Source organism: Rhinatrema bivittatum, chromosome 8 (genome assembly GCF_901001135.1).
Source record: "Rhinatrema bivittatum chromosome 8, aRhiBiv1.1, whole genome shotgun sequence".
NCBI classification, from domain to species: Eukaryota; Metazoa; Chordata; class Amphibia; order Gymnophiona; family Rhinatrematidae; genus Rhinatrema; species Rhinatrema bivittatum.
The window spans coordinates 264468870-264757227 of NC_042622.1; the positions used below are offsets into that span (position 1 = coordinate 264468870).

The following is a 288358-nucleotide window of genomic DNA, read 5'->3' on the forward strand; positions in this document are numbered from 1 at the left end:
CTGGGTTTAAAAAAAGGTTTGGATAAACTTCTGGAGGAGAAGTCCATTAACTGGCATTAATCAATAGGGAATAGCCTGTTTGTGGCTGGCATTAGTAGCATAGGATATATTTAATGATCAGGTACTTGTGACTTGGATTGGTAATGGCCTATGTTGGAAATAGGATACTGGGCTTGAAGGACCCTTGGTCTGACACAGTATGGCATATCTTATGTGCTTTCCTTTCACCCCAAACTGGACCTCAAGTGTCAACTGGTGCACCCATACTTGGACAACTGGTTCATCCGGGCAAAGTCCATGGAAGAGAGTCTCTGGGTGACCAGCAGGGTGACCTCCCTGCTTCATGAATTCAGTTGGGTCTTAAACATGGACAAAAGCAGTCTCAAACCCTCCCAGTCCTTGGAATATCTGGGAGTCTAGTTTGACACCAAGCTGTTCCTCCCATCCACGTGGATAAGGACGTTGACATCCCAAGTGTGTCGGTTGACGAACACAATACGCCTGACGGTGTGGCGCTATCTTCAGCTACTCGGTTTGATGGCAACAACCCTGGAGGAGTCATCGAACAGAGAACATGCAAGAAGTCCTAGACTCTGGTTACACGCACCTTTGACAAGCGCTGACCTTGATTTTGTAACTTGTACACTCTCCTCCATCAGGAAAACCTTGCTCTGCCTAGTGTCGACATGCACCCCCAAACAGTCCAGATTTCTTGGCTAAATTTACCACCCACCTTAGGGATTGCAAATCCGAAGCACTGTCTGTATGGTGGAACAACAACTGTTCTCTGGCTCATACGGACGAAGTCTATCATCAAGATATGGATGGACCAGGACTCCCTGGTGCCGTAGTGTCAGCGCCAGGACTACCATGTCTTTGGTGAAGGTATGAGATGCCATGGCTAGCCCAAATGGAAGCGCCTGAACCTGGAACTGCTGCCCCAAGACCAAAAACCTCTAGCCGAATTGGAATGTGTAGGTATGCTTCTGTCAAGTCCAGAGACACCAGGAACTCCTGAACACGTATGGCCACAATCACGGACTGCAATGTTTCCATGTGAAAATCGGGGAATCTTCAACACTGCATTCACGCACTTCAAAGACCAGAATGGGGCAAAAGGTCCCCTCCTTCTTCGGAATAATGAAGTAAATGGAATATCGAGCCGTTTGGATTTCGTCCTGAGGCACTGGGACCATGCCCCCCCCCCCCCAGCACTGCAACCTGTCTAGTGTTTCCCACATCGTCCAGCGCTTTTACAAACAAGCCATGGGGAGGGGGGGGGGGGGGGGAAGACAAGAAACAGAATTTGCTCATCCCATTCGCGACCTAACGCATAACCATGTCTTATTATGCTGAGGACCCACTGACCCTGGGTGATCTTGGCCCACTCCTCGTAAAAGCGAGGCAGACGACCCCCCCCAATAAAAGGAACGAGTGAGTGGCTGGCCTCGCCTCATTGCGCAGACCAAGGGTCCTCTGCTGGTGGGGGGTTCTGAAAGGCCGATGACCTCCGCAAGAGGACCTTGTGAAGAGAATGATCTCTGCCTCGCTGAAGCCCCCCCCCCGACAAGATCTCCTATTGTCCCAAAAATGCAGACGAGATGAGAAGGCATGTTTGCCCTTTAAGTCTGTCCTCAGGCAATTTGTGAACCTTGTTGTCACTAACTGCTTCACAAGTTGTTCCAGGTCCTCCCCAAATAAGAGACAGCCTTTGAAAGGCAAAGCTGCCAACTGGGACTTAGATGAAATATCTGCTGACCAGTAACAGAACCATAAGAGGCCGTGCGGACACCACAGCCCCTATAATACGGGAAGACGTCCGCACCAAATTATACAAGGCATCCACCATAAACACTACCGTGGCTTCCTTGGGGAACCCACAGGCATCTGATCATCCTGAAGGCAGCGAGCTCTCAGATTAAAGCTGGAACAAATGGCAGCCTGGAGCCAAAGCAGAAACCTCAAAAATCCACTTAAGGTGGACCTCCAGCTTGCAATCCTGCACATCCTTCAGCACCACTGCTCCTGCAACTGGAATGGTCATCTTTTTCATGACAGCCAAGACAGCCACGTCCACCTTGAGAAGTGCAAAGAGCTCCAAGGTCTGTTCCGGCACGGAACAAAGCTAAGCCATTGCCCTGCCAACCCATAAGCAGGCATCAGGAGCACCCCATTCCTGATACACTATCTTCTTTATTGATGTATGATACGGAAACCCGGAGGGTTCCTCATTCTCTCCAGTACGGGATCCCCTCCATCTTTGCTAGAGTCTTCCAGTGGGGGTGGAGCCTTAGCTCCTCCAGAACTTGGGGGATGAGAGGGGCAAGTTCCTCCCTACGGAACAGAGGATTGTGGGGTCAGCCACCTCAGCCACCAGCACCATCGCCCTGGACCACATCCCTGGTCACTGGGTCAACCGAGAGCACTGCTCCCAGGTCCGAGTCAGAGTCCGGCAGGGCCAGACGAGCCGTACGCTGGAGCCTGGTAGTTAAGGTACCCCACGACTGTGGAGACAAAGCCAGAGAGTCCTGACCCTCCAGCTGCAAAACAAGCCCTTCCTGCTGTGCCAAATAGGCCCTATGGAGAAGCAGGATAAATTTGGGCGAAAAGGGATGAAGGGCGCAGGGATAGACTGCAGGCGCAACAACTCCCCTGCAGGTGGGGGACCATGTCCCAGGGAGTCTTCAGAGTCCCCCAACAAGATACAAATGGGCTGGGTAAAGCCAAGGAGGAAAGTCCCCATCGGTCCAAGATAGTATGGCATACCCAACAGGGACTCCAACATGGCAACCGTTCCCGCGGTTAGGGAAGCAGAGGGTAGTACAGGGTCTGAGCCTGCTGAATTCGTGGCAGCTGTGCCGGCCCAGAATCTCCTTCGTTTTGTAGGTACTGGGAGTTTGGAGGATCCCTCCCCCCCAAGAGGCAGGCCGCACAAAGTCTGCAGCGATTTAGACGTGCAGAAGGTGCTCCACACACGCGGCAGCCAACCCCCTCACCATCGACATGTGGTAAGATCGTGAGCCCCAAGCAGAAAGGAAAACTAGCATGGGGGAGGCCCATCCTTACCGCTGCAGGCCCCTCACTGTTACTGCTTGCTCTGAATTTTATTTTTTTTTTTTAAATCAAATTTTAAGTGGCCTCCCTAGAGTTCCCTGCTTCCAAAACTGAAGAGAGTTGACCAGCTCAATTCAGCAAAAACTAAAGAAAAGGAGAGGGAAAGGCCAAAGTGAAAACAGCAAAGTGACCTTGTGAAGGGGAGGGATCTGGACCCCACAGATTTGCACCCTACAGCTAACACTGGACCAGGCTTACAAAAGGGTCACTGACCCCCAGCCTATCCGCCTCAACCAAACAGAGTAGGGATCCCTGACCCCTGGGAGGAAGGCTCAAAAGGAGAAAAAAAAAAGTTAGAAACAAATACTGGGCAGACTAAAGAAACTGCAGGTTTATGCAGCAGCCACCATCTGCTGGAGACAGAGAAATACGGAGGAACTGCAAGTAGCATGAAGTACATGAAGCAGAGTCCATTTTACTATCTGTCTCCATCTGCTGGGAGAGATGAATAAACGCAGGAGTCTGGACTGAGCCGGGTACATACAGGGAATGAGCCCCTCATGATACAGTTTATATATAGCCTATTATGTTTGTTTTAAGACTGTATTTAAGGAGGTATCTTTCTTTTTTGTATGTTAGGAAGGATTAGTTTATCCTATTATATACATGTTCTTCTGAAGAACATGACTAGAGTAAGCTAATCTTTATGACAGGTAGTCCAGAGGAAACAGTAGGGAGTCAGACATGTGATGGATCTTCATGAATGGGCAACAGTGCCTCACAATTCCTGAAGAGATTTGCATCGCAGATGCGCAAAACATTGCCGTCAAAACTCCAGCAGGCTTATGAGAAAAATGGTACAATAAACCTCAGCACATGATTTATTTCAGCCCAGGAACAAGTGAGCCATATTTACCTCTTACATTTTATCCTGTTAGTGATTTTTACTGAATTCTCATATTTTGATTTTAGAACTGGTATAAATTGATCTTGCTCTATTCTGTCTGTCTTATACGGTATTAATTTGATTTTATTTGCTTTTGATTAAATACAGAATGACAGTAGATAAATACAATAAATAAAAATAAGTGTTTATCATAACCGTATCATGCGACCAAAGCACTTCTGTACACCTCTAGCACATTCCTTTACTAACCAAAAAAGAAAATTATTACTTACCTGCTAATTTTCGTTCCTGTAGTACCATGGATCAGTCCAGACAGTGGGTTATGTCCCCAGTCCAGCAGATGGAGTCAGCACAAGCTTCGAGGGGGCGTTCCCATATATACCACTACCCCCTCTGCTGGAGTTCAGTATCGAGAATATCAAAGCCCGAGTAGAAACCCCTTCTGGATCAAGTTTGTAGGAACAGATAATGCATAAGGGTTGCAAACATTCAACGATTAACGAGTAAAGGCAACCAGCTTACCAACTTGTAGGGAGCTGTGAAACCATTGAAAAACTGCATAACTCAGAGCAGAGTAACAGAAAAACGTCGAGTAGAGCCGAGCAGGAAGAAGTATCCAAACGCGGTGGGCGTCTGGACTGATCCATGGTACTACAGGAACGAAAATTAGCAGGTAAGTAATAATTTTCTTTTCCCTGTACGTACCTGGATCAGTCCAGACAGTGGGATGTACCCAAGCGTCCCTAAATCGGGTGGGGTTCTGCGAGGCCTGCTCGGAGAACCTGCTCGCCAAAATGACCCGAGGCCGAAGAGGCGAGGTGTAGCCGATAGTGTCTGGAAAACGTGTGCAACGATTTCCAGGATGCCGCTCGACAGATTTCCTGAGTCGAGACCGAGCGAGCCTCCGCCCAGGAGGCCGCCTGAGAGCATGTAGAATGAGCGACGATGCCCGGCAGGGGCATCCGTCCCGTACCAATGTAGGAAGCGGCAATGCCCGCCTTCAGCCATCTTGCAATCGTCGTCTTCGAGGCCTGCGACCCCTTCTTGGGACCGGACCAAAGCACGAAGAGATGGTCAGAAATCCGGAACTCGTTGGTAGCCTCCAGATAGAGGCGCAGAGTGCGCTTGACGTCCAGGAGTCGGAGAGCCTTCGGTTCGGAAGAAGAGAAGGACGGCAATTCCACCGTCTGGTTCACATGAAATGCCGAAACCACCTTCGGAAGAAAGGAGGGAACAGTACGAAGTGATACTCCAGAGTCAGAAAATTGCAGATAAGGCTCCCTACACAAGAGAGCCTGCAGCTCCGAAATGCGGCGAGCAGAACAGATGGCCACCAGGAAGACAGCCTTGAGAGTGAGATCCTTGATCGTCGCACTTCGCAGTGGCTCGAACGGCGGTCCCGACAGCGAACGAAGCACAAGTGAGGCTCCAGGAGGGACAAGGGTCCCGTAACGGCGGTCGTAAATGTTTGACCCCCTTGAGGAAACGAGCAATGTCAGGATGCTGTAGCAGGGAGCTGCCGTCACGCAACAGCGAGCCCAGGGCAGCCACCTGGACCCGTAGGGAATTATAGGCGAGGCCTTTGTCCACCCCCGCTTGCAAGAACTGTAGAATCTGAGGTACAGAAGCCTTAGTGGGTCTCGTGTCCTGGCTGGCACACCACAGCTCGAATACTTTCCAGACCCGAACATAGGCCACCGACGTCGACGTCTTACGCGCCTTCAGCAGCGTTGATACTACCGCCTCCGGGTATCCCCGGCGCCAGAGGCGGCGCCTCTCAAAAGCCAGGCCGCAAGACAGAAGAGTTCTGCCTGTTCGAAAAATACCGGACCCTGACGTAAGAGATGGGGGAGGTGGCCCAGTCTGACTGGCCCGATCACCAGCTGCAGCAGGTCCGCGAACCAGGGTCGCCTGGGCCATTCCGGGGCGACAAAAATCACGGTTCCCTGATGGCTTTCTATTCTGCGAAGCATCCGGCCCACCAACGGCCACGGTGGAAATGCGTAGAGCAGCAGGTGTGGTGGCCACGGGAGAGCCAGCGCATCCACTCCCTCTGCGCCGTGCTCCCGCCGGCGACTGAAGAAGCGTGGAGCCTTGGTGTTGAGAGCGGAAGCCATCAGATCTAAGTGGGGGGCGCCCCACCGATGGACGAAAAGTTGCATCGCTTCCTGGGATAGGGACCACTCTCCGGGGTCCAGCAGCTGACGGCTGAGGAAATCCGCCTGAACGTTGTCCACCCCGGCGATGTGCGAGGCCGCGATCCGGACGAGATGACGCTCTGCCCATTGCATCAGCAACGCCGCCTCCAGCGCAACCTGCCGGCTGCGTGTGCCGCCTTGGCGGTTGATGTAGGCCACCGTGGTATCATTGTCCGAAAGAACTCTGACCTCCCGGTTCCGGAGAAGCGGCAGGAAATGTCGCAGGGCTAGCCTGACCGCCCTGGTTTCCAAGCGATTGATGGACCACTTTGCCTCCAGCGCTGACCACGTCCCCTGCGTGGCGCTTCGATCGCAAACTGCTCCCCAGCCCGCCAGGCTGGCATCGGTGGTCACCACCACCAATTGTGGCACCTCCAGGGACACGCCGCGCGCCAGGTTAGACTGCTCCAGCCACCAGCCCAGGCTGTCCCTGGCGTTCTGCGGGAGCGGAAGGATCATCAGGTAGTTCTGCGAAATGGGCTTCCAACGGGAGAGGAGCGCCCACTGCAAGGGCCGGAGGTGCGCAAACGCCCAAGGCACCATGTCGATGGTAGATCCCATCACCCCCAGGAGTTGGAGGTAGTCCCAGGATGTGGGATCCGGTAACGCAGAGAACCGCTGTATATGATCCCGCAAAGCCTGCGCCTTGTCCTGACGCAGAAAAACTTTGCCCAGCCGGGTGTCGAAAGTCGCCCCCAAAAAATCCAAGCGCTGCGAGGGTGCTCTTGGAGAAGTTCACTACCCATCCTAGGGACTGCAGGAACTGCACCACCCTGTTTACCGATGCTTAGCCCTGGCTGAAGGACTTCGCTCGGATGAGCCAATCGTCCAGGTAAGGATGGACCAGCACGCCCTCCCTCCAAGCGCCGCCGCCACGACAACCATGATCTTGGTAAAGGTCCGCGGTGCCGTCGCCAGCCCGAACGGGAGAGCCACGAACTGGAAGTGCTGGTCCAGAATCTTGAACCGGAGAAACCGGTGCTGATCCGGCCGAATGGGAATGTGCAGGTAGGCCTCTGTGAGATCCAGGGAGGCGAGGAACTCCCCCCGATGTACCGCCGCGATCACCGACCGCAGTGTTTCCATGCGAAACCGGACAACCCGAAGAGACTTGTTGACCTCCTTGAGATCCAGGATGGGTCGGAAGGAACCGTCCTTCTTCGGCACTACGAAGTAGATGGAATAGTGGCCCGAGCCCACCTCTCCGAAGGGCACGGGCGCAATAGCGCCTATTTCCAACAGCCTGTCCAGCGTTGTCTGCACCGCCCGTCTTTTGAGCGCTGAGCCACAGGGGGAGAAAATGAACCTTGCCTGCGGCGGGCGAACAAGTTCCAATGCGTAGCCGTGTTGTATGGTGTCTAGGACCCACTGGTCCGAGGTGATCTGCGCCCACTCCTGATAGAACAGCGCCAGCCGACCCCCGATTCTGGGAACAGCGGAGTGGGCGAGCCTGACATCATTGCGACACCTTCGGAGAGGGGTTGCCTGCTCCGGGGGCGGCACACGCGGGCCTCCGTCCGCGAAAGGAACGCGACCAGGTCTGAGACCTGGCGACGGCGGGTCTAGAGTTCGGTGGCCTGTAGCTCCTGTAGCGTCGTTGTGCCCTGGCTCTGGTCTGGGAGGCGACATACGGTCGCGAAGACCGATATCTATCCTCCGGCAGACTATGTACTGCGTTCTCCCCCAAGGACTTGATGATCTGATCCAGATCCTCCCCGAAAAGGAACTTGCCCCTGAAGGGAAGGGAGCCCAGACTCGACTTGGAGGAAGTATCCGCCGCCCAGTTGCGAAGCCACAGCAGACGTCGAGACGCCACTACGGACACCATGGATCTTGCCAGGACCCGAAACAGATCATACGAGGCATCCGCCCCGTAGGCCACCGCCGCTTCGAGGCGATCCGCCTGAGCGGCCTCCTCGGTGGGCAAGGACTGCGACGTGAGGAGTTGTTGCACCCAGAGCAGGCTAGCCCGCTGAGCGAGCGAACTGCACATTGCCGCCCGCATACCCAGGGCGGAAACCTCGAAAACCCGCTTGAGAAAAACTTCCAATTTGCGATCTTGCGTATCCCGCAAGGCCGATCCGCCCGTCACAGGAATGGTCGTCCTCTTCGTGACTGCCGACACGGCGGAGTCCACTTTGGGCACCTTGATGAGTTCCAGGAAGTCCTCAGGCAGGGGATACAGCCTTTCCATGGCCCGACTGACCTTCAGGGAAGCTTCCGGGGCATCCCATTCCCTGGTGAGTAGCTGCATGAACGACTCATGAATAGGAAAAGCCTTGGCCCTCGGTCTAAGGGCCGCCAGGACCGGATCACCCTTCTTAGAAGATGTTACTACCGCAGGAGTCACTGGAGCGGGCGGGTCCGGGGGCGGGTCGAGATCCAATTCCTGTATGATCCGTAGGGATGAGATCATCCAGCTCATCTCTCTGGAAGAGACGCAGGGTACGCGGGTCATCCCCCTCAGACGTTCCCTCTTCATGTCCCAAATCGGGGCTCACAGGACCGGGCCCCACCTGAACCGCCGCTGCCCCCCCTGGAGCGGGTGGTAGAGGGACCCGGGGAGGGGCCGGGGAGACCCCCGGCACCCCCGGGTCAGGGGGAGCCGATGGTGATGGCGCCAACCTGGGCATCTTCGCTGGGGGAGGTCCCGCGGGGGCTTCCAAGCCCTGGAGATAGGCCGAATGCATAAGCAAGATGAACTCTGGGGAAAACCCCGGCCTGCCCGGGGGGGTCCCCGTGGGAGGGGGTGCCGCCGTCCCCTGGGCTTGCGAGCCCTGCTGTGGCAACAAAAACGGTGGAAAAATGTCAGCACAGTCCCCATCTCCTTGTTCTGCCTGCGTGTCCTCCTCGCGGCGAGAACTCAAAATGGCCGCCGTTCCCGCCATAATCGGCAGAGTGGCCGGCCCGCGCCGCCCGGGCAAGTCAAGAAAAGAAAATTCACTGCGGGGCTGCGAGGTACCTTCCCCCCCGGGAAGGCACCTAGCGCAGATGCCCTCGCGGGAGATCCGGGACCCCGGCTCGCCGCAGGCCGAACAGAGCGACGGCCGCGGCATCGGGTCTCCCGGCGAAAAATCAAGAAATTAAAAATTAAAGCCTCGGGGGGGGGGGCCCAATTGCAGGGGGGGACAACCGCAGGGGGGGGGGGCCCGTCAGCCTGCGCTGCCCGCCTTCCCAGAGCGCGAGGTCTGTCGCGGGGGGGCCTGCACGGCCGCGCTGCCCGACTGAAAAGTTCCTCTTCTGTCAGCTGCAGCCGACCACGCGGCGCAGGAGACTGTCCGGGTGAGAAGAAACCCGTGGAGAGGCCGGCCCCGCCGGCTTCCGCGCACCAGAAGCTGAAAAGGAAACTTTACACAGCAAAAAAAAAAACCAAAAACAAACTTACCCCCGGCCGAGACAAGCACGCGGGAGCCAGCACAGGAGGAGGAAAGTGAAAGCCACGCCTCCCCAAAAATTGACAGCTTTTTTTTTTTTTTTTTATAGATAAACTTGATCCAAAATACAAACAGACAGAAAGCAGAGAAAAAAATACAAAGGCAGAAGAACTGAATCCCTGGCCAATTAGGGAAGCTCCGATTCCCCTACTCGCATCTGCTGGAGTCAGAAGATACTGAACTCCTGTAGAGGGGGTAGTAGTATATATGGATACGCCCCCTCAAAGCTTGTGCTGACTCCATCTGCTGGACTGGGGACATAACCCACTGTCTGGACTGATCCAGGTACGTACAGGGAACAGTAAGTTAGAGGGCAGCCCTTCCTCACCCATAGGAAAAGGATCCCCCATATTATGGCCTTCTAAAAGCCACAGTACCCTCCGACAATTTCATTTTCATTGTCCTGCCATGAAAGGAAGAGCCTGTGAATCGATAAAGCTGTGCCATACCTTTGCTTTATTAGTACAAAAAAGATTATCTCCTGCATTGAAGAAAAAAAAAAAAGCTTATCTTAGTACAAAGATCTTCTCACCGTTCCACAGAATAATCTGATGTAGGCACCCACTTCTCCCAGGGCCTGTCCTTGGCCACTGGCTCGTTCTAGCCACATTCTGACCTCCAAAGGCCCTCCATGTCTCAGTGAAAAGCCAGTCTGGCTAGATACTGGACAGTTTAGGCCTGAGAGAGGTAGGGGCTCTACTGCCCTAATACACTGAGGTGATCAGTTGGATCCAGAGCTGAAGGCACACACACAACCATATTTCTCACACCTGTTCAAACGCTTCAGCTCACCAATAAAAACACCTTTTGAAAGCAGAAGTAAGAGTAGCAGTGCAGGACGATGAGGATACAGCCAGATCACCAGCAGCTGCCCCCACACCAAGGATATTATAAACGGCACAGGATGGGAACACTAAAACCACCAATATACAAAAGCATTTTTAAGATATCTTCTAATCAGGGAACGAAGCAGGCGATGCCATAGATCCTACAAGAATAAAAGGCACTGCAGCTCCTATGAAACTACAAGGAGTGGTTACCGGCACAGATTTTCTGGGCAAGGAAGGGCAGGCTGTGCCAGCCACCACACACACCGTAGTCTTAGTGCTACAGCCTAATGCGAGTGCATACTTGGGCAGATGAAGTGCATGGTAGGATTTTTCTTTTTAATTTACAGTGGTGCACTGTAAACTCTTTCCCACAAGGATTTCCTAATAGAACTCAAAATGTAAGGGGGCAGCGTTAATAGGTAAGTGGTCATATCTTAAGAGATTACTCTCTTCAGAAATGGTATTAGCAGATACACCCACTTTTCTTCAGCTTTAAAACAGTCTGATACAATTACTCTCGCTGCCCAGCAGGGGTACTGTAGCACTGTACACAAAATAGTATACAGCAGCCCTTTAGACAGATCTATCCAAACAATCGTAGCTTGTATAAAGAAAAAAATATATATCTCTTTAGAAGTTACTGAAAAACACTTCAATCAAAACAAGTCTGGAACCTGCTCACCTCTGAACATCATGCAGTGACGTAGGGATAAGATGGTAGTCTCTGTATTACACAAAGACGGTGTTAAGGTGATTATCCTTCAGTGTATGACCCTGGCTCCCTAGGAATAAGCAGGTCTAAGGCACGGCCGCACTATTTGGCTGAGATTGCTGGCATTTTTAACCTTTGGCATTTCCAGCTCCTGTGGGTTGAGGCAGGAATGCCGTACTGTCCACTTACACAAAAATATTCTTTCAAATCTTAGATTCATTCACAGTGTCCCCTACACACGGGCAGGATCTCCCACACGGCCGCCCTAGTCCACGCTCAGGGTTTGTACGGCCCGATGATTGCATCCGTCTCGCTTGTCGTCCACTCTGGGTCCGAGCCAGACAACGGTTGAAACGGGGCCGGGCGGGACCCAGACACTTTCTTCTGCACAGACAGCAAAAGCAGAACCAGGACCCAAAAGAAAAGATTCACCCAGGCAGCTGCCTACAGAGGAAAAAAAAATAAATCTCACTTTTGATACAATACAGGGAAGTGTAATGATTCTCATTTAAAAAAATTTCCATTAACACTGAAAAGCTACAAATGAGTGACTATTTGTAAAACTGCAACAGCATACATCGACCAATGATGTATAATGGCATAGCTGCATATCCAATCAGATCATTTCTAAAGCAATTTATACATAGCTATTACCTATGAAGCACCGCCAGCATATCCAAAATTAGACAGAATAAGGATTATCTAGCAAGTGTCCCATGTACACAGCACTGTACTCACTACTACGCGAGTGGGCAGAAGAGTCTCTCCCCATCCCTCTGCCCCTCCAGCAGCAGCGGACACTGACCTCAGCACTGTAAAGGTTGGTGTAAAACCTGGAGCCATCATACGGTGACACCCAACGCAATGTCTCAGCTTCAGGGCACCTGCAGATAGAAACCTGTTTAAATCACCAACATAAGCAGTTACAGCAGGGCTGACAAAGTTTAGAAAAGTTGGGCACCAGCTCCCAAGGGTACACACACATGTGGGGGGGAGGAATTTAAAAATCTTGGGTACCAACCCAATGTTTCCCCCCCCCCTCCTTGTAAAACTTTTGGTTTATTTATGGTTTACTTTGCTTTGTAACCCGACTTCAATATGGAGAGGCTTATCAGACTGTAGTAATGTTTGTGAGAGTGTCCTTAAACTTTTGAATGGCTAAACTCTATTCAGCCAGAGTTGGTGTGGATCTAGGCTGCTTGGGTTGGGAGTGGAGGAGAAAAATCAGGACTTTTCATGAAAAGAGAATCAAGGCTAGAAAGAATGGTGATCTACCATTCCCCCCCCCCCCCCCCCCACTTATCTTCGCACCTCCCTTCCCATCAACTTCTTTTCTTCTCTTTCATCTAGTCTCTCTCTCCCCCCCCCCCCCCTTTCCCTCTCGCTAGTTTCCTCCCATACAGCCAAAAAGCTGGGTGAAACAGTGGGCCATGGCAGCTCTGTTTGTGGCAGGCACTGGATTTGAGGTGCCCAAGTGGCCTGATGCCTTAGTATTTTTCTAGTGGTGCACTGTACATATATAGAAAAACTAGCAACTCTACCCGTTCTACGCCCGGGCAGCGAGCCTTTTTATTGGCACATCTGCTCTTGTTCTGAGCAGAATTTCCCTAGAAATTCACATGCACACCCCCTCATACAGGCTCCGGCACAGACCCACATCCCCTCATACAGGCTCCCTCTCTCTGAAACCCACACTCAAGCATCCCCCCATCCACCCTCTCCCCACCCATGCTCTCTCTCACCCTCCTGCTCTCTCATCCTCCCCAACACACATTCTCTCTCAATGGCATGCCACGGGACCCGCGCCATCCGTGGCGAAGATGAAGGCCTTCCATTTTCACCTTGAGCAGAAGATAGCAGCGGAGACCCCAGCATGCCGCAAACGGAGCGCGTCCCGCGGCACATGCTCCGTTCGCGGCGAAGATTAAGGCCCGGGCGCGCACACGGGGGGGGGGCGCCTTCCCTTTTTGCCGCAAACGGCGTGCCGGGCCTTCATCCTTGCCACGGACAGAGCGTATGCGGCGGGATGCACTCTGTTCGCGGCATGCTGGGGTCTCTGATGCTATATTGTGCCTGTCCCGCGATGGCTGCTGTCCTTCATAGAAACATAGAAATGACGGCAGAAGAAGACCAAATGGCCCATCCAGTCTGCCCAGCAAGCTTCACACATTTTTTCTCTCATACTTATCTGTTTCTCTTAGCTCTTGGTTCTATTTCCCTTCCACCCCCAGTTTTAATGTAGAGAGCAGTGATGGAGCTGCATCCAAGTGAAATATCTAGCTTGATTAGTTCGGGGTAGTAGCCGCTGCAATAAGCAAGCTACACCCATGCTTATTTGTTTTACCCAGCCTATGTTATACAGCCCTTATTGGTTGTTTTTCTTCTCCCCTGCCGTTGAAGCAGGGAGCTATGCTGGATACACGTGAAGTATCAGTCTTCTCCCCTGCCGTTGAAGCAGAGCGCTCTGCTGGATGTGTGAAGTATCCGTTTTTCTTCTCCCATGCCGTTTAAGCAGAGAGCCATGCTGGATGTGCATCGAAAGTGAAGTATCAGGCTTATTTGATTTGGGGTAGTAACCGCCGTAACAAGCCAGCTACTCCCCTCTTTGTGAGTGTGAATCCTTTTTTCCACATTTCCTCTTGCTGTTCATACCTGGTGTTGTCACATAGCCGCTGTACAGCATGTTGGAGCCTCCAAGGTGGCCAGGGAGCCGCCTGCGTCATCTATCAGTGGGCTGGGGAACATGCGCCAGCACTGACTGACACTACCAAGCCTGATATATTATGGATATGCAGGCTGCAATTCACCGGTGCACATACACATTGGTGTTCCCATGGCTGGTTTTTCTGATGGGATATTTCTTTATTGGTATTTGCTGTGTACAGACTCAGTATCATCTTTTTTCTGTTTTAGCATTCTCCTTTTTCTAGTACTAACAAATTTACTGCCAGGAGGACTGGCAAGATTGGACATCCATATGGCAGATGAGATTTAATGTGGATAAGTGCAAGGTGCTGCATATAGGGAAAAATAACCCATGCTATAATTACACAATGTTGGGTTCCATATTAGGTGCTACAACCCAAGAAAGATCTAGGCATCATAGTGGATAACACATTAAAATCGGTTCAGGGTGCTGCTGCAGTCAAAAAAGCAAACAATCTTGGGAATTACTAGAAAGGGAATGGTGAATAAAACAGAAAATGTCATAATGCCTCTGTATCGCTCCATGGTGAGACTGCACCTTGAATACTGTGTACAATTCTGGTCGCCACATCTCAAAAAAGATAAAATTGCGATGGAGAAGGTACAGAGAAGGGCAACCAAAATGATAAGGGGAATGGAACAACTCCCCTATGAGGAAAGACTAAAGAGGTTAGGACTTTTCAGCTTGGAGAAGAGACGGCTGAGGGGGGATATGATAGAGGTGTTTAAAATCATGAGAGGTCTAGAACGGGTAGATGTGAATCGGTTATTTAGTCTTTCAGATAATAGAAAGACTAGGGGGCACTCCATGAAGTTAGCAAGTAGCACATTTAAAACTAATCCAAGAATATTCTTTCACTCAGTGCAAAATTAAGCACAATGTTGCCAGAAGATGTGGTTAGTGCAGTAAATGTAGCTGGGTTTAAAAACGGTTTGGATAAGTTCTTGGAGAAATCCATTAACTGCTATCAATCAAGTTGTCTTAGGGAATAGCCACTGCTATTACTGGCATCAGTAACATAGGATCTACTTCATGTTTGGATACTTGCAGCCTGGTTTGGCTTCTGTTGGAAACAGGATGCTGGGCTTGATGGACCCTGGTCTGATCCAACATGGCAATTTTGTATGTTCTTATATACTCTTGGTTTCTCTCCCTGTTAGATGAGAAGCCTACCAAAGATAATTTAATTTTGTTTTTAAATATATCTATTCATTTGTTTTTATATACCGACATTCGTAGGAAACATCACAGCGGTTTACAGTAAATATCAATGCACATTTAAAATACAATGAATTACAAAAATTATAATCTTAATTATAAAAATGCATAAAATTCTTTAAAATATATCAAAAACTTGAACTACAGAGTTTAAGAAAATGTTTGTTGAAAGAGCCAGGTTTTGACTCCCATCTTAAATGTTCAAGTCTTAAGTTTTGCAGTAAAGAGTTCCACATTTGGGGCCCAGCCATGGATAGAGCTCCAACAGGAGTTAAGATGTACTGATTTAGGGGATGGAATCGGTAGTGACCCATTACATGCTAATTCTGTGGCCTATGCAATACATATAATGGTTTAACACACGGGATCCTTTGTTTTTTCACAAATGGCTTTTTTGGAGACACAATCTCTATTAAGTAATAATGACACTTTTTTAAATATTTCCTAATCTTTTTTGACAGATCGGGTGTTCTTTATGCCAGCAGTTCCCCCCTGAGGAAGCCGCCTTTGGCAAAACAAGGGCCTTGTCGGGGCAATTGACACCATACCCCCTTTTTTTTTTTTTTTTTAAGCTTTGGCAATTTGTTTTCTGATTTATTACAAGCACTTTTTGGATAATACACTAGCTTCTCAATTTTTGTATTTTCCAATATTGTCATAATTGTTAAGGTAAAGCATATTTCTTGTTTAAATAGTTTGTGTGTTCATTATTGTTGTAACATACTTAGGTCTATTTGAAATGAATTGTGCTATGATGGCCAAGCGTTGACAATTGTATTAGCATTCACGCCATAGGAGTGCACAATCTGCAATTGATCTATGTTTAACTTATCAATACTTATTTGTATACAGGGTCACATGATTGTTTGTGCTACATTTGTTAACATTAAGGTGTTCATTTGTTTTTATTTTTTTGTGAATGATCAATAAAAAAGATCTGTTAATTAATACTACATTAACAGTACTAGTGCTCTTTTGTCCATTCCTTTGGAAGGTTTTTCTGCTTGTTTATTAAGCACCTTATGATTATTACATATTATCTGGTCTTTTGTATCTTTCTTTTTATCGCTATCTACATGTATAGTCTCTAACTATGCACATACTTATACACAGACATGCTCTCCTACCTTTGCACTTTCTTGGTTTTTGTGATGGAGTCACAGAGTATGTTCATTCCAACCCGGAGAATACAGGCACAGACCAGCAGGAAGAAAAGGATTACAACTGAGATAACCATAGAAATGTTCAGCCACAGGGAACCCCTTGAATAAGAGAAACCATGGGAGTGTAAAATGCTTGCTAATTTTATTTAGATTTTTATATTCAGCTTTTCACACTGTTCAGCAATTCAAAGCAGATTACCTACAGTACCTTAATGTATTTCCCTATTCCAAGAGGACTCACAATCTAAGTTTGCACCTGAGGCAATGGAGGGTAAAGTCACAAGGAGAAACACAGACTGGAAGCCTGGTCTCTATGGGTCACAGCCTGCTGCTCTAACCACTAGGCTACTCCTCCACTACTTGTAGCATTGTTAATAATGGCCACCCAATCTGCTCAATTGAGATTCTCTCTGACTTTTTAACCACTTTGGGTACTTAAGCATATAAAATCCCATCACAAACCAAAATCAGTTTTGCCCACCCTACTCCTTTGATCTTACCTCATTTCTCAACACTGTTCCTTCCACTACCACCCATATCTTTCACAAGCCATGTTCAAAATCTGTTGTGTTGCTGATCACCTCCACTGCTATTCATTTCAGGCCTTGTCTTCCTTTTTGATTCTTAGAATACCAATACCTAAACACCCTTGCTCCCTTCCATATTTTGTTAAATTTTATATAATCCACACAATCACAAAAATGAGTGAGGTTGTTATTCAAAACATCCAGCCTCCTCATACTCATGGATGTTTCAATTTTAAGTGTGGTAACTCCATGCAGGTTACTCACCTTCCTAAATATCCAATGTAGGCATACCACTACTGCTAGGGTTGAAATCTGCTTTCCAATATATAAATTTATTTATGAAACTTTTTATATACTGACATTCATAGGGCATATCATGCCGGTTTACAAATAACTGAAGCAGGTAGAAAATACAATAAATCTTGTGATAAAATAATCTTGTGAGTGATAAAAATTAACATTCAATAAACATAGTACGGTTAATGCTCATCATGTGCCATGATCCAAGCTTACCACAGATGTTAATATTGCCCATATAATATAATCAAACATTACTATGGATGAGATCTTTACCGCACATGTCAAATGCCAACCATGGGAGATGCCATCACTGTGCGTGACCTCATCAATGCTTACCGTGTGACCTCATCAATACAGCTGACGTAGACCCAGTACAGCAGGATGCAGAAACAGTAGAGGGCGATCAGAATGGAGATAACAGATATGAAATAACAAAGGGAGAAGCTGCTGAAAGTGGAGAAGCTGAAGGCATTTTCCGTGGTGTTGTAACTCACTTCACCGTACAGGATGCAGTGGCCCTCAAACTCCCCCTGAAAACAAGTAACAAAAGGAACATAAAAACACAACACCATCGCAAGTTGGGGGGAATGTGAATTAGAAAGGTTAATTTGGGAGAGCACAGGAGCGACTGAAATGGTTACTTGACGAAGATAAGCTGGGGGCGCCCAATGCTTCGTGGTAGGGCAGACCTAGGGATTCAGAGGAAAGAAATGGGGGGGGACGGGGACTAAGATGATGGGGTTAGGATAATTCTTGCTGAAAGGGATTAAAAGGTAAACGGCCGGGGTTAGTAAGTAATAGGAGGCAGTCAGTGATATGGACGGGCTGCTCATTTCATTTACAGAGGAAACCGCTCCACCTTGCCTCTCACCCCCTCCTTGCCTGAGCCACGGCGAGCGCGGCGGCACTCACGATCCCGCACACGAAGGCAGCGCCGTACAGCAGCAGCTCCGCCCGATCCAGCCAGGACAGCGCCATCTTGCCCGCGCCCTGCAGGAAACGACGTCAACCCTCGCCCTTCTATTCGGCACCGTTAGAGCACGTGATCCCGCGAGGGCAAGGGAGGGGGCGGGCGCGCGCGCGCGAGGTCTGCGGGTCACGCGGTGCGGGACACGTGACCTTCTGGCAGGGTTCCCCCGGCTATTATAGCACAGAGGCCCGCAGGTGCATCCAGTCTGCCCACTTGCACTGCCTTGTAAAAGACTTCACACACATATGTACATTTTTCACTTTCTGTTGTTTAAAAAAAAATAAATATCAAAATGCATTAAAGTAGGAGTTCCTTTCCTTGTTATAAATGACATATTCCATGACGTCCTCCTATTCTAGTCCAGGCAACGAATGTGGGCCGTTGCCCCTCTGCCAGCAGATGGCGGCAGAGAAAACAGTTTTCCTGGTGTGACGTAACCCCCAGTACTGAGGGGCGGCGCAGCTCAGGAAAATTCTAGTGGTTTCTGCCTCCAGCACATGGTAGGGTCCTGGGGGTGCAGCAGCTCGGCCTTGGATCTTGATTTCAATCAGACCTGGGGGCCCAGAGGGGAGTAGGTAGAGCTTGCAAGGGGAAGGACTTCTTTTAAAAAAAACAAACAAACCCAAAAACACAACTCTTTTTGAGTCTGAGCAAAGGACCAAGTGTTACACGCCCCCGCCCTGGATCGAACTAAAGCAAGGCGTCCAAATAGTTAACCAACCCCAATACCCCGTGTTCTGCAGGTAAGGGAAAGTGGGTGGGACTGGCCTTGGTTAGGAGCCCATGCGGGATTTCATTTTCCCACCTCGCTCAGCTTTGGGAGAAGGGCCGGGCCTGAAATAGTCTGCACCTGAATGCGGTCACCGTTGCCCAGCTTGCCATGGCAGAAGCGCTGCATCGCTTGGGGGAAATGCACTCTGCTCTCGCAGCACTTTTTTTTTTGGGGGGGGGGGCGAGAATTTGTAACTATTGGATCCCTTTCTCTTAGTGTGGGGAAAGAGCCCTGGCTGGCACTGGGGCTGATGCAATACAGTGCGCTCAGTTGGACACGGTGAAGGGGTCTGAACGCTTCAACCTGACAAAGGACTTCATGTACCAGAATTCCCTGCTTCATGACGGGTTTACTTACAGTCTGCAATACAGCTGTAATTAGGACATTGAGAAACTCTCTGTCAGCACATTGCACATTTTCATTTTTTTGGCTTCGCTGTTCTTATTCTCTGATAAGCTTTCACTGCTGTAACCTAGATTAGAACAATGGATGTATTATGTGATGGGCTGTATTACTGCAGACTCGCGAATTCCTTTCCAGAACTGCAAGTCCCAGCAGCCTCTCCTGCAGAACATGGGAGAAGTTTCACGAAAGTTCCAGGGTGTCTAGGGAGGGGGTCAGTAGCCCCTTCAGCCGGAATATGCTTGCTCAGCAATGCTTAGAACGCATGTGTAAAAGATAAGAACTGTAAAGTGCATAAGAGTCTGCTCCTGGAGGGGAGGGGCATGCAGTTGTACTGAGCCTTTGTCTTAGACTTTTATTGCCAGCAAGATGCAGCTATCTTTACGGATCAGTTGTCTGGACCTCCTTACTGACTAAAAAGAGACGGTTACATTTGGCGAGCCTCAGCCAGGAGGTACCGGGGACGCTATTTTAGCCCCCCAGTTGGTCCAGGGGATTTTGTGGCGGAGTGATCCCCCAGACTTGCCTGGTGAGTGGCCACCGCTGAGTTCAGTGATCAGGTATCTGAGGGGGTCATTCCACGGAGATCCTCTGAGACCTTTGGGCTGGTGATCCGGGAAGAAGGCTTTCATGACGTTCGGAAGAACCCTGCAGGCGAGTATTATGGGAATGATGGGAAAAGTGAAGAATAGCTAAAAGAGTAGCAAATAACCGGTCCATCCGTGAGGGGACCGAGGGGGCTTTGATCACACCCCAAGCGGTGGTTTGGTAGGAATTGCATTCCGAAAGCCACGCGCATAAAAAGAGGAAAAAGAAGTAACGCGTACGATAGTGGGAATAGGTTTCTTGTTGTGTGAAAGAGAGTGAATGGCCTCGCAGTTCTAGGCCGGGCTGACCGCGTCCTAGTCGGGGCGATTGTGACCCTTTTGTGTCTGACGGGTACGGACCCCTTACCTATCCGTCTTCCCTTCCCTCCTTTGTCTGTGAATTCTATCCTGATGGGAGGGGGCGGTTCGACTCCATTAAAAGCCATGACGGAGCACTATAGTGAAGTGTTTGATAGACGAAAATGTACAAAACCCGGAATGATTCAACGATGCACCCATAGGTGGCCCAGTTTGTGTGTAAATTGGCCTCCGGTAGGAACTTTCGATTTCCAAATGGCCACGAGGGTCCAGAAAATAGTTAGTGAAGAAGGGAATCCGGGTTGCCCTGAGGATATACCGTACATAACTGCTTGGATTGCAGTCATTGAGAATCCTCCGTCGTGGGCAAAGAAGTTAGTGGAGGGAGCCGCCCTCGTAATGGTGGCTCAGGCGCACAAAATGGGGAACTGGAAGTCCCCATTATTAATTAAGGATTGTAATGTATGTAACTGCTATCTGTGAATTGCAAGCACATGTACCAGGGATTTTTTTAATTGTTTTAATTGTTTTAAACCCTAATAAGAAGAGATTTTGGTTTACAGATGCTGCACAAGACTACTATACAACAAATTAATTTACAGTGTTAAGTTAAAATACTGATTTGATTGCTGGAGAATGCATTTACTGGTGTTGAAGTTTAGAACTTGATGGCAGTTAAGGGTTAACGGCAGAGATAATTACAGGAGAGAGGAGGGAATCGAGCCAGAGAAAAAAAAAAAAAAAAAAAAGACGTTGAGCCAGTGCGTAGTGCGTAGGCATTCAATATGGCTGTGCGTTTCAATGCTGACGTTATTAATCAGAAGCTTTCAGTTTTCTCATATCTTCTATCCCAGTGTCCTCCCTATGCTTATCTTTCTATTCTCTAATACCATGTTAATTATTGTTCTTACTTGTCTCCTATATATTATCTGTTATTTAAAAGTTACATTGGAACGCATGATAAAGTATGAACTCCCTTTTGCTGACGCAGTTTATTTTGAAGCTGTCTCTGGGAAATTTAGAGAAATGATTAAGAATGGGTTCTTTGTTAAAGTTTTTCTTGTTGCTTCTTTGGCTAGCAGTAGTTAAATATGCAGAGCTACTCCCTGTTTTAAGGAACTGGCAAGATAAGACAGCCAAGCATGTGCAGCGCTGACTGTGGGAATTACAGGATGCCGTTTGTAAAAAAAAAAACAAAAAAAAAACGGAGAAAACAAAGACTTAATATTAAAAATTTTGATTCAGTGGCAGGCGCAAGATAAGGATTATTGGAAGTTGTGGGCAAGAGAAAGGGCCACTATGCAAGATTAGGAACAAGAGCAAATATGAGTCGGCCCAAATGATAAAGTAGTGGCCCCCACACACATATATATATATATTGCAATTATGTTCTTTTACCACTGGTGGGGGCTGGGCTCTGGCTATTACCATATGTTCTTAGTGTTTGCAATGTAATTGATACAAGGCTTCCAAGGGTTTGATCATCACTCCTGCACACCTAAAGCGCCCCCCTTGGATCCTTGCCTGCAGATCCAGGTTTACTTTATTGAATTAACCCAATGCCAAACTTACAAGTATGAAGGAAGCAATGTTTTGCAGCTTCTCAGCCTCGTCAGAACTGATTTGCCTCCAGGCGCAGGTCACCTATTCAATTTCCAGATGGACTGTGATCTTTTCATCATATTTTGAGGTGTATTGGAACAGGGATCAGGAAGAGAAGAAAAGGGCCCGTCCCTGCAACCAGGAACTTAATAATAGAGACCCGACATCCGAAAGAAGCTGCAGAAGGCCGAAGGCTTTGAGGGCATGAGCCTCAGCCAGTTAAAAGCTATAGCAGACCAAGTATGTGGAAATAGAGAAGTGGAAGAGAAAAGAGAGAAGCAAGTAGAGACATGAAGGAGAAAGTGACTGTTAGCCACCGCTCTCGAGGACACGCGGACGGGAAGGAGCCAAGACAATGGCAGACCGCGAAGAGGAGGGGGAACAAGACCCCCCCTTTGGGAAAGAATCAGTGTGCGTACTGCAAAAATGAAGGCCATTGGAAGAGAGACTGTGAAGAATGGCAAAAGAAATACGGGAGCCCTGCAGTGAATACTAACGACAAAAATGGACCTGCACCGACACAAAGGGGCCGAGGAGGAAGGAGATCGGACAACCCCCACTGGCAGATGGCGGGGGAGGCGACAAGGAGCATACAGCCTGAAGAGACCGGGAGGGAAGAATCCCCACTGACCCTCTGGTGGAGATCCACGAGGTAACACAACAAAAATCAGGGGCCTGTTGGACTCAGAGGCCAACGATCTGTCATGACTGCACCAATCGGCCCCCCCGACGAAAGAGACTGTTTCTATAGTGGGTGCCTCAGGTCAGGTACTCACTGCCCCTCTGCAGAAAGAATGAACTATACAAGTAGGCGGGACCATGGTATCCCTTATCGGATGGAACCTGCTGTGTAAGCCTCAGACCACATTGAGATTTCAACCAACAGGGGAAGTTAAAGCCTCCTTCGGGGACCATCCAGTGATACTCATCTGTCCCCTCCAAGAAGAATGGAGACTACATCTTCCCATAGTCGAACGAACCATCGAACATCGATATGAAAACAACACCCCCCTCAACAAAAACGAAGACAACTGATGGATAGTGTACCCCAAGTATGGTTCGAACAGAACCCGGGAGGAATAGCTATCGACGCTACCCCCATATGGATAGAGATGAAACAGAATGCACAGGTGATTAATCAACCTCAATACCCCATTCCATATATGGCCAGACAAGGAATCCAGATACACCTGCAAAGACTGTATGATTTGGGCATTCTTCGGCGAATCCGATCTGCTTGGAACACCCCTTTGTTGCCAGTAAAGAAGCCTGGATCTAATGACTATCGACCAGTACAAGACTTAAGAAAAGTGAATAGTCAAGTAGCAGATCTAGTAGCCCTCGTCCCAAATCCGTATTCAATCTTGGCTCAAGTCTCTCCTGCATCAAAGTGGTACAGTGTCATTGATCTCAAAGATGCCTTCTTCTCCGTCCCGGTGGCGGAGGAATGTCAAAAGATTTTTGCTTTCACATGGGAAGATGCAGATACTGGAGTAAAGCAGCAGTACACATGGACACGGTTGCCTCAAGGGTTTAGGCACTCACCTACGCTGTTCGGTGAGCAACTGGCAAAAGATTTAAAGATGTATCAAGTAAAGTATGGGCCAGTCATACAATACGTGGATGACCTTCTGTTGTTTCGAGAGACGTACCTCGAATGTGCGGTATCCACTCTTCAGCTGCTAAAGACGTTGTACTCAAAAGGGTATCGTGCAAGTAAAAAGAAAGCGCAAATCTGTGAATTGGAAGTAGAGTATTTAGGCTTCCAAATACGTGGAGGAACCCGATGTCTGGGGATTTCTCGCACCAGTTCTATAAGAGATCAACCTGTACCCACTTGCAAGAAAGAGCTCCGGGCGTTCCTTGGAGCTGCAGGATACTGTAGGCTGTGGATTGCTAACTATGCTGTTATGGCCCAACCCCTGTACGACAAGTTGCGGGGTAAAGAGGCAGAATCTCAACCCTTCCAATGGGAAGGAAACGAACTGGCAAGCTTACGTCAACTAAAAGAAGCCTTAATTGAACCACCTGCTTTAGGATTGCCAGATGTAATGAAACCATTCCATCTATTCGTCGATGAAAAGAAAGGAATGGCCATTGGGGTATTGACTCAAACTCTAGAATCATAGGAACGACCTGTTGCATATCTGTCAAAAGGAATGGACAATGTTGCAAAAGGATGGCCAGGTTGTCTTCGAAGCATTGCGGCTGCATGCTTACTAATTCCAGAAGCAGTCAAATTAACTTTTGGACAAACCTTGAACGTAACAACTCCTCATACTATCCAAGGACTACTAGAAACTCATGGGCCAAAATGGATGACTAATTCACGTCTTGTAAAGTATCAAGCTCTGTTATGTGAAACTCCTGAAATTCAAATACAAGACAGCAAAAACTTGAACCCGGCCACTCTTATGCCGGCACCTGAACCAGTTGCCCATGACTGTGAAGAAGTCATGACAATACATTCCAGTAGACCAGACCTGAGGGATCAACCCTGGCAAGGAGCTTGGACTTTATTCACTGATGGGAGCAGCCAAATCATTCATGAGATACGTTCTGCTGGATATGCTGTTGTATCCGAAGATGAAATCATTGAGGCTCAACCTCTTCCCCCAGGAACGTCTGCACAAAAAGCTGAACTAATTGCCCTTACTCGAGCTCTGCAGTTGGCAGAAGGACAAACTGTAAATATCTATACAGACTCTAAATATGCCTTCCTTACAATTCAAGTGCATGGAGCATTATAGAGGGAAAACAATTGAACAATGCATCAGAAGTACGTGAATTACTAGACGCAGTTTGGCTTCCTCGCAAGGTGGCTGTAATGCATTGCAAAGCACACACCAGGAAATCAAACCCTATTGTCAAGGAAATCAGAGAGCAGATGAAGCAGCAAAAAGGGGGCAACTCGGGAACCCTTCCAAGCAGTATTAATTGCATCGAATCATCAGGCTTCAGGCAGTCCTGGAGCTCATCACCAACGACTGCTTTCGCTCTTAAACTCTGGGCAAAACAAAATACCAAAATTATGACTGCAGTGTACCAGAATAGATTGGTTTTAGATTACCCTCTGGCCCAGGAAGGAGGGTTTGTGGAACATTTAACCTCTCCAATTGTTGTTTACAGGTAGATGACCAAAACAAGGTTATCCAAGACATCACTGATCGCATGGTCAAGATGGCACACGTCCCTGTCCAGCAATGGAATAGTGCTTGGGACTGGACCAATGGATTCCGTGGTTGGTTTTCCATGATCGGTGGATTTAAGAGCTTGTTTGTTATCCCAGCCAGTTTAATTCTGTTTTGTTTTTTAGGACCCTGAATTATTCCTTTCTTGCTCAAACCGCCTTCGTCGGGTGATGAAGGACATTGCTGAACGCAAAACAGCCACGCAGCTTCTGTCACTGTACATGTATTCCTCTGAGCCTATAGAACCTGTTTAACCATCCTCATGTTTTATCCTGGGCCATCTTCCCATACATGACAAGTTCGGGCTACAAAGGGGGGTGGAGCCATTAGGGCCCATCCGTCTCAAACCCGTGAAGAAACCATCGGACTGTTTGGGAAATTAGGGCCCCCTGAGAACTCAAATTGCTAATTTTCCTTGTTTCTGTTTCTTTCAGCTCCACAGTTGCGTTGTGATGGTGTGATACTTTTCATAAAGAATGATAAGTATCAAAGGGGGGAATGAAGGGGTCTGAACGCTTCAACCTGACAAAGGACTTCATGTACCAGAATTCCCTGCTTCATGACGGGTTTACTTACAGTCTGCAATACAGCTGTAATTAGGACATTGAGAAACTCTCTGTCAGCACATTGCACATTTTCATTTTTTTGGCTTCGCTGTTCTTATTCTCTGATAAGCTTTCACTGCTGTAACCTAGATTAGAACAATGGATGTATTATGTGATGGGCTGTATTACTGCAGACTCGCGAATTCCTTTCCAGAACTGCAAGTCCCAGCAGCCTCTCCTGCAGAACATGGGAGAAGTTTCACGAAAGTTCCAGGGTGTCTAGGGAGGGGGTCAGTAGCCCCTTCAGCCGGAATATGCTTGCTCAGCAATGCTTAGAACGCATGTGTAAAAGATAAGAACTGTAAAGTGCATAAGAGTCTGCTCCTGGAGGGGAGGGGCATGCAGTTGTACTGAGCCTTTGTCTTAGCTGCATCTTGCTGGCAATAAAAGTCTATCTTTACGGATCAGTTGTCTGGACCTCCTTACTGACTAAAAAGAGACGGTTACAACGGGATAAATAGGCGCTAATCCACCCCCTAATGCAATAGGGGGATTAGCGCCTATTTAACGCACATCCAATGCAGAGTGAATGAGATAGCTCTTATCAGATGCAAATGCATGTGAATGACCCTATCACTCATTCACTCCGAATGCAAAAAGATAAATGTGCGTCTCAGATGCACACTTATCGCTCAGATATTAACGCCTGCCTGGAGCAGGTGTTAATAGCTGAGAGCATTGAAAAGAAGTACAAAAAAGCAGGAAAAACTGCTTTTCTGTACTTTTTTAAAGTAAAATACAATAACTCGGCAGGTTGCCGAGTTATGAAGACCGACGCCGGTAAACTCAGTCTGCCAGTAATGAAAATGGCCGAGTTTACCGGCGTCGGTCTTCATAACCGGCAGCCGCGGTGGGTAGCGTTAGGAAGGAGGCGCTAAGGTCAGTGCCTGCTTTCAGCGCGCATAATTGCATCGGCCCCACTGTGTCTTTTCTCTGAATGTTTTTATTTTGGTCGGCTGGTGGCCATGTTTTCTTCTGCCGCAGCTACACTGGATTACGGCAACGTTCTCTGGAGGCCGTGTGGAGACTTTTCAGGCTCCCTTCAGCTCTGGTGCCTTTGAAAGCTGAAGTTTTTGAGGGGGTTCTTTTAGTCCCTGAGCAGTTTTGTGCCAGCATTCTGTAAAAGGCTTGGTTTTGCTTTCTGGCCATAGCCATGCGTTCAGCTTCCTAACAAAAATGTAAAAAAAACCAAAACTGTTCCCTGGCCCAGAATTCACACGGGAGGAGCCTAAGGCTCAAACTGATTCAATCCAGTGTTTTCCCTAATGGAAGGTACAGTGCTGTCAGGGAAGGCATGGTTATTTGCCCCCTTTTTTTATGAAGATTTTAATACTGCCCTTGTTGGGCAGGTGCAGTCTTTGCTTAGCATGGCGGATGCAACAATGAAGGACTGTTTGGGAGCCCTTTCTCACAGAGGCTCATATGTCTGCACAGGTTTTTCGTTATGAGAATTAGTGCTTGGGATGGGAGTCCACGAGGCACAACCTCAGACGTGTGAGGACCTGTGTCAAGTTGTGTCCGCTTTCTCAGGCAGCAGATCAGCATTTATTCCGGAAGCCTTGGCTGTCCATTCTCTCTTAACCTCTACTTTATGAACTCCTGTCCCAGTAGAAAGTAGTATACTATGGGTAGCCAGGAAGAACGCTTCTGCCTGCGCCCGTCCCTTCACAACAGATAATAAATACTCGCACAACAGAATTGGGGATCAAACAGGCCGCAGCTTTATTACCAAACCCCCATGAGCCTGAGCCAGGTAATCATAACAAATCCCCCACCACCGCCCATCCGCCATGGACCAGCAAGACGGGCACACGCAGGCTAACCCAGCCTGTATGAAGTGACATCAATGGAGTGCATCCCAAAACCCCCGCCACCACCCAGCAAGGAGCCGATCATGTCGACCCCCGCCACTGTCCAGCAAGGAGTCGTACCAGCAACAACTGCACCCAGTTCTTCTGCCAGGAATCCCTGACATGACTCCTGTCAAGTCAGACAACTATTAACCAAGGCTTAATCCCCCAATCGGCTCAGGCTACCCACCACAGGCAAAGTAAAAATTACCTGCGACCCCCAAATATGCAACTAGAACCCCCTTGAAGAATGTATTCCAAGGCCTCCTGCAGCGAATTCAAGAATAGGTCCAAACCAATAAAGGACAAGTGGACCCCATCCCCCCTAAACAGACCACCCTCCAGGTGCCAGGACCAATCGTGTCGAATATGAAAACCCCCCATCACTGCCAGCCACAAACCAATCTGCTGGTGGCCTTGGCACAACAGCGATGCCTTGGAATTATGTTGGACCAGCAGAGCACAGTAGCAGGCAACAAGAAGGAAATGGACATCAAATCCCTGCGAACCATGCTAATGAACTTACAGCCAGACATCTTGCCCTAGTCATTTCCACCAAGATGGATGATTAAAACATGCGGGGGGGCTGAGCCAAGCAAGAACCCGTTGCAGGAAAGGCAGCAACTTCCCCCAACGCATTCCCCTCTGCCCCAGCCAGCAAACGCTCACTGTCTGGCCCTCCAAGTCCAAGTGTGTCCCATACGGGTGCCCTCGAGCGTGCGAATGGGCCCAGGCAATGTAAGAATGTCCCACAATCCATACAACAGTCCCTTGGCATGCAGCACCTGCAAGGAGAAAACAACATCATGTGCAACTAAGGAGCACCAGTACACACGTACCCAGTGAAGGCATCCGATTTCCACCTCTCAATTCTTTGAATTACTCCGCCCGACAGGCCAGTTGATGCCGCAGATGTTGCTGCCCCATTCGAAATGAGTGAGTTCCAAACCTTGACGTATCCAATCCTAAAGCAGACAAACAAGTCCACAAAACCACCTTGAACTGGTATTTTGTCAATGGCTGCAAGGCGCGATGAACTAGGAAATGAGAACCCCTCTCAAGGCGAATCCGCCCGAAGGCGACTGCATTAGCCACAGGGCAGGTCCACAAACCTGGAACCGAATGAAGCACCACCGATGACCCTCTATCCGCCTGATCCATTTTGGATCTGTGGATAAAAAGAACCACCGAATCTGTTCTGATGCTCACGTGCTGAAGTAAGAGGTTGGAAGCCTCAGAACCTTTAGTAGCTCTCGCAACCAACTTGCTAATGCGAAAGGCACAGAAGAAAGCAAAAACGAAGGCAAGACAGAACAAACAATACTCATAATCACCGTCACAAATACTAGGTAACAACTCCCACAATTTGTTCAAAATCTTGTGGGTAATAGGTAAATGTTTATCTGACTCAAGAGCGTACCCACCCCAACATTAAGTGACGAATCAAGAACCTCCCCATGGGAAAACCCCAACCATGGGCCCTCATGAAGAAGGAAAACCCGGAAATCTGTCTAAAGACCAACACCCTCAAAGCCCCACTCACTCTAGCACTTTCAGTAAATTGCACGTGTCCATCTGAAACAGGACCCCAATGCCAACCCAAACTTGCAAGAAAGGACACAACCTTGTTTGCTGACTTCACATAACTGTTCCAGGTGGACGGAGTTAAGGATGCCCGGAGCAGCTTCCATGCTTCCAGGAACTGAAGCTCCATAGGAAAGGCGGCACCAGCGCTCCATGCTGATCCACTTCTGGTGTGAGCTCCCGAAACAAGGCCCACTTGCAACGAGAAAGAGAATAGTCACAGAGTTAGATACCCCGGGAACATGACGAGCCCATATAGTAATATTCAACCCCATACAGTGCAGTACAAACTCGCGCAACAAGTCCGAGACTAGTAGACACTTCACAGATCGCTTATTGATGACTTTCATGATGCTAAGGTTGTCACACCAGAACACTACCCTCCTGTCCCGGAGACGTGCCCCACAGGAAAACAGAAATAACAATGGGGAGCAATTCCAAGAAAGTAATGTTCTTGGTAACACCAACATCCTTCCATTCCTCTGGCCAGGGCGCCACACACCAGGCGACCTGGAAATAGGCACCAAAGCCAACCGATCCTACAGCGTCGGTGAACTATTCCAATTCGCGGTTCAAAACCGATTCATTTTGCCACAACCACCAACCATTAAAGTCAGACAAAAACGGTCCCAGATCCGCAAGTCTTCTTGTATCCGCTGAGTTATATGAATATCATGATCATTCTTTTGCATGCCGGTTATACCAAAACTCAACCTGCGCAGAAAAACCCTGGCCATAGGGATTACTCAGCAAGCAAAGTTCAGGCTGCCCATTAGAGATTGAATTTGACGTAAAGTTAGCTTTTTTGCAAGCAGTGCCCTGGACACGAGATCTCTTATAATTGCCACTTTTTCCATCGGCATCTGTGAAATCATTTTGACAGAATCCAACTCAATACCTAGGAAAGCCAGACAAGTACAGGGTCCCTCTTTCTTAGCCTCAGCTATGGGAATACCAAAATCAGAGGCAGTCCTCTGAAAACAACACAGCAACTGCAAGCAAGTCGACAAAGACGAGTCGCTCACAAACAGAAAGTCATCCAGATAGTGCACAATGTTTGCCTCACCAGCCCTTTCGGCAACCACCCAGTGAACGAATGAACTAAAGGCTTCAAAGTAAGCGCACGCAATTGAACACCCCATGGGCAAGCATCTATCAAAATAAAATGCATCTTGAAAATGAAAACCCAACAAGGAAAAACACTCAGGGTGTATAGGGAGCAGCAGGAAGGCAGACTCGATGTCCATCTTTGCCATCAAGGCCTCCACACTGCAATGACGGATCATAGCCACCGTCAAATCAAAAGAACATAAGAACATGTCATACTGGGTCAGAACACGGGTCTATCAAGCCCAGCATCTTGTTTCCAACAGTGGCTAATCCAGGCCATAAGAACCTGGCAAGTTCCCAAAAACTAAGTCTATCCCATGTTACTGCTGCCAGTAATAGCAGTGGCTATTTTCCAAGTCAACTTAATTAACAGCAGGTAATGGACTTTTCCTCAAAAGAAGCATACCGTATGGTGCAAAGATCTCTGGGAATGTAATCGTTGACAGAATTGCCTTCCGGGAACAAAAGATTATGAATTAAACTGAACTTTCCTGGTTCCTTCTTCGGCACCACCGATAAAGGCGATAAAACCATATCAACGAATGAGGGAACCAGGAAAGGACCCACAATTCTACCCAAGTCGATCTCACTTTGCAGCACCACATGAGCCAATTTCTGAACCAATGGACAGTTCTGTCATCCCCCCCCCCCCCCCAAACCCCCACTGGACCCGCAAAGGGAATGTGGAAACCATGTTCAAAACCGTGAAACAAGAGAAGCGCAGTCCCTTCTTTTGGGTACCTCCCCAATCATGGCAGCATGGCCGCCAAATGGATGGGGGTAGAAGCCCTCAACTATTTCATTTCAGGGTGCTTTTGGCAGAAATTCCGCCGCCACTCACAACGCTGGATTGCTTCGGACATTTAGAGGCAGGGTGACCCAACCCACAGCTTGAATTTGCAATCAAGGAAGTTGCAGGCCGAGCGATTGTACCTCCAGCACACATCCAAGAAACCAGCCCCCGCTCAACCGCTGCTCGCCAAACCCGCTCCAGCCCGAAAGGACCACATGCCGAACCTGCTGGAAATTCCGCCAATGTTAGCCCTGATGGAAGACCCCGCCTTAGCGTTCATCTCAGTCAACCACAACCCAACGTCCCTGGTATCCCAGGTCATGAATTTGTTCTCCTCCATCTGAACCTTGAAGTGCTCATTGTAATTGAGCCATGACCACCCTTCAAACACACGCCTAGCAGCCAGAATGGCGTCAGCATTCATGAGAAGAGGTCCATACTGGGCAGGGTCATGATGACCCACCACGCTGGGCAGCCGAAGAATATTGAGGACATTGTGAGCAACCCTCCTTTGAGTACCTGGAAATCTATCAACCCCACCCGTTTTCTTCTTCTCTATTCTCTTCCCCCTGCGTCCCTCCAACAGCTGGAAAATTTCTATATACTTATGTTGTCTGATCTTCTTTCACAGGGACTTAGGAACATCCTTCCACAATTCAGACAAGTTAACTAGCGCAGGCGACCCCCCTATCATGCCCTTTCCCACTGGACCCACCTTTCTCACTGGAGCCCACCATCGGAGACCCAAAAGAGGACGAAGAAGAGGAAGAAGAATCCAAAGAACTAGACCGGGAGCATTTCTTTTTACGCCGAGACTTCTCCCACTTCTTAGAGGCAGAAGAACTAGAAACCGATGGCTCTGACTCCCACCTAGGAAGCTGAAATCTGTTCGCTCGAGCTGGCCACCCCACCGCTGGGACCAGCCGGTACCCCGACCTGGGAAGGACCCGATACCCCAGTACCAGTAATAGCGGATAACTCACCATGCTGCCCGCTGGCCGGACCGACCTCCCTGGAATTTGGAGCCATGGGACCAGACATAGTTGCCGCCGCAGAGACTGGATCATTGCGTCATCCTTCCCGTTGCAAAGGTCCAGGGCCATTTACTGATTCCCCAGCTGAATACGTCTGCAAAAAAGAAGGAACAGCAGCAACCACAGGCCCAAAAGACCCAAATACCACTGGACCCCCAGAAGGACCATCAGAGAAAAAGGGCCCATACCAAAAGAGGCTGGAGCCGGGGCCCCCCACCAAGGGCGGAGGTGGCACCCCAGGAAACCTCCCCTGAGGATAATAACCAGACCAAGGGGCCGGAGGGCCCTCTCTCCAAGGTGGAAAATAAGGACCCCAATTGTCCCCTGAGCCCCGGAAGTACTCCGGGACCCTGCTGGCACCAAGCCAATCAGTCACAAAATTGGGACCAAGAGGGAATAGAATCATCAGTTCCCGAAGAGACCTCCCCTCTGGACGAGGAAGGCCCCACCCAGGAGGCCCACACCACTCAAATCGACCACTGGGGCTGCTGCAATCCCAACCCAGCATGCCCCCTGCCCCCCTGGGCCCTGGATCTGCCCCGGGAACCAGCCCCAGCTGAGCATTCAAAGACACTGCTCCAGGAACTGTACTACCCCAGCTTCAGCACCGGACAGCTCAGTATGCGAAGCTATAGCAGGCACAACCACCGGCAAAGGCCTGGGAGAGCCGCTGCAAGACCGGGCGTCGGGGACCAGAGAGGCAGCCGAAGCATCCACCTTCCTCCTATCTGCCGCGGCCTTGCCACTGCGCACCTATGCCCGCGAAGCCTGCTCCCTGGAACTGCCCGCCTCCAGGAGAGCCCGGCAAACTGTCTACCTGACCACCTGCAGCCGCTGCCGAGCCCTCGAAACTCACCACTGCCAGAGCAGCCTCGATGCCCACACCACTGTGAACCTCCTCCAAAGCCACCACAGTCAGCTCCCACCTGGCATAGCCGCTTCCTTGGACTCCATTGACAAGGCCCCAAACCATGGTAAGCCGACAGACTGGGGATGCAGCATCGGCGCAGCAGCAGGCAAGTGAGGCTTGCACAGCTGCGTGCCAGGGAGTCCACCAAGAGTCCTCCCACTCCCAACTACTCCAGACAGGCTGGATCCAATCGGTTCCCCTGAAGCCAGTGGTTTAAATTTAAATCACCGAATCTCTGACTTACAGGCTGCAAGTAGCACAACAGCCCACAGGGCGCAAACGCCTGTTACGCTTGCCATCCGCAGCAGACATGAGGCATGGCCCCCTCACCTTTCTACAGTGACTCCAGCTTCTGGTTCCTCCTCACTGGCGACGGTGGGCCGTCAGCTCCGTCCTTAGGTCTCCCCCAGTGCCTCTGGCTCTGCTACACTCCCCCGGAGCCTCTGGCTCTGCCATAGTCCGCGTTCCCGGTCCTGCTACCACTTCTCATCGGGCCTCTCCGTGTGGCCCGCGGAGAGACGCTGCTACTCGCGCTGCGCCCCTCATTAAGCGCGTGCACCATTGATCCTTAAGTAGGGACCGCAGCGTGAACCTATCCGCGGCCCTGGATGATGTCAACTTAACTACAGTATTTAAGCTCAGGCTCCGCTCCCTAACATTGCCTTTGCAATAGGTCTCCTCGCTGGTCGAGTACTCGTTGCCTCCTAGAGATTTGTCTCATCCCTGCGCTCCTGTCCCTCGTTGTTCCTGGTTCCTGTCTCCTCATTCCTACCTTGCTTCATACCTTGAATTGACTACACGGACTTTGACTTTGCTTTGCCTGACTTTGCCATTCATTCTCTCCAAGCCCGGACCTTCTCTTCGCCTGACTATGCTACTGCCTATCTCCAGACCCAGACCTCCGCTTTGTTCTTGACTATCTCCATGATCAGACCTCAGCCTTGCTTGCCATTGCCTCCGGATAGCCGCCAGCCCTGACTCAAGCCTGCCCTTGGACGCCTCTCCAGCTTATTCCTTGGACGTGGTTTCTTCAGGCTTTAGCCTGCTTTTGCTCGAGCGCCCTCTGCCTCCATTCCATTGGCGCCCGAGTTTCCAGGACATCACCTGCTGTCTCTGGGCTGAACCAACTCTTACTTCGACTACACACAGAGGCCCACCTTAGTCCTGCTAGCCCCGGCACCAAAAAGGCTCAACCCGCGGGGAACGAGGGCTGGTATAGGTGAAGCTCCAGCGGCCTCTGTCTATCAGCCCACTCTGCCTGCCGATGGTGGGGACCCGTAGGTCCTCACCTACGGGTTGCGTCAACCCCACCTCGGCCCAAAGGTTCACCTCCGACGCAACAATGCCTACACCCCCCTCCCCCCCACACACACACACACAATGAACCTGACCTGCCAGGCTTGCATAAGTGAGCCTGGCACCATATTACAATGGCCAGGCAGATACGGGACCTGCCTGACCTCTTATTACCTCAAGAATCCTCACAATATGCAGATTGTTTTACCAGTTTTTCCTGTTTTTAATCAGCATTCCTGTTTCAGCCTGAAATGTTTGTGGCAGGCTGCTGTCACAAGCACTCTTGTGAAAATGACATGCCTCACATTAGTGGTGGCATTCTTTTCAGATATTTATTTTATTTTATTTATTTATTTATTTAAGGTTTTTATATACCGGCAATCATGAGCACATATCTTGCTGGTTTACATGAAACGGGAGTGCATTAAATACATCAACTAGAACTGTGGTGATCGAAGGAGCAGTTACAAATAACAAGGGTAGCAGAACTTGGATAAGAAGGAAGAGATAGGAAAGAATAAAGGTTGAACGGTATACAAATAAATTAAATGCTATGTAAAAATGGCATGATTAATGGCTGAAAATTTGAAGTCCTTGGTTTGTATCTATGACGTGATATTAGATTGTGTCTGGGAAAGCTTGCTTGAATAACCAAGTCTTAAGTCCTTTCCTAAAAGTTAAGAGGCAAGGTTCCAGTCTGAGATCTGTGGGAATGGAATTCCACAGAGAAGGGCCAGCAGTGGAGGTGGCACAATCTCTTAGAGTGATGTGTTTGGTCATTTTCGCAGGGGGAACTTTGAGGGCGCCTCGGTAGACATTTCTGGTAGGTCTTGTCGAGTTGTATACTTGGAGGGGGATTTGTAGATCGAGGGAGATGCGTTGATGAATAGTTTTGAAGATGACACAAATGGCTTTGTACATGATACGGAAGTGGACGGGTAGCCAATGTAACTCTTTCAGAATGGGGGATATGTGGTCTCTCTTTCTTGCGCCTGTTAGTAATCGAGCTGCTGAATTTTGAACCATCTGTAGTGGTTTGGAGTAGGAAGAGGGCAGACCTAGCAATAGGGAATTGCAGTAGTCTAATGATATGAGTCTAAGATATGTCTTGATTTTATTTTTCTTAGTGGCTCCGAGTGGCTGCAAGACTTCTCTGGTTCTACAACAGGAGCATATTCTACTGAGAGAGCTCAGAGATGTGCTGGCGGGTCCGCTGTGTGACCTGTTCAATAGATCCCTAGAAACGGGAGTGGTGCCGAGTGATTGGAGAAGAGCGGTGGTGGTCCCGCTTCACAAGAGTGGGAACAAAGAAGAGGGTGGTAACTACAGACCAGTTAGCCTCACTTTGGTGGTGGGAAAAGTAATGGAGTCACTGTTGAAAGAGAGAATAGTGAACTATCTACAGTCGGGAGAATTGCTGGACCAGAGGCAGCATGGATTCATCAGGTGAAGATCCTGTCAGACAAATCTGATTGACTTTTTTGATTGGGTAACCAAGGAATTGGATCAAAGAAGAGCACTCTATGTCATCTACTTGGATTTCAGCAAAGCTTTTGATACGGTCCCACACAGGAGACTGGTGAATAAAATGAGAAGCTTAGGAGTGAGTGCCGAGGTGGTGGCCTGGATTGCAAACTGGTTGATGGACAGAAGACAATGTGTGATGGTAAATGGAACTTACTCTGAAGAGAGAGCGATTTTAAGCGGTGTACCGCAAGGATCGGTGTTGGGACTGGTCCTGTTCAATATCTTTGTGAGCGACATTGCGGACGGGATAGAAGGTAAGGTTTGTCTTTTTGTGGATGACACGAAGATCTGCAACAGAGTGGACACGCCGGAAGGAGTGGAGAGAATGAGACGGGATTTAAGGAAGCTGGAAGAGTGGTCAAAGATATGGCACTGAGATTCAATGCCAAGAAGTGCAGAGTCATGCATATGGGGAGTGGAAATCCGAATGAACTGTACTCGATGGGGGGAGAAAGGCTGATGTGCACGGAGCAGGAGAGAGACCTTGGGGTGATAGTGTCTAATGATCTGAAGTCGGTGAAACAATGTGACAAGGTGATAGCTAAAGCCAGAAGAATGCTGGGCTGCATAGAGAGAGGAATATTGAGTAAGAAAAGGGAAGTGATTATCCCCTTGTACAGGTCCTTGGTGAGGCCTCACCTGGAGTATTGTGTTCAGGCCTCACCTGGAGTACTGTGTTCAGTTCTGGAGACCGTATCTACAAAGAGACAGAGACAAGATGGAGGCGGTCTAGAGAAGGGCGACCAAAAAAGTGGAAGGTCTTCATCGAATGACTTATGAGGAGAGATTGAAGAATCTAAATATGTACACCCTGGAGGAAAGGAGGAGCAGAGGTGATATGATACAGACTTTCAGATACTTGAAAGGTTTTAATGATCCAAAGACAACGACAAACCTTTTCCGTCGGAAAAAATCAGCAGAACCAGGGGTCACGATTTGAAGCTCCAGGGAGGAAGACTCAGAACCAATGTCAGGAAGTATTTCTTCACGGAGAGGGTGGATGCCTGGAATGCCCTTCCAGAGGAAGTGGTGAAGACCAGAACTGTGAAGGACTTCAAAGGGGTGTGGGATAAACACTGTGGATCCATAAAGTCTAGAGGACATGAATGAAGAGTAGATGGCTCGCGGGAATGACGGCTACTACCTGGAGAAAATAACCTTATTCAATAAACATACACAAGGTTAATGTGACTCCAACATTGCTCTAAGACTCCAACATTGCTCCAAGCTTCAACGGCAAGAGGAAATGTGGAAAAAAAGGATTTGCATTCACAAAAAGCGGGAAGTAGCTTGCTTGTTACGGCGGTTACTACCCCAAACCAAATAAGCCTGATACTTCACTTTCAATGCATATCCAGCATAGCTCTCCTTCAACGGCAGGGGAGAAAGACTGATACTTCACGCATATCCAGCATAGCTCTCTGCTTCAACGGCAGGGGAAAAAGTCTGATACTTCACTTTCAGTGCATATCCAGCATAGCACTCTGCTTCAATGGCGGGGAGAAAGACTGATACTTCACTTTCAATGCATATTCAGCATAGCTCTCTGCTTCAACAGTAGGGGGAATGAAGAAAAGTGGATCTATATATAGACAACAACCAACAAGGACTGAATTACATAGTCTGGGTAAACAAATAAGCATGGGTGTAGCTTGCTTATTGCGGTGGTTACTACCCCTAACTAATTAAGCTAGATATTTCACTTAGATGCAGCTCCAACACCCCTGCTCTCTACATTAATGGTGGGGGTGGAAGGGAAATAGAACCAAAAGGTTGCTAAGAGCGAAGAGTAACAGATAAGTATGAGAAAAAAAAAAGTGCGAAGCTTGCTGGGCAGACTGGATGGGCCGTTTGGTCTTCTTCTGCCGTCATTTCTATGTTTCTATGTTAAGTATCGGCTAGGCAAGCTCCATGTTAATAGACAGGCTTCTATTAGGACTGGAACTACTGGTCAAGAATCTGCTCCAATACTGCACAGAGTGGAGATGGAGCACTGGTGGTTCTTGTGGTTGCAAATTGTTTATCATAAGGAAAGGATTGAATGTGTGCGACGTGGTTCTTGTGGTTCCAGATTGGCCAAGAAGGCCCTGGTATGAGGATCTGATGCGGTTAAAGATGGATCTTGATTTCCACTTAAACTTCGGCCCAGACCACTGGCTCTGGCCAGCAGAGTGAGCCCTCTCTATCAGCTCCCAGTTACAGGGTTGACTTGGTAGAGTTTGAAAGAGTGGTCTCTTCTAGCAATTGTGTATCTGTATGTATATATATATGTGTGTGTGTGTGTGTGTGTGTGTGTGTGTAAAATATTGAAAGCGTAAACTGAACCACTAATCCCTACAATAGTATGCAAACAGTTGGTGATGCTAAATTGTTTAATGCAATGATTCATCAATAATTAGCAAACAGATTGTCTAAATAAGGAGTGAGACCTGGAACATTCATATCAAATACTGCAGTTTAAGCAGAAAGGAATCGCCACTATTTATTTATTTAAAACAGATTTATTTCCTGTCCTTCCTACGTTCAGAGTGGGGTACAATGTAAAGCATATACAGATAAAGATGAGGGGGGGGAAGAGGTAAATGCATATATCTTAGGATGAGGAGAAGGAAATCACAAGCATCTATGAAGCGGGATCATTAGGGAAAGGGGGGAGAAGTTTGTTTGAAGAAATGGGTAGGGGGATAGTAGAAGAGGATTAAGTAGTATCCTCCAAGAGGGGCAGGTTGGGGTAGTCCATTGTCATTTAGGTTGGGGAATGCTTTCTTGAAGAAAAAGGCCCTTTCTCTGAGACATCTTACTTCGTTTGGTAGGCTGTTCAATTACGGTAGGAGTGGTCCTGCGGAGAAGAAGGCGCGCATTCTGGTTTCCACAGGGCGGGTGAGCTTTGGATGTGGAGTATCCAATAGCATTCGGTTAGACGATCTGAGCGGTTGGGAAGGGGCTTGCATTTTTATAGTAGAGGACAGCCATGGGGAGTCTAGGTTGTGTATTGAGGAATGAAGAATCATCACTAGCTATTTACCAATGACCCACAAATGATATACATGTGTTTTGTGAAATACGCCTCTACCCTGCAACCTACATGTATGTAGGCTTACACATAAACACATACAATGTATTGAATGTGCATATTGTTTCCTACCTATTTAAAAAATATAGACATGTATATTTTACATGTGAAAATAAAGTAAGACTTATGTAAGTCGCGATTTTATGTGCCTAAGTTGGCCAATTTAAAAATATAAACCAGTTTGTCCAGTCCTTCTCCATGTCAGCAAGACCTTCCTATTTCTTCAGCCTGAACTCCGCAGTTCCCTGTACATCCCCAGATCAGCTCCTGGGTTTATGCATCCCTGCCAGCAGATGGAGACAGAGAAAGTTTAACTGACACTGCTTCATATTCCCTAGTGCCACCTGCAGTTCCTCAGTATTTCTCTGTCTCCAGCAGATAGTGGCTAGTGCATAAACCTGCAGTTCCGTAGTCTACCTATTTCTTTTCTTTTTTCTTGCAAGCCTTCCTTCCAGGGGGAACCCTTCCCTGTTTGGTCGAGGTGGACGACTGGAGGTTGGTAACTTTTTTGTATGCTCGCTCCAGTGTGATCCATGGGGGGTAAATCTGGTAGTCCAGATTCCTCCCCTTCACGAAGCCACTTAGGCAGCTTGTTGGCTCTGGTCAGCTGCTTTTTGGGTCTCTATCTCTCCTTGTTATTGTTACGCCCGTCGGTCACAGACGGCTGTGACCGCTGTTGCTCACCTCCTTCTTTGCAGCTTTAACTTCGTGGGGAAGACATGCGGCCTCCCCCAGCTATCGCCGGCCTGCCTACTGCTCCAGGGCCTCCCTGGACGCCGCAGATGCTGCCGACCGCAATCTTGCCCTCGGAATCCCCTAGGCGCGCGCGCAGACCAGTCTTAAGCACATCATAGTGGGATCCTCGGGGGCGTCTCCTCCGGATGACATCAACCTTCCAGGATATTTAAGCCGGCTGGCCCTGCCTACCTACGACTTGGCAACGAGTTCCCTCTTTGCTGAATCCGCTTCGCTCACTACAGACTTCCCGTTCCAGTTCCTGCTACTTTGGCGTGAGATGCTCTGGGTACCCGTTCCTCAGGGGCCCTTCCTCATCTCTGGCTATCCGCTCCTCAGAGGGCCTTCTGCCTTGGACTACTGCCTGCCCCATTCCCGGGGCTTCTCCTGGAACCTTCACTATTGTGAGTACCTCCGCTCTACGGGCCACTACCGTACCATCTCTAGTGTGGAACCCTCATCGGGCTCCTCCTTGTGGGCGATACCATCTCTCACCTCGGCCCAGGGCCCACATACCTACAAATCCTAACAGTTATTTTAGGCTGGGCTGAGCTGGACAGCTCCCCTCAGCTTTAGAAGAGGGAAGATCCTTAGTGTTTAATTAAAATTACAAGAAAAACCCAAAATCCCGACAGGGGAAGCAGCTGGAGCTGAGCGGTAAAGTTTTCAGGGCTCTGCAGGGCAGCTTTACTCCCTTTATGTGAACGGCCGGCTGCAAGGGACAGACTCTTTGTTCCTCTCGGATTTTCGGCAGTGCGTGTGCTCGGCGGGGTGTGATCGGTGTCCCGCTGCGTGGTCATGGTTTGCAGCACGGCCTGCCGCGCTTGTGACGCGATTCCAGCACGCCTTAGGCTGCCTTGGGTTGTGTTCGGTGTGCATTTCGGGGGGTGAAGGGCCATCGCAGCTTCCAGTTCCCACGAAACGCAGAAAAAGCAGTGCTGGCTCTGCCACGATTAGGACTCCTGCCGGGGAAAGCTCATCCTATGTTGGGCCCTCAGGCTCCAATGAGGAGGGAATGGTGGCCATTTTAGGTTCCCCAGTGTTTTTGCCCGGAGAGGGGATGGGATTTTCCCCTGAGACTTTCCCTGATCCACCCGGGCCCAGTGGAGGGGCAAGGGAGGCAGTTCTTGTGGACCTGCCAACTTCGGGAAGCGGCAGGACTCGGGTGCCGCTTTTACAATTGGCTCCCCACTCTTTTTCCCTGGAATTTATTCTGCCCCTCCACAGCGCAGATTTGGCTCAGCAGGAGGGGCTAAGGTACCAACAGGCAGGGCTAGTACCCCCAGCTTTGTCCCTGGGGGCTCATGAGTTGGTGGCTGGGCCTAGCTGGTCCCAGGGGAATCTGCCTTCCGGGGTGCAGCATCTGTTGGGTCTAGCTCGGGCAGATGACAATACCAATGACTCAGTTGGGTCCCTGGAGACCCCCAGGGATTCAAGGGCGGCGTTGTCAGGGGCTCAGAGTGCTGATCCAGATGTGGTCGACTCGGCTTTGGGGAATGATGTGGAGACTGTTCCGGTGTCCGAGGGGGCGACCCCCAAGATTCTCCGTTTGTTTCGGAGGGAAGAGTTAGGTCCTCCAATTCCTCAGGTTCTTGGGGAGCTGGAGCTAAAGCTCCCTCAGGAATACTCGGACATGGATGGGGCGGATCCGGTCCTGGATGGGCTTCATGGCCCCCTGTTGGTGTTCTCTTATCATAAGTCTGTGAAAAAGATGGTGGATTGGGAATGGAGTGCTCCTGATGCTGGCTTGAGAGTGGGAAGGGCGATGTCGAAGCTTTATCCCTTGCCTGAACAGACCTTAGAGCTATTGTCTATTCCAAAAGTGGACGCAGCATTGTCGGCGGTCACTAAGAAGAGACTAATCCTGTGGCTGGTGCCGCAGCATGTTGCGTCCGTTGGTCTCAGATGGCTTCGACCTCTGTGCCTCACCTTTCTTCCTTCTCTCTCCTCAAGCCTTGGGAAGATGGCTGCTGCCGCGTCTTCATGCCGCTCTCTCCGGTGTCCCCGGATCGGCAACAGCGACGGTGTTCACCATGATTTTCCTGAGGGCCTCCTGGGGTACGTGTGCGCACGCCACTCACATCTTTATCCATGTCATGGTGGGAACCTCAGGGGCGTTTCCTCCGAGTGATGTCATCACATCCTGGTATTTAGCCTGCTCTTCGTTTGCTAACAAACTGAGTTAGCAAGGATTGGATTGTCTCCAGTCTAAGCTGCTCTGCCGCTTCCCAGCTGCCATGGGAAGCTCTCTCTGCCCTTCGGGGTATTTCTTCACTAACCTGGGTACCCGCTCCTCGGGGGCCCTTCTGCTCTATTTCAGGTACCTATCTTGGGATACTGGGTACTCGCTCCTCGAGGGCCTGCTCTCCCTAATCTGGTGCCTGCCAGGACCTTCAATGATACAGCTTTCTGCTTCAGTGAGTACTAACCCTTTCGGTCTGTCTCACCTTCACCTTCAGCGCTTTGTGTCTACATCCGGGACCTGTCCCTGCTACGCCGCGCTGCCTATCACCTACTCGAGTGTGAGACTGGTCTCCTCTGCTGAGGACCCCTGCACTACTTCACTGGGTTACCTTCACTGCTGCCCGGGCAGTACCATCGAGCTGTACAATAAATACAACTTCTCTGTTTCTGCATGTATAGAGTCTAGCCTAGTACTGCGGTTCTTCATGAAGCTCCTCCCCGTGGGAGTGGCCATCACCGCAGTACCCAAGAATCCACTCCAACACCTCATAACCATAACATAGCATTGAAGGATGTTCAGGATCTGTAAGCTGGACATCCATCTCAAAAGGATTGTTGAGGTGTCCGCTTTGAGTTTGCAGGCAGCCTTTTGTTTCAGCTTCATGCAGTGGGCCTGTCTGCACTGGGTACAGCAGCTTCAGGTTGGACAGGCAAAGTCAGGTGATGAAGATAGTAGCACGGAATATTTGGAGGCATCAGTTGTGTATGTAGCAAACACTTTGTATGATTTGGTGAGGACTTTGTCTCATATTATGGCCTTCGCTGTGTCTGCCAGGCGGTTATTGTGGCTGCGTAACTGGTCAGTGGATGTGTTGTCCAAGTCCCAATTGGGGATGCTACTTTTCAAAGGACATCTTTTGTTTGGGGAGGACATGGAGGAAATGATCAAACAATTGGGGGACAATAAGGTGCCCAAGTTGCCGGAGGACAAACTTAAGAGTAAGCAGTCCTTTCTGTCCCGTTCGCATTTTCAGGAAGGCAGGAAGCTTCGCAGAAGCAGAATTCTGTCCAAGGTCAGGCCTGGGGGCAGTCCTTTCATGGCGGTTGTAGGCCCTTCAGAGCTTCCACAGGAGGTGGGGGCTACAAGGGTGAAACCCTCCCAATGAGACGAGGCTGGCTGGCTCGCCCACTTTATCATTCCTTTTATAGGGGGTCATCTGGCTCGATTCTACAGGGTGTGGGTCAAGATCACTCAGGATTAGTGGGTGCTCAGTGTTATAAGATACAATTATGCATTAGAATTTGCACGTGTTTTGGGAGACTTTAGACATGTTGCATGTTGCAGAACTTAGGGGCCATGGTTCTGGTCCTTCTGGAGGAACAAAGCAAAGGTCAGTATTCCATTTACCTCATGATTCCAAAGAAAGAGGGCACTTTTCACCCCATTCTGGACTTGAAATGGGTAAATGCAGCGTTAAAGGTTCCAAGATTTTGCATGGAGACCTTGCAGTCAATAATTGCGGTGGAGCGCAATCGAGAATTCTTGGCTTCGTTGGGCTTGACTGAGGTGTACCTACATATCTCCATTCGTCGGGATCACCAGCGTTTTCTGAGATTTATGGTTCTGGGTCAGCATTTCCAGTTTCAGGCTTTCCCTTTTGGGCTGGCCACGGCGCCACGTACTTTCATCGAGGTCACGGTGGTAGCGGGTGCAGCCTTACGGTGTGAGGCAGTGTTAGTACACTCTTATCTCGATGATTGGTTCATCAGGGCGAAGTCAGAGACCAGTTGTCGCACCGCAGTCCAGAAGGTGATTCATACTCTGGAATCTCTAGGCTGGGTGGTGAATTTGGCAAAGAGCCATCTAATCCCATCTCAGAATCTCGATTATTTGGGAGCTCAGTTCGATATGACACTTGCTTAACTTGCTCAGTTCTTGCTTAACACTAACAAGACAGAACTCCTGCTCATCACCCCAGAAGGTAGTCCCTTCCATCAACAGCTACACACCAACACACAAATTTCCCACGCAAGAGACCTTGGAGTCATAATAGATAGTCACCTGAGCCTAAAGAAATTTATAAACCACACTACGAAGGAGTGCTTCTACAAGCTACAGGTACTCAAAAAACTCAAGCCGCTTCTCTTCCATCATGATTTCAGATCGGTCCTTCAAGCCATCCTGTTCTCTAAGGTCCATTACTGCAACTCCATCTTGCAAGGTCTTCCTGCTACCACAATAAAACCCCTCCAGCTGCTTCAAAATGCAGCGGCGAGAATCCTGATGAATACTAATCAGAGAGAGCACATCTCTCCTATATTAAAAGATCTTCATTGGCTCCCAGTAAACTTTGATTCTCCATAAATCACTTACAATTATTCACAAAAACATTCACCATCAGATGCCTCTTGACCTGCTACACCCTCTCAAACTTCACTCTACAGCCAGACCCTTAAGGGAAGCCTACAAAGGATCCTTACACGTTCCTCCAGTCAAAGCAGTGCACCACTCAAACATCAGAGACCAGGCATTCTCAACAATAGGTCCCTCCATCTGGAACTCCATGCCCCCGGACCTCAGGCAGGAAACCTGTCTCCTAACTTTTAAAAAGAAACTGAAGACATGGCTTTTCGGTCGAGCCTTTCCCTGTTCCTAGTCCAATAGCTTGACTCAGAATTGTTCCCATCTCCACTGTAATTAAACAAGCACTAAGGCACACAAATACGTCATAATGAGGTTGGCTCCTCTGCCTCCCTCCCACACCCTCACCTGTATATAGTATACTATTTCTGTTCTCCCCCCATTATTTTCCTATCCCCAGTTTTTGTGCCCTTGTTATAATGTAACTTTATGCTTCATCAAATTTTGTCTCTTGTTAATTGGTTACGGTTAACCGCTTAGTTCGATGTAAACCGAGTTGATTTGATTTGTATCAAGAAAGTCGGTATATAAAAGCCTTAAATAAATAAATACAATAAATAAATGAAAAAAGGCAAGATTTTCCTGATGGAGGAGAGAGTTTGCAAGTTACAGAAGCAAGTTCAGCGCTTGTTAACGTTGCGAGTACCCAGAGCCTGGGATTTTTTTGCAGGTTCTGGGCTCGATGGCTTCAACACTAGAGTTGGTTCCCTGGGCATTTGCGCATATGAGACCATTACAGAGGACTCTGTTGGTGAAGTGGAATCCGTTGTCGGGGGCCTTTCATCAGCCTGTGTCTCTCGATGCTCCTACGCGGGACAAGCTGCAGAGGTCCAATGTAGTACACTGTGTTGATCGGAAGGTCCAGGATTGGGTAATTCTCACTACCAATAGCAGTCTTTCTGGTTGTGGGGCAGTATGCCAGCGACAATCAGCCCAGGGCACTTGGTCGGTAGAAGAGGCCTCCTGGTCTGTCAGTTGCTTAGAGGTTAGTGTTACTGGCCTTTCTGCCTTTGGTTCAAGGACGCTTGGTGAGGGTCTTGTTGGACAATGCGACGACCATAGCATATATCAATCGGCAGGGCTGAACCAAGAGTCAAATGGTGGTACAGGAGGCTCAGGAGTTAATTCTTTGGTCGGAACAGCACTTGGTCCAGATAGCTGACCGGCACATTGCTAAGACAAGTTAGCAAGGAGTTCTCTCGTTGTTAAATCCGCTCCATGCTTGGATCTCCTGTTCAGTATCTCCTCGTGGCATTGGACGCTCTGGGTAACTGCTCCATGGGGCCCTTCCGCGTCTTGTCTATCTGCTCCTCGGAGAGCCTTTCTGCCTTGGACTTCACCTGACCTGCTCCTTGGGTCTCTCTCCTGGAACTTTACTTCTTCAGTTTCCTATGATACCTACACATTGCTGAAGTCTCTATAGTGTACCCCGTACCTCGGGCCGCTACAGTTCTTCAGCATCATCGCTTCTACATTTCCTGAGCTACAGGGTATTGCTGCAGTCACTCAAGATCCTCTGCTTGGTTCCTGTATCTCAAGACCTCATCTACCTCGTCACCTACAGTACAGTAATCCTCGGCATACCCCACACTGCGGGCCACTACCGGATCTGCACTTCTGAGGTATCTCCACCAGCCTACAGGAACCTCCTGGTGTACCCTGCGCTGCGGGCCACTACCAGATCTTCTCATCTACAGTACCACCCCTGGGTATATCTTAGTGCTCCAGAACAGTGTTATTGCATTTTCCGCTCCTCGGGTTATGCCTTATCTTTTCTCTCTAATAAAGTCTCTCTCACAGCTGTGTCCTACGTCGCTGAGACCACGCCCACTGACGGTGAGGCTCACAGGGCTCCTCCCTGTGGGCGGCGACATCTCATCTCGACCCGGGGTTCACAATTTCCTACAAAACCATAACAGAGAGTTTGTCCATCCTCGAATCTTAATCTTGTCCTCAGAGTTTTATGTGAGCCACCCTTTGAGCCTCTCCGCAGAGCGACACTTAAGGATTTGACCTTGAAGGTCATGTTCCTGGTAGCCTTTTGTTCTGTGAGGAGAATTTCTGAGTTGCAGGCTTTATCTTGTCGCGATCCATTCCTTCAGTTCTCAGACTCAGGTGTGTCCTTGCGGATGGTGGTATTGGCTGTTCATGTTAGTCAGATGGTGGAGCTTCCGGCTTTTCAGGACTTAGATGCTTCTGCGTTTCATGTGGGGGAACCTAGGCATTTGGACGTCCGTAGGGCTTTGCTGATGTATCTCAAGGTGACGAATGATTTTAGGAGATCTGATCATCTTTTCATTTTATGAAGTGGTACGAAGAAAGGTACCCAGGCTTCCAAGGCTACTATTGAGTGGTGGCCTAAGGAGGCTATTGGGTCAGCATACATTCTCAAAGGTCATCAGGTGCCTGAAGGTTTGAGGGCTCACTCTATACAGTCTCAGGAGGCCTCATGGGCGGAGACCCAGTTGGTTTCGCCACAGGAAATTTGTAGGGTGGTGACTTGGATGTCGCTGCATACTTTTGCGAGGCACTACCATCTAGATGTCGGGGATCCAGAGTCTCAGTCTTTTGGTGAGAGTGTCTTATGAGCAGGACTCTCCAGGTCCCACCCTAAGGAGGGAGCTTTGGTACATCCCAGGAGTCTGGACTGATCCGGGTACATACAGAGAAAGGAAAATTGGTTCTTACATGTTTTTACCAGTGTTTTTGCAAGTGTTTTTTGGCTTTGGTACTGCGGTGATGGCCACTCCCACGGCGAGAAGCCCCATGAGGAACCGCAGTACTAGACTAGACTCTATACACGCAGACACAGAGAAGTTGTATTTATTGTACAGCTCGATGGTACTGCCCGGGGAGCGGGCAGCAGTGAAGGTAACCCAATTAAGTAGTCCAAGGGTCCTCAGCAGAGGAGACCAGTCTCACACTCGAGTAGGTGATAGGCAGCATTGCGTAGCAGGGACAGGTCCCAGATGCAGACACAAAGCGCTGAAGGTGAAGGTGAGACAAACTGAAAGGGTTAGTACTCACTGAAGCAGAAAGCTGTATCATTGAAGGTCCTGGCAGGCAGAAGTTGTTCAGTGGTAGGCACCAGATTAGGGAGAGCAGGCCCTCGAGGAGCGAGTACCCGGTATCCCAAGATAGGTACCTGAAATAGAGCAGAAGGGCCCCCGAGGAGCGGGTACCCAGGTTAGTGAAGAAATACCCCGAAGGGCAGAGAGAGCTTCCTGCGGCAGCTGGGAAGCGGCAGAACAGCTTAGACCAGAGGCAAATCCAATCCTTGCTAACTCAGTTTGTTAGGAAACGAAGGGAAGGCTAAATACCAGCATGTGATGATGTCACTCTGAGGGGACGCCCCGAGGTTTCCGCCATGACGTGGATAAAGACGTGGGTGGCATGCGCGCACCCTAGGAGGCCCTCAGGAAATCATGGCGAACACCGTCGCCGTTGCTGATCCGGGGATACCGGAGAGAGCGGCATGAAGACGCGGCAGCAGCCATCTTCCCAAGGCTTGAGGAGAGAGAGAAGGAAGAAAGGTGAGGCACAGAGGTTGAAGCCGTCTGAGGCCCGACGGACGCAACAGTTCAATACTGAGGAACTGCAAGTGGCACCAGGGATTATGAAGCAGTGTCAGTTAAACTTTCTCTGCCTCCATCTGCTGGCAGGGATGCATAAACCCAGGAGTCTGGACTGATCCGTGGTACTACAGGAACAAAAATCAGCAGGTAAGAACCAATTTTCCTTTCACCCAGTCCTCCTACCCAGTCAGTATTACACAATAAACATGTTTATTATCATGCCAAATAATTAGCAACTATAAAAATATACGAGTAAGTGTTCAAATGTACACACATGAGTGTCTTAAGATAGCAACTTACCGTATGTGCGTAAGTGTTGGTTCCAACCTGGAATACCCCAGCCCACGCCTGTTTTTATGCGAGCATATGTGTGCATGAAAGTGAAACTGCGACTTTTATAAAATATGGAATGCATAAGTAGAGGCTGCTTACATATAGGCTAACTTCTATGTGCATAAAGTTTTGAATATTCACCCCAGTGACTCCTCACCCATTCATTCCTTTCATTATGATAAACAATTTGCAATTAGCAATAATAAATGGACAAGTAATTCAGATACAAAAATCAAGAGTGAAAGCTGGGACTGCTATAGTGCTATTAACATTGAAAATACAATCAGTTTACAAAATAATATCAGTTTAGTCACTAATTGAATAAGCAAAGGTAGGGTCATGGTAAGGAACCATGACGTGTCCTCCAGCTAAAACTCACTGTACCTGGACTACTGGCAAGGCCAGACTGTTCTGTTGCTCAAATAGTACATGCAAGAACAGTAACAAAAAATTCATTATAGTCCATGTTTAAAAAGGATGATGCCAGGTGCCTCCAGTTGGTAGTTAACGTTTCTTTTTATGTTGTTATTTAAGTTTTATTAAGCATATTATATTTAAGTAACAGTATACATGCTTATGCAGGAATATATCAAACAAATAAACAGCGGTGTTGTATATTGTATGCTAAAAATGTCTAAGTGTCATTATTTCCACTCGCCGAAAGTAGTTTTTGTCTCTGGGTCACAGTTGTCACTGAGGATGAACTCCCCCTCCATTGCAAATAAGGATTCCACACCTGATTAAAGCGAGGTATATTGTGGCATTTCTGGGCCGTTATCTGGTACAAGACACCTCATATTGTCCAATTTGTGTATCAAAACGTCCAATGAAGGCACCAAGGCCTGCTTCCAGGTTGCCGCCAGTATGCACCTTGTACCCAAACATATTTGAGTGAATAACAAATTGTCGCGCCAAGAGCCCTTAATTGGGACATTTAATAAAGCCCGGTCTGGTGACAAAAGAATGGGTCGACCCATAATACATTTTATAATATCCGACACTTCCTTCCATAGTCTTCCCACTTTAGGGCATATGAATAAAAGTTCCCGATTGTTTCAAAGGGTTACGCGCGTAACCCCCGAAAAGCTGCCCCTGCGAGCGCCGAGCCTATCTTGCATAGGCTCAGCGGCCTGCGCAAGCCCCGGGACGCGCGTATGTCCCGGGGCTTGCAAAAAGGGACGGGGAGTGGGCATGGCCTGAGCCGGCAGGCGTAAATTCTTCAACAAAGGTAAGGGGGGGGGGGGGTTCTAGATAGGGCTGGGGGTCAGGAGGGAATGGAGGCAGGCTGTGCGGCTTGGCGCGCGCAAGTTGCATAATTGTGCACCCCCTTGCGCGCGCGCCAACCCTGGATTTTATAACGTGCGTGTGGCTGCGCGCGCACGTTATAAAATCAGGCGTAGATTTGTTCGCGCCGGGTTGCGCAAACAAATTGCGCCCGCGCGCAGGTTTTAAAATCTGCCCCTTAGGTTTCACCGCAGGAGAGCAGGGCTCTGTCTTCTTTAAAGTAAATTTTCTTTTTCTTTCTTCTTTGCTGTATTTGTTAACACTATTCTAGTGTGTGGGATAGTGTCCGCATCTGCTAGAAGACCGAGAGATACTGAAGAGCTGAGGTCATTGCAGGGGTATATCTAGGGTGACGTCAGCTTTGAAAGCTGACTCCGTCTCTCATCTGCTAGCAGAAGAGCACATAACCCACTGGTCCTAGCTACACGCTAGGAAAAAGGTTTGAAAAATACCTTTTGAAATTAATACTTTTCAGGTATCTGAAGGTCTGTAACATATTTCCCACTGCACTTCTCCTCTAGGGAATACATAATTAGATCTTTCAGCCTCTCTTCATAAGTCTTCCGCTACAGTCCCCATACTATTTTGGTTGCCTTTCTCTGGACTGCTTCTAACCTTTCTCCATCTCTTTTGAGATAAGATTTCCAGAACTGAACACAGTATTCCAGGTGAGGTCTCACCAAGGACTTGTACAAGGGCATTATCACATCACTTTTCTTACTTGTTATCCATGCATTCCAGCATCCTTCTGGCTTTAGCTATCACCTTGTCACATTGCTTTGCTGCCTTCAGATCACCAGACACTATCACCCCAAGGTCCCTCTCTTGGTCCATGTACAGTCTTTCGCCCTGCATTGAATACCACTCTTTTGGATTACCACAGCCCAGATGCATGTCTCTGTACTTCTTGGCATTGAATCCCAGCTGCCAAACCTTAGACCACTTTTCAAGCTTTCTTAAATCACTTTTCATTCTCTGTACTCCATCAGGCATGTCCACTCTGTCGCAGGTCCAAGTATCATCAGCAAAAAGGAAACTTTACCTTCTATCCCTTCTGCAATGTCATTCATGAAGATACTGAACTGAATCTATCCCAAAACAGATACTTGAGGCACTCCACTAAACATTGTTCTCTCCTCAGAGTAAAATCCACACTTGTCTTCTGTCAGTCAACGAATTTGTAATCCACTCCACTATCTGGGTGCCCAATCCCAAGCTTTTCATTTTATTCATGAGCTTCCTATGTGGGACTGTATCAAAAGCTTTGCTAAAATCCAAGTAAATTACATTGAGTGCTCTTTCTTTGATCCAATTCTCTAGTCACCTAATCAAAAAAATAAAACCGATTTGTGTGACAGGACCTTCCCTGGTAAATCTATGCTGCCTCAGATCCAGCAACCTGCTGGATTGTAGATCATGAATTTGTAACACCATCCCTACACCCCAGCCTGCATCGCCTGATTTTCTCACCATCATACATGAGAAAAACCAGATTCAGACGGAAATGAGACTATCTTCCAAAAAAGAAGTGCATTGGTCACAGGGATACCCTTTCCTTTAAAATTATCAAGACTGTCTTCAACAATAAGAGATGATACCTACGAAGCTCAAGAGGAAGAGATGCCAGATGCCTTAAAAAATAAGCTCTCTTCTCAGTTGAGACCTCTGCAATAGAGGACTTGTGTTCTTGATTCCGCAGAAGAAAGTATCTACTCTGAAAGAATGAGAAAGCTTCTGTGACTGTGCCCTCTGCAAGATTTGCGATTTATACTTTCATTCCAATTTTCCTTGGTGGAAGGACAAGCTTGAAGAAATGGATCCCTCCAAAGGGAAATATTGTCTCCTCATGTAAACTTACCTCTTAGAGGCTCAAAACTCTCAGGTCTTTTACATGGTCCTCTTTCACATTACCAAAGACTGTAACCGCCGACCTTAAGTATCCTTGCTATGTAGCCTGGTTCTCTTAAAAGCTAAGATTGTAAAAATGTCTCTCTCTCTCTGTTCCTGTGCTATTTCCTTCCCATGCAACTGGCAGGAGATGGCAGAAGGACAGACAGAGACAGAATCGCAAACCTTCAGTTGAACCTCCAAATAATCATAAGAAAAAGTATTTGTACTACTTTATTACAACTATTGCTTTTTCTATATCTGTATATCACCTTTGCTGCATGATGAGACATTGATCCTGAGTCTGCTCCTTGCTGTGCTGGAGCTGCTGTGTCGTTTTCTGCTTTTACACATTTGACCTTGTGTTTGCCTTTCCTGCTACTTCCCGACCTAATGTCCATCAGACTTGGTCCCTCCCACTTGTGGTGACATCAAGGGCTGATCTGTTTAAATCTCCTGTACCAATGCCGGAGGTGCTCCATGCCAGAGGAACATGCGCAGGAAGGAGCACAACAAAGGAGTGTGCTCCTTTATTCATGTCTGTGTTGGTTTGCAAGAATATGGGGTTTTGGTTTGAAACATGGCTGCCAACTGTATGTTTGTATCAGTACATTTGTCACAATGGCTCAAAGTATTTCTATGGTGTATTTTCATGGATGTTATGATTTAGCGATCAGTTACCAGGGTTTCTACAGCAATCAAATATATGGTAGGATAGGAGAATTGATTCACCTGTCTAGAGCTTATTTGAGAGATGATAGTATAGAGCTGAAGTTGGATATATGCTTAGTTAATGGACAAGCTATTAGGAAAAAGCTGCCAGTGTTTGTAGATTTGCTGAAAGAGCAATGTCCCGATCTTTAGTGCATAATAGAAATGTGGCTGTTAGCTCTGATACAGTCTTGCTGAATCAATTGAGTGTAGCTAATTATACAGTTCTTGATAAATTCCATGGGGATAGACGGGGAGGTGAGCTATTAATTGTTGCTAAAGAAGCCATGCAGCTATCAGTACCTGTGTGGGAAATCCCTTCTGTGGAGTTTTTATTAGTAGTTTGTGAAGGGGTGAGTTGTGGACTTAGTTTCTAGCCCACTTGGGGTCTTATCTAACCATTATTCTTTATTTATTCAGATGTTGGATGCTAAGATAGATGTTAACGCCTGTTGATTGTGAGAATGTTGTTGCCAGTTGGTCTGATCATCTATGGGCAGTTTCTCCTTTAAGACACTTGCAGTTACGACATAGGGTTTGTGTGCAATGGTTTACCAATGAGATTAGAGAACGTAAGCATGTGCTGAGAAGAGTAGAGAGGTACTGATGGAAAACTAAATCATCAAAAGACTTAGTGAGTTATCAGGAACATCTTGTTTTATATAAATCTACAATAGAGAGGTCTAAGATGGCTTACTTTATTAGACATATTCAGTCTTCTTATCACCACTATATGAACTTTTATATGTGGCAAAGAATCTTATTGCATTGCCTAGTACTATTGGGTTTTGTCAGCTTAATGATTTTTGTGACCAATTTGCAGATTACTATAATAGTAAGATGCAAAATAGTATTATGCCTACAACACAATTAAGAGTTAACATCTAGGAAGGACTGTGGGAGATGGAGTAATGTGGTATCTGTTTCAATCAATGATTGCAGATGAGATTGAGGAAATTATAGTTGTTATAAAAACCTCCTTATGCCCTATGCATGGATGTTCTACTACATTAATGAAAGCTTTGCATAAAAACTTGAGTAAATGTATTGCTGTGTGCATGAATAACTTCATCAGAGGGAGTTGTACTCCTTCTTTGAAAATTGTGTCGGTCAGAGCTGTATTGAAGAAAGCCACCTTAGATCCATCAGAGTTGGCCAATTATCGTCCAATTTCATCTTTACCATTTTTGGCTAAAAGTTATGGAAAAAGTGGTGTTAAAGCAGCTAACCAACTACACTGGTAAACAAAGTTTTTGTTTCCTTCAGGCTTTTTGATGTTCCAAATAGATTTTTTGATGCCGATCACAGATATTACTTCAAAATGTGTACATCACGTAAGGTTTTTGAGAAATGGCCAATTTTGTGTTACAATAATTGTGAAATTTTAAAACAATCTTGTGTACATTTTCTTGCTGGACAGTAGTTTTTAGGATTTTTAAAATTCATGTCATATTTTTGACAGCCATAAGCAACATAACATGTAACAGAGACTAACTTTTTTAAAAATACACCAAGAAACTCTGCCTGATCATGCCAGAACTTGATCGGGCACGCCCCAGCTCGGCTGAAAGATTCCAACTTGTTTCCACGTATAAGTGATGCCAAGATAAAAGAAGGTGTTTTCGTTGGCCCACAAATCCGAGCTGTGAGGAAGAATAGCCACTCTGATGGTCTTCTGCAAGGTACAGAATGTGTTGCTTGGACAGCCTTCAAGAATGTCGTTTGTAACTTTCCAGGCAACTATAAGGCAGCAGACTATGTTGAACGGGTTGAAAATCTGCTTCAGGCATACAAATTGATGAAGTGCAACATGTCATTGAAGATACATTTTCTTCATTCCACTTGGACTTCTTCCCAGACAACCTTGGCGCTGTGAGTGACGAACAAGGTGAAAGGTTTCATCAAGACATTGTCAAAATGAAGAAACGGTATCAAGGCAAGAGGAACCCCTCCATGCTGGGCGACCATTGTTGGACTCTGATCCGCGAAGCGTCGGACAGTGATTACAAATGAAAATCTGTGGCAAAACATTTTTAGTTTTGTTTTCTGGTGCCAACATTGCCATTATAGCTTATGCCGCTACAGACATGTAACAATGCTTAATGTATATCGCACTTTTCTGGCAAACGGTATGTGATACAGACATAATAGATGCATATTTGTGTTCAGCTTGTTAAAATCTACTTGTTTCACCATAGGTTGTGGAGGAAACAAAATGTTACCAGAAATTTGTTTACCAATGTTATTTAGATAAACACCATTTGCTTGACTATTTCCAATTTGGATTTTGATTTGCCCATAACTATTACATAACCTAAGTTTTGATACAATATGGGGAGTGTTTGATAAGGGAGTGAAATTTTTCTTGGTTTTGCTGAATATTTCTGCACTTTTGATAGTCTTAGTCATGAGCTTTTATTAGATCATCGTGCCAGTTTTGGATTTTTCTCTAAGGTTTTTGAATGGTTTTCTTCATTTCTATGGAATTGGTTTCAGCAAGTAGTGATGGGAACCCGAAGACCTGTTTTGTGACTTATGCATTGTGGTGTGCCTCAAAGATCAGCAATATCTGCAATCCTATTTAATATTTACATTCACTGGTTGGACTTGGGGTGGAATATAAGGTGTATGCAGATAAGGTCCAGTTTTATTGCCCAGTAATTGGCACAATTCAGGATGCATTATGTAAGATCAGAAGGTGTTTTTCTATAATTTGGGATTGACCATTTACACGAAAGTTGCAGGTGAATTTTAAGAAAACAGAAATTGTTGCTTTCTTGAGAATTGGTGATGGATACGCCCATGAGTCTGAATTTTTAAGGTATATTTATTCCCATCGTGGGTATATGCCAAAACTTGGGGGTTATTTTTGATTCATCATCATCTCTCTGTGCTCATAGTCACGGCGTTGTAAAATTCATTTTGGAGATTGCATAGGCTCCAAAATTTGAAACCCTCTTTCAATCCCTCTGATTTTTGAGCAGTCATACAGGCTCTGGTGCTGACTCATTTGAACTAGTGCAAGATCTTGTTGGGTTTGCCAAAGACAACCCTATTGTCATTTTAGTTAGTTCAGAACGCAGCAGTTCCCTCACTCACAGGCCATGTGACACCAGCTTTGATGCACTTGCAACCAATCCAGTAGAGAATTAAATTTAAGATGCTGATATTATTCTATAAAGCTAGTACCAGAATGCTTTTCTGCATTATTGACAATATCTCATTAATCTAGAGTGCTGAGCTCCTCCCATAAAAATCTTTTCAAAGGGTCAGCTGTTAAAGATGTTTGTTGCAGTCCAGACAGGGTATATTTGGAGTCACAGGACCAATACTGTGGAATGCTTTACTAGAGGAGATTAAGAATAAGGCAGTGTTTTTGTGATTTAGGGAACAGCTAAAAGCACATTTGTTTAGACAAGTGTATAATTATGATCTGACAATCTGCTTGCAACCCTCAGAGGGTCTTTGGTCTCATGATGTTGAAATTTTTTTTTTATTTTTTTTTTACAGGGGGGGGCAGTTGTTGGATGTTGTGATTATTTTGTTTTTGGATTTTAATATGTATTGATGTATTAATTTTATATATGATGTATTTTATATTAGTTTACTGTGATTTATGTATGTTTAATTTGTAAACCCTCAAAAATATTAGATTGTGAAGGGATATTCTCATCACCCTTTCCTTTTACTACAAGAAAGGGTGAAGGCGCACCCTTACTTGCACCTTCACAACTCAAACTAGGTGGAAACACATGGTGGAAACACATGGTGAAGACTGAATGCTGGTCATGGTTTTACCAGGATATCTGAACCTCCTGGTTCCTGCTTTCCTTTTTCAGCCAAAGAACTTGCTTGTCTTTGAGCTCCACCAAGCTGATCTGAAATCCACTCGGAAGCGCACCCTGACACTTTTGAGACATTGAAGTGTCAACTCAAAAACATTTGTCTGTATGATGACAATGTAGGCCATATGAGCTGCTGCTAGATCCTGCAGGGGCAGTCCTCCAGACCAAATCTGATTCACTTACCAGAGTACCCGAGGCTCTCTCGTTCCCTCAGTTTGTTCACATCAACTAATGGTGTTACACTGACCTCTACCACCTGGATTGCCTTCTGAATTAGAAACCAAGATTTTTGGAATGCTAGATGGTTGGTTCTGGCCCTTGCCTAGACCTGTTGGTTCTGCACTAGTTTGATTCCTCACCTCGCTTCAGCTACCCAGGATCATAACTCCCATTCGCGCCCATACTACGAAAGAACCATGAAGGAGACTCAAGATCCATTCCCTGCAGGAAACAACTGTGAAAAAACACTGCCTCAGGCTCCTTTTAACAGCTCTAGAGAGAGTGAAAAATAGCCTTGTGACCTTAGGCACTGAGAGGAGAGCGAGATACACTTGGGTCTGTACCTAAAGGTACTACATTCAGGTCCAGTGCCCTGGAGCCTAGGACCTGCAGAACAGACCATATTTTGGGGGGGGGGGGGGGGGTTGTAAATGTGGAAATGGGAGAATGGGCATTAGGAAAAAGGCTTTGAGCCTGTGACATCCAAGGCCACAAGCCCATTTGAGACTGGGAAGTACTCATTGCTATTCAAGATAATCATCAGTCAGCATAAGGTTTCCACACCTGCATAATCATGAGCTTTCCTGCTCCACTTCATCCCTGAATAGTCAAGACGTCTGACCAAAAGAGGAACAAGATGCCCTCTGGAGACTTTACTATACCTTGAACAACAGGTATCTGGAGTCCTGGTTAGCACAGCTTGATAACTGCCAGGATAAGGAGAAATTACTACTTACCTGACAATTTTGTTTTCCTTAGTGTAGACAGCAGATGGAGACGGAGCAAATGGACATCACTGTATACATACTCCTGCAGTGACATCAGCCTGTCAGTATTTTCTTCAAAATCAACTGTGGACAGACTAGCAACAAACTTGATTAATAACAGATAACCATTTCAATACTCAGCCAACATGAAACACTGAGCTCGGACAAGAAGTACAGTAACACTAGTATCCAAATGGTGCTGCCCAAGCAGAGCACCCTGGCATTTTTTATTTTTTTTTTTAACAGGCTGCAGTCATCTTCTGCATCACAAGTCTAATTTGGTCTTAAAAAGCCCCTCTAGGAAGCCTCATTTGTTTAAAGGGGAGAAAGACGGCTCTATCGGCTGCTCCCTCAATAGCTCTCCTAGCAGAGAGGATCTCTAACATGCCCGGAAGTCAGCTGTTGTAATAAGGAGAAATTACTATTTACCTGATAATTTCCTTTTCTTTAATAAGGACAGGTGGATCCAGAACCAGTGGGTTATGCACCTCTACCAGCAGATGGAGATAGAGCAAAACTAATGTCACGCTATATATACCCCTGCATAGACATCAGCCCACCAGTATTCTCTGCAAAAGCTGAGGACAAACTAACAAAATTTGATTATTAACAGATTACCATTCCAGCACTTAGTCAACAGGAAAGCACTGAGCTCAGACAAAGAGTGTAATAACACTAGACTAGGAACACCTGTAACCCCTGGGACACGCAGCCATGCAGAAAGACAATTGCGCAAACCTACGGCAGCCAAGAGCAGGAAGGTGGATCCACCTGTCTTTATTAAAGAAAAAGACATTATCAGGTAAATATTAATTTCTCCTTTCTTATCATATGGACAGGTGGATTCAGAACCAGTGGGATGTGCCAAAGCTGCTTCTGAACAGGGCAGGAGGGTCTGCGTGGTCCGATCAACACGTGCACAAAGGCTGTGTCCACCCAAGTGTGCATATCCATGCGGTAATGCCTGGATAAGTGTGTAAGGAGGACCATGTCCTAACTCGGCAAATGTCGACGGTGTTGCGCTGGAGGTGGACCTTTGGGCCAAGGTGCGGTTGACGCTACCCATAGGGGGGATCCTACGGGTCCCCACCGTCGGCAGGCAGAGTGGGCTGAAGGACGGAGGCCGGCTGGTGCTTCAATACCAGCCCTCATTCCCCACGGGTTGAGCCTTTGGGTACCAGGGCCGGCTGGACTTAGATGGGCCTCCGTATGTTGTCGTCAATGGAGAGATCGAGAGCTGAGCCCAGAGGCAGCAACAGTGGAGAGAAGAAATCTGTACTGGACGAGGCGGAGTCCCGGAGACTCAAGCACCAACAGAACCAAAGTCAGACAGGGGGGCGCCCGAGCAAGAACAGGCTGAAGCCTGAATAGGCCAAGTCCAGAACATAGACTGAAGCAGTGTCGTAGGGCAAGCTGGAGTCAGGGCCGGCGGCAATCTGGAAGCAGTGGCAAGTGAGGCTGAGGTCTGTACGAGGAGAGAGGCAATAGAATAGTCAGGCGATGCAGAGGTCTGGGCTTGGAGAGAGGCAATAGAGTAGTCAGGCAATGCAGAAGTCCAGGCTTGGAGAGAGGCAATCGAGTAGTCAGGCAATGCAGAAGTCCAGGCTTGGAGAGAGGCAATCGAGTAGTCGGGCAGTGCAGAGGTCCAGGCTTGGAGAGAGGCGATAGAGTAGTCAGACAAAGAAAGGTCTGGGCTTGGAGAGAGTCAACGGCGGGATCAGGCAAAGCAGAGGTCTGGGCTTGGAGAGAGTCAACGGCGTGGTCAGGCAAAGCAAAGGTCTAGGGCTCGGAGAGAGTCAACGGCATGGTCAGGCAAAGCAGAAGTCGTCGAAATCCGAGAAGGCAATCCAAGAGTAGGTTAGGGATCAGGAACACAGGAACGAGGAAACCAGGAACAGGAGTCAGCGAGGATCAGGAACCAGGAATGAAGGAGAATCACCAGGAGGCAACGAGTACACGACCAGTGTGGAGACCTGTTGCAAAGGCAATCCTTATGAGCGGAGCCTGGCCTTAGTATCGGAGCTCCGCGGACATCATCGTCCAGGGCCGCAGCTAGGTTCCCGCCCCGGGCCCTACTTAAGACACGATGATGCACGCACATGCGCCTAGGGAGGGGCGCAGCGCTGAGTGGCGGCGTCTCTCCACTGGCCACACGGAGAGGACGGACACAGAGCACAGGGGGATCTGCAGCTGAGCCGGAGGCACCAGGGGTGGCCCGAGGATGAACCGGCAGCCCACCGCCGCCAAGGACAAGGAACCAGGCACTGGATTCATCTGAGAGAGGATAGGGCGCCAGGCCGCAGGTCTGCTGCGGCCGGCATGCATAACAGTAACCCCCCTTTACAGGTCTGGGTTTGCCTGGATGGGCACAATAAAATTGAAGGAGGTTTTTATCCAGGATGTTACGAGCTGGTTCCCACAAGTTATCTTCGGGGCCGTAACCCCTCCAGGAAAGGAGGTATTCCCACCGGCAGCCCCTACGGCAAACATCAAGGATTTCATGAACCTTGTAGGTAGTGTCGGTCTCAGCAACCAACGAAGGTGGTTCAGGAGCTTTTCGCGAAGGCCAGGAGAGGACTCCTGGCTTCAGAAGTGATATGTGATTCCCAATATAGGTGGCAACCGAAGCTGGTATGTAACTGGTCCAACACGACGAATGAATTGGGAAAGGTCCAATATACCTTGGTGAAAACCTTTGGGAAGGTATCTTAAGCCAAGTATACTGAGTGATCAACCAGACTTTCTGGCCAGGAAGGAACTCAGGGGCCGAGTGTTGATGGCTATCCACAGACGTCTTGGCCCGGGATGCGGCTTGGTGTAAGCAAAGATTCGTCTGATTCCAGAGTGCCTTGAGGGCATCAGCAGTAGCTTGTGCAGCAGGAGAGGGCACTGATAAGGGTATGGGCAGTGGTGGTCGTGGTGGTTTCCCATAGACGATAGAAAAGGGCGACGTACCTATAGCAGCTGCAATATGGGAGTTGTGGGAAAACTCCGCCCAAGGAAGGAGGTTCAGACCAGTTGTCTTGGTGGTCGTTTATATAGGCGCGGAGGAACGACTTTAAGGAGTGGTCCATACGCTCAGCTTGTCCATTGGCTTGTGGATGGTATGCTGTTGTTAAACTGATGTTTATGCCAAATTTATTACAAAGGGCATGCCAGTATCGGGCAACAAATTGTGGACCCTTGTCGGAGACAATGTCCTTGGGCAAGCCATGTAGTCGAAATATATGGAGAAAGAACAGATGTGCCAATTCGGGAGCAGATGGTAGGCCCAGTAGTGGAACAAAATGGGCCATTTTAGAAAATCTATCTATGGTAACCCATATGACTGTGTGACCCTTAGATGGCGGTAAGTCCACGATGAAATCCATGGAGAGCTGTGTCCACGGTTCTTCAAGAGATGGAAGTGGCTGGAGCAGATCCCATGGTCGACTGACTGGGGGTTTCAGTTGAGCGCAAATGTTGCAGGAATCAATGTACGCTTTAGCGTCAGAGACCATAGTGGGCCACCAGAAGAACTGCTGGGGCAACACTAGGGTTCACGCTCGCCCTGGGTAACCGGCGAACTTAGAGTCATGTGCCCACTGGAGGACTCTTTCACGGAGTCGATGGGGCACAACAGTCTTCCTGGTGGGAAATGGGCGAGTCGCAGATAAACACATACAAGCTGGGTCAATAATGTGACCGGGTTCTTCCGGAGTATCTTCTGGTTCAAAGGAATGTGATAGGGTGTCTGCCTGAAGATTTTTTCCAGCTGGACGATAGTGAAGTTCAAAGTTGAACCTAGAGAAAAACAGGGCCCATCGAGGTTGATGGGCGTTGAGATGCTGGGCATGGCTCAAATGTTCCAGATTCTTGTGATCAGTGAGTACAGTGTTTTTATGTTGAGTGCCCTCTAGCCATGGGCGCCATTCTTCTAAAGCCAATTTAATGGCGAGTAACTCGCAATCTCCAATGCTATAGTTTTGTTCTGCTGAAGAGAACTTGCGAGAGTAGAATGAGCGCGGGACTAAGGATCCGGAAACAGAACGTTGGCTCAAGACCGCCCCAGCCCCAATAGCGGAGGTATCCACCTCGACCAAAAAGGGGCAGTTTGGGTCTGGATGGTGAAGGCAAGATATGGCTAGGAGGCGCTGAAAGGTTGTAATGGCTTCCAGGGTCCAGTTCCGGGTATATTGACCCTTATGGGTCAATGCGGTAAGAGGAGCCGCCAGTGTAGAGTAATGTGGATTGAAATGGCGGTAATAATTCATGAATCCTAGAAATTGTTGTAGCGCTTTAAGACCCACGGGCTGTGGCCAGTCTTGGATTCCTTTGAGCTTTTCAGGATCCATAGAGAATCCCCATTGTGAAATTATATACCCAAGAAAGGCAGACTAGACTTTTCAAACAAGCACTTATCCAATTTCACAAACAGATGGTTTTCACGGAGACATTGAAGAGACGTTGAAGAACTGTGCGAACATCAGTACGGTGTGTATCCAGATCCTTGGAGAAGACAAGGATGTCATCAAGGTATGCCACAACATTAATGTATAATAAGTCTCTGAAAGTTTCATTAATCATTCATTGGAATACTGCAGGTGCATTACAGAGGCCGAAGGGCATCACCAGATATTCGTAATGCCCGTCTCTGGTGTTGAAAGCTGTCTTCCAGATGTCATCAGGGCGAATGCGCACCAAGTTGTAAGTTCCGCGTAGATCCAACTTGGTGAATATAGAGGCTCCATGTAGTTGGTCAAATAACTCAGAGATTAAGGGCAACGGGTATTTGTGATTGCGGGTGATAGTATTTAAGCTGTGGTAATCGATACATGGCCTTAGAAATCCGTCTTTCTTCATAACGAAGAAGAGTCCTGCACTGGCAGAAGATGTAGAGGGACAAACGAACCCCCTTCGCAAGGTTCTCTTGGATATATTCCGTCATGGCCTTGGTCTCAGGAAGGGACAGAGGATACATGCGCCCTCAGGGAGGCGTGGTCCCAGGCAGGAGTTCGATGGGACAGTCAAACCTCCAAAGAGGTGGCAGAAGGTCCGCTTTTTGCTTTGAAAACACATCTTCAAAGTCTGCATAGGGAGCTGGTATGCCTGAAGAGGTGGTCGCCAGAGGAATCGCAGGGGGTGGCATCACTCTTTGTAGACAAGTCTGATGGCAGGTGGAACCCCATTCCACCAGCTGGAGTGACCCCCAATCAAATTGGGGGGAGTGATGTTGGAACCAGGGTAGTCCTACGACTACTGGGTGGATAGATTAAAAAAGGATTGGATAAGTTCTTGGAGGAGAAGTCCATTACCTGCTATTAAATTCACTTAGAGAATAGCCACTGCCATTAGCAATGGTAACATGGAATAGACTTAGTTTTTGGGTACTTGCCAGGTTCTTATGGCCTGGATTGGCCACTGTTGGAAACAGGATGCTGGGCTTGATGGACCCTTGGTCTGACCCAGTATGGCATTTTCTTATGTTCTAATACCAATAGTTCAATTTCTTCGGTATGAATAGCGCCAGTAAGAAGTTGAACTGGCTCTGTGGTCAGGGAAATTTGACTGGGTAACGGTTCTCCATAAATTGAAGCAATGCACAAGGAGGTCTCCAAAGGACAGGTATTTATACCAAGAAGTTGAACTAGATCCTTGAGGATAAAATTGCCTCCTGTTCCGGAAACCACCAGAGCAAGAACTGGAAATGACCAGGAGTCCCAAATCAAGGTGAGAGGCACGGATAACTGAGGGGCCGGTGACGTTGCGCCCAAGTTCAGGACCCCAACTGAACTTAGGCCGGGTAGTTTCCTGGACGGACTGTGCAGGCCTGTAGGTGATGGCCAGGTGCTCCGCAGTACAGACACAGGCCTGTTTGTCTCCGCTGGAGGCGCTCTTCCATGGACAGCCGCCCACGGCCCAGCTGCATGGGTTCTTCTGTCTTGGCCACGATAGAGACCCTACCAGAGGCAGGGCTGATGGCTGGTGGCGAGCGGGAGCGAACCCGAGAGGGCTTCTTGGGCATCCGATTCTCCCGGTAACGCTCTTGAAGACGATGATCAATTCGGCCAGTTAGATCGATAATATCCTCAAGAGAGGAGGGGAGCTCCCGAGCTGCCAATTCATCCTTCAGCTGTGGGGAGAGTCCATCCAGGTAGATAGCTCACAGGCAGTCTTCCTGCCAGGAGAGTTCTGTGGCTAAGGTCTGGAATTCAATCGTATAATCAAATAGGCTTCTTTGGCCTTGTCAAAGGTGCAGCAAATTAGTGCTTGCCACGGCATGCCGCCCGAGATTGTCAAAGGTCCACCGGAACATGGCCACGAATTGAGACAGTTCCTGTAGGAAAGAATCCAATCGCTCCCACAAGGGCGAAGCCCAACCCAGCGCCTTCCCTTCTAGATGAGACAAGATAAAGGTGACCTTCGTGAGTTCATCTTGAAAGATGGAGGGCTGCAGAGCAAACTGCATGTAGCATTGGTTGATAAACCCTCTGCAGAGCTTGGAGTCACAATTGAAACAAGGTAGAGCTGGTAGGGCCAACAAGGCTCTAGGAGTGGAGGGAGATGGCTGTTGATGAGAAGAAGCCAGTACTGGAACTGAATTGTTGGATAGGGCATAAAGCCGGTCATGTAGACGCTCAAGGGGATGCCAGTGCCTCGAGAAACTGTTACTGTTCTTGTACCTTTGAAACCAGGCCAGGAATAGCCTGGAAGGCACACGGCTCTGCCGAGTCCATGGCCCTTGCAACCTGTTGTGCCGGAGATGGACCCTTGGGCCGAGGTGGGGTTGATGCTACCCATAGGGAGGATCCTACGGGTCCTCACTGTCGTCAGGTGGAGTGGGCTGAAGGATGGAGGCTGGCTGGTGTTTCACCAATACCATGCCTCGTTCCTTGCAGGTTGAGCCTTTGGGTACCAGGGCCAGCTGGACTTAGGTGGGCCTCCGTATGTCGTCGATGGAAGGATCGAGAGGTCAGCCCAGAGGCAGCAACAGTGGAGAGAAGAAGCCTGTACTAGACGAGGCAGAGACCTGGAGACCCGGGCACCAATAGAACCAAAGTCAGATAGGGGGCACCCGAGCAAGAACAGGCCAAAGTCTGAATAGGCCAAGTCTAGGACGTAGACAGGAGAAGCGTCGTAGGGCAAGCTGGAGTCAGGGCCGGTGGCAAATCTGGAAGCAGTGACAAGCAAGGCTGAGGTCTGGACGAGGAGAAAGACAATCGAGTAGTGAGGCGATGCAGAGGTCCGGGCTTGGAGAGAGTCAACAGCATGGTCAGGCAAAGCAGAGGTCTGGGCTCGGAGAGAGTCAACAGCATGGTCAGGCAAAGCAGAAGAAGTCGAAATCCGAGAAGGCAATCCAAGAGTAGGTTAGGGATCAGGAACACAGGAATGAGGAAACCAGAACAGGAATCAGCAAGGATCAGGAACGAAGGAGAATCACCAGGAGGCAACGAGTACATGACCAGCGTGAAGACCTGTTGCAAAGGCAATCCTTAAGAGCGGAGCCTGGCCTTAAGTACCGGAGCTCTGCTGATGTCATCATCCGGGGTGCGGCTAGACACAATGATGCGTGCGTGCGCCTAGGGAGGGGTGCAGCACTGAGTGGCGGCTTCTCTCCGCTGGCCACGCGGAGAGGCCCGACACAGAACACAGGGATCTGCAGCTGAGCCAGAGGCACCAGGGGCGGCCCGAGGACAGAACCGGTGGCCCATTGCTGCCAGGGACGAAGAACCAGACACTGGATTCGTCTGAAAGAGGTGAGGGGGCTGGGCCACAGGTCTGCCGCGGCCGGCACACGTAACAGACGGGAGACAAAAAAAATCTGATCTTTGCCCATGACACTGCCTGAGCCCTAGTGGAATGAGCCCTAACTTGACCAGGTAACAGCTGCTTAGCATCCACATACGCGGCTGTGATCACCTCCTTAATCCAACAGGCTATTGTAGTTCCTGACAGCGGCTTGCCCTGTTTACTCTGCCAGTGGAGAACAAACAGGCGAGGAGAGGTTTCCAAACCTCTTCCTGAGAGGTTTGGAAACCTCCAAATACCTCAAGATATGCCTCTTGTCACCAAGGGCCATAACAGGCGATATTCCTCCGCATCTCTTTCCCTGTCAAGAGACAGCAGGGAAATTGACTGAGCAAGGGAAAATCCGAGACTACTTTTAGCAGCTGTAAGGCCCCCGGAGTCACCTGTAGACGGGCTCCTGGCAAGACAAGGCCTGCAGTTCGGATACTCTACATGCAGAACAAATTGCGACAAAAAGTACTGTTTCAAAGTCAATAACCTCAAGGAGAGGCTATGCAGCAGCTGAAAAGCAGGGCCTGCCAAGAAATCTAAAACTAGATTAAGTCTCCACAAAGGTACTGGTAACGGCAAGAGAGGACAAAGATGCTTCACTCCTTTTAAGAAACGAGTCACATCTGAATGAGTCGACAATGGTCCACCATTCACCAGACCTTGGAACAGGCAAGAACCACCACCTGTACCTTTAATGAATTATGGGCCAACCCTTTACTCAATCCATCCTGAAAAAATTCCAACATGAGCAGGATCTTAACTGAACAAGGAAGAACCCCTCAATCTTCACACCAAGCCTCAAATGCTCGCCAAACCCATACATAGGCTACGGAAGTGAAGAACTTTCTCACTTGAAGCAAGGAATAAATCACTGCAGTAGAATATCCACACTTCAGCAGTCGAGCCCTTTCAAGGGCAATACCTTAATACAAAACAGAGTTGGATCTTCGTGAAGAACAAGCCCCTGCTGTAACAGATTCCTGTGATCCAGAAACTGGAGGAAGGAGTCCACCAGGAGCCTCCGCAAATCTGCATACATAGCCTCCTGGATCAATCTGGTGCCACCAGAAGCACCATTCCTGAGTGACTCAATACTTCAAATCATTCTGCCTAACATGGGCCATGGGGGAAAGGCGGACAGCAGCTTCCCTCCGGTCACTCCTGCATGAGGGCATCGATTCCCAAGGACTTTTGATCTCTCCTGCGACTGAGGAAGTGAGGAACCTTTGCATAAGAACATAAGAAAATGCCATACTGGGTCAGACCAAGGGTCCATCAAGCTCAGCATCCTGTTTCCAACAGTGGCCAATCCAGGCCATAAGAACCTGGCAAGTACCCAAAAACTAAGTCTATTCCATGTTACCATTGCTAATGGCAGTGCTAATGGCAGTGCTAATGGCAGTGGCTATTCTCTAAGTGAACTTAATAGCAGAACTTCTCCTCCAAGAACGTATCCAATCCTTTTTTAAACACAGGTATACTAACTGCACCAACCACATCCTCTGGCAACAAATTCCAGAGTTTAATTGTGCGTTGAGTAAAAAAGAACTTTCTCCGATTAGTTTTAAATGTGCCCCATGCTAACTTCATGGAGTGCCCCTCAGTCTATTATCCGAAAGAGTAAATAACAGATTCACATCTACCCGTTCTAGACATCTCATGATTTTAAACATCTCTATCATATCCCCCCTTAGCCGTCTCTTCTCCAAGCTGAAAAGTCCTAACCTCTTTAGTCTTTCCTCATAGGGGAGCTGTTCCATCATCTGAATCTACAATGAGTAGTGGAGAAGGGTCCCTTGGCCTTTTATGTCATCGAGTGTTTCTTAGGTTTGGCAGTAGGCTGCATCGGTAGCTTCGGTGTGAAAGGCACTGTGTCGGGTTGCGTTGAAGAGGGCCGCAGAGGAGTCGGCAGTGCGTCAATGGAACCTGACTTCGAAGCAATTTCTTCCGTGCGTCGGAATGCCGACGCTCCCTTGGTGTGTTGATGTTTTGGAGATGTGTCGGTGCGCCGACGCTTTTGACGCAGTGTGTGGCCGTGGCGCCGCATCATGCGTTGATCCCGATTGGGCCTGTTTCAGCGCTGGATGTGATAGGCTGGGGGGGGGGGGGGGGGGGGGGGGGGAGTCCTCAGAAGTGACCCTACATGGGAGGGGGCCTTTGGTCTTCAATGTGGTCCCGGAGATGATCTGGCAGAAACTTAAGAGGGGGCATAAGAGCCTGATGGTTCTCCTCTGAGCTGGGCTATTCTGGCAGCTCTCTGCCACTGTGCCCATGGGGGATATGCATCCACAGTTCCTGCAACCTGCCTGGTTGGGACCCAAGCAGATGTAGCAGCGTTCGTGCCCATCTGTGACAGACAATATTTTACCACACTCACAGAACTTAAAGCCCGGTAGACGAGGCATTTTAAATCTGTATAACTTTCCCTGTGGTATGCTGCTGTTTTTCCTTCTTTTTTCCGTCAGAAACATTTTTCTTCTCACAGAGGAGGAGAGCACCGCATACAGTCAGTTGCACGGAAAAAAACGGACCGAGGAGACTCAGGGAAACGCAGGAAGAAACAAGAAGGAACACCTCCCTAAAAGACTTTAGTGATCATTGAGAGTTCCATCACCTAGTGGCACGGAGGATGTACCCAGACAGCATGGCTAATTCATGCTGCTTTATCTACAGGAAAAATAATGTGATAGCAAACGAACTGTGCAGGCTCTGCTGTACTATAAATATGTACCCCCGTAGAACTTCTCCATTTGACTATCAGAGGGAAGAGAGAAGTAAAGTCTGGCATGTGCACCAGAGCGCAGTCTTGCACGATAGAGGCCAGGGCTTGACCTGGGGAATCCATCCAGTTTTGCTTTTGGCAGAGTGCCAGCCTGCCATGGATCACACCTTCTTGCTACGTGCTTGCTTGCAAGCCAGGCAGAATGCACCAGTTGACATGCTGAGCCATGCGTGATTTACTTCTGGTGCCTCACCTTTTTTTTGTGTTCACAGAGAAACCAGAAGCTAGGAGGAGGTAGGGAAAGGGGAGAGCGATCATCTATGAGCCCTCTGCCAGAGTCCAAATCTAGTAAGCACCATAAGAAACCAGGTTGCAGTATAGGAAAGAGAATGCACTGTAAACCTTTTTATTCTTTCCTTTTTAGGATCCGTACCAGGGAAAATCAGCCCAAAAACGGTTGCCATAGGATCCCTGCTGCCAGAGTCACCAAAGGAAGAGAGTCATTGCTTGACACACTGGTGCAGAACTTAGACCCCCAAACGAGTTGGTCACAAGGGGGAAGAAATCAGTCCCAAGGCACCATCGTCCGGCACACCTCCAGGACTCAGCCTATGCTCCATCGGGAACCTGAGCCTGAAGCCTCCCCGGGAGCAGCCTACTCCTAGCCGAAGCACCAATCCACAGGTCTGTACCATCTGCTGGAGACAGACAAATAATGAAGAGCTGATGACAACATCAAACCTTTATGGGGGGAATTGTCAGCTCTTTTTTCTGTCCCCAACGGCTTGAGGGTTTAACTCACTTGTCTAGACAAGTATGGCATGGTTGGTAAGGAATCTTCAGTTCCCTAACTCTTATTCTGTTGGATACTGAGATTCTGAGCTTTAGGTTTTCTCATGCCTAAAAAGCCTTCCTGTTCTGCCACACTAATAGCCTTCTATCTATTCTATATGTTCAGAATTAAACAAAACTACAAAACTTTAATCACTTCATTTACCTCTAGTTTCTTACCCTGTTCCAACTTTCAAGTACAACACAAGCATTAGGGTCTACCATACTTAGTCCTGGGGGAATTCTGCACTACTGCGGAGCAGAATGCCCCCCCCGCGCAGAATTGCCAAATTCTGCACAGAAAATGGCAGAGGAAACCCTGGCATGCCACGAATGCTATTCGTGGCAAAGATGAAGGTCCCGGCCTGCCATGAATGGCGTACACACCATTCGCGGGGAAGATGAAGGCCCCAGCGGCACCGTTCACGGTGAAGATGAAGGTCCCAGCATGCAGCGGAGCGCTCTCCACTCGCAGCAAAGATGAAGATCCTGGTGAGAGTGTGTGCAGAGAGGTAAGTGTGTGTGAGAGAGAGAGAGAGAGAGAGAGAGGGGTGTGTGAGAGAGTAGGGCAGTGAGCAGGAGGGTGGGCTTGAGTGTGGGTGCCAGAGAGAGGGAGCCTATATGAGATCGTGAATGAGTGAGAGATTGGGAGCTGGTGTGTATGAAAAAGGGTTCATGTGTGAGGGTGCTAGCCTGTGTGAAGGGATTGTGTGAGAGATAGACTGCCTGTGCTGTGAGAGAAAGACATGTGTGAGAGAAAGACATAGGTAACCTGTACGGGGTGTGTATGCAAGAGAGAAAGGGAACTTGTATGGGTGTGTATGCAAGAGAGAAGGACCCTGCTATGAGGGGATGGGTGTGTACATGAGAGAGGGGGACTCTGCACGAGGGTGTGTGTGTGAGAGAGTGAGGGAGCCTGAATGAGGGTGTGTGTATGTGTACTAGAGAGAGGGAGCCTGTGTGTGAGAGAGGGAGGGACAGAGGAAACCTGTGTGAGGGGCAGTACTGAGAACAGGGTCAAACTCTGGGACTGGCAATAGAGTGGAAGGGGTTGAACCTAGAGGTGGAGGGGAGAGCTACTAGCAGTTGGAGGAGTTGGGGCCTGAGAGGGCAAAGTGGCCAGGGAGTAGGGAAAGCGAATCGAAGAGACTTTTTTACAGTGAATTTCTAGGGAAATTCTACTCAAAATATTTAAAATTCTGCATCTAAGTAATAACTTTTTTTCTGTATTAATTTAAAATGTAACTTCTTAAAGACTGTCATGTAAATTGTTATTTTGACCAATATAAAGTATGCAGAATTTTACATTTTTTTGAGTAGAATTCCCCCAGGAGTACATACTTATTTAGCCAACCCTTCCTCTGTCTTACTGTGAACTAAACAGTTTGAATACCCCCTTCCTTCAGCAGCTTGGATTTATGATCCTTTTATTACAGCTTGCACAGGCATAGCTTTGGCTGTCTTAGCAGCATCAGGGACCTACAGGAAGCTTGGAATGGCCAAGATTTGCACCTGTCAATAATGCAGCTTCTGCTGTAAGGCCTACATTGCCTTGTGCTAATGGGCATGCTCTGTGCTTTCACTTGAGACGGAAGGCTGTAGGATTAGTTCTTTCACTAAATGTTTTAACTCTTGCACTGGATTGCTGCACTCCAGGTATAAGCCAGTCTGAGGGACTATTGTAATAAGGTGTGCTCAGCAGAATGTAGTTTAACCCGTTATACGTACATTTTGGGACCTATGCAAAACAATCTCGTTGAAAGAGGACACTGAGTGGTCAGCGCTCGCTTTCCTAGTGCGCTCCCGGGCACCCCTCCTGGGGGCACCATGCACTATTCAAATTAGGGGTCGCGTTGTCAAGGAGGCGCTTGTGCGCCCCTATCGCCTCCTTGACAGTGGGAGCCCGCGAGCGGTCGGCTGTCTGCCGGTTAGGAAAACGGACGCCGGATTTATTGGTGTCCGTTTTCCTATTCGACACAAAGCCAGGGGTTCGGGAAACAGACGCTTGTTAACTGTGTGTCCGTTTCCTGAACCTGCCCGCCGGCACTTTTTTTTTTTTAAAACTTTTAAAAAAATATTTTGTTCCTCCTACTTAGGAGGGTGTACAGAAAAGCAGTATTTTCTGCTTTCCTGTACAACTTTTGGTTGTGTTCAGCAATTAAATGCCTGCTCCGGGCAGGCGTTAATTTCTGAGCGCAATAATGTGCGTATTGGACGCACATTTTTTTTGCATTGGAAGTGAACAACTAATAGCTTAATTCACATGCATTTGCGTGTGATGAGCGCTAGGGATGTGAATCGTTTTTCAACGATTAAAATTATCGTCCGATAATGTTTATATCGTCTTAAATCGTTATAGAACACGATACAATAGAAATTCTAACGATTTATCGTTAAAAATCGTTAAATCGTGTTAGTGCGCACTAACTCGAGTTAGTGCGCACTAACTCCCCGTTAGTGCGCACTAACTCGATTTAGTGCGCACTAACTGAAAATGATACAAATAAACACTTTCCAGGTCACTGGAGGTCAGTTAGGAATGAATATGTGTTCCTATTGGCTGGCTGCCCTCTTATCTATTGATGTTACCAAGGTTACCACTGAGGTGATGGTTGGGGGGATGGGAAATGGAACTGGAAACTAACGAACACCAACAGAAAATGAAACAAAGTGTTCACACTTCCCAGGTCAGTAAAGGTCACTTAGGAATGAATATGTATGTATGTATTCCTATTGGCTGGCTGTGCTCTTATCTATTGATGTTACCAATATGGTTGGGGGGATGTGAAATGGAAACAGTTGGAAGCTTGACAAAAAAAGTAATGTAATGATCAGCACTCACGTGACTAGAACTTGTTTGTTTATTATTTTTGTTAGCAGGCACCTGAAATGCTAGTGCATGTTGAATTTGCCAATCACTGTGCATTTTAGAAAGGTGGTCCTGGCTGGAACTGTACACAGTTCAAATATATGTAATTGATTGTTGGTAAGTGTATTTTTTAAGTAGCCACACTGGCACCAGTATGTTTACTTTTCCTCCTACTTAACTCACTAGCTCAGCTTTGTAAGAAGGGCTTCTCTGCTTGTGTGTTGTTTTTGTTTGGTGTGAGGAGAGCAGAAACATCAGATCTTTATTCAATCTACTACAGTCATCTCTTACAGTGCCCTATCCCTATTAATACCAGGAGTGTTGTGATCTTCCTGCACACAGTGCCCTAACCCTGATACCAGTCTGAGACAGCTCCCTCCCTGCATTACTAGTGAGAGGCTGGCTTCACAGACAGGGGGGAGCTGCCTGACCCTCACTCCTGACTTCCCCCCATGTCCCAGCTAGTGAATGGTGTGTGGGTGAGGGGGGGGGGGGGGGAGGATGGTGAAGTCTGAGACAGCTCCCTCCCTGCATTACTAGTGAGAGGCTGGCTTCACAGACAGGGGGGAGCTGCCTGACCCTCACTCCTGACTTCCCCCATGTCCCAGCTAGTGAATGGTGTGTGGGTGAGGGGGGGGGGGGAGGAAGTGAGAGGCTGGCTTCACAGACAGGGGGGAGCTGCCTGACCCTCACTCCTGACTTCCCCCATGTCCCAGCTAGTGAATGGTGTGTGGGTGAGGGGGGGGGGGGGGGAGGATGGGGAAGTCTGAGACAGCTCCCTCCCTGCATTACTAGTGAGAGGCTGGCTTCACAGACAGGGGGGAGCTGCCTGACCCTCACTCCTGACTTCCCCCATGTCCCAGCTAGTGAATGGTGTGTGGGTGAGGGGGGGGGGGAGGATGGTGAAGTCTGAGACAGCTCCCTCCCTGCATTACTAGTGAGAGGCTGGCTTCACAGACAGGGGGGAGCTGCCTGACCCTCCCTCCTGACTTCCCCCATGTCCCAGCTAGTGAATGGTGTGTGGGTGAGGGGGGGGGGAGGATGGTGAAGTCTGAGACAGCTCCCTCCCTGCATTACTAGTGAGAGGCTGGCTTCGCAGACAGGGGGGAGCTGCCTGACCCTCACTCCTGACTTCCCCCATGTCCCAGCTAGTGAATGGTGTGTGGGTGAGGGGGGGGGAGGATGGTGAAGTCTGAGACAGCTCCCTCCCTGCATTACTAGTGAGAGGCTGGCTTCACAGACAGGGGGGAGCTGCCTGACCCTCACTCCTGACTTCCCCCATGTCCCAGCTAGTGAATGGTGTGTGGGTGAGGGGGGGGGGGGGGGGGGGATGGTGAAGTCTGAGACAGCTCCCTCCCTGCATTACTAGTGAGAGGCTGGCTTCACAGACAGGGGGGAGCTGCCTGTCCCTCACTCCTGACTTCCCCCATGTCCCAGCTAGTGAATGGTGTGTGGGTGAGGGGGGGGGGGGGGTGGATGGTGAAGTCTGAGACAGCTCCCTCCCTGCATTACTAGTGAGAGGCTGGCTTCACAGACAGGGGGGAGCTGCCTGACCCTCACTCCTGACTTCCCCCATGTCCCAGCTAGTGAATGGTGTGTGGGTAAGGGGGGGGGGGGAGGATGGTGAAGTCTGAGACAGCTCCCTCCCTGATTTACTAGTGAGAGGCTGGCTTCACAGACAGGGGGGAGCTGCCTGACCCTCACTCCTCCGGGGTATTGTGATCTTCCTGCACACAGTGCCCTATCCCTGATACCAGGGGTGTTGTGATCTTCCTGCATGCAGTGCCCTATCCCTATTAATACCAGGAGTGTTGTGATCTTCCTGCATGCAGTGCCCTATCCCTATTAATACCAGGAGTGTTGTGATCTTCCTGCATGCAGTGCCCTATCCCTGATATCGGGATGTGTGCAAGAAGATCACAACACACTCCCACACACTCCCACACACTCCCCCCCCCCTCACCCCGGTATCAGGAATAGGGCACTGTGTGCAGGAAGATCACAACACCCCCAGTATCAGGAATAGGGCACTGTGTGCAGGAAGATCACAACACCCCTGGTATTAGGGATAGGGCACTGTGTGCAGGAAGATCACAACACTCCTGGTATTAATAGGGATAGGGCACTGTGTGCAGGAAGATCACAATACCCCTGGTATCAGGGTTAGGGCACAAGTTCTAGTCACATTGACTGATCACATTACTTGTTTTGTCAAGCTACCAACTGTTTCCATTTCCCATCCCCCATATACTGTCAGTAGGAAACTTGGTAACATGAATAAATAAGAGGGCAGCCAATAGGAATACATATTCATTCCTAAACTGACCTTAACTGACCTTAACTGACCTGAAAAGTGTCAAATTGTATCATTTTCAGTTAGTGCGCACTAACTCCCAGTTAGTGCGCACTAACCGGAAAAAACGATTTTTAACGATTTTTTTAACTAAAAAATCGTGCCTAAGACGATTTTCTTGCCCTGCCACACGATTTCTATCGTTAAGACGATATGGAAAACGATTCACATCCCTAATGAGCGCTATTAGTTTTGCCGCGCGTTGGACGCGGGTTGTGGAGGTGCTAATCCCCTTATTGCATAAGGAGATTAGGTAGCGCCAACACAACCCGTGTCCAACTGCGGGTTAAACCGTGCGCTCGGCTGAGCGCACTGTATGGCATCGGCCCCTTTGTGTGTGTTCAGACTAGCGCCCTTTCATGCAAATCCCATGCTAATAATGACATTAGCTATTATCCCTCAGTGCGGAGAGGTGCACTAGCTTACCTCATATCTTCTTAGCGCTGGAGACTTAACTCCTAGTCAGAGGTGGAGTTAAGGTTTCATGGCTAATATTAGTCTATCAGCAGAAGCTGAAATTCTGGTGCTGGGGTCTGCACATACAATGATTTATGCACACAAAAATGATATCTGCACTGAAAGCATTTTTGTGTGATAAAGCCTATTTTATGGGTAGAATCCATGCTCTGTGCACATGAAAGTGCTTAAGAACAGATAAAATGCCATGCCGGATTATACCCAGGTCCATTAAAGCCCAGTTCTCATCTCCATCCCAGCAGCAGGTACTGGGTTTCCCAGGGTCACCCTAAGTTACTAATAGTTTACTGACTTTTCTTCAGGAACTCATCCAAACTCTTTTTAACCCTTGCTATGCTAGTTGCTGTCACCTCTAGCAACAAATTCCACAGTTTATTCATGCCGTGAGTGGGAAAAATACTTTTTCCAATTTGTTTTAAATCTTAGTATCTGTGCACAAAGATCAGAAGTCAGAGAGACTCCTTTTTCCCCACCAGAGACAAAATGTGTACTCAGGTTATGCAAAAGGCCGAGCACGTATTTTAACTCGCGTGTGCTTTTTAACTTCTGATGCGTTAGCATATCATTTGCATACTGCATCAGGAGTTAATTCGTTTTTCCATGCAGGTTAAAAACAAAACCAAACCGTGCACCGAATGTCAGCCCACATTGCTTCTTAGCCTACTGCGCTTCTTACATCAGGCCTCGAGCCTGCATCTGATAGTTCTGTGCTCTCCACAGCTCTGTTTGCTCTTAGAAATTCTGACTGGTAATGTGAACAGGTATTCTGTGTGATTATAAACTATTTCTGTTCTTGTGCTTTAATAAATACCTACTCTTTTGCTTCTAACTCCTCTTTTAATTTTGCATTTTCTTTAAAAAGCTTTTACAAAATGGACCATATTAACCAAACGCATACAGCATTTTTTCTTACGATCTGATTTTACTGTGTACAAAGAACAATTATTTAGTTAAGTTACATTCGATTACACTCATCTTTTTTTTGCCCAAGGTGAGTTACAATAGACATATTCACCAAAAGGGTGGTCTATATCACAGACAAGTTACAATTTTAAAAAAAATGTAACAATTCTCACTTACAACGCTCTCCAGTTCCTCCTACTCCCAACCTATCGACTTCCAACCCCCATCATCCCTTCCTCGCTCCTCAACACTTTAGTTTCAAGATCAGTAATGTGCGGTCATCGTTAGTCAATTTAAGTCGTCCATGGCTCGGGTCTCTAGGACACCACCAGTACCTTAAACAAAGCAAGATTAGCTACATCTGTACCAGAGCGGGTGAATGAAGCATCCTCAGAATCTAGAGAGGAATCAGACTTGTATTTGTTCGGTTTGTTTTTTTTTTTTTTTAAATACCAAAATATGGTCATGTACTAAAAACCATTGATCTATATGTTGGCAGAGGGAGGAGCCTCACCAGGCTCTGTCAATCAGAAACATTTTCTTTTATGGAGAGGAGAGATTTCACATGTAAAACGAGTACCCAAAAACTGTTAGGGCCAAAGCTGGCAGAGATCTGGTCTCCAGGGGCCAGAAAGGTGCAAGGGATGCTCACAGAATGAGAGAGAGATAGCCCTGAGGCGACTGTTTACTTTGCTACCAACGGGGGAAACTAACACGGGATACGCAGTACCAAGATCCCCTGATCTTTAGCAATACAGCAGAATACAATAATTCCAATCCTACTCTGATTTGATAGGAAAGTGTAAATTCATGAACTTTACTTTCCTCTGTATTTTTCAGGGAAATGCCCTATTCTCCAGATTTAATGCACATGAAACAATACTTGTAATTCATAATACTTTTTCATTTTCTTTTGGGGAAAAAAAAAAAAACTTTGACTCTCTTGTGCATCACCTTCCTCCCATACTCTCCACCAGTAAAGATGATCTAGAACAGAGGTATTTAAATAATAACCATTTTTACATTTGATAACTACAGTTCCTTGCATTAAGGGAGTGTAGTGACTGAGTTTCTCACTTCAAATCATTTCAACCACCACTAAGTGACAACAGCAGGTTAAAATTTATTTATAGAAGATTACAGGCCAGATGGTCCATCGGCAATTTACTGTAACAATTATAACAATGTAGTTTATCACAGTTTCTGTTATAGCGCGGAACACTTTAATATTACTTAAATGCCTGCAAAGTATCTTTTGGGATCTTGAGGAAAGATAAAACCAGGGTAATGTTTTGGTAAGGGAAATTGTTTCTGAGCTGGAAATAAAACTTACTTCTCCCGGGGATTTTGTACCCGACGATCAGAGGTAACTCAGACCAGGTATCAGCTAACTGCTTCTTCCAGAGGATGAGATCGTGCACAGAAGTAGCTGAGTCCTTGGCTTTTCACGATTCGGAGATTAATTAGTCCTCGGACTAATTAGTCCGCGGACTAATTAATTAGTCCTCGGACTAAGTAACTGCCAGGTCCCAGGGCAGTTACTGTCTGGAGACTACGGGTCATAGCTGGACAATCCTGAGAAGTGCCTCAGGCTTCTCTCTGTTTAAGCAAACGACTAAATCTTTATCTGCCTGCATACTTCTGTTGATGGGTTTGGTGGCAGTCAGGGATCTCACAGTTTTTCGATATTCAGCTTTCCCGCTGTGACACAGTTCTTCAGCAATCTCTCTAGATCTCAGAACACACAGTCAAATGTTGAGGATCTCCCTTCATAATTCAGCACAACACATCACTCACCTTACAGCCCCCTCAAGAAATACCAACAGCTCTTCCCTCCTGCAGACGCCGCAGGCCTACGCACAAGTATTCAGTCCACGTCACGGACCTGTGAACCCTGGCCCGCTCCCGCACGGCGGTGGCTGCAGTGTAAACTGAGAACGCCTGGATACTCTTCCCATCCAGACACTCAAATATACACACACACCCCCCCCCCCCCCACCCATGGGGACAGCTGGCAATGTAAAAGTGGAAGAAGCAAGCCCTCAGAATGACCACGTTACGGGTGCTCACGGGAGCATTCTTCCAAGGTCCGGGGCCGTGCACGTGAACAAGTCACCGCATGGCTTACAGGGAGGGTGAGTGGGAAGGCGGTGCCTGTGCCTGCAGCGGGGGGGAGGCGGGAGCGGCACAGGGAATGAGGACATGAGGCCTTCGGACAGCAGCAGCAGAGAAGAAATCTCTTTTCTAGGTACCATTTCTTTAGGGACAGGGGCCACCCACGGACTGAACACCAGTCAGCCGCTTGCACATTCAGGTTACTCTGCTTTTTGATCGCCCAGGGCTAATCTTTTTTTTTTTTCTAAGCAAGAAAGTTGCAGGCCCTTTATGAACACTGCCTCAGAGACCTGGTGGGCCCCCCCCCCAGAAATCAGGGGCTCCTTCTCCCGGACACGCGAGGGCAGGGCACTGAGCCTGCAGCAGCCCCCCCTGCTGGTGTCTCTGGGCATCATCGCACAGTCTGCAAATGTGAAACTTCAGACACTTTTTAAAATGGGAAAGTCATTAAAAAAGTAAAAACTGTACCATCAAAGAAAACACTTAAAACTGTCCACTGGAGAGGTGACCATCCTTCCCTGCCCTAAATAAAGGAAAACCCTTCCTACCACAGTGACAAACCATTTAAGAACTGCCCCCTCCCCCCTGCTGTGAGAGCTGCGGGATGGGTAGAAGGAGCCCCTGAAAGTAATTAGTGTTCAATTGGTTTGACACCGCTTGCTCTCTTTGTGCAAAAGCCTTCTCCAAGCGGAAGGTGAAAGAGAGCGAGCGTCACCCCCCCAACCTCTCCGAACAAAAGCCCCCCTTTTTTACTCCACGTCTGCCCCAGAAACCAGGGCTGCTTTCCGGACTGCACGCCAAGGCGGACAACTTCCCTAGGTGGTCTGCGAGCCCATTGTCTACCACCCAGCGGGGCAGCTGCCCTGGCAGGGAACGCCCGGGTGGCCTGGGAGCAGATGTTTGCCCCAGCAACCCGTCTTATCAAGCAGGGGGAGCCTCGCCAGCCACCCACACTTGGAAGCAGCACTGCTGCGGTACCCTCTGTCCCCTTTATCCCCCCTCCCCGGGGTATCGTCCTTTCCTCACGCTATCATGCCCCTCCCCCCAATCCCACACTATTACAGTACTCTCCCCCCCCCCCCCCCATCACATAATTCTTAAAACCATTTATTAACTGACTAAAGTAAAAAAAAAAAAAAAAAACACACTCCCCAGGGGCTTCTCAACCTTGCAGAAGTGCAGCAGAGCTCGCTGGCACAACCAGTCGGCACCGTTAAAACCAGTACCACACTTAAAAACACCAACCTGCACCAGAGGGGGGGGGGGGGGGCGGGGGGCAGTTCCTGGCCGTGCGCACTATCATTCCCCCCCCCCCCCCCCTCTCCCAGACGCCTCCTCTCTTAATGTGGCTGAAGGGACGACAGCTGTCAGGCAGCCGGTTATAGCGGGGCTTACCCGCATAAACCGCTTGGAAAATTGTCCCTCTTAGCATCGGGAAATGTTCCGCCCGCCGAGGACTTGTTTCCCCCCATTAGAAGCTAAACTGTATCTGTTCTGGTGGTTTTGGAAAAGAAAGAAAAAAAAAAAAAGGCATTGCAATGACATTTTAGTAAAGAGAGGCAGGTAAACTAAATCATGGCCTGTCTAGGAGATTAAAGGGCCGGCGTCCTGGCCAGGAGGATGGCTCAGGTTTGCATCCCCGTCTGCTTTAGCTTCTAGCGCTACTGAAGAGACTTCAAAGGCTGCTCCAGCCTTTCATTTTAACATTTTTTTTTGACCCCCCGCTGAAGATTATCTCCCTCCCCCCCCCCGCCCCTTGTCCCAACAACTGGAAACTCTTTTTCTGGGCAAGGGCGGGAACTGGGTAAGAGCAGAGCAAGGTGACTGCCAGGGCTGCACAGAGACACTTTCCCCTCTGCAGGGGGGGGGGGGGGGCGGGCGGGCAGTCCTGTCCGGAAAGGCAGAGGGAATTTCAGTCCACTGGAGAAAAAGACAAAACAAACGGCCGGGGTTTGTGGAAAGAGCCAGACAGAACCCTGCCCGGTCCAGTCCCCTTACAAGGGACTCTCCTCCAGGTCCGGCTTTGGTTTTTTGCTCGCCAGGTCCTCGTTGTGGGCTTTGCGGATGTGCCTGTACAGGTCCCCCGACTGCGTGTAGCTCCTCATGCAGTAGCGGCACTCGTAGGGGCGCTCCCGCGTGTGCACGGTGGCGTGCCGCCGCAGCGTGTAGGAGCAGGAGAAAGTCTTCCCGCAGGTCTTGCAGGTGGGCACGTCCTCCGTGAAAATGCTGAAGTTGGGGTGCCCCTCATAGTCCTGCAGGTACATCTGATCGTGGAGCGGGGGCGTCGCCATGTTGGCGTAGGGCTGCGTGCCCTGCACGGAAATCATGTGGTAGGGCATGTGCTCCTGGGCCATGAAGCCTTCCTGCGAGGGTCCCTCCTCCATGGCCGCGCCCTGCTCAAAGCCCTCCACTTGCCTTCCGCAGCTGCCCCCCGAGGCCCCTTCCCCTCCGGGGGGCTGGAAGATGCTCTCAATCCTCATCTCCATGTTCCTGTAACGCAGCTGCTCGGCCGCATCCAGCTCCTCATCGGAAATCACGATGGCTTCCACTTTAACCTTAATGGGCTCAGGCTCCAGCTCCTTCTGGTAAAATTCTTCCGCGCGGCGTGGCCTGCTCTCTGCCGCGGAGCTCTCGGTAGCGGTGTCTGCGCCGGGTGGCGTTTCCTCTGGGTTCAGGGGGGGGAAATAGTTGGGGGCGACGGTTTCGGTGGAGCTGCTGGGGCTGGGGAGCGAGACCTCCGGCATGGCAGGGAACGACGCTCGGGCGGCAGGGATCTGAGGCGGGTCGCCCTCCATGCCGGGCTGGGTGGTGTCCGCCGCATCAGCGGTCAGCACCGCCAGCCCTGCCTTCTCTGGAGAGCGGGTGCTTCGGGCTGCCTCCTTCTGCCTCTTGAATTCCTCACAGGACGGCTGCGCCGGGTTCTGCGTCTTGCACCGGGACGTGCTGGGCAGGACCTCCGAGCTGCCCGCCGGCTCCTCTTCCCGCTTGGTGCTGTCGGCCTCGGCCATGGCTCGAGCCTGCAGCTTCTTCTTGCATACTTTAACTATGTCATTCATGTGCAGGTAGCTGGCTGCGGCCAGCACATCTTCCACAGGAGTGCTGTGAAAGGAGAGCATGCCCTCGTACATGAACTCCAGCAGGAGGCCGAAGGCCGGCGCGGTGACAATCTCGCTGTTGATGAACACCAGGTCTCTCTTGTCCAGCCGCTCCTTGTAGAACATGTGGAAAAAAGTGCTGCAGGAGGCCAGGACAGCCCGGTGAGCGAGGAACTGAGTGGTCCCGACCAGCACGGTGCAGTCGCACAGGAAGCCCTGATGCCTCTGGTCCCGCAGGCTCTGCAGCAGCTGCTTGCTGTGGTCAGGAAACTCCATGACGGACGGCCGCCTTCAGACGTTCAGGCCCACAGCCAGCATTGCCTCTGCTAGGCAGAAAGAGAGAAAAGCAAGGGTTCAGCAATAGACAGGCGCATATGCTTCCTGATCCTTTGACTAGATTTTAATTCAATAAACCCCTAAATCCAAAATTGTTCTAGCATGTAGATTCCTGACACAGAGAGTGGGATTGCCTTGTTGATACCTTGTATATCCCCCATCCCCTGCAAAGGCTGTAACAACCATCACTCTTCTGCAAGGCCTTGACATATAACATTGGTTTCCCCCATTTTGAAATGTTACTTTTGCTTATATTTTAATTGTATGTATGAATTGATTGATTGTATGTTTATGTAGTTATAATTTTATTTTCGTCTTTTCAATTATATGAATGTGATTTTTTATTTTTTTTTGACTTATATTTACTTATATTGTACATTGTCTTGGTTCTTAATGGGAAGAAAGGCAATTTTATTCCATTTAATAAAACCAAACTAACTAAAGGGCATCTGACCTGACAAATCCAACTGGGACCATTCCCGGGATCTTGGATGACAGGTGACAAAGGTTAAAAGTGGTGGGCGGCAGAGGGGACAGGGTCCTGGGTTTAAAGATAATGGGGTTCCCCCAAGTAATAATGAAGCCCCCTCCAGGTTCTGTGGCCCCCCCACTCCCAGCGATGCCCTTCCCCTCGCAGGGCAGTGTAGACCCTCTGCCCCTGCTGCAAGAATGCTAGGGAGGTTAGCTCCTCCCACCCTCCCACCCCCTCCAATGCAGAAGCCAAATCTTCACCTGCACAAAGCATCTGCAGTGGCTCCGCCCCTTTTTTTTTTTTTGGTTCACTGCTGAGCCTCCATGTTCCCCTCTGATTGGCAGATGCTCCCTTTTCAATTACCCGCTGGCGGGAAGCTCACGGGACCAGGGGGAGGGGGGGGGGGGGGAGCAGGCAAGGGCACGTGAGTTGGAACAGACCTGAGCAAAGCAGTGGTGAACACGTCGCATCTCGTGAGCACAACCAATGTGACGTACTTATGACGAGTACTACAACGACGACTTTTAAAAAATACGTTTCATTAATAAAGGCTACAAAAGACAGGTATGACCCGAGGCGGCCAATGCAGCTAAGTGACAGAGCCAGGATCAGGTATGTGATCCATGTGCTTGGTAAGGTGGGGAGGGGTGGAGATTCAACATGGCTGTGACAGACTGGAACCCAAGCCAGATCCATTGTGTGACATGGGAGGGAGGTGGGACCAAGGCACTGTTACCAGACCTATGTGCTGGTCATATTCATGCAATAAGTTTAACGTTAGCACAATCTACGATCAATAATGTTGAGATTACTTACCTGATAATCTCGTTTTCCTTAGTGTAGACAGATGGACTCAGAACAAATGGGTATAGTATGCTCGTGCTAGCAGTTGGAGACGGATCTGACGTCAGCACGGGTATATATACCCCCACAGGAAGCGTAGCAACTTAGTAATCTTCCTTGCAAAAGCTGTTATGGATGTGTGTACTGACGCTCAGTGAAATAGTGAAACAGGATTCCCCTGACCGATTGATAGTAGCTGGAGACCGCCAGCATTCCCAACCGGAAGGCGTTGACACCTGGTAGAGTGTACGCTCTTATGGAAACAGATGACATGGCTTACCTTGAATCGGTGAAACCCATGTACACAGGCAGCTGGGTGGAATGCTGAGTACATTTTATTTATTTTTAATTTTTATATACCGGAATTCCTGTATGCAATACAAATCAATCCGGTTTATAAGTAACAAAAAGGTTGCCCTGGTCTGGGAGGTTAGACCGGGGTTTTTTACATAGAACATTGAACAATTTTACATAGAACATTGAACAATAACAATCAACCAATGAACATTTTTACAAGGAACAATGAAAGTATCAATAATAATTAACAAATAATAAATAACCTTGTTTGTGTTTTGAATAGTATGTGTGTGTTCCCCTTTTTTTTTTACAATGGACTTTAGTAGCGTATATCGACTGCAGTAAACGGTTATATAATATGTCCTCTGTTAAATGACTGTTAAATAGGCATTGCGAATGAGCAAGTACGTGTAAGAAATTAAGTGTCAAGCTATTCGTGACACCCTACAATGGTTGGATCTGAAATTCAGGAGGAGGTGCTTAGTTACACTCTGTGAATTGGAATGCTTGCCTGAAGAGCCAGGTTTTTAACCTTTTTTTGAATTCTGGTAGATTGGGTTCGAGTCGTAGGTCTGGTGGGAGCGCATTCCATTGGTGTGGTCCTGCCGTGGAGAGTGCTCTTTTTCTTAGTGTTGATTTGGCAGGAGCTGCGACTAATGTGCCTTTGTAGGCGCTTCGGATGGGTCTGGAAGATAAGTGTGGCTGAAGTTGAATTTGTAGAGATATAGGTGCGGCGTTATGGATTGCTTTGTGAATGATGGTTAAGGTTTTACATAGGATTCTCTGTTTGATGGGTAGCCAATGGAGGTTGCTCAAGATGGGGGTAATATGGTCTCTTCTATTAGGGTTAGTTAGGATTCTGGCTGCGGCATTTTGTACCATCTGTAGGGGTTTGATGCTGTTAGAGGGGAGGCCAAGTAAGATTGAGTTGCAGTAATCAAGTTTCGAAAAAATAATGGATTGAAGAACGAGGCGAAAGTCATTGAAGTGAAGGAGTGGCTTTAGCTTCTTTAGGACCTGTAGTTTAAAGAAGCAATCCCTGGTGGTTGTGTTAATGAATTTTTTTAGGTTAAGTTGGTTGTCAAGCCATGCTCCTAGATTCCTGACGTCTGCAGAGAGCTCCATGTTTTGTGCCAAGCTGTGTGCGTGGGTGTTCGGTTTGTGAGAAATCAGTAGCAACTCTGTTTTGCTGGAGTTTAGAATTAGGTTCATGCTGGAGAGTAGATGTTTAATTGGTTGAAGACAATTCTCCCAGTAGGCGACGGTTTTTTGAATTGATTCTGTGATGGGGATGAGGATCTGGATGTCATCTGCATAGAGGTAATGAGTAAGCTTGAATTGTGATAGGAGATGGCAGAGGGGGAGGAGGTAAATGTTGAACAGGGTGGGAGAGAGGGATGAACCTTGTGGTACACCTTGGTCTGATAGGATGGGGTCAGATTCCTTGTTGTTAATTCTGACCTTGTAAAACCTGTTTGATAGGAATGATTTGAACCAACTGAGAGCTGTGCCTTTGATTCCTATGTTTGATAATTGTTCTAGTAGTTGTGAGTGATTTACCATGTCGAACGCTGAAGATAGGTCTAACAGGACCAGTAAGAAAGACTGTTTTTTCTCCAGGTTCAAAAGTAAATTATCAGTGAGAGAAAGCAAAAGAGACTCTGTGCTTAGTGATTTACGAAAACCATATTGTGCAGGGGAAAGAATGTTGTGCTCCTCGAGATATTCGGAAAGTTGTTTATTTACGGCTTTTTCCATCAGTTTGGAGATCAGGGGCAGGTTTGCAATGGGTCTGAAGTTGGCTGGGTCCGTGGGTGATGCAGTCGGTTTTTTCAGTAGGGGTTTGAGGATTGCGAGTTTTAGTTGATTAGGAACTGTGCCCATGGCTAGAGAGGTATTGATGATTTCAGCAATAGGTTTTGCGACGGTGCTAGGGATGGCGGTGAGCAGATTAGTAGGGAGTGGGTCCGAGGGATGTGCAGATGGTTTAATTTTTTTAAGTAAATTTTCAATCTCCATGGCTGATGTGGGCTCGAATGACTCTAGTCTAGAATTCAGCGTGGGTAGGTATGTGCTATGAGGTGTTGGAAGAGTTTGATGAGTTGTAAGGGAGCTAGTAAGGTTTGATATTTTTGTCTTGAAGTAAGTGGCTAATTCATTGGCTTTGCTGAGCGCTAGTTGGTCTGGAATGGAAGGTGGCGTTGGTTTGGTGAGAGATGAGACGTAAGAGAATAAAGCTTTAGAGTCGAAGATGAAGTTATGAATTCTTTTTGCATAGAAGTCCTTTTTTGTTTTGTGTATGGCGTTTCTGTAGGTGTTGAGGGTGGCTTTGTAGTCCAGTCTGGATGTGGGTGAAGGGTTGTTTCTCCAGCTTTGTTCTTTGTTTCGTAGTTTTTGTTTTAGGGTTTTGAGTTCCGGGGTGAACCACGGTTTTCTGTTGTCTCGTGCCGGTTGGATTACTTTTGAGGAGGTTGGGCAGAGTTGGTCCGCTATTTTGTTCGTGAGTTTGATCCATGAAGTGGTGGCTGTGTTGGCGTCTGAGAGGTCTATTTGTTTGAGATCTTTAGTGCATTGTTCGGTGAGTAACTCCAGTGAGCATGGTTTCCTGAAATGAATGATGGTTTTGGATATGTTTGGAGGTGGTGTGTTTTTCATTTTGAGAGTTGTGTCTATGATCTGGTGGTCTGACCAGGGGATTGGCGTGCAGGTGGGATTGGTATGGATGGACCAGCTCTCGTTGATAAATATGAGGTCTAATGTATGACCTGCTTTGTGAGTGGGCCCGCTGATTATTTGTGAGAATCCAAGGTGACTGAGGGAGGTGAGGAAGGTTTCGCAGTTAGTGGATTGAGGGATGGAGTCCACGTGCATGTTGAAGTCTCCCAATATGATGGTTGGTTTGTCTGAATTTAAGTGTTTGGCTATCATCTCTATTAGAGGGGAGGGGTTAGCCTCTAGAGTTCCTGGTGTGGCGTAGATGAGGAATATTTGTAGATGTTGAGATTTGAATATGGAGCATTCTAGTTTTGAAGTGGAGTATGATAGTTGTAGGGTTATGCCCAATTGTTTTTTTTGCAGCAAGTAGAATTCCTCCTCCTTTCTTTTTCGGTCTAGGTATTGAGAAAAGGTCGAAGGATTGTGTTGGAAGTTGGTTTATTAAAGATATGTCAGTGGGTTTTAACCAGGTTTCTGTTATTGCACATATGTCAGGGTTGTTGTCAATAAGGTAATCATTGAGAAGGTGCATTTTTTTGGAAAGTGACTGTGCATTGAATAAGGTTAAAGTAAATAATGAGAGGCCTAGGAGTTGTGTAATGGGAGATGTCATGATGTTGATGAGTCTTTGTTGTCTGGGTGTCTGAATGGGGTCTGGTGGAGAGTTATTTCTGGGTTTTCTCTTGAGTATGGGGATGGAGTAGCTGTGTATCATTGTATGCTGATTTGCTAGGGTTATGATTAGGGGTACGTCTGTAACTGGGTACGTTCAGAATCTGCTAAGATGGCTGCTGGAACTGTTGGAATGGAATGGATGCTTTGAGGGTTGGAATGGATGCTGGAATGGATGCTGGAACTGCTGGGATGGATGCTGGAAAGGATGCTATGAGGGTTGGGGTGGATGTTGGAATGGATGCTGGAGCTTCTGGGATGGATGCTGGAATGGATGCTGGAACGGCTGGAATGGATGCTGGAACTGCTGGAATGGATGCTGGAATGGATGCTGGAACTGCTGGAATGGATGCTGGAAAGGATGCTATGAGGGTTGGAGTGGATGCTGGAATGGATGCTGGAAAGGATGCTATGAGGGTTGGAGTGGATGCTGGAATGGATGCTGGAACTGCTGGAATGGATGCTGGAATGGATGCTGGAATGAATGCTGTGAGGGCTGGATTGAATGCTGATTTGTTTTGATGGACGCTGGGGGTTAGTAAAGGGTGCTATATTGTGGCTGGAATGGATTGGTTGAGGTGATTGGCAGGGGTTGGTGCGTGATGGCTTTATCCGGTCCGAAAAATCCGTTTGTCCATAGCCATTGGCATTTGTGTAAGTTATCGTGTCATCTGTGGACAAGGATCGTGGCTTCCTTGGGGCTGAGACGAAGGGGCGAGACAAAGGGGCAGGCCCCTTTGTCGCGCTCCTTAGGCGCGCGACGCACGGCGTGCAGCGCCGGGCTGAATCGAATTTAAAGCCCCTCTGGGCTGGCTCCGATTGGAGGCTGGCTTCGGCGGGCGGGGCTTCGAATCGCGGCGATTTTTGGCGCGGATGTGAGATTTGAAAAGCTTTAAAAGAACTTAGCTTTTGCCTTGCTGTCTGCGCTGGGCTTCCCGGGTGAGGAGTGTATTTTCCTGACCTTCCCCCGGCGGGGCTCGGCGCCGATTGCGCAGGCCTTATCCTCAGGAAGTGGCAGCGCTGGAAAGGAGATGGCGCCGGGCTGAATCGAATTTAAAGCCCCTCTGGGCTGGCTCCGACTGGAGGCTGGCTTCGGCGGGCGGGGCTTCGAATCGCGGCGATTTTTGGCGCGGATGTGAGATTTGTCTACACTAAGGAAAACGAGATTATCAGGTAAGTAATCTCAACATTTCCTGTCGTGTAGCCAGATGGACTCAGAACAAATGGGATGTACAAAAGCTTTACTCCCAGCCTTGGCGGGAGGCTGCCTGAGGACCATGTAGGACCGCCCTCGCAAATGCTGTGTCCTCCCTGGCCTGGACATCCAGACGGTAGAACATGGAGAAGGTATGGAGGGAGGACCACGTCGCCGCTTTACAGATTTCTGCAGGCGACAGCATCCTGGATTCTGCCCAAGATGCCGCTTGTGCTATGGTAGAATGAGCCTTGACTTGTAGAGGCGGAGACTTCCCGGCCTCCACGTAAGCTGCTCTGATAACTTCTTTAATCCAGCGGGCGATGGTGGGCCGCGAGGCCGCTTCCCCTTGTCTTTTCCCGCTGTGCAGGACGAACAGATGGTCCGTCTTTCGTACGTCTTGTGTCATTTCCAGATATCTGGGCAGTATTCTGCCTATGTGGAGATGGCGTAGCAGACGCCCTTCTTCAGATTTCTTCAAACCCGCCATGGTAGGCAAGGATATAGTTTGGTTAAGGTGAAATTGTGAGACCACTTTAGGTAGAAAAGAGGGAACCGTGCGAAGATGGATAGCCTCTGGAGTGATTCTCAGAAAGGGATCACGGCAGGAAAGTGCTTGTAGCTCTGAGACGCGGCGTGCTGAACACACCGCCAATAAGAACACCATCTTCAAGGTTAGAGAACGGAGAGACAGGCCCCGAAGGGGTCTGAAGGTGGATCCCGCGAGGAAATCCAAAACAAGGTTGAGGTTCCACAACGGTACTGGCCACTTCAGTGGTGGACGAATGTGCTTAACTCCTTTCAGGAAGCGAGACACATCTGGATGCGTGGCAATGGTCTTGCCATCCCTCCTGGGACTATAGCAAGACAGTGCAGCCACCTGAACTTTGATGGAACTGAGGGAGAGACCCTTCTGAAGCCCATCTTGCAGGAAATCCAGAACCATAGGGATTGTGGTCGCATGTGGATTGGTGCCCCGAGTGTCGCACCATGCTTCAAATATTCTCCAGATCCTTACGTAGGTGAGGGAAGTGGAAAACTTGCGGGCTCGGAGGAGTGTATCTATCATGGGCTCCAAGTAACCTCTTTTCTTCAGTCTAGCCCTCTCAATGGCCAGACCGTAAGAGAGAATTGAGCCGGATCCTCGTGGAGGATGGAACCTTGACGTAGGTGGTCCCGGCGAGGAGGCAGGGGAAGGGGCTCCCCTGCCAGTAGTCTTCTCATGTCCGCGTACCAGGGTCTTCTTGGCCAGTCTGGTGCCACTAGAAGAACTAGGCCCCGGTGTTTCTGAATCTCCAGAGATACCTGTTGGCTTCTGGTTCCGCCCTGACGGTTGACGTATGCTAAAGTGCAAGAGTCCTCACCTAGAAGCCTAGGAGGATCCACCTGGGAGGCAGCTGCACTGGGAAATGTTGCCCCAAAGGGTAATTTCCTCAGGAGCCAAACAGGTTCAGACCAGGCCAGGGCCGAATGCAGACAGTGGAAGGTTCTGAAGTCCAAAGTCCATGTACACTTGTCCACAGCTGTTGGAGACAGAGACTACTGGCAAGGCCTATGACCACTATCCCTTTTATGACAAAGAGTGAAATCATGAAGGGGGTGGGCCCTCTGTTTCTGGCAGCTGAGGAATGGGGAAATCCAAAGTGTAATGGACTAGTCTAGCAGGCAAAAGGGAATGGCCAATTTACGCATTATGATAAGAAAGGGTGAAGACTGGAATGGTGGTTAAGGTGATATCAGCAAGGCATAGGCATGTTCTCTGGCTATGGCCCCCTCCTCCTGCCTATATAAATGCTTGTAAAACAAAGTAGTGTGGTTGCTGTGTTAGTCCACTTGAATGCATAAAAGTAAAGATTAACAAATTAAAAAAAAATGTTTAAATCGTATTACCTTATTTGTTTTGTAACCTTTACTTTCATGTACTGTATAAATCCTTCTCAGCAAGCTGAGCTCAGAGAAGAGAATGGGGCCTGGGCTGGCCTGGAAAATATGATGATGTAGTGAGGCAGAAGTGTGCTCTTCAGATAATTGCCCCCCCCCCCCCACACCCCCATCCCCAAATAAATGCTTTACAGAATGGCACAGCATGGGTTACAATAATACTAAGGTTTCCAAATGGCGAAATTTGCTCTTACCTGATAATTTCCTTTCCTTGAATCCAATCAGTCCAGTCCAGATGAATGGGTTATGCCCATCAACCAGCAGCTGGAGACAGAGATCCACAGGTTCGCTGATATCACATCTGTGCCGACCTCAGCCTTACTCATAACAAGCCAATTTCCATACAATGTAAAACCCCTTAAAACCAGAGGGCTTTCCAGAATCACAGATAGGAAACATAACAGAAAGAGAACTATATACAAACTGTAACCCACTAGTTACCAGGAAGAGAGTCCCACACAGCACTGGCTATCATAGGGCACTGAAAAAAACCCATACTTGGCAGAATAGTAGGGTGGGTTCTGGACTGGTTTGACTGGATTCAAGGAGAGGAAATTATCAGGTAAGAGTAAATTTCTCCTTGCTCTTCATCCAGGCAGCCCAGACCAGAGGATTGAGATGTACCCGAGCTATTTCATAATAAGCCAACCCAGCTCTTAACACTTCCCCCACAAAAGAAACATCCTCTCGTGCCCTGATGTCCAAATGATAATGCTTGGCAAAGAAATGTAGAGAAGACCATGTGGCTGCCTTACAGATTTTGTGGAGAAACCAAACATAAATATGCCCATGATTTGCTTAGGTAAAAGCTTCCCTTTATCTACGTACACCACCATAATAACCACCTTAATACAACATGTAATAGAAACTGCTTCCCCCTTCAGGAGGATTATTGCACAGCACAAAGGGGGATCAGATCTTCGAAAGTCATTTGTAATTTTCAGGTACCTCAAAATTAACCTCTCCACACATATTTATTTAGATATATATATACATATCCATATCTAAATAAATGTGTGTGGAGAGGTTAATATTTAGATATATATACATATCCATATCTAAATAAATGTGTGTGGAGAGGTTAATATTTATTTAGATATTTTATCTATTTAAGGCTTTTATATACCGACTTTCTTGATACAAATCAAATCAACTCTGTTTACATAGAACTAAGCATAGATTATAACCAAACAATCAACAAATGACAATTTAAAGGAGCGAAAAGTTACATTATAACAAGGGTGCCCTAACTGGGAGAATGAAAAAAAGAGGGGGAGAACAAAGATAAATTACTATATACAATAGAATATACCTGTGAGCATGATTAGTAATTAGATTAGTAAAAAATGATTAGTAATTTAGATATATATATATACATATCCATATCTAAATAAATGTGTGTGGAGAGGTTAATATTTATTTAGATATATATATATACATATCCATATCTAAATAAATGTGTATGGAGAGGTTAATATTTATTTAGATATATATATATATATACACATATCCATATCTAAATAAGTGTGTGTGGAGAGGTTAATATTTATATATATATATATATACATACACATATCTAAATAAATGTGTGTGGAGAGGTTAATATTTATTTAGATATGTATATATATATATATGTATATATATATATATATATATATATATATATATATATATATATAAATAAATGTGCGTGGAGAGGTTAATATTTAGATATATATATACATATCCATATCTAAATAAATGTGTGTGGAGAGGTTAATATTTAGATATATATATACATATCCATATCTAAATAAATGTGTGTGGAGAGGTTAATATTTATTTAGATATATATATACACATATCCATATCTAAATAAATGTGTGTGGAGAGGTTAATTTTGAGGTACCTGAAAATTACAAATGACTTTCGAAGATCTGATCCCCTTTGTGCTGTGCAATAATCCTCCTGAAGGTGGAAGCAGTTTCTATTACATGTTGTATTAAGGAGGTTATTATGGTGGTGTATGTAGATAAGGGGAAGCTTTTATATATATATTTATTTGATATATATACACACACATACACACCCACATCCTTCCCTCCACCTGATTCAAGTGAAGACATCATCTTCGGAAGAAAAGAATGGATGGGCAGACTGAATGGACCATACGACCTTTTTCTGCCATCATCTTTCTATATTATTGTACAGATCTGGACCATATCCCTTGAAATCATCAAAACGGGTTCCCAGCAGGAAAGCAATTGCAACTCCAAAATTCTCCTCGCAGAACTAATGGCCACATAAAAAAAAAAAAAAACCTTCAAAGTGAACAATTTCAGAGAGATTTCCTGCATTGGCTCAAAACTCGCACAGACTAAGAAGTCAAGAACCAAATTCAGATCCCAAGATGGAACAGGATCCCTCACTAGCAGCCTAATGTGTTTAATTTCAGAAAATAAAAAATATCCAGATAAGACGACAAAGGCTTCCCCAAAACACAACCGCAATAGCATGAGATCGCCACTACTTGCACCTTCAAGGAATTAAGAGGCAAACACAATCAATTTATCTTGCAAAAGACATGGGATTGATGCATTCCTGGGAGCCAACATCCTTGAGAAACACAATTGCTCAAATTATTCCAGACCTGAGTATAAGCCAAAGAGATAAGAGAACATCCTGGCCTTCAAAAGAGTATTCATCACCTCAGTCTTGACTAAACTCAACCTCTCAAGGACCAAACCATAAGACATAACTGATCCGGATCTTCATGCAGAATAGGGCCCTGAGAAAGCACATCCCTGTGTAGAAGAAGCTGAAACAGCTTTCTATCCAGCAAACAAATGAGATCCGCGCATCAGGGATACCGAATCCCTGATATACCAAAGCCACTGGAATCACTAGACCCAGACTGTGCACAATCCTGCAAAGGATTCGCCCCACCAAAAGAGAGGTAGGAAAGACAAAGAACTTACTCTAATGGCCAATGCTAGACCAAGACATCTAGACCCAGCAACCCCAGCTGCCTAACCGAGACACTTTCAAATTCATGCCCATTGCCATCAGGTCTAGAAGTGGAGGACTTCATCTCTGCACAATTAGATTGAACACACTCGTGACCATTCTCAGAGTTTGATCACATGGTGGATGAGAAATTCAGCTTTAGTATGTTCCACTCCTATGATGAGAGGCAGAGATTGTTTGCAGATTCTTCCCACTCATTGAATCAACAAATATACTTCCTCCAACACCTGAGGGCTCCTGGTACCCCTCAATGATTTACATATGCCACCACTGGCATTGTTGGACATAGCTCTGACAGTTTGACCCATGAGCAGAGACATGAAACTCTGGAAGGTCAATCGACTGATGCACCACTTTGACTTCTCTGCCATCCACCGACCCTGAATAAATTGGCCCAGTCAATGAGCTCTCCCACCAGAGAGACTGGCATCCCAACCTCCAAATTCCTGTGAGTCAACTACCTCTACAGATTCACTCTGACCTGATCAGACACCAGCAATCATCTAAATAGTCCTGTGAATGCGAGTCCCACCTGGACAACAAGACTTTCTGAAGAGGATACATGAAAGCCCTCTCTCAGGTCACCAGATCTAATGCTGCTGTCATGGAGCCCAGAATTTGTAAATAAATCCCATACCATAGGAGCCCTTAAAGACATCAAGGGCAAGTCTGCCAGTGCATCTTCTGAATCCATACCTCTGTTAAAACGAACCCAACCTATGCCAGAGTCAAAGAAGCCCCAGATACTCTAGGGACTGGGAGGGCAGTAAGCAGCTCTTGGAGAAAGTCACCAAGTACCCCAAAGACTGCAACAATTCCACCACCCTTTTGGTGAACGTTCCGATTTCACCCTTAGCCAATCGTCCAAAAAAGGGTGTACCAAAATGCCTTCCTTCTGTAAGGCCACTGTTACCACTACCAATTTTGAAAAGGTCCTTGTGGCCTCCCAGAACTGTAAAATGAAGAAACATTTGATGACCTTTCTGTATTAGAATGTGAAGATAAACTTCTGTGAGAACCAAGGACATCAAGAATTCTCCCTATCCCACTTCAGCATCACCATTTATTTAAATAAAGTGGGATACCAGGATAGACTTATTAAGCTGCTTTAAATCAAGAATGGGACGAAAAGATCCATCCTTTTTGGGGACCATGAAGAAGATGGAATACATCACTGACCCCTGTCTCGGAACTGGGATGACTGCCTGAAAGCAGCATATTGACTGAACTGCCACTTTCTTCTTGGCTGCATGACAAGGAGAAACCATAAAAGCATCAGAGAAAGGGCAAGAAAATTCCCGAGCGTAACCCTCTCAAACCCAATAATCAGAAGTAATTTGGACCTAACTCTGGTAAAACTTGACAAATAGCTGCCAATGTCCTATACCAAAAGGTTGAGTCCTCCAGAACTCATTCAGAATCATGGGAGAATCCTGATGCACCTCAGGGTCCATTCTTTCTACATCTCTTTGTAGTGCAAAAGAACTGAAACTTCCCAAAGGATTGTGACCTCTGTATATAAGAAGAACTCCCCTGCTTAAATCTTCGAGAATCACAAAACATATTATGGGCCTGTGAAGCACACAACAAATCTCTAGGCCTATTCTCAGGAAGCTTGGCTCCTTGGAATTACCCCAAGCCTTGATCATCTTTTCAAGATCCTTTCCAAACAAAAGATTTCCCTTAAAGGGGAACTCAGTCAAATTAGAATTAGAAATTGAGTCTGCCAACCAGTTATGCACTACAGCAGCCTCCTTACTGCTACTATGGAAGCCATACATCTGGCAGAGGTACGCACAGAATCAAAGGAAGCATCAGCCAGATATGCAATATCAAGCTCAAGTTCCATGTGGGAAATATCTTCTACAGCCTCGTTACCGTGCCAAATACAAACCAGACCTGGCAACGATACAACTGCAGGCTGCAATTTCCAGATCCATACTAGCAGCCTCAAAGGCCTGCCTCAAAACAAATTCAATCCTCAGATCCTGAGCATCTTTTAAGACTGTATTTCCTTCCACAGTAATGATAGTCCTCTTGTTAACAGAATATACCAATGCATTCATCTTATGGAATCTAAGCTTCTGCTCCTGGGCTACAAAGGGATACAATTTAGACAAAGAGCGATCCCTTTTAAAATGTTTTCAAGGGAGACCCACTCCAGATTGATTAAATCTTTTACCGTCCTATGCAGGGGAATGGGCCTAGATGGCTCCTGTAAACTTACAATAGGATCTAGGAGTGTATAGCAAAAATTTGTTTTGTTTAATTTTTCTGCTTTCATTTTTTGAAATTTTTTTTTTTTTTTTTTTTAGTGTGCACTAATTTTTAGTGCGCACTAATTTTTAGTGCACATTAATTGAAACGAAACAAAAAAAACAATGCACATCCCTAGTAGGATCCTCAATGGAAGATGATGTTTCTCCTACTTCTCCTCTGCAATATTCAGGGTACTTTAAACCAGAGAAATCAAGGAAGGAAGCTTCTTCCTATGGAATAAGCAGACCACAGAGGAACCAACTCTTGTTCCAAAGAGATTTCCCCTTCCTGCTCCCTTCCAGGAATCCAAAATTCCTCTAGGAAAATCTCCAAGCCTGAATCTCCATTTTCTATGTCAAAGTCATCCAAGCGTCTGACTTTGTTCTTTCCCTTAGAACAGGGGTGCTCAAACCAGTCCTTGGGCTTTAGGATCTCTCTAATGAATATGCATGGAGAAATTATTACTTGCCTGATAATGTTGTTTTCCTTAGTGTAGCTAGATGGACTCAGGATGGGTGGGTTATGCACCTCTGCCAGCAGATGGAAATGGAGCAAGTTGACGTCACAGTATATACACTCCTGCAGCGACTCAGCCTGCTAGTATTCTCTTCAAAAGCAACTTTGAACAGACTAGCAAAAAAAACAAAACAAAACTTGATTAAAAACACAGTCATTACTGTACTCAATCAAGAGGAAACACTTAACTCAGGTAATGAATGTATTATGTACCCCAATCTAGGGACTGGATGAACTCTTACCAATAAACCCCTGGAACACATAGCCCCAACTAGCGGACCATTAAACTAACCATGCGGCAGCCACGGGCAGGAAGCTGAGTCTACCTGTCTACATTAAGGAAAACAAAGTTATATGGTAAATAGTAATTTCTCCTTTCCTAGTGTGTAGACAGATGGACTCAGGACCAGTGGGATGTACCCAAGCTACCCCCAACTAAGGAGGGAGGCTGCCCGTGGTCCAGTCAACACCACAAGTGCCAAGGCTGTGGCCTCCCAGGCCTGCACATCCAGACGATAATACCTAGAAAAAGTGTGTAAGGAGGACCACGTCGCAGCTTGGCTAATGTCGATGAAAGACAACAATCTATCCTTCGCCTGTGACACTGTCTGAGCCTTAGTGGAATAAGCCCTAACCTGAGTAGGCAATGGCTTTTCAGCCTCACATATGAGCCCGTGGCTACCTCCTTAATCCAGCAAGCTATTGTAGCCCGTGAAGTTGGTTCACCCTGCCTCCTTCCACCATGAAGGACAAACAGGCAATTCGTCTTTTGGAAAGGTTTAGAAACCGCCAGACACGACATATCTCTTGAAATCCAAAGGACGCAACAGGCGATACTCTTCCGCTTCTTTTCCCTTATCCAAGGGAAGAGTAAGGAAAGGCAAGGAAATGGGCTGATTCAAGTGAAAATCCGAGACCACTTTAGGCAAGAAAGAGGGAACAGTATGCAGCTGTATCGCTCCTGGAGTCACCTGAAGAAACAGCTCCCGGCAAGACAAGGTCTGCAGCTTGAAAATTCGGCACGCAGAACATATCGCCACCAGAAACATTGTTTTCAAGGTCAATAGCCGCAAGGAAAGGTTACGCAACAGTTGAAACATAGGACCCACCAAGAAATTCAATACCAGTTTAAGACTCCACAAGGGAACTGGTAATCGCAAGGGGGGGACGAAGATGATTCACTCTCTTCAAGAAACGAGTCACATCAGGATGAAACAATAAGGATTCACCATTGACTTGGCCTCTGAAACAGGCAAGAGCTGCAATCTGTACCTTCAAGGAATTAAAGGCCAGCCCCTTATTTAACCTATCCTGCAAAAATTCCAAAATGAACAAGATCTTCACTGAATGAGGAAGAACACCTTGATCCTCACACCAAGCCTCAAACACTCGCCAAACCCGTGCATAGGTTAAGGAAATGGAGAACTTACGGCCTCGTAGCAAGGTGACAATCACCGCTAAAGAATAATCACATTCAACAAGCCAGCCCTTTCAAGGGCCATACTGTAAGACAAAGTAGAGTCAAATATTTGTGAAGGACAGGCCCCTGTTGCAACAGATTCTTGTGCGGCAGAAGACGAAGGAGAGTCTCTACCACGAGTCTTTGCAGATCCACATACCATGGTCTTCTGGGCCAATCCAGTGCCACCAGGAGCACCATCCCCCTGTGGTCTTCGATCATGCAAACTATTATACCCAACAGGGGTATGGGGGAAAGGCATATAGCAGCTTGTGTTCCAGCCAGACTTGTACAAGAGCATCGATACCCAAGGATATCAAATCTCTCCTGCGGCTGAAGAAGCGAGGAACCTTATTGCGAGAAGTTGCCAACAGGTCTAGGAATGGAAGGCCCCAGTAATCTATTATCAGCTGAAACGGCTTGTTCAACAACACCCATTCTCCCGGGTCTAGACTCTCCCAGCTGAGAAAGTCTGCTCTTTCGTTGTTTTTTTCTGCAATGTGAGAGGCCAAGATCATCTGGAGATGCCCTTCCGCCCATTCCATAAGTTGGTCTATTTCCAGCGACACTTGCTGGCGCTTGGTTTCTCCCTGCTGACTGATGTTAGCCACTGTCATTGCATTGTCCGACATTAATTCTTTTATTTATAGAATTTTATAATTTACAAGCATAACAATAGTTTGTAATGGAAATATGTGGAAAATCACAATTTACAAAAAAATAACTTCCAAGATAATTTTCAATAAACGAAGATAATTCCACTCCAAGCAGAAGTACAATAAAATTTCTTCTACTCCTCTCTCTTTTCTATTTAAGAGAGATTAAACCAAGAGAGAAAAAATTAACTCAGGAATAAAGGCTTAATTAACAAAGACATCCAGCGCTACTTAATTAACAATCATGGAAGCACAGGAGAGGAAGTGAGGGGCTTCCGGGACTCAACAAATGTTTTTAACTGTTCTGGAAGAAAAAAGATAAAACACTTGTCTCCTTTTTTAATTATACACTTGCAAGGAAAGCAAAGGAGGAAAGAAAATCCTAAAGAGACAACATCCTGACGAAAAGATAAAAAACCTTTTTGCCGAATTTGAGTAATATAGAGGCCAAATCAGGAAAATGTTTTACTGTTGAAGCAAAAAAACTTCTTAAAGTAAATTTATTACAATATTTAAATCTAAGGAGAAAATAAAGGAGACTAATAGAGATCCTCGATCAATCACCTCCAGAGGAGAATTTTCAAGAAAATTAGACAGATCATTTTGAAATGAAATATTATTAACTGCTAGTCTAGATGATCTAGGTTTGGGAAGAAAAAAACAAGTTAATCGATGGTAAATTTTCAGTTGTAAAACCCAAAACCTCTTGAAGAAATTTCTTCAGTGTAATATAGGGAATTTCTCCAGCTACCCTTCGGAAATTAAGAAACCGCAGGTTAAGGTTTCTAGCATTGTTCTCCAAGTGTTCAATACGTCTAGCAAGGGCCACACGAACTTTCACTGTGGCTACATTAAATTCCTGGACTTTCTTTACATTATCTTCCATCACAGAAACTCTAGAAGACACTAAATTGACGAGTCTGTATATCTGAAAGGTTCTGCTGAAATTTGGTTGAAAAATGATCCATCTTTACATTCAAGGTGTTTAATAAAGTCCCAAAGCCAGCCATAAGATCCCACAGGGCTTCCAAAGTCACCAACGCTGGGTGAGATGGAATCTTATAAAACTGACTGCTGTTGATATTCCCAGGTAGAGATGCTGACCATCCCATATCAGGCTCCAAATTTGTCTCTCTGGTTGTTAAAGTTAAACCCGGGAGACATACACCGGTTTACCCAGCGAAATTGAACGCTGTAGAGGCCCCATTCAGACGGTGAGTTGCGAAGAGAGGCTCCCTCAGCTACAGGCCCAAAAGTGACATCATCCCCTGGCATCCCAGAGGTGCTCTCAAACGCTTATTCTCTGTGTGGGTGGTGGCCGGAGATCCGGACTCAGGGATGCCTCCTCTGCCGGTGCTCGCAGCTCTCTCAAGCCGCCCCGCACATCAGGTTCCTCAGCTCCCAACAACGCTAGTAAGGACATAAATTGGGTGATTTCTAATTGCTGTACAGAAGAGGGGAAGGACTCCGAAGAATAAACACGGACCTTCCCCTTGCGATTGGAAGGTATTACGAGCTACCGCTCGAAGTTCCAGCAAGAAAATCAAAACAGCAAACACCACACATCCTCTCTACACCACCATCTTGACTCCTCCTCCCAGCCATTCTCTGCTACTGCGCATATCTCATTGTCTGACATTATTCGGACCACTTGACCCTGCAAGTCTGTCGCTGAACTGCAAACACGCCAACCGGACCATCCTGGTTTCCAGGCGATTGATGTTCCAGAGAGACTCTTCTGGGTTCCAGTGCCTTTGAGCCATTAGTTCTTGACAGTGCACTCCCCAACCCTGGAGACTTGCATCTGTCGTATCAACCAGTCCGGTGACGTCAGGGAAACATCCTTTCTCAGATGAACCTCCTGCAACCACCACTGCAGGCAAGAGCAGATTTCCCTCGGCAAGTGGAGATGAACCGAATAGTCCTGCGTCTGTGGGACAGCAGGGAGCGCTGACGAGGACGCATATGCACTCTTGCCCATGGCACCACTTCCAGGGGTGCCACTCTCAAACCGAGTACCTGAAGATAGAACCACACTGTCGGGCATATAGTGTTCACCAAAAGACACACCTGTGACATTTACTTCTGAGTCAGAGCTTCTGGCAGGAAAACTTCACCCTGCCTCATTTCAACAGGGTAGATTCTACTGCTTGCTTCTTCTGCGGGGAAGGGTACGGAGACTCCATGAACACATCCCAAGGAACTCTGCGAGATTCCAACGCAAATCCTTCTCGTATCACCTCCAGGACCCACTTATTTATTTTATTTATTTAAAAGTTTTTCAATACCGTCATTAAGTTATTTACCATCATAACGGTTTACAATAGGGCACAAATAGTAACAAATAACTTATACTTTACAAAAAGGTGCCATTAATAACCGGTAACAATTAAATTGTTATAGTCTACTTGATTTCTGACGTAAATTATCCGTTGATACATGTCTCTTGGGTGAGTACATGCGGTCTGATCTGATGTGATTTCGACCCACCACTGATAAATGAGAGCAAGACATCCCCCAATCTCTTTGTCTCCGGAGGTGGGTTGGCAAACCTTCATTATGAGGCTTGGGAGGATCCACCACCTGAGCCCGTGCCTCTCTTGGGTTGTCTGGGATGAAAGGACTGACACCTGCTGAAAGGCCGAGTCCTCTGACAGGTCAACCCTCTGAAGGGATGAAACCGCTTGGAACCCTTAAGACAATCCCTCATTCCAAAGGGGTGCTGCAACTGCTTCTTATCCTCCAGCAATCAAGGAACCGGGGATTCACCCCCACTTACTGGCCAGTTTTTCCAACTCGCTTCTGAACAAGAGGGAACCTTTAAACAGCAACCTCGCAAGATTAGCTTTGGAGGTTGCATTGGCCGACCAATCATGTAGCCATAATTGACATCTGGCCGCTATTACCGAAGCCACTCACATAGCCAAAGTACAGACCAAGTCGCAGCCTGCATCTGCTAACAAGGTGGCGGCGGGTTCCAGAACTGCTCTGGAGTTCACCCCAGAATCAACCTCCTGAGAGAGAATAAGACAAAAGCGAGCCATCAGGGAACAACAGGAAGCTATCTGCAATGTCATTGCCACTGCTTCAAATGCTTGTTTGAGAATGGCCTCAGTTCTATCATGCACATCCTTCAAGCCACTCCTCCCTCCATGGGAATAATCGTCCACTTAGAGATGACACAGACCAGTGCATCCACTTTCAGAAAATGCAACCGCTCTCTCACCGCTGGATCAAGGATGTACAGGCCTTCCATTGTTCAATCCCCTTTGAAATTTGCCTCCAGAGCATTTCATTCAAGATCAATAATTTCTTGAATGGTTTCCATAACAGAGAAAAAACAAGAGGCTTTATGCAAAGAAACCAAAATGGGATTCTTCTTTGGCTCAGACATGGAATCAGCCCCAGGTACTCCCAACATCTTCAAAGTCTGGGAAATCAGGGCCAGCAGTTCATCTTTATGAAAGAACTGCAACATGGTCTGATACGGTTCCAGTCCCGGAGGAATTTCCTCATCTTCCAGGGAGTCAGGCAGGATCTGTCTCATCATCAGTGCCATCCGGGTTCCTATCAGGAATACTCGCAGCTAACAGAGGCACGCTTCAGCGTTTAAACATAGGACTGGAAGAGGGAAGGGCCACTGGCTGAGGATCCGACCTGACAGGATTGGTCGAAGCTGAGGACTGAGCCTGAAGAAAGGATTGCAATCCTTGAAAAAAACTCTACCTAAGAAAAGGGAGAAGGATCCAGGCCAAAACCAGACAGTAATGAAGCAGGGCTCACTGAGCTTTCATCTCCTCCAGAGGATCAAGTCAAGGGAGTTCCAAGGTCCAGCGTACCTCCAGACAAATCCTTAGCCAGACCATCATCAGGCTGGGAAGAACCAGGCTTAGCAAAATCAGAGGAAGACAATTCTCCCTGAGCTTCTGAGGGCATTCCAGGCCGAGATACCCGAATATGACAGGCAACACAGAGAGAAAGGCGCTTAGGTTTCTTGTTCACTAGCATCAGTCGACTGAGAATGTGCGTCCAGCCGGCTCACGCTGAAAAATTTAATGCGCACAAACATTATGCACACAAAAATTAGGTTCCCCAAGAGTAAGCGCTGTAAAAAACTAAGGCACAAACAGTATGCCAAAATCTGGGTGCACCACCAATATGCTTAAAAAATGTGCGCACAAGAAGTATGCCCAAAACTGAGCGCACAATTCGTACGCAGAGCTGGACACACTGTAGAGGGCAGTCAAACACACACAAATGTGTGAAAACGCCACAGCGGCCTACCACGAAGCATGCAGGAAAAAGCCTAGCAGCAGGGCCTAGCTCACCTGGGCTGCTCAACCCGTCAGGCTGTCCAGTTCCCTTAACCCCCACGGGAGCAGGAACGAATGTCGGAATGGCGCACCAAGCACAGAGACTGGAAGAAGTTCTACAAAACCTCTCTACACTGTTTTTTTTTTTGTTTTATTTTGATTTTTAACTTATCTGAGCTCAGCCTTTCCCGGCTGAGTACAGAGACAGTCTACGGACTGCGGGGGAAGAAGGCATCTGCTGTCACCGCAACCCTCGGCTTCCTGCACCCGCTGCCTTTAAGCTGTACAATCAGCTAAGTCTATGTTGGCGGAAAACCAGCTACCGGACCAAGGCACACATCTGAGGAACCATGGAAATCATCTCAGGAATTCTCAACTGGGAGAGGAACCATCTGGTATCAGCGCAGGAGAGTGGGCTTTTTATTTATTTATTTTTTAGGTTCTGCTTCTAAAAGCTGAAGCAATCCCCAGTAGGGAGATGCACATCCACCATCTGCTGGAGACTGAGAATACCGAAAGGCTGATTTCACTGCAGGAGTATATATACTGTGACGTCAGCTTGTTCCATCTCCATCTGTTGGCAGAGGTGCATAACCCACTGGTCCTGAGTCCATCTGTCTACACATTAGGAGAGAGATTTATTTGCATGCACTACTCCTATGTATGCAAATATTTCTCATGCATATACATTAAGGATATCCTGAAAACCTGCCAAGAACTAATTTATGCACCTCTGCCTTAAGAGGCTCCAAGGGAGAAGAAACACCAGAGCAGATGTCGTGACGAAACTATGTCCCATACAAAAAAATACTTTTGTGCATGCACTTAAAAATTCCCTAGACACAGAAACCTGTACTAGGGAGGGAGATTCAATCGCAAATGCACCTGGGGCAACTTATTTATCAAACTACCCTGCAGAAGTAAGAAACGATGGCTCCAGAGGCTCTGCACTGAGCCTCTATTTTAAAACTGCCTCTGGTTCCTCCACAGATCTTCTTCTCCAGAGGGAACTAACTGCCCTAGCCCCTCTGATACTGCAGTTTCCGCATAGGAGAAATCACTAGTCTGACGCTCCTTTCCCTCCTCAGCACAGACATAACAGACCAGAATCCCCAATCTCGACTGGAGTCTAGCCACAGAGCAGAGTGCACTCTGTAGAAGCTGCCACGCTCCTTACAACAACTCCCTGTGCACCACTGCCATGGCTGGAGATAAAGTGGAACTCACCGGCCTGCATGAACCTCCCGTCCTTCTCTCTGTCCGATTCCTGCAAACTGCCCCACTCCTGTTTCTTCCTTTTTTTTTTTTTTCTCAAAGAAACATTAATTGGGCAGCCTGCATCCAAACTCCTCTGTATTTTTTTTTTTTATGGTGCAGAAGAATAAGAAAGGAAATTGAAAGAAGGTAGGAGGGAGGTAGCTCCTTTAGAGAAAGAGAAGAGGGAGTGTGGTGATGGCAAAGTTAACAAGGGGGTGAGGAAGGAAAAGGAAGAATGAAAGCAACCAAGTCCAAAGGCATAGCCTCCTGGCCCAGGCTATACGCCACCGAGGGAGGGAGTCCTAGACTTTCATCTCAGGAGCTGCCTAATCATCCCTTACCCCAACAGCTATGCTCAACTCAGGAAGGGTGAAATAGTCTTTCACCTCAGAAGCCTCCCTAGAGTTCCTCTTAATTTAGCCTAACCAAGACTTACCTACAAGTACGAGATGCCTGCCTACCATCTGCTGGAGACAGAGAATACTGGCAAGCTGAAGTCAGCACAGATGTGACATCAGCAAACCTGTTAATTTCTGTCTTCATCTGCTGATCAGCAGGCACAACCCATTTGCCAGATTGGTCTGATTGGATGAAAAGGAAAATAATTTTATGCTTCAGATTGGGCAAGACTAGGCTTAGCTTCTGGAGTCTGCCACAGTGTATTGTGATATTTATAGTCTCTTAATTAACAACTGTCGGAGATGGGATGCTAGGCTAAATGGACCATTATCTAACCCAACTTGGCCATTCTTATGTAATGCATGGAGCTGGGAGAGGAGGCCATGGTTGGGACCCTGTATGAATGACCTCTACATGAAGAGGCAGCAGCAGTGCCCAGTAGTAATACTACCCAGCAGCATGCCAGAGCTAGGGTTGCTACATCTTGCAGGTCAATCAGAACAATTTAATCCAGCCCTGGATTTTACCCTGTTGCATGCGTAGTGTTGCCGTTCTGATTTCCCTAAGAAAAAAAAAAAGTGAGCCTAGTCTATGCATGCAGTGGAGCAAGGTCAGGATGGACTTATATTAACAGTTAACACTAGCAAATTGTTCTGTAGTGTCCTATACAAGTCAGAGAGTTCCTTCCCAAAACACCAAAACCAGCTTACAGACACTGATTAACAAATATGTAAAAAAAAAAAATCCCTCGGGAAGAATATTTGCATGTTTTATTGACTTTACAAAAGCTTTTGACGCTATATGCCATTCTGGCCTCAACTTTAAACCACTGTAACCTGGAACTGGGAGAAAGCAGGATGCATTGGCCATGCTTTCTGGGTGACGTCCTTCAGGCAGCATGGGGTGGAGTTTCTCTCAAAGAATGCAGAGCTTTGCTCTGAGCACCTGCGCGGCTGTCCGTTCACCTCAGTCGATAAGATAGTTAACGAAGTGCAGCGAAGATCCAGGATGTCCAGGGAGGAAAGTGGGATCGCATGGCTAATTCATTCTGCTATCTACGGAAAACACCGTTTACGGTAAGCAAACTTGCTTTTTTCCCCCCCGTCGGATAAGCAGGCTGAATTAGCCGTGCTTTCTGGGAGTCCCCAGCTTTCTGATGTACAAATTATTGAAGGGATGACACAGTCAGATGTGACTACTCCTTATGCAATGTGTGCACAACCCACAAGTCCTGTGGACAACCTGGAGTTCCAGTGGCATGGTGGAAGACGGCAGTTCCCACCGGGGCAGCGGAAACCGCCTGCTGGTCGAAACAGTAGTGTGATGTGAAGGTATGGAGAGAAGACCACGTAGCAGCCTTGCAAATGTCTAACAGGGCACATTAGATGCTGCAGCAGCTCTAACGATGTGATGTGCCTTAACTGATGCTGTTAGTCCACCAGGATGGGGAGAACATCATAAGTGAATGCAATGAGTTATCCAATTAGACAAAGTCCTCTTTGCTACTGGCAATCCTGGCACATTTGCATTAAAAGATACAAAGAGCTGGGATGCCCGGTTATTCGTTTAGTTACTTTTTTGTAGTAAGCCAAGGCCCTCTTTACAGTCTAAGATGTGAAGCAATCTTTCCCTGTTATTTTTATGCGGCTTTGGAAAAATGTAGGTCATACAATTGTTTGGTTCAGGTGAAAGGCTGAGACAATTTTTAGTAAGAAGGATGGTTATGTCCGTAAGGTGGCTTTGTCACGGTGAAATTACAAGTAAGGAGATAGCGAAATAGCGCCTGAAGTTCACTCACTCGTCTCGCCAAAGTCACTGTGACGAGGAACAGTACTTTCCAAGTTAGATACTTCAGAGAGACCATGACCAAGGGTTCAGAGGGCAGAAGCATGAGCGCATCCAATACCGTATTTATATCCCAAGAAATCGGAGGTTTGGAGACTGGTGGTGGAAGCTGAAGAATTCCCTTCATGAAACGTGACACGAAAGGAGGGGTTGAAATGGAGAGGTCACCCTATGGGGAGTGATATGTGGCTATCACACTTAAGTGTACGCGGATAGATGACACCGCTGGCCCTGTTGTGATTAGCATATTCAGATACTGCAACAGCATCGCCGGGGTCAAGAAAACAGGTTTATGTCCTTTTCCCCACACCAACAACGTTTTCGTTCCCACTGGAAAGCATAATTCTTCCTTATGGACTGTTTCCTAGTGGAAACAAGAATGTCCTGGATACTTGGTGTCAGTTGAAGGTGGCTTAATACCTCGCTCTCAATCTCCAAGCAGTCAGTTGTAGGGAGGAATACATGGGGTGGAGTAGAGCGCACCTCCCTCCTGCAATAGCAGTTCCGCACTGTTTCTCAAAGAAATTGGTGAATGAATGGAAAGCTGGACTATGTAGGCATGGTACAGCATGGTTGTCTGGGCCAGGCTGGAGCAAGGAGGATCAGATCTGCTTCGTCTGTGATGCCTTTTTGGATTGTTTGACCTATTAGTGGTATTGGGGGTTACCCCTAAAATAGGTCCCCCTCTCCCAGGGGATGAGGAATGCATCCTGCAAACATCTTTCCGAGCTTGGGTGTACTGAGAAAAACCTTGGTAGCTTTGTGTTGCTTTCCGTTGCGAACAGGTCCATGCATGGAGTGCCCCGTGTCTCAAAGAGACTGTTTACCACCCCCTTGATGTAGAGCCCATTCGTGAGCGTGAAGGATCCTGCCGAGCCTGTCGGCCTCAGTGTTCACTACTCCAGGAAAGTAATTTGCCTGTAATTCAATCAAACATGCCTCTGCCGATTCTAGAATCTGTAGCGCCTCCCTGCACAGTATCCTAGAACTAGACCTGCCTTCTTTGTTTATATAAAACATGGTTACTTGATTGTCTGTGTGTATCATAACACTCTTTCCCTGGAGATGAGGTGCAAAGGTGCGCACTGCATTCTGTATCGCTCTCAGCTCAAGCAGGTTGGTCTGAAAGGTCCTTTCTACCAAAAACTATAAGCCTTGGGTCTTCAGACTTAGTAGATGAGCACCCTAACCTTTTGTAGACGTGTCTGTGGTTAAGATGAATTGATGGATTGGGTTGTGAAATGGTGCTCCTGTCTTTAAGACTGATAGGAACAGCCTCCATTGTATGTCTATCTTCATAAATCGAGTCAGAGCCACCTTTTTTGATATTAGTTGGCTGTACTGGGACCACTGAACCCACACCTTAGGCGTCACATATGAAGGCGAGTATGAGGGACTATGTAAATTGCTGCCACCATATGACCCAACAGCATGAGTATTTGACATGCTGATGGATGCGACTGTTGCTCCAACTGAAGAGCTAGTGTGCGACTCTCTTGGTAGGAAGAAAAATAAAATTCTGTGCAGAGCCTATCTTGCTCCTATGAATTGTAGCACTTGCACTGACTGAAGATTGGACTTTTTGTAGTCGATTATGAAGTCTAGGCTTTTTAGATAGCTTATCGTCTTGAGTAGGTGTTTCTGGAGAGTTGTGGATTATGGAGTGACCAGAAGCCAATCGTCCAGTTACAGAAAGACCTTTATTCCTTTCCTTCTCAAGTGGGCCACAGCTATGGCTTTTGTAAAAACTCTGAGGGCTGACAAGAGGCCAAAGGGGAGGACCTTGTATTGCTAATGTTGAGCATTGACCTGAAAGCACAGGTAGCGCCAAATAGATGGGTGCACTGGGAAGTATGAGTACAAATCCTTAAGAACTAATGAGCACATTCAATCATTGAGTTGAAGAATTGGCAGAATGGACTTGAAAGATGTCATTTTGAACTTCTCCTTTCGAATACATTTGTTGAGGGAATGCAGGACCAGAATTGGATAGAGACCTCCATTCTTTGTCGGTATGAGGAAGTACTGGGAATAAAACCCCTTGTTGCTGGTGCATTGCTAGAGTCTGAATCGCTTGCTGTTAAAGCAAAGAGAGTGTACCTCCTGTTATAAAAAAATATATTGTGAATGATCCCACCCCAATGGAACAAGGTGCGGGAGTGGAGGGCTCCTTTTGAATTGTATTCTGTAACCATTGTGAACTGTATTCAATACCAAATAGTCTGATGTGATGAAATCCCAAGCATGGAAGAAATGGGATATTCTCCCTCCCACCACTAAGGGTAGCTATGGCCCAATTCTGTTAAAAAAATTCTATTGCAGCTTTTGGTTGGGGTCTTGCTGCTGCTTTTACGTACGTTGGCTGCTCTGGTGGCCTCTGGATTGGACTTGCTGACCCTACTGTCTAGACTCTAGGGAGTTAGTATGGTGGTGGTCTGTAGGATGTATAAGGTCTAGACTGACGGCACTGATAAAATGGTTTCTTGTAGCTGGAATAGTATCTTTTATTAAAAGACTGCTGGTCCGAGGGCGAAGCTAGGGATGAAATCGCTATGCTTTGCTCTTTCAACAGCAAGACGTTCTCACGCAGCTTGTCTCCAAACAACTTATCTCATTTAAAAGGGAAGCCCGCCAGTTTTCACGAACTTCCCCCTAGATTGTGCAAGAGTGGAGCCAGACTATTCTGCAAGCCGTTATTGAAGCAGCTAATGTACAAGCCAAAGTATTGAAGGTCTCATAGATGGTTCAGAGTAGATGTCACAATCCCTCTTCAATATCTGTTAAGGGCTGAAGAGGTGTTTGGTCTCCCATCACTGGTGAAATGTGCACTCGAGAGTTTGTAAACACTCATGCAAGTACTGCGTGATTTAAAATTAATGCTGCTGAATTTTTGCATTCAGCATTGCTGCCTGAAAAACTCTGCATCCAAACTCATACAAGTACTCGTTATCTTTGCCTGGAGGTGTTTGGAATGCAGCCGCAACGGCTTTGACTTTTTCATGGCTGACTCAACCACCACAGAAGTAAGGGGCAGCTGCACCATGCTATAATGGGGCAACTTCCTCATGCAGAATTTCAGGTCTGTTTTTTGGGAAGCCATGTGGCCTGAAAACGGGGACTTCCAAGATCTATTTGTTTATCTGCTTTTATTTGCTTACTTTGTAAACCATTGTGATTGGTCACAGAATGATGGTATATAAATACAATAAATAAATAAATAAATTTGTCCATGACCACATATAGAATAGTTTGCAATGGGAGTGCGATAAGTTGGGCTGGGACCTAAAAAATATTTAAGAAACCCATTACTTCCGACCATGATCTGGAACTTTCTTCATCTCTATCTTGAGTACAAAACCAACCTTTACCATTGACCGTTTTCATAATTTGTTGATTTTTAACTTACCTAACATAGACTTTTTATGTTATTTTATTATTTTATGTCAGTCTAATTATGAATGCTCTTTGTAACCCGCCCTGAATATTGGAGGGTGTGGGCAATAAATACTTTAAAATAAATAAATAAAATATTTAGGGGTAGATTTTAAAAGAAGTGCGTGGGTGTACATGTGTGCGCGCTACCCGGCATGCACACATGGATACCCGATTTTATAACATGCACATGCAGGTGCGCGCATGTTATAAAATCGGGGGTCAGCGTGCACAAGGGGGTGCACAATTGTGCACCCTGCGCGCCGACGCCCGTGGCCTTCACCCGTTCCCTTCCCCCTACTCTAACCTTCCCACCCCCTAGCCCTATTCTAACCCCCCCAACCTCTATTGTACCATTTGCGCCTGCCTCTGGGCAGGCGCAAGTTGAGCGAGCCAGCAGCCTGCCGGCATGCGATCCTCCAACACAGCAGCAAATGGCCGCTGTGCCAGAGGTCTCTGGCACCGCCCCTTTTTCGAAGCCCCGGGACTTAGACGCGTCCCGGGAGTTTACGCGTGTCGCCAGGCCTTTATAAAATAGGCCCGGCGCACGTAGGGCTTTCAAAATCCAGTCCTTAAATTGTAAACAGAAATAGATAAGACGTCGAGGATTAAACAATAAAAATTAGCTAAACAATTTTCACCACTTTATAGTACCTGTGGAGGTCAGGAAAAGGCTGTCCACAGGAGCTGAACAGGGCCTCAGTGCAGAGAACTGCTCCCTCTGCACTCCAAGCCAAGACTGGAGAGTTCCAGAACCCTCAGGGTGTGTTCTCTCTCTTCAGGGCCAATCAGAGCACACAATATTAACAGTTAGCTTTTTGGCTAATGGCACTGCAAGGTGTTTCCATATTACATGCACACAGGATTGCTAGGTTGTGCATGCTGATCAAGCCACCTTCAGTCAAGGCAGCATCCCAAAAGCCTTTGCTTCAACTCCAGTGCAGAGGTCAAACAGCACCTGCAAGCCAGCACACAGGAAATGATCTCTCTGGAGAAAAGTGTCACGGGCCAGAACAATAAACTACAAAGCATGCAAAACCCCTGTTTTGCCACAGGTTGTTAATGTTCGAGTGCGTTCCATAACACAAGTGTAACTTTGTACAGATTAGTTTGTGTGCATTATTGCTGATCCTGGGAGTGTGTTAGGTGCTGTATTTCTTTTTCCATTTCTCCAGGTTTGCACTGCATGCAGAGTGACTTTTAGAACATGCAATACTGGGTCAGACCAAGGGTCCATCAAGCCCAGTATCCTGTTTCCAACAGTGGCCAATCCAAGTCACAAGTACCCAAACATTAGAATAATCACAAGCTACTATTGCTTATTAATTACCATCATAGCAATTTATGGATTTTTCCTCTAGGAACTTATCCAAACCTTTTTTAAAACCAGAGCTTAACTATGCATTGCATGAAAAAGAACTTTGATTTGTTTTAAATGAGCTACTTGCTAACTTCATGGAGTGCCCCTAGTCCTATTATCTGAGAGAGTAAATAACCGATTTACATTAACTTTTTCAAGTCCTTTCATGATTTTGTAAACCTCTATCACAGTGGTTCTCAACCTTTATCCCATCGTGACACACCTGACAGACCACGCTCACATCTGTGACACACTGCTCATTACAATTCATGGCGGAAATAAAAAATAAAGGCCCAGTATTATTTTTATTGTTAAGAATGACACAAGGGAAAGATAAGTACTCTGTCTGAAGAGAAATTGCATAAACATCCCATACCAAAACAGCGCCAATTTCCAACACTCAAACTTACAAGGCAAAACTGAAAATATTACACCAGGCCGTAAAACTCCAATATTCCTCCTATTAGGAAAACGGACCAAGCCAGGTTGCTATAGAGTCCTACACAGAAACTACACGCCAGCAGAAAACCTCACCTCGGTCACACGTTCAGATCCTCACCTAACAAAGAATAAAGAGACCATAAAGTATAAATAGAAACATGCCAAGGAAAACTGAACTCGAAACCGCAACAAGCCAGAGATTCTGTGTGCAGTGTAACAAAGGAAAGAGAGAAACATCACCAGTGTCATAAAACAAATCAAGAAATATAAAATCAATAGCAGTAAAACCAGCTGATGAATGAAATATCCAATAATTAACACCTCATAACAAAAATTTCTAGAGACCAATAAAATATTTCCAAATAGCAGGCACAAAGACCCAATAATGAAAAATAATAATGATAAAAAAAATGCTTTGCTCTGCATACCTGGAAACGTTTGATATCCAGGTGCCCTGAGACTGTTTTGAGTTAGCAGGAGGAGGGATGGTTTGCTTGCAACTTTCTCCTCTCTCTCAGTCACACACAAGCTCTCTCTCTCACACTGGCTCTCAATCACACACACATACACATGCTTTTTCTCTCACTTATATATGCTCTTAATCACACATTTACACACATGCTGTCTTTTCACACAGGCTCTCAATCACACACACATACACATGCTTTTTCTCTCACTTATATATGCTCTTAATCACACATTTACACACATGCTGTCTTTTCACACATATACACACAGGCTTTCAATCACACACTTATATACATGCTCTGTCTCACTCATTCACACTTACAAACATGCTCTCTCTCACACACAGGCTATTGATCACATACTCTCTCACCTACACAGGCTCTCAGTCACACACAAACACACATGCTCTTAATCATACATACACATGATCTCTCACTTACACATACAGGGTCTCAGTCATACACTTACATTCATGCTATCTCTCACACACACACAAAGGATTGCAGTCACACACACATACTCTCTTTTACACAAATGAAAATTGGTTCTTACCTGCTAATTTTCGTTCCTGTAATACCACAGATTAGTCCAGAGAAGTGAGTTGTGTATCCTTACCAGCAGGTGAAGTCAGAGAGCAAAACTTTGGGCACTGCCATATATACAAGAGTGAGACCTGCAGTCCCTCAGTATTGTCCTGTACCCAAGCAACAACACTAACGGGCGAAGGGTTGAAAAACCCACTGTCTACCGCTTCGCCCCAATGAAATAACTTAAGCAAAGTAACTGCTATAAAAACTGCTCCAACAATCACATTCTGCAAAAAGGGAGCTCCGTGAAAACACAGGCAAAGTCTAGCCAACACAGTCTTTCGGTATCTGAAGTAAAGGGTAAGAACCAATTTTCATTTCCTGAACATACCCAGATCAGTCCGGAGAAGTGGGATGTACCCAAGCCACCCTATACTAGGCGGGAACCTGAAAGACCCGCACACAGAACATTTTTACTGAAGGACGATTCCTCAGTAGCTTTAACGTCAAGTAGATAATGCTTAGTAAACATGTGCAAAGAGGACCACACAGCTGCCCTACAGATCTCCTGAGGTGACAGTAACTGACAATCTGCCCAGGAGGTAGCCTGGGCCCTGATGGAATGAGCTCTGAGACCCAAAGGCACTTGGCATCCGTGAATTATGTATGACGAACAAATAGTCTCTTTAATCCAATGAGATATGGTCGCTTTAGAAGCTTTGTCCCCTTTCTTTGGGCCACCGAAGAGAATGAACAAATGATCGGAGCATCAGAAGTCATTGGTAACCTCCAGATAATGCAATAAGACATGGCGCACGTCCAAAAGATGAAGGTCCTTGTCCTGGGACAACCCCCGAGACCACTAAGGGAATCCCGGAAGCTCCACTGTCTGATTGACATGAAAGGCCGAAACAACCTTAGGAACGAAGGAAGAAACCGTGCGTAAAGTCACCCTCTCATCGTAAATCCGAAGAAAAGGGTCCCGACACGGCAGGGCCTGCAATTCTGAGATCCGACGTGCCGAACAAATGGCCACCAAAACCACCATTTTCAACATCAGTTGGGTTGATGTTGCCGAGATGACACCAGAATATCTTTTTTCTACGGTATATATCCTAGTTCTGCTCCGCACCCATTGTTGGGGGTCAGGGAGGTTTCTGTGGATGCAGAGTGTATGTTTACATTCAGCCCCATGACAGTCATGTATTCAGTGTGTCACGCCTGTGAGAACCATCTGTTAGATGTGTTCCGATAGATTAAAGGTTGAGAACCACTGCCCTAGAGGAAAGGCGAGATAGGAGAGATGTGACAGAAGCATTTAAATATCTCAGAAGGTTTCCATGCACAGGAGACAAGCCTCTTTCAATGGAAAGGAAGCTCTAAAGCAAGAGGTCATGGGAAGAGGGTGAAAGAGGGTAGACTCAGGAAATATTTCTTTACAGAGAGGGTGGTGGATGCATGGAACAGCCTCCCAGTGGAAGTAGTAGAGACAAAAACAGTATCTGGATTCAAGAAAGCATGGGATAAATACAGGGGATCTCTGAGGAAGTGATGGCAATTATAGAGTTGAATTAGGTGGACAGATGGGCAGACTAGATGGGTCATGTGGACTTTTTCTGCCATCATGTTTCTATATAATTAAATCCATGTATTCCCCCATCAGCTTTAAGGTAAAAATAAACAAGCAAACAGATAGCTTCAGACAGGAGTAAGAAGTGAAACAGAGATATAGCCTGAGCCCCACCTTCTTCAATATCTACATCAACAATCTCCTCACATTACTAGAGAGATCCTTAGCCCTAGGACCGAAACTAAATAACTCAGAGATCAAATGCCTGCTGTATTCAAATGATCTGGTCATTCTATCCCTTAACTCAGAAGGTCTACAAGAGAAAACTAAAATTGCTAGAGACCTGCTGCAAATCATGAGCTCTGCAAGCAAACATGGAAAAGACAAAAACTATGTTTTTTCCAGAAAGAGCCAAAATCTCCAACACAGATTCAAATTCCACTTGAATAAACAAAAATATTAAGTATATCTTAGAATTATATCTACCTTGTCCTGAGACTAAGTGCATCTAAGAGTTTTAAGTCGGCTAACAAGGACATTAAGAAAAAGTTCTAGGAAATGAGGAATTTGATTCAGATAACCAACATGGGCCCCAACTTTTACGGTATGGGGTACTGATATGAAGACACAAGGGAAAAGGCACAGGACTGCTTCTATGGCCAAGACCAAAAACAAAGCACATCAAGCTGCATTGTCTGAAATTTCAAGAAGGCTCCTCACCTAGTAAAAATGTTCCTAGCAGCAATTTTTTTATGGGTTTAACAGTTGCTTGGTTTTGATTGTAAATATTACTACCTTTATCATAAGGCTTGGAGATAACTGAACGGAGCCGCAGTTACTACACTTAGGAGAAAAATGTGTGTAACCTAAGATACTACCATAAGAAGCTTGCTGGGCAGACTAGATGTACCATTTGGTCCTTTTTTGCCATCTGTATATAGAATAAAGAAACTTAAGGAAAAATATAACCCCCCAGTAAAAAACTATTAAAATTATTTTATAGCATCATTCAACAATTCTCATATTTGGGAATGAGGTCCAAGGTCTATTAAACTATACAAAATGATTCAGATTCCCAATAGAAATATCGCATCTCCAGTTATGCAGACAGACACTTCATGACCACAGAAACATCTCTAATAAGAGTGCAGAGCAGAATTAGGGCATTTCCACTTACTACTCACCAGTCAAAAAATTACTATTCATATTCCCACATCCTCAACACAAACTCCCTCCACTACCAGGCCCTCTGTAAAGTAACAAAAAAACATTACACTTATATACCGCACCCTCCAAGGTTCAGGGCAGTTTAAAATAAAATATATACATAAAAATGATAAGCGAAATAAGATAAAAATTTAAATAAAAATATGATTAACATAAATAATGAATAAAACATCAAAGAATTATATTACAAAAATTAAAACAATGGTAGGGCAGAGTAAGGGGGCGGGGTAGACTATGGAAATAGAAAGGGAATGTAGAAAAGGAACACATTATTCTGGGTATGTAAGTTTGAAGAGCTGAGTCTTTAGTGCCTTTTTGAATTCTATGATATCAGATATAAGGCGGATATTTGTTGGGAGGGCGTTCCAAATGATCGAGCCTGCAATGGAGAATGATCTTTCATGCGTGAACACTAGCCTGGTAGATTCGGGGGATGGTATTTGAAGTAGCATTTGGTTCTGAGATCTTAAAACATGTTGGAGTGTATAAACGTAAAGTTGAAGAAAGCCAGCAATTCTTGTTATGGATTAAGCTTTGAATTGTGGTAAGTAATTTGTACTGTATACGCCAGGAGATAGGAAACCAGTGAAAATTAAATAATACAGGAGTAATATGGTCAGTGAATGTAGAACCACTGAGTAATCTAGGGTCAGAATTCTGAACGAGTTGTAATGGGTGTAAAGATGAAGCAGGGAGACCAATATAAAGAGTGTTACAGTAGTCGAGGCCAGTTAGGACAAGGGACTTTAGAACAGTTCAAAAAGCTTGATGTTCAAGTAAAGGCTTGATATGTCTAAGCAAGCGAATCTTGTAAAAAAAAAAAAAAAAAAAAAAAAAGGCTTTGATGACCGATTGGATTTGAGTCTGCATATTTAGTTTTGGGACAAAAAGTACCCCGAGATTCCGTACTTTATTAGTAAATGTCATCAATAATGTGTGTCAGGTTATGATCAAAAGAAAGATTTCCCAAGATCATGATTTCTGTTTTGTTTAAGTTTAGACATAGTTTATGATGAAATAACCAGGTTTTAATGTAGGATAAACACATGGCGAGAAATTGTTTGGTGGAATTCCAGTCATTGCGAGTGGGGAAGATATACCGAATCTATGCAGACGACATTCAGTTTGACACTCCTAAAGAAGATTGACATTATGGTGAGAAATAAATGTTAAACAAGCCTGCAGAGAGTGAAGACCTCGGGGGAACACCAGTTTTTAACGGAAACCAAGTTGAGGAATTATTGTAAATTATAACAGAATGGGTTCTATTGGTGAGATAGAATCTGAACTACTATATTAAAAGCATTCAGCACCTATGTATCAAATCTACCATACCTAAACAGAACTAATCATACAGAACCCAAACAACTACAACCTGGTCTACAAAGAGGTGGCAATGTAAATATTGAATCGTAGCCTAGAACACAAGAGGTGCAGATTAGTAAACAGAAGAGGCTGGAACACTATAGATCCCTATACACCATACAGAAGTTACACACTAGCAGAATACCTCACCTCAGTCACACATGCAAAACACACAGATCCCTTACCTAACACAGAACCACAAACTAGAAATAGAAACAGGCAGACAAAAACGGAATCTGAAACCCCCCCCCCCCCCCCAAGACGCCAGACTCTGCGTTCAGGGTAAAACTGGAGAAACAGAAATGCATTTCTTTTTTACATTGTGCAAAATATAAAAAGGATTTCTCTCTCTCCCTTTATTTCATGTACTTCTTTAGCCTTGATATGCCACTTATTTCACTTTGCATCCCTCTAAATTGATTAAATAATACAAATTTAAAAATAAAAAACACAGCAAATTGCACAGTACAGAGAATACAATAAAAATGTATTGCAAGGGGGGGGGGGGGGCCCCACACTTCAGAGGCTGCTGAGCCCTCTCCAACGGTTTCTGGTGGTGGGGGGGAGAAAGAGCCCAGGCTTAACCTCCAAGGTTTAAGGGGAATCCCACTCAGTCTCTTCAAAAAAACAACGGTCCGCCTCGCCGCCAGTTCAGTTCCAAAAAGGAGAAGGGAAAAAAATGCTTTATACGAATTTACCTGCATTAAGGACCAATAAGTGAGCCGCACAGAGAGGCAGCGGGAGGACCTTAGCTCCGCTACCGCTGTTGTTCCGGGCTGGGGAGAGGGGGGGGGGGGGGGCAGTGTTACACTTAAACGAGCCCGGCGGGAAACGGCGGCGAACAGCAGATGGTTCCCTTCTGGGGGGAGGGGAGAGGGAGGAACTATTTCTGGAACCGATTTTTTTCAAAAACCCCAAAAGAGGTTCGTTTGAAGAGAGGGAGAGAAAAAAAAAAAAAAAAAAGCAGCCCTGCTAAGAGCAGCTGGGCAGGAGGGGAAAAGAAGGCAGAGCAACACCCACAAGTCGCGGGAGAAACGCTGGTGGGCTTGGCAGGAGAGAGAACCGACAGCATGGAGGAGCTGTGCTGGGTAAAGTTTTATTTGTAAAAAGAAAGCCGGGGGGGAGAATCGGTGTGCGTGCATGTGATTAGATGAAGCATCGGCAAGAAGCCCCTCGTTTTCCAGCTTCGGCAAAACCTTTCAGAAAATAGAGGGAGTGACCAGGAATGAACGATTTACTTGTGAAAAGGTTTAATTTTTTTGTAAACTTGAAAACAACACCGCTTGCAAAATGACCTTACTGGGCATCTAAATGGCAGATGCAATTTAATGTGGACAGATGCAATTTAATGTGGACAAATGCAAACTGGTGCACACATTCCATATGAGGTGTCACCACCCAGGAAAAGGATCTTGGTGTTGTGGACAATATGTTGAAATCTTCACCTCAGCGTGTGGCAGTGCTTAAAAAAAGTAAATGTTAGGAATTATTAGGAAAAGAATGGAAAATAAAACTGAGTTTCATCTTGCCTCTGTATCACTCCATGGTGTACTGAATGCTGTTATGGTTGCTTCGTCCCAAAAGAAATAGTGGATCTAAAAAAGATATACGGAGAAAGGCAACAGAAATAAATAATAACAGGGATGGAAGAGCTCCCTGAATAGGTTAGGACTCATCAGTTTGGAAAAGAGAGACCTGAGGGTATATGATAGAGCAACATACTTGGGAACTTTTGGGTTCTGCTTACCGTGAGATTTGTGTGGATTGGGATGGAGAGGCTGAGTACAAAGCCCACTGGCCAGAATAATGGGCTCTGAACCAGGGAAGCCAGAATTTAGTTCCCACTTAGGGATTGTTCAAGACAAATTACCTCTCCCTCTGAAACAAATAAATGCAGTAAATAACCCTTTTTCTATAAACACAGGGGTAACAGGGAATTGGATTAAAACAGCAAGCAATGAGGGTCCTGACTTTTACAGGCTGGGAAACTGATAAGCATGAGGTAATCTACATGGCGAAGCAGATACTACCATAAGCTTACTGGGCAGACTGGATGGACCACTTGGTCCTTTTCTGCCATCATTTCTATGTTTCTATGACTGTTGTGCCTGGACTCAAACAACAAAACCCAACCTTTGAAAAATATTACAACAGATGTTCGGCTAGAACATCACTTCACTATGTCTCTTATTGGAAAACAGAACAATCTAGTCTGCTATGGAAACGACATATGACCCAAGATAAGCTGCACATTAGAGAATCCCTCACTTGGCTAATACATGCAAGACATGGACCCTCACCAAAAACACAATAAGTAACCACAAATTAGAAAATATGCAGACTCAGTCCCCAAATTCCTACTCTCTTCAAATTTTCCAACCAATCTCAGAGCGCTGCCACTCAATCCCCCAGTCCCTGCTTGCACCTTCCCCCACCCAATCCAAAATCTCTGGTGTTGCTTCCCCCACACTCTCCTCCATTCCAATTCCAAAGCCCTGCTCCTCTCCCTTTTGAAGTTTCCACTCAATTCCCCAATCATCCCCATGCCAATCAACCTAATCCCAATGTCCCCTTTACTCTCTTTCCAACCATCTTTTTCTCCCCCCCACAAATCCCAGAGTTCTCTGTACGTACCCAGATCAGTGCAGACTCCTGGGTTTTGCCTCCCTGCCAGCAGATGGAGACAGAGAAAGTTTCCGTGACACTATACATAACCCAGTGTGCCGCCTGCAGTCCCTCGGTATTTCTCTGTCTCCAGCAGATGGTGTAAAACCTGCAGTCTGGAGAGAAAGGAAAAAAAAAAGATTAAAAGACAAAATTTCTGGATCCTCCCAGGGGGTTGTGACGTCCTGGTGGGGCCACCCCCCCTGGTTTGAGGCGGACAAGCAGGAGGTTGGTGACCCTTCTGATAGCTCACTTCAGAAGTCCATGTAGATATTTGGTGAACCAAATTCCTCATCCCCCACGAGACAGCGGTGGAACCTGCTGGCAGTTCTGCACTGCAAGCCCAGTGGAGCAGGGAAGAATCCCTTTTAAACGGTTTGTCCTGGGCTGAGTCGCTAAAGTTTGGCAAAAGGAGACGGATATAGTCAGTGGTCTGGCTCTTTTCTGATCTGCCATGTGGCCTGCACTCCTGGAACCTGAACCTCTGCACCAAGGAAAGTATTGGTTTCTATGTTTTTTTATGTGTTCTCAGAGAGTAAAAGAAAAAAAAAAAAGAGAACAAGGAACTAGTTAGAGGAATCTGCAGCAGCAGGATTCCAGGAGGGGAAGCTATCTTAGCAGTTCGGGGAGCTCAGTGATGGGGTTTTTCAGCAGCTTCTCTGCCTGCGAAGGAGACCGGGTGTTGGCTCCATGGCACTGAGGACTATTCCCCTGCTTGCTGTTGAGGTGCTGGTGGTGCCACGGGTGCAGGGAGGTGTTAACAGCAAGTGTGCAAGGCAAAGGTGGCATGGCATTTCTGGGGTCTGGGTCGAGCATGACTGCAGCGGTAGAACAAGTCTCGTGGGTGACGGAGTCTAGCGCTGAGACTTTCCCCGTCAGCGCGGAAACGGCGGCCGTTTTCGATTGCCTAGCAACGGCGGCAGTTCCGTGTCCTGCAGAAGTGCAGAGAGGCACTTGCACTGAGGAATCATCTCTGGTTCTAGTAGAGATTGTTATTGTTTGTAAGGTTTTGGGTGGACACTGTGGCAGCTGACCATGCCCACAGGGGGAAGTCCCGTGAGGGGCCACAGGTCAGGCTCAGCTTTGGGACACACAACACAGAGTTATATCTTTTATTAGACAGAGTTTGAGAAGCCACCAGAGGTGGCAGTAGTGAGTAGAGATGAAGCCCGGCTGGGCTGTGGTTCCTCAGGATACTGGAACAGCGATTCCCTCTATGGCTGTGCTGTAGTGGAGAAAATTGAGATAGTGAGTACAGTGGAGCATACACAGAGTTCTGGTATAGAGCCTCGTTGGTAAAGTTACTCACACAGCGGTTTCTCCCGGAAGGTGACACAGAAGCTGGAATAGAGGCAGGCCCTCGGAGCAAGTACCTGGTTCCAGGGAACAGCTCTGAGGAAATAAAGTTGGTAACTCACTGATGATGTAGACAGCGGTTTCTTTCAGGCAGAAGCGATAAGTTCAGGCAGCGAGTCAGGGAACATGGGCCCTCGAGCAGCGAGTACCGGTTCCTGATCGCGACCTGCAAGAAATGAGAGAGGCCCCCGAGGAGCGGGTACCCCGTTAGGATAAAGTCCAAAAGTTGGAGAGGCAGAGTAGCTAGGTACGGAGAGCGAATCCCATCCATAAGGAGTTCCCTTGCTAACTCGATTAGCTAGCAAAAAGTGTAGGCTTTTGTATCCAGGATGCGTGACGTCATCACTGGGGGACGCCCCTGAGGTTCGTGCCAAAGAGAGAATAAGAAGCAGGGCCGCGCAGCGCGCATGCCCTATGGTACCTGGACAACATAGCGGGATGCAGCGCCAAAGCCGGACCGGGACGCCGGAGAGGACGGCAGGCAGACGCTGCGGCAGCCAACCATCCTTCAACCACGGAGGAGTCGAAAAAAAGGTAAGGTGGGCGGAGTGGAGACGTCGGGCAGCGACAGTCGTAACAGAGATCTTCCAGTTTTAATTTGCTTATGCGCAAAGTATGTTTAGCGGGATGCTGGCTCTTGGCCCCAGTGTCCATGGATTCTCAGCCAGTCAAGAGGCCTGACCTGATAAGATCTTCAGGCTGATGATTTTCGGTGCCAGATGTTAAACGGATCCAGGCCTAAACGCGCTGAAGGTGTAGGCAGGCTTTGCTTAGCCATGTGGTTAGCCACGGCAGCGGTTCTTTTCCCACGTGCGTAGGCATGTGTGCGCATTCTCGCCATGTGGCGGTTGCATGCGCAGGGACCTGTATGCATAAGGCTGCGGTCTACATTTAAGCGCATACGTCTGTGACCTAGACTTGAGCACAATTTGCGCAGGTACTTGAGCACGTATTTGCGTAGGTACTTGTGCGCATAAGGCCGTGGCCTAGACTGGAGTGCATATTTGCAAGCACTTGTCCGCATAAAGCTGCAACCTAAACTGGAGCGTGTATTTGCGCATGTACTTGTGTGCGTACGACCACAACCTAGTCTTGAGCATGTATTTGCACGTGTCCTGGAGGGGTGTGCATGTACGCCTGGGTGGCATTGTTGTGCAAACAGGCAGCCACCTAGAGTTGAAGTTCAGAGAGCTAGGCACCAGGGACAAACAGGTCCAAGCGCCTTGCTGTCTGTGGGGCTTGATAGCAGTTCAGTCCTCACTCTCTCTTTGTGTCAGCGCTGTTTAGAAGCTCAAAGTGATTTGACTACTACTGCTTTTGCTCATGTTGGGACATCCCCTCAGCCTATAGTGTCTCTGGAGGAGAGCGGAGTGGGAGGTGTTGGAGTCATTTTTTGTTGCTTTTGCTGAGAATGTATATTGAGGATAGGCCGTATAGATTCTGTTGGTGTTTGAGGTAGTTGTGGGTGGATCCTTGGGCCGGTGGCAGATGACCACGCCCCCGGGGGAAGATCCCGAGAGGGACCACCGGTCAGGCTCAGAGTATGGAGACAGACACACACTAGTTCTTTTATTAAACAGTATATTGAACCGCCAGAGGTGGCAGTAGTGAGCTGGAAGGGCCCGGCAGGGCTGTAGTCCCTCAGGTACTGGAACAGTGATCCTGGATAACTGAGCTGTAGAGAAACTGAATATAGTGAGTAGGCAGGGTATGCAGAGTTCATGGACAGAGCCTTGATGGTAACACTCTCACACAATAGTCTCTTAGAAGCAACCCAGGAGCGGGAATGAAGTAGGCCCTCGAGGAGCGAGTACCTCGTTCCAGGGAACGCTCTGAGAGACAGACGGTAACTCACTGGTGTTGTAGGCAGCGATGACTTCCTGGCAGAAGTGGTATTCAGAAGCAGGTCCGAGAACATGGACCCTCGAGGAGCGAGTACCGGTTCCAAACTGCGATCTGAAAAGCAAAAGAGAAACTAGCCCCCCGAGGAGCGGGTACCCCTGGTAAGTCCGAGGAGGCAGAGTAGCAAGGAAACCCTTTGCTAACTCGATTAGTTAGCGAATAAAGAGACCTTAAATATCCAGTGAGGATGACGTCACCTCAGGGGGACGCCCCTGAGGTTCGCGCCACTGCCGGTACTAGTGTCAGGGCCGCGCTGCACGCCCTTAAGCTTCTGGGAAACATGGCAGAGTGCAGCGTCCAGCCGGTCCGGGGGCGCCAGAGGGGAATGGCAAGATGTTGCTGCGGCAGCCAAACTTCCAACAGGCAAAGAGGGAGTCGCCAAAGAGGTAAGGTGGGCGTAGTGGAGACGTCGGGCAGCGACGGTCGCAACAGATTCAGAGTTTTCACAAAGACACAGACTAGTTTGAAGGCCACAGGCCAACCTCTGAGTGAACTCCTGTTTACTGTCTTGCAGAGTGAAATGTTTACGAACAGGCGAGAGTCTGTTCAGTTAGTTATTCCATTAAGTCTGTGATGAGAAAGCAATCAGTTAACTTATACTAAAGCTTGAGAGAGAAAATGAAGACCGCACAGCTGTTTCTGAAAACTAAGAACTCAGAAGGAGGGAACATCACTTTTTTCCACAAGTGTTTGTAGTATATAAGGGGAGATAGCGAGAGAGGGAGAGAGAGAGGACTGGACGTGATGGTACGGCTGATCCTTTGAAAATGTAAGCTTTTTATATCTATGTAGCAATTGTTATTATCTACCATTACTTTTTCTATACGATCCGATTTTATTTGTTCTAACCTTCTATTGCTCAAATAAACTTACTTCCTTACCTGGAACCGTGATGTACTGAATCCAAGTTTGTGTGTGGCTCTTTGTGTAGGGGATAAGCTCCTGGGTTCAAGCCCCCAGGTATAATCCCAGTAATTGTGTGTGGCCATTTGTTCAGGGGATAAGCCCCTGGGTTCAAGCCCCCAGGTATAATCTCAGTAATTGTGTGTGGCCATTTGTTCAGGGGATAAGCCCCTGGGTTCAAGCCCCCAGGTATAATCCCAGTAATTGTGTGTGGCCATTTGTTCAGGGGATAAGCCCCTGGGTTCAAGCCCCCAGGTATAATCCCAGTAATTGTGTGTGGCCATTTGTTCAGGGGATAAGCTCCTGGGTTCAAGCCCCCAGGTATAATCCCAGTAATTGTGTGTGGCCATTTGTTCAGGGGATAAGCCCCTGGGTTCAAGCCCCCAGGTATAATCTCAGTAATTGTGTGTGGCCATTTGTTCAGGGGATAAGCCCCTGGGTTCAAGCCCCCAGGTATAATCCCAGTAATTGTGTGTGGCCATTTGTTCAGGGGATAAGCCCCTGGGTTCAAGCCCCCAGGTATAATCCCAGTAATTGTGTGTGGCCATTTGTTCAGGGGATAAGCCCCTGGGTTCAAGCCCCCAGGTATAATCTCAGTAATTGTGTGTGGCCATTTGTTCAGGGGATAAGCCCCTGGGTTCAAGCCCCCAGGTATAATCCCAGTAATTGTGTGTGGCCATTTGTTCAGGGGATAAGCCCCTGGGTTCAAGCCCCCAGGTATAATCTCAGTAATTGTGTGTTTATATGAGATTAGCCCCCCCGGGTCAGAGCCCCTGGGCAGGATACCAGTGTGCACGGTCTGAACCCGTAACAGGAGGCAAGGCAACAGGCAGATCTTCTCATCCCTTGTTCCAGAGGCACAAGCTTCCCTGAGAGAGCAAGTTTGGGCCTATGGGCTCTGGTATAGATCCATCCTCCTCCTCCTGGGTGGAATGTTTCCAGGGCCTGCAGAACTTTCTGCACAGGTGCCCAGCAAAGGCGATGCAACCTACTTTGTAGGGATCGCGTGCTCGGGCCACCTATTTGTCAATCACAAATGCCGCAGGGAGGCTGTCCCTGGTAGTGTTTAAGGAGGATGTGGATCATAAGACATCAGAGGATTCCGATGGGGAATTGGCGATCTCGCCTCTAGAAGAGGGCGAAATTGTATATGATTGAGAGCCGCTTTGGACTCTGCTCAGATTTTTTCTTTTTTCACAGAGATGTCTTGCTGAGTTTGTTGGCTCAGACCCTGAACACGCTTAGTGTGACCAGAGGTCAATTTTAAGTTAAACATCTTGTTTCTTCCCCCCGTATCCAATTCAAGAGATATTGGATTTAAAGAAGGAAAATGCGGCTCTCAAGGTGCCCTGTTTCCTCATGGAAACTCTGAGGTTCAACTCTTGAGGTCCGTCATAGCGGCAGTATGGAAGGGAGACTTCTTGGCATCTCTTGCCTTGATAGACATAGTCATCAGGCCGGAGCACCAGAGATTCCTGAGGTTCATGGTCCTAAGGGAACGTTTTTGATTTCGAGCCTTTCCTTTCGGCTGGTGACTACTCCACCTACCTTCACTAAGGTGTTGGTGATGGGGGCGGCTGCATTGCAAAAGGAAGGCGTGTTGGTGTATCTGTATCTGGACGACTGGCTCATTCATGCAAAATCAGAGGACTTCTGTCGACAATCAGTACAAAAGGTACTGATGCACTTGAAATCTCTAGTGGTGAACCTAGCAACGAGCCATTTAGTCCTCTTTCAAACTCTGGAGTATCTGGGAACTCAGTTCGATACACTAGCAGAGAGAGTGTTTCTCCTGGAGAGAGATTGCAGAGTCAGATTAGGCTTCTGCTAGAGCTTTTGGTGCCCAGGGTATGGGACTATTTATAGGTCCTGGGTTCTGTGGCATCGACATTGGAATTAATGCATTTGGCGTTTGCACATATGCGGCCTCTGCAGGGGGCTCTTCTCTTGTGCTGGAATCCATTATTAGAAGAGTTTCATCTTCCTCTTCTGTTAGAGGGGGAAGCCAGGGACAGTCTTTCGTAATGGCTTACTTGCACCAATCTCGAGTGTGGTGTGGAATTGGAGATTCCGAACTGGATAATGGTCACCACTGATGCAAGCCTCTCCGGATGGAGGGTGGTATGGCAAGATCAATCAGCGCAGGGCCAGTGGTCAAAACAGGAGGCCTCATGGCCTATCAATTGGTTAGAGACGAGAGCGGTGCATTTTGCATTGGTTGCCAGTTTGCCAAGATTACACGGCCATCCAGTATGAATCCTAACAGACAATGCGACAACAGTGGATACATGAACTGTCAAGGTGGAACCAAGAATGAGGTAGTGGCTCAAGAGGCCCGGGAGTTGATTCTCTGGGCAGAACAGCACTTGGAGCAGCTGGCAGCATCTCAGATTGTCAGCGTGAACAACATTCAGGCAGATTTTACCAGTCAGAAAAAGTTAGATCCCGGGGAATGGGAGCTGTCAGAGGCAGTGATGTCTCATTCACAGAAGATGGGGTATCCCAACCAAAGAGAACACCAAGGCATCGCAGTTTTACAGCCACTAAACAGAACATGGTACAGAAGGAATCGAAGCTCTGGTGCTACTGTGGACTCAAGGGATTCTACTTTGTCTTCCCTTCTGTGGCCTCTGGTGGACAAGGGATTACGGTGGATAGAGAAACATCAAGGCAATGTGATCCTGGTAGCTCCAGGGTGGCCACATCAACCATGCTTTCCAGATCTGATCAACATGGCCATAGATGGGCCCCTGAGGATTGGACATTAGTCAACCCTTTTCCACCAGAGCCCAATATTTTTGGCTCAGGCAGCTCACTTGTCTCAGGGCTTTGCTTCTGAGAGAAGACGACTGAGATGGAGGGGATATTCCAAAGTGGTTATTTCCACCTTATTGCAGGCTAGGCGACCTTCTACATCCTTGACATATGTGCGAATTTGAAGGATCTTCGAGTCCTGGTCTTTGAGAGTTCTCCGGAGGGACCTCAATCCCCAATTCTTCCAGAATTGGCAGGATAAGAGGTCCTAGCTCATCCCGATGGAAAAGCCGGACAACCTTGGGGTCATCACCGTCGACCGTAGCCGTGCTCCCTTGCATAGCGGGCTAGAGCTGGTCATCCTGATCCGCGTCCCGCCCCTGATCCAGAGGGGGGGTGCGTCACCATCTGAATTTTCCGAAGTAGTACTGTCCTCCGGACAGGCAAGAGACCACAGGGGACGTTTGGCCCTTGATGGATCCGCCGTCGCCCAGCCATGCTTCCGTGTCCCGCAGGCCCCCTTGTCCGCCCCCTCGGAACCTGGGTCGCCCGCGAATGTTTGCCACCACGACGTTTTGTCGGTTTGCGGGCTTTCAGGACCTTATGGAGTAACCAGACCAAATCTGAAGAGGAGGAGGAAGAAGACCCATCCGAGGCCCCCTTGCTGTCCTTCCCCGAGGACTGCTCTCGCTCGGCCTGCTTTTCGCCTCCCCCGGAGGTCTCCAGCCGCAGTGACAGGGGGGGGAGGCCCACTCCCCGCCCTCAAGGCTGCCATCTCCTGCTGTCTAAGAGTTCCTAAGATGGCCTCCGTTCCCGCGCTGAGGCGGAACAGGTCTGGGGGCTGCCTCTGCTGAACGAGCCTCCCTGGCTCTCTTGCAGGTGCCCTGCGCGATCGGGAGCCGCTGCCACTGGAAATTGCGGCCAGAACCGCCGCCGAATTCCCCCCCCCCCCCCCCCCCCCCGAAATACAGGCCGTGCAAACACCGGTCCAGGACAGCCGCACATGCGTGCTGCCGCAAGCCAAGCAGGCCGCGCCACACGGCATAACCGTGAACTAAATTTAGCCCCGACCCCGGAATCAAGCGCGCCTTCGAAAACAAACACCCAGCCGCGGGACGCGGCAAAGGGAAGGGAGAATGCCAGGCCGGTACAGAAAAATAAACTTACGAATTTCTTTTTTTTTTCAAAGGAAACAGCTCCGATCGCCTTCGCACTGGGGGTGAGTGATCCGGGCCCCCCGGTATCAGGCACTGCAAGTACAGGGTTCCCAACCCTCTGCTGTGCTGCCTCTGCTACCAGAGGGTTTGGTCCCACCAGGACCTGCCAACACCCTGGGAGGCTCAGGGGGAATCCTCTTCAGCCAGTTCCACAGAAGAAAGAATAAGAAAAAATTTAAAGTAAACTGGGCTCTTTTTTTTTTTTAAACTACCACCTCACAGACTCAGGGTTTTGCACTTCTACCATCTGCTGGAGACAGAAGATACTGAGAGACTCTAGGTGGCACCTCAGGGGTATAGGACAGAGTCCGCAAGATCTTGTCTGTCTCCATCTGCTGGAGGGGAGGCAAAACCCAGCTGTCCTAGACTGATCGGTGTATCTACAGGCCGGCCGATACAGAACAGTGTGCTCCGATGGAGCGCACTGTTAACCGGCATTTGGATGCGCGTTTTCGACGCGCTAGCTTTACCCCTTATTCAGTAAGGGGTAATAGCGCGTCGAAAACGCACATCCAACCCCCCCCCCTGAGACTAATAGCGCCCGCAACATGCAAATGCATGTTGATGGCCCTATTAGTCATTCCCGCGTGAATACAGTAAGGAAAATGTGCAGCCAAGCCACACATTTTACTTTAAGAAATTAGCGCCTACCCAAAGGTAGGCGCTAATTTCTGCAGACGCCGGGGAAGTGCACAGAAAAGCAGTAAAAACTGCTTTTCTGTGCACCCTCCGACTTAATATCATGGCGATATTAAGTCGGAGGCCCCAAAAGTTAAAAAAAAAAAAAGTAAAAAAATTAAAAAAATTTTTTTTTTAATTTATTTATTTTATTTAGAAACTTTTATATACCGGTATTAGTGGGGACATCATACCCATGGCTCGAAAACTGGACGCTCAATTTTGCCAGCGTCCGGTTTCCGAACCCGTGACTGTCAGCAGGCTCGAGAACAGACACCGGCAAAATTGAGCATTGGCTGTCAAACCCGCTGACAGCCGCCGCTATTGTTCAAAAAGAGGTGCTAGGGACGTGCTAGTGTCCCTAGCGCCTCATTTTACCGCAGACTCTAATTTAAATAAATTTACTGTATCACGTGCACAGGAGAGTGTCCTATGCGCGTCGCAGGAGAGCGCCTTCTCTCCCGTGATTTTTACTGTATCGGCCCGAGGGAAAGGCGAATTTACATGTAAGTTAGGGTGCCAGGTAATGTGACTGGCTTACATCAAGATGGTGATAAGAGATGATCGGGTTCAATGTTTGAATTACTATAATTTACTTCTACAATTTACATCTACAATCTCATGTTCACCTGTACCTTGGTCGGATCATCAAATCATCAACACGACCCTCAAGCTTTCAGAACACCCTCCTCTTTCGTTTCCAAAAACCACTATTCAATACAGAAAACCTTGTTCTACAGACCTTCTCATCAACCAGCTTTCTAATGATTTATCTCAACTCGATCTTTCCAACGCTTCTACTGCCACCACCTCATGGTGCAACATCACCAAAAAGATTGCGGACCTAACCTGCCCTTCTATCACAAAAGTTGTACAACCCTCGCCAGATAACAGGAAACCCTGGTTCTCCCCAGAACTGAAGCTACTTAAACAAGAGCTAAGAAATAAAGAACACACATGGAGGAAAAACCCATCTCCCACTACATTAGCTATTTATAAAACCTCCCTCAATGCCTACAGGATCACCATTCTTAGAACTAAGAGAGATTTCTTTTAGAAAAAAATACATCATTTCATTTTTGATTCAAAAGCACTATTCTCTTACGTTTCAGCCCTCACTAAACCATCCCCTTCTACCATCCCTGATGATCAAGCGCTCAACAAAGCCTCTGAACTAGCTGATTATTTCAAGGAAAAAATTGATAAATTAATTGGACCTTTCTCATCATATAGTTCATCTCCCCCACTCCCACTCTCTACCACACCTCAATTTAATACGACTCTGGAATCTTTCGAGACTACATCAGCTCTTGAGATAGAAAACATTCTCAAGAAAATGAAACCGTCCTCTCATCCATTAGACACAATTCCAACCAACCTTCTCATTGCAATAAGGAACACCATATCAAAGCCACTTGCAGACATTATTAATTGTTCTCTTTCCCAAGGTCTAGTTCCTGACCAACTGAAACTAGCTATTCTCAAACCTTTACTAAAAAAACCGAACTTACCGACCACAGATCCAGCCAACTTCCGCCCAATAGCCAATCTGCCAATGATCGCCAAACTTATGGAAAAGATAGTCAATAAACAGCTATCCGAGTACCTGGAAGAAAACTCTATTCTTGCACCTTCCCAATACGGCTTTCGTAAATCTTTGAGTACGGAATCCCTACTTATCTCTCTTACCGACACTATTCTAGCTAACATGGACAAAAAACAACCACATCTCTTGATCCTTTTAGATCTCTCTGCGGCCTTTGACACTGTCAACCACTCATCTCTTCTAACAGGTCTGGCAGACATAGGCATTAAGGGTACAGTTCTCAGCTGGTTCAAGTCCTTCTTGGCAAATAGACAATTTAAAGCAAAAATAAACAATAAAGAATCTCATCCGGTCCCATCCAACCATGGGGTCCCGCAAGGTTCCTCTCTCTCTCCAACCCTTTTCAACATTTATCTCTTACCTCTCTGTCGACTACTTTCTAAACTAAATCTAACCCACTACCTTTACGCGGATGACATCCAAATACTCATCCCAATCACAGAATCTCTACACAAAACCCTGATTCATTGGAACAATTGCTTGCAACAAATCAATCATCTGCTTGCTAGCCTTAACCTTATTCTTAACAACAACAAAACCGAGATCCTAATCATCAATCAGGACAACAACAACAAGTTGCTAAATCCAGCTAACCCACTCACTGCAACTATTCCTTTATTAAATCACTCTCCGCAGGTACGAGACCTAGGCGTCATTCTAGACCAGAGCTTTCCAAACTTTTCATGTTGGTGACACACTTTTTAGACAAACATAATTTCACGACACGGTAATTCAGTCTACTAGTAAACCAGAGGTTAAAGGTTAAACGAACGAAACATATTTCGACAATTTATGTATGTTTCCTTAAATATATACATAAATAAAATGTTTCACGACACAACCTATCTCATGAAAACCTTAAATTTATATTAAAAATATATATTCCAAGATTCATGTTATTGTTATAATTTATGAGAAACAATAATAAAACAAATTGTCTGTCCCCCACACACTCATCTCTCTCCTCCCCCCAGCACATGTCTGGCCCCCACACATTCATATCTCTCCCCCTCAAGCACATGTCTGTCCCCCCAGCACGTTTGCCCCCCACTCACTCATCTCTCTCCCCCCAGCACATGTCTGGCCCCCACACTCATGTACCTCGTCTTTTTGATTGTTGCCAGTTAAGTGCTTCACTCCCTTCCATGATCACCAGACACTGCTGCTTGCAGTCAGTACTCCTCATGGCCAGGCCTCATTGGCAGCAGCAGCCAATGCAAGGATGGCTGGGCTCGTTCCACCCACCAAGCCCCCCAAAAAAACGCGATTGACAGCAAAAATCACCCAATAATAAGCAACCCATAAACTGAAAAAAAAAAGTGAATCTCTAGAAAAAAAAAAGCCCAAACTCGCATAAGAGTTGACCGAGCTTGCGCGACACACCTGCACACTGCAGGCGACACACTAACGTGTCCCGACACACAGTTTGGAAAGCTCTGTTCTAGACGATCAGCTTAACCTTAAAAAATTTATAAGCACCACTTCTAAAGACTGTTTTTACAAGCTTCAAGTCCTGAGAAAGCTGAAACCTCTTCTTCATTTCAATGATTTTCGGTTGGTTCTACAAGCCATTATACTATCAAAAATCGACTATTGCAATTCGCTTCTTTTCGGCCTCCCAATCTCATCCCTCAAACCCCTCCAAATGCTACAAAACTCTGCAGCTAGAATCCTTACAAATACGAATAAAAAAGATCACATCACTCCCATTCTCAAACTCCTCCATTGGCTTCCAATTAAGCAAAGGATTCTTTATAAAGTGCTCACAGTAATTCATAAATCAATTCACAATATATCCCCTCTTCACTTAAGCACCCAACTACGTCTTTATTCTTAAGCTAGACCTATCAGAGGAGCATATAAAGGCACTCTCTACGTTCCCTCAACAAAATCCTCGCTTCATAAACGTACAATATCTACTACTGGCCCCATTCAATGGAACGCGCTCCCGCCAGACATCCGTCTAGAGACCTGCCACTCTACATTCAAAAAGAAACTTAAAACCTGGGTTTTTAAACAAGCTTTTACAGGACCATAAGCACTTTTTTCCCGACAGCCAGCAATAATTCCTCTTCCTCATCATCGCATCATCATCATTGCATCATCATCGTATTCCCCAAGTTCTATACTTCTACTCATCTACTCTTCTAAGTTGACTCTGTATCCAATCTCTTACTGCAGGTCTCATGTGACATCTACTGTTTTCCTTTTATGTTTTTTGTTTTGTTTTGCTAAATGAGACTCGTTAGCCAATACGTTTACATTACTATGTTAATGTTGATCTAGTTTCCCTGTTCCAAGTTCCTTAACCTTGTTCTATGTAATGCCTCTTGGCAAAAATTTATCTTCTGTTTCAATGTAAACCGATGTGATCTGTATTTCATACAGGAACACCGGTATAAAAAAATCTAAAATAAATAAATAAATAATTTACATACTTCAAACTTCTCACTTTTCTAACAGGCCGATACAGTAAAAATCGCGGGAGAGTGCCTGCTCTCCCGGCGCGCACACACAGTACACTCTCCTGTGCGCGCGATACAGTAAATTAATTTATTTAAATTAGGGTCCACAGTAAAAAAAGGCGCTAGGGACACTAGTGCGTCCCTAGCGCCTCTTTTTGGACAGGAGCGACGGCTGATGCTCAATTTTGCCAGCATCGGTTCTCGAGCCCACTGACAGCGACGGGTTCGGAAACCGGACACCGGCAAAATTGAGCGTCCGGTTTTCGACCCCTGAGCCCATTTAAAAAAAATTTTTTTTTATTATTTTACTTTTTTTTAACTTTTGGGGCCTCCGACTTAATAGAGAAGCTGCACAGAAAAGCCGTTTTTACAGCTTTTCTGTGCACTTCCCTGGCGCCGGCAGGAATTAACGCCTACCTTTGGGTAGGTGCTAATTTCTGAAAGTAAAATGTGCGGCTTGGCTGCACAGTTTACTTACTGTATCGCGCAGGAATGACTAATATGGCCATCAACATGCATTTGCATGATGCGGGCGCTATTAGTTTCGGGGAGGGGGGGGGGGGGGTTTGGACGCGCTATTACCCCTTACTGAATAAGGGGTCGAAAACGCACGTCCAAATGCCGGTTAACAGCGCGCTCCGTCGGCCTATAAGAAATATGATCTTTCTGTTATCTAACCCTGGAGTACAATAGTTTCCAGAAAACTAAGAGGTGTCGGCCGTTGTTATATGTATTAGTGGTCACCGTGTTTTTGGTTGGCGCCGCAGGTTCAAGCAATTTGAATGTTTCCCTTCCACCTTTGGTGGCTGGTCAGCTGCTTCGCAGGGGGACCGCAGTGTGGTGCATGACGGTGAAGTGGAGTAAGTGGCTATTAGGGTTCAGGGGCCTGAGAGCCAGCATGCGAGAGGCTCTGTGCGCGCGCAGGAACGGAGGAGAAAGCTTGTGCGCGTGCTGTCCCCGCCCCCGCGCCAATCAGGGACCAGAAATGGAACGATCACCGCTGCTTTGTAACGGGCGTTCCCTTTCGCTTTAGCCCCTCTCGGCGTTGCTGTTGGCAGCAAGCGCGGAGCTTGTCGTGTCGATAAAGTTGGGTGAAGTGGAAGGGAGCACTTGCGCCGCGCGGTGAAGCGTGGAAGTGCAGTCCGGAAGCAGAGGCGGCCGTGGCCAATGGTGCTCGGCCTTAGCCGAGGAGGAGACTGGTTTGAATTGTAACGTTTTTGCTGGCTGGTGGGAAAGCGCAGGGGCCCGCCAATTCCGGGGGGGGGGGGAGAAAGAGGGCGGGGCGATGGAGGAGGAGCCTATGTGACAGCGGGACGTTTGCAGTTTAAATTTCAAAATGAAAAAGGAGTCTGTGCCAGAAGAAACGCCGGTGAGGAGGTCTTCCCGGCTGCAGACTGAACTGGTGAGCGCTAGATTCCCCCTTTGCCCACCATCGACACAGCGAGTATTGGAGGGGGAGAGGTTTAGGGATAGGCGGATAACAGAGCAGCAAATGGGGGGGGGGGGCACGACGAGTGAAGGAGTGTAACCCTCACACTCCCGGGGTGGGGTGCAGGCTGCTTCTCGTGAGCTGCGCAAGTTGCAAGAGGTTCTCCCTGCTGTTTCTCCAGAGCTGGGGAGAAGGTGAAGCTGACAGGTGGATCACAGGCTTGGGTGCAGAGTTACAAAAGTAACGTGTGGCAGTTACACTACAAGCAAAAAATACCCCAGTGATGCTTATTTTGTTTCTTTGTGTCGCTTTGAAAACCGAGATGCCATCACTTTTGTGTGCTCCTGCCTCAGATACAAATTCAAAACATGCCCAGGACGTTCTGATAAGAGGAATAAAAGAAGCTTTGCTCGTACCCAGCCTGGCACTGTTGGATGCAGGAAAATGGAATCCTGTCCTGTCGCAAGCATAGCGTGGCAGATTCAGGCAGATGCAATATTTGGTGCGTGGAAAATGGACGCTCATAGAAATGACGGCAGAAGAAGACCAAACGGTCCATCCAGTCTGCCCAGCAAGTTTCGCACTTTTTATTTTTTTTTTCTCATACTTATCTGTTACTCTTGGCTCTTACGGTAGTAACCTTTTGGTTCTATTTCCCTTCCACCCTCACCATTAATGAGAGCAGTGTTGGAACTGCATCTAAGTGAAATATCTAGCTTACAGGCCGATACAGTAAAGTGCGCTCCAACGGAGCGCACTGTTAACTGCCCTCGGACGCGTGTTTTCCCTTACCCCTTATTCAGTAAGGGGTGGAAAACGAGCATCCAACCCGCGGCACCAAATAGCGCCCTCAACATGCAAATGCATGTTGATGGCCCTATTAGGTATGCCCACGCGATACAGTAAGTAAAATGTGCAGCCAAGCTGCACATTTTACTTTAAGAAATTAGTGCCTACCCAAAGGTAGGTGCTAGTTTCTGCCGGCGCCGGGAAAGTGCACAGAAAAGCAGTAAAAGCTGCTTTTCTGTGCACCCTCCGACTTAATATCATGGCGATATTAAGTCGGAGGTCCAAAAGAGTAAAAAAAGTAAAAAAAAAAATTTAAAATGGGCCGGCGGCTGTCGGACCGAAAACCGGATGCTCAATTTTGCCAGCGTCCGGTTTCCGAGCCCGTGGCTGTCAGTGGGCTCGAGAACCGACACCGGCAAAATTGCCCAGGAGATTTATTTATTTATTTATTTAGAGATTTTTATATACCGCAGTACGTAAAGATATACATCACCGCGGTTTACAATTAACAAATTAGCAACAAGGCTTTACAAATAACAGTATTAATAAGTATTAATTACAAATAACAGGATTAACAGAAAACAGGCTGAATCGACATAAGACCATCCATTAGAAGAAAGTTTAACCTACAATAATGAACTTGTAGTAATTATTAATTACTACAAGTAGTACTACAAGTAGATGCCCAGGAGAGGCAGCTGCCAGCAGATTAGGAAAATGGGTGCTCATTAATTGAGGAGCATCCCTTTTCCTAATCTGACCGAGGCACATTTTTATTTATTTATTTATTTTTACCCATCTCCTTTTTTTTTAAAGTTCCTTTGACTTAATATTGTGGAGTTCCCTGTACGTACCTGGATCAGCCCAGACTCCTGGGTTTTACCTCCCCTCCAGCAGACTGAGACAGACCAATTTCTGTGGACTCTGTCGTATACCCCTGAGGTGCCACCTAGAGTCTGTCAGTATTTTTCTGTCTCCAGCAGGTGGAAGAGGTGCTTCCCTGGAGTTTGTTTTTTGTTTTTTTTTGGTCAGGCTTCGGAGTTAGGTCCTGATGGTTAGCGAGGGGTCAGGTTTTCTGATCTTTTAGCTAGTTTCCCCTTTAGCCTCCCAGGGGGTTGTCCGGTCCTGGTGGGACCACCCCCCCCCCCCCCTGGTATTTGAGGCTCAGGAGCAGAGGGTTGAGGACCCTGTAACTGCTCGCTGAAAGTGGTCCCGTGGCTCTTGGACTCCCACCTTCAGTTAGCCCCTGCACAGTTAATTTTTTTTTTAATTATATACTGTGCCTTTAAATTCTCCTGCTCTGCCAGCCTTGTGTGCTCTCGGCAGGTGTTAGTTTCAGACCGCGGACAGCTCCGATGGGGTAGGCCTTTGTTCTTTCGCCGTTCCTCTCTCCTGCCGGGCTAAATTTAGAGTGCTGCTCATGCCATGTAGTGTGGCCTGTGCCGTGTGCGGCAGCTCACGCGCGGCTGTCCCGTCCCGGTATTTGCACAGTTTATCTGGTGGAGAGGGGTCGCGGCCCCAGCAAAATCGGGGGTGGGGTGGGGTGCATCGCGACCGCATTGGGGGACCAGCACCTCATTTTGAATAGGCAGGCCCTGGATCCGTTCCTGCTCAGTGCGGGAACGGAGGCCATTTTACGGACCATAAGGGAGCAGGAGAAGGCTGCTATGGGGGAGGGGCTTTTACTTCCCCTGTTGTCTCTGTGGCCGAGTGCACCTGGGGCGGTTGGATGAGGCTGCGGAGGACTCGGCAGGGGGCGATGAAGGGGATGACTCTGAAGGGTCGTCTTCATCGTTCACCTCAGATTTTGTGCTTTTAATACACAAAGCTTTTAATGCTGGGAAGTTGCAGGGGCACAAGCCAGATTGCAGGGGACCTGCGGCCCGAAAGCGGGTTCAGGCGCCGAAGCACGATGGAGCGCCCAAGGAGAAGCGTCCGCTTCGCTCCATAGTCGGTCCGAGGGACAGCGCATCTTCAGATCTATCAGATCAGGAGGGGTGTCTGCAACCGGCTCATGATCAGGATCCGGATGCCCAGGCTCTGCCGACAAAACAAATTGGCTCCCCTCCGGTGGAGGGGGATGACCCCAAGATGGTTCGCTTGTTTCGAAGGGATGAATTGGGGCCCCTAATTCCGTTCATCCTCGACGAGCTGGGAATTGAAGTCCCTCAGCAGGATTCCAGGTTTGGGCCTAATATGGATCCGGTGATGCTGGGACTCAGAGGTCCAGCGAGATTGTTCCCATTCCCCTTGTTGGTGTCTTACCTTCTAGTTAAGGAGTGGTACACTCCTGATCTGGGGTTGAAGGTTAGTAGATCCATGGATAAGTTGTATCTGCTCCCAGAGGACATGCTGGATCTTCTCAGAGTGCCTAAGGTGGACGCTGCTGTCTCAGCGGTGACGAAGAGGTCGACTATTCCGGTGACAGGTTCCACAGCCTTGAAGGACTTGCAGGACCGCAAGTTGGAGGTACATCTCAAGAAGATTTTCGAGGAATCAGCTCTCAGGGTACGGGCTGCGATCTGCAGCAGCTTCGCTCAGTGGGCCAAGTTCTGCTGGGTCCAAGATTTACAAGCATCCATGGAGCTTACTGATGCCCAGTCACAACAGGCTAGGAGGTTGTAGGCTGCAGTGGCTTACAGTGCAGGTGCACTGTAGGATCTTTTATGGACCTCAGGGGGGACGATGGTCTCCACGGTCTCAGCACGTGGACTCCTATGGTTGTGGAATTGGTTGGTGGACGTATCCTCCAAGGCGCATTTGGGTTCTCTGCCCTTCAAGGGAAGATTGTTGTTTGGACAGCAGTTGGAAGATATGATCAAGTCGCTGGGGGAGAACAAGGTACACAAGCTGCCGGAGGACAGGCCTCGGATGAGAGGCTCGTTTCCGCAGAGAGCGAGATTTCGGAGGAATTGACGTTTTCGCTCCTCTCAATCCACTGGCTCCTTGATTCGTCAGGGACAAAGCCGTCAGTATACGGGCACCCAGTCCTTTCAGGGCCATCGGCCCTTCAGAGAAGGAGCTCCTCAAGCGCATGGGGACCCCAAGCCCTCACAATGAAGTGCGGCTGGTCCACTCCTCGGTTCCAAAGATCAGGGGGCAGGCTGTCCTTATTCCTGGAGGAGTGGACCACGGTAGCGTCGGATCAATGGGACCTAAGCATAATCGAACACGGCTATGTCTCCTTCTGCTGGACACAGACCAATTTCTGTGGACTCTGCCGTATACCCCTGAGGTGCCACCTAGAGTCTGTCAGTATTCCACTGTACCCAAGCAGAACAATAATAAAAAGACTTATAACCTTCTCTTAACAACCTCCCCCGAAGAGCAGAGGAAATGAAAAACATGTAACTGAAAACTCAAACGATGCCCAACAATTCTGACCCTAAACAGGGGGGCAATATGTAACGTACAGCAATCAATGATCCACCTCCGGCCGAGCAGACTCTCCCTGGGTGGGACTCTGGGCTGATCCGTGGTACTACAGGAACGAAAATTAGCAGGTAAGAACCAATTTTCATTTCCTGAACATACCCAGATCAGCCCAGAGGGGAGGTAAAACCCAGGAGTCTGGGCTGATCCGGTGGTAGTACAGGAACGAAAATTAGCAGGTAAGAACCAATTTTCCTATATCAAATCCGAGGAACTACAGAAAAGCAGTATTTTCTGCTAACTTTAGGGGCTCCTCGAAACTTACCGCCTGCTTCGGGGCAGGCGTTAATTTCTGAGGGTAAAAATGTGCAGGTCGGGCGCACGTTTTTTTTTTGTTTTGCATCGGAAGGTAACAGCTAATAGCCTTAGCAACATGAATTTACATTTTGATGAATGCTATTAGCTTCATGGGTGGTTGGATGCGTGTTTTGGACGTGTTAATCCTCTTATTGCATAAGCGGTTGTGGACATGCATCCAGCCACTGGATAACCAGTGCATTTGACCGAGCGCGCTGCATTGCATCAGCGTGATGCTTGTGTGACGTCACTTGCATGGTTGTGTTAATTTTATGTAGTAATGTCCAGTCAACCCTCCCCCCCCCCCTCACAGTGCAGTTTGACATCCTAAGGACTGAGCACTTTGCAAATGTTTATACATATTTTAGGGTGGTGCCACTGAGGTGAAAGTGGAAATAAGGGTTTGCTCCTGCCTATCGGGGCTGGATTGCTGCTGCTACAAAGGCAGGATGCATGGAGTTAAAGTGCTTCAGGAACAGGTGAAGCTTTAACTTCATTCACGTGATTGCTGTTGGCTTTTTATCCTTTTTCAGGCTTCAGAGGACATGCTGATTGCTGAGGTTGAGGCGCAAGATGCCCCCCTAATCCAGCCACGGAGTAGCATCAAGGCTCATAGGCTGCAGCCTGCCACGTCAGAGTCTCAGCCGGACACAGAGTCCACCCAACTTTTTCTGAAGGAGGAACCAGGACCCACTGCCACCAGAAACCAGAAGAGCTTCCTGCAGGTATTTCCAGAGGGAAAGGTGTGGGCAGTTCCAGGAGAAGGCCCAGAGCGTGTGAGTGGCCAGGGCTCTTACTTTCAGCTCCGTCACTGGAAAAAGAATCTGCTCCTCTGACCAGCACTGGCTGTATGTGTGCATGGTGGGCTTCTAGGTCTGTGTGTGTGTGTGTGTCTGCGTGGAGGGGAATACACTGGACTCTGCCTGAGCTTTATGGATAAAAAGGATAAGAAATTGCCCTGCTGGGTCAGACCAAGGGTCCATCAAGCCCAGCATCCTGTTTCCAACAGAGGCCAAACCAGGCCACAAGAACCTGGCAAGTACCCAAAAACTAAGAAGATCCCATGCTACTGATGCAATTAATAGCAGTGGCTATTCCCTAAGTAAACTTGATTAATAGCAGTTCCCTGTACGTACCCAGATCAGTCCAGACTCCTGGGTTAATTCATCCCTGCCAGCAGATGGAGACAGACAAAGCCTCGCTGACACTGCTTGAAAACCCCTGGTGCCACCTGCAGGAGCTCAGGATTTGTCTGTCTCCAGCAGATGGCTGGTGCATTAACCTGCAGGGCTTTTCTTTTTACCCTTGCTGGGTTTTTTTTCTTTTAGATTTTTCCTTTGTGGGGGAGCCTTCCTCCCAGGGGATTGGTTCCTTAAGGAACCCTTCTCTGCTCGGTTGAGGTCCAAGTTGTACCGTGGGGTGTAAATCTGGTGGTCCAGATCCCTCTCCTCACGAGGCCGGCCGTGCGGCTTGCAGCCCTTGTCCTTTTGCTCAGAGGTTTCTCTCCCTTACTTCAGCAGCTAGGTTGAGCTGGACAGCTCTCTTCAGCTCTGGGAGGGAAGCTCTGTTTTGTTAACTGCACTAACCACATCCTCTGGCAACAAATTCCAGAGCTTTATTGTGCGTTGAGTAAAAAAGAACTTTCTCCGATTAATCTTAAATGTGCTACTTGCTAACTTCATGCAGTGCTCCCTAGTCCTTCTATTATCCGAAAGTGTAAATAACCGAGTCACATCTACCCGTTCTAGACCTCTCATGATCTTAAAGACCTCTATCATATCCCCCCTCAGTCGTCTCTTCTCCAAGCTGAAAAGTCCTAACCTCTTTAGCCTTTCCTCATAGGGGAGCTATCATTTTGGTAGCCCTTCTCTGCACCTTCTCAATCGCAATTATATCTTTTTTTGAGATGCGGCGACCAGAATTGTACACGGTATTCAAGATGTGGTCTCACCATGGAGTGATATAGAGGCATTATGACATTTTCCGTTTTATTCACCATTCCCTTCCTAATAATTCCCAACATTCTGTTTGCTTTTTTGACTGCTGCAGCACACTGAACCAACAATTTTAAAGTATTATCCACTATGATGCCTAAATCTTTTTCCTGGGGGGTAGCTCCTAATAAGGATCTTAACATTGTGTAACTATAGCTTGGGTTATTTTTCCCTATGTGCAACACCTTGCACTTGTCCACATTAAATTTCATCTGCCATTTGGATGCCCAGTCTTATAGTCTCGCAAGGTCCTCCTTTAATATATCACAATCCGCTTGTGATTTAACTACTCTGGATAATTTTGTATCATCCGCAAATTTGATTATCTCACTCGTCATATTCCTTTCCAGATCATTTATAAATATATTGAAAAGCACTGGTCCAGGTACAGATCCCTGAGGCACTCCACTGCCCACTCCCCTCCACTGAGAAAATTGTCCATTTAATCCTACTCTCTGTTTCCTGTCTTTTAGCCAGTTTGTAATCCACAAAATGGCATCACCTCCTATACCATGACTTTTTAGTTTTCTTAGAAGCCTCTCACGAGGGACTTTGTCAAACGCCTTCTGAAAATCCAAATACACTATATCTACCGGTTCACCTTTATCCACATGTTTATTAACTCCTTCAAAAAAATGAAGCAGATTTGTTGGGCAAGACTTCCCTTGTGTAAAGCCATGCTGACTTTGTTCCATTAAACCATGTCTTTCTATATGCTCTATGATTTTTATCTTGAGAATAGTTTCCACTATTTTTCCTGGCATGAAGTCAGACTCACTGGTCTATAGTATCCTGGATCACCCCAGGAGCCCTTTTTAAATATTGGGGTTACATTGGCCATCCTCAGTCTTCAGATACAATGGATGATTTTAATGATAGGTTACAAATTTTAACTAATAGATCAGAAATTTCATTTTTTAGTTCCTTCAGTATCCTAGGATGCATACCATCCGGTCCAGGTGATTTGCTACTCTTTAGTTTATCAATCTAGCCTACTACATCTTCCAGGTTCATAGTGATTTGGTTCAGTTCGTCTGACTCATCACCCCTGAAAACCATCTCCGGAACTGGTATCTCCCCAACATCCTCATTAGTAAACATGGAGGCAAAGAATTCATTTAGTTTTTCTGCAATGGCCTTAACTTCCCTAAGAGCCCCTTTAACCCCTCGGTCATTTAATGGTCCAACCGATTCCCTCACAGGTTTCTTGCTTCGAATATATTTTATAAAGTTATAAATTTATAAATGAATTTGGCTGTAGAAGCAAAAACTTTTTGCTTCTACAGCCAAATTCATTTCAAATTCTCTCTTTGCCTGTCTTATCAATGTTTTACACTTAACTTGACACTGCTTATGCTTTATCCTATTTTCTTCAGATGGATCCTTCTTCCAGTTTTGAAGGATGTTTTTTTGACTAAAATGGCCTCTTTAACCTCACCTTTTAACCATGACTGTAATCGTTTTGCCTTCCTTCCACCTTTCTTAATGTGTGGAATACATATGGACTGCGCCTCTAGGATTGTATTTTTAAACAGTGTCCATGCCTGTTGAACACTCTTTTAATCTTTGCAGCTGCACCTTTCAGTTTTTTGTAACTATTTTCCTCATTTTTATCAAAATTTCCCTTTTGAAAATGTAGTGTTAGGGCTGTAGATTTACTTATTGTCCCCTTCCAGTTATTAGTTTAAATTTGATCATATTATGATCACTATTGCCAAGTGGCCCCACCACAGTTACCTCTCTCACCAAATCCTGCGTTCCACTAAGAATTAAATCTAAAATAGCTCCCTGTCTTGTTGGATCCTGAACCAATTGCTCTAGCAAGTCCTGATGTTACATTTACCCAGTCAATATTGGGGTAATTGAAATCTTACATTATTATTGCACTGCCAAATTGGTTTGCTTCCCTGATTTCTCTTAGCATTTCATCATCTTTCTGACCATTTTGTCCAGGTGGATGGTAGTATACTCCTATCACTATACTCTTACCCAACACACACAGGATTTCTACCCATATAGATTCTACTGAGCATTTAGTCTCTTGTATGATCTTTATCCTGTTGGACTCTATACCCTCCCGGACATAAACTGCCACACACCCACCAAGTTGATCCTCCCTATCATTGCGATATAGCACTGTCCCATTGGTTATCCTCCTTCCACCAGGTCTCTGTGATGCCAATTATGTCAATGCTATCATTTATTGCTATGCACTCTAACTCTCCCATCTTACTTAGACTTCTGGCATTGGCATACAGACATTTCAAAGTGTGGTTTTTTTCTTTGTATTAACAACCTGCTTTTCAGTTGTTAGGGATATTTAATGAGGGACTTCATTTTCATCAACTAGTTTCCTCGAGTGATGCTGAAGCGACTGGAGATACCAGAAAAAGGAGAGGATAAAGAGAGAAAAAGGGAGGTGAAAGAAGAGAAAAAAATCATGACAAACTCCACCCCAATTTACAGCAGTGACCTCGGAAAGAAAGAGAAGGTAAACCTCATCGTGGAGTAGATATCAATCCAGTTACCAAAGAAAGGCTTCACATAGAGTTAGCAAAACTGAAAGTGGACAAGGCAAGGGGTCCCAGCAGGGTACATTCCAGCACACAGAGAGCTCAGAGAGGTTCCAGCCACTTCACAAATGGATCTGTTCACTCTGTCTTAAAGACAGAATTGGGCTGACGTCATCTCTCTTTATAAAAGTAGAATTGGGGAAGAGGTTGGTAACTATAGACCAGTCAGTTTGAGCTCCGAGATGGGTAAATTAAGTCACTTCTTCTAAAGGATAATGGAATATATTGAATCCATTGGGTTATAGGATCCAAGGCAGTATAGTTTTATCAAGGTGAGATAGTGACAAACAAATCTGATTACTTTCTTTGACTGGTTGGCTAAAGAATTCCATTGAAACAGGCACTGGATGTGGTATACTTGGGTTTTAGAAAAGCTTTTGGCACTGTCACATACAAGAGATTCATAAATAAAATGAAAAAATCTAGAGCTGAAATTAAGTGACAGATGACACAGAATATAACTCCAAGGAAAGGGGGACTATGAGTGGAGTGTCCCTGGGATTAGTCCTGAGAAATGGGTCTGTGTAATATCTCCATAAATAATATTGCAGAAGGATAAATAGGAAGGATGTCTTTTTGCAGATAATACAAAGATCTGCAACAGAGCAGGTTCTAGTAATGGAGAAGACAAATAGGAACATGATGTAAGAAAGCTTGGCGTGGTCAACTGTTTGGCAGCCAAGATTTACTCAAAATGTGTAGTCAAGAAATCCAAAGGAGCAGTACGTAATGGGGAGGTAAGGTACTAAGTGCACCGGGCAGGAGATTTTAGGGCAATCGTATCTAATGATTTCAAGATTGCAAAACAGGTCATCAAGCCAGGGAGTAGAGAGAAGTATGTGTTTTTGGCAACCTCTTATTATAGTTGAAGACAATTGTCCTGTTTTTGGGTCCAAACATGGCTGCTGAAGCCACAGGGATCGACAGACTCCTGCATCTGAGCAGGATAGGTGACCTTGGCTCTTTGATTTGGTCTAGGGCTTGCTGTTTTGGCTGCTCCTGTTCTTCCACTTCCAACTGTTAGGATTGTCAAGTGCTAAGAATCTTGTCGCAGACTCATCTTCCCTCATGAGTCATTGCTGATGTCGCATGTCTTCATGTTGACCTTGCGTATAGCCATAAAGTGAAAGGAGAAGTAGAACCAGTAGAATAAAAGGATGGATAATGCTTCTGTACAACTCACAGGAGAGACCTCACCTGGAGTATTGTGTCCAGTTCTGGAGCCTGGACCCCTGAAAAGATATCGAGAGCAGGGAAGGGATGCCAGAATTGAACAGTCTGCTCCAAAAACCCAATGAACTGAGATTCAAGGGCCTAAATATTTATATACACTCAGAAATTCGAAAATTCCTCTAGGATTTACTTACTATTCACTCCCAACTTCCCCCACCAAATAAATTTGCATTTGGCAGGAATAATTGGCAAGTGTATTTCTTCCCTGGTGAGTGAATACCCTCCTGCCCACCCTGGGAGTGCTTTCACTCCTCTCTACCACATCTGCTCCCTCTTCACACCCCACTACACCTAATCCAGGTGTAGTCATCTCTCTCTCAGTCCTCCCAATGCAGCCCAATCCTACCCTCTCCCATTCTTCAACTCTCTTGCCACCACCCCTTGGCCATATTGCTCTCCTCCCAGGCCTGCAAAAGAGCCGAAGATGCTTCCTACTCTCTCTCCCCACAGGTGCAGGCCTCCATTTTCCTTCAGTCACCCCTGTAGTGCTCTCACTCTCCTCCCTTACACCCCCAACTCTGTCCCTTCTTCCCTACCCCACCACGACCGCCATCTTATTTTCCTCCCAGATCCAGATGGGAGCCAAAGATGCCTACTATCCCTGGCCCCAATCAATGCTAAAGCTGTCGCCAGTTCTTTCTGGATCCTAATTAGGGCTGAAAATGCTTCTGCCACTGCTGCTTCCTCCTCCCAAGCTCCTACTGGGGTGAAGACACTACTGCTGTTTCTTTCTCCTGGGCCTGAATCAGGGCAAAGACATCACCACCTACTCCTTAATGCCCTACCAGCAAAGAAAAGCCTCTTGCCCCTGGTGCGTGGGCAAATGGATTTTCAAAAGCATCTACACACTAGATACCAGGAAAGATTGGGGATAGAAAGAGAGAGATTCAAATTCCTCAGTGGTACAAATAATATACAGGAGGCTTTTTTTCAGTGGAAAGAAAGTTCTGGAACGAGAGATTATGGTTGGAGACTCAGGGGTTACATCAGGAAATATTCCTGGATTCATGGAACAGCCTTCCAGAGGAAGTTGTAGAAATCAAAACAACATGCAATTGAGGTATTAGAATAAGCACACAGCACCCCTAGTTGTGAAGGAATAAGGGGGAAGTCAGAGATCATTGATATTACAACAGGAATCAAAACCATAAATGGGCCTTAGCTGCTGTTACATTCTATGTTTTTAAAAACAAAACAAAACCCCAAAACATATTCCACCTTTCATGGCACTTCAAAGTGGATTACATTCAGATACTGTAGGTGTTTCCCTATCCCTAAAGGGATTACAATCTAAGGGCCCTATTTACTAAGTGTGGTTTGTTTTTTCTCATAGACACAAAATGAGAGAGAACCTTTTAATAAATAGGTCTCTTAAGTTTGCACATGAGGCAACCGAACCGAACGACGGTATATAAAACTCGATAAATAAATAAGAGCCACTGCTGGTGACTCATGTTGCTTGAGGTTCTGAGAGCAGAGCCCAGATGATGGTCTGGATCAGAGTATCCGGCAGTAGGGACTCTCCTGTGGCACGCTTGCTCAGATCTGAAGGCATACTGGTGAGGGAAACGCTGGCGTAGAATTCTCCCAGGTTGCCATACCTCGCAGACACCTATACCTGAAAGTCTGGACAACTCGTTGCTCGGATTCCAAGCGAGCTGGAATCTGCTTGCTATTACTGACTAATGGGTGCTCTTCTTAATTCTGAGCTCAGTTGCTGACACCTGCTTCTGACTGGCGCATGCTGCGAGAGAGAAAAGCCCCGAAGCTGCCGGACGCTGCAGAGCCTAGAAGGAAGATGCTTGGTGATGTGCGGAAGGTAAATGTGGGCATGCTGGACCATCAGCTTCTCAGCGCTGCTGCTAAATCTTAGATCTTGGATGTGGTTTAAATGCCTTTTGGATCTGGTTTTGGTTTTTTTTTTCCTGACAATACCTTGGCAGGGTTACTCAGCAGTGACTGGCCCTGGAAACCTCTGTGTTTGGGTCCCTGCCCATGGATTACTGAATACCCAGAGGTGTACATCTCAGGTTACTATTCTGAGTGACCATGTATATAGAAAGAGGTTTCAAGCACACTCAACAGTTGTGGACAAGATTTTGTGTGATTATTCTAGAGAGATCATTCGTCTCTGGTGTGCAGAAGGTTGGACTCGGCCAAGGCAGGAACTGGACTTTTTGGAAAGAGATTTCTGCAGAGCTTTGTTCTTTACTCCTGGGCCTGGGTTTTTTGTTTTAAACATTTTTCTTTTCTTTTTGTTAGCGTGTCCCGTGTGCCTTGCTCTGTGTCTATCTCCTCCCTTGCCTGCTGATCTTGGGAGGGGCGAGCTGGTACCTATGGGAATATGGCGTTCCCAGCAGCGTCCTGACAATCCCTGCACAAATGCAGCAGAGCTGGAGCGATTCTGCTTTGCTGTGGAGGAAGTGGCAGCAAGAGGAAGGGTGTGGTTCCCATTGCAGGTAAGTGGTACAACCAGAGACCCTGCTCTTCTGTGGCAGCTCAGGGATAGACTGTCCTATAAATCAAATGGGGGGGGGGGGGTTATGGCACACAATAATAAAAATGCTAATTTTTAGTTTAAAATGTATCCAGTTTTACATTCTATCATCACCACTTTCCAATGGCACCGCCAGCCTTTCACTGCCACACTGAGTGCGTACATCTGTGACTATGAGCCACTGTACACCTACCGACCAGCTGAATCTGCAGGGACTGCACGTTTGCAGTATCTCAGGGCTGCTCAAACTGTGAGGCAAGAAAGATGGAAGCATATGAAGTGGCCAGCAAGTAGGATGGGGAGATGAAATCGTGTAGTAGATAGGATGGGAGTGGGAGAGCGTGATGCGGTGACAAGGTGAGGGGATGAAGAGTATGCAGGGCTGGCACAAGCCACTGTGCATGTGCACAGGGCGGCGGCTCCGAGTGGGGGGCGGCGGACTGTGCCACCTGCAGCCAAAATGGAAGGGAGGCTGCAGAGCCGCCTGGCACACTTCACCCCGCCAACAGCCAAAGTAAAAAGAAGGCCGGGAGACCACCTGCTGCATAGGAGCCACTAAAGGAGGCAAGAGCAAGGTGCCTGGCTGTGGGGTTTACTCGGTGTCTACTTTGAATAGCTTCGGCCTCCATTAGAGATTCAGTGACTTGGTTATGACTAACAATTTATGCACATCACTGGAATAGGCTCCTCACTCTCCCTCCCTCCCCAACTCACAAGACATTCTGTAGGGCTGGAGAGTTTGGAGCTCCTTTCTGACAGGGCACCTCTCGCAGACAATGTCTGTCTCCTGAATGCCTCTTCCCATCTTCCAGGTTCCTGCTGGTGGAGAGTATTCCAGAGAACCTGCATTATGGGCCGGGAACCACGCCCCACGTGTCGGTGTACCGGGCTTGGGTGGAGCTACTGGAAAGCGCGAACAGCAGCGTTGATATTGCGGCGTTTTACTTCACCCTCCGAGATACGGATACGCAGGTAGTGGCACCCTCATCCCGTCAGGTAAATGTGCACAGCGCACGGAGGAAGTTCCTCTTGAGCAATGCTCTCTGAGGCAGGAACAGTGTTACAGTGTTTGGTGTTCTTCCCTGAGAGTGGCGATGGGCACGGAGGGGGATACAAGCAGGGCCGGTGGAAGCACTAGGCGAGCTAGGTCTGTGCCTAGGGCGCAGGCCCTTATGGGGTGTGAGCCACGTGGGGCTGCAAGCGGCGGCAGCAGAGAGGAGTGGAGAGCAGAGTTATGGTGTGTGAGATACGGGAGTGGAGGAAAACAATGGATCAAGGGAATGATGAAAGTGATGATGCTGCATGTGATGAAGGTCATGGGGAAAACTGGGAAAGAAAGGACAGGACTAAGTCACTTTTCATGGTGGAATCCCACAAGGACCTGTCCCGGTAGATGAGCTGCTCAGTCTATTCATAAATGATCTCAAAAAGAGAGGAAGCAGCAAGGTGGCAAAGTCTGCAAATGAAACCAAACTATTCTGGATGAGCAAAGCCAACCCTTCTGGAGAAGAGCTACAGAGGCTTCTGATGGCATGACTGGATAATAAAGTGCTAGATTGATTTATCTCTCTAGTATAAAAATATTAGGGGCACCGGGTTATCGCAGCACATCTGTGCATCGCCCCTGGGGGAATTCTGTGCACAAAAACTTAAAATCCTTCAAAATTCTGCATTCTTTATATTGGGCAAAATAACACAATATACATGACAGTTTTTAAGTAATTAATTGAAAATATAATACAGCACCTGAAAATTTAATAAAGATTAAATTAAAAAAAATATATAATACAGAAAAACATTACTTAAAGATGCAGAGTTTTAAATATTTTGAGCAGAATTTCCCTAGAAGTACATTGTAAGAGTGTCCCTTCCACTCTTTCTCTCCTGGCCAGTTCCCTTGACTTTGCCCATCAGGCACCATCTCCTCCACTTGCCACTATCTCTCCCCTCCCCCTTTAGGCTCAATCCCCTCCACTGCCAGAGTTTGACCCCTCTTTCAGTTTTGCCCCTCCCACAGGCTCCCTTCGTTCTCGTTCTCTCTCTCTCTCTCTCTCGTGCACATATACACCCCTTCAAACAGGCTCCCTTTCTCTCTCACTCTTGCGCACACACCCGCTCCCTTTCTCTCTCCCCCCCCCCCCCCCCCCCACTACACATAAGCTCCCTGTCTCACAAATACACGCATCCCTTCACACAGGCTCCCTTCTCTCACAAAAAAATAAGCAACCTTGCATACACACAATCTCTTTCTCCTGTGTGAACCCCAGATCAGTCCAGATAAGTGGGTTTTGCATCCCTGCCAGCAGATGGCAGAGAATGAAAACTTTACAGCCACTGATACCTATCACGAATGCCGGTATAGAAAAAACTTAAATAAATAACCAAGAGTGCCACCTGCACTCCCTCAGCATTTCTGTCTCCAGCAAAATGGTAGAGGTGCAAACCTGCAGTCTGGAGTTAAAAAAAAAAAAAAAATTTTAGGAAGAAGAGAAGATTCCTAACAGGAAGGCTCCCCGGGGTGTTAGGTTCCTTTCTTCAGCCATCCCTTGGGTAGAGCAGAGTGAGCAGGAGGTTGCTAATCCCTGAGCTAGCTCTACCCTTGGAGATCGTGGAGGGTGACAGCCAGGGGGGGTCCCAGTTTCCTCACGCCCTACTGGGTCCGTACCTCCTTCAGCACCTTCTTGTAGCATCCAGAGGCAGGGAGGTATTTCTTTTTGCTTTCCTTGCTTGTGATGTTTAGATTTTGTGCTGAGGCTCCTTATAAAAAAAAAAAAGAGACACTGAAGAAGTTGCTGAGGAAGCTTGGGCCAATGCTGTTAGGCCTTGTCTGCTGGGAGGCAGGGTCAGGTGAGTGGGACCGCTGTTCATCCAACTGCCGAGCCGGGGGCTTGGGGCAGCATCGGGAGCATGTCGCCGGCAGTGTGAGTGGCAAGGGCTATTTTTAGGCCCAATTGCGCCAAAATGCTGCCTCCCTCTCAATGCGAGAGAGTTTGCCACGGCTCGAAACGGGTGCCTCTCGGAGCTACCACATTTTGCCCAGAGTGTCTCCAGAGGGGGCGAGACCCATTGGGGGTGACCGGAGTATGAGGTTGGCTGGGCTGGTTCTGGAGACCCGGGGGGGGGGATAGAGAGCCAGTGGCCATTTTGGCTGCATGTAATGGGAGTCAGATTGCTCCTTTAGAGCCTCAGGACTCCCCTCCCATGCTGTTTTCTGCTGAGCAGTGCCCTGCTGGTAATAGGGAAGGAGAAGAGACTCAGGGGAATGCAGATCAGGATCCCTCTTCTTTGGATTCAGAGGCATTTTCAATGGATTTTTTTCCTCCTCCTATAAAGCCTATTTGGCCAAGAAGGAGGCAGGGGCCAAGAGGCCCTTACCCAGGAAGACTCAGGAAGCTAAGAAGCCAAGGGATCGGAAGCAGGCTGGATCGGGAGGAATCCTGAGGTTTCTGGGGCTTGGATGATCCTCTGCAGAGGGAGACACGTCAGATGACATGGATGATCTCAATCAGCTGCAAGAAAGTCCGGTGGATCTGGTGTTAAGTGGTTGTGCCATTAGAAGCAGCTTAACTGTGCTGCCCAATAATACAGAGGAGGACTGAAGAAACAGCAAGGAAGGCTGTCTAACAAAGCCGTGAGGGCAACAAAACAGGATTAGCAGCCAATGTCCAAAAAATAGGATTTCTTTATTGCAAAGTAACACGAGTGTGTAAAAAGTGCCCAACTCTGGCCGAGTTTCGCCCTCTCACAATGGGGCTACATCAGGGGCTCAACTCAATTCGTGTTTTGGATGAAAGAAATCAAGTCTTAAAAAAGACTATGCATTAGGTAGTTATTGGATTGGCTTGAAAAACTTGTTGACAGCGATGTCACTGTTTTTTTCATGTATTCATCAATACAAGGTAGTGAATGTACCGGTATGCTTTAAGCTTGTGACAGCACACATAGACGGCAGCATAGCTGTTTTGAGTGAACAAGGTAAAGCTATGCTGCCGTCTATGTGTGCTGTCACAAGCTTAAAGCATACCGGTACATTCACTACCTTGTATTGATGAATACATGAAAAAAAACAGTGACATCGCTGTCAATAAGTTTTTCAAGCCAATCCAATAACTACCTAATGCATAGTCTTTTTTAAGACTTGATTTCTTTCATCCAATACACGAATTGAGTTGAGCCCCTGATGTAGCCCCATTGTGAGAGGGCGAAACTCAGCCAGAGTTGGGCACTTTTTACACACTCAATAATACAGAGGTCCAGTACCAAATTTGATCAGAACAAATTTAAATTTATTATTGCATATAAAAGTAATCAGGATACCTCTGGAAGACCCAGAGTGAGAGCTCCATCTTTTTCAAAGCTCTCCTTGCGTGTCTTTGCGTTTTCTCAGTAAGTGCTGGTTTTTATAGGTAAAACATACAATGATCCCTAATAGGACTCCATACATGTGAGTATCAGGTACCACGTGTCCTGTGTCCAAATCAGACAAACTGTGTCTAAGATGCCCTGGTCCCACCTCCCATCTTGAGATCCAATTAGGCCTAGAGGAGACCCACGTGTCTGCTGAGTACTGTCAATCTTCTGTTAGTTCTTTGTCCTGTCAGTCTTTCAGTCTCTTGATAAGACTCTTAATCTCACGGGGATCTCCATGATTCTCTGATTTCACTATGGCCCCTCAAGAGGAGACTGTAGTTTGTGAGACTGTGACCTAAGCCATTTGTAACCTCATGACCTTCCATCATAGGTTTTGAGCAGCTCCAGATGTCTCCCAGAGAGTCTTGAATCTAGGTTCACTCTGAGGTCCTTATAGCTAGAGTTTCAGTTAGGCCAGAGACAGCAAAAGGTTCTGGGAAGCTGAGTGAACCAAAGTCTGAAGCTGAAGTCTTCATGTTAGGCTTCCCATATATCACTGGACAAGGACCCTATTAGCAAGTTGGTGGCTCCAATGCAGGATTTGGACGAGTTCGCGATCACAGTGGGCGATGATCCTCGGGTGGTCAGGCTGTTCCGTAGAGAGGAGCTGGGTCTGCTGATTTCCCCAGGTGCTGGATGAGTTTGGGATTGAGGTCGCAGAAAGATTCGGACAATGAGGGGATAAACCCAGTCCTGGAGGGGCTGCAGGGACCCCCTAAGACTTTTCTGCTGCCTAAGAAGATGAAGAAGTTAATGGACTGGAAGTGGGAGTTTCTCAAAGCAGGACTGAAGGTAGCCAGAGCTATGGCTAAGTTATATCCCTTCCCAGAACAGACCTTGGAGTTGTAGAGGATTCCTAAGGTGGATGCGGTGGTGTTCTCAGTGTCCAAGAAGGCAACCATCCCGGTGGCAGCCTCAGCCGCTCTGAAAGATATCCAGGATCGGAATTTGGAGATTCTGCTGAAGAGGCTGTTTGAGTTTCAGCCTTAAGCCTTCGGGCGGTGGTATGTGGCAGCTTGATGCAGAGAGCCTGCTTGTGCCTGGTACGGAAGGCACACGAGAAGCAGTCAGGAACAGTGGCTGAAGCTGCTCAGGCTGCCTGCTTGGAAGCGGACATGGCCTATGTGGCAGTACGACATGATCCGGACTTCTGCCAGGAATATGATCTCTGCTGGTGCGGCGGAGACTTCTCTGATGCGAAATTGGTCAGCGGACGTGACCTAAAGCCCAGCTGTCTAATCTCCCCTTTGAAAGCAAGCTGCTGTTCGGAGAGGATCTGGAGCAGCTCATGAAGCAGTTGGGGGAGTTGAAGAGTAATAAGTTACCTGAGGACAGGAAAACCCCCAAGAAGTCTTTACCCCCTTGAGCGTGCTTCAGAAACATGAGGTTCAGTTCCAGCAGGAGTTCTTTACCTGTGGCACAAAAACAGAACTTGGGCAGGCAGCAGTCTTTCAAGCCCAATGTTAGACCTCTGCGGGACGGCAGTGCCCAGGGGTAGGCAGAAGTAAGATTGTCCAATGAAGGTGGGCTGGTCCGCTCCTCTCCGGAGTCTATCAGAGGGAGGCTGTCCCTCTTTTATAAGGAGTTGACCAGGATCATGTCGGACCAGTGAGTTCTGAAGGTGTAAGAGACAGCTATGCCTTAGAATTTTTTTGGTCGCTCATGGAAACTTTTGTAATCTTCCGCTGTGTCTCCCGATCCAAGCAGGAGGTAATGCAGGATACTTTGCAACGGCTGCAGTTCCTGCACACCATTATACTATGCCTCCTCAGGAGAGGTCATAACGTCCGCTTTGAAACCTGACTCCAAGGAGGAAGTGACGTCATCGAAGGCAATGGCCGCTTGATTTCGGGCTCCGGCTCATATTAATCCCTCCTCATCCAGACCCCGAATTGCCAATATCGCAGGTTTTTACAGCTCTGCAGCCCGCTCGAGCAGCCTCGATGTCCCTGCCGCAGAAAAAAACAGATCTGCAGAAGTTTTCTTTTACCAACGTCGCAGTGCAGATGGCGGCAGGAGAGGCAGAACAGGAGCACACAGGCCATGCGGTGAGCGCAGTCAGAGGGGACAGTGTGGGAGACACAGCGCCGAGCTGGGCAGAATTTATTAGCTGGTTTGGAGAGCTCTGGGGAGCCATGTCAGGGCTGCAACAGGACATAAAGGACCTGTGAACGGAGATTGCCAGAAGACCAGGCCTCAGAACTTTCTACCTGCAAGCTAGCGCAAGACAAACTACTAACAGTCAATGTGCAGCTACAAATAGACTGGAGGACTTAGAAAACAGGTCCCATAGTGCAAACGCGTTTTAGAGGAGTACCTGAGTCGCCCAATTTATTCAGAGAGCAAAAACGTGGTGAATAGCATATGTGCACAGATCCTGGGGCTTGCATCTGAGGGCTCCGAAACCATAGCAGTGGCGATTGGAAAGGGCCCACAGGGCTTTAGGGGCCCCATGAGCTAGTCTGCCGAGAGACATAGTTGCATGTTTTCACAGCTATGAACAGAAAGAAGAGATTGCCACGAAAGTCCATAGAGCAGGCCCAGTTCACTGGAAAGGAAATCAAATAGAGGTGCATTACCTGCTATTAAATAGAGGTGCATAGCTGCTATTAAGTTCACTTAGAGAATAGCCACTGCCATTAGCAATGGTTACATGGAATAGACTTAGTTTTTGGGTACTTGCCAGGTTCTTATGGCCTGGATTGGCCACTGTTGGAAACAGGATGCTGGGCTTGATGGACCCTTGGTCTGACCCAGTATGGCATTTTCTTATGTTCTTATGACTTGGCTCCTACTACCATCTGCAAGAGGAGAGAACTCAGAGATGTGGTGACCACACTCTGTAACCATAATGTCACATATAGATGGTTATTTCCCTTCGGGAGTCACTTCCAGGATTTCCACACCTTTCTCGGCATTATCATCTCATTGTGCAGGCGCTAGTGTTTGACTCCTTCAGCAGGCAAGTGCTTCGAGCAGGACTATCTCGGTCCCACCCTACTTAGGGAAGCTTTGGTACATCCCATTGTCTGGACTGAAAGGAAAATTGGTTCTTACCTGCTAATTTTCGTTCCTGTAGTACCACGGATCAGTCCAGACTCCCGCCCTGTCTACGTTTATTTTTCATAAGTCCGCTCAAAGTCTTTCTTCATTCAGTGTTTTGGGATATATTTCCTGCATATTCGAGCTATAGATAGATATGTAAGAGTGTTCAACAGTGATTTGTATTTCAAGGTTTTTAATTACTTGCTTGATCTCATACTAGTTCACTTTTTCTGCTTTGATAATGTTTATACTGAAGGGACCCAGGGTGAGCACTGTCCTGATATAGGATACCCTTTCAGTTTTTTCCTCTGTCTCCATCTGCTGGACAGGAGGCTCAACCCACTGTCTGGACTGATCCGTGGTACTACAGGAACGAAAATTAGCAGGTAAGCACCCAGTTTCCTTTAACTTCTTGAGGTACTTCACATTTTATTAGCTGGATGGGGAAAGTTATGGGAAACAGAAGAGCAGTGAGCAAAAGGGGAAAGTAAATAAAGAAAAGAGGGCAAGAGGTTGCGATGGTTTTCTAAAAAAAAGTAGCTGAAAAGTTAAGAGATCACAGGGGAAGACAGGTGACAATATCTAGAAAATGTAAGAGAAGCTTGGAAAGTAATCAGACATGCAAATATAGGAAATTTGGTAAAATATTATTTACAGATTTGATCTACTCACTCTCTTTTTCCAGATCATTTATGAATATGTGGAACAGCACAGGTCCCAGTACAAATCCATGTTGCACTCTTACTATTGCTCTTTCTCTTCTTGGAAAATTTGCCATTTAGTTCTACTGTGTCCTGTCTCTTAACCAGTTACCAACCCACAATAAAACATTGCCTCCCTTCCTATGACTTTTTCACAACCCTCATGAGGCACTTTGTCAAATGCCTTCTGAAAGTCCAGATGCATGTATCAACCAGCTCACCCTTATCTACATGTTTATTAAAACCTTCAAGAAATCTATTAGATTGGTAAGACAAGTCACGTTGGCTCTTTTCCATTAAACCATGTAATATCCATATGGCCAGTAACTTTGAGGTTCTTAATTAAAAGAGTTTATTCAGCTAACTTTTTGAGTTATCGGCACAAACCCAGATTTTTAAATTTCCCACCCTGCCAATTGGCAAACTTTTATCTAAATAAGTCATTGATTGAGTAAAATTTAGCTAAATATAAAGATGCAGGGCAGGAAATGTTCTGGGGAAAGACTTTAATTTTAGCCATGTTGTGGTGTCTGAGTGCAGGAAACTCTGTCCTGAAGATATCCAGTAATCTTATCTGGGTAATTTTAGCCTGATACATTCAGCGCAGATTTACCCAGTAAGTCCCACTGAATATTCTAGCTATAATTATAGGTGCGTAACGTCCCACTTGCCAGCCTGCTCAATCTGTACCTCTTTGTTTTTAAGTATAGGTGCTATTGTTTTGCCCAGCCCTTACGGCAGGCTCTCACTACACTATAGTTTCCCAGATCACTCTGGAGCCCAAGCTACAGTGAAGATTCTAGTAAACAGAAAAGATGTCAGCAGACAAGGATCCCTTGGTTCACTCAGTCTGCCTGCTTGTGCCTGCTTACGATCACAGGTCTTACACCATCTGTGGTCTCCTCCTACCACTAAGGTCCCTTTGAGTCTGTCTGAGGGATGCTTGAATTCTGACATGGGTTTGGATCCTACTGCTTCAGCCAGAAGTCTGTTCTAAGTGTCCAGCACCCACTCAGTGAAAAAGATGATAATGAGAAAACTGAGGAAGAGACAGGGCAGGTCTCTATGATGCCAAAAGTGCTTTACAGATAAATGGTACTAAATAGTGATACTGCAGCAACAATATTCTTTGTATTGCAGGGAAAAGATGTGTTAGAAAAACTTCTGGCGTTACCATCCAGGGGGGTGAAGCTCAGCATTGTTGTCAACAGTCCCCAGAAATCCAGTAGTGACACTGAAGACCTCACACAGAAAGGTAGAAAACTTGATTGGCAGAAGGAGTTGAGAGTACCTGGCTTCCATCCTCCAGTACTGGACCAGTAATTCTGAGCCCTGTGGCGAGCATGGAAATGACTGGCTTCTATCCTCTACTGTTGGGCCATTCCCTGAACGTTCCCGAATCAGTCCAGACTGCTGGGTTTTGCCTCCCTTCCAGCAGATATAGACAGAGAAAAACGTAAAGAGCACACCCCCCCCTTCAGTATTTCTCTGTCTCCAGCAGATGGAGGTGGCAGAACCTGTGGTCCTGATCTTAGATTACTAAAACAAAAAAAAAGCAGAGAGAATATGTGTTCTCTACCTTTCTCAGCTAATGCTTGATCAAGCAGGACAATGAAAAAAAAAAAAAAAAGAGTGCAGTTCCTCCCAGGGGGGGTAGGCAGGTGCTGGTGGGACCATCCCCCCTTGTTGCAGGCAGATCAGAGCTAGGGTTGGAGGCCCTCTCAGCTCCATTGCCTGGTGAGACACCTGGGGTGAGTACTGGTGGTCCGGTCCCTCCCCCTTCTTCCTGTTTCCAGAGAAGCTCCATTCCCTGTACGTATCGAATCAGTCCAGACTCCTGAGTCTGGACTGATCCTTGGTACTACAGGAACGAAAATTATCGAAGGAAAGACCTAATTTTCTTTTCCTCTGGTAAGGCCACTTTAACAAAAAAAAAAAAAGTCAGCGAGCCGTTTTTTTATTTTGGGCGAGGCTACCCACTGACTCTGCAAGCTCCTGCCGCTTCAATCCTCCCAGGCTCCGGTGGCAGTTTTTGGTCGTTTTCTTTCCCTTACGCGCCTCTCCCTTTTGCCGGCCATGCTGTGTGCATCCCAGTGCACGGCCTGTGGGGAGCTGGCTACATGGCTCTCCTGCGATGGCCTCTGTTCTCGATGCCTCCCCAGCGGGGAGGGTCCTTCGAGTGCGACAGGGAGAACATCAGCTAGGTTCCACGGTGCGGGAAAGCAGCTGGCTGATCGGGGGAATCTGACTGACACGTTCCTGCTGAGTGCGGAAACGACGGCCATTTTAATTTTTGCTGCGACGGCAACTTGAGCAGCAGGGGGAGGGGACCTCCTGCCTCAACTTTCTCCTCCCGACTTGAGCCCTGAGAGTCCTCTGGGCTCATTTCCAGACTCCCCCCCAATGACTTTGTGATCCCCCTTGGGGGGGGGATTTGAAGAGTCAGCCTGCTTTTACTGTGGACTTTGTGCTGTTAATGCACAAAGCTTATATGGCTAGCATGTCCCAGCAGGGTGAAACAGGGGTGTGTACACTGACTGAAGAGCCACCACCTCGGAAAGTCCCCAGGTGGTTGGATCCACAGGGAGCTGTTAGGATTTGAGATCTGAGGTCTCTCGCCTTGGAGTGATCGGGGGGGGGGGTGTCCTTCCTTGGGGACCTTGAACCCACTGGGGCACCCGGCCCTGGACCCTCCCCCGGCTCCTTCTCCCTTCATTGGGATGGATCAGGACGAGGAACCAGACAGGCCCATTCTGGTGGAAGGTGATGACTCGAGGGTGGTTCATTTGTTCCAGAGGGATGAGCTGGATCCGCTGATTTCTGCATGTCCTAGCCGAGCTGGAGATTACACTCCCTCAGGAGGTCCTGGGGCACGATACAGTGGACCCTGTCCTGGCAGGCTTGCGTGGTCCAGCTAGAACCTTTCTTTTTCATCCTATGCTCCTGCAACTTATGTTTCGAGAGTGGGATACTCCGGAGGTGAGCATGCAAGTGGGGTGAGCAATGGACAAGCTCTATCTGCTGCCTGAGGACTCCTTGGAACACCTCAGGGTTCCAAAGGTGGATGCTTCGGTGTCTGCTGTCACCAAAAGGACAACTATTCCGGTGGCAGAAGTGGCGGCTCTTAAAGATCTCCAGGACAGGAAGCTCGAAGTCCATCTCAAAAGAATTTTCGAGGTGTCTGGTGCTTAGTGTCAGGGCAGCTGTCTGTAGCAGTCTTATGCAGCCAGTGAGCCTGAGGTGGGTTCAACAGCTCCTCAATGCTAGGGATATTATTTCCTTAGGAAGCAGAGCATTTAGAGGCAGCAGTGGCATATGGCACAGATGCTTTATATGATCACCTCTATACCTTGTCCCGGACTATGGTGTCAGCGGTTTCGGCCAGGAGGCTCTTGTGGCTCTGCAACTGGTCAGCCGATGTCTTTTTTTTTCAAAGTCTCAACTGGGGGCACTCCCTTTTAAGGGCAAGTTCCTGTTTGGAGAGGACTTGGAACAGCTGATAAAGTCCTTAGGAAAGAATAAGGTGCATAAGCTCCCTGAAGACAAGCTTAGGGCCCCAGGAATTTCTTTCCTCCCCGCTCTAGTTTTCGGGGTCAGAGACTATTTCATCAGAACAGGACGCCTTCCCTTGGACAAAGACAACCACCGGGGAGCTCTCAAGCTTGGTCTCCTTTCGGGGCGCAGACCGAACTGCGACGGGGTCAATCACGGGCCTTTGGGATCCAAGTCCTCCCAATGAGATATGCGCCGACCCATTCCAGTCATAGGGGGACGGCTCTCCCTGTATTACGAGGAGTGGGTCAAAATAACGTCAGACCAGTGGGTTCTAAACATCAAAGAACATTGTTATGCTTTAGAATTTGCTCAGCTTCTGCGAGACCTGTTTTTGATATCTCCCTGCAGATCCCTGGTGAACAAGCAGATAGTGAGTCAGACCCTTCGCTGGCTGGAGGATCTTGGGGCCATCATTCCAGTTCCCCCCGGACAAGTGCAGGACCGGGAGATACTCCATCTATTTCGTAGTACCCAAAAAGGAAGGCTCTTTCCATCCGATTCTCGACCTAAAGAAGGTGAAAAAAGCTCTCAAAGTGCCATATTTTCATATGGAAGCTGCACTCAGTCATTGCGGTGGTGCACAGCGGAGAGTTCTTGGCTTCCCTGGATCTAACGGAGGCATATCTGCATATCGAAATCCGCAAGGATCATCAAAGATTTCTGTTTCATGGTCCTCGGGAGGCATTATCAGTTTCGGGCCCTTCCATTTGGGTTAGCGACCGCTCCCCATAACTTCACCAAGGTGGTGGTGGCGGCAGCCCTCCGGTGGGAGGGGGTACTGGTTCACCTATATCTGGATGACTGGCTCATTTGGGTGAAGTCTGAAGACCTCTACAGGCTGGCGGTACACAAAGTATTACATTGTCTGTGCTCCCTCGGTTGGGTCGTCAATCATCCCAAGAGCCATCTGCTTCCTTCCCAGGTCCTGGACTTCTTGGGTGTGCGATTCGACACCCGAGTTGGCAAAGTCTTCCTCATGCAGGAACGGATTGTCAAGCTGACATCTCAAGTTCAGTGTCTCTTGACAGTGCCAGTACCCAGGGTCTGGGATTACTTGCAGGTTCTTGGCTCTATGGCATCCACTCTGGACTTGGTCCCCTGGGCCTTTGCTCATATGAGGCCTTTACAGAGAGCTTTGTTTTCCTGCTGGGATCCGATGTCTGAAGAATTCCAGGTTCCTTTGCCATTCACGGTCCATCAGGTCCAGTCTAAGTTGGTGGCTTTTCCTTGACCACTTGAAGTGAGGTGTGGACCTGGAGGTCCCTCAGTGGGTGATTTGTAAGCACGGACGCCAGTCTCTCCGGTGCCGTGTGCCAATCTGTCGGCCCAGGGCCAGTGGTTGTGGGAGGAGGGGTAATGGTCCATCAATCACCTGGAAATGAGCGGTGTGCTTTGCGTTGCGGAAATGTCTTTCTCTCCACCATCGGGCGGTACGAGTCTTGTCAGACAATGCGGTGACAGTGGCCTTCATCAAACGTCAAAGCGGAATCAAGATTCGTCCGGTAGCCAGAGAAGCTGATGGCCTGGGCAGAATGACATCTAGCCCTGTTGATGGCCTCTCACATAGCCGGGGTTGACAGTGTGCAAACGGACTTTCTAAGCCATCAACGTCTGGACCCCGGAGACTGGGAGTTGTCCTTGGAAGCAATGACTCTCATCTCGCTGGTGAAGGACTCCCCATTTGGACTTGATGGTGACTCAGAAAAATGCAAAGGCTCCATGCTTCTTCAGTCACAGAAGGGAACATGGGGCGGAAAGGGTAGATGCCCTAGTCCTTCCTTTGCCCCACAACATTCTGTTCTACGTGTTTCCCCCATGGGCTCTCGTAGGCAAGATTCTGAGAATAGAAACTCACTCCGGGACGGTTATCCTCGTAGCTCTGGAGTGGCCCCGGAGACCCTGGTTTGCGGATCTAGTCAACCTGGCTGTGGACGGTCCTCTGCGCCTAAGTCATTTTCCAAACCTACTGCGTCAGGCTCTAGTATTTTTAGACCAAGCGGATCGCTTTTGTCTAGCAGCTTGGCTTATGAGAGGAGGCAATTGAGAAAGAATGGGTATCCTGAGGATGTCATATCCACTCTCTCTTAAGGGCGCGGAAGACCTCTACTTCTCTAAGTTATGTCCAGGTGTGGAAAGTCTTTGATTCTTGGTTTGGCGAGCAAGGGGTACCACAGATCCTTGCATTTCTACAGAAGGGACTTAGCAAGCGGTTATCCTTTAGTTCCCTCCGGGTGCAAATTGCAGCTTTGGGATGTCTTAGAGGCAAGACTGAAGGGGAGTCTCTGGCAGAACACTCTGATGTGGTATGGTTTCTGAGAGGGGCGAAGCACTTGAACCCTCCGGTCCATTCCATTTGTCCTTCTTGGAGTCTCAATTTTGGTGCTCCGGGTGTTATGTGAACCTCCTTTTGAGCCCCTCAAGAAGGCTACCTTGAAGGATTTAATCCTCAAGACGGTGTTTTTGGTGGCTATCTGCTCCGCTAGGAGGGTCTCTGAGATTCAAGCCCTTTCCTGTCGGGAACCTTTACTATGGTTTTTTTAGGTATCGCTCAGAACGGTTCCATCCTTTCTTCTGAAGGTTGTCTCTGCCTTCCACTTAAATCAGTCAGTGGAACTTCCAGCCTTTCCGAGTTTAGATGAGGTACTCCTCATGCTAGAGAATTGAGATTTCTAGATGTCAAACGAGTTATCTTGTGTTACCTTGAGGTCACCAATGCTTTTTCAGGTTTCAGATCATCTTTTTGTTCTGTGGAGTAGTGCTAAGAAAGGACATAAGGCATCTAAAGCGACTATTGCCCGTTGATTGAAAGAGGCTATCGCTTTCGCTTATATTTGCCGCGGACAACTGGTTCCAGATGGTCTAAAAACTCATTCAATCCGGTCACAAGCTGCTTCCTGGGCAGAGAGCCAGTTGGTATTGCCGCAAGAAATCTGCAGAGCGGCGACTTGGAAGTCTCTGCACATTTTTGCCAGACATTATCGTTTGGACGTCCAGGCACCAGATGTCACCGGTTTTGGGAGCAGTGTCATTCGAGTGGGACTCTCCAGGTCCCACCCCAGTTAGGGAAGCTTAGGTACATCCCAGCAGTCTGGACTGATCCAGGTACATACAGGGAAAGGAAAATTGGTTCTTACCTGCTAATTTTCGTTCCTGTAGTACTACGATCAGTCCAGACATCCGCCCATTGGGGGGGTGTTCAGTATTGAGAATCCGCTCGTTTTTTTTTCTATTCACAGCAATTTGTCTGATTTCCTATACGGCAGAAGATTACAGAATACTCCTTACATGTACATAGTTTGGTGTTCTTCTTGTCCTTGCTTGATCTAACCATTGGTTTTAAATTGGTTGTTCTGCTTTGGTAATGTTTTATACTGAAGGAATGCAGATGGCACACCGTATTAAGAGGGGGTGCTCTTCAAGTTTTTCTCTGTCTCCCTCTGCTGGAAGGGAGGCAAAACCCAGCAGCCTGGACTGATCTGTGGTACTACAGGAAAGAAAATTAGCAGGTAAGAACCAATTTTCCTGTCACTTTGAACCTCCTACTCAGTGTGACTGACTTCTAGCCACCCACGTGGTCTAGTAGTCCCTGGGAAAAGCAGAAGTTGGGAATTGCCCTTCTACAGGAAAGGCCATGATTAGATATTACTGTTTTCTGACTTAACTCCAAACTTTGTTTCCTGCAGGTGCAGATGTAAAATATTTGGATTTCCAGAGTTTGACAGGTGGTATATTGCATACCAAACTCTGGATAGTGGATAGAAAGCATATTTACATTGGCAGTGCCAACATGGACTGGCGCTCTCTAACTCAGGTAATGGCTAACACAGATTGGCACTTTCTAACCTAGGAAACGGCTGTCAGTCTCAACATAGACTGGCACTGTGTAACTCAGAGGTTGACCTTATTTTACTAAGTACCATGGACTTCTGTTGGATTAAATGTCTTTTCCTTTGACTGGCCAAAGTTGTTTTTAATCTTCTCTAGACCTTTTTTTCCCCATACAATTACTGCACTAACCTGCTCTTGCTGTTTGGCTTGGCTTTGCAGGTAAAGGAGCTAGGAGCGGTGATGTACAACTGTAGCTGTTTGGCTCGTGACCTGCACAAAGTTTTCCAAATGTACCGCTACCTGGGAGAGGAAGGGGTGTCCATACCCAGCCCCTGGCCTACAGCCTTTTCCGCAGATTCAAATCATGCCCATCCATTGCACGTGCCGCTGAACAACAGCGCTGCAAAAATTTATATTTCAGTAAGCATGGCTTCATATTTCCCATCATATGCAAACGTTTTCTAGGACTTAGGATTGAAGGAAGGGGTTTTAAACAGTTCTATCTGTCTTTTTTTTTTTTTTTTTTTTTTAATCTTTTCTGAAGTACACCTTTACTTTACATTGTTGTTCGTAACAGGGTGTTGTGGAGGTAGCTGCACAGGACTTGGGTTTTGGTAATGCAGTATATATAACACCATAATAAATGTTTCTGACATGATATGTTTTGGTTTGCAGAGTTCACCAAGTGCCCTGTGCTCCGAGGGTCGAACCTCAGACCTCACAGCTGTTCTGAGTATTATTGATGATGCCAAAGAGTTTATATACATCTCTGTCATGGATTATGTGCCCCAGTGTCAGTTCTGTAACCCCAAGAGGTAGGACCTGATTGTGAGTCGTAGGAATCTGGAGAACTATAGAACTACAGTAGTGTTAAAATAACAGAGAGTGTAGATGGGGCAAAAACAAAATCAAGGAAACAGCCTTGTCTCTGAGCTTCTCCCTCTTTGGGAAGACAGAAGATCCTGAACATACCCAGATCAGTCCAGACCAGTGGGTTATGCCTCCCTACCAGCAGATGGAGTCAGAGAACAAAACTTTGAGGCATTGATACTTAACAGAGAGTGCCACCTGCAGACCCTTCAGTATTTCTCTGTCTCCAGCAGATGATAGAGACACACCTCTGCAGGCTTGTTTAAAAAAAAAAAGAGAAGCTTTAGTCAAGTATTAAGTGCAGGGTGGCAGGGGACTGTGGATGCTTCCTGAGGTGTTAAGCACCTTCGTGGGCCATCCCTCATGTGGAGCTGGGCAAACGGGGGGGTTGGATACCCTTGAGTGAGTTTCGTCCACAGTGTACCGGACTCTCTGATAGCCAGGGGATCTGGCTACTTCGACCCTCCGAGGCTTCCCACTCTACCACCACTAATCCTGGCAGGGAAATATTAAAGTTTTTTCCTTTGTTTAAAAAAAAAAAAAAAACGGGGGCGGGCTGAAGCAGCCCTTCACAAGCAGGAAAGTCTGTCGGGAGTCACCAGTGGCAGGCCTTGTCAGCGGGAGCTGCCGGCCAGGGCCAAAAAGTGGAAGAGAGTGTGTTGGTTGGTACGCTGATAGCCTGGGGCTCCTGGGGATTGTGGCAAATGGTGCTGAATCTTGCTCAGGGGCGGTGGAATTGCCCTTTTGTTCACGGCTTTGTGCACCGGCTGGTGAGGCGATCGCTTTCCCTGGCGTGCCGGGGGGGGGGACGGCTTTCTTCTAGGCGGCGACCCGGAGGCTTTGCTTTTCACTGTGCTTCTTAGGCGCCATGTGTGAGGCCTAGCGGGGGTGCACCGCGTAGCACTTTCTGGAGCTATGTTGCCAAAACAAAAAAAGGCCACATGCCGCGCTGCTGTGGTATGGCTGAACACCCAGTCCCTCTGCCTGGAGTGCAACTTGGGACAGGAGGGCTCCTTGGCTGGGGGCTGAGGAGGGACTTGCGGCCGGCTGGGCCCATTCGTATTCCTGCCAGGGAGGCTAAGCAGGAGGTCATGGTGCAATCTGAAGACTCCCCTCCCCCCCTTTCTGGGGAGGGGGATGCGATCGACAGTTCCCCAGAGTTGGGGGAAGATAATTTGTGGGGGGGGTTTCCCCCAAAATTTGTTCTCCTTTTGCACAAGGCCTACCTAGCTAGGAGGGGTGCAGGGAGAATACAGGCTGAGCAGTGCCCCATGGGTAAGAAATCTAAAATAGCCTCTCAGGGGGCTGGTGATATGCTGCAGCGCCTGGGGTTACTTTGTGCGGCTGCCAATGGGTTTCCCAGGGATGATGAGGACTCTGATCAGTCATAGGAGGAACCCCATGATCCTGGAGCCAATCCGGATTCGGCGCCGACCCCTGACACTGCTGGGTCTAAGGATGCTCCTGATCTGGGTGAGTTTCTGGTCCCAGAAGGGGATGATCTGCGGAATGTTTTCTGTTCAAGAGGAAAGAGCTGCATCTGCTCGTTCCTCAGGTGTTGGAGGAATTAGGCGTGAAGGTCACCCAGGAGGAATCTGATAATGAGGATATTAATCCAGTCCTGGACAGACTGAGAGGACCCACTAATGCCTTTCCGTTGCCCAAGAAGATTGGAAAGTTGGTGAACTGGGAATGGGACTCTCCGGACGCTGGTTTGAAGGTGGGTAAAGAGATGGCCAAGCTCAATCCCTTAATTGAAGACTCCCTTGTACTGCTGAAACAGCACTTTCGGCCGTTACCAAGATGACAATTCCTGTGGTGGGGTGGTAGCCCTGAAGTATATACAGGACCGCAAGCTAGAGGTGGCGCTCAAGCGGATGTTTGAGGTCTCAGCATGGAGTCTGCAAGCAGCCGTCTGTGCCAGTTTGATGCAGAAGGCTCCAACGCCGGCTACGTCGGGAGACAGCAGTTCCTTGCAAGTGCTCGCCTGGAGGCCGTTATATCCTATGTGGTGGTTGCTCTGTATGATTTGGTGCATACTTCAACTCGCAGCATGGTCTTCTCAATGGCAGCCCATAGGCTTCTCTGGTTGGCCAATTTGTCGTCCAAGGTCCAGCTCTGTAACCTTACCTTTAAGGGGAAGCTGTTGGAAAAGATTTGGATCAGTTACTTCAGCCAGAGGAGTGGCCTCAGTGGTGGCAGCCAGACAGCTATAGCTGCGGAATTAGTCAGCTGACGCAACCTCCAAAGCTAATATTACAAAGATGCCCTTTAAAGGATCACTTCTAGTCGGAAATGATCTGGAAAAGCTGGCCAGTAAATGGGGCGAATCTCCAGTTCCACGGTTACCAGAAGATAAAAGGAAGCAGTTACAGCATCCCTCTCCTATGAGGGGTCATTACAGGGGTTCCCAGCATTTTCGCCCCTACAGAAATTTAACATTTCAGCGGTCTCAGCCTTTCATATCCAGCAGCCCAAGAGAGAGGCAGGTTAGGGTTCAGGCTCGCCCCGAACCTCCCAATGAAATTTTACCGACCCACTTTCAGGATGAGGAGATAGGGGTCATCTGTCTCTTTTACCAACGGTGGGTCGAGATCACTTCGGACAAATGAATACTGGAAGTCATACGAGAAGGATATGTGCTGGAATTCCACAGCACTCCTCTGGACGTATTCATGATGTCTCCTTGCCACTCCAGCTCAAGAAGCAGAGATTACACTTCTAAGGCTCCTCAGGATGAGGGCTGTGATCCCAGGCTGTGACCCCAGGAAAATATGGGGCGTTACTCCATTTATTTTGTTGTACCCAAGAAGGAAGGTTCCTTTCGTCCCATCCTGGACCTCAAGACTGTTAGCCATCACCTGCGAGTAATTCATTTTCGCATGGAGATCTTATGGTCTGTGATAATGGCCATACAATTGGGAGAGTTCCTAACCTCCCTGGACCTATCTGAGATCTATTTATATATTCCAATCCATCAAGAACACAGTTTCCTATGTTTTGCTATATTGGTTCGACGACATCACTTTGGGGCACTGCCCTTTGGCCTTGCCACCGCCCCCGGAACATTTTCCAAGATTATGGTGGTCGTGGCGGCAGCATTGAGGAAAGATGGGATCCTGGTGCACCCATACTTGGACAATTGACTAATCTAGGCCATGTCTGTGGAAGAGAGCCTCCTGGTGACCAACAGGGTGATCTCCTTGTTATGGGATCTCGGTTGGGTAGTAAACCTGACCAAGAGTAGCCTCAAGCTGGAGTCCCTGGAGTATCTGGGAGTCCAGTTCGACACCAGGCGGGGCAAGGTCTTTCTTTCAGCCACACAGATACAGATGTTGATGTACCAAGTGCGTTAGTTGGTGAACATGGTATGCCTGTCAGTGTTGAGCTATCTCCAAGTCCTCTGTTTGATAGCGGCAGCCCAGAAGTAGTGCCGTCGGAGAGGGCACACATGCGTCCACTTCAACGCTCTCTTCCATCACGTTGGAACCCACAGTCTCAAGACTGTGGTTCATCTCCACTTACCGATGGAAGTCTGTTCTCACCTCCAGTGGTGGTTGCAGGATGTTTATCTGAGCAGGGGCATGTCCCTATTCTCCCTGAACTGGCTGGTTCTCATAACAGATAAGAACATAAGAAATTGCCATGCTGGGTCAGACCAAGGGTCCATCAAGCCCAGCATCCTGTTTCCAACAGTGGCCAATCCAGGCCATAAGAACCTGGCAAGTACCCAAAAACTAAGTCTATTCCATGTTACTGTTGCTAGTAATAGCAGTGGGTATTTTCTAAGTCAACTTAATTAATAGCAGGTAATGGACTTCTCCTCGAAAAACTTATCCAGTCCTTTTTTAAACACATCTACACTAACTGCACTAACCACATCATCTGGCAACAAATTCCAGAGTTTAATTGTGCGTTTGAGTGAAAAACAACTTTCTCCGATTAGTTTTAAATGTGCCACATGCTAACTTCATGGAGTGCCCCCTAGTCTTTCTATTATCTGAAAGAGTAAATAACCGATTCACATCTACCCGTTCTAGACCTCTCAGGATTTTAAACACCTCTTTCATATCCCCCCTCAGCCATCTCTTCTCCAAGCTGAAAAGTCCTAACCTCTTCAGCCTTTCCTCATAGGGGAGCTGTTCCATTCCCCTTATCATTTTGGTCGCCCTTCTCTGTACCTTCTCCATCGCAATTATATCTTTTTTGAGATGCGGCGACCAGAATTGTACACAGTATTCAAGGTGCGGTCTCACCATGGAGTGATTCAGAGGCATTATGACATTTTCCGTTTTATTCACCATTCCCTTTCTCCAGGGCTGGGGAGCTCACTGTCAGGAGCTAACGGCCCAGGGACATTGGATGGAAGAAGAGGGCCTCTGGAACATCAATCGCTTGGAAGCCCGGGCAGCCAGATTGGCATGTTTACAGTTCAGCAACATATTCCAGTTGGACAACCCAATGACGATAGCCTACATCAACCGCCATGGAGGAACCAAGAGCCAGCAGATGTCAGAGGAGATGTACTTCCGCCCACTCCATAAGGAGGTCTATCTATAGATGATCTCAGCCTCACATTGCAGGAAAAGACAACGTCAGAGCAGACTTTCTAAACAGGGAGAGTCTGGATCTAGGAGAGTGGGGTTGTCGACCAAAGTGTTTCAACTGTTAGATCATTGGGGCCTCCTATCAATCAACCTGCTGGCCGCATCTCACAATGCAAAGGTTCCTTGGTTCTTCAGCCGCAGAAGAGATCTGTTGTCTCTTCTCCAAGCTGAAAAGTCCTAACCTGGGAACTGATGCTCTCATTCAGATCTGGCCAGAAGATGAGTTGCTATATGCATTCCCTTCGTGGCTCATACTGGGCAGGGTCACTCACAGAATCAAACTCCACAGGGGACTAATACTACTAGTAGCTCCAGATTGGCCCAGGCGTCCAAGGTATGCGGACATGCGGAGACTCCTGGTGGAGAACCCCAGTGCCTCCCATTGCACAGGGACCTGTTGCAGCAGGGACTGGCTCTTCACAAGGATCTGACTCAATTCTGTCTTACGGTCTGGCCCTTGAGAGGGCTCACTTGATGAAGCGGGAATATTCTGTGGCAGTAATTGCCCCTTACTCCACCCTGGGAAGTTCTCCACATCCCTAGCATATGTGTGGATCTGGTGCAAAGAGTGCGGTATCCGCTTCGGACTGTCAAAATCCCACTTATTCTGGAATTTTTGCAGGACGGCTTGAATAAAGGTTTGGCCCTTAACTCCTTGAAGGTGCAGGTAGCGGCTCTCTTCTGTTTCAGGAGTGAGGTGAATGGGGCCTCCCTGTCGATTCATCTTGTTGTGAACCATTTTCTGAAGGGAGTGAAGCAACTTCGACCTCCCTTACGGTTAACGGTTCCCTTGTGGAATCTTAATTTAGTAGTGGATTTTTTGGCAGGTCCTTCCTTTCGATCGCTGTGCAGTCTTTCCTTGTGTTTAGTGAGTTTGAAAACTGTGTTCCTGGTGGCTATATGCTCAGCACATCGCCTCTCTGAACTGCAGGCATTGTTGTGCCGGGAGCCGTTCCTCTGGAGGATTCCAGAGGTGTTACATCTACATATGGTTCCATCCTTCTTGCCCAAGATAGTATCGGAGTTTCATTTGAATCAGTCATTTTGTTGCCATCCTTAGATAAACTCAAGGATGCAGAGGAATTTGGATGTCGAAAGACTCCTAGTGTGGTATTTGGAAGTCTCAGAACCGGTCGGAAAGCCTGTTTGTCCTTCACAGCGGAAGGAAGCTGGGCAAACCATCTTTGTGGGCTACCATAGCTCGCTGGATTAAGGAAGAGGTCAAGGGAGGCTGGTAAGCCCTTGCCTTCTCAGATTAGAGCTCATTTCTCTAGGGCTCAGGCAGCCTCATGGGCCAAGCGGTGACCTGGTCCTCCTTGCACACCTTCTCCAGGTTTTATCACCTGGACGTACAGGCCTGAAAGGACGCAGACCTTGCGCGGGCGGTGTTAACTGGACTGCGGCAGCCTCCCGCCCCGATCGGAATAGGTTTTGTACATCCCATTGGTCCTGAGTCCATCTGACTACACACTAGGAAATGGAGAAATTACTTACCTGATAATTTGTTTTCTTTAGTATGGACAGATGGACTCAGCATCCCGCCCACGGCTGCCCTAGTACTGTGCCATGGGTTCGTCTGTAGAGTGGATCTCAAATCCATGGGATTACGGGTAAGTGTTCATCCAGTCCCTAGATTAGGATATTTATAGTCTTACTGGGGTTCAGTGTTTATGGTTGGTTGAGTACCATTACGGTTATCCATTTTTAGTCATATTTTTAATCAAGTCCTTTCAATAGTATGTCCACAATGGCTTTTGAAGAGAATACTGGAGGGCTGAGGTCATAGCAGGTGTATATGTACTGTGACATCTGCTTTACAGCCTTACTCAGTCTCCATTTGCTGGCAAGGGGGCATAACCCATTGGTCCTGAGTCCATCTGTCTACACTAAGGAAAACAAAATTATCAGGTAAGTAATTTCTCCATTATTGCTGGATAAGCAGGGTTGTTTTTTTTTTCCTTTTCCTCAGAGGAAAAAAAAGGAACAGTTTATTATAGTGTGTGTTTGAACAGGACATGGTCCTGAACAAAGTGCAGCTGCCAGAGAGGAGCCTGGGGCAGTTACAGAAAAAAAACTTGGCATGGAGACAGTGAACACATTGCTTATATAGATGACAGAAGAGAAGCCAGAGTGCTGGAAAGAAGTAAGAGGTCATGTATTTTTGTGAGGTAGCAGTTACCCTTTCTAGAGAGCAGGAGTAGCGTGAGAACCAGAGGCTGCCCAAAATAAGGGAGGAGGTACTGCAGACAGAAAAGCCAGCAAAAGTAGTGGAACCAGAGAACCCACTGCCAGGATTCCAGACCAGGCAGAGAAGTAATGGATATAGCTGGTGGCTGAAATACAGGACATTGTGGCAGAGGGGGACCAAGTGGAGAACGAGCTGAGGCAACTCGCCAGAGAGAATGGCATATTAAAGAAGGAAGTGCAAGCTTGCCAGAGATAGAACCAGATGGGCAAGAGCAGGCACTGCTGAATGAAAGTCAGGTGAATGAACCTGCGGTGACAGTGGCTTATGAGGAAGAGAGCTCATGGAGGAGTAGCACAGACTGGCCTAAGGAATGTGCTGCAGAGAGGCCAGACAGAGAAACTGCAGAATGACCAGAGGGAGGTGCTGCAGAGGGAGACTGCGCAGAAGAGTTAGATGCTATGAAAACGTTTGCAAAGTGATAAAGCCTGCAAGTTATAGAGTGAATGGAAGAGAAGCCACAACTGGAAAATCCAAGTGAAGTCAAGAGTCCTGCAGGAGGAGGATTGGAACTCAGTGGGTGGACACTGTGCAAAGGGTGATTGTAGTACTTGGGGTAACCCTAATGAGAGGGGGAGAGCATAGCCCCCTACCCAGAGACTAGCTGTACAAGGGGAAGAGAAGTTACTTCCCTGGATGGGATCCAGGGTGAGTAGAGGTGCTCTCCCCAACAGATTTGAACTGAGGAGGTTATGTAAAGGAGAGTGGCCCTAAACCCCTCCTTTCCCTGTGCAGGACCAGGCATCTAGCCTGGTCCACCTTAAAAGTCATAGAGAGAGGGAGAGCTCTGTGGATGAGTCCCCTAGAAGGAGGAATAAGAATGTGAGCCCAGCTGGGAATAGACAGGCCCCGTCTCCAGGAGAAGGCAGCTCCTGACACATCTCTGCCCTGCGGTAAAAGCTGTGAGTGCACTACTGGAAGTAAGCAATTTACATATTGTGAATGCTGGTGTGTTTAATAAATAATCTTTTAAGAAAGAAGGCTGGAGTCTGTGCGATACATGCGTCCAGCCTAAGAAGTTACTCTGCTATCCCTCAGAGGCATTTACTGATTTAAAATTCAATTTACTAGTTGATATGGTGGTTGGTTGACAAATTGAGCCAGTAGTAGATTAGATTGCTGGATAAATAAATTAGCTGAAGAACTGAATGACAGATTAGTAGATGAATTGTTTTGTTGAGTGGCTTAATTTCTGCAGGTGGGCTGATTAGATTAATACTCTTACTGTATGAAGAATTACTTGCAATAAGACTGATTTCTGAGTATATTATAGCTCAGAAGATATGGCACAGGGAGTAAACCAGAAGACACATTCTTGGCATCTTTGATGGAGACCAAGATATCTTCCTTTGTCACTGATTTGTTACTTTTTTTCTCTCGGCAGGTTCTGGCCAGCAATTGATGATCAATTGCGTGCTGCAGCCTGTGATCGGGGGGTCGTGGTGAGGCTCCTGGTTAGCTGTTGGCCACACTCAGAGATGTCAATGTTTGTCTTTCTGAAATCCCTCGACATCCTCAGCCAGGAGCCCTTAGGATGCCCCATTCAAGTGGTAAGACCTGGAATCCCATATTTGGCTTGTTCATGTTTGAAAACGAGAATGTATGTGTCAGCCAGCAAGCTGAGAGTGTCGGATGGCTCTGCGAGCCAAGAGAAATCTACTGAAATGTCACAGCTGAGGCAGCAGAAAGTGGTGGGTTTTGGGTTTTTTTTTCCAAATCCATTTTTTTAGGAATGAGCTTTATTGGTAGATATCCTGAGCACCACCATCGTTGACCACAACCTTGTTAAGTGTCCTTTCACCTTTGACCTGGGGTATTTAGTTGGGGATAGAGCCCTGGAGGTGGGGAGAATGGCATAAACACAGTGAGGTCAATATTAAGAAGAACAGCGAGCTGATGTGTTGTCCAGCTAAAGTTATCTGGTTAACTTGTCATTGATACTCAGTGGGACAACTCTCTCGCTGAATGTACTCCGCTGAAGTTATGTAGATAACTTTAGCCGTTCCTCATATTATACTCGGTTAAAGTTATCTGGATACGTTCACCTGGATAGCTTTAAGTAGCTATATTCGATATATATGTTAAAAAAATAAAAACTTCAGGGCCAGCAGCACTGATTCACCATCCCCATTACCCAAAATAATTAAGTCATATCGAGGTATAGTGCCCCCCCCCCCCCCAGAAAAGAAGAATTAACCGTCTAGCCAGGGGCCTCTTCCTAACTCCCATCCTCCCATAACTCCTCAAGACTGCTGTGAGTGCGGTACCACAAGCAGATTTATCTGGACGATTTAGCTCTACATTAGAATGCCCCTGATTTTTTTTGTTCTAATAAACTGTACCTCAGAAACGACTTCTCTAGGTAAAATGTATTCATTTAGAAGAGCAAGAAATTTAAACATCCAGGTTTGTCCTGGTAACTCAAAGCTTATAAGCACTAAGCGACTACTTTGTAGGGTGTCACCTTTTGTGATGAAATCTCTGCCTCATTGAGTTAAATGGGTGGCTACAGTAGTTTTAGTTGTATAACCTTTAGAATCAGTTTTTAAATGCAAAAATGCAGCCATTCTTGTGCATTATTACTGTGCCTTCCATAGGGACCGAAGTGATGCTGTAGCTTAGCTCAGGATAGAACAAGTGAAGCTTGTGGTGGCATTAGGAGTCTGGAGACTGAATATCACATCACAAAATTGTGGTTCTGTCTGTGAGGCCCTTCCCTCAGATATCACACGGAGAGGAGGATCTTAGAATAATGGTTGTGTTTTTTTAATTTGTGTTAGATGCTATTGTGTACAGTCTCACACCTTTAAACTTAATGAAAGATAACTAATTTGTTTAAAAAAAAAAACCATAATGGGCAAACTCCCATACTGCAACAATATCACATCAATTTTATCACATCAATTTTATAAAGAGCAAAACAAATATATTACTATAATAGCGACATAAAAACATCACGAGAACCATTCTCCTCCTTTCAATCAATAAGAACAAACAGAAAGCTAATCATTCATCTAACCCAATGGTTCCCAACCTTTTTTGTGTCATGGCACACCTGGCATTGAGCTCACTTCATCAGGCCACACCATTACCTTCCCTATCCCCCATTTCCTGTTCGTACCCCAGATCAGTCCAGACAGGTGGGTTTTGCATCCCCTCCAGCAGATGGAGACAGAGAATAAAAATTTTGAGGCACCGCTACGTAACCGAGAGGGCCACCTGCAGTCCCTCAGTATTTCTCGGTCTCCAGCAGATGACAGAGGTGCAAACCTGCAGTCTGAGATTACTTAAAAAAAAGAAATACTTAAAAAAAAAATAAATAAAAGATGAAAGGGAAGAGAAGGTCAGGGTTGTCCTAGGAACAGGCATGCTGGGCAGTGATCCAGGGATGAATAATGATGTGGCTGATCCAGAGGAGACTCCGGTGACCGAAGGGGGTGACCCGAAGGTCATTCGGTTATTTCGGAAGGAGGAGTTGAAGTCTTGGATGAGCTGGGTATCAAGGACACTCAGGAGGGTTCAGACACTGAGGATATGGTTCTTTTTTTTTTTTCTTGTTATAATTTAAGTTTTTATTCATTTTCAGCAAAACACACAAAGTCCCATTCAAGGACTCCAATAGATCCAGTTCTGGATGGCCTGTGAGTTCAGCCGAAGGTTGTTCCATTGCCGAAGAAGATCAGGAAGCTAATTGATCCAGTGTGGGATACTCCGGAAGCTGGCTTTAAGTTCAGCAAGGCAATGGCGAAACCGTATCCGCTGACGGAGGAGACATTGGAGTAGCTGAGGCTGCCCAAGGTGGATGTGGCGGTTTCGGCAGTCACAAAGAAGACCACTATTTCTGTGGCAGGGTCGGCCGCCCTAAAGGATGAGCAGGACTGCAGGCTGGAGATCCAGTTGAAGAGGATGTTCAAGGTGTAGGCCTTGAGCCTCCAGGTGACTACTTGTGGTAGCCTGATGCAGCGGGGATGTCTGCGCTGGGTGCAGAAGGCACGGAAGGAGGATGATTCACCAGAGCATTCTAAGCAGGCGGCTCGCTGGAAGCTGAGGGTGGCCTATGTGGTGGATGCATTATATGACTTGGTCCGGATTATGGCCAGAAATATAGTTTCTGCGGTGGTGGCGAGAAGGCTGCTGCGGTTGTGTAACTGGTCAGCAGATGTGTGGCTTAAATCGCAGCTGTTTAATCTTCCTTTTAGTTTAGTTTATTTAGTTTTATATACCGTCGTATCAGGTATTCCATCACAACGGTTTACAATATAAAAGAGTAAAATACAATTGTCAAAATAAATTTCAAACAAATTTGTAACTATAAAATAATTAACAATTAATACAAAACTTAAACTATAAAATTGTTACAGGATAAAAATTAGAAACAGTAGGTAAAATAAAAGATGTAAAAAAGGTAATACCAACTCTTAAAAGTAGGAGCAAGAGTTACAAGGACATTTTCTTTAATTGGATTCTGCATACGCACAGTGGCATAGCCATGTTTTAAGTTCTGACTTGAATTTTTTAGTATCAGATTGTAGTCTAATTTCGGCTGGCAGTGTATTCCAGAGTTTGGGGCCTGCTAATGATACTGCACACTATCTCACTTGGCTAAGGTGTGCTGAATTCACTGAGGGGAATTGTTAATAGACCCTTATTAGCTGACCTGAAGTTCCTTTGGGGATTGTGTAGACTGATGGCTGCGTTTAACCAATCAGTTTGTTTGCCGTAAATAATTTTGTGTAGATTGCAAGCTGTCTTATATTGTAAGCGATATTTGATTGGTAACCAGTGTAATGAGATTAAGATAGGTGTTATGTGATCACATTTTCTGCTCCCGGTCAGAATTCTGGCGGCTGCATTCTGTAGTACTTGTAAAGGGGAAGCTGCTGTTTGGCAAAGGCATGGAGCAGTTGTTGGAAACCCTGGGGGAATCTAAGGGGAATAGATTGCCAGAGGACAAGAAGGCTGTCAAGAAGACCTTTCCTCCGCGTGCCCAGTTTAGGGATTTGTGGTGTGTTTCGGTCTGGCAAGATGGCCTCGGGTGTATGGCAAAAGCAGGGCCTCGAGTCAGCAGCAATCCTTTCGGGGTTCCCGCTGGATTTCCAGGGATGGTGCTGGTCAGGGGTCTGGAGGAGGTAAGACTTTGCAATGAAGTCATGCGGGTCACTCTTCGGTCGAAGCAATAGAAGGGAGATTTTCCTACTTTTACAAGGAGTGGACCAGGATCATGTCGGACCAGTGGGTTCTTGAGGTGATAAGAGAATTTTCTTGTCCGTTATGGGACGCTCTCATGGTGTCCCATTGCGTATCCCGATCCAAGTGAAGGTGAAACGGGATACTCTGCTTCTCTTGCAAGATCTGGATGCTATTGTGCCGGTTCCTGCTCTGGAAAGGGGACCCATTTTGGATTTCCAGAAAGTCAACCTGGTGCTGCGGGTGATGCATTTCCAGAGAGAGATGTTGCGGATGGTCATTGAAGTGGTTCAGAAAGGAGAATTTCTAGTGGCCCTGGATCTGACAGAAGCCAATCTGCATATCCCTATTCAGCTGGAGCACCAGATGTTTTTGAGTTTTATGGTGCTGGGACAGCGTTTCCAGTTTCAGGCCCTTCCCTTTGGGTTGGTCATGGCACTACTAACATTCACATAGGTGATGGTGATGGCAGCGTTAAGGAGGGAAGGAATTCTTGTCCACTCTTATCTGGATGCCTGGCTCAGTCGAATAAAGTCAGAAGGGGAATGTTGTCAGGGGTTAACAGTCGCTCGGATGAGTGATAAATTTTTGGCCAAGAGTCATCTAGTGTCGACCCAGTCACTGGACTATCTGGGGACACAGTTCGGTACTCGGTTGGAGAGAATCGCAAAGATTCAAGCTTGGATAGGGTGTTTTTTGAGGCTGCCAGTTCCCACGGCCTGGGATTATTTAGAGGTGCTGGGTTCTATGACCATTATGATTATAAAGAACCCGAGGCATATAAACTTATGTAAAGCACGGGCATTATGAATGGGCCCCTCACCTAACTATTTAATTCAAATGTTTTCAGTACTATTCTAGCTGCTGATGTTCGCAATTCTCTTTGAATTAGTGTGCTATTGCTTTGTTTAATTTGCAGCACCACTTCTTTTGACTCAGTGTTGATGAATCTTAATTTTCAACCAGGTATTGACAGGAAAGTGTTTGCTGATTGGGCTCTGGGCAGAATTTCAGTTATTGCTCGTCTCTTAGATGACAAAGGGAATGAGTTTTCATTAGAAATTTTACAACAAAAGGTGGAAGAACGGACAGATTTCTTTACCTACTTACTGATCCGACACTGTGTTTAATTCACTGCAACCAGAGATACTTTTGGATAAAAGATGGGAGATATTTCAGGATTTGTTTGATTTAGAAGACCCTGATAGGCATTCTTTATCCTCTCTTCATAAATCATGGCGTGTTAACTCTCACTTTCTCTCTGGAAGTTTTATGGGCTAAATAGACTCAAGAATTACACATCCATTTTTCTTTTGCTTGTTTTGGCTAGTTAACTAAGATTACAAGAAATATGCGAATGTGAGAAACACAATATGAAATCCTTTCCAGGGCTTGTATTGCTCCGTGGCAGCTATACCTGGCTGGTTTACTGGATTCAGATCTCTGTATAAAATGCAAGGTGGCACCTGGTACACTTGGACACTTTCTGTGGTCTTGTGTTAATATCCAGAATTTTTGGAAATAAATGTATCAGTATGTTGAAAGTGTTCTTTCTGTACAGCGTCTCTTTCTGCTCAGATAGCAGTCTTTGGGTATATGAACCAGGGAGAACGTCGTATGGAGTTACAAAGTTTAGTGGGTTTCTAAGATTTTTCTAGTTGCCAAAGCTACCATGTTGCATCGCTGGAGACAGGAGACAGATCCGCCTTTCCTGTTTTGGAGGGATGCTGTACATCATCTTCTGCTTTTGGAGATGCTAATTGGGAAGAGCTGCTCTCCTAGAGGGGAAAAAAAGGAAATATTGGCCATGTGGAAGCCTTAAATTGACTCTACACCACCATGAGCTGGGAGTATGATTTTAAACACTTAATAACTTTGCAGTTGGACGCTTGTTTCAATTAATAATCCTTATTCATTGGTGGCGGGTGAGGGGCTTGTTTGCAGCTATTCTTCACTCTCTTTACTGTATATTCTGTGTGCCTGTCTGGGGAGCTCAGAATCAAAGCTTCCAGGTCTTGTTAGTAACTTATTCTTGTTTTTTAATAAACAGATTTAAACATAGACTTAGTTTTTGGGTACTTGCCAGGTTCTTATGGCCTGGATTGGCCACTGTTGGAAACAGGATGCTGGGCTTGATGGACCCTTGGTCTGACCCAGTATGGCATTTTCTTATGTTCTTATGTTCTCATAAAGATTGCATTGTGCTCCTGTGTTTCAGAAAGTGTTTATCGTTCCCGTGAATGAGGAACAGAGAGCGATTCCGTACTCCCGAGTGAATCATAACAAATACACGGTGACAGATCGCATCGCATACATCGGTAAGTGTCTCCAGAGGATCTGATCATGTTCGCTCTTAAGACTGCTCTGCTCTCAAAAAGCTCTGATGACACAGCACTGTACAGGCTTACACTGAAGACACGTGTGTCTTTTTTTCAGACTTCATCCAGGAGTCCACGCTTTATTCAAATCTTTTATATCTCCCTGCACCCAAGTAGCTGGCTGGTAGCCAAGAATGTCTCATTTATTGTAACAGCGTAGGGAGTGTCAGAAAAGTGTTTTTCAAAAACACTAATTCTACCATGGGAAGGAAGTAACATCAGAAGGAAGAAAGGGGAATGAAATCCAAGGTGGTGGATACCAGGCTATGCCAGGAGTTTGAGCTCCACTTTGTTATCCCCTTTGTTATCCCCTTTGTGGCTTCATCTGCTCTTTCATTTTGCTTTTAAGTGCAAATATTTTTTTTTATTTAAAAAAAAAAAAAAAACCAAAGTAAACAAAACAACATACAATGCACATTTGCCTCTGCCGCACATCATAATTAACATCTCTTCCCACCCAATTCTTTGTAATCCCCCTACTCCAACTTCTGTTGCCTTGTTTAATTTCAATTCTTTTTTTGATTGAATTAATATGAACAAATAGAACACGACACACATGGTTTCTGCTGTGCATCGCGTCTCTCTCCCATATATAAATAATGTGGTGGAACATAAAGGCAGGGTGAGGTCTTAAGCCCTACAGATCTGTTCTGCCTGTTTCAGGCTTCTCAGCTTGGCATTGTCCTCCCCGAGGGCGGAGTGGGGAGTCTTAGTGTGGCATCACTCTGCCGGTCATTATCACACTTAACCCAGGAGATTGAACAGCCTCCAAGTGCTATCTGGAATAAATGGTGACATTTATTTTTACTTGATGATTTCCTTTCCTTTCCTTGAGTCCAGTTAGACCAATCCAGATGAATGGGTTATGCTCACTGCGGCAGCGTTTTCATGCATTTTCCTGTGCGTTAGGCTGCCCTCTTCAGGACAGTCAGTTTGTGCGAGTATGTCCGGCTGAGCGTCCAGGTTTTGGATATTTAGTTGGACGCCTGCTTGGGCGTCCAGTTGGTAACGGCATCTAATTTGGGCGCGCACTTCCTATATGCATAATCTGGATGGACATTGAGGGCACTCAGTTTTTGGGTACTCGTCAAGGTACGAGTTTAGCTGGAAGTGTGCCTTTGTCGCTTATTAAGCGTACTGACAGACTGGCACCTATAGCTAAGAAACCTAAGCGCCTTACCCTCTGTTCTGCTTGTCATATTAAGGCATCTCCGCCTGGCCTTCCCTCTAACTTGTGTCAGCGCTGCTTGGAGGCTCAGGGAGAATTGCCATTGTCTGCTGATTGGCGTTACAAGGGGATCATCTAAGAAAAGGGGTTTCCCTATAATCACCAGACTGGATAGTACTTATGACAGATGCAAGCCTCCCCTGGTTGGGGAGCTCACTATTAGGAACTGACAGCGCAAGGGCGCTGGAATGCAGAAGAGTCTCTCTGGAACATCAGTCGGCTGGAAGCCCAGGTGGTCCGGTTGGCATGCTTTCAGTTCGGCGACAGGCTGCAGGGTCGAGCAGTCTTGATAATGTTGGACAATGCAACAGTAGTAGCCTACATCAATCAGCATGGAAGAACCAAGAGCCAGCAAGTGTCAAAGGAGATAGACCAATTTATGGAATGGGTGGACGTGCATCTTCAGGAGATCTCAGCGTCGCACATTGCAGGAAAAGACTATGTGAGAGCAGACTTTCTTAGCAGACAGAGTCCAGACCCAGGAGAATGGGTATTGTCAGATGAGGCATTTCAGCTAATTGTGGATCGCTGGGGCCTTCTGTTCCTGGACCTGCTGGTGACTTCTTGCAATGCGAAGGTTCCTTGATTCTTCAGTCACAGGAGAGATCCAAAGTCATTGGGTATCACTGCTCTTGTGCAGGAATGGCCGGAGGACAAGTTGCTGATGCCTTTACCCCGTGGCCCCTGTTGGGCAGAATGGTTTGGAGGGTCGAGAGTCACAGAGGGATAGTGCTTCTGGTGGCACCAGACTGGCCCAGGAGACCATGGTATGCGGATCTGCGAAGGCTCCAGGTAGACTCCCCCCTCTGGTTTCTGATGCACAGGGATCTGGTGGGGCCTGTTCTTCATGAAGATCTGACTATTTTGGTCCTTATGGTATGGCCCTTGAGAGGGATCGCTTGCTGAAGCATGGATTTCTACTGCAGTGATTGCCACCTTGCTACGAATGAGAAAGTTCTCCACATCTGGATAAGCTGACAAGGGTCCACCATTCACCTGAACCCTGTTTCAGGGTTCAGGTGAATGGTGGACCCTTGTCAGCTTATCCAGATGTGGCCCGTTTCATGAAAGGAGTGAAACATCTTCATCCTCCATTTCCCTGCCATTTCTAGATAAGGAAAGAAATGCAAAGGAATATTGCATGTTGTGACCCTTGGATGTCAAGAGACATATTGTGAGGTATCTGTGAGGTATTGTGAGGTATCTGTGAGGTATTGTGAGGTATCTGGAGGTTTCTAAGCCTTTCCGGAAGACTGATCACGTTTGTCCTCTACGGTGGAGGTAAACAGGGCGAGCCAGCTTTGCGGGCCACAATAGCTCACTGGATTAAGGAGGTAGTAACAGCCACGTATGTGGAAGCTGGACAGCGTTACTGAATCAGTTTAGGGCTTATTCCACTAGGGCTCAGGCAGTATCATGAGCAGAAGTTAGATTGTTGAAACATATCCACCACCCTTCCAGTGGCTGCAACACTCTCCTATGCTTTTTTTTTCTCTTATGAGCCAGTCGTTCAGGTAAGGATGCACCAGGATTCCCTCTCTTCATAGTGATTCTGCCGCCTCCACCATAACCTTTGAAAAAGTCCTTGATGCTGTAGCCAACTCGAAGGGCAAAGCCTGGAATTGAAAATGGCCTCCTAGTACCACAAAGCAAAATAATCTGACACTTCTTTATCAGAATGTGGAGACAAGCCTCCATGAGATATAGGGAGGTCAGAAATTCCCCCCCCACCTCACTGCCACTATGACAGACCTGAACGTTTCCATCCTAAATGGGACACACTGAGGAAATTATAGACCTGCTTCAAATCCAAAATGGGGTGATAGGGAACCATCTTTCTTGGGCACTACAATATAAATCAAATAGCAGCACTGACCCCATTAAATCCTCTGAACTGGAATTACTGCCCTTAAATAGAGAAGACTACCTAAGGTCAATCTCGCCGCTTCCTTCTTTCTGGTAGACAGCAAGGGGAGGCCACAAAAGTATCTGAAATCAGTTGGGAAGTTTCCAAAGCATGGCCTTCTTGGATTATCTCCAAAACCCATGGATCTGAAATGATTTGGCCCAATTCTGATAGGACTGAGAAAAAGGCAGCCACCGGTCTCTTGTATCAAAGATTGGGTCCTTGAGAACTCCTTGGTAATTATGGAAGGAGCCTGCAGTCCCTGAGGAGCTATCTTTACCTCCTCTTTTGGCTACACAAAAGGAATGAAATCTACCAAAAAGCTGAAATCTCTGACCACCTGAAGATCCACTTTGCTTGAATTTCTGAGACTCATGAAACACATTATGGACTTGAGCCTCTCCAGACCTTGGTCATCTTTCGTGATCTCCCCCAAACAGATTCCCTTTAAATATTTCAATGTGGCCAAAAGTCCGGTAAAATGCTGGCCAACCTGGTCAAATCCGCTAGGCTGTCTCGACATGTTCCCGCACTCCGGAATGCGCAGCACAAACTGGTGAACGACACCGAAAGTATCAGACGGACGTTCCTTGATTATTATTCTAAACTATATAAATCTGAGGGCTGGGATATATCTAAATGGGAAGCTTTTGGGGAACTGATCCATCTCCCATCTTTAACATTGGAGTTTAGCCGTTATCTTAATGATCCTATTTCAGAGGAGGAAGTCTCTCGAGTAATACAGACCATGCGTAAATTAAAAGCCCCAGGCCCTGATGGTTATAGCGCAGAATTTTACAAATGTCTCGTAGAGCCATTGTCGAGATTGCTGCCTAAAGTATATACTTCTCTAATAGCCCAGGGCACATTTCCACTAAGAGGAAATCAAGCATATGTAACCTTGATCCCGAAACCGGGCAAAGACCCATTACCTCCAGAATCCTATCGTCCCATTTCATTGTTGAATGTCGACCACAAGATATTGGCTAAAGTTCTGGCGGACCGCTTGGGGAATGTTTTGTCTTATCTCATATAGCCGGGTTGTCAAGCAGCGGTATTCCTTGCAAAACATCCGACAGGTGGTGACGGCAATGGCACTTTGCACAAGAGTAGCAGACCCCTATCTGGTGATAAGCCTTGATGCCGAAAAGGCATTTGACAGGGTGGAATGGAGTTTCATGTATCATGTTCTTCGACTAATGGGATTCAGCGGGCTCTTCTACCAAGCTGTTGAGCTTCTCTATAATATCCCTGAGGCGTGCATTCAGGTTAACGGGGGACTGACTGAGCCCTTTGTGGTGGCAAGGGCTACCAGGCAGGGGTGCCCGCTTTCGCTTTTGCTTTTTTTACTTACCCTGGAACCCTTTTTATTGGGCATACAATTTCGAGATGGGAAGCAAAGGGAGCTGTTTAAATACGCGGCTTTTGCTGACGATGTAATGTTATTTCTTACCTGTCCCCACCGCTCATTGCAGAACTTACTGGCTTGTACTGTCAATATTCAGTGCTTTCTGGCATGCGTATCAATTGGGATAAATCCGAGGCGCTGGCTTTTCCAGATTCACTTAGAGAACGTTGGGGGGCGCCATTCCCCCTGCAATGGGCTCGGGGTTCCCTTAAATATTTGGGAATCCACCTTACCACCAACTTACATAATATCTATCCTCTCAACATCCTGCCTCTCTTAAAATCTACGCAGGAGAAGCTTTCCGCATGGCGTAATCTGCCTCCCTCAGTGGGTGGTAGAATAGCACTATTTAAGATGGTGATTTTGCCTAAGTGGTTGTATGTTTTACAGAATTACCCTTTGGTGCTGCTCTCCAGGGATCTTAACAGGGTAGATCAGTTACTACGTCACTTTATTTGGAAAGGGGGAAAAGCACGAATACCATTATGCTGGCTGAAGCAGCCTTGGGCAGCCGGGGGCATGGGACTCCCCAACCTTAATCGTTATGGGTGGGCTGCGAACCTGCGTTTAATAAGAGGATGGTTGTTGGGGAAGTCTCCCTTTGTTAATACATTGGCGGAGGCAACTTTCACTGGCCCCTTGGCCCTGAGTTATGTCCTCATGGGGGGGGGCGGGGGGCAGATAAGATACCTTCTTTGTTGGCCAGTCATCCACTGGTGAGGCCCTGCGAAAGACATGGGCACATCTTACGAAATTTTTAGGGATACCTAAACAATGTACTTATTTAACCTCTTTAAGAGCTAATCCAGATTTTTCTCCCGGGTCCAATACTACTTATTTTGTTACTTGGCAGACCAAGGGGGTAGTTTATCTGGGTCATGTGCTGGACGCGGAGGAGACTTATATGCCCTTTGCGAGTCTGCAAGAAATATATGGGATACCCGATCACCATTATTTTGGATACATGCAATTGGGTCGTCATGTTAGATCATTAGGGCGGCCAGAACAACATTTGGCGATCTTCAAGGCACCTGACGGGTTCTTTCATTTCGATGCACCTAAGGAACTGTCCCTCTCCATGTACTATCGGGGGCTAGCCCGGAATATCTCAATGGACTCGTATACCCTTTCTGTAGACCGCTGGAATAAAGATGGTAGTTTTCAGGTGACGCCGTGCATTTTTGCGGAGGGGTCTTACCTATCACCAGTAAAATGTACTTTCGTGAGATGCACTTAAAATTTTTGCGTAGAGCTTATATTTCCCCCTCACATTGCATTCAAAGCCGGCCTCACAGATTCAGATCATTGTGTGCATTGTGGGAAGGGAAAGGGGACTTTGGCACATGTCTTTTGGACTTGTCCGAACTCTCAAAGGTATTGGCACCGAATCACTGCCTATTTAGAAATGTTGGTGGGGATGCGTTTACTTCCCTCGCCGTACATGTGGTTGTTTCATTGTGTCACACAATATCTGGTACCCAGCTTCGGACCTGGAACACTGATCAAAAAAGCTGGACTAGTTGGCAAAAAAGTTATTTTACTCAATTGGAGGGAGCGGACGGGACCTTCATTCTGGACTTGGAGAATACATTTTCATCGCTTGATGCAGTTTGAAAATCTGGCCTCTCAAACTTCCACGAAACTTCGCTGCACTTTTCTTCAAACGTGGGACGCTTATCTACAAAATTTACCCCACAGAGCTCGGAGTTTGGTACTCAATAGTTGACTTTGTTCCACATGGGTACAACCTGGACATCTTTGTCTTATAGCTATAGATCTCTGGCGTTGAAAGGGAGGGTGGAGGGAGGGATATATATATATATATATCCCTCCCTCTCTCTCTCATTCTCACGCACACACTCCCACTGTCACTTTCATTCTCACACACACAAAAAAGGAAGTTCTCATTCACACACAAACCAGGCAGGCTCTCATTTTCTCGCTAAAACCCAGGCAAGCTCCCATTCTTTCTTGTACCCAACTCATTCAGGCTCACATACAACCCACCTCTGTCCCTCTTTTCACTGGCAGCCCCACTGCATCCTGTCTTACTCTTCCAATGCTGCTGCTCATGCCTCATTGTTTAAAATTCAAGAGCCCATTCTGCTGTTCTTCCTCAGGTTCGGGCTCTGCAGTATTCATAACTCACAGGGCTGGCACTTCCATTCTGATCTCGTGTATTTCGAGTTCTCCTCATCTTCTCCAGTGTTCTGGTAACTCTGCTTGGTTTATTAACATTAAATTGTTCATTTAAACCTTTTATTTTTATTTTTTTTTTGTTCTAGGAACCTCTAACTGGTCAGAGGACTATTTTGTAAACACGGCTGGGGTTGGATTAATTATAAACCAGACTGCAACAGACACTGGGGACAGTAGCTCCGTGCGGGGGCAGCTGGAGGCTGTGTTCGTGCGGGACTGGGATTCAAGTTACACGCATCCCCTGCACAGCAAGATGAATTGTAACACTGAAGCTGGAAGCCCATGACCATCACTACCAAGCTGTGTATGCGGTTTAGGAGCAGCTACATCGTAGTAGAGTTTGGGTAAAAAGAAGCATTAAAGGAAAGATCTCAGAGTGCAATGTGTACAAATAAAATTCTCCCCGATATTTTAGTAAAATAAATTCACCCAAGTAGCTTGATAAAGGTAATATTTTCTATAAGCCTAAGTAAGGAAATACTTTGCAATGCTAAACGATTAAGAACCTGGGTACTTGCCAGGTACATATGGCCTGGATTGGCCACTGTTAGAAACAGGATGCTGGGCTTGATGGACCCTTGGTCTGACCCAGTATGGCATGTTCTTATGTTCTTAAGAATTGCCGTTCCAGGGCAGACTAAGGCTCCATCCAGCCCAGGATCCTGATTCCAACAATGGCCAAGCAAGGTCGCAAGTATATGGCAAGATCCCAAATAGTAGATTCCATGTTGCTACTCCAGAAAGAAGCAGTAATTTTCCTCATGTTTACCTGGTTGTTAACGGTTTTTGGACTTTTCTTCCAGCAACTTATCCAAACCTTTTTTTAAACCCAGCTACAGTAACTGCCTGTACTACCTCCTCCTGCAATGAATTCCAGAGCTTAATTGTGCATTCAGTGATTGTTCTTATTTTATTTGTCAGTGATAAAAATGAGTAGTTCTATTCATCATTAAACCAGATTCTTTCTAATTCTATAACAAGGGAATCAAATTGTTTGTGCCCTAGGACACAGCCACAGCATTTACAGAACAGGAGTTGAGCAGACTTTAGGAGATGATCAAAACAAAGCAATAAAATAGAAATGCCTAGCAACAAAAAACAAAGATATATTTTGGGCCTGATTTTCAAAGCTATTTATATGCATGATACTCAGTCCTGTTTTAAGCATGTAAAGGCTACATGGAAGGGCTACCAAAATGATAAGGGGAATGGAACAATGATAAGGGCCACTGTTGGAAACAGGATGCTGGGCTTAATGGACCCTTGGTCTGACCCAGTATGGCATTTTCTTATAAAATAATCCACATTAAAAGTAGGCACATATTTTTATACAAACTGAGAAGAGGCATTCCTATGGCTGTTATTGGAATGTACATGCATACTGATTTTAAAAACAAGTATACAAGTGTAAATTTGTGTGTTATGTCTGTGTACCAGGCCAATTACTTGCAAACTTTCAAAGTGAACTTATGCACATAAATTTGCTTTGAAAATTTGGGGTAAGTCTGCACTTAAAAGGTACAAATAGAATGCACACAGTTACAATTTTATCCTCTTCAGATGCCAAAAACCTATAAAATACAAATAGACCTTCCTGTTAATGTTGTACATAGGATAACTTTCAAACAAATGTGTGTGACAGCATATACTCTAAGATATGGCCATGAGCAGATCTACATAAGAATTTTATGAATTGTGCATATGATATATATACACATTTTATAAAGTATGTATATCTCTACCTGGCAACATAAGTGTGTATGTATGCTTATGTATAAATTCATGCAGTGCATTGAAATCATGTGTATCAATGCATTGAATATGTGCACTTTTCCTAACTTTAAAAATATGTGCACATGTTTTATGTGCAAAAGTAGGACTTGCATGCCAACATTAAAACATGTGCACATAAATGAAATTATCCTATTTACCAATTAGTCCACCAGTTTGCCCAGTCCTCCAGCTTATCAAGACCTTCCTGATTCTTTACCCTGAACTCCCCTGCAGTTCACCCAGACTTCCCATCCAGTCAGTACTACACAATAAACATGTTTAATATCATGCCAGATAATTCGCAGGTGTAAAAATACATGAAAAAGTTGGCAGATGTACGCATGTGTCTTTTAAAATAGTAATGTATGTGTTGGCTCACCCCAGAATGCCCCTTTTTGTACATGCGTTTGTGTGTGCAAAAGTGAAATTACTCGCATATTTTCAATTTTTATAAAATATGGAATGTGAGTAGAGGCTTATGCGTGTAATGTTTTGAAAACTCACCCCAAAGTGTGTCATTTTCAAAGTGTATTTTTGTATTATGAATCTTTTGAATAAAGAGTTTATGTTTTGCCTACTATGTGTCATTGAATATTTTGTACAAAAGGATACTGGATCTTTCACTTTGCAAAGACATTGAAGGAAGAGAGAGATACAGAGAGTGATTTGCATTTGCATCTCAGACACCAGGAGAGAACAGACCAAGGGTTGTTTCTTTAACACATTTCAGCACTGTTTGGTATGTCAGTTTGGGGAGCATATCAGAGCAGAGCCCTCTATACAGAGTAGACCTCTGACTTCTACTGCTCCAGCATGTGATCCTCAATGCAGGTTTTGTTCTGGTCTGAGTGGGGAAGGAGCATACAGTTGCTCTAAGCAACAGTAGCCATACGTTTTTCTCAAAGCTTTATATTTTTATAGCTTTCTCAGCAGTGATCATATTGCAAGAGCAGAGGACAAGACTGCAAGTGATACAGGGTATTTGCTAGTGTTAGTGGCACAATTGAATCCTATGCTGGTGGCCAAGGGTACGGCTGATGTTGGGGAGAGGTTCTGGCGGATTTCTCAATGAGTAGTTGGATCCGCAATGCAGTGGGAGGCATACCTTGTACTCTTGACTCTGCTGCTCAGGGTCCCAGTATTCAGGACCTGATAATCTTCCAAAAAAAAATTCTACAGTAGCCCTAGAAGCCATAAAGTACAGATGGACAAATCCTGCTGCAAGGGCCCCTGAGGTTCATGGAACTTAGAGACTGAAGTACTACTTTCATGTCTGCTACAGGTCAGCATAAGATTTCTGGGCTCTGGATATTCTCCAGAACATCCTACCAGATATAACTTCATCCACATCCTTCTCTGTATCTTCATGGGTTAAAGAGTCCTATAAGATCTGCTTAAGGATTCTAGCTCTGGTCAAAAGTATTGCACGTCATAAAGATGTTAACAGTTCTCTGTACATCTGAAGAGAGGTTTTGGAAGGCATGGTCCAACTTTCTTGATTGCCACAGAATCAGAATGACAGCAGCCAGTCCTGGAACTAAACTCTTGTCTCTGGGTTGCCTCTTCAGGATGTTCTCTACTCCCAGTTATCTCCCCAGGAGCCTTCCTAGTTATGGCCACATCACCCTGAAGGTGCCCAGTCTTCAGAAGCTAAGCAAGATGTAAGGCCTGGTTAATACTTGAATGGATGGCAAAGGTATACCATCCCTGGATCGGCAGGGTCCATTCTTTCACACAATGCCAGGTTTCATGAATACTGCCTGTGCTTTTCATTGGGAGATTTGTAATAAGAGTATTATTTCCCTTTTCAGTTACAAACAATTCCCAAAATATTCACAAATTTGGTGTACCTCAAGGCTCATCCCTCTCCTCCACCCTTTTCAACATCTATATCCTCCCCCTATGTACACTCCTAATCGGATTAAATCTAACATTCTTCCTGTATGCTGACGATGTTCAGGTTCTACTCCCCATAAAAGAAACTATCACAAACACACTAAAAACATGGGACAAATACCTTCCGAAGATAACACAACTACTATCTCAACTCTCCCTCAACCTCAACCACAACAAAACCGAAATACTTCACATTAATAACAAGACCATCTCAACTCTCAAAGACAACCCCAGCACCTGCCACCGACGACAGAATAACTTCAGCAAGAGATCTGTGTACTCAGACAACGAACTCAACATGAAGAAACATATCAACTTAATAAAAGATGGATTCTTCAAACTGCAGACACTCAAAAAAATCAAACCACTCCTCCACGCCCCAGACTACAGAACAGTTCTCCAAGCACTACTATTCTCCAAACTCGACTATTGTAACGCACTTCTTCTGGGCCTCCCATCCAATTCTCTCAGGCCACTACAACTCCTCCAAAGTGCAGCGGCAAGATCACTCTCAAACACCAAAAGATCTGAACATATCACATCAATCCTCAAAAACCTGCACTGGCTGCCCATTTCTTGATGAACTCCAATACGGTAGACCAAAAGGATACAAGGCAGAAGCAGGCAAAAAGCCGATGAAACATGGTACCAGGCTCTTGCGTTCATTTAATACAGAGCGGTGAAGGCAAACGGCCCATTTCGAATCGATGCACATCATCACAGATGGTATTGTGAAGGATTCTGAACTGCAATTCTCGCAGTACCAAATCTGGGATGTGACCGCGCAAAGCCTTAAAACAGGCTTGTATATAGGGCTTAGTAACTGGCTCCGTCCATGCCACTGACCAGTAAGCAGCGAGCGTGTCTAAGGGCTCAGTTGTAGCATATTGCCTGCTCAATGTGCTCCAGCCCTTACTAGAGTTACGAGAGTATGCGGTGTCAAATTTGTTTTTAGCAAAGGAAGATTCTCGCTGAAATCGCTCTCGTGTCTAATGGAAGGAGTGGAGATAATGTCTCATCTGCAGATATGCAAAGAAGTGTTTCGACGGTATGTGGTTTGCGTGAGCCATGGAGGTAAACTCCCGTACCACTGGGCTTTCTTCTTCATAGAGATGGAAAATAAATGGCAGTCCATTATGAGCCTAAGCTTGAAACATGGCACTACAACTGAGTCCACAAAAAGTATTTATTTCCCACTAATGGCAGCAATAAAGAGTGGGAGCCCTCCATGTTGCATTGTCAGCGCAGCCACTTCCAAGCTCGCCAACAGGGTCTAAGAAACACTCTAGGAATGTCCAGGGTCTGAGTCATCTTTGGGTTGGCTTGCAGAAGCTATAAATGAGACCATGGGGCAGACATATTAGTAATCAAACCCCGCTGCCAATAAGGAGTCTAGAAGCCATTCTCCCATGAAATACATCTGGCAGGCAACATTATATCTCCGAATGTCTGGGAGTCCAAATCCCCTCTCCCCTTCCCCCCCCCCCCCTTCCTTAGAGCACATCAGGACCTGGTATTTAAGTAGTGCTCTCTTACCAGCCCATACAAAGGTTTGGAAAATGGACTGTAGCCGCCATAAATCAGCAGTAGATGGCCAAATAGGGAGCATAAGTAGCTTGTATAAAAGCTTAGGAACAATCACCATTTTTAATAGGGCACAGCGCCCAAAGAATGTCAGGGGTAGAGGGCATCAGGCCAGCAGCTGGGCTCCGATGTTCGTGATTGTTTCCCATACATTCATATCATAAAGGGCAGTGAGATCTCTAGGAATCCATACCCCCAAATATTTTAGTTTCCCAGAAGCCCACAAAATGGGGAAAACTCCGGGCCAAGTTGCCTGCAGGTGTGGGTCTAAGGGTAGCGCTTTGGACTTAGAGAAATTTATACGTAAGCCCGCTATCTGCTGAAATTGTGAGAAAATCAAAACTATGGTGGGGATGCTCACTTGGGCGCAACCCACAAACAAAAGAATATCATCAGCAAACATCGCCACCTTCAACACATGATTACCAATGCGAAGGCCCCATAACTCATTGTCACTTCGAAGTATTGCAGCTAGAGGCTCAATCGCTAAGACAAATAATAAGGGAGAGAGAGGGCATCCCTGACGCACCCCGCAGTGCAAGGAAAAGGGCGTGGACAAGTTACCATTAATTAGCAGTCGAGCACTGGGATTGGCATAAAGCACCCGTAACCATTGCATAATTTCTCCCTCAAACCCATAGCACTAGAGAGCCCAGAACAAGTAATCCCAAGACAGGGAATTGAATTGCTTTTTTCCACATCTAGACTTAAGATTATCATCCCCGCCTTGGGATGATAGCTAAAGGCAGCTATCAAGCACCTTATGATCTGTACCCCTTGCCGTCCCTTAACAAAGCCCATCTGTTCTGAATGTATTAGCTCTGGTATTATAGCATTGAAACGGGTGGCCAAGACAGATGCTAAAATTTTAATATCTACATTAATGAGCGTAATCGGCCGATGATACCCCACATCACAGGGGTCCTTGCCTAGTATCGGTATTAGGACAATCATAGATTGATTGTCTTCTCCTGGTATATGTTGGTGGGTAAGAAGATTATTATAATAAAGGGTTAAGGTCAGTAGCAGGGGAAATTTTAATATCTTGTAAAAATCATTCTTAATCCGTCTTGCCCGGCTGCTTTGCCAATCTTCAACTTTTGTAGAATAGCGTAAATCTCACTATCTTTAATGGGGGTGTTTAGCAGCTCCAGTCTCTCCCGAGTTATCTTTGGCCAGGGGTAGTCTCGAAAAAAAATACCTCAGAGGCTTCTGCGATCCTGGGTTTTGCACTGTAAAGAGATTGATAGTAATCTAGGAAACTAGAGGTAATATCCTCTATGGCAGTTTTACATCCGCCATCCTTACCTATGACTCCAGCAATAATTGATTTAGGGCCTCTAGCTCAAACTAGATTGGCCAATAATTTACTAGGCCTATTGCCATGTTTATAGAGCTGATCTTTATAGTATCGAAGAGATTTAGAGGCCCGCTGATGTAATAAAGTATTGAGGGCCACTCGTATATATTCTACCTCCTGTTTGAAGCAGATATATCATATATATGTCTTGACTGGGCTGCTTTCAGATCAGCTGTTAAGCACTCGTTGCATTTTCTATTTCGTTTAGCAACATAGGCAATGATTTTACCACTCATCACTGCCTTCCCTGTGACTCAGAAAATATCTGGGGTCACATCGGGCGTGGTATTGAGTCGGGCATAGTCTTCCCAACTCGTCTGCAAATAAGTCTGAAAAGATTTATCCAGCATAAGGTCTGGGGGCATACTCCAGGAGAAAGCAGGCCTCTAAGGTTTTCCTATCTCCAGGTTGACTGATATGGGTGCGTGATCCGATATTGACATAGTACCTATGGTCGCCTCTTTTGTCCTACAGAACAATGATTCGGAAAGTAAAAAATAATCAAGTCATGAGTAAGATAAGTGGGGGTGGGAGAAGAATGTAAAGTCTATGCTACCCGGGATGCAGGGTCCGCCATATAGCTAGCAGACCCAGCTCTTTACAAACAAAATGCACTCCCATGAGGTGGGTCTCTATTTCTCTGCAAACGAAGGGGCTTACAGTCCAGTTGTTTATCCATAACCGTATTAAAGTCCCCACCCACCACCAGGGCATGGTCAGACAAATTAGCTAGGAGGGCTATAATGTGGGTGAAAAATTAGTGTGAGTAGGAGTTCGGGGCATAAACATTGCAAAAAGCTACTCTCTGCTGATGAAGCAAGCCTGTAACAACAAGATAGTGACCTTCTATATCCTTCCACACCTTGACCAACTGAAATGCCAATTGTTTATGGAACAAAATCACTACACCCCTCTTTCAGGAGGAATAGGAAGAGTAATAACAGCTGCCCACCCATTCCCTTTTTAATTTGGCATGTTCGTCATCTGTTAAATGGGTCTCCTGTAAGAATACCACATGAGACTGCAGTCGGTGAAATAGGGAGAGCAATTTCTTCCTTTTGGATTGGCGAGTGTATACCATCCACGTTTAGCGAGGATACCTTTTAGTGTGGCCATTTCAGCTGTCTATGTTGGGTCCCAGCCTCCCATCAAGTGATACAGTAATCCTGGAATAGAAAATAGGTCCGATGCTCCCAAGCCTGAGCCCTGGCCTGCACAGAAAAACATTCTATATATATTGGCTGCTGGGGCATTCCACCCTTTTTCATTTGGTCTCCACTTCCGGAGGAAGTGGTGAAGACCAGAACTGTGAAGGACTTCAAAGGGATAAACACTGTGGATCCATAAAATCTAGAGGATGAGAATGAAGAGGGGATGGCTCACGGGAATGAAGGCCTCTACCTGGAGATAATACCCTTATTCAATAAACATACACAGTTAATGCAACTCCAACATTGCTCTAAGCTTGCTTAATAGGATTGAGGGGGGATATGATAGAGGTGTTTAAAATCATGAGAGGTCTAGAACGGGTAGATGTGAATCAGTTATTTACTCTTTCGGATAATAGAAAGACTAGGGGGCACTCCATGAAGTTAGCATGGGGCACATTTAAAACTAATCGGAGAAAGTTCTTTTTTACTCAACGCACAATTAAACTCTGGAATTTGTTGCCAGAGGATGTGGTTAGTGCAGTTAGTATAGCTGTGTTTAAAAAAGGATTGGATAAGTTCTTGGAGGAGAAGTCCATTACCTGCTATTAAGTTCACTTAGAGAATAGCCACTGCCATTAGCAATGGTAACATGGAATAGACTTAGCTTTTGGGTACTTGCCAGGTTCTTTTGGCCTGGATTGGCCACTGTTGGAAACAGGATGCTAGGCTTCATGATCAGACAAGTCCCATATTAGAGTGTAAAGGGCTTAAGATACATCGGCAGGGTCCAGTGATACCAGAAAGGAGGTCGCTGCTTCCTTCTTGTTAAAAAAGAGGATCGTGTTGTCATGCTGCACCCTCAGCTTCGCAGGAAATAGTAAGGCAAAACGAGATCCCTATTTTGAGCAACTCCAGACAGGCAGGAGACATTGCTTTGTGCTGCGCTGCTACAGCGGCAGAGAAATCAGTAAAGAGCAAGATTTGTTGCCAGAGGATGTGGTTAGTGCAGTTAGTGTAGCTGGGTTCAAAAAAGGTTTGGATAAGTTATTGGAGAAGTCCATTAATGGCTATTAATCAAGTTTACTTAGGGAATAGCCACTGCTATTAATTGCATCAGTAGCATGGGATCTTCTTAGTGTTTGGGTACTTGCCAGGTTCTTGTGGCCTGGTTTGGCCTCTAATGGAAACAGGGTGCTGGGCTTGATGGACCCTTGGTCTGACCCAGCATGACAATTTCTTATGTTCTTATATTGCAGGAGGACCTTGTGAGACTGGAAAATTGGGCATCCAAATGGCAGATGAAATTTAATGTGGATAAGTGCAAGGTGATGCATATAGGGAAAAATAACCCATGCTATAATTACACAATGTTGGGTTCCATATTAGGTGCTACAACCCAAGAAAGAGATCTAGGCATCATAGTGGATAAAATCGTCGGCTCAGTGTGCTGCGGCAGTCAAAAAAGCAAACAGAATGTTGGGAATTATTAGGAAGGGAATGGTGAATAAAACGGAAAATGTCATAATGCCTCTGTATCGCTCCATGGTGAGACCGCACCTTGAATACTGTGTGCAATTCTGGTCGCCGCATCTCAAAAAAGATATAATTGCGATGGAAAAGGTACAGACAAGGGCTACCAAAATGATAAGGGGAATGGAACAACTCCCCTATGAGGAAAGACTAAAGAGGTTAGGACTTTTCAGCTTGGAGAAGAGACAACTGAGGAGGGATATGATAGAGGTGTTTAAAATCATGAGAAGTCTAGAACGGGTAGATGTGAATCGGTTATTTACTCTTTCGGATAATAGGACTAGGGGGCATTCCATGAAGTTAGCAAATAGCACATTTAAGACTAATCTGAGAAAATTCTTTTTTACTCAATGCACAATTAAATTCTGGAATTTGTTGCCAGGGGATGTGGTAAATGCAGTTAGTGTAGCTGGATTTAAAAAAGGTTTGGTTAAGTTCTTGGAGGAGAAGTCCATTACCTGCTATTAATCGTTGACTTGGAAAATAGCCACTGCTATTACTAGCATCAGTAGCATGGGATAGACTTAGTTTTTGGGTACTTGCCAGGTACTTATAGCCTGGATTGGTCACTGTTGGAAACAGGATATGCTGGGCTTGATGGACCCTTGGTCTGACCCAGTATGGCATGTTCTTATGTTCTTAAACAGCAAATTATATAATGTCGAAACATGGAAGCAGAAAAAGTCCGTACTGCCTGCTTTGTCTATCCACATCAATTGCTCAGTTCTACAAGCCCTCCATGTTCCGCTTTTGCTTGTCCCACGCGTTCTTAAACTCAGATATTATTCTTGTCTCCACCATCACCACTGGGAAGTCGTTCCATGCATCCACCACCTTTTCTGTAAAGAAATATTTCTGAGTCTATTCCCTTTCACCTGAAGACCCTCAATTCCCAAACCTCCTTTCCATTAAGTGGTCTGCCTCCTGTGCATTTATTTCTTGGAGGTATTTAAATGTGTCTATCATATCTCCCCTATCTTGCCTTTCCTCTACGTTATACATTTAAGGGTAGAATTTTAAACCTGCATGCGTCGTGCGCATAAGATCCGATACCTGCGCAAAGGTGCCACACTCACACACATGGGGAGGGGGATTTTTAAAAATACGTGCGGCGACGCGATCCTTTTTCTCATTTCCCTCCCAGTTCGCTCCAATTAAGGAGCGGACTGAGAGGGAACTTTCCTATCCTCCTAACTAACTTTCCTACCTTTTCCCCTCTCCTCCGACCCCTAACCCCCTACCTACCTAGTTGTGGGGTTTTTTTTTTAAACTTACCTGCTCTGATAGAAGTAAGTTTCGCGCGCTGGCTGGCTGCTGATGCGCGCTTCCCCAGGACTGAGACTAATGGCCGCTGTCCCGGTCGGACCCTGCCTCGCCCCTTTCACGCGCGTATCAGGGGATACGTGCATGGCTGGGTCATTTGTAAAATGCAAGTGGCACTCGATTGGCCCAGCCATGCGCATATCCCCGGTTTTTGCTCACAGGGGCTTTTTAAAATTCGATTTTTAAGTCTGTCCCCATATGGTTTAAAATAAAGACTATGACCATTTTGGTACCATTCTCTGAAACGACTCTGTCTAGTTGATATTCTTTGTAAGATGCGGTATAGGAAAATTGGTTCTTACCTGCTCATTTTTGTTCCCGTAGTACCACAGATCAATCCAGACTCCTGGGTTTATGCATCCCTGCCAGCAGTTGGAGACGGAGAAAGTTTCACTGACACTGCTTGATAAACCCTAGGGCCACCTGCAGTTCCTCAGTATTGATCTGTACCCAAGCAATAAAAAACAGTTGCAAAAACCAAACTAATGAAAACCTTCTTAAACTGTATGAAAACCTTCTTAAACTATACCAACAAAATGGCCTTCCGTAATAAAAAGAACAGCTGAGCAGGTGACTCTCCACCTCCTTAAATCAGGCGGGTTCTAGACTGATCTGTGACACTACAGGAATGAAAATTAGCAGGTAAGAACCAATTTTCCTTTCCCTGTACGTACCCAGATCAGTCCAGTCTCCTGGGATGTACCAAAGCCCCCTACTTAGGGTGGGACCTGGAGAGTCCTGCTCTCAGAACAATCTCGCCAAAGGAAGGAGAAACTGAATCTCCCACATCCAAACGATAGTATTGCGCAAAGGTATATAGCGACTTTGAAGTTGCTACCCTGCAAATCTCCTGAGACACTAGTTGCACTTCCACCCAGGAGGCCACTTGTGAATACGTAGAATGAGCCCATAAGCCCTCTGGAATTTCACGACCTCCTGTAATGTAAGTGGACCCATTCGCCTCTTTCAACCAACACGCAATAGTAGCCTTAGAAGCTCTGAACCTTGCTTCGCGCCGCTCCACAAAATAAAAAGGTGGTCAGACCTCCTGAAATCATTCATCACTTCAAGATAGCGCAATAGAGCTTGCCGAACATCTAACCACTTGAGCTCCTTCGCAGGCAGAGCGGATGAAAAACCGATGAGAAAGCTGAGAGCTCCATTGTCTAGTTGCTCCATTTTCTGGTTCACATGAAATGCAGAAACTACTTTCGGCAAAAAAATAAGGCACTGTCCTCAACAAAACCCCCAAACTTGAAATTTGAAGGAAGGGGTCTCGACAGGACAAAGCTTGCAACTCTGAAATTCTTCTAGCTGAGCATATAGCAACGAGAAACCCCAGTTTGAGAGTCAAGTCCTTCAGTGACAATCTCCGCAGGGGCTCAAAAGGCGCCGCACACAAACCTCGTAGGACCAGATTAAGGTTCCAGGATGGACAAACACTTCTAACTGGAGGACGCAAATTCTTTGTTCCTCTAAGGAACCTAACAACATCCGGATGAGCGGAAATAGCGGAACCCTCAATCTTACCACGAAGGCAGCCCAAGGCCGCCACCTGCACTCTAAGAGAGCTAGGAGACAAACCTTTAGCGAAACCGTCTTGAAAAAAAGATAACCATAGAATTTTAAGGATTGGTTTCGGAAGAATGTTCTCAAAATTGAGTCTCTTTCTGAAGGAGTAGAAAGTTGTACAAACAACGTCGCTCTATCTTCAACAACAAGTTCTTGAGATTGTTCCAAAATTGCAGTTAAATCAAATGTGACTTCTTGAGTCCCCCTTTGTTCCTCTGTATTTATATCACCAATAGCCTGAGGAAAATAATATATCCTTTCAATCTTTGGCAGATCTTTTTCAGGAAATTTTAGTATATTTAGGAGGTAACTCCTAAACAATTCACGATGTGATAGTAAACGCATTTTAGGGAAATTAATAATCCTTATATTATTTCTTCTCTTCCCTGACTTTACCAAGAGTACTCAAATTAAGAGAAAAACATTTTTGGAGATGAGGGAGGAAACATGGGCGAAGGGAGCTAAGTACTCTCTGCGTTTCCCATGTATATGTGTGGTTGTGTATAATAATGCTAGATATGTATTTAGAGAACCAGGTCAACTATGTCTATTTCTAGACTCCCACTCTATTGAATCTACAGGGAAGGGTTGGCATAAGTAAAGATAAGCTTAGTTAACTCCAAGGCACTAACAAATTTTTTTGTTTAATTTCCTGTAATTTCTGCGTATACAACATTTTGTCCCCCTGATTGCCTGTTTATATACATCTAGATAAGGGTTTATATAATTACTCTACCTGATTGTAATGGTCTTATGTTCTGTTTTTTGATAACCCTATACTAGATGTACTTTATCCGAACTAAATAGTTCTGTATATCTTTGATTTTGTTGGAAATTAATAAAAATTATAAAAAAAAAAAGATAAAATGCCCGGGACGGAGGACTTGAGAGGTCGTACTCATCCTATCTTTCCAACAGAAGCTACCAAGTATCTTTCATCAATAACATATCTAAGAAAATTAACCTCAATACTGGAGTTCCACAAGGCTCAGCATTATCTGCCACTCTGTTCAACATATACCTTTTACCCATTTGCCAGCTACTAAATTATCTTCAAATCACCCACTTCCTCTACGCAGATGACATACTTCTAATTCCCATTAAAACTCCATTGACAAAACATATAAAGAAACATCTATTCTACTTGACTCAATCAGACAACTCCTTACAAAATTAAAACTCATAATCAACATTGACCAAACCAAAATAATCATCATGGACAAAAAACCCAATCTAACACCACCACCTCAACTCACAACTAACAATCAAACTAACCCAATATCCCCTGTCACTCAAGCCAGAAACCTTGGAGCAATCATTGACAGAAACCTATCCTACAATAACCAAATAACAACCAAAATCAAAGAAGGATATCACAAGCTCCTAATCCTAAAACGTATAAAACCTTTCCTAAACTCGATAGACTTCAGAACTGTTCTGCAACTAATAATTTTCTCAACCATAGACTACTGCAGTTCCCTACTGATTGGCCTTCTGTACAACAATATCAAACCTCTGCAGATTCTAAAGAACTCAGCAACTAGAATTCTAACTGGAAAAAAAAGAACGATCACATCACCCCCATATTAACTTCACTACACTGGCTTCCTATTAAATCCCAAATTGAATATAAGATTTTGACCATTATACACAAATTAGTACACTCTGATCATCAAAAACAAACAGGTTTAAAAATCACTCCACAAAATACCCACAGGAACCTTCGATCAAATAACACCATTTTGTCTAACAATTCCTCCCATCAGAGATGCTCACCTATCAACCACAAGAAATAAAGCATTCTCCATCGCCTGCCCAAAAAGATGGAACTCCATACCACCTGATTTGAGAACACAAACTAACATCAAAACATTCAAGAAAGATCTAAAAACTTTGCTTTTCCACAAAGTCTACATTAACGATCAGTTAAATCAGCAATCTAACTACAATCAATATCACCGACCAAACCCATGCAAGAAAGGAACAGAAACAACAACCAGCATCAACCATAGTCATACCAATTTGAACTTATAAGAAACAACACTAAGAGTCTACCTTTAAGATGAATATATCCCAATACCATTACCATCCTCCTTTCCCTCTCTCCATCTCTTCCTTTCCCCCCTGACCTCTCCCCCTTCCCTCCACCCCTCCTACTGATATTTTTGAGATGATCAACTATGTATAATTTATCGGTATTCTGTTTGAATCTTGTAAACTGTTAGGATGGCTAAACCGAATGACGGTATATAAAACTGTACAAATAAATAAATGAGCAGCGCACCAGGAATCAAACACCTTCCATACTCTTAACATAAGCCATATTTGTGGACTTTCTTCTGGCTTGCAATAAGATGGTTATGACAGTTTCAGGATAACTTCTACTCCTTAACCTTCGCTTTTCCAAAGCCATGCCACAAGACAAAAGTGAACAGCTTGGTTGGAATATATGGGGCCCTGACAAAGGAGACCCTCCAGATGCCTGAAGTGAATCAGTCCATCCACTGCCAGGTTGATCAGATCCACAAATCACAGACGCCGCATCCACTCCGGAGCAACCAATACCACCTCTCCGTGATGTTTTTCTATGCGACACAACACCTTGCCCATTAACGGCCAGGGGTAGAAGACATAAAGAAGGACCCCTTGCAGCCAAGGAAGAACTAGCATGTCAACTCCTTCGGCCCGGTGCTGACATCTCTGACTGAAGAAACGAAACACTTTGGCATTTTGACGAGTCGCCATGAGATCCACATGAGAACCCCCACCGATCTCGAATGAGTTACATCATGGAATTCGATAATTCCCACTCACCCAGGTCTAACTGAGTTCGACTCAAGAAGTCCGCATGAACGTTTTCAACCCTGGCTATGTGGGACGCAGCTATGCGCTCCAGGTGCCTTTCCGCCCAAACTGTTGTGCCTCTTGAGGTACTGCTTGGCTCTTGGTTCCACCCTGCCAATATAAGCCACTGTGGTCGCATTGTCTGAAAGAATACTTACTGACCTCGGACTAACGGCAGAAACTCCTGCAAGGCTAAACAGACCACCCTGGTCTCTAATTGGTTGATGGACCAAGCAGATACTTTCATAGACCAAGTACTCTGGACCGAGTGCTGCTGACAAACTGCTCCCTATCCACAGAGACTGGCATCGGTAGTAACTATCTCCCAATCCAGAACCTCGAGGTCCACCCCTCGAACCAGGAAGGATTCTCTCTCATTTCGCCCTTGAGGGGCAATGGTATTTGAAATTCCTCAGATATCGGCTGCCAATGAGCCAAAAGCACCCTCTGCAAGGGTCTCAGATGAGAAAACACCCACAGCACCAACTCCAGGGTGGAAGTCATTGAGCGCAGGACCTGCAAATAATCCCAGACCTTGGGAACACGTAATTGCAACAAACGGAGAACCTGACTCTGCAGCTTCAATACTCTCTCCTCCGAAAGATACACTTTGTCGAACCGAGCACTCAGATACTCCAAAGATTTTGTCGGGATCAAATGACTGTCACGTTCACTACCCAACCAAGGGATTGGAGAAGATAGAGAACCTTGTGAACTGATTGGTGACAAAGGGCCTCCGACCTCACTCTGATTAGCCAGTCATCCAGATATGGGTGCACCAGAACACCTTCCTGCCATCACCTTGGTGAAAGTGCACAGGGCCATGGCCAGACCCGAAAGGAAGGGCCTGAAACTGAAAATGCTGACCCAGAATCATGAACATGCAGATCAGAGGCACTAAGCGGCAACTAGCCAAAGAACTCACCAAATTGGATGTCTCAAACCCGAATTCAGCCCTACTCTCATGGCATAGCATCACTGAACTGGTAGCAAACAAACTATGCCCTCTATCAACCAAAAAAAATCAACCCAACGTTAAAAAACAAACAACCCTGGTTCTCCAAGGAACTCTGGAAACTGAAGCAAGACCTTAGACAAAAAGAAAACAAATAGTACAAGACCCCTTGCCCCAGTACACTTGCTGTCTACAAATCCGCCCTCCACTCCTACAGGAACTCAACACTACGAATAAAAAAAGACTTCTACGCTCTTAGAATACACGACCTCATATTTGATGTTAAGGCACTATTCTCATATGTAACCAAACTCACTAAAACCACTACTCCACCCATCCCGGACGACCAAGCACAAACTAAAGCCAACGAACTGGCAGCCTTCTTCCAGAGCAAAATTTCCAATCTCCTAACACGCCTCCCCCCCAGCTCTACCACTCCTTCCATTCCCTTTTCTTCCCTCTCATATATGGGAGCATCATTTGAATCTTTTGAACCCACATCTGCCATCAAAATAGAAACCATTCTAAAAAGAATGAAACCCTCTACCCATCCTTCCGACCAAATCCCGACTAAACTACTCTTATTAGTACCAGACACTATCGCCAAATGTTTGGCCGATATAATTAACTGCTCTTTGTCACAAGGAATTTTCCCAGAGGTGCTAAAACTCGCCACCCTTAAACCACTTCTTAAGAAACCGAACTTAGGGCCTCATTTTCCAAGCTACTCGCACGCGATAATGTTATGTTCGTGGACCCTTGAGCTGGTTGGAACAGAGGATGGAATGCTGTGGCCTCCCACAGTGAAGTCCCAACCAGGAGGCGGTTCTGAAGCTTGAAGCTGGCAGATGCTCTGGTTGAAGGTGAAGTCCTTTGCGACCCAGGACAAGACCCCACTGGACGGAGAGATGCTGTTGGACCAAAGCAGAAGAAGACTCTTCACCCTGGAGACCGGTACTCCTCTGGGAGGGGCCCTTAGGAGACCAGCCGCTGGGACTTAGGCGATTTCCAGAAGATATGGATGATCCGGATGCAGGCGCCTCCTGCAGGTCGTAGGTCCGGACAGCTGGTGCCTCCAGCAGGTCGTAGGAAATCCAGAAGTCAGTCCAGGAATCGGGGTCCAAGGTTGGTCCGTAGCCAGTCCAGGGCTCGGTATCCAGAGAGCGATCCGCAACCAGTCCAAGGTCGGAGCCAGAGAGCGATCCGAAGTCAGTCCAGGGGTCAGAGCCGGAAGAATGATCAGAAGCCAATCCAGGGGTCAGAGCCAGAAGACGAACCGAAGCCAATCCAGGGGTCAAAAGCCAGAAGAATCCACAGCAGAGGGAAGGCAGAAGCAGGACGAAGAACAGCAAGACCACAGGAGCACAACCAACCAGAGAACCTTGTTGCAAGGCACTGGAGAGCCGTAGGAGCAGGGTAGAAATACCCTGAGCGTCTGACGTCATTGCAGGCCTATTTCCCGCGCTGGCCCCTTTAAGAGCTGGCCTTCTTCGCGCACACGCGTGGCTGGGGGGGGGCGGGGCCAGTGACGGAAGTCAGGCAGTGGCTCGAAACGCCGTGCAGGAGCCGCGGCAGGCAGCGCTGTAGGACCCGCAGTGCGTGGGGGTCTGCCACTCGCCCGGAGCAGCCTCGGGGGTAAGCGGGGGGAACCGGAACCGAAACCGATTGCGTAACAGTACCTCCCCCCTTACGCCCCCTCCCTGAAGGCTTGGGTTTCCCTGGATGGTCCACATGAAACTGATGAAGTAGATTCTTATCCAATATATTAGAGGCAGGCCTCCCAGGAGTTTTCCTCAGGACATATCCCTCCCAGGAAGGAGGTACTCCCACCGACGGCGATGGAAGCGAATGTCCAAAACGTCCTGAACAGTATAGATGCCCTCTCCGTCATCCTCAGCGGGTAGTGGGGGCCGGAGGCATGCTATGGAAGGAAGAGAGGACCAAGGGTTTTGAGCAAGGACACGTGAAATACGTTATGTATCCGTAGAGTAGAAGGTAAACGGAGACGGTAGGACACTGCCCCTACTCTTTCCAGGACTGTGAAGGGACCCACATACTTGGGAGCCAAACGCATCGATGGAAGCCGCAGGTGAAGATGTTTCGTACTCAACCAGACTTTACTGCCGGGAAGGAAGTTCGGAGCAGGTCGTCTTCGACGATCGGCATACTTCTTTGCTGTAGCGGAGGCAAGCTGAAGTTTTTTCTGCGTGGAAGTCCATAAGGAGTGCAGCTGTCGAGCGGCGAGCTGAGCCACCGGAGAGGGAACGGACAGAGGCAACGGCAACGGAGGCCTAGGGGTCTTTCCATAAACAAGCTGAAACGGAGACTGGCCAGTAGCTGAGTGCTTATGACGATTGTAAGAGAATTCAGCCCACGGTAAGAAAGCGACCCAGTCATCCTGCAAGTCCCCAACAAACGCCCAAAGAAAGGTCTTTAACGTCCGGTTGGTCCGCTAAACCTGGCCATTGGCCTGCGGATGGAAGGCGGTAGTGAGATCCAAGCGCACCCCAAACTTCCGGCACAAGGAACTCCAGTACTTGGCCGTAAACTGTGGTCCACGGTCAGAGGAAATATGTAAAGGCAGACCATGTAGACGAAACACATGATGAATGAAAAGAGTGGCCAGTTCCGGTGCAGAGGGAAGCTTGGCGAGGGGCACGAAATGAGCCATTTTAGAAAAACGGTCGACAGTAACCCAGATCACAGTCTTATCCTCCGAAACGGGCAGATCCACGATGAAATCAGTGGAGAGGTGGGTCCACGGCTCCGTGGGAGTGGGCAGTGGCTGCAAGAGTCCCCAGGGACGGCCTTGGACGGGTTTGTTCCGAGCACAGGTAGGACAAGACTGGACATATTGTCGTACGTCCTCTTTCACCCGAGGCCACCAGTAAAATTCCATCAGGAGTTCTAGGGTCCGGGCGTTACCAGGATGTCTGGCCGTCAAGGAATTGTGGGCCCAGGCTAAGACCTTCTTACGAGAACGAGTGGGCACCACTGTTTTACCTGCCGGAGCCACATCGGAAGCCGCTAAGAGGACCCGGGCCGGGTCCAGGATGTATTGAGGAGAATTATCTGCATCCTCAGGCTCAGATGTCCGAGAGAGAGCATCTGCGCAGAGGTTCTTGGCTGCTGGTCTGTACCGCAGGGAGAAATGGAAGCGGCTGAAAAAGAGAGCCCATCTTGCCTGCCGCGGATTGAGGCGTTGAGCCCGACACAAATATTCAAGGTTTTTGTGATCAGTGTAGACAATAACAGAATGCAGTGCTCCCTCCAGCCACTGATGCCACTCTTCGAACGCCAGCTTAATCGCCAGCAACTCTTTGTCTCCAATGCCATAATTCCTCTCTGCAGGAGAAAATTTTCGAGAATAGAATGAACAGGGTAGCAGTTTACCTTTGGCAGAGAGCTGGCTTAGAACCGCCCCAACAGCGGTATTCGAGGCGTACACTTCTACGATGAATTGACGCTGGGGGTCAGGATGGCACAGGCAGGTGTCCTGAAGAAATGCCTCTTTTAAGTCATGAAAGGCCTGTACGGACGATGACGGCCAGTTCTTGGCATCTGTTCCCTTCTTGGTGAAGGGAACAGATGCCAAGGGGCATCCATAAGGGGCCACCTTCTGAGAATACTGTGGTATAAATTGCCGATAGAAATTGGCGAACCCCAGGAAACGTTGGAGGGCTTTCACTCCCTGCGGCTGTGGCCAAGTCTTAATCGCAGCAACTTTTTCAGGGTCCATCAAAAATCCGGTGGAAGACACAATATATCCTAAGAAAGGTATTGACTCCTGCTCGAAAATACATTTCTCGAATTTAGCATAGAGTTTGTTTTCTCGAAGCTTTAGCAGTACTTGTCAAACATGTTGTCTGTGCGTTACTAGGTCCTTGGAGTAAATAAGGACGTCATCAAGGTAGACGATGACCGATGAATGTAACATGTCCCTAAGAACCTCATTCATAAGGTTTTGAAAAACCGCCGGGGCATTACAAAGTCCAAAAGGCATAATCAAATATTCATAATGACCGTCTCTTGTATTGAATGTGGTCTTCCATTCGTCACCGGGACGAATTCTCACTAGATTGTAGGCTCCACGCAGATCTAATTTAGTAAAAATTTTAGCCCCTTGTAATCTGTCCAGGAGTTCCGGTATCAGAGGCAGTGGGTACCGATCCCTCCGGGTGATACTATTCAAGCCACGGTAGTCGATGCAGGGACGGAGCGACCCATCTTTCTTTGCTACAAAGAAGAAACCTGCCCCGGCCGGGGATGTAGAAGGCCGGATAAATCCTCGCTCCAGATTCTCTCGGATGTAAGTGGACATGGCTTGAGTCTCTGGAAGGGATAAGGGATAAACCCGGCCTCGCGGTGGAATGGCACCAGGCAAGAGATTAATAGCGCAGTCAAAAGGGCGATGTTCAGGAAGAATCTCGGCTTTCTCCTTAGAAAAAACATCCTGAAAGTCCCGGTATTGAGGAGGTAGCACCAGTGATGTAGCCAGCAGTGCCACTGGAGCACGAGGTAGGTTCGTTAAACAGGTCCTAAAGCAGGTAGGGCCCCAGGATGCCAACTGGAGGGAGTCCCAAGCTATGACAGGAGAATGTTTTCGAAGCCAGGGTAATCCCAGGATGATGGGATGCATGGATCTCTCTAGGACAAGGAAAGAAATCTCTTCCTGATGCAAGGCGCCCGTTCGTAACACAAGGGGTGAAGTACGCGTGGTAATGGTACCTGGCAAAAGCTTGCCTTGGATAGACGAAATCCGAAGCGGAGGATCTTGGGGTTGTAGCCCAATCTGAAGTTGCTGTACCAACTCTTGGAGGATGAAACACTCCCCGGCACCTGAGTCAATTAAGGCCTGAGTCTCAAACTCCCCGTCTGAGAGTAGCAGTGTCACTGGAACAAAGCATGGGGAATCAGTGGCAGCGTGACCTAGGGTTAGCTCCCCCTCCGTCCCTAGGTCCGGGCGTTTCCCGGACGTTCACTGCATCGAGCAAGGAAGTGACCTCTGCCTCCGCAATACAGACACAGACCTTGCGAGCGGCGTCTCCTTCTCTCTTCCTGGGAGAGCGGTCCTCTACCCACTTGCATGGGTTCGACATCTTGGGGTCTCGAAGGTGCGGGAGGCGAACTTCCCCGGTGTGCAGGAGGAGGTCCCGTGAAGTCAGTCCTATGGGATATTCTCCGCTCCCGAAAACGACGTTGAAGGCGACGGTCCACTCATCCTGCTAATTCAATTAAATTATTCAGATCATCTGGAAGGTCTCGTGCCGCCAATTCGTCCTGCAGTCTTGAGGAGAGGCTTTCCAGAAAGATGCTGTGTAAACTGTCACCTCCCCAGTTTAACTCTGCAGCGAGGGTCTGGAAGTCCATAGCATGATCGGCTAAAGGCCGATTGCCCTGCCGTAGTTGAAGTAGTTCAGAAGCAGCGGTGGGCTTACGAGCGGCTTTGTCAAATACTTGCCGGAAAGCAGAAATGAATTGTACCAAGTTATTCAAACGAGGATCCTGGCATTCCAAAAGGTTGGATGCCCAGGCCAGGGGTCTCCCATCCAGAAAAGAAATAATGAAACTGGGTCTTGACTCGATCCGTAGGGAACTGAAGTGGAAGGAGGTCGAATCGAATATAACATTGGTGTAAGAAACCTCGGCAAAGCTTCGTGTCTCCTGAGAATCGTGGAGGGACTGGCATCTGGATGGAAGTAGAAGCGGTAGTAGACGCTCCAGCTCCGGGCACATTGGGTCCAGCGACCGCAGATCCACCAACTCGGTCGGCTAAAGCTTGTACCGTGGCTGTTAAGGTATCAAGGCATGCTTGCTGTTGCTGCAGTCTTTGGGCAATGCCGGGAATGGCTTTCAGGCCCGCAAGGTCCGCCGGGTCCATGGCCTTGCAAACTGTTATGTTCGTGGACCCTTGAGCTGGTTGGAACAGAGGATGGAATGCTGTGGCCTCCCACAGTGAAGTCCCAACCAGGAGGCGGTTCTGAAGCTTGAAGCTGGCAGATGCTCTGGTTGAAGGTGAAGTCCTTTGCGACCCAGGACAAGACCCCACTGGACGGAGAGATGCTGTTGGACCAAAGCAGAAGAAGACTCTTCACCCTGGAGACCGGTACTCCTTCGGGAGGGGCCCTTAGGAGACCAGCCGCTGGGACTTAGGCGATTTCCAGAAGATGTGGATGATCCGGATGCAGGCGCCTCCTGCAGGTCGTAGGTCCGGACAGCTGGCGCCTCCAGCAGGTCGTAGGAAATCCAGAAGTCAGTCCAGGAATCGGGGTCCAAGGTTGGTCCATAGCCAGTCCAGGGGTCGGTATCCAGAGAGCGATCCGCAGCCAGTCCAAGGTCGGAGCGAAAGAGCGATCCGAAGTCAGTCCAGGGGTCAGAGCCGGAAGAATGATCAGAAGCCAATTCAGGGGTCAGAGCCAGAAGACGAACCGAAGCCAATCCAGGGGTCAAAAGCCAGAAGAATCCACAGCAGAGGGAAGGCAGAAGCAGGACGAAGAACAGCAAGACCACAGGAGCACAACCAACCAGAGAACCTTGTTGCAAGGCACTGGAGAGCCGTAGGAGCAGGGTAGAAATACCCTGAGCGTCTGACGTCATTGCAGGCCTTTTCCCGCGCTGGCCCCTTTAAGAGCTGGCCTTCTTCGCGCGCGCAGCTGGGGGGCGGGGCCAGCGACGGAAGTCAGCAGCGGCTCAAACGCCATGCAGGAGCCGCGGCAGGCAGCGCTGTAGGACCCGCAGTGCGTGGGGGTCTGCCACTCGCCCGGAGCAGCCTCGGGGTAAGCGGGGGAACCGGGAACCGAACCGATTGCGTAACAGATAAGGGACCTTTCGCACGCGAAAAGTCCCTTATCGCGTGCGATACCAGGATAGGGGCGGAGTCGGCCCTGGAAGAGGAGGAGTCGGGGCCGACTCTGCGCCGATGCTGCGGACAGCGAAAAGGTAAGTGCCTTTTCACTGCCTATTTCGCTCCCAATAGCTATGGTGGCACTATTGGGTGCAAAACCGGCAGCGATCGCACCGCGATGGTGCGATCGCTGCCGGCTAGCGCAGGCCCGCCCCCGTTTTGGCCCCTCGCCCCTCATCTTCTAAAGTATCTAAAGACCACAATATACTCCACAACACTCAATACGGATTCCAGAAATCGCTAAGCACAGAAACCCTACTCATCTCCCTCACAGACCACCTCATTATGGGTCTAGATAGGGGGACCTCCTTCCTGCTAGTGCTCCTCGACATCTCAGCGGCCTTCGACACGGTGAACCACTCCATCCTCTTGAATCGACTATCCGACATAGGGATAACAGGAACCTTTCTCACCATGCACAACTACAGGGACACAATTCAGAAAACAAAACGTGACTATTATGCCCAAAAGATTCACAACCTCCAGTTTAACCCTAAAGCCCTATTTGCCATCGTCTCCAACCTTACCAAATCCCCTTCTACCCCTACTCCCAACTCAGGAACCTCCATCCAATGCAATGACCTAGCCCAATTCTTCCAAAACAAGATTTCTGCCCTAACTGCTCAATTTCCCCATGACACCAGCTTCAGCAACTTTCATCTTCCAAAACCAACTACATCTCTCTCAGCACTCGAAACCACTTCATCCTTAGAAACTGAAAACATACTAAAGAAGATGAAACCCTTCTCCCACCCAGCTGAAACTATCCCACCTAAACTCCTACTCACCATCCCCAGCACTATTTCCAAACCCTTATCAGACATACTCAACTGTTCCCTAGAACAAGGCACTGTCCCCACCATTCTAAAACAGGCGATAGTCAAACCTATACTCAAAAAACCCAATCTGGACCCCTCCATCCTATCCAATTACAGACCCATCTCGAACCTACCCTTCCTCTCTAAAGTCCTAGAGAGACTAGTTAACTTACACTGTACTGAATACCTTGATCAACACAATATTCTCTCCCCATCCCAATTTGGTTTTCGCAAGCACCTCAGTACTGAAACCCTCCTCTTATCCCTTACTGATGATCTTCTCAAAGGACTCGATAGTGACAGCTCCTTTCTTCTCGCCATGCTAGACATCTCAACCGCCTTTGACATGGTCAATCACGATATTCTAATCAATCTTCTCAAAAGCATTGGCATCACTGGAACTGCACTATGCTGGCTACAATCTTACCTACAAGACAGACATTACACTGTCACTCTAAATAATCAGGTATCTGACCCCATCAGTCTCAACCGTGGTATCCCCCAAGGCTCCTCACGCTCCTCCACCCTATTTAACTTATATATGCTCCCGCTTGCCAACCTCCTCACCAACCTTGGAATCTCTCACCATATCTATGCTGATGACATTCAAATTCTCATTCCCTTTACAGACTCGTCATTCCTGGGATACTTGCCTCTCTGCTATTAACCAGCTCCTCACTAACATGAACCTCGCCCTTAACCCGGACAAAACTGAACTACTCGTCATCTCCTCCAACCCTAACCTCAATGCCTACACTCCCTCCCCCTCCTTTCAACCCCCCTTACATGCTAGAAACCTCGGAATCATCATAGATGACCAACTCTCTCTAAAACCTTTCATCAAAGCCACCCTAAAAGACTGCTACTATAAACTACACACGATTAAGAAACTAAGACCACTATTACACTTCTCTGATTTCCGTACAGTAATTCAATCCGTTATTTTCTCTAAAATTGATTACTGTAATTCCCTGCTCCTCGGTCTCCCCGCCTCTATCACCAAGCCTCTACAACTCTTGCAGAACGCCACCGCCCGAATCCTATCCAATACATGCAAAAGAGACCATATTACCCCTATTTTGAAAGATCTCCACTGGCTCCCCATCAACTCAAGAATACAATACAAATCTCTTTCCCTCATACACAAATCCATAATTAACGACAATACACACTGGCTCAAACAACCTTTCCAAATACACACCTCCAATAGACCGACACGCACCATCCACCAAGGTACCCTACGTATCCCTTCCCCTAGATTCACTAAACTAATTTCCACAACGAAAAAAGCATTCTCTCTAGCCGGTCCAACCTTATGGAATTCCATGCCTCACGATCTCCGAACAGAAAATGTAACACCCAAATTAAAAAAAAAACTAAAAACATGGCTCTTCCAACAAGCCTTTACCTAAACTGCTCCCCCTAATCTATCCACCCCAATTCGAATTTCAATCTACGTTGTATGATAAGACCAAGTTAAATTCTTCCATATTTTATTTAATGCTATCTTTACCAAATTGCTATCTTTACCAAATTGTTAATGCTACTTTGATGTTAACTTAATATTTTTTTGATTCTTTGCCTTCAATTATCTCCCCTATGTTCAATTAATCATTTATATATGTTAGACTTATGCGTTCTATGTAACAGCTTTGCCTCTTTCTGGCCAGCTTTCTGGCGGTTCTTTGTAAACCGGTACGATGTGAATACGGCTATCGGTATATAAAAATGTTAAAATTAATAAATAAAAATAAATAGAGGTTATAAAGTCAAAGTAAACAACAAAGAATCTCCACTCATCAATCCCTCACTAGGAGTTCCCCAGGGCTCCTCCCTGTCTCCCACCCTCTTCAACAAATTCCTCCTTCCCCTCTGCCGACTGCTAACAGATCTAGGGCTGAAACATTATTTCTACGCCGACGATGTTCAAATTCTAATCCCTATACCCGAATCCCTTACTAAAACACTTAAGTTCTGGGACAACTGCCTTCAAGCTATCAATCTCCTCCTCTCCAGCCTAAACCTGGTACTCTATATATCTATATATACTTCATTAACCGCTGTAATTAAGCGACAATGTTTAACCCCCGTTAATCAGTCGCTCATTTAAATACTGCTACGTTCCTTTACCTTCTCAGCTGCTGTCTTTCCTCCTTTACCTTCTCCCTCTCTCTCCCCCCTCTTTTCGCTCCTGCTCCATCTCCCACTCACTGTTTTTTGTAATTTCCTCCTTTCTCAAGTTTATTGTAAACCGGCGTGATGTGCTCGCACGAACACCGGTATATTAAAAGCTGTTAAATAAATAAATAAATAAATACTCAACGTGGCCAACCCAGTGACACATCTCAACCAACCCAACCCAATACTCAACCCAACCAACCCAAACTCTAATCACGCAAGCAAGAGACCTTGGAGTAGTAATCGACAACCATCTGAACCTCAAGAAGTTCATCAACCAAACCACCAAGGATTGCTTCTACAAATTACAGGTACTCAAACGACTCAAACCACTCCTGCACTTTCAAGACTTCAGAACAGTTCCCCAAGCCATTCTGTTCTCTAAGATTGACTTCTGCAATTCCATTCTGCTTGGTCTCCCCTCCTCCTCCACCAAACCACTTCAAATGCTCCAGAACGCGGCCGCTAGAATCCTTACAAACACTAACAGAAGAGAGCATATCACACCCATCCTCAGAGATTTGCATTAGTTGCCTATAAGCTTTAGAGTCATGCACAAAGCCCTTACTATCATTCACAAAACTATTCACCACCAGGTCCCCATAGACTTGCAAATCCCACTCAGGCTCCATACATCTTCTAGACCTATCAGGGAAGTAAACAAAGGATCCTTACAGGCCACCTCCACTAAATCCACCCATCTAACAACCACTAGGGAACGGGCCTTCTCGACGGCGGGACCAACCATATGGAATGCCATCCCCCTCCGGATCTCAGACAAGAAACTTGTCTGTGGACATTCAAGAAGAAACTTAAGACCTGCCTGTTTCGTCAAGCCTTCCCGTAACTAAACCAGCACCAGCTAGGTCATGGAATAGGTCGCGGATATTAGTCGTGTAACTAGACAAGCTTCAGCAAAATCACTGTTACTGCACCGTTATTGTTACTGAGTTACTCCCTCCGCTTCTAGCGTCTTCTACTCCTTAGCCCCATTACCCCTGTTTTATTATAACTTTCCTGCAACTTGTTTATGTTAAGGTTAAGGTTTTATCATACTGTTCCTTGTAAACCGATTTGATATATTTTTCATGAAGGTCGGTATAAAAAAGTATAAATAAATAAATGAACCCGGGGCTCCAATAACACCTACCCCACCACGGATTACTGCAACCACCATGGATCTAGGCCCAGATTCCCGACGGAATCCGTCAGAGGCTCTGAGCCCGATTGAGGAAGATTATGGTTTAGGCATAGCAGTAAAGGAAAAGGAGGTGGGATTTAGAGAAGGGGTTTTCCCTTCTAGAGGAACAGATCTTACCCCCCCTTTGGGGAATCAAAGTAGCCAGGAACTTGTTTTAGTTCAAACATTGAGTCCTTTGCCTATTACATTGTCTGGAAATCCACAAAGAGTAACAATGGATATGATATGGTAGGCTGTAGTAGCTTTACAAACAAATATTTCAAATTTGAATAGTAGTATAAAAGATATGCAAACTGTTTTGTTTAACTTGAATCCCATAGTCACAAGCCATGCGGAGTCTCTGGCAAAAGTTGAGGAAGAGATAAAACAAATTAAAAACGTTCAGTCATCTATTGCTCAGGGAGAGATGAATTTGACTAGGAAGGTTGAAAATATAGAGAATTCTATAAGGTATACCAATTTAAGAATCATCAACTTTCCTAAATGCAAATTGATATCCCCTAGAGAACAATTGAGGAATTATTTTCTGAAGGTTTTGTCATTAACCCCAGAAAATATTCCATCAGTATTAAATGCCTACTTTATTAGTTGGAAAACTGAGGAAAATTTAGATTAGGGAGTGGGTGATACTTCATTAAATGTAACAGAACTTATTGAAACTTCCTTAAGTTCTCAGGTTGAAAGAAGAGGTACTCTTATGGTCAAATTTAACCTTTCTTCTGAAAGGGATAAAATTTTAAAATTGTTTCTTGTGAAAAGAACCTCTTTATACCTAGGTCAAAAGGTTTGGATATACCCAGATTTAGCCAAAGAAACCCAATTAAGAAGGAAAAATTTTTTGTTGTTGGCGAATCAAGCTAGAACATTCGGTATACATATTATTGTAAGATTTCCTTGCAAATGTATAATGCGTATAGGAGGAGAAAGATTTGTGTATTATGAACCGGAATATCTTGAGAGATTCCTGGAAGCTAGACATAACCAAGGGGAGGAAGCTGGGTCCTAAATACAATTGGATATAAAATTAAATTTTCTGCTTTACTCTCATCTATTGGGAAAATTTGCTTCATTGTTTTGTTTAAGAATAGGATTCCCTTTATAGTTTTGTAATTAGGAAAAGGAATTAAGATGTTGTTAAAAGTAGCTATATGGATGAAATTTATAAATCCTGTTTCCTGATTTGGTATTCATGTAAAAGTGAAATATATAATATTGAAACTTGAAAATAAAAAATAAATAAAGCAGAGAAAACACTGCGAGTCTGGATGGATGGGAATGTGGAGATAGGCCTCGGTGAGATCAAGCGAAGCCAGAAACTCTCTCTTGCGAACTGCTGCTATCACTGACCGCAAGGTCTCCATCCGAAAGCGTGGCACCTTGAGCGCTGCATTTACCTTTTTCAAATCGAGAATCGGACGAAACGTGCCCTCCTTTTTTGGGACTACAAAATAGATGGAATATCTTCCCTTGCAAACTTCTGCAGAGGGAACTGGAATTACCGCCCCCCAGGTGTTGGAGACTATCTAGGGTCTCCCATACTGCTGACTGCTTGCTCACAGGACCACAGGGGGAATTTAGAAACAGTTCATGAACGGGTCGAGCAAATTCTAAAGCGTAGCCGTCTCTGACCACACTGAGAACACACTGGTCCTGTGTAACTCTGGTCCACTTGTCGTAGAACTGAGTCAGGTGATCTCCTATAATAGGAATGACGGCGTGGACCGGCCTCACCTCATTGCGAGAACTTACGTAGACCCTCCATCGGCTCCTCGGAACGGCCTCTGGGTACTCCGAAAGAACTGCCCCCAAGGACAGAACTGCTCCGAGAACCGGGCATGGCCCTCAAGTGTCTAGATCTCCTATTGGAGCGAAACCAAGACTGCACCTGAAAAAACTTTTGGCCTTAGGTTTATCCTCGGGTAATTGGAGGCCCTTATTCTCTCCAAGAGATTGCATTAGCTGCTCAAGTTCCACCACAAATAAGAGGCAACTTTTCAAGGGAAGTGATCCTAACTGCGCTTTGGAGGAGATAACCGTGGCCCATTTACGCAACCAGTGTAATCTTCTGGCTGCCACATCCCAAGCCATTACCCTAGAGGAGGTACGCAACAAATCATAAAGCTCATCCGCCCCCATAAGCCATGGCTGCCTCAGTCCATTCAACCTTGTCTGCGTCACCCCCCGACTTGGGCAGGCTCTCCTGCAACTGCTGCATAAAAATAGAACAAAACCAGAGACCTCAAAAATCTGCTTGAGATGGATCTCCAATTTGTGATTCTGAATGTCTTTCAAAGCCACGGAACCTATCACTGGGATAGTCGTTCACTTGGTGACCGCGGAAACCACAGCATCCACCTTAGAGAGAGCAAAAAGTTCCAATGCCTATTCCGGCACTGGAAAAATCACTGACATGGCCCTCCCCACCTTGATACCAAAATCAGGAAAACTCCATTTTTCCTCCACCAATTTCTTCACCGTTATGTGGTATGGAAAAGCTGTAGGAGGGCTGCGCATACCGTCCAAAACAGGATCAATCCCTTCCAAATTGGACTCCTGCTGAGGGATTTTAACTCCCAGGACTTGGTAGGCCAAAGGCAATAAAGCCTCAAGTTCATCCTTCCAAAAAAAGGCAACCACCTTCAGGTCATTCCCCTCAGGGACTGAGGTGAGCAAACTGTTCCCTGGGTCTGGTGCTCCGGTCCCCGGATCCACTGGGTCGACCAAGATATCCTGATCAGGGTTCTCCCAGGGGTCCCCAGGGACCTTGAGCGTAACGTCTGATTCCTCCTGACCAGTACCCGAAGGAGCAGGACCGAGCAGCCGCTGGACCTGGGAGGTTCGACTGAGCCTGGAGCCATGCTGCCTGGGGACCCCCGCAGGGCTTCGGCCTGGCGGACAGGCAGGCTTCTGGAAAACTGAGCCCTGCACTCTGCTTGCTGCCTTGCCAAATAGACATCATGCAGCAGCAGGACAAAATCCACAGAAAGAGGCCTCAGCAAGTCTGCCCCCCCCCCTGCAGGGGGCAGGAACCTGCAACCTATGGCTTACTTCCTCCTCCTTATTCCACCCCCCCCCCCCTCCCCGATCGAGGCCGGAATCAAAACAGGCTGGGGACGTGTCCTCCCCCCCCCGCGGTGCAGGAACCGCTGACAAAGCCCTGCATGCCGACCCACAGGTCATCGCACCAGAGAGGGGGACTGCCTGTGCCAGAAAAAAACCTACCTTGCTCCGAGATCAGGCCCCCACCGAAGCCTGAAAGGAAGAGGAAGCCATTTGCACAGCAAGCCTTGCCTGTGCTCAAAACTTCTGCTTCTGGCTTTTTTTTTTTTTTAACAAAAACTTTATTACAGAGGCGCCAGCCTATTTATTTATTTAAAACTTTTCTATACCAACATTCATGGGAATATCACATCAGTTTACATTAAACATGGGTAACCATTAACTTTGGAAAATAGAAATTACATATAACATAAGGAAGCTAAACTGGGGAGAAAGGGCTAGAAGAGTCAGGTACCAGAAGAGGTATGGTTACAACAAAGAGTATTAACAAATTGTTTAACGATATATGATGATATATGACAAATTTACAATATGTACAAAATAAAGTTCATAGGGCAATTACTTGAATGAATTCAAAATGAGGTTAGATAGTTAAGGGGTAGAAAGCGGGGAGGAGGAGGAATAGGAGGCTGTGAGAGGTACTGTGAATTGGAGGTGGCGGGGTTAAGTGAAGGCTTGTGTGAAAAGCCAAGTTTTTAGGGTTTTTTTTTAAAAGCTTTGTGTACAATGTTCTTGGCGCAGGTGTGAGGGCATAAGAACATGCCATACTGGGTCAGACCAAGGGTCCATCAAGCCCAGCATCCTGTTTCCAACAGTGGCCAGTCCAGGCCATAAGAACCTGGCAAGTACCCAAAAACTAAGTCTATTCCATGTTACCGTTGCTAGTAATAGCAGTGGCTATTTTCTAAGTCAACTTAATTAATAGCAGGTAATGGACTTCTCCTCCAAGAACTTATCCAATCCTTTTTTAAACACAGCTATACTAACTGCACTAACCACATCCTCTGGCAACAAATTCCAGAGTTTAATTGTGCGTTGAGTAAAAAAGAGCTTTCTCCGATTCGTTTTAAATGTGCCCCATGCTAACTTCATGGAGTGCCCCCTAGTCTTTCTATTATCCGAAAGAGTAAATAACCGATTCACATCTATCCATTCTAGACCTCTCATGAATTCCATATGGTTGGTCCAGCGATGGACAGGGCCCGTTCTTTCGTGGCTATGTGATGGGTGAGTTTTGGGAGAGGAATGTAGAGGGTTCCTTTATAAGCAGTTCTCGTGGGTCTGTTCGAAGTGTGATAGTGTAAGGCATTATCCAGCCATTGGATGTTTTGGGAATGCAGGGTTTTGTGGATAATCGTAACAGTCTTGTGAAGGATTCTAGAGTGTATTGGGAGCCAGTGGAGATCACCAAGTCTCTTCTGCAGGAATTGGTGAGGATTCTGGCCGCCGCGTTTTGGAGAATTTGGAGCAGCTTGATTGAGGTAGTGGGGAGGCCTAGGAGGAGGGTGTTGCAGTAGTAAATTTTGGTGAAAAGTAAGGCCTGGAGGACCGTGTGGAAGTCATAGGAGTGAAGAAATGGTCTTAATTTTTTTAGTATATGGAGTTTGTGAAAAACATTCTTTCGTGGTGGAATTAATGACCCGAAATATAAAATGTGAAACATTCTTTCGTGGTGGAATTATTGACCTGAAATATAAAAGAAGAGTGCCTCTTTTAGAGAAAAAAAGGGGTATCAGAGCCTGCAGCCCCCAGAGCAGTCTCATGAAGAGGAGGGATCTGGACCACCAGATTTACACCCACAGGCGCACAGGTCAGGCACACAAAGAGGTCCCTGACCCCCGGCTCGCCTGCCTCGACCGGTCAGGGTAGAACCACTTAGGATTCCAAAAAGCAAAAAAGATCCCCAGGAGGAAGGTTCAAAAACAAAAACTGCCCAAACCACAGAACTGCCGGTTTAGTACCTTCTACCATCTGCTAGAGACAGATCAATACTGAGGAACTTCAAGTGGTACTAGGTTTATCAAGCAGTGACAGTAAACCTTTGTCCGTCTCACAATCCTGGGATGCATAAACCCAGGAGTCTGGACTAATCCGGGTATGTACAGGGAACCAGAATTGTCTAGTATTCGAAATGAAGTCTCCCAAGCACTTACATAGTTGCAATATCATCTCCTGTTTCCTGCTTATCATTTCTCTCCGTGTGCAACCAAGCATCTTTCTGGCTTTTGCTGTTGCCTTATCCACCTGTGTGGCCACCTAAGTTCCTCGGATATGATCACCCCCCAGATCCCATTTTTTTTGCGCTTAGAATTTCACCCCCATATTTTATTGCTCCATGGGGTTTTTGTAGCCTAAATGCACGATTGCATTGTTCTGCACTAAATCTTAGCTGCCAGACTCTAGACCATTCCTCAAGCTTCCCTAGGTTTTGCCTCATGATTTCCACACCCTCTTGGATTTCTTCCCTATTGCAGCTTTTGGTATCATCTGCAAAAAGACAAAAGATGAGACAAGATGGCAGAGAATGCGTCAGTAGAACAATGCGTGATTCGCTTCACTGGCTTCCCATTTCTGCCCATATTCAGTTTAGATTTTATCGTTAGCTTTTAAGGTAATGCAAGGAAATAGTCCACTCTGTTGGAGAAACTAAAGTGGTATACCTTTCAATGCCATGTAGGTCAAGTCAGAGGGCACTTTTGCAAGTACCATTAATCAAGCATGTTTAGAAAGGAAAATTGGTTCTTACCTGCTAATTTTCGTTCCTGTAGTACCACGGATCAGTCCAGACTCCTGGGTTTTGCCTCCCCGCCAGCAGATGGCAACAGAGACGTTTTGACTGACTCTGCCCTATACCCTGAAGTGCCACCTACAGTCCGTCAGTATTACACTGTATCAAAGCAAACTATTGAAAACCAAATACGAACTCTAACTTGAAATGTACCCCGCTGTGAGTGTGGGAGAAGAAAAAACCCTGTAAAGCCAAGATTCTACCCACAAACGCTAATGGCCATAACATTGAAAACAATCTGCTGAAATAGACCAAAAGAACTGCATGAGCGGACTCTCCATCATCTCAACGTTGAAATGGGCGGGACTCTGGACTGATCCGTGGTACTACAGGAACGAGAATTAACAGGTAAGAACCAATTTTCCTTTCCCTTTACATACCCAGATCAGTCCAGACTCCTGGGATGTACCAGAGCTGTCTTACACGGGATGGGACCCTGAGAGTCCTGCTCGTATCACACCTTCACAAAAACCACCAGAGCCTGGGGCCGGGACATCCAACCAAAAATGCCTAGCAGATACGCTGAACCAATAGCCTCTTTCAACCAGCAAGCGATCGTAGCCCTAGACGCCTTGTGCCCTCTTCTGGGACCGCTCCACAGCACAAAAAGATAGTCCGTCATGCGGAAGCTATTTGTAATCTCCAAATTACGCAACAGCACCCAGTGCACATCAAGTTACCTCAGATCTCTAGATTGAGGATCAGAGCGGACCAAACCCGGAAAGGATGAGAGCTCCACCGACTGATTCAAATGGAAGGGGGACACAACCTTTGGTAGAAAGGAAGGAACCTTCCGCAAAGAGACTCCCGCATCCATAATCCTTAAGAAGGGCTCCCTGCAGGATAACGCCTGGAGCTCCGATACCCGGCGCGCTGAGGAAACAGCCATGAGAAAAACCACCATTAATGTAATATCTTTGAGTTTCGCCATCTTCACAGGTTCAAACGGCGCCGTACACAGAGCTTTGAGAACCAAATTTAGGCTCCACGATGGACAAGGATTCCTGACCAGAGGAGAAAACCCTTGGAGAAAACGCACCACGTCCGGATGTGCGGCTAAGACTACACTGCATATCTTACCACGGAAACAACCGAGGGCTGCTTCCTGCACGATAAGCCTTTAGCCAGGCTGGCCTGCAAGAAGGACAAGATATCCGACACAATGCCCGAGTAGGGTCTACCTTGTGTTCCACACACCAAGACTCAAAAATTCCCCACATCCTGACATAAGCCAGGGAAGTAGAGGTTTTCCTTGACCGCAAAAGGGTAGACACCACTGCATCTGAATAGCCTTTGCTCTTTAGCCGTTGTCTCTCAAAAGCGATTTGCCTCTTCCAAACAAACGGGTCCCTGATGTAAAAGATTCGGGAGGTCCCGATACCTCAGGGGTCCGTCCAATGATAGGTTGACTAGATCTGCAAACCATGCACGTCTCAGCCATTCCGGAGGAACCAGAATCACCTCTGTTGGGTAAGTTTCTATGCGCCGCAGCACCTTGCCGATCAGAGGCCAAGGCAGAAACACATACAACAGGACGTCCTTCGGCCAGGCGAGAACCAAGGCATCTACTCCTTCTGCCCCTGGCTCCTGATGTTGACTGAAGAAGCGAGGGGCTTTGGCATTCCGAAACACTGCCATCAGGTCCATACTCAGTCTGGACCACTTGTCGCATATGAGATGGTATGCCTCTTCAGCGAGCTCCCACTCCCCGGGATCGAGACGGTTGTGACTGAGAAAATCTGCTTGAACATTGTCGTCCCCAGCAATGTGGGAGGCTGCAATGCTGACAAGATGTTGCTCCACACAGATTATCAACAGCTGTGCTTCGATCGCCACAGACTGGCTTTTGGTTCCTCCTTGGCGATTGATGTAAGCCACCGTGGTCGATTTGTCGGACACAACCCTGACTGACTTCCCTTGCAGAAGCGGTAGAAGAGCCTGTAACGCTAATCTCACTGCTCTGGTCGCCAAACGATTGATCAACCACCGGGATTCCTCCACTGATCATTGTCCCTGCACAGATCTCTCCTGACAAACCGCTCCCCAGTTGGAGAGACTGGCATCTGTGGTGACCACCGTCCAAGTGGGAACTTCTAGGGCCACTCTGCGGCGTAAATTGTCTGTGCGCAGCTGGCAATAGGGTCCTCAACCCGCAGCTCCAGCGGCCTCAAGTATCTGGGGGGTGGCCCTCAGGACCTGCCAACCCTCTGGGAGGCTGAAAGGCTTCCTCACCTACTCTTGCAATTTTTCCTTTTTTTTTGTTTTTGAAAGGGAAACTAACCCTAAGTACAAACAACCAATTCCCCTCTACTTTTTTTTTTTTTTAACTAACTACAGACTGAAGGATTTTCCACCTCCACCATCTGTTGGAGACAGAGAAATACTGACGGTCTGTAGGTGGCACCTCAGGGTATAGGGCAGAATCATTCAAAACCTCTCTGTCTCCATCTGCTGGACGGGAGGCAAAACCCAGGAGTCTGGACTGATCCGGGTACGTACAGGGAAAGTGCAATTTAAGAGTAGGAGATTTTCCGTTATCTCGCTGAAACTTTGGAATAAGCTGCCAGTAGAAATTAGGCAAGAGTTAAATTATTTTGCCTTCACAAGGTGAAATCATAGTTATTTCTGGTAGACCATTCATAGATGGATGGTATTCTGCATCTGATTGGAGGGGTTGTATTTGTTTAAGATAGTTCTTTATCTTTGCTGTTGATTTATTGTGACATCTGTTATAGTGGGGATCCTCTGTTGATTTATTGTAGCTTCTTTTATTGGTGTTTGTGTGATGATTTTAATTGTTTTTATCTGTGTATGTTAAATTTATTTTTGTATTACATTTGTTTTACTCTGTACATCACTTTGAACTTTCTTTTCTGGCTGCAAAAGCAGTACAGAATTTTTTTTTTAATAGTGCTCTCTTGCAGACTCTAGTTTTGATATTGCATTTCTCAATCACACCCAACAGTCCTGATGGTTTTTCAGAAATAACAGAAAGAAAACTGACAAAGACATTTTCTCTTCTGTTGCCTTTGTACCACTTCCACACATAAACCAGAAGCAATTAACATTTATAAGGGAACCATGTTTAGGGACCAGCTCTGAAGATCTTTATAAAGTAAAACAATGAGAATTATTTTGCATTGTTTGAATCTTGAATTTCAGACTAGGTTGGCGTGTCTGAAGAAGATGGATCTTTTGAAGAGGTACTGCCTACATTGTCAGGATTCATACAAAGGTTCAAACCTTTGTTGGCTATGTTACTCAGGAATGGGTTGCAGATTATTTTTCTAGCTGAAGGACGAAATTTCAGGGCTACAGTGGAATCTTTTTCTGATTACAGTGATCCCATTAAAAGTAATTTATTGTGAACACTCTTAGGGGTCGATTTTAAGACCCACGCCACACGTCCATGTGGTTCCTAGTGCGTACACATGGACACGCCGATTTGATGCACGCATGTTATAAAATATGATATTGGCGCACATACATGCGGGAGGGTGCCCCATTTGTGAGCGAAGGGGAGGGAATTTTTCAATTACTCGTGGCGACATAATCGGCCTTTTTCCCAGTTCCCTCCCAATCCACTCCAATTAAGGAGCAGACTGGGAGGGATCTTCCCTAACCCTATCCTTCCTCCCTCTTCCCTGAATTAAACCTATCTATCCCCAATTTTTTTTTTTTTTTTTTTAATACTTACTGCTCCTCCAGGGCAGAGGTAAACTCTGCGCGCTGGCTGGTTGCTGGCGCGCTCTTCCCCGGGACTGCGTCTAATGGTGCTGTCCCAGCCCACCCCTGCCCACCCCTTTTTAGCAGGCCCGGCACAGGTCTGCGCATATCGGGGGTGAAGCGCGTGGCTGAGCCTGTTCTAAAATGCGCATGGCACGTGCAAGACCCAGCCACACGCACAACCCCCGATTTTACCGCACGCAGGGCTTTGAAAATTCGGGCTTTCGTAGACAAACAGACACTATAAGAAATCACATCCTTGCAGTGTTCATCGGAACACAGGGACTGCACAAGATTTGTCTGAGGTCATACAGTGAGTGAAAAGAGAGAGGGATCAAACAGATCTTCTGTTACTGCTCTAAGCAGTTTAATGCACTTGCTTTCAGGTTTAACTAACTTTAAATTGGCATGTTCTTAGACAAATGGAAGGTCTGTGAAGAGGCTCCTTTCTCTATTTGATGTGAATGGTACTGGAGGGTGGGAAAGGAGTTAAAAAAACCCAAAACTTCCAGGATCTAAAACTAGGAAGTTAAGTGACTTTACAAAAGCAGTTTTACTGCAGGATTTGAAATGATGGAGAGTACCTGCCTCTGGCAGGGATCACAGGCTTGATAAGTGTCTCTCTTCAGCTTGGTCATCAAGTTTGATGTTAAAAAAAAAAAAAAGAAGACTTTTCTTGACTTTTGGAAAAAGACTCCCGCACCCCTATGGTTTTCCAGAAGGAAGACAGGAACTCTCCTATGAATGCACCTCTGTGCTGCAGAAGCTAGTCTTTCTTTCTCATTCCCTTCTCGGAGCCTTTCCTGTGGGCACCATGCCTTCCATCATCTTCCCAATAAATATGCTTTCCTTTTGACGCTTCCAGGTCTGTCCCTTTCTCTTCTCTGCTGGTGCTGGCCTTTTTCTCATCTTCCCAAGAAACGCGCCTCTTCTGCGGCTGGTCTTTCTCTTGCTGTCCGTTAATCATGCCTTGGGTGCTGGAAGTGGCCTGTTCATCATCTTTCGAATCTATCTGCTTCTCTTCTCTAACCGAATCTTCCTCATCCGATGAACACTCCTCTTCTGTTGGAGTAGGGGATCTAATCTTTTTCTTACTGTGCTTCCGAGCTGCAACAGATTTGATCCTCTTCTCACCATAAATGTATTTCAGTATTGATGAAAGAACTGGTCTGAGCCCCTGTGTCCCATAAACTTGCCTCAGGTTTGCTGCAGTGGTTGTCCTATCTCCTTTTTTCCTAGAGTTCTGCTTCAGTGTTGCAAAAGATTTTGGTTTATCCTTTTTCCTCACATTACTAAAGTACAGCATTGCTGTCACATCTGATTTGGACGCCTTCGATCCTATAATGTGTTTTAATAGCGCTAAAGGATCCATCTTGCTTTCTTTGCTGATCACCTCAGGCTCCCTTGTCTTCTTATATTTGTGTTTCATTAATGGTAGAGAATCTTCTCTGATACTCCTTCTGCTGGGGACAGGTACTAGTGCAAAACTTGAACTGTCTCTGCTTTCACTGAAGGTCGGTATTGCTATAGAATCTGACCTGCCCCTTTGATTCCCACTGCTGGAGCTCAGGGATACTACAGAATTTGATTTATTCCTCCTGTCACTGGATTTCTGACTTGCTACAAATTCTGATCTGCCCCTTTGATTCCCACCATTGGAGCTCAGTGGTGCTGCAGAATCTAAACTGCCTCTTTGGTTCCCAGCGCTGGAACTCTGTGATGATACAGAATCTGATTTAACCCTTTGATTCCCACCACTGGTGCTCTGTGCTGTTATAGACTCTGATTTGCCTCTTTGATTCCCACCTTTAGAGTTCAGTGATGTTCTGGAATCTGATCTACCCTTTTGATTCCTCCAAGATGCTACAGAATCTGGTCTTCTCTTTTCATTCTTACTATAATGGCTCAATGATTCTACACCATCTGATCTGTTCCTTTGATGTCCATGACTGGTGCTCTCTAATGTCACAGAACCTGATCTTCCCCTCTGATTCCTGAATGACACTAAAGAATCTGATTTTTCCATCTGGTTCCTATTACCAGGGATATGTGATGTCACAGAATCTGGTTTGTCCATTTTATTCCCAACACGAGTAGTACGTGATGCCACAGAATATGATTCGTCCACTTGATTCAAATCAATCATTAATGGCATACAATAAAATTTGCCCCTTTGATTCCAGTCTCCAAGTCTTGTCTGTGTTCTTTTATCTTGTGTGGCCCTCAGACTCTCATCACTGGGACTCAGTGACACTGTGTCTCTCAGACTCTCGTCACTGGAGCTTGATGATGCTCCTCTATATGGTGTGCTTCTCAGACCCTTGTCACTGGAGCTTGGTGATACCTCTATATTCGGTCTGTCCCTCTGATTCTCGCTGTGTCTTACTGATACCTCTGTATCTATTCTTTTGTTGTGATTCTCATCAGTGGAGCTCGCTGATGCTTCTGTAGCTGATCTCTCCCTATTTATTTCGTCACTGAGGCTTGTGTATATCTGAATCTCATCAATGAGGCTTGGTGAACCTCCTTTATATGGTGCATCTCTCAGACACTTGTCACTGGGGCTCGGTGATGCTTTGTGCGATTCATCTCTCAGAAACTCATCACTGAGGCTTGGTGATACTCCTGTATAAGGTGCTTCTCTCAGATGCTCGTCACAAGAACTCGGTGACGCTCCTCTATATGATGCGTCTCTCAGAATCTCTTCACTGGGGCTTGGTGACGCTTCTGTATGCGGTCTGTCTGTCTGATTCTCGTCACTGAAGCTTGGTGCTGCTTCTGTATTGGGTCTGACCCTCTGATTCTCATTACTGTGTCTCACTGATGCTTCTGTACGTGTTCTCTTGCTCTGATTCTCATCAGTGGGGCTCGTTGATGCCTCTGTGGCTAGACTGTCCCTCTTTATCTCGTCACTGGGGCTTGGTGAAGCTTCTCTATATGGTGCGTCTCTCAGACTCTTGTCACTGGGGCTCAGTGACGCTCCTCTCAGATTCTCATCGGTGGGGCTCGCTGATGCCTCTGTAGTTAGACTGTCCCTCTTTATCTCGACACTGGGGCTTGGTGAGGCTTCTCTATATGGTGCGTCTCTCAGACTCTTGTCACTGGGGCTCAGTGATGCTCCTCTCAGATTCTCATCAGTGGGGCTCGTTGATGCCTCTGTAGCTAGACTGTCCCTCTTTATTTCGTCACTGGGGCTTGGTGAAGCTCCTCTATATGGTGCGTCTCTCAGGCTCTTGTCACTGGGGCTCAGTGATGCTCCTCTCAGATTCTCATCAGTGGGGCTCGCTGATGCCTCTGTAGTTAGACTGTCCCTCTTTATCTCGACACTGGGGCTTGGTGAGGCTTCTCTATACGGTGCGTCTCTAAGACTCTTGTCACTGGGGCTCAGTGACGCTCCTCTCAGATTCTCATCAGTGGGGCTCGCTGATGCCTCTGTAGTTAGACTGTCCCTCTTTATCTCGACACTGGGGCTTGGTGAGGCTCCTCTATATGGTGCGTCTCTCACACTCTTGTCACTGGGGCTCAGTGACGCTCCTCTCAAATTCTCATCAGTGGGGCTCGTTGATGCCTCTGTAGTTAGACTGTCCCTCTTTATCTCGACACTGGGGCTTGGTGAGGCTTCTCTATATGGTGCGGTTCTCAGACTCTTGTCACTGGGGCTCAGTGACTCTCCTCTCAGATTCTCATCAGTGGGGCTCGCTGATGCCTCTGTAGTTAGACTGTCCCTCTTTATCTCGACACTGGGGCTTGGTGAGGCTTCTCTATATGGTGCGTCTCTCAGACTCTTGTCACTGGGGCTCAGTGATGCTCCTCTCAGATTCTCATCAGTGGGGCTCGTTGATACCTCTGTAGCTAGACTGTCCCTCTTTATTTCATCACTGGGGCTTGGTGAGGCTTCTCTATATGGTGCGTCTCTCAGGCTCTTGTCACTGGGGCTCAGTGATGCTCCTCTCAGATTCTCATCAGTGGGGCTCGCTGATGCCTCTGTAGTTAGACTGTCCCTCTTTATCTCGACACTGGGGCTTGGTGAGGCTTCTCTATATGGTGCGTCTCTCAGACTCTTGTCACTGGGGCTCAGTGATGCTCCTCTCAGATTCTCATCAGTGGGGCTCGCTGATGCCTCTGTAGTTAGACTGTCCCTCTTTATCTTGTCACTGGGGCTTGGTGAGGCTTCTCTATATGGTGCGTCTCTAAGACTCTTGTCACTGGGGCTCAGTGATGCTCCTCTCAGATTCTCAACAGTGGGGCTCGCTGATGCCTCTGTAGCTAGACTGTCCCTCTTTATCTCGACACTGGGGCTTGGTGAGGCTTCTCTATATGGTGCGTCTCTAAGACTCTTGTCACTGGGGCTCAGTGACGCTCCTCTCAGATTCTCATCAGTGGGGCTCGCTGATGCCTCTGTAGTTAGACTGTCCCTGTTTATCTCGACACTGGGGCTTGGTGAGGCTCCTCTATATGGTGCGTCTCTCAGACTCTTGTCACTGGGGCTCAGTGACGCTCCTCTCAAATTCTCATCAGTGGGGCTCGTTGATGCCTCTGTAGTTAGACTGTCCCTCTTTATCTCGACACTGGGGCTTGGTGAGGCTTCTCTATATGGTGCGTCTCTCAGACTCTTGTCACTGGGGCTCAGTGATGCTCCTCTCAGATTCTCATCAGTGGGGCTCGTTGATGCCTCTGTAGCTAGACTGTCCCTCTTTATCTCGACACTGGGGCTTGGTGAGGCTCCTCTATATGGTGCGTCTCTCAGACTCTTGTCACTGGGGCTCAGTGACGCTCCTCTCAAATTCTCATCAGTGGGGCTCGTTGATGCCTCTGTAGCTAGACTGTCCCTCTTTATCTCGACACTGGGGCTTGGTGAGGCTTCTCTATATGGTGCGTCTCTCAGACTCTTGTCACTGGGGCTCAGTGACGCTCCGCTCAGATTCTCATCAGTGGGGCTCGTTGATGCCTCTGTAGCTAGACTGTCCCTCTTTATTTCGTCACTGGGGCTTGGTGAAGCTCCTCTATATGGTGCGTCTCTCAGACTCTTGTCACTGGGGCTCAGTGACGCTCCTCTCAGATTCTCATCAGTGGGGCTCGTTGATGCCTCTGTAGCTAGACTGTCCCTCTTTATTTCGTCACTGGGGCTTGGTGAGGCTTCTCTATATGGTGCGTCTCTCAGACTCTTGTCACTGGGGCTCAGTGACGCTCCGCTCAGATTCTCATCAGTGGGGCTCGTTGATGCCCCTGTAGTTAGACTGTCCCTCTTTAGCTCGTCACTGGGGCTTGGTGAAGCTCCTCTATATGGTGCGTCTCTCAGACTCTTGTCACTGGGGCTCAGTGATGCTCCTCTCAGATTCTCATCAGTGGGGCTCGTTAATGCCTCTGTAGTTAGACTGTCCCTCTTTATCTTGACACTGGGGCTTGGTGAGGCTTCTCTATATGGTGCGTCTCTCAGACTCTTGTCACTGGGGCTCAGTGACGCTCCTCTCAGATTCTCATCAGTGGGGCTCGTTGATGCCTCTGTAGTTAGACTGTCCCTCTTTATCTCGACACTGGGGCTTGGTGAGGCTTCTCTATATGGTGCGTCTCTCAGACTCTTGTCACTGGGGCTCAGTGATGCTCCTCTCAGATTCTCATCAGTGGGGCTCGCTGATGCCTCTGTAGTTAGACTGTCCCTCTTTATCTCGACACTGGGGCTTGGTGAGGCTTCTCTATATGGTGCGTCTCTCAGACTCTTGTCACTGGGGCTCAGTGATGCTCCTCTCAGATTCTCATCAGTGGGGCTCGTTGATGCCTCTGTAGCTAGACTGTCCCTCTTTATTTCGTCACTGAGGCTTGGTGAAGCTCCTCTATATGGTGCGTCTCTCAGACTCTTGTCACTGGGGCTCAGTGACGCTCCTCTCAGATTCTCATCAGTGGGGCTCGTTGATGCCTCTGTAGTTAGACTGTCCCTCTTTATCTCGACACTGGGGCTTGGTGAGGCTCCTCTATATGGTGCATCTCTCAGACTCTTGTCACTGGGGCTCAGTGATGCTCCTTTGTGCGATGCATCTCTCAGGTGACTGTCACTGGGGCTCGGTGAGGCTCCTTTATATGGTGCGTCTCTCAGACTCTTGTCACTGGGGCTCAGTGACTCTCCTCTCAGATTCTCATTAGTGGGGCTCGCTGATGCCTCTGTAGCTAGACTGTCCCTCTTTATTTCGTCACTGGGGCTTGGTGAGGCTTCTCTATATGGTGCGTCTTTCAGACTCTTGTCACTGGGGCTCAGTGACACTCCTCTCAGATTCTCATCAGTGGGGCTCGTCGATGCCTCTGTAGCTAGACTGTCCCTCTTTATTTCGTCACTGGGGCTTGGTGAAGCTCCTCTATATGGTGCGTCTTTCAGACTCTTTTCACTGGGGCTCAGGGACGCTCCTCTCAGATTCTCATCAGTGGGGCTCGCTGATGCCTCTGTAGCTAGACTGTCCCTCTTTATTTCGTCACTGGGGCTTGGTGAAGCTCCTCTATATGGTGCGTCTCTCAGACTCTTGTCACTGGGGCTCAGTGATGCTCCTCTCAGATTCTCATCAGTGGGGCTCGCTGATGCCTCTGTAGCTAGACTGTCCCTCTTTATTTCGTCACTGGGGCTTGGTGAAGCTCCTCTATATGGTGCGTCTTTCAGACTCTTGCCACTGGGGCTCAGTGACGCTCCCCTCAGATTCTCATCAGTGGGGCTCGCTGATGCCTCTGTAGCTAGACTGTCCCTCTTTATTTCGTCACTGGGGCTTGGCGAAGCTCCTCTATATGGTGCGTCTTTCAGACTCTTGCCACTGGGGCTCAGTGACGCTCCCCTCAGATTCTCATCAGTGGGGCTCGCTGATGCCTCTGTAGCTAGACTGTCCCTCTTTATTTCGTCACTGGGGCTTGGTGAAGCTCCCCTATATGGTGCGTCTTTCAGACTCTTGTCACTGGGGCTCAGTGACGTTCCTTTGTGCGATGCGTCGCTCAGATGTTCGTCACTGGGGCTCAGTGACACTCCTGCATATGGTGCCTCTCTTTGATGCTCAGCAGTGGGGCTCAGTGATGCTTCTGTATGTTGTCTGTCCGTCTGATTCTTGTTACTGAAGCTTGGTGATGCCTCTGTATTGGGTCTATCCCTCTGATTCTCATTACTATGACTCACTGATGACTCTGTATCTATTCTGTTGCTCTGATTCTCATCTGTGGGGCTTGTTGATGCCTCCGTAGTTGGTCTAACCCTTTTTTTCTCGTCACTGGGGTTGAGTTGAATGATGCCTTTGTATCTACGCAGTTGCTCCGATTCTGATCAGTAGGGATCGGCGATACTCTTGTGTCAGGTCTGCCACTTGGTTTCTCGTCACTGGTGCTCGGTGTTGTTTCTGAATCTAGCCCCTCCCGCTCATTCCCATCACCGGGACTCGTTGTTTCTCTTACATTTGGCCTATCCCTCTCATTCTCATTTTCCGGGCTGGGGGCAGCTGTTAGAACCCTATAACCGCCTTTCCGCTCCTCGCCGCTGGATAAGAGCTCCTGGGCGTTACAGTGATGCGGCTCTGCACCTACACCCGCACCGGCACCAAGAAAGAGATTCCGGAAGCGATCTCATCGTACTGCAGACAACAGTTTGGCTACTGGCAACGTTTAGGTTCCGTTAGTTTTGTTGTTATGGCAGCATGTGCCCCGCTTAGATGCCAGCAGCCATCTTGTGCTTCAGACGGAAGTGACGTAAAGCCCTTCACAACAAAGGAGCTGCCCGTGGGAGCGCGGAGTTTGACGTCACTTGACGCCGGCCCCCCCCCACCCCTTAGACTTTTCTCGGCTCCTTCCGGTTCCGGACGGCGGTCGCCATGTTTTATCACGTGAGTGGTCTTCCGATCTGTCCGAGTAGGCTGCGAGAAACTTGCCCGTCTTCTTTGCTTAGCTGTGCCCTGCGATCGCCGCCCTCCTTCTCAGGATCTGCCCCCTTAAAATCTGCTCCTTTTCCCAAACCTTCTTCCATCGGAAATCCTGTTCTCTCCTCCCCACCAGCCGGGTCAGGTCCTGACACTGTTTCCCTTTCTCCGTCTGCACCTCCTGAAATCCCCCCCTCCCCTAGCTCTCTCTCTCCATCCTTTTAGGTTTTACCCCCTGGTTCTAGGTCAGTCACCTCCCCCCCCCCCCCCGGGTTGTGCTGAGTGGGGGGGGAGAGGCAACGGGGGTCGGGACGGAACCTGGGAGCCGCCGATCTGGTTCTGGGGTTTTCCTTGGCTAGCGGGGAGGAAGCCGGTGTGTGTGTGCGCATCTCGTTTTCATTTTCTCTTCCCCCAGATCTCCCTGGAGCATGAGATTTTGTTGCACCCCCGATACTTTGGGCCGAATCTTCTCAACACCGTCAAGCAGAAGCTGTTCACCGAAGTGGAGGGCACCTGCACGGGGAAGTGAGTCGCTGCGGCGGGAGTGGAGTTGCCTGTTCTGTATTATGTAGCATTCACATAGGCGCCAAATGCAAGCAGTAGCCTTATCGGTGGCTGAATAGCCTTCCTGAAGACATCCTTCTCGTTTAGTCAATGCATATTCTTCAGCGCTCTGAGTTAAGAGTTTGAACAACACCACAGTTGTAGCTTGGGTGATCCAAAGTACCACACTAATATTCAAAGGCTGTGCAGAGACCTTGCTCAGTCCAGAAGCCATGTAGGAGAATGGATCCATTTCAAGAGCTTTTCTTTTGCAATCATGCTTCTGATGTATGGGGGGAGAGGAAGGGAGGGAGAGCAGGGTTGCTTAGTACCGGTAGCCAAGGGAGAGTTGTTGATCAAAATGTGCCACTAATCGTACACGTTGTGGAATTAGTTGCACATCGACAAGTTTGGTGTGGACTGATACCATACGGGCCGATACAGTACACCCTCAATTGGACGCGCGTTTTCGACGCGCTAGCGTTACCCCTTATTCAGTAAGGGGCTGAAAACGCGTGACCACCCCCCCGAACCTAATAGCGCCCGCAACATGCAAATGCATGTTGATGGCCCTATTAGGTACTCCCACGCAATTCAGAAAGGAAAATGTGGAGCCAAGCCGCACGTTTTACTTTCAGAAATTAGCACCTACCCAAAGGCAGGCACTAGTTTCTGCAGGCACCCTCCGACTTAATATCATGGCGATATTAAGTCAGAGGTCCCGAAAGTTACCAAAAGTAAAAAAAAAATTTGAAGTCGGCGCGCGGGTCGAAAACCAGATGCTCAATTTTGCCGGCGTCCGGTTTCTGAACCCGTGGCTGTCAGCGGGCTTGAGAACCGACGCCGGCAAAATTGAGCGTTGGCTGTCAAACCCACTGACAGCCGCCGCTCCGGTCCAAAAGGAGGCGCTAGGGACGCGCTAGTGTCCCTAGCGCCTCCTTTTACCTGTTTTTACCGCCTGGTCTAATTTGCATACTGAATCGCACGCACAGGAGAGTGGCCTGTGCGCGCGCCGGGAGAGCAGGCGTTCGCCCGCTCTCCCGCGTTTTTACTGTATCTGCCTGATAGTGATGATCTGGGTTAGCTACTGTCAGCGGCAGGATACTGGGCTCAATGGATACAGCATGGCACTTTTTCAGTATTTTACATCATTAAAGGATCAACACATATACATAGATAGGGATATTGTTTCAGTTTTTATTTTATTTTTCCTGGGGATTTCAAGGTGGTGATAAAAAAAACAAAGTGAAAAAAAATTACTTTGTTACATAATATACAGTGGGAAAGTCATTTTTCCACTAATTTTTTTTCTTAATCATAAAGAAATGTCCAGGCAAAATAAAATAAAAACTGAAAACAAAGGTCCCTACATATACAAGAACAACATTTTGTGCAATTTCAGGTACAAAATATTAAGAAAAATAAGACAAGCTCTAGATATGAATGTCTCTTATACATAAGAACATAAGAAATTGCCAACCTGGGTCAGACCAAGGGTCCATCAAGCCCAGCATCCTGTTTCCAACAGAGGCCAAACCAGGCCACAAGAACCTGGCAATTACCCAAACACTACGACGATCCCATGCTACTGATGCAATTAATAGCAGTGGCTATCAATGGTCCTTCCAAGTAAAATGGGGTGACAAGGTTCTTTTTAGATATGTTAGTGATAGAAGGAAGTGCCAAAATGGTATTATGAGACTTGAAGGTGATGGGGAGGATTATGTGTAGAAGAAGGGAAAAGCAAAACAGCTTAAAGAATGTTTCTGATCCGTGTTCACTATGGAACAGACAGGAACGGAACCACATAAAATGAACACAAATAAGATTGGAAGTGAGGTAAAATTCAGTCGATTTTCAGGACAGTGTTTTTGTGAGGAACTTAAAAGTAGAAAAGGCGATGAGGCAGTCTGGGGGAACAAACATGGGGGTAACTTGCTGATGCGGCAGTTACTACCCTTAACCAATAAGCCTGATACTTTGATACAACTCAAATATTGCTCTCTGCTTCAATGGCGAGGCATAACGGGGAATTGGATTCAAATAGCAACCAACAAGGGCCCTGACTTCTATGGGAAACTGATAAGCATGGGGGTAACCTACACAGTGCAGCAGCTACTACCATAAGCTTACTGGGCAGACTGGATGGACCACTTGGTCCTTTTCTGCTGTCGTTTCTATGAGGCTGGATGGGTTACATCCAAGGGAACTTAGCGACGTCCTGGCAGCTTTGCTTTGCTGGCTGACCTTTTCAATGCTTCTTTAGAGACAGGAGTAGTTCCCGAGGACCTGTAATGGGCGGATGTGGTTCCTATTCTGATCTCTGTGGTGAGCAAATGAAAGGAATATCTACTAAAACAGAGGGTAGTACCGTGTCTAGAATCCAATGGATTGCAAGATCCGCCATAACATGGTTTTATCAAAAGTAGATCCTGTCAGATGAATCTGTTAAATTTCTTTGGGTGCCCGGAGAGTTGAATCGAAGGAGAGCACTAAATGTAGTGTTCTCGGATTTCAGTAAGGCTTTTGACACTGTTTCGCATGGGCACTATAAATACATTCAGTGCTCTTGGCATAGGAACTAGAGTGACTGGTTAAGTGGGAAGTGACGTGGTGGTGGTAAATGGAGTTCACCCTGAGGAGGGGGTGCCTCGGGGATCGGTTCTTGGACCAGTTCTTTTCAACATTTTCATGAGCGACGTAGCAGAAGGATTGTTGGGAAAGGTTTGTCTTTTTGCCTACGATACCAAAACCTGCAACAAGGTAGACACCCAGAAAGGTGTGGAAGACATGAGGTTCCTGTTCGTACCCCAGAACAGACTCTGGGATTTTGCCTCCCTGCCAACAGATGGGAGTTGGAGAAGAAAAGCTTTACTGATACTGCTACTTAACCTAGTATGTCACCTGCAGTCCCCCAGTATTTCTCTGTCTCCAGCTGATGGTAGCGGGATAGTACCTGCAGTCTGGAGTAAAAATAAAAGGGAGATTTATTTTTCCTTCAGGATCAGTCCTCCTAGGGGGTTGTTAGGTCCCTGATGGGGCCATCCTGCCTGGTTGAACTGGATGAGTGGGGGGCTGGGGGGTGTTTGGTGACCCTTGGTGGACACTCGTCCCTAGACAACGTGAGGTCTTGAAAAGCTGGTGGTCCAGTTTCCTTGGGATCTTGCCGCCGCTCGGCCTAGAAAGAAATACTTTGTATTTCTTTGGTTTTTGTTACTTTTGGCAGTAAAGTTATATATATTAAAAAAAAAAAAAAAGAGTAGAAGCAGCTAGGAGAGAGGATCTGGGCTCCGGCTGCCCTGTGAATGATCAGGGATCACAAGAGGCACATGCGAGAGCTGATGGTAGTTGGGGAGTTCCCGGCGTTGATCAGACCGCCACGGCGAGCACCAATGAGGCAGCACATGTGGGACGCACTTAGCACTGGCTAAGGATCACGGCACGAGTTCAGTCTAGACCGTGGGTTGAGCCTCCTGTCCAGCAGATGGAGACAGAGAAACTGAAAGGGTATCCTATATCAGGCCAGTGCCTACCCTGCAGCCCTTCAGTATTTGTCTGTCTCCAGCAGATGGATCAGCTCACCCTGCGGTCTTCTGATTTGGGCTAGTCAGCCTTCTTTTTTCCTTCTTCTTGGATCAAGCAAGTACTTATTGTGTAGGGATTCTTTAAAAATAAATAAATAAATTACATTCCCTGTACGTACCAGGATCAGTCCAGACACCTGGGTTGTGACTCCGCACCAGCAGATGGAGACAGAGCAAGACTTATTGGCACCTGTTAGAATGTAAGATACCCTACATTTACTTACCTTAGTCTATGTGCCTATCTGTAAACCGTTGCGATGGTATATAACTTAGCGACGGTATAGAAAAGTTTTTAAATAAATAAATAAAAATAAATAAATAAATAAAAAAGGTTAGTTAGTGCCGTGCAGGAGACGGTCCCATCTCCTGGCTCTTGCTGGACTTAGGGGGGCTTCGCCCCTCGTGCTGGGCATAGCCTAAGTCCGTGTGTGCTTCCTGGTGTGGGGACTGAGGCTGGTGGTCCAGTCGTTCGTCTCCCCCCCTCCCCGGCTGCCTTTGGCTCACTTTGTCTGTGTAAAAAAAAATAAAATAAATAATTATATTTTAAATTTTAATCCTTTTGCTTTGACTGGGGATTGAACCGGCAGCCAGACACAGCAGAGCGAGCAGGCTTCACTCCCTTGCCTCGGCTCCTGCCGGCAGGGCTGCAAATCATTCTATTTTTAACTTTTTTTTCTCAGCGCGCCGCTCCTCTGCGCTGAGGCTGCCGCGGCCAGCAGCCTGCCTTGCATGTGGAGAGCCCTCCTTGTGCCTATCGCGCGAGGGGCTCTGCTCAGCCTGCCGGGTGAGGAAGGCCCCTCCTCGGCAGGACAAGTAAATTTAGCCCAGGGATGGAATCCCCAGCGCATGGCCAGGCCGTTCCTGGGTCGGAAGACCGCGGGAACAGCTGCCATCTTGGGGATTTTGGCAGCTCCCGATTCGGAGCTGCCTGGGCCTGGGGAGCCAGATTTTCAGGATTTTCCCCCCGATTTGAGCCCCAAGATCCCTCGGGATGTGGTCCCGGACCGCCCCCTTCCCCCGGGAAATCTAAGGCTCGTTTTTCTTCAGAATTTGTTCTCCTCCTGCATAAATCATATTTGGCTAGCTTACAGGAGGAGGATCCTTCCCCAGGCCCCCCCCCCCCCCCCCCGGAGAAAATTCCACGTCCCGCACCCTTATCAGTTTGTCTGCCATGGAACCTCCGGGGTCTGTTAGGGTGCGGGTGGTCCCGGGGGTGGCCCCTGTCCCTGACCCCCCCCCCCGGTGGCCCCAGTTATCCCAGATCCGGATCCCATGTCAGATTTAGCGAGCGCACTCCCACCCCTGGAGGGGGATGATCCTAGGGTTCTCCGCATGTTTCAGAGGGAGGAGTTGGAGCCCCATATCCCCTTTGTCCTCCAGGAACTGGGGCTGCAGGAGCCCCCTGCGATTCCCTTAAGGCCTCCTTGTCCAAGGATATGGACGCGGGACTCAGGGCTCCGGCAAGCGCTTTTCCTTTTCACCCTATGCACAAGTTGCTGCTCTTGCGGGAATGTTAGGCACCCGAAGCGGGACTTCGGGTGGGGCGGGCTATGGATAAGCTCTACCCCCTCCCGGAGGAATGCTTGGACATGCTGAGGATTCCCACCGTGGACTCCTCGGTCTCTGCGGTCACCAAGCCCACCACTATCCCTGTGGTGGGATCGACGGCTCTGAAGGACGGACAGGACCGTAAGCTCGAGGCCCATCTAAAGTGTATCTTCGAAGTCCTGGCCCTGGGGGTCCGGGCGACTATCTGCGGCAGTCTCATGCAGCGGGCAGGTCTCGGGTGGGTTCAACAATTACTCGGCACCCAGGACCTCCCGTCTGCAGAGGGCGGAGCAGGCTGAACGACTGGAAGGCGTTGTAGCATATGGAGCTGATGCGCTCTACGACCTGCTCCGCGTCCAGGCGAAGGCGATGGTCTCGGCGGTCTCCGCTAGACGGCTCCTTTGGCTGCGCAATTGGTCGGCCGATCCGTCCTCCAAGGCACGACTGGGCGCGTTGCCTTTCAAAGGTAAATTGCTTTTTGGAGAGGACCTTGAGAAGCTTATTGATTCCTTGGGGCAAACAAGGTTCATAAGCTACCGGAGGACCATCCTAAACAGCCTCGATCCTTTCCGCCCTCGCGTCCGCGGACAGAGGAGGTATACGCCCCGTGGATGAGGTGGCTCCTCTAGGGGTTATTTCTCCCGGTCTTTTAAGCTGTGGTGGATGCCATTCAACAATGGATTGATCTTGACTGGGGCACCCCAGAGGCTATTTGTAAATGGGATCATGGATTCCCGCTGCCTTTCCCCGCAGAAGAAGTGGGCAATGGAGAGTACATTGACAAAGGTCTGAGGGCTGTGGTCTCAGTCCCTCATCTCAAGAAAATACAGGATGGTGTTCCATTTAATTCGTCTTGCCAAAGAAGGAGGGCTCCTTCGTCCCATCCTGGATCTCAAAGGGGAAACATTTTCACATGAAAACCTTATGCTAGGTTATAATGGCCAATGCAGTAGGAGGAATTTCTGACTTCCCTGGATCTGTCCGAAGCATATCTTTGTTAATGTTTTCTGCAGTTCGCAGTTTTGGGGCGCCACATTCAGTTGCGGGTGCTGCCCTTTGGTCTGGCCACTGCTCCCTGAACCTTCTCCAAGGTAATGGTGGTAGTTGCAGCAGAGTTGAGAGAGGATGGAATCCTAGTACACCCGTAATTGGGCAACTGGTGGCTCTCTTCTGGCAATTGTGGCTTGAATCAGCCATTATAGAAAAAGGATATTATCAGGTAAGTAGTAATTTCTCATTAGCATACACAGGCTCCCTCTCCTTCACAGATACATTTTGTGTGTGTGCCTGTGCCGAGCCTATCTGTGACATATGGACTCTCATGGGCTCTCACAAAGACTCACACACATGTGCACATACACAGGTTGTCAGTCACTCTCACACACATACACACCGCATCAGATGGACTGAATCAAATCACTGTGAACCTAGAAGATGTGGTAGGCCTGATTGACAAACTGAAGAGTAGTAAATCACCTGGACCGGATGGTATACACCCCAGAGTTCTGAAGGAACTAAAAAATGAAATTTCAGACCTATTAGTAAAAATTTGTAACCTATCATTAAAATTATCCATTGTACCTGAAGACTGGAGGATAGCAAATGTAACCCCAATATTTAAAAAGGGCTCCAGGGGAGATCCGGGAAACTACAGACCGGTTAGCCTGACTTCAGTGCCAGGAAAAATAGTGGAAAGTGTTCTAAACATCAAAATCACAGAACATATAGAAAGACATGGTTTAATGGAACAAAGTCAGCATGGCTTTACCCAGGGCAAGTCTTGCCTCACAAATCTGCTTCACTTTTTTGAAGGAGTTAATAAACATGTGGATAAAGGTGAACCGGTAGATGTAGTATACTTGGATTTTCAGAAGGCGTTTGACAAAGTTCCTCATGAGAGGCTTCTAGGAAAAGTAAAAAGTCATGGGATAGGTGGCGATGTCCTTTCGTGGATTGCAAACTGGCTAAAAGACAGGAAACAGAGAGTAGGATTAAATGGGCAATTTTCTCAGTGGAAGGGAGTGGACAGTGGAGTGCCTCAGGGATCTGTATTGGGACCCTTACTGTTCAATATATTTATAAATGATCTGGAAAGAAATACGACGAGTGAGATAATCAAATTTGCAGATGACACAAAATTGTTCAGAGTAGTTAAATCACAAGCAGATTGTGATAAATTGCAGGAAGACCTTGTGAGACTGGAAAATTGGGCATCCAAATGGCAGATGAAATTTAATGTGGATAAGTGCAAGGTGATGCATATAGGGAAAAATAACCCATGCTATAATTACACAATGTTGGGTTCCATATTAGGTGCTACAACCCAAGAAAGAGATCTAGGTGTCATAGTGGATAACACACTGAAATCGTCGGTGCAGTGTGCTGCGGCAGTCAAAAAAGCAAACAGAATGTTGGGAATTATTAGAAAAAGAATGGTGAATAAAACGGAAAATGTCATAATGCCTCTGTATCGTTCCATGGTGAGACCGCACCTTGAATACTGTGTACAATTCTGGTTGCCGCATCTCAAAAAAGATATAATTGTGATAGAGAAGGTACAGAGAAGGGCTACCAAAATGATAAGGGGAATGGAACAACTCCCCTAAGAGGAAAGACTAAAGAGGTTAGGACTTTTCAGCTTGGAGAAGAGACGACTGAGGGGGGATATGATAGAGGTGTTTAAAATCATGAGAGGTCTAGAACGGGTAGATGTGAATCGGTTATTTACTCTTTCGGATAGTAGAAAGACTAGGGGGCACTCCATGAAGTTAGCATGGGGCACATTTAAAACTAATCGGAGAAAGTTCTTTTTTACTCAACGCACAATTAAACTCTGGAATTTGTTGCCAGAGGATGTGGTTAGTGCAGTTAGTGTAGCTGTGTTTAAAAAAGGATTGGATAAGTTCTTGGAGAAGTCCATTACCTGCTATTAAGTTCACTTAGAGAATAGCCACTGCCATTAGCAATGGTTACATGGAATAGACTTAGTTTTTGGGTACTTGCCAGGTTCTTATGGCCTGGATTGGCCTCTGTTGGAAACAGGATGCTGGGCTTGATGGACCCTTGGTCTGACCCAGTATGGCATTTTCTTATGTTATTATGGCTTCCTGTTGTCTTTGGGCCATGGAGGAATGAGCTCCACCACGGTCCCGTGGGCCTCCTGGTGTTTTTTGGGCCATGGTGGGATGAGCTCCACCATGGCCTACTGACCTTCCTACTTGTGGAGTGGAGGGCGGAAGCTATCACGCAAACAAACGGAAGATGGGCCTCCCATTTTCAGCAGCCGGCGGGTTGCGTGCCGGTGGCCTGCATGCTCTCTCCTTCAGTCACCGGTGGGTTAGGATCCACCGACAGCTCCACGACCTCTACTGCTACCACCAGCCTGCCACCTCCCCTCGGGTGTGCCGCCCCTTGCAAATGCATGGCATACACACCCGGTCGTGCCGGGCCTGCAAGAGAAGGAATCTTGCTCTTTGGCTGATGCCAAGCAGGCAGCCCGGTTGGAAGCTGGGGGGGCCTTTGTGGCAGATGTGCTCTGTGATTTGGTCTGGACATCTGCCAGGAACATGGTTTCAGCGGTGGCAGCAGGAAGACTCCTGTGATTATATAATTGGTTGGCAGATGTGTGATCCAAATTGCAGCTGTGCAGTCTTTAAGGGAAAACTGTTGCTCGGGAAGCACCTGGAACAACTGATGAAGCATTTGAGGGGAGTCTACGGGGAATAAGTTGCCAGAGGATAAAAAGAGAAGAAGAAAGTTTTCCTGTCCCGCTTTCAATTCCAGAATACGATCAGATTTCTCTCCAGCAAGAATTTTTCAGCTTTGTTGCAGAAACAGGGCTTGGGAAGGCAGCAGTCTTTTCGAGGTGCCTGAAGAAACCCCCGGGATACCTATGGTCAAGGAGCCGAAGGAGGGAAAGCTTCACAATGAAGGTATGTTGGTCCACTCTTCCATGGAGACTGTCAGAGGAGTGGACCAAGATCACATCGAATCAATGGATCCTGGAGGTGATAAGAGATGGCTACACTTCAGAATTTTCTCGACTGGTAAAGAAGCCTACATGGTATCCCATTGTTCATCCTGCAGCAAACGAGAAGTGGTGCAGGATTATATTGCATCAGCTGTGATGGCTAGGCATGATTGTGCCAGTGCCTCGAAGGAACACAGTCAAGGGAGGCACTCGATCTACTTCGTGGTTCCCAAAAAGGAGGGCACCTATCAGTCCATTCTGAATCTCCAGAAAGTCAACGCGGCACTGTGGGTTCTGCATTTTCGGATAGAGAAGTTGTGGACAGTGATAACAGCAGTCCGCAAAGAAGAGTTTCTGGCATCATTGGTTTTAACAGAGGCCTTTTTGCACATCCCCATATGCTCAGAACATCAGAGGTTCCAGTTCATGGTGCTAGGGCTGCATTTTCAGTTTCAAGCTCTTCTTTTCATATTAGCAACAGCACCACAGACATTCATGAAGGTGATGGTGGTGGTGGCTGCAGCGCTGAGAAGGAAAGGGATTCTGGTTCATCCTTACTTGGATGACTGGCTCATTCGGGCGAAGTCGGAATGGGAGTGTTGGCGGTCAATTCGGCGGGTCATGAAGATGTTGCAGTCTCTGGGCAATAAACCTAGCGAAAAGCCATCTTGTACTGTCCCAGTTGTTGGAGTAGCTGGGAGTGTGGTTCGATACATGTCTTGGCAAGGTGTTCCTTACCTTGGAGAGGGTGGCAAAGTTGCAGGCACAGGAGACTCGTCTTCTGCGGCTAGCGGTGCCCTGGGAATGGGATTATTTGCAAGTCCTGGGTTCTATGGTGTCTACACTAGATTTGATTCTGTGGACATTTGTTCACATGTGTCTGCTCCAGAGAGTGCTTTTGTCCTGTTGAAAATCCGCTGTCAGGAGTTTTACCTTCGTTTGCCACTCCAGGGGGGTTCAAGATCCAATTTCTTGTGGTGGCTGTCTCGACCCAGTTTGAGAGGGTAGTGGATCTGTAGACCACGGACGCCATCTTCAAATGTTGGGGAGCTGTTTGCCAGGGGTGGACAGCTCAAGGTCTTTGGTTGGTGGTGGAAGCATCCTGATCTATCAGATGTTTAGAAACAAGGGCTGTTCGCAGGGCATTGCTTTCCTTCCTTCTGCCGGACCAAGACAGGATGGTGAGAGTTTTCTCAGACAATGCAACGACAGTAGTATATATCAATCTTCAGGGCAGGATGAAAAGACGCCTTGTGACTCAGGAGGCCTGTTTGGGCGGAGCAGTATCTGAGTGGGATAGCAGCATTGCATGTCGCCAGAGTGGACAATCTGTAGGTGGATTATCTCAGCAGGCAGCAGTTGGACCCGGGGAATAGGAGTTGTCCACAGATCCTTGGACCTTATTCGAAACAGGTGGGGAAGCCCCAGCTGGATCTGATGGCATTGCGAAGTATTACCAAGGCAGATTGGTCCTTCAGTCGCAGATGGAAGGTCAGGTCTGTGGGGATCAAAGTTCTGGTGCTTCCTTGGCAACGGAGAACCTGCTTTACGTGTTTCCTCCATGGCCTCTCATAGGCCACGTATCATGACGCAGAAAGCGACACCCTGGAAGGGGTGGTTCTGGAGGCTCTGGAATGGCTGAGTCATCTGTGGTTTGTGGATCTAGTTCATCTCACAATAGACAGTCACATTGTCTAATCTGCAGGGGTTATTTCGGCAAGAGCCCATCTTCTTGGATCAAGCGGATCGCTTTTGTCTCGCGGCTTGGCTTTTGAGAGTAGGAGTTTACGATTGAAAGGGTACTCGGAGATGGTTATTACTATATTGCTTCAGGCTAGGAGGCCTTCCATTTCTCTTGCCTAGGTCTGGTTGTGGAGCGTGTTTGAGTCCTGGTGCTTGGAGGAAGGTCTGGAGCCTTTGCTAGTGGACGTTCTTCACATTTTGGCCTTTTTGCAGCAGGGCTTGGCAAAGGGTCTGGCCTACAATTTGCTTCAAGTACAGGGGCTGCCTTAGGATGTCTCGGAGGTAAACTACAGGAGAGGCTGTTGGCCTCTCATCCGGACATCTTGCGTTTTCTAAAGGGGCAAAGCATTTGCGGCCGCCGGTTCATAGGCTTTGTCTGTCGTAGCGTCTTAACTTGGTTCTGCAGGTTCTGTGTGGACCTCCGCCTGAGCCTTTGAGACAAGTGACTTTGAAGGACCTTACCCTGAAGTCTGCCTTCCTGGTGGCGATTTATTCACCCAGGCAGATTTCGGAGCTTCAAGCTTTGTCCTGTAGAGACCCTTTTCTGTGGATTACGAACAACAGGGTTGGGTTGCATACGATTATTTTGTTCTTGCTGAACAACCAGACAGTGGAGCGTCCTGCGTTTTTGCATCTGGCGTCTGAGGAACCACATGCAAGGGAACTTCACTTATTGAATGTTCGTTGGACTCTGTTGTGGTACCTTAAAGTCACTAAAGGTTTTCGTTGTTTGGATCATCTGTTTGTCTTATTCAGTGGTGCAAAGAAAGGAAGCAAGGCTTCTAAAGCCTTGGTTGCTCGATGGTTGAAAGAAACTATTTTTTCTTCATATCTCTGTAAGGGTTGGTCAGTTCCAGAGGGGTTGCGTGTGCACTCTACTAGACGTCAAGCCACCTCTTGAGTGGAGTGTCAGCTGGTGTTGCTGCAGGAAATCTGTAGAGCGGCGACTTGGTCTTCGCTTCACACTTTTTTTTTACCAGAAATTACTGATTGGATGTTTGGGTGCCAGATGAGGCGGCGTTTGGCGAGGGTGTGTTTTGAGCGGGTCTTTTGGGTTTCCGCCCAGTGTAGGAGAGCTTGGGTACATCCCATGTGTCTGGACTGATCTGGGATATGAACAGAAAAGGAAAATTTGGTTCTTACCTGCTAATTTTCATTCCTGGAATACCACAGATCAGTCCAGAAGACAATCACTGTGATTTTGAAAGACCGTCATTGATTTGTTATGTTTATAATGCAGAACTTAGTGTATATAGAGGCTGAGCATTTACAACTAAAGGATTTCAGTCCCTTTGTTAGATGTGAGAGCTCCAGTTCAGGGGGCTCCAAACTATTGTTCTCCGTTTGCCCTGGAGGGGAGAGTTGATTTGAGTTGGAGGGCTACACTCTATTGTGGCTTGGGTACAGGTCAATACTGAGGGTCTGTAGGTAGCACTCCATTATGTAGCAGTGCCTGAAAAGATTTTATTCTCTGCCTCCATCTGCTGGTATCAATGCAAACCCCACTTATCTGTAGTATTCCAGAAACGGAAAATTGGCAGGTAAGAACCAATTTTCCTTTCATTATTAGCAAAGAGAGTGTGTATTTACTTAACAAGTAATGGTTTGTATTGTAATGAAATAGCATACCATTTCAGTGATATGATAATCAACTTGTGTGGAACTGGTTTGTTTATTTTTAATGGCAGATCACATGCATGATTTATTAAATGTTTATAGCATCCAAGGCCTGTCATGTCCCTTGCCAGGGAGTCCTGAGCAAACGTTTCAGTTCAGGCCGTGTTCCTCTGGAGAAGCCCCGTATGTGCATCGTTAAGTCACTCCACAGAGAGGCAATGACTTCTGACGGCCTTTTGCCCATGATTTTTTTTTGTCTTCCAGGTATGGCTTTGTGATTGCAGTGACCACCATCGATAACATTGGAGCTGGGGTTATCCAACCTGGCCGGGGCTTTGTCTTGTACCCAGTGAAATACAAGGCTATCGTCTTCCGCCCTTTCAAAGGTGAAGTGGTGGATGCCGTGGTGACACAAGTGAACAAGGTAAAGTGTTGCCTCAGAGCCTTATTGGCCCCCCCAGGAAAAAGAAAGATGGGAACGCCTTACGCTAACTCCAGGCATCTAAAGGCTCCGCATTCAAGAGCAGTTAGTATGAAGTGACGCAAACTCTCTTCTTGCAGGTTGGACTCTTCACTGAAATTGGACCCATGTCCTGCTTCATTTCTCGCCATGTAAGTTCCTCCTCCTGGGATCCAGGTGGTTTGAGGATTTTCCGCAAATCCTGATTAGTCTCACACCCTGTAAACTTTCCCTTAGATCTAGGTGAAGGTTTTTTTTTGGGGGGGGGGGGGGGGATTGGACTCGTGTTGTGTAAGCTTCTTTATTTTATGATTTGGGTGGGAAGGGAGAGGATCAGGCTTTTGTATAGTGCTTTATCTCGCTCCAATCAGAGCTGGGCAAAGGCACGGCAAGTTTTTTTTTTTGCTGTGTCTGCATGACGGGAGTCCTCAGGGGTTGCAACCCGGTGGGATTTTCAGGATTATACCACCATGAATATGCATCTATTTGCATGCACTCTCTCTGTTGCAGGCAGGTAGAGCTTATGCGTATTTATTGTGGAAATTCTGAAAAACCCAACTGGGATGCAGCCCTCGAGAACTGATTTTGAGACTCCCTGGTATAAGATTAGTGAGACAAAGTGAAGAGTGGTGGGGGGGGGGGGGGGGGGGGGGGGGGGGGGGGGGTGGGGGGGGGAGCAGAGTCGTGACTTGCAACAGGTAAACTCGTAGACCATTTGTGAGAAAATGCTTAGTCAGCTTTAGAGAGAGGCCTGATCTTTGATCCCTCTTCCATTTTCAGTCCATTCCCTCTGAGATGGAGTTTGATCCAAACTCGAATCCTCCCTGCTATAAAACAGTGGATGAGGTAAGTTCTGTTTCCACTGGTAGACTTTACAGAAGTATTGGTAAAAAAAAAAATAAAAAAATGGCAGAGGTACAAACAGCAGAGGGAGAAATGTGAATGTGAGGCAGAGGGGCTTGGCAGCATAAAGTCAGCAAGAGAGTGTGGAGAGGGAGACCCGGAGAGGGAGGGAAGCCCAGAGGAGGGGGCAGGCTGGGGATGCAGGGGAGAGAGTGAGGTCCTGGGGAGGGGGCGGGCCGGGGACGCGGGGGAGAGAGTGAGGTCCTGGGGAGGGGGGGGGCCGGGGACGCGGGGGAGAGAGTGAGGTCCTGGGGAGGGGGGCGGGCCGGGGACGCGGGGAGAGAGTGAGGTCCTGAGGAGGGGGCGGGCCGGGGACGCGGGGGAGAGAGTGAGGTCCTGAGGAGGGGGCGGGCCGGGGACGCGGGGGAGAGAGTGAGGTCCTGAGGAGGGGGCGGGCCGGGGACGCGGGGGAGAGAGTGAGGTCCTGGGGGGGGGGGCGGGCCGGGGACGCGGGGGAGAGAGTGAGGTCCTGAGGAGGGGGCGGGCCGGGGACGCGGGGAGAGAGTGAGGTCCTGAGGAGGGGGCGGGCCGGGGACGCGGGGGAGAGAGTGAGGTCCTGAGGAGGGGGGCGGGCCGGGGACGCGGGGGAGAGAGTGAGGTCCTGGGGGGGGCGGACCGGGGACGCGGGGGAGGGAGTGAGGTCCTGGGGGGGGGGGGCGGGCCGGGGACGCGGGGGAGAGAGTGAGGTCCTGAGGAGGGGGGCGGGGCCGGGGACCGCGGGGGAGAGAGTGAGGTCCTGAGGAGGGGGGCGGACCGGGGACGCGGAGGAGAGAGTGAGGTCCTGAGGAGGGGGGCGGGCCGGGGACGCGGGGGAGAGAGTGAGGTCCTGAGGAGGGGGCGGGCCGGGGACGCGGGGGAGAGAGTGAGGTTCCTGAGGAGGGGGGCGGGCCGGGGACGCGGGGGAGAGAGGTGAGGTCCTGAGGAGGGGGCGGGGCCGGGACGCGGGGGGAGAGAGTGAGGTCCTGAGGAGGGGGGCGGGCCGGGGACGCGGGGTGAGAGTGAGGTCCTGGGGAGGGGGCGGGCCGGGGACGCGGGGGAGAGAGTGAGGTCCTGAGGAGGGGGCGGGCCGGGGACGCGGGGGAGAGAGTGAGGTCCTGAGGAGGGGGCGGGCCGGGGACGCGGGGGAGAGAGTGAGGTCCTGAGGAGGGGGAGGGCCGGGGACGCGGGGGAGAGAGTGAGGTCCTGAGGAGGGGGCGGGCCGGGGACGCGGGGGAGAGAGTGAGGTCCTGAGGAGGGGGCGGGCCGGGGACGCGGGGGAGAGAGTGAGGTCCTGAGGAGGGGGCGGGCCGGGGACGCGGGGAGAGAGTGAGGTCCTGGGGAGGGGGCGGGCCGGGGACGCGGGGGAGAGAGTGAGGTCCTGAGGAGGGGGGCGGGCCGGGGACGCGGGGGAGAGAGTGAGGGTCCTGAGGAGGGGGCGGGCCGGGGACGCGGGGGAGAGAGTGAGGTCCTGAGGAGGGGGCGGGCCGGGGACGCGGGGGAGAGAGTGAGGTCCTGGGGGGGGGGGACCGGGGACGCGGGGGAGAGAGTGAGGTCCTGGGGGGGGGGGGGGGGCCGGGGACGCGGGGGAGAGAGTGAGGTCCTGAGGAGGGGGGCGGGCCGGGGACGCGGGGGAGAGAGTGAGGTCCTGAGGAGGGGGCGGACCGGGGACGCGGAGGAGAGAGTGAGGTCCTGAGGAGGGGGCGGGCCGGGGACGCGGGGGAGAGAGTGAGGTCCTGAGGAGGGGGCGGGCCGGGGGAACGCGGGGGAGAGAGTGAGGTCCTGAGGAGGGGGCGGGCCGGGGACGCGGGGGAGAGAGTGAGGTCCTGAGGAGGGGGCGGGCCGGGGACGCGGGGTAGAGAGTGAGGTCCTGAGGAGGGGGCGGGCCGGGGACGCGGGGGGAGAGAGTGAGGTCCTGGGGGGGGGGCGGGCCGGGGACGCGGGGGAGAGAGTGAGGTCCTGAGGAGGGGCGGGCCGGGGACGCGGGGGAGAGAGTGAGGTCCTGAGGAGGGGGGCGGGCCGGGGACGCGGGGGAGAGAGTGAGGTCCTGAGGAGGGGGCGGGGCCGGGGACGCGGGGGAGAGAGTGAGGTCTTGAGGAGGGGGCGGGCCGGGGACGCGGGGGAGAGAGTGAGGTCCCTGAGGAGGGGGCGGGCCGGGGACGCGGGGGAGAGAGTGAGGTCCTTGAGGAGGGAGGGGGCCGGGGACACGGGGGAGAGAGTGAGGTCCTGAGGAGGAGGGGGCCGGGGACACGGGGGAGGGAGTGAGGTCCTGAGGAGGAGGGGGCCGGGGACACGGGGGGAGAGTGAAGGTCCTGAGGAGGAGGGGGCCGGGGACACGGGGGAGAGAGTGAGGTCCTGAGGAGGAGGGGGCCGGGGACACGGGGGAGAGAGTGAGGTCTTGAGGAGGAGGGGGCCGGGGACACGGGGGAGAGAGTGAGGTCCTGAGGAGGAGGGGGCCGGGGACGCGGGGGAGAGAGTGAGGTCCTGAGGAGGGGGGGGCCGGGGACGCGGGGGAGAGAGTGAGGTCTTGAGGAGGGGGCGGGCCGGGGACGCGGGGGAGAGAGTGAGGTCCTGAGGAGGAGGGGGCCGGGGACACGGGGGAGAGAGTGAGGTCCTGAGGAGGAGGGGGCCGGGGGACACGGGGGAGAGAGTGAGGTCCTGAGGAGGAGGGGGCCGGGGACACGGGGGAGAGAGGGAGGTCTTGAGGAGGAGGGGGCCGGGGACACGGGGGAGAGAGTGAGGTCCTGAGGAGGGGGGGGCCGGGACGCGGGGGAGAGAGTGAGGTCCTGAGGAGGAGGGGGCGGGGGACGCGGGGGAGAGAGTGAGGTCTTGAGGAGGGGGGCGGGCCGGGGACGCGGGGAGAGAGTGAGGTCCTGAGGAGGAGGGGGCCGGGGACGCGGGGGAGAGAGTGAGGTCCTGAGGAGGGGGCGGGCCGGGGACAGCGGGGGAGAGAGTGAGGTCCTGAGGAGGGGGGCGGGCCGGGGACGCGGGGGAGAGAGTGAGGTCCTGGGGAGGGGGCGGGCCGGGGACGCGGGGGAGAGAGTGAGGTCCTGAGGAGGGGGCGGGCCGGGGACGCGGGGGAGAGAGTGAGGTCCTGAGGAGGGGGGGGGCCGGGGACGCGGGGGAGAGAGTGAGGTCCTGAGGAGGGGGCGGGCCGGGGACGCGGGGGAGAGAGTGAGGTCCTGGGGGGGGGGCGGGCCGGGACGCGGGGGAGAGAGTGAGGTCCTGGGGGGGGGGGGCGGGCCGGGGACGCGGGGGAGAGAGTGAGGTCCTGGGGGGGGGGGCGGGCCGGGGACGCGGGGGAGAGAGGGAGGTCCTGGGGGGGGGGGCGGGCCGGGGACGCGGGGGAGAGAGTGAGGTCCTGGGGAGGAGGGGGCCGGGGACGCGGGGGAGAGTGTGAGGTCCGGGGGAGGGGGCGGACTGGGGACGCGGGGGAGAGAGTGAGGTCCTGAGGAGGAGGGGGCCGGGGACGCGGGGGAGAGTGTGAGGTCCGGGGGAGGGGGCGGGCTGGGGACGCGGCGGAGAGTGTGAGGTCCGGGGGAGGGGGCGGACTGGGGACGCGGGGGAGAGAGTGAGGTCCGGGGGAGGGGGCGGGCTGGGGACGCAGCGGAGTGAGAGAAAGAGAGAGAGGATCTGAGGAGGGAGGAAGGTAGTTATGCAGCTTTGAGGAAGGTTAGTGAGATATACAGCAACAGTATGTACCTTTGTTCCATTTCTCGCTGCATTCAGGATATTGTGATACAGCAGGATGATGAGATTCGTCTGAAGATCGTAGGAACCAGGGTCGATAAGAATGACATTGTGAGTACCTACATTTTTTTTTTCACAAACTAATTTCACGTCTCTCTCTCAAATTATATGTGCTCTCTGCTAACAAGTGAAGAGGCCCAGTAGGGAATGTTACAGAAAAACTGGCTCCGGGGGAACTCGCCGCTCCTGCGTCCCCAGTCTCTCGCAACCGAAGGCGTTCCACTTTGGCGGGCAGTCCGAAGCACAGAAGGAACGCGTGGGACTGTCCTAGTGCATGTGGGGAAAGAGGCAACAGAATTTGCAAAAGAAAAAAACGTTAAAGAACTGGACCAGCAAACGAGAAAAAAACCAATGGCTAAAGCCCAAATACAGTGGGAATGTGAGGAGGACTGAGTGATATCTTGTGGTTGGACGCAGGAACCACGTTTTCTCCAGGCTTTGCTTATGCAGTTTCATTTCCATGTAGAGCAAACAGTACCTGTAGTGTACGTCCAACACAGTGTCCCGTTCATACCCCAGATCAGTCCAGGCAAGTGGGCTTTGCATCCCTAGCAACCGATGGAGGCAGAGAAGAACAATCTTTCAGGTACTGCTACTTTCACACGGTTCTTCCAACACTGATTTTTAACCAGACTCGGCTACTGTAATTCCCTTTTTTTTTTTTTTTAGGTCTTCCCGATTTCGCACTCCGCCCGCTACAGTTAGTCCAAAATACTGCTGCCCTTCTCACTTCTAACACAGCTCGCAGAGATCGTATCGCCCCCCCATTCTTCAAACAGTACTCTGGCTCCCAATAAAATAACGTATCCCCTTCAAAGTGTTGTCAATCCCCCACAATCTGATTTACAACCCTTCTTCTATATGCCTCTGTTCCGCCCTAAGATTATAGACCATATATACCTCAGGAGTTATATGCGGTGCTGCATGAACTCTGGTGTCCCCTATCACTGCAAGGAATCTCACCAATGTTAACAGTTGAGGTTCCAGGAAAGGCAGGTACCGTGTTTGCTTTGAATTGGTGAAATAATTCCTGTGACATGGTGCTCGTAATTTTCTTATATTTCAGTCAAGCATTCTGACCAAAGTTTAGTCTGACAAACAAGGCGGCATGGAGAAGCAAGCTATGCTACACAACTCTCTGGCTCCTGAAGCCGGCGCACAGCGCCGAAACACTGGCCGTGTCGGGCGGGCTCCACTCTGCAAGGAGACATCTACTAGTGAGATTATCTAAGATAGACTTTGGACAGCTTGAAGATAAATCGCAAATATTGCAGAAATTGGTCAAAGAAATACGGAGTTGTTTATTAGGAGAGCTGCCTTGGATTACTAAACTTCAATAAGAATACTTGATTGAAATATTAGAAAATTACAAGCACCATTTCACAGGAATTTTTTCACCAGTTCAAAGCAAAAATGGTACCTGTATATCTCTGACTCCAGCAGATGATAGAGGTACAAACCTGCAATCTGTTTGTTTAAAAAAATAAAAGACAGATTTTGAAAGAGAGCTGTGCTCCCTGAGGTGTTAGGTACTTTTGTGAACCATCCTTCAGGTAGAACTGGGCGAGCAGGGGGTTGGTAATCCCTATCTGACTTCAGCCCGCTGTTTTCGGAGGCCCTGATAGCCAGAGGACTGACTCCCTCGTTTTCTCCGAGGTTTCCTCCTTCACGCCGTCGTCCACCTTTCAGGGAAGTACTTTCTGTTTCTTGCCTAATGCGGTATTTTGTCGCGCATTTGTCGGGCCCATGCAGACCACGTGTGCAGCCTGTGATTGTGCGCCCGAGCAGACTTGTTTACCGTAGCACCGCTGCTTTTCTCCTTGTGGTCAATGGCACTGAAGCAGCACATGGTAATCTGCAAGGCTTGAAGGTGATGGTAATGGTGGTGGTGGTGGCAGCTCTGAGGTGAGAGGGGTTTCTGGTGCACCCGTATCTGGACGACTGGCTCATCTGGGCAAAGACGGAGGAGGAGTGCAGTCAGTCAATTCGGCGAGTTATGGACAAGTTGTGATCATAGGGATGGGTGATAAACTTGGCAAAGATTCATTTGCTTCCAACCCAGTCTTTAGAATTCGATACTCAGAGAGGCAGGTGTTCCTGACCACAGACAGAGTAACGAAGTTGCAGATGCAAGTTGTGTGGCCCTTGCTCACATGTGGCCCTTGCAGAAGGCGCTCTTGTCTAAGTGGAATCCATTGTCGGAAGAGTATCATCTGCCATTGCCACTACAGGCGGAATCCAGGTCCTGTCTGTCATGGTGGCTCTCGCGCCACAACTTGGAAAAGGGAGTGAATCTAGAGACTCCAGACTGGGTGGTTGCCTTAGGGGCAAGTTGTGGGGGAGTTCCTTGGCCTCTCACCCTGATGTCGTTCGATTTCTGGAGGGAGTTAAGCATTTGTGTCCTCCGGTGCGTAAGGTATGTCCGGACTGGAATCTTAACTTGGTTCTGCGAGTGCTCTGTGGGCCTCCGTTTGCGTCCTTACAAGGAGCATTGGTAAAGGACCCGATCTTGAAGGCGGTGTTTCTGGTGGCCATTTGTTCGGCCAGACGGATTTCTGAGCTTCATACTCTCTCCTTCAGTGACCCTTTTTTGCATATTTCGAATGACTGGGTAACACCGTATACGGTCCTCTCCTTTTTACCAAAGGTGGTTTCCTCATTTCATGTAAATCAGACTGTAGAACTTCCAGCCTTTCCGGAATGGTCATGGGAGTCTCCTCAGGCGAAGGAGTTTCATCTGTTGGATGTGTGTCAGATTCTGTTACGATATCTTAAGGTCACTAACAATTTTTGCCAATCGGCTCATCTCTTTGTGTTGTTTGGTGGAGCAAGAAAGGAGGCAAAGCATCTAAAGCCATGCTTTTGCCTTGGCTGAAGGAAACCATTTGTTCGGCTTATATTTTTAGGGGTTGAGAGACTCCAGTAGGTCTGTGCATGCATTCTGCTAGGGCGCAAGCAGCCTCCTGGGTGGAGTGTCAGTTGGCGTGGCCCCAGGAGATATGCAAAGCCACAACATGGTCTTCACTCCATACTTTCATCAGGCAATACTGATTGGAAGTTCGGGCACAGGAAGATGCGGCGTTTGGCGAGTGTGTGTTGCATGCAAGTCTTTCGGGTTCCCATCCAGTATAGGGGTGCGTGGGTACATCCCACTTGTCTGGACTGATCTGGGTATCAATAGGGGAAAAAATATTGGTTCTTACCTGCTAATTTTCGTTCCTGTAATACCACAGGTCAGTCCAGAGACCCGTCTCCTTGCTGCTGAAAATCTGAAGTTTCAATATTTGGAGTCTAATGTCAGAAGGTTTTTCAGACTGTAAATAGGTTGAGACACTGAGGCTAAGCGGTTATCAGTTCCTTTCTTGGAAGTGGGGGCTCCAGTTAGGAGGGGCTTCAATCCTGAGGGGAAAATTTCTTAGTTTGTTTTGTTCTATACATTGACTTGGGTACAGGTCAATACTGAGAGACTACAGGTGGCCTGAAAGATTTTGTTCTCTGTCTCCATCTGCTGGAAGGGAGGCGTAACCCAGCAGTCTGGACTGATCTGTGGTATTATAAGAACGAAAATTAGCAGGTAAGGACCAATTTTCCTTTTGCCCCTGAGACAATGCTGGGGTTCCAGAGCAGCAACCAGGGAGTGTTGTTGTGCCGGCAGGGGAATTGCTGGGACTCACGGCTCTTAGCTGTACTCGTGACATCGGGATGATCACGACACGAGCGATTGCGCCATGGTGCCTGCCGCTCAGCACGGGAAAATGTGCTGGGCCTGTGGAGAGAGACGATCGCGCCTCAATGCAGCCTCGCTGTGCTCCAGTTGCAGCTCAGGAGGAGAGGGGAACCTCTGCGGAGGCTACAAACAGCAAGTGGGTCACCTGGTTGGCAGGTCCTGTTTCAGTGAACCCTGAAAGGGCTGAGGAAATGGCGGCCAACTTGTCTCCACGTGGCAAGAAGCATGAAGTTCCAAAGGAGCCCAGACTCTCCTCCCCCACTTTCTCCATTGGGGTCTTTCCTCGGTGAAAGACCGGGAAGGAACAGGGAGGCCAGATGAGGACGTGATGGATGAGAAATCCAGTGCTTCAGAGGGGTTTTCCTCAGATTTTGTTTCTCTTGCAGTTCCAAATCAGGAGGAATCTCTCTCGCTTCTAGAGGGGGGAGACCCCCAGGTCCCCATTGGTATCATCCAATGGTATCAGGATCCCCATCCCCCTGACCGTTATCAGGGTGCTTCGGGTTCTGTGTGGTCCTCCCTTTGAGCCGATCATACAGGTGTCTTTCAGAGATTTCACCTTAAAGACCATCTTCTTTGGTAGCGATTTGATTGGCCCAGGTAGTTTTCGGAACTTCCAGCTTTGTCATGTAGGTCTCCTTTTTTGCGGATTACGAATGATAGGGTTTCATTGCGGACGGTTCCTTCCTTTTTTACCGAAGGTCATCTCTTTTCATCTGAATCAGACAGTGGACCTACCGGCCTTCCCTAACTTAGCGTCAGATATGACACATCTGAAGGAGCTACACTTATTGGATGTCTGCTGGTCGCGGTTACTTTATCTTACATCCACTAGAAGTTTTCGGTGGTCAGATCATCTGTTTGTGGAGTAAAGAAGGGAAATAAGGCTTCCAAAGCCACGATTGCTCGCAGATTGAAGGAAACAATTTTCTCGACCTATCTCTGTAAGGGTTGAACAGTTCCAGAGGGGTTTTAGGCGCATTCTGCTAGGGCGCAGGCAGCCTCCTGGGTGGAGTTTCAGCTGGTATCACCGCAGGAAATCTATTGGATGGCAACACGGTCTTCCTTGTACACTCTTGTAACTCAGTCACATTCTTCAGACTCTCATTCCTCTGGCACTCCTTACCCCAGTATAGGGCTCCATCTCTCTTACATAACTGGGGGCCTTAGCAACTTGAGCAGGTCCTGGCTGAGAGAGGCCTAGAGCGTCCTGAATGTGCTATTGCTTCTCCTTCAGATCCTGTTGACCTTCTATTGCACCAGAAATCTTCCTTACAGCGTTTTCTAACTTCTCTGAGCCTTCGTTATCTGCACCGCCTCTCTCTGGTCCTTCTGCAGTGCTGGTGTCTGGGCACTCTAAAGGGCCTCCCTCTGGGCTCCTTATAGTGTCTTTCTGTGTTCTCACCGCATCCAGCTCCAATACAACGCCTTCGCCTGGCCTCTAGTTCCTCTGCAGCGTGTCTCTCTGGCTTCTCTGCAGTGCCTCCCATAGGCCAATCCTTGCTGCATTCAGCAGGCCATTCTGTATTGCCCACTTTCTGGGCAGTCTGTTTGCTTTTTCCAGGCCAGGCTATGAAGCTCACTATGAGCTTTCTGGTATTCCAAATTCCATCACAGCAAGTTCCTTTGCCTGGTTTTCACATAACTCAGGGTCTGCTTTGCCTTCGGCCACTTTGATGCTTTCAGCTTTCTCTGGTCTCTCTGAATAGTCAAGCTATAGTCGGGTGACTCGGTCAGCTGCAGTGCAGCCTTTGCTTCCATCTTTATCTCTGTCAGATAGACCGTTACCTCTGCCCAGTGTGCTTCCCAGGCCATCTGGTTCCTTATGTCCCATGGCATACTTCTCCATGGGCTCTTGCCAGTCAGGATCTGATCTAATGTCAGCTGCTTCCAGCTTTCTTCAAAACAGTGTCCATTTGAAAGGTTGAGAAGACAACTGTGGTACTCTCTCTGCTTCCAACTATACTGAGTCCATTCCTGGCTTTACTTTAGTTAGACTAGCAGTTATACGTGCCTTGTCTGCTTCTGGATTTCCCCAGGTGTTTGTCCAGAGACTCTGGTATTTCAGCACACTTTCCTGCAGCTGCTTCTGCCCTTCTAGGAAGCTTTGGAACCAACACTTTTAATATTTACTTGAGTCATGCTGTCCCGTAGCTGAATTCTGGTGCTTAATGTAGAGCCAAAGCTTGTTGCTGGAGGCCACACCCTGTGGACACACACACATACACTCTATTAACGTCAGTCTCTGTAGGGACAACGCTCTCTTTCTGGATAGCTTCTCTGTACCACTGTCTTTCTCTCCCTTTTTTTCTTCTGTAAAAAGGTAAAAAAAAAAAGGAAAAAACTTCCTGCTTTTCCAGCGCTAACTTCACTGAGGATGAGCCCTATCGCCAGTCAGAGCTTGCCTCCTTTGCCTGCTGAAAACCTAAGACTAACTTCCCTCCAGGCCCCACAGACCACTCAGTTTTAAAGGCAGTTTCACTTTTTTGTTTTTCTTGAATGCTCTTCTTTGAGCGAGCAAGCTTTAAAGTTTCGGCGCTGTGCCCTAGCAGCACTTTTCTTCTGTTCCAACCCCCTTTTCCTTAGGCAGGATTACACAAACGTTTTTTTTTTTTTCTTTTCTGCTTTTACTTCTGTGCGCTCCCGTGCACACTGCTTTGCCTCCAAATTCTTGGCAGGCCATGCACACAACAAACTTTCTTTCATAGTCTTCCCTGGAGACTTGATTTTTCTTTGCGCCTCACACCACATGTGAGGATGACTGAGCGATATCTTGGGGACTGGAGCAGGAACCACGCTGACTCCAGCCTTTTCTCATGCAATTTCAACTTTTATTTACATAAAGAGCAAACAGTACTAACAGTAATTGCCTACCTTTGCAGTATACTTCCAGCATAACTTTTCAAAGAGAGTCAGGAGCTCCTACTTCTGGAAACATGGAGGAGGCGTGATCCTGGCTGGGCTCTGCCTCTTAACCTACCCTGCAGGGTCCTGCCCACAGAGCTCTCTCCCTCTATAGGATTTAAGGTGGACCAGGCATCTATCCTGGTCCCACGCAGGTTAAAGAGGGGGTAGTAAGGCCACTTCTTCACAGGGAAATTACTTAATCAACCACAAGTAGATCAAAATCTGACACCTGAATGGTTAAAGAGAGGTGAACTTAAAACCTAATGAGAGATTTATAACTGCAGCACAGAACAGTGGACTATGGACAAGATCCCCCCGGACTTAAGACAAGAACCATGCACTCCAACTTTTAGGAAAAGACTAAAAACTTGGCTTTTTAAAAAAGCATTCCCAGAACTGGATTAAATTCTCCACACATCAGATTAAATTCTCCACACATCAGCACAAACACAAAAGTTAGTGAACTGTAACAAAAACCCACTAACTTCACACGCAGTGACAACAACATATTATTATACTGCACAACAATTCATATTTGGTCAATCTTTCCTACCCATCTATATTTTATAATTTTATACATATTTATTAATTGATACAGTTGGCTAAAATGTTAATATTCTTTCTTTAATTTCCTCCCCTTTCAGTTCCTAGTTATTTTTCCCTGTTTTTTGTAACTTACTCACATCCTAAATATTGTTATAATGTTTTTATTTGTTAAGTTTTTTACTATATTTGATGTCGAATTGGGAAATGTTTTCTACTATGTTACTCTCTGCAGTTATTCACATTGTTAATTGTAAACCGGGTTGATGTGATTCATATCATGAAACTCGGTATAACAAAAATAATAAATAAATAAATGGTTCACAGTGTGCATATTAAAAAAAAAAAAAAACCCCATCAGAACAGACACATGCAGATCCTGTGGCACAGAACTGGAAAGGTTACACATCTCATGGCCAGATGCAAGGTGCCGATGTCGGAAGGTCTTTACACAGAGACACAATAACGTGGCACGCATCCACTGTAATAAACTCACTGTACCAGAAAAGCACTGGGATCACAACCCTGACAGAGTTACAGAAAACAAAGACGTCGTGATCACATGAGACATTCCCATTCCAACCGACTTTAAAAAGCTTAGATACAAGAAAGCCGGATAGTGTGATAAAGGAGAAAAACAAAAGACCAGCATTGCGACTAGAAGTATCAGTAACAAGTGACTATTCTGTACTACGTATGGGAAAACAAATCAAGTACAAAAGATGCAATCAGAGACCAAGAAAATGGGTCTGAAAGATACAGAAGTGGTCACAATTGTACTGGTAACCACTGGCCTGATTATAAAGAACTGCAGGCACACCTTGATATGTTGCCTGGGCATATTATGAACTCCAGAAGGAAGCTTTCTTTGGCATGTTTGCAGGTACTAAGACGAGCACTAGCAGTACCCTTAAGAGATTGACATGAGTGAGGGTCAGTCCTGCCATGGCTTGCACAAAACCACCCCACTTGGAGACATTACCCTCGCGCGGATTCCCGAGGAAGACCGGCCCGGGGATTCGCCGCCCAGGCCGCATCCCGTGGTCTGCCGAGCGCGGCTCCGTCACGGCCGCGCACGGCAGAACCACGTGACTGGAGCGACCGGCCCGCCGGGGGATGCCCCGATAGGCCAATCCGCCCCTGCTGGCGAGGCGGTATAGGGAATGGTACCATGGGGGGAGCTCTTAGCTTCTGCGTCTCTAGGAGGTGCTGGCTGTGGCCCAGCAGAGCATCTCCCGGCCAGGGGTGCTGTAGGGAATATTCACGTTAAGATAATTTGTGCTTTGCAAAGATGTTTCAGTTGTTACTGTTAGCTCACTGCCACTTTTTTGTTTTCTAGTTTGCCATTGGTTCCTTGATGGACGATTACCTCGGTAAGTTCTGCTACTCTGAAAGTTTGTGCGGTGTTTAATTAGATTGATCAGAGATCCCTTGCATAAGAAAAGGTGAAGTGGGAATCCTTGCTACACTGGCTCTCTTCACAAGTCTGGACAGCAGGGGATCGCACTCTGCGGAGCGAGACTGCTGCTGAAGCCTCTAGAAGGCAGAACGTGACCCCCATCTGCAGCTCCCCAGTACGAATTCCCAGAGCTCTTAAAAAAAAAAAAAGGAAATGAGCGTAACAGGCAAGGGAAATAGCAGAAGAGAGAACATGAGAAACACTCGGCAAAGTTCCCCCTTAGAGCGTGACCCGTGTCCCTTTCTGCCCCTCTTTCTGTGGAATGGGCTTCTTTCTGCCCACTCAATCCCAGTTCCTTCCCCCCCTCCCTCTCCCTCCCTCCCATCTACCTTTGATCCACCCTTTTGTCTCCCAACCTTCTTGGACTTCAAGCTCATCTCCGCTGGCTGGCAGTCATAGCTCTTAGGCTCGGCCAGCTATGATAGACTTGGATTTCAGCCAAACGTTTCATATTGTCCCATATAGAAAGCTCATAAACAAACTCCGCAGCCTAGGGGGTGGGACTGGGTTAGAAACGGGTTGAATGGAGCGGTAAGTGGAATTCACTCCGTGCTCGGTGAAGTTCAGCATCTTTGTGAACGATAGCCCAGGGGGAGGGGTCAGAAGGAAACATTTGCTTTTTTTTTTGGGGGGGGGGGGGATAAGACTGTTTGCAACAGAGTCTGAAAACCCCTGAAGTAACAGGTGAATGAGAAATGATCTAAGAAACCATTGAGGAGTGACTGAATGCATGACAGACAGAATTCAGTGCAAGGCCATACATTTGGGATGCAGACATTCAAGGGAGCGGTGCACAGTGGGGACAGAGATACTGATGTGCGTCAGCCAATAGAGGGAGATCGGGGTGATCCTGCCTAATGACCCTTACGGTAGTAAAACCGTGATAAGGTGGGTGGCCAGAGCTAGAACGAGGGGAGGACGAGGCATCGCCAGGACCTGCCGGTCTCCTATGACTCCGCAGTTTGTGGGGAAAGGGCCCCAAGATCTTGCCCGTTCCCATGGAATGTGCCGGGCCCTGCGGGAAGCCAGGGAAGCCAGATCCGACCTGGTGAAGGGAGGCGCGGTCCCACGACGATGCTGACGCAAACTCCTTTCCGGTCTCCTCTCCCAGTGCGGTGCCGGCGACGTCGCCTGTTTATTCTCTGCCACCCCAGGCCGATCTCGTCTGTTCTTGCTCCTCCCCCCCTCACGGCTGATCCTGGTCGAGAGCGGCCAGCGAGTCGGGCCGTGTCCTCCTCCTCCTCTGCCGGTGGGGGTTGGGCTGCTGCAAGCCAAAGAAATCGCTCCCCCCACATTGGCGTCGCTGGCCTCACTGCAGGAAAGAGGAGCAGCAGCAGCAGCACGATGGACCCTGTCCTCCTCTGCCGGTGGATTCTTTATTTGGGGACTTGTTAATCCAATAAAGAGACTCCTGACTCAGGCCCAGTTTCGCCCCCCCCTCACACGGGGGCTGCCTCAGGGACTGTATGAGAAATACCTTATAGGCGTGCGCTGATCATCTCGTGCCAGTGAATTTCCAAAAAAGGCTGTGAATCGGAGTTGGAATAGCAACAGCGGAACCGGTCTCCTGCAAGACGTGACTGAAACGTTGAGGAGGAGGCCAGCGGGCTGTTAGATATACCGCTCTGATCCATACGCCCACCGCCTTGAGTGCCGGTAGCCTCGGCGCGCATCACGGCGCATTGAAAATAACCGCCTTCATCAGATTTTCAGTCGCGTCTTGCAGGAGACCGGTTCCGCTGTTGCTATTCCAACTCCGATTCACAGCCTTTTTTGGAAATTCACTGGCACGAGATGATCAGCGCACGCCTATAAGGTATTTCTCATACAGTCCCTGAGGCAGCCCCCGTGTGAGGGGGGGGCGAAACTGGGCCTGAGTCAGGAGTCTCTTTATTGGATTAACAAGTCCCCAAATAAAGAATCTTAACGGACATTCCTTGGCATCTATTGCTTTGTGTTGCCCCAACGGCTTTTTTCAGATCGCCTCCCTCCTTGTTTTATCAACCCTCTTCTGCCGGTGGGACTGTCCTGCAGTTGAACCCCCACCGGCAGAGCGTGAGGACCCTCGCTGCTCCCTGCAGCGTGACGAGCGACATCAGCGTGAGGGGAAGGATTTCTGGTAAGCCTGGCTGATGGTGGGGGGGGAGGGGGGATGAGGAGAAGAGGAGATCGGGAGGAGTGGTTTGTGAAACAGGGAAAGAGTTAGGGGGCAGGAGAAGGTAAAGGTCGGGGTGGAGAAGTTGTGTGTAAAGGGAGAGCGGGGATATGGGAAAGAGATGACGGTGGGGGGGGGGAGAGGCTGGAGGTGACGGGAGTTGTGAGAGATTGGAGGGGGCTGGGAGGAAACGTGTGACTAGAGGAGAGATGGGGATGAGAGTTTGTGTGCAAGAGATACTGTGGAAGGTTGTGTGTGTGTATGGCTGAGTAGGTGGGGGGTGGAAGGAGGAGAGAGAGAGAATGGGGGTGGGATGTGGGTAGGGCATGCTGGGAAGCCCGGGGGGTGCCGAGAGCCCTGGGTGTCACCAGCACCCAGAAGAGCTGGCGGGGAGCCCGTTTTCACCCAGGGTGCCATTTGTCCTAGAGCCGGCCCTCTATGGATGGAGCCAGGGCAGGGACGTTTCCTCTCATCGCTTCTCCCCCCTACCCCATCCCCCAAGACCCTCATGCAGGACCTCCCTCCATTCTCTATCTTTCATCTCCCCCCATCCCTGAGCTTTCCTCCCCCTCCTTCACCCTCATACCCAGTCCTCCCCTGTCTTCCTCCCCCATCCCCAGAATTCCCTTCTCACCTCCTCCCATCCTTGATCCTCCTCATTCCTGATTTCTCTTCCCTCCCCTTCTCTCATTTCCTTTCCTTCTCCTCCCTGATTCCCCCATCCTCTCCTCCTCCTCCTCCTGTGCCTCTCTCCTCCTCCATCCCTAAGGACCCTCGTTTTTCAGTTTTTATTTTATTTTTGCTGGGAATTTCAGTGTTCGGACAAAAATATGGGAGGAAAAATGTTCCCACTGATGTTTGTCCTGTTCATTATAGCAGTCATTGTTCCACTGATTTGTTTTAGTTATAACGCTGACATTGTCAGGAAAATAAAATAACTGAAAACCCAGGTCCTTCTTTATCCCTGAACCCTCTACTCCCCCTGCCTAAGTTTCCTAATCGGAACACAAGAATTTCTGTACTGGGCCCATCAAGCCCGGTATCCTGTTTCCAACAAGAACCTGGCAGGATCCCTTCTTCATTTCCCTCCTCTGAAATCCTCTTTTCCTCTCCTTGAGATATCAACCCCTGTCTCTCCAGTCCCAGATCCCTTCCTCCCCAGCCCCAATCACTAAGATGCTTTTTCCTCTAATAAATAAATTAACCGGACCCAGAAATGTCATCAAATGCCTGTATTTTTTATGAAGTATAAAAAAAAAAAGTTTATTAAATTTTAAAGATATGCAAAATTATGCAAATTTGTCACACAGTTTCCCCAGAATTGTGAAAAATCTGCCACTGGATATGATAACTCTTGCTGCAGAATCTAGAAAAATCTGCCTCAGTAAACCCAAGGGCTCTAGGCATAACAGTAGGAAAAACGGCGGTGATGTATGTGAAGAGGTCCCTGGTGAGACTTCACTTAGAATATTCTGTCCAAATCTGGAGGCCTTAATTATGAAAGGATCTGGACAGATTAGAAGCAGTCCAGAGAAAGGCATTTGATAAACATAAGAAATTGCCATACTGCTTCAGACCAAGGGTCCATCAAGCCCAGCATCCTGTTTCCAACAGAGGCCAAACCAGGCCACAAGAACCTGGCAATTACCCAAACACTAAGAAGATCCCATGCTACTGATGCAATTAATAAAAGAGGCTATTCCCTAAGTAAACTTGATTAATAGCTGTTAATGGACTTCTCCTCTAAGAACTTATCCAAACCTTTTTTGAACCCAGCTATACTAACTGCACTAACCACATCCCCTGGCAACAAATTCCAGAGTTTAATTGTGCATTGAGTGACAAATAATTTTCTCCAATTAGTTTTAAATGTGCCCCATGCTAACTTCATGGAGTGCCCCCTTAGTCTTTCCGTTATCCGAAAGAGTAAATAACCGATTCACATCTACCCGTTCTAGACCTCTCATGATTTTAAACACCTCTATCATATCCCCCCTCAGCCGTCTCTTCTCCAAGCTGAAAAGTCCTAACCTCTTTAGTCTTTCCTCATAGGGGAGCTGTTCCATTCCCCTTATCATTTTGGTTGCCCTTCTCTGTACCTTCTCCATCGCAATTATATCTTTTTTGAGATGCGGTGACCAGAATTTTACACAGTATTCCAGGTGTGGTCTCACCATGGAGCGATACAGAGGCATTATGACATTTTCCGTTTTATTCACCATTCCCTTCCTAATAATTCCTAACATTGTTTGCTTTTTTGACTGCTGCAGCACACTGTGCTGATGATTTCAATGTGTTATCCACTATGACACCTAGATCTCTTTCTTGGGTTGTAGCACCTAATATGGAACCTAACATCGTGTAACTACAGCATGGGTTATTTTTCCCTATATGCAACACCTTGCACTTATCCACATTAAATTTCATCTGCCATTTGGATGCCCAATTTTCCAGTCTCGCAAGGTCTTCCTGCAATTTATCACAATCTGCTTGTGATTTAACTACTCCCTTCTGAGAGACTTCTCAGAAAACTAAAACATCATGGGACAAGGGACGATGTCCTTTTATTAATTAATAACTGGTTAAAAGATAGGAAAGAAAGGGAGGGATTAAGTGGTCAGTTTTCTCAATGCAGAAAGATAATTTTATTTATTTATAAACGTTTCCCTGTACGTACCAGGATCAGTCCAGGACACCTGGGTTGTGACTCCGCACCAGTAGATGGAGACAGACTAAAACTTGTGGGCGGAGCATATATGCCCCTGTGCCAGTCACAGCCCCTCAGTCTTACTCTGTCTCCAGTAGGTGGTGCAGGTCTGGTCACAGCCCTGTCGGGCCTGATTCTGGTTTTGTTGTCAGGTTCGCTTTTGGCTTTTATTTTCTATTAGGCCTATTTGGGTTTTTTTCTGTAAATTGGGTTTTTTGTTTAATTTGGTTAATTTTAGTCCCGGTTGCCCTGCCTCCCTGGGGAGTTGAGAGGTCCTGAGGGGACTACCCTCCCCAGGTGGAGGCCGCTGCTAGGGTTGAGGACCCGGCTGGACTAGTAGCAGCGTCAGGGGTGACACCGGGGAGCCCGGTTCACTCACCCCTGCAGGACAGAGGGCTTTTTCAGTACCAGGGACAGCGTTTTCTGTAAAAAAAAAAAAAAAAAAAAAAGTGTTTGACTTTTGTTTCTGTCGGCTCTCCGTTGCCTGGCGTTGCGCTCTGTCCCGTCCCGCTCGGGGGGGGGGGGGGGGGCGTCGTCGGCAGGGGGGAGGTCGCTGATTTCGCCGCGGTGATTTTTTTCTTTTTCTTCAGCGCCCCTCAGTGTTTTTCGGCGCGTCCTTTGTTTTCCCGCGATTTTCTCGATGCCGCGCGGCTCGCAGTGCAGGGCCTGCGGCTCGGCGCGCGCGCGTCTCTCCCGGGACGGCCTTTGCTCGGCCTGCGTCCCGGGAGACGAGGGATCATCGGGGGCACCTCGGGGGACCCGTTCCCGGGTGGCACGATCGCCGTCGCAGGGGGGAGGGGCCCCTGACAGGCCTCCTGGTTCTTTCCCGGTTTCCGCGGGAGTGGCGGCCATTTTGTCCACCGGCCGGGTAGTCTCACGCGAAACGGTGGAGGCCTCGGTTTTGCCCCCTGAGCTCTCCCCGCAGTGGGGTGCGGCGGGGGAGGCCCCCTCGGAGGGGCCCCGGTCCCAGGGGACTTCGGAAATCGATTCTTCGGATTCGGGCGAGCTCTCAGAGGATTTAGCGCTTTGCTGCGCAAGGTGCTCCGATATAGGCGAAGCAAGCGCAGTTGGGGGGACGCCTCGCGCGCTCGGGTCCACCGGTCCCCGCCGAAGAAAAAGCCGGCCAGGAGGACGGCGAAGGTCGCCCAGGCCGCGGGCCGGAGCAAGCGGCTTCCGCGAGGGGTGCCGCAGGGCTCGGAGTCCGAAGAATCCGCCGAGGCGGACACGGAGGCCTCTGAGGAACCCCTGCCGGGAGCCGGGAAGGCAGCGTCAGATGGCTCCGCGCAGCTCGCTACGGGGAAAAGAGCACAGGCCGTCGATGGGGATGACCCCAAGGTGGTGCGTTTGTTCCTTAGGGAGGAGCTGTCGCCGCTTATCCCGGCCATTCTCCAGGAGCTGCGGATTGATGCCCCTCCGGTGGTGGTCCGCCAGGAGGCAAATATGGATCCTGTCCTGCTCGGGCTCACAGGGCCGGCGGTTGCTTTTCCTTTTCATTTTTTCGTCCACGGATATCCTCTTCAAGGAATGGGATACTCCGGAGTTGGATTTGAAGGTCAGCAAGGCCATGGACAAGCCTTACCCTTTGCCGGAGGACGCGCTGGAGCTCCTCCGGCTCCCAAAAGTGGATTCGGCGGTGTCCGCTGTCACGAAGAGGTCTAACATCCCGGTCACGGGAGCGACAGCCCTCCGGGATATTCAAGACCGGAAGTTGGAGGTTCAACTCAAAAAGATTTTCGAGGTCTCTGTCCTAGGAGTGCGGGCCGCCATGTGCACGAATTTTGCTATGCGGGCTAGTCTGCGCTGGGCTCAAGTCCTTCAGGCGAATGCAGGTCTCTCTGCAGAGGAAGCTTCTCAAGCAGACAGGTTGGAGGCAGCCATTGCCTATGGGGCCGATGCGCTCCATGATCTGTAGCGCACCTCAGCTCACTCCATGGTGGCAGCGGTGTCGGCGCGTCGTCTTCTTTGGCTGCGCAACTGGGCAGCGGATGGCTCTTCCAAGGCTCACCTCGGGGCATTGCCATTTAAAGGGAAATTGCTATTTGGCAAGGAGTTAGATGATTTGTTGGTTTCCCTGGGTGAGAATCGAGCGTTTAAGCTGCCGGAGGATAGGGCCCGTCCGCGATCTTCCTTCTCAGGCAGAGCCCGGTTCCGGGGGCCCAGGAAGTCCAGACCGCAAAGATCCTCTGGATCCTCATATAGGTCGTCCTCCTCGCGGAACACTCAGTGGCAGCAGTCCTTTCGGGGCAAGCGTTTTGGCCGGCAAGGAGGGGCTCCGTTGGGTGCGGGGGCCAAGCCTTCACAATGAAGTCCGGCCGGCCCATCCCTCCTCGTGGCCTCGGCACGTTGTCCCAAACGTGGGGGCGCGTCTCTCCTTCTTTCTCGAGGAATGGGCCAGCATGACGTCGGATCAGTGGGTCCTCGATGTGATAAGACACGGCTACGAGTTAGACCAAGAAAGACGGCTCTTTCCGCCCCATTCTGGATCTGAAGGGAGTCATCAGATGCCTTCGGGTTCCTCATTTCAAGATGGAAACCATTCGTTCCGTGATCGCGTCAGTGCGCCCCGGCGAATTCCTGGCGTCCCTAGACCTCACAGAAGCATACCTTCATGTAGGCATCCATCTAGCTTTTCAGCGGTTCCTGCGGTTTTGCATTCTGCGCAGGCACTTCCAGTTCCGGGCGCTCCCGTTCGGCCTGGCGACAGCGCCTCGGACATTCACGAAAGTGATGGTGGTCGTGGCGGCGCAGTTGCGGCGGGAAGGCCTGCTGGTTCACCCTTACCTCGACGATTGGCTAATCCGAGCGAAGTCTCAGAGTCTGTGTCGGCAGGCGGTGACCAGGGGGTTACAGCTCTTGCAGTCCCTGGGCTGGGTGGTCAACTACAACAGAGTCATCTCGAACCTTCTCAGTCCTTGGAGTATCTTGGAGCCCTTTTCGACACGAAGCGAGGCAAGGTGATTCTCTCTCAGGAACGGATATGCAATCTGCAGTCTCAGGTGCTACGTCTTCTGTCGCTACACCGGCCACGAGTCTGCGATTACCTGACGGTTCTGGGGTCTATGGCATCCACTCTGGCGTTAGCCCCTTGGGCGTTCGCTCATCTACGACCGCTGCAGTCCTCATTGCTTTCCCGCTGGAAACCGGTTTCCAAGGATTTTTATCTACCTCTTCCTCTCGAGGGTCAGGCGCGAGCCAGCCTGAGCTGGTGGCGGGATTCCAAGCATCTCTCCTGTGGAGTGTCCATTCTGGTGCCCGACTGGACGGTGGTGACCACGGATGCCAGTCTTTCCGGCTGGGGGGCAGTGTGCCAAGGGAAGTCGGTTCAGGGTCTGTGGTCAGAGTCGCAGACCCGGTGGTCTATCAACCGGCTGGAGACCAGAACGGTCCGTCTGGCGCTGCATGCTTTTCTACCCCTAGTACGCGGACAGGCGGTCCGGGTATTGTCGGACAACGCTACCACCGTGGCTTACATCAATCGCCAGGGCGGGGCAAGAAGTCCTCTAGTGGCGGAGGAGGCGTGGCTCTTGATGCTCTGGGCAGAGCGGCATCTCAGCCATCTCGCTGCGTCCCACATTGCAGGAGTCGACAACGTCCAGGCGGATTTTCTCAGCCGTCACCGTCTGGATCCCGGAGAGTGGGAGCTGGCGGAAGAGGCGTTTCTCTTCATCTGCAAGACTTGGGGAACGCCCCACATGGATCTGATGGCCACGTGGCACAGCGCAAAGGCTCCGAGATTTTACAGGCGACGTCGCGAAAGGGGCGCAGAGGGAGTCGACGCGTTGATGCTTCCCTGGCCGGCGGATGTGCTTCTGTATGTGTTCCCACCGTGGCCCATGATCGGCAAGATTCTGCGGCGCATAGACTTGCACCCGTCCAACGTGATCATGGTGGCGCCGGAGTGGCCGCGCCGTCCCTGGTTTGCGGACTTAGTCCAGTTGTCGGTGGCCGCCCCCCTTCGCCTTCAGGGGTTCGCGGGGCTTTCTTCGGCAGGGCCCCGTCTGTTTGGAGGATGCGGATCACTTCTGTCTCGCGGCATGGCTTTGAGAGGTACCGGTTTGAAAAGAAAAGGCTACTCGGATGCGGTCGTTACTACGTTGCTGAGATCCCGAAAACAGTCTACTTCCCTGGCTTATGTTCGGGTCTGGGTAGTGTTTGAGGAATGGTGCGTGGAGCGGGGTCTGAATCCCACTTCCGCTTCTATTTCTGATATTTTGGCGTTTCTCCAGGCGGGGCTCGCCAAAGGTTTAGTGTGCAATTCCCTTCGGGTCCAAGTGGCGGCGCTTGGGTGCTTGCGAGGTGAGGTCCGGGGAGTCTCTCTGGCTCTCCACCCAGATATCTCCCGCTTTCTTAGGGGGGCTAAGCACCTCCGTCCTCCGTTGCGGCCCCTTGCCCGTCTTGGAACCTCAACTGGGTACTCTCAGCCTTATGCTCAGCGCCGTTTGAGCCCCTGAAACGTTATACGCTCAAGGATCTCACGTTGAAGACCGTATTCCTGGTGGCGATTGCATCAGCCAGTCATGTTTCAGAATTACAGGCGTTGTTCTGTAGGGAGCCCTTCTTGCGCATCTCCGATTCGGGGGTTTCCTTGCGGACGGTTCCCTCCTTCCTTCCTAAGGTCGTGTCGTCGTTCCATTTGAATCAGTCGATTGAACTTCCCGCTTTCATGTTTGGGGAGTCTTCGGACCCGAAAACGAAAGACTTGGGAAAACTAGATGTGCGGAGGTCCCTTCTTCGCTATCTAGAGGTTACTAATCCGTATCGGGTGACGGATCATCTGTTTGTGTTGACTTCGGGTCCAAAGAAAGGTGCTGCGGTGTCCCGCACGACAATTGCCCGTTGGCTCAAGGAAGCCATTGGTTCTGCGTATCTTCTGCGTGGAAAATCGCCGCCAGTGGGTCTTCGGGCTCATTCGACGCGGTCTCACGCTGCGTCTTGGGCGGAATCTTCTCAGGTGTCGCCTCAAGAGATTTGCAGGGCGGCTACCTGGAAGTCGTTGCATACCTTCTTTAAACATTACCGGTTGGATGTTCAGGCTACTGAAGCTGGGGGTTTTGGAGAGAGGGTACTCCGAGCGGGACTCTCTGCTTCCCACCCTTGGTAAGTTGGCTCTGGTACATCCCAGGTGTCCTGGACTGATCCTGGTACGTACAGGGAAAGGAAAATTAGTTTCTTACCTGATAATTTTCGTTCCTGTAGTACCAAGGATCAGTCCAGGATCCCGCCCACAGTGCTGCGCTATAGTAATGGAGAGTCCGCTCTTTATTGTTTCTTTCACTACGCTGACCCTTCTTGAGTTGCTCTCCCGGTTTGGGAGTCTACGCTGACCCTTCTTGAGTTGCTCTCCCGGTTTGGGAGTCTGGTTTCGGTAGGGGTATTGGATTTCTTTCGTTTCCCTACCAAGTTTGTATGGTTAGTTATGGTTGCCTTTTTGGCTTTTGTCTACTTTGACATTACGTATGACTGAGGGGCTGTGACTGGCACAGGGGCATATATGCTCCGCCCACAAGTTTTAGTCTGTCTCCATCTACTGGTGCGGAGTCACAACCCAGGTGTCCTGGACTGATCCTTGGTACTACAGGAACGAAAATTATCAGGTAAGAAACTAATTTTCCTTTATATACCGTTGTTTGGAACGTGCCGTCACAACGGGTTTACAAGCAGTAAAAATAGAAAATGGAAAGAAGCTGTAAAATAATAAAAAAAAAAAAAAAAAAAGCTAATACAATTCAATAAAAATAATGAATTAAACATTGGGTTCAAAAACTTAAATAATGAAATGATTAGATAAGTAGGTAAGAACAAATATCTGCCATAGGGATCTGTCTGTACTGGGACTAGTGCTTAACTTATTCATTAATGATCTTGAAAAGGGAGCAGTGAGTGAAGTAATCAAATTTGTAGGTGACACCAAAATATTAAAAGAATACCCAAGCAGACTATGGAACTGCAGCAGGATCTTGCGGGAGCCGGGCATCCAAATGGCAGATGAAACGTAATGTGGAAAGTGCAAGGCGATGCACCTAGTGTAAAATAATCCTAACTGTAGGTACAAAATGCTGGATTCTACATTAGGAGTCATCACCCAGGAAAAAGATTTAGGCGTCATGGACAATATGTTGAAATCCTCAGCTCATTGTGCAGCGGTGGTTCAAAAGGCAAATAGAATGATCCGAAAGGAAAGAGAGAATAAAATGGAAAATAATATACTGTCTCTGCATAGATCTACGGTGCCACCACACCTTGAGTATTTATTTATTTTTATTTATTTAATTTTATATACCGGCAACCGTTTGCACATCGTGCCGGTTTACAGATAACTTACAACAATGGATATATAGGCAAAGCCTTTACAAGGAACAGTGTTTAACATACGCTCAGAAAACAGAGCAAAAACTAGCAAACTTGTGGAAAGAGGGGTAGGGGTGGTCGAGACAGGGGAGGGGGGGAGGGTGGGTGGGTGAAAACAGGTACAAAAAGGAGTAATATGTACAGGTACAAGAGGAGTAGTATGTACAGGGGTCGAGTGATTATTGACGTATACATAGGTTATATTATTGACATCTATATACATTGGCAAATTGACATAGGTTATATTGTTGACATATACATAGGTTATATACAAAACTGTATAAGCATGTAGTAAATAAGAAATTGAGGTGAGAAGATGGGAACGGTAGAGCTATGTGTCATATTATGTGCTAGAGGTTAGGTGTGGGGTTTGTAAGTCCTTAGAGGGTATGGGAGTAGGTCCAGTGGAGGGGGTGTTAGTACGGGAAGGTGGTAGGGTTAAGGTGTTAGTAGGTAAAGAAGACGATTGGGGGTAAGCTTGGAGGAAGAGCCAGGTTTTGAGTTTCTTTTTGAAGGTGGGTGTGGAGGTTTCAATGCGTAGGTCAAGAGGCATGGAATTCCAGAAGGAAGGGCCTGCGAGGGAGAGGGCCCTCCCTGTTCGTGGTGGAGATGAGTCTGGAGGATTTTGTGGAGGGAGGGATAAGGGTTCCACGGAGGGAGGAGCGGGTGGGTCTTGTGGAGGTACGAAGGGTGAAGGGTGGGTTTAGCCAGTTGTAGTGTTCATTAATTATACTTTTGTGGATGAGGGTGAGGGTTTTGTATAGAATTCGTGAGTGGATAGGAAGCCAGTGGAGGTTAAAGAGGGTGGGAGTGATATGGTCTTTCTTTTTGGCATTGGTGAGGATGCGTGCAGTAGCGTTTTGAAGGAGTTGTAGAGGTTTGATGTACGTAGCAGGGGAGTCCCAGTAGGAGTGCGTTACAGTAATCAATTTTTGAGAAGATTATAGATTGGAGTACTGTACGGAAGTCCGAGAAGTAGAGGAGGGGTTTGAGTTTTTTGAGGGTTTGTAATTTAAAGTAGCAGCTGCTAAGGATGGATTTGATAAATGGTTTGAAGGTGAGTTGGTTGTCAAGTATGACACCTAGATTTCTTGTATCAGAGAGAAAGTTAGAGGGTTGGAGGGTGGAGGGAGAGGGTGTGGAGGCATGTCTGGAGGAGATGAGGAGTAGTTCAGTTTTGTGCGGGTTGAGGGCTAGGTGCATGTCAGTGAGGAGTTGGTTTATGGAAGCGAGAATAGTGTTCCATTTTTGGAGAGCAGTGAGAGCAGAATTAGTAAAAGGAATGAGGATCTGCACATCATCTGCGTAGATGAAGTGTGTAATCCCAAGGTTGGAGAGGAGGTTTGTAAGGGGGAGCATGTAGATGTTAAACAAGGTGGAAGAGAGGGAGGAACCTTGAGGGACGCCACAGTTGAGATTAATAGGGGGGGAGGTGAAGTTGTCAGTGAGGACTGTGTAGGTACGGTTTTGGAGGAAGGATTTTACCCAGGAGAGAGCAGTACCTGATATTCCTATACCGATGAGTGTGTTGATGAGGATGTTGTGATCTACAGTGTCAAAGGCAGCGGATATATCAAGCATAGCAAGGAGATAGGAGTTGCCAGCGTCCATTCCTTTGATGATGGTGTCGGTAAGGGAGAGGAGTAGGGATTCAGTGCTGAGGAGCTTGCGGAAGCCATATTGTGAGGGTGGGAGTATATTGGATTGTTCGAGGTAGTCGGAGAGACGGGAGTTTACTAGTTTTTCAATGATTTTGGAGAGGAAGGGGAGGTTGGAGATGGGACGGAGGTTGGAAAGGTTGGAGGGATCAAGGGAGGGTTTTTTTAAGATGGGTTTGACCACGGCTTGTTTCAGGGAGATAGGTACTAGGCCGTGTTCTAGGGAGCAGTTAACGATTTTGGAGAGTGAGGTGGCTATGGTTTTGGGGATAGAGAGGAGTAGTTTAGTGGGGATGGTTTCTGAGGGGTGGGAGGAGGGTCTCATCTTTTTTAAAATATTTTCTATTTCTAGAGATGAGGAGGGTTCAAAAGAGGAGAGGATGGTGGGTGTATGAGGGGTGGGGGGGGTAATGTAGCTGGTGAGGGGGGAGTTTTTGGTGTTCAGTTCCAGTCAATCTCATTTCAAGAAAGATATAGTGGAACCAGGAAAGATGCAGAGGAGGGCAACTAGAATGGAGCTGGGTTCAAAACAGGTTTGGATAAGTTCTTGGAGGAGAAGTCCATTAACAGCTATTAATCAAGTTTACTTAGGGAATAGCCATTGCTGTTAATTGCATCAGTAGCATGGGATCTTCTTAGTGTTTGGGTAATTGCCAGGTTCTTGTGGCCTGGTTTGGCCTCTGTTGGAAACGGGATGCCAGGCTTGAGGGGACCCTTGGTCTGACCCAGCAGGGCAATTTCTTATATTCTAGGATTGTTCAATAATGGGAATTTCCCACTGTGAAATGTAGTTTTTCGGAGCAATGTGTTGAATAATGTAATACTTCTGCTCTATTATGTCTACTCCATGGGAGAGGCAGGCCTCCTTCCCCTCTTTACATTTAATGTAAAGATTACTTTTCTTTTTCTCTCCTGCAGGTCTTGTCAGCTGAGATGTTCCCTGGTTTCGAGTGGAGGATTCTCACTCCTGCAGGGATTTTCTGAATGAAAAGTGTTCCGGGGAACATGCAGCCATGAAGCTGTGATCTGTCTTGTTCATAGTTTTTGTCTCTCTTCTCTCTGGATGTAAAGCTCCTTTCTGCCAATTAAACATTATTTATATTGAAAACGGAAGCTGGGTTTCTTCGATCCTGGGCTTCTGAAAACTGGCAGCAGGAAGAGAGGTGTGGCGTGGAGGGAAATCTGTCCCAAAGACTGGATCGTGGTTTTGCCCAGGTTGTGAATAGGATATGTGGCATGGCGAGGCTTATTTTGGTAATGGGGAGGGAAGAGGTGGTCATACCACCAGTTCTCACAGAGAAAAGGCAGATGTGAATCTGTCTTTTTGGGGGTGCAGATAGGAAGGGACAAATGGTTAGCTGTGTCTTTTTTTTTTTTTTTTTCTTTTATATAAAAAAAAAAGGCAGGGTGCATCCTTAGAATCTTTTCTTTGTTTTTTTTTGGTTTTTTTTTAAACAGTAGATGTAATATTTATGAAATACCATTGTGCTGTCCATAATATGTCTGAACCAGAGAGCTTTCATTGTCTGTGTGAGGGGCATGCACCGGGTCACACATGAATGGACGGGGGGGTAGTGAGCCAGCTAGCAGCAGAGGGAATGACTTTTGCAAGTAAATGGGAATGTCGGTCATCCTGTGAGGCCCCTTCCCTCAACTATCATTTGGAGAAGGTGTTCTTAGAATAATTGGTCTGCCCTTTATGAAGAACTTGTCATTTATAGCAAATATTTACAGAAAGAATGGCAAACAAAAAACCCTTTTACATATGAATATGCAATTTTTATTACTGCTATAAAAAGTAGTGGCCTAGTTGTTAATAAGTAGACAGAGCACTAGGTGTTGAACGTTGGACCCCAAAAACAGAATTTGGGGAAGCTCTGCGGAACTGTAACAACCCCATGACTAGGTGGTTTCAGACAATAAACACTCCTAGTAATGCCAGTAATAATATTTTATTCCAATATACTTGCATGCATGGAGATGGCATGACCATATGCTAATTTGTCTTTTTCTGGCAGTGCAAAACCTTATATCATTATAGGTTCATTGGTAAACAGCATCATTAATTAGAGCTTTCATTTCTAGGTGGTCTTACCTACAAAATGATGTATTTCCATATAAGGTAAAACTGGGCCTTTCCAATGACAGCTGTATCTGATTTGCAGCAGTTTCTGTAGCTTATGAATAATAATTTCTGCTTAAGTGTTTTATAGCTGACAGCAAATTTTATGAGACCTGTGTAGTAGTTCAGATAGGGTAGGACAGATAGGCATGGGTGTAGCTTGCTTATTGCAGCGGTTACTTCCCCTACTACCCCTAACTAATCAAGCTGGATATTTCACTTGGTTGCAGCTCCGTCACTGCTCTCTGCATTGGTGGTGGGGGTGGAAGGGAAATAGAACCAAAGAGCTAGGAGAAACAGATAAGTATGAGAAAGGATGTGGGGCTTGCTGGGCAGACTGGATGGGCCGTTTGGTCTTCTTCTGCCGTCATTTCTATGTTTCTATATGTTCGCTTGGCCTTGGAAAAAGCACAGACAGGCCAAAGGCCAGCTTTCTAAGATTCTACACAACTGTCAAACTAAGAAAACCATATTCCCTGTACGTACCTGGATCAGTCCAGACAGTGGGTTATGTCCCCAATCCAGCAGATGGAGTCAGCACAAGCTTTGAGGGGGCGTATCCATATATCCTACTACCCCCTCTGCAGGAGTTCAGTATCTTCTGACTCCACTAGAACCTTCTTGTGCATACCATGACACCACACCTTTGTCACTTACTCAACCTTGCAAATACCTTACAAAAATCAATATTCATCAGTCTTCCTGAAATGAAAATTCCTTAAACTCACCTTCCTCTGTACCTGACAGGGAGGTCACCATCATAACAGTTGCACTGGTTACAGTCTTTTGGATCATAAAATAGAAAGACATTAGACACTGAGATGAATGCACATTAAAATCACCAAATAATTATTAAAACGATGACGTAGGCAATCTTTTTACTCAAACCCCCAAATCATGAGCTGTTTCTATAAAATCCCAAGCCCAATCAGTACCCTTAATGCTAACCTTATGGGCCTAGTCTGTTGCAATGGAATATTTTATTTGGCTTTCATTATCAATGTACGCACAACATGAAATATTTATCATTTGGCAAATTCCTTCTTTCTCGGCCAGTAGTATGTCCATAACCATCCTCTTATTCATGACTACCCCAGCACGTGAGGAAGCTTCTTGTTGAAGTCCTACTTGTACTTTGCTGGTTTTGTTGGCTGGCTGTACTACCATGGAGGAGAAATTTTTTCACAAACACTTCTAGCTCATAGACTGCAAGGTTGGGAATTAAGTAACACATACATTTATGCTAAATGGATGGATTTAAAAGGGCTAGCTGTTCTCTTGTCACTTGCTGATGCATATCTGGATTATAAGTAGAAGCGGAAATAATCAGGGCAGTATTGACATAACAATGGACAGATAAGTTAGGAATGGGGTACCCAAGGGTGACTTGAGAAATGTCAGAAGATATTCTTTTGAAAGCTCTTTTCCTACTCAGATAAGACACCCACAGTTCTTAAAGTTATTTGTCCAGTAGCACGAATAAGGGTGTACACTTGCCATTTCTTTCCTTAAGTGGATTTCTGTGATTTTTGGCTATTCATACAAATCATATGACTGAGCCAAGATCAGCAGGGACTTGGCCGTCATGATCAGATTAAGTGGTGTTCAGCAAAGGCAGGAGATTTGGAAGTGGATGATTCTTGGAACCATGGGACTGACGATAAACATAGGAGAAGTAGAATTATAATAAACATTCACAGGAATATAAATCAAAGTTTATCTTCTCAAAGTTCTAGGGTTGGTACTGATAGATCAGGTTCCACATTGGAGAAGATATGATATCACTGGAGTGATCGGTCGCATGAACAGGGGCACTCTCGCTGATTTGCAAAATCCAGCTACATCTGCGGCATCGGAGCACACTAGCCAGTGATAACTACTGCAGAATAAATACATTAGCTGTTGATGGCGACAAAAAGAAAATCTATGGACATTCATAAGTTCTCTTACTTAAAATCGATGGATGATACTGAGGGCCCGACCCCCAGTAATGGAGGCCAGCAGATCCATGGAGGAAATGGGTCCCGAGACAGCTCAGGGAGCGGGCATAGCAGAAGTGCCTAGTAGAGAGGAGTTCCACGAGTGGTTCGGGGAACTAAAGGACGATATAAAATTATACAAGAAAGAGATTACCACACTAATTGCAGAACTTAAGGAGGACATATCTGAGCTGCGCTGGAGAACAGATGAGACAGAGATCCGAATCGATGCGCATACAGAGGAGATTCGGCGATGGCAAAAAATACATGAGGATTTCAAAATAGAGCACAAACGAATGGCCAAAAAACTGGAAGATATTGAAAATCGTTCACACAGAAACAACTTACGATTTCGGGGCATACCTGAACTGCCTGAATATTCCAATTGCGCTGAAGTGGTAGAGAAAATAGGCCGAGCCCTAGTTCTCACACAAAATGGCACCGAGGAGTGACACTTCCAAATGTCCAGATTGAGAGAGCTCACCAGTCCCTAGGCCAGCGGATAGCTAACAAACCTCGAGACATCATCATATGTTTCTACTCTTTTGCCATCAAAATGTTTGCTAAAGCTTGGCAGCAAAACACTTGGCTTTGGGAAGGTCTGGAACTGTCTGTCTTCGCTGACCTTGCCCCTATAACCCTAAAAAACCCATCAAGACCTGTGGGAGGTAACTGGTTTCTTACACAGAGAAAATATCCAGTACAGATGGCTGCATCCTTTCAGGCTATGGTTCATGATAGATGGTTCTTCACACCAAATCAAGACACTAGAAGAAGCAATCACAGCTCTAAAGGACAGAGGATTTAAGAGCACTGCAACATATCCTGCCTTCTCTACTATGAAGGCAGGCCGAGAAGACCCCCCATGTTGGCAAAGAGTCCCAGTAGGAGGAAGAAGGCTCAGAAGGAATTCCAGGGTACCCTCATCACCCAAAGAAGCCACCTGACATGCTTGGATGCCTGGAATACAGCCTACAGGTGGAACTGGCTCACCTCTACAAGATCACCACAAAGACGATATGTGGTTCCCCATGGATTGAAGACAATAGCAATGGCTTAGCTATTGGTGTGGTAGGAATCCGTAGATGTTCTACTAAGCGTTTTAAGATGAAATTTCCTCTGGCTCCGGAGTCTTATGAGAGCGAGAGTCTGAAATTCAAGGCTTCCGTAGAGAAGTGAGACTGGTAGAGATAATGGAGGAGTGGGAGAGGTGAGGCTTAGGAGAAGTCCTCCTACAGATCCTAGGCCTGTCAGTTTCCCGGACAGATTGGACAGGTTTGGACAGCGTGGCCTGATTGGCCACAGTACATGCATAGCCCCATGTGTTTGCGAAAGCATCTTTCTTTAGAAGCTAAATGACTTCGGCCTAGTTGCATAGGCTTGTCTTCTTCTAAGGGAGCAGACGGTAGGCTTGAGGTAATTGGCACAGGTTTAGGACGGTTAGCTCCCGAGGCAGACTTCCAAGGACTCTTACCCTCTTGAGTTCGGTCTCAAATACAGCAATCAATTCTCCCAGCCAGTTCCATAAGAGACTCAAGGGTATCAGGCAGATCACGAGCCATCAGTTCGTCCTTTAAGCAAGAGTTGAGACCCTCCACGAAGATAGCACGTAGACATCCAATGTCCCAGTGTAGTTCGGATGCTAAAGTCTTGAATTCGATCACATAGTCAGTAAGTGGCTTATTACCTTGCTGGAAGTTAAGCAGAGCAGATCCAGCGACGGTCTGGCGAGCCGGATCATCGAAGACAGACTTAAAAAGTTTCAGAAATCCTGATAGGTCATTCAGGATAGGATCTTCACGTTCCCATAACGGTGAAGCCCAAGCCAAGGCTCTTCCTTCAAGTAGAGATAGGATATAGGTGGTCTTGGAAGCTTCTGTGGGAAAGAGGGTAGGCTGCAAATAAAAATGCATACTGCATTGATTGACAAACCCTCTACACATCCGAGCTTCGCCTGTGAAGCAGGTAGGCATGGATAACGGTACGGTGGTCTTGACAGTCACCACTGGAGACAGCAATTCTTTCACTAGATTTGCTGAAGTATTCAGTTGTGCATGTAACTGATTGAAGGCAGTAGCTAGGCTTTCCAGAGACTTTTGTTGCTCAGTGATCCGCTGGGCTAGGCCAGGAATGGCCTGCAAGGCCGCAAGCTGAGCCGAGTCCATGCAGTTAGCAATCTGTTGGGTTTGTGCATATTGTGGACTCTTGGTCGAAGTGGTGATGACTCCTCCCATGGGGAGGGGCCCCATGGGGAACCACAACGATAGGCTAGAGACTATTAAGCAGACACTGAGGAAAGAAAGCTTTATTGTACTGCTGATGTAAGTTGAATCTTGTTTCAAGGAAGGGATAGTACTGTAGGCAGCGATATCACAGTAAGCTCAGACAGTCTCTATAGATGATGGTCTCACCCGGATGTAGCAAGGTTGGGTAGTGTTCCGCAGCGCGGTATAAGCCAAACCTGAAGGGTGGAATAAGGAGAGCTGGAGCGTAGCGATACAGAGTGGCAGTGCTAGTAACTTCCTTGGTAGTAGAATGAAAAGAAGGACCCGGGGTCCGAGGTGCAGGATACCCTGAGCAGAATAGGCCCTCAAGGAGCGAGTACCTAGGAGCGCCGAGGGATCCTGAAAGAAAGTAGATAGGACCCCCGAGGAGCGGATGTCCTTAGGTTAGGTAGTTGAACCTCGAAGGGCAGATAGAAGCGAGAGGCCCCCAAGGAGCGGGTACCCAGAGCTTCCGTAGGAGCGAGATTCCCCAGAGGCTAGCGAGGAATCCAAGAAAGCAATGCTTGCTAACTCGTTGAATTGGAGAGGACCCTGAGGTACTGATGTCATGCGGTGGGGACACCCCCAAGGTTCCCGCCATGACGTGTTCAAAAGTGTAGGTGGCGTGCATGCGTGCACCTAGGAGGACTCAGGAAGAAGCATGGCGGACGGGGACGCTGAGGGTTTCGGCAATCAGCACCGGAGGCAGCCATCCTTCCCAAGAAGGAGGAAAAGGGTAGAAGAGAGGTGAGGCAGAGCGGTCGCAGCCGTCTGCAACCGACGGATGCAACAGTGACACATTATCATGTCATTTTTGTTTACATATACTAGCTTCTGGAAGTGGCAACCTGATCATCCACAGACCTTGTCTTTGCACATACAACAATGAGAGAGAGAGAGAGAGAGAAAAGCCATAACGCAATTTGATGAATGACTCTGCAAGTTACTGAGCCACAACAGCTCTCTGCACTAGATGAGAGGAGGAACCCCTTGCTGATTGTCCTGACGCTGAGGGAGGGACACCTGAGTCAATAGTTGGGGCTGGATGTGTTCAATGGCCTAGATGAGGCCCTGGACAAGACGTGAGCCACAGTCTGTAAGTTCACATCACCTGCAAATGTCGATGTCCACATATTTTGGCATAAGATTGATTGATGCAAAGTACTCATCTTATGTCAAACAGTACATGTGCACTCCTTAGCATTCATACTTACGTCGTCTTCTTTGTTTTGAAAGCACAGGAGGAGGGCGGAGTAAATACCACACACATATAGATAAAAGGCAACAGAAAAATGTGTGGTGAAAAAATGATACTGAGCAATAACAATTAACAATCACATTTTTTATTTTACATATGCACACAACCACTGTGCATGAAATTAAGTACCGTGGCAGCCTTGCTTGGCCAGGGTCAGGCTTCCTCTTCGCCACCACGGGGATGGGATCCGGTGGCGGCCTTGCTTTGTCGGGGGTTGGGTTTCCTCTTCATCGCCATGGGGATGAGCTCCCTTGGCGACCTCGCTTCGACACTGCCACTCCTCCCAACCCCCAGCCTATGCTATTTCCCTTCTTCCTGCCTCACCTGCCAATCAGAAACTTTCTTCCTTCTTCCTACTCCCACTGGCAGGCAGAAGGGAGGAGGCTTCCGATTGGCCTGCACGGGGGCAGGAAGAATGGAGGGGGCTTGCCATTGGCCCGCGGGGGCAGGGAACGGGGAAGCACAACCGGGGCAGTGGGACACCGGGAGCTGCGACACACCTGCCGATGCTTGGAGACACACCGGTTGAGAACTGCTGCTCTATGAGATATACTAGCTTGCAATGACCTGCGAGAAGTTTGGGATTGCTACAGTATTTGACATGTGCTTCCCAAAAGGCTGTAAGTGAAGGCCTGCTATGTGAGCATTCCGATGTCAGCACTGCCTCAGAAACAGCTGAGGCAGTGCTGACACCTGGGTTTTTGCAAGCCCACGTGACACTATGTATCTGATGTACATGTGGATATATTTAGATGCACATGGATGTCAGCTAGGGAAACTGGCTGTAACATGTTGAGTCTGACTGATGATTTTAACTGTCAACTTGTAGCTTCAAGCTGTGCCTTCTCCCGAGAAGCGGGTAGGAGCTGCTAGAGGTACAGTCGTCTTGACCGTCACCTCTGACGGTTTAGCCTCTTCACCTGAGGTGGAAGGGGAGTTCATCTGTTTGTGTAACAAATTAAATGCAGCGGTCAGTCCTTCCAGCTCAGTCTGCTGTTCGGTGATCCGCTGGGCCAAGCCTGGAATGGCCTGCAACGCCGTGAGCTGAGCCGGATCCATGGAGTTGCAATCTGTTGTTATCACGTGTGTTTTAGTGGATCCTTGGGTGCTGTGGAGATGACCACGCCCAAGGGGAGGAGCTACAGCACTGGGCTAGACTCTATACACAAAACACCGGGATTGAACTCTTTATTTATACAGCTTGAAGATAGCCACCAGGTGGCAGTGGTGAGTTGTAGTCTCAGGGACCTCGGCAAAGGAAGCCCTTCTCTCCCTGGTGACGTCAGGAGGTTCCGCAGCAAGGGTTACTGTGGATGAGACAGAAGAGATGTTAGAGTACTAACTCAGTGTTAGTTGTTATGGATGCGATTCCACCAGATAGTTGTTGTAGGTACAGGCACTGAGGCAGAGAGAGCAGGCCCTTGAGGAGCGAGTACCTGTTCCCTGAATGGCACCTGAAATAGAACAGAGGGCCCCCGAGGAGCGGGAACCCAAGTTAGTAGTAAAACCCCGAAGGGCAGAAGGAAAGCTTCCTGCAGGTGGCAGAGAAGTGGCAGAGTAGCGCAGACAGGAACAGTTCGTGACCATTCGAGCCTTTGCCAACTCAATGAGCTAGCAAGCTTGAGAAGTAGATATACACGGAGTGGCGTGACGTCAGCTGAGGGAACGCCCTTGAGGTTCGTGCCACTGGGCGTACTTAGACGTGGGTTGTGCGCGCGCACCCTAGCAGGTACCTGGGAGGAGCAATGGCATACGGCTGCACCATAGCCGTTCCGGGGACGCCAGAGAGGTCGGCTTGACAACGCTGCGGTAGCCATCTTGCCCAGGTAAGCGGGAGGAGCCGAGATAGGAATGTAACAAGCGGGGCGAAGCTGTCGAAGACCGATGGATGCAACACTTTCTACCACTTCTTCGGAGATTTGACTGCCCTATCAAACTTCTGCCTGGGACCACACCTCCCCGAGGGCGAACTTAATCTCTGTCCCTTCCTGAGACCAAGGCTATGACGGAGTATATCCAAGAGAACCTTAAGAACATAAGAAATTGCCATGCTGGGTCAGACCAAGGGTCCATCAAGCCCAGCATCCTGTCTCCAACAGAGGCCAAAACCAGGCCACAAGAACCTGGCAATTACCCTTGCTAAAGGGTTCATTCATCCCTCAACATCACCTGCCGGTGCAGCCCTAGAAGAGTGGCCCTAAAAGAGTGGCACCCGTGGCTAGAGGGTGCTCAAAATAAATTCACCATTTTTACGGAACACAAGAATCTGGAACACCTGAACCGAGTGTTGTGTCCATCGGTGCTAGACGGCTTCGCCCCGTTTCCCTCACCTTATTCACGGCTCCTCCCGGTTACCTAGAAAAGATGGCTGCCGCTGCGTCTACAAGCCGACCTCTCCGGCGTCCCCGGAACGGCTATGGTGCAGCCTCCCGCCATGCTCCTCCCACGTACCTACTAGGGTGCACGCGCGCATCACCCATGTCTTTATTCTAACCTTGGCGCGAACCTCGGGGGCATTCCCCCTTGCTGACGTCACACCATCCGGGTATATAACCTACTCTATTTTGCTAGCTCGTTGAGTTAGCAAGGACTTGAATCTGGATTTGTTTCCGTTCCTGTCTACGCTACTCTGTCGCTTCCGTGCTGCCACTGGAAGATCTCTCTCTCCCTTCGGCGTAACTGCTAACCTGGGTACCCACTCTTCGGGGGACCTCTGCTTTATTTCAGGTGCCTTACAGGGAACAAGTACTCGCTCCTCGAGGGCCGGCTTTCCCTGCCTCGGTGCCTGTACTTTCTTCTACAACCTGGTGGAATCGCATACCTACAGCAAACACCTAGTGAGTACTCTAGCTCTCAGTCTATCTCATCCACACTACTTCCTTGCTGGGAGACCTGCTTCAAAACCTTCCAATACCAACGGGGTGAGAAGGGCTCCCTCTGCCGAGGTCCCTGAGACTGCAACTACCAGACTGCCTCACTACTGCCACCTCTGGTGGTACTCTTCAAGCTGTATAATAAAGATCTAACTGTGTTTGTGCGTTCTGAGTCTAGCCTAGTACTGTGGCTCCTCACGGGGCTCCTCCCTGTGGGCGTGGTCATCTGCCACAGTACCCAAGGATCCAAACACCGCTCAACCATAACACTGTGCCTAGCACCTTAACGCCCATCAAGCTCGATGGGCCCTGTTTTTTTTTTAGGTTCAACTTCGAACTTCGCTATCGTCCAGCTGGGAAAAATCTTCAGGCAGATGCCCTGTCACGTTTCTTTGAACCAGAAGATACTCCTGAAGAACCTGGTTACATTATTGACCCAGCTTGTATTTGTTTGTCTGCGACTCACCCAGTTCTGACTGGGGAAACTTTTGTGCCCCGTCGACTCCGTGAAAGTGTCCTCGGGTGGGCACATGACTCTAAGTTCGCCGGTCACCCAGGGCGGGCGCGAACTCTAGCGTTGCTCCAGCAGTTCTTCTGGTGGCCCACTATGGTCACTGACGCTAAAGCGTACGTCGATTCCTGCAATATCTGCACTCAACAGAAAACCCCAGTCGGTCTAGAATGGGGTTTGCTCCAGCCACTTCCAGCTCCGGAAGAACCGTGGACATATCTCTCCACGGATTTCATCGTGGACTTAGCACCATCCAAGGGTCACACGGTCATATGCGTTACCATAGATAGATTCTCTAAAATGGCCCATTTTGTTCCACTACCGGGCTTACCATCGGCTCCCGAATTGGCACGCCTGTTCTTTCTCCATATCTTTCGGCTATACGGCTTGCCCAAGGACATTGTCTTGACAGGGGTCCACAATTTGTTACCCGATACTGGTGCGCTCTTTGCAATAAATTTGGCATTAACATCAGTTTAACAACAGCATACCAAACACAAGCCAATGGGCAAGCTGAGTAAATGAACTGCTCCTTAAAATCATTCCTCCGCGCCTACATAAACGACCGTCAAGACAACTGGTCTAAACTCCTTACTTGGGCGGAATTCTCTCACAACTCCCATATTGCCACAGGTACGTCGCCCTTTTCCATTGTTTATAGGAAGCAACAACGACCACCACTACCCATACCGTTATCGGCACCCTCTCCTGCTGCGCAAGCTTCTTCTGATGTTTTCAAGGCAATCTGGAATCAGACAAATCGCTTACGCCAGGCCGCATCCCAGGCCAAGAAGTCTGTGGACATCCATCGTCGCTCGGCTCCTGAGTTCCTTCCTGGCCAGAAAGACTGGTTGAGCATGTGTTATATTCGGCTTAAGATACCTTCCCAAAGGTTTGCACCAAGGTACATTGGATCCTTTCCAATCATTCGTTGTGTTGGACCACTTACATACCAGCTTCGGTTGCCATCTACATTGGGAATTCATAATATGTTCCACGTATCACTTCTGAAGCCAGTGGTCCTATCTTGGCCTTCACGATAAGCTCCCGAACCATCTCTGTTGGTTGCGGAAACCGACACTACCTACAAGGTTCATGAAGTCCATGATGTTCGCTGTGGGGCCGCCAGTGAGAATACCTCCTTTCCTGGGAGGGTTACGGCCCCAAAGAGAATTCTAGGAACCAGTCTGTAACATCCTGGATAAAAACCTCCTCCTTCAATTTCACTATGCCCATCCGGGCAAACCCAGACCTCCAAGGGGAGGGGGTGTAAGTGGGAGGTACTGTTATGCGTGCTGGCTGCAGCAGACCCACGGCCCGGCCCCCTCACCTTTCTCAGATGAATCCAGTGCTTGGTTCCTCTGCTCCATCCTTGGGCTGCCCCCGGTGCCTCAGTATCAGCTATAGACTCCTGTGCTCCACGGAGAGACGCCGCTGTCCAGCGCCGCGCCCTAACCAAGGCACGCGAGCGCACATCACTGTTCCTTATGAAGGGCCCGTGGTGGGAACGCGGCAGCAGCCCCGGATGATGATGTCACCTGAGCTCCGATACTTAAGGCAGGGCTCAACTCCCTATGATTGCCTTTGCAACAGGTCTCCACACTGGTCGTGTACTTGTTGCCTCCTGGTGATTCTCCCGCGTTCCTGATCCTCGCAAGTTCCTGTTCCAGTTCTCCTTTGTTCCTGCGTTCCTGATTCCTAACCTTCCCTTGGATTGCTTACTCAGACACGACCTCTGCATTGCCTGACCAGGCCGTTGACTCTCTCCAAGCCCGGACGTCTGCATTGCCTAACCATGCTATTGACTCTCTCTAAGCCTGGACCTCTGCATTGCCTAACCAAGCCATTGACTCTCTCCAAGCCCAGACCTCTGCATTGCTTGACTACGCTGTTGACTCTCTCCAAGCCCGGACCCCTTCATTGCCTGATTACGCTATTGACTCTCTCCAAGCTCGGACCTTTGCATTGCCTGACTACGCCTTTGACTCTCTCCTCGTCCAGGCCTCAGCCTTGCCTTACCACTGTTTCCTGATTGCCGCTGGCCCTGACTCTAGCTTGCTCTACGACGCATCATCAGTCTATGTCCTGGACTTGGCCTATTCAGGCTTCGGCCTGTTCTTGCTCGGGCGCCCCCTGTCTGACTTTGATTCTATTGGCACCTGGGTCTCCGCCTCGTCCAGTACAGTCTTCTTCATTCCACTGTTGCTGCCTCAGGGCTGACCCCTCAGTCCTTTCATCGATGACGACATACAGAGGCCCACTAAGTCCAGCCGGCCCCAGTACCCAAAGGCTCAACCTGCGGCGGGGAACGAAGGCTGGTTTTGGTGAAGCGCCAGTCGGCCTCCATCCTTCAGCGTAGTCCTACGGGTAGCGTCAACCCCACCTCGGCCCAAGGGTCCACCTCTGGCAGCACTTCTAGTACATGTCCCTCTAACATTGTACTTTCGGAAGGCAGGGCTTATAACAAAAGCTGTTTTTATTGGGCCACCAGGACTGTATAGATGTGTCTGAGAGAAGTCTCTTTTTATCTCGTATGATGATAGCCACGATCCGTGATAACGGCCGATATGGCATGATAAAAATGTTTTTTTCCACTCCACCGTAACTCAAAAAGGTGTTATTTCCCACGTTAAATACTATGTTATCACGAGTTATGTTTCTGTGAAATGAGATAGGAGTCCCTCATTTACATAATTTTCTAGCTTTTGCATACTCATCATATTTACATACTAATGGGTGGTGCAGGAAACATCACACATCTATGACACACTAGACCCGATTTATTGCGTGATGAGGTGTTAACGCGGCTTGATGAATGACATAATTAATTCCCTTGCATGGATCTTGGTGTTAAATATCCTTGGTCCCAATTCAAAGTCTCTGACACAAAATAGAGGAAGAAGGTTTAGGGGAAGTGGGGGGGAAATATATGCAAATAAGATAGAGAAACATCCTAAATCCGACCCCGCCCCCCCCCCAATTCCTTAAGCCTCCAGTCCTGGTCTGTGCAAAAGTTGACAACTCGATACAAATTAAAAATTGAAACGTTAAAACAAAAAAGATTAAAAGTATAAATGAAACATACCATCTAAATTAAAATTACAAAAAATATCGTAGCCATAAGTACAATAGCACATATCATAATATGTAACATGTACATTTTGCAGCACGTTGAAATATACACCCTTCTGCCGCACAGATGCAGGCCCCGCCCCTTCCTCGCAATACGTATTTAGGCCACGTCCAAGTCTTCGCTGAGTATGCAGGCCACGCCCTCTCCCTCTTTGCCTCTCTTTGCGACGCGTCGGCTTGCTTTGCGGCCGCTTTTCTATCTTTGCGGCCGCCCCGCGCTGCCCCCCTTCCTTTCTTTGCGCGGAAAGATGGCGGTCGGAGTGAGTTTTGGTGGCTCCGGTCGCGGGGGATGCGCATCCGGCGACATCGGCCCGGGCTGGGGCATGGCGGAGCTCCGGGCCGGAGCGGCGGCTTCTGCGCGGCGAGAGAGACGGGGGGAGCGGAAGCTGGAGTGTGATTTGAGTGCATTGGTTGCGTGAAGCGGGTCGGGGTGTAACAGAGATCGCCCTGGAGGGCTTCTAAGAGATGAATGAGGGCGGTGCAGGAGTTTGGGGGGAGTTGGGAGGGGGGGATGTATAGTCCTGGTAGGGAGCTCTGGCAGGTGAGGTTTGGGGGGAGTTGGGAGGGGGGGATGTATAGTCCTGGTAGGGAGCTCTGGCAGGTGAGGTTTGGGGGGAGTTGGGAGGGGGGGATGTATAGTCCTGGTAGGGAGCTCTGGCAGGTGAGGTGTCTCGATATTGGTCGTGGTGCCTGCTGTGATTTTGCTTATCCTCTGATATAAAGCGCTCAGCCGATTGAGAGGTTTTTCTCTGCGCCTACGAATGTGATTATTTTTTTTGTTCCTTCCTTCCTTCTGCAGACTCTCTACACCTACCCCGAAAACTGGAGGGCGTTCAAAGCGCTGATCGCGGCCCAGTACAGCGGGGCACAGCTCGTGGTGCACTCCACCCCCCCGCACTTTCAGTTTGGGCAAACCAACAAGACGCCGGATTTCCTAAAGAAGTTTCCCATAGGGAAGGTCAGTGCAGTGCTGATTGAGAATGACTGGCACGGATTGATAACGCTTGCATGGTTATTATGGCTAGGGTGTTGCATGCTGTGTAGCCCAGTGTATGCAGGGAGGTTGGTAGGGCAGGCTGTAATGTGAATGGAAGAGTACGTGTATGGTACAGCGCCGAGTATGGAAGTGATATGGGTAAAATAGCGTGTGGCCTATAGAGCGGCCCTGTATGGGCAGGCAAGGGTGGCCCAGCTTAGTTCTCTCTAAGCTGATCAGGCATGTGAGCAATTGTTTGTTCATTTCGGAGCATCACTCGCAGGTTTTACATGGTGGTTCACACACATTTTTCTTTGTGTGATATGCAGAAATGGAATGTTGATACTGGCGCTCAAAAATTTTGCTTACATGAAGAAAAATTTGCACTCCCTTAGTTATTCCTTGGAGGCAACATTAGAGGGCAGTCGTATCATGGATAGAGTATGATATTCAGCATAGCCTTGTATGTGCATAGAAGGTGGCCAATAGTATCTGACTAGATGAGGCTATCGCATTATGTGCAGCATAGTCCTGCGTGTGCAGGAAGTACAAATAGTAAAATGGATGGTGTCATGTACAGTACAGCCCTGCATTGCAAGGAGGGAGGCTGGGCAGTGGTGACATGTCACATGTGGTTCAGCTCTGCATGTATAGGCAGACAGAGGGGCACATGGTACCATGTATATAGGAACTGTAGTTTTCAGCTTTAATTTTTTCCTTCAGAACAAATATTACTTAGGAGTATGCATGTCATTTTTTTTTCATCAGATGTTTCCTGTTCTTGAAATACTGAAGAGTTCATGAGTAAAATAAAAACTGAAAACAAAGATCCCTACATGTATAAAAGGAGATTATATTACATAAGGACAGCATGTACAGCTTGGCTTCCCAACCATGAGTCGGGTCTGAATAGTCATAAAATCTTCAGCTAAGCTCATATGCAAGCCAGTAAGCACTTGCCAGTCCTACAGCAGCCCTGATCTCAATGAGTTTCTATGGTAAAAGGAAGCCCTGCTTGATGGAAGGATCAGTACTGCTGCAAGATCTGAGCTTGCACTGGCTCACAGGCCTTATGCTGACTTTTATTACTATTACTATTGCTGTTGCTGCTTGCAGATCATTGTTGTGCTTGGAATGAACCATGAGGAGAGGGAGAGGAGGCTGCGTGTGCACGGGCAAGAAAAGATTGCCACGGTTCCTCTCTTCTCACCCACTGTTGAACATATACAGGAAATACATGTTGCCCCTCTTTCTCACCAGTTGTCGTTCACTTTTGGAATGGGGCCCAAAGGCAAATGTTGCCAATGGCCCTGGCTAAGGGGGCATGTTTAGAGAACAGGCTGTTTGAAAGGAGAGGATACAAAAGATGATTGGAGGATGTAAGAGAAGTAGTAGAGGGATGAAAAAGGATTGGAAGGGATGGGGTGAGAGGCGATAAGAGGATCAGTTGAGATGTAAGAAGGGGATGGGCTGGGGAGATGAGCTCAGAATCAGCTGGCATTAGGCGGTGGCTTAGGGCGCCAGAAGTGGGCAGGGCACCGTCGTTGGATGTGAGGGCAGTATTCTTTTTAATGTGAAGGAATCAGGCGGCAGGTTTGAAATTGTAGGACTCGCTGGTTGGCGAGGTAAGGGAGCCCTGGCAACGCGGGCACTGTGAATTGGTTTTGGGGGGGGGGGGTATGGCATTACATCACCACCTAGAGCGGCTGGGCACCCTCACACGGGCACTGGCTGGAGGGAATGAGGTTAAGAGGAGGGGCTGGAGATTGAGAGAGAGCATCATCTGGAACGTGGTGAGCGTGGAGTGTACCCCTGCTAACTTATTTTGGTGGACCCCTTGGGTCGTGTGAATTTTCAAGTACTAAAATTGGGTCACGTTGGCTAAAAGTTTGAGAAGCCCTGATGTACGGCTTTGTTAGTGCAAGGGAGGAGAGTGAGAAATGTTGACAGATGTATTTACAAAAATGGAGCCATTGCTACCTCTCTACTGTTTGTGCAAACTACAACTTATTAGTTTATAAAACTCTGCTAGATATACAACCTTTAATAGTAAACACATTGCAAAAAGTGCAAATGTGTTGTTTGAGTTTGAAGGGGGCACTTTTATCAGTGAGTCCTGTTCAGCTCACAGTTTTATAATTTCAGGTCCCAGTTTATAATGTAAGTGCCCAAATGGGATAAATTCTAAAAAAAATGTTTTTATAAACTTCCCTTAAACAGGACTGAAGACCTTCTCAGTCCAGAGCTGTCCAGTATGCGTGCATCCAGTCATAAGGGCCAACAGCACACAGTGGTAGTATTCAGGGCATTGCTTCCCTCTTTTTGCCTTTAGAAATACCCTAAGGCCTGCACTAATGAGCATAGCATCTTGACTGAAACGCTGTGGGGTACGTTTTTAAATGGATGTGCTGATTTTATAACACAGCGCATAAATCCAGTTAAGGAGCGGACTGGGAGGGAACTTCCCCATCTCCTTAACATTCTCCACCCTGACCCCTAAACCCCCACCCTACCTACCCTATTTTTTTGGATTCAAAACTTACCTGCTCCTTTGAGCAGACGTTGCTGCCTGCCAGCGCCGTTTCACCGGGATGGCGCCGTCCCAGCCGGCCTGCCCCTTTTCAGCAAATCGGCGCTTCACGCATACCAGGAGATACGCGCATGGCACGGCCTCGCTCATTTCTCCCGGTATTCGTGCGTGCCGGGTTTTTTTAAATTTACCCGTATGCTGAGTGGGGAGAAGAGGGGGATTTCAACCAGTGAAAAGAGGTCTCCAATTATGTGACTGCGTGCTTGCAGAATTTTCCTTCATAATCCTGCTAAACTGTGTAATTCCCCAGCGTGCCTGAGGAAGCAAAGTGATTGGCAGTCTGGGCACCAGTAAACTGCGACGTATTCCTTCCTGTGTAGATGTGTGCTTTTGGTGAATAGCTTGTGTTGAGATCAGGAAGCAGGTGATGTGTGGGCTAAAAAAAAATAGCATTTGCAGGAGCTTGAAGGAGGAGACCCAGGGAGTGGTATGTCAGGAGCTAGCGGGAGAGCACCGGAGTCCAGGGGGCTTGGACCAATGGAGGGGAGAGCGTTACTGACAGCAGAACCTGTGCACTGCACTGAGATGCCATTGATGAATATATGGCTGGGGGAGAGGGCAGCCTGTTATGGAATAGAGGAAAGGGGTTAGTGGGGGTAGGGAGTGCAGGAGGGAGGCCATGATGAGGAGGGGATAGGGGGGAGAAGGACCTGAGGGGTAGTAGTAGGTCACGTTCTTGGGTGGGAGGAAGGGAAAAGAAGGCTGCCTGCCGAGAAATGCAGAACCCCAGTTCCTGTTCACACACACACACACACACACACACACACACATCGGTCCAGCTCCTGGGTTTTGCCTCCCCGCCAGCCGAGGGAGACAGAAAAATGTTTCCCTGACACTGCCATATAACCTAGTGAGCCACCTGCAGTCCCTCAGTATTTTTCTGTAGATGTGTAAAACCTGCAGTCTGGAATGAAAGCTTTAGATGGTCTTTCCTGGGGGGGGGGGGGGGTGCTAGGTCTTGGGGGGGGGTTGAGGTGGACGAGCAGGTGGTTGGTGACCCTTGAAATTGGCTTGGTCTTTGGCTCTGTGAGGATTGATAGCTGGTGATCCACTTCCCTCTTCCTCTAGGAGAGCCCTTTGATTCCTGTATCAGTTATACAGCATGATCGATGTGGCAGTGTAAGGGGAGTACGTTTTCTTTTCTTAATTCTTGTACTGGCCGTTAAAATAATAATAAAAAAGAAATTTGACGTGTTACTGATCAGGATGACAGGCACCTGCTAGTGCAGAGGAATCGCAACAGAGGCGGACCTTGATCGCTGGGTGGTGGCCGGGGTCCTGGCGGGAAGGTGATCACTGCGGCAAATGGCTCCGGCTTACCCAGGTAAAAGGTGGCACATGGGAAGAGCTGTCGCTCCTGCAAGGAGATATGTGCCCGTCTCTAGAGCTGGCTTATGCTCCTGCTGCATCTCGGGGGAGGAGGGGGGTCGGTTCAGGGGAGAATGGCCCTGCTACAGCACTCAGAAGAGCTCTGATAAAGTCAGGGTCTGCCTCTGATGCCTTTCCTGACAGCGCCGCTTTGGAAGCAGAGCTCTCTAGGGAGGTAGGGGATTCCTCACCTCCATTATCTCCAGCAGTAAGGAGCCTCTGAGGTAGAGGAGGAACTGCTGGGGAGGATTCTGAGGATTCCTCTGCTTTTTCTTCGGCATTTGTACTCCTGCCCAGGGCATATCTGGCTAGGAAAGCAGGGGGGGGGGGTGTAAGAGGCCTCGGTCCCAGGGTTGGCCTACTGATGCTTTGCAGTCTGAAGACAGCCAAGATATTGGGGAAGAAGGGGGTCTTCGAGTGTCCGGAGGATTCTTGGGCTGTTGGCTTGCTCAGGTAGCCCCAGGGGTGACTCTGAGAAATCGGAAGAGTCCAATGCTTCGGCAGATGACCTTCCTGGAGTAGGATGCGCTCAGGACTTGTCTGAGCTGGATGATGGTCCAGAGGAAGCGCTGGTAGCCAAAGGCGGTGACCCTAAGGTGGCGTGGCTCTTGATTCCGCGTGTTCTCAAGGTTCTGTAGGAAGAGTCCGGCCATGAAGGATCAGACCCTGTCATGGATGGGTTGAGAAGTCTGGCAAAGGCTTTTCCTTTACAAAAGTCAGGGAGGAAGTTGGTGGTCAGGGAGAGGGGCCTGAAGGTTGGCAAAGCAATGGCTAAATTATGCCCATCACCCGAGGAGTCACTCAAGCTTTTGACGCTCCCAAAGGTGGACACTTCTGTATCGGCTGTGAGTAAGAAGACCACCATTCCGGTGGCTAGATCAGCCGTGCTAAAAGATGTTCTGGACTGGAAGTCCCATTTGAAGAAGATTTTTTGAGGTTTTGGAATCGGGCATACGGCTGTAGCTTGTAGTAGTTTTATGCAAAAAGCTTGCTTGGGTCCAACGCTTGCAGGCGAAGGAGCCTATGTCAGCTTCTGCAGTGAAACGTGTGGAACGTTTGGAGGTGGTGGTGGTAATATATGTGGTGGATGCCTTATATGACCTGGTTAGAACGTCTTCCAGGATTATGGCGCCGGTGTCAGCCAGGAGACTGCTTTGGTTAAGAAACTGGCTGATGTGTGGTCCAAGTCGCAGTTAGGAATCTCTGCCGTTCAAGGGCAAGCTCCTGTTTGGAGAGGACTTAGAGCAACTGGTGAAGCATCTTGGAGAGTCCAAAGGACATAAATTGCCAGAGCACAGACTGAAAGGTGGAAAAGGTCCTTTCTGACCCTGTTCCCATTTTTGGGATAATAGATTTTGGCTGAATAAGGCCTCTTCAGGGACTCGAGACAATGATCAGGCAGAACCCAGTCTTGGGGGTAGTCCTTTTGTAGTGGATGGAAGCCAACCTTGGACACCCATGATCAGGGAACTAGGAGGGCCAAGTCATCACAAAGAGGTGAGGCCAGACTGCTCTTCTATTCCGGCCGTCAGGGGTTGATTGGCTTTCTTCTACGAGGAGTGGACCAGAATTACAACAGATCCAGTGGGGCCTAAGTTTGATAAGAGATGGCTATGCATTAGAATTTGCTCGACCAGTACGAGAAGCCTACTTAGTCTCCCCTTGGGCTCATCATGCCTTTTCTCTGTTTCCCTGGAAAAAAATGGAACTATAGCCCCCCGGACGCCGTAAATAGTCCACAGTCCCCAGGTTGTGCATTTGGATGTGATTCACTTTCTTTAGGGAGCGAAACATTTGCCATCCTCTGGTGTGACATATATGTCCGTTGTGGAATCTTAATTTGGTTCTAAGAGGCATGTGAGAGGCTCCGTTTGAGCCACTGAACAGGGCGACTCTAAAGATTTTAACCCTGAGTTAGTTTTTCTGGTGGCAATTTGGCCAGAATGATTTTGGAACTTCAGGCGTTGTGGTGTAGCGATCACTTTCTACAGATTTTGAGATCTGGGGGGGGCTCCTTTGGGCATAGTATCCTCTTTTCTTCCAAAGGTTGTTTCTGCATTCTGTCGTAATCAAACAGCGGAGCTTCCAGCCTTTCCGAATTTGGATCCATCTGGGCCTCATGCAAAGGAACTTCGGATGTTGGATGGACGGTGGGTGTTGAGGGTGTCTCAAGGTTGCTAATAGTTTCTGGATGTCTGATCGCTCCTTTGTGCTTTGGAATGGTCCAGGGAAAGGGGGTAAGATGTCCAAAGCTATGATTGCGCATTGGCTGAAGGAAGCTATTGGCTCGGCTTATGTTAATGCAGTTTTCCAGGGGAGAGCATCTGCAGCATCCTTTTCTCCCCTAGATTTGTGCTGCTTATGTTTAAGTTCCATTTGGGTCTAGTTCTAAGAGCATCTGAGCGTGGGATTTGTCGGGAGCCCATCAGGTGGTGGCCGGTCCAGGTTGCGGGTGCCTGGCAGGATCCCTATAAGTGGATAGATTCGATGCTGCTTATCCCAGGGGTACGCAGAGGGAGGTCCCCATGTCCTAAATGGTCAGTGGACCGGTGTGTCCGTTCCTGTTTAGGAAGCAGACCCAGAATTTGAGTCGGAATCTGACATCTGAGGAAGATTTGCATGAGTGTCTCCCTGCAGATCTTCAAAAGGATCGTGAGGAGGATAGGGATGTCCTGGAAGACAGTGAAATTCCCATCGCTGAGGCGATCCTCTGAAGGCAAAAAGAGAGACAAATTGCCCACACTGTTTGACGTAGCCTCTGACAGAGTTGGGTATAAAGGAAACCAGAGTTGAAACGAAACAGGAAGGAGAGGATCGACTTATGGGTCCTCCCCATGGCCTTCTCTGTTTTTCTCGCACGTGTGTTCTCTGGCTACAGCAAAGTCTAGTTGCTGTCTCTGAAGGGGTCTGTCAGGGAAGTAAGTGGAATGTCTGGAGGCTATTGTAGCTTTTATTGCTACAGCCTTGGTGGCTAGGATCCTGCTTTCTGTTGTATCTGCCAAGAACCTTCTCTAGTTTTGCAATTTGGCAGTGGCGGTATGGTCCAAATTTCCAGTTAGGTAATCCAACCTGGAAGCTAGCTTGGTCTTTAGAGTGAACACATTGTATGATTTGCTCCATGTGTTGGCTAGAAATATGGTAGCCATGGTCTCAGCCAGGCAGCTTCTCTGGCTTTGCAATGGCAGTAACTGAGCAAACCCCAGATCTTTCAGGAGAAATGTAGGACCTCTCGTCAGGGGTCAGGACCCAGTTCAGGAGGACCTGAAAGGTACTCGGGGAAGTTCAACTGGTCCACTCTATCAGGCCGATGAATATTGGGCGTTTTGGATGCGCTAGACTTAACGCCCGATGCAAATGCTGGGATCAGCGCACCCAAAACATGCATCCAGACCGGCGCATAGCTAATAGCGCTCATCACTTAAATTCCATGTAGATGAGGCTGT

At 47.8% G+C, this 288358-nt stretch overlaps 5 protein-coding genes across 8 annotated transcripts in view; 3 read left to right on the forward strand and 2 right to left on the reverse strand.

Annotated features, from left to right (window-relative positions):
• Positions 1-10031: 10031 nt before the first annotated feature.
• On the reverse strand, positions 10032-18085 carry TMEM179B (transmembrane protein 179B). The gene is made up of 5 exons (XM_029614881.1): positions 17933-18085; positions 17387-17580; positions 16188-16322; positions 11941-12019; positions 10032-11579 (listed from the first exon to the last, which is right to left on the reverse strand). The coding sequence occupies exons 1-5, from the start codon at positions 18026-18028 to the stop codon at positions 11412-11414; spliced, it is 672 nt and encodes a 223-aa protein (XP_029470741.1). The 5' UTR covers positions 18029-18085; the 3' UTR covers positions 10032-11411.
• Positions 18086-77838: 59753 nt separating this feature from the next.
• On the reverse strand, positions 77839-115157 carry ZBTB3 (zinc finger and BTB domain containing 3). Of its 2 annotated transcripts, none has more exons than XM_029614882.1 (2): positions 115050-115157; positions 77839-80106 (listed from the first exon to the last, which is right to left on the reverse strand). In XM_029614882.1, exon 2 carries the CDS (start codon positions 80054-80056, stop codon positions 78680-78682), a length of 1377 nt encoding a protein of 458 aa, XP_029470742.1. In that variant the 5' UTR covers positions 80057-80106; positions 115050-115157; the 3' UTR covers positions 77839-78679. The 2 variants fall into 2 exon arrangements, with proteins under 2 accessions (XP_029470742.1, XP_029470743.1); XM_029614883.1 differs by having other exon boundaries at positions 77839-80103; positions 115050-115133.
• Positions 115158-115320: 163 nt separating this feature from the next.
• LOC115098342 (phospholipase D3-like) lies at positions 115321-184051 on the forward strand. Of its 3 annotated transcripts, none has more exons than XM_029614887.1 (13): positions 115321-115439; positions 136377-136568; positions 140188-140328; positions 143358-143462; positions 143906-144102; positions 144953-145136; positions 153437-153551; positions 159535-159662; positions 159899-160099; positions 160355-160494; positions 168786-168951; positions 174807-174906; positions 181794-184051. In XM_029614887.1, the coding sequence occupies exons 1-13, from the start codon at positions 115422-115424 to the stop codon at positions 181991-181993; spliced, it is 1887 nt and encodes a 628-aa protein (XP_029470747.1). In that variant the 5' UTR covers positions 115321-115421; the 3' UTR covers positions 181994-184051. The 3 variants fall into 3 exon arrangements, with proteins under 3 accessions (XP_029470747.1, XP_029470746.1, XP_029470745.1); XM_029614886.1 differs by lacking the exon at positions 115321-115439 and adding an exon at positions 130901-131298 and having other exon boundaries at positions 144953-145112; XM_029614885.1 differs by lacking the exon at positions 115321-115439 and adding an exon at positions 130902-131298.
• A 42034-nt stretch (positions 184052-226085) lies between these two features.
• On the forward strand, positions 226086-266950 carry POLR2G (RNA polymerase II subunit G). Its single transcript, XM_029614888.1, has 8 exons — positions 226086-226211; positions 226660-226769; positions 239514-239673; positions 239811-239861; positions 240490-240555; positions 244318-244389; positions 252855-252888; positions 266761-266950. Exons 1-8 carry the CDS (start codon positions 226200-226202, stop codon positions 266772-266774), a joined length of 519 nt encoding a protein of 172 aa, XP_029470748.1. The 5' UTR covers positions 226086-226199; the 3' UTR covers positions 266775-266950.
• Positions 266951-280097: 13147 nt separating this feature from the next.
• The window catches only part of EEF1G (eukaryotic translation elongation factor 1 gamma), a 44357-nt gene continuing 36096 nt past the window's right edge, over positions 280098-288358 (forward strand). The window contains exons 1-2 of the mRNA XM_029614889.1: positions 280098-280241; positions 280781-280939. Of these exons, the coding sequence (XP_029470749.1) occupies positions 280110-280241; positions 280781-280939 (291 nt within the window). The 5' untranslated portion in view covers positions 280098-280109. The remainder of the gene's footprint in view (positions 280242-280780; positions 280940-288358) is intronic.

Coding starts and splice junctions, on each gene's coding strand:
- POLR2G (XM_029614888.1), top strand. Junction 239,674..239,810: donor TGGTGACACAAGTGAACAAG/GTAAAGTGTTGC, acceptor CTCTTCTTGCAG/GTTGGACTCTTCACTGAAAT. Junction 239,862..240,489: donor CCTGCTTCATTTCTCGCCAT/GTAAGTTCCTCC, acceptor TTCCATTTTCAG/TCCATTCCCTCTGAGATGGA.
- LOC115098342 (XM_029614885.1), top strand. CDS start 131,233: ATGAAAAAGGAGTCTGTGCCAGAAGAAACGCCGGTGAGGAGGTCTTCC. Junction 153,552..159,534: donor TGAAGACCTCACACAGAAAG/GTAGAAAACTTG, acceptor TGTTTCCTGCAG/GTGCAGATGTAAAATATTTG. Junction 168,952..174,806: donor TAGGATGCCCCATTCAAGTG/GTAAGACCTGGA, acceptor CCTGTGTTTCAG/AAAGTGTTTATCGTTCCCGT.
- ZBTB3 (XM_029614882.1), bottom strand. CDS start 80,056: ATGGAGTTTCCTGACCACAGCAAGCAGCTGCTGCAGAGCCTGCGGGAC.
- TMEM179B (XM_029614881.1), bottom strand. CDS start 18,028: ATGGCGCTGTCCTGGCTGGATCGGGCGGAGCTGCTGCTGTACGGCGCT. Junction 17,581..17,932: donor CCGCGCTCGCCGTGGCTCAG/GCAAGGAGGGGG, acceptor ACTTGTTTTCAG/GGGGAGTTTGAGGGCCACTG. Junction 12,020..16,187: donor AAAACCAAGAAAGTGCAAAG/GTAGGAGAGCAT, acceptor TTCTATCTGCAG/GTGCCCTGAAGCTGAGACAT.